General features: G+C 51.6%; 22 protein-coding genes, 1 non-coding gene and 3 pseudogenes across 27 annotated transcripts in view; 14 read left to right on the forward strand and 12 right to left on the reverse strand.

The window, feature by feature from the left end:
- Window positions 1-9,922: 9,922 nt before the first annotated feature.
- Window positions 9,923-14,901, reverse strand: LOC149271654 (transcription elongation factor A protein 2-like; annotated as a pseudogene).
- A 6,321-nt stretch (window positions 14,902-21,222) lies between these two features.
- On the forward strand, window positions 21,223-22,987 carry LOC149271655 (transcription factor Sox-18-like). The gene is made up of 2 exons (XM_089507221.1): window positions 21,223-21,529; window positions 22,200-22,987. The coding sequence occupies exons 1-2, from the start codon at window positions 21,223-21,225 to the stop codon at window positions 22,985-22,987; spliced, it is 1,095 nt and encodes a 364-aa protein (XP_089363347.1).
- Window positions 22,988-28,294: 5,307 nt separating this feature from the next.
- LOC149271656 (ammonium transporter Rh type B pseudogene) lies at window positions 28,295-29,710 on the forward strand (annotated as a pseudogene).
- A 3,014-nt stretch (window positions 29,711-32,724) lies between these two features.
- On the reverse strand, window positions 32,725-40,180 carry LOC149271657 (pre-mRNA-processing factor 6-like). The gene is made up of 21 exons (XM_089507214.1): window positions 40,014-40,180; window positions 39,546-39,711; window positions 39,201-39,319; window positions 38,928-39,006; window positions 38,458-38,634; window positions 38,037-38,192; window positions 37,709-37,803; window positions 37,407-37,563; window positions 37,098-37,260; window positions 36,833-36,951; window positions 36,392-36,610; window positions 36,101-36,223; window positions 35,678-35,799; window positions 35,358-35,496; window positions 35,070-35,189; window positions 34,748-34,924; window positions 34,345-34,478; window positions 34,142-34,233; window positions 33,841-33,955; window positions 33,128-33,254; window positions 32,725-32,877 (listed from the first exon to the last, which is right to left on the reverse strand). The coding sequence occupies exons 1-21, from the start codon at window positions 40,178-40,180 to the stop codon at window positions 32,725-32,727; spliced, it is 2,919 nt and encodes a 972-aa protein (XP_089363340.1).
- Window positions 40,181-44,500: 4,320 nt separating this feature from the next.
- LOC149271658 (sterile alpha motif domain-containing protein 10-like) lies at window positions 44,501-47,893 on the forward strand. Its single transcript, XM_089507223.1, has 5 exons — window positions 44,501-44,507; window positions 45,318-45,499; window positions 46,388-46,556; window positions 47,517-47,657; window positions 47,757-47,893. The coding sequence occupies exons 1-5, from the start codon at window positions 44,501-44,503 to the stop codon at window positions 47,891-47,893; spliced, it is 636 nt and encodes a 211-aa protein (XP_089363349.1).
- A 2,265-nt stretch (window positions 47,894-50,158) lies between these two features.
- On the forward strand, window positions 50,159-60,362 carry LOC149271659 (zinc finger protein 512B-like). The gene is made up of 20 exons (XM_089507224.1): window positions 50,159-50,185; window positions 50,499-50,547; window positions 51,147-51,278; window positions 52,063-52,136; window positions 52,419-52,547; window positions 52,747-52,958; window positions 53,101-53,234; window positions 54,599-54,724; window positions 54,842-54,966; window positions 55,135-55,227; window positions 55,680-55,778; window positions 55,891-56,118; window positions 56,180-56,377; window positions 56,564-56,665; window positions 56,756-56,818; window positions 56,994-57,092; window positions 57,333-57,481; window positions 58,970-59,040; window positions 59,202-59,262; window positions 60,239-60,362. The coding sequence occupies exons 1-20, from the start codon at window positions 50,159-50,161 to the stop codon at window positions 60,360-60,362; spliced, it is 2,295 nt and encodes a 764-aa protein (XP_089363350.1).
- A 619-nt stretch (window positions 60,363-60,981) lies between these two features.
- On the forward strand, window positions 60,982-65,722 carry LOC149271660 (uridine-cytidine kinase-like 1). The gene is made up of 13 exons (XM_089507225.1): window positions 60,982-61,014; window positions 61,525-61,695; window positions 61,847-61,918; window positions 62,180-62,369; window positions 62,497-62,558; window positions 62,782-62,798; window positions 63,944-64,042; window positions 64,275-64,368; window positions 64,550-64,612; window positions 64,739-64,861; window positions 65,059-65,166; window positions 65,256-65,412; window positions 65,652-65,722. Exons 1-13 carry the CDS (start codon window positions 60,997-60,999, stop codon window positions 65,720-65,722), a joined length of 1,245 nt encoding a protein of 414 aa, XP_089363351.1. The 5' UTR covers window positions 60,982-60,996.
- Window positions 65,723-66,294: 572 nt separating this feature from the next.
- On the forward strand, window positions 66,295-70,908 carry LOC149271661 (corticotropin-releasing hormone-like). The gene is made up of 2 exons (XM_089507226.1): window positions 66,295-66,471; window positions 70,624-70,908. The coding sequence occupies exons 1-2, from the start codon at window positions 66,295-66,297 to the stop codon at window positions 70,906-70,908; spliced, it is 462 nt and encodes a 153-aa protein (XP_089363352.1).
- A 2,225-nt stretch (window positions 70,909-73,133) lies between these two features.
- On the reverse strand, window positions 73,134-74,403 carry LOC149271662 (dnaJ homolog subfamily C member 5). Its single transcript, XM_089507217.1, has 4 exons — window positions 74,297-74,403; window positions 73,931-74,144; window positions 73,524-73,695; window positions 73,134-73,237 (listed from the first exon to the last, which is right to left on the reverse strand). The coding sequence occupies exons 1-4, from the start codon at window positions 74,401-74,403 to the stop codon at window positions 73,134-73,136; spliced, it is 597 nt and encodes a 198-aa protein (XP_089363343.1).
- Window positions 74,404-78,562: 4,159 nt separating this feature from the next.
- TRNAE-CUC (transfer RNA glutamic acid (anticodon CUC)) lies at window positions 78,563-78,634 on the reverse strand. The gene has a single exon. It is a non-coding gene; the product is annotated as a tRNA-Glu (tRNA).
- Window positions 78,635-81,771: 3,137 nt separating this feature from the next.
- LOC149271664 (tumor protein D54-like) lies at window positions 81,772-87,873 on the reverse strand. Its single transcript, XM_089507212.1, has 8 exons — window positions 87,855-87,873; window positions 86,658-86,821; window positions 85,681-85,829; window positions 85,190-85,249; window positions 84,433-84,534; window positions 82,497-82,538; window positions 81,976-82,024; window positions 81,772-81,858 (listed from the first exon to the last, which is right to left on the reverse strand). The coding sequence occupies exons 1-8, from the start codon at window positions 87,871-87,873 to the stop codon at window positions 81,772-81,774; spliced, it is 672 nt and encodes a 223-aa protein (XP_089363338.1).
- Window positions 87,874-100,942: 13,069 nt separating this feature from the next.
- LOC149271665 (zinc finger and BTB domain-containing protein 46-like) lies at window positions 100,943-107,721 on the forward strand. Its single transcript, XM_089507222.1, has 4 exons — window positions 100,943-101,852; window positions 104,941-105,213; window positions 105,666-105,841; window positions 107,353-107,721. The coding sequence occupies exons 1-4, from the start codon at window positions 100,943-100,945 to the stop codon at window positions 107,719-107,721; spliced, it is 1,728 nt and encodes a 575-aa protein (XP_089363348.1).
- A 4,644-nt stretch (window positions 107,722-112,365) lies between these two features.
- Window positions 112,366-115,288, reverse strand: LOC149271666 (zinc finger protein 704-like). Its single transcript, XM_089507227.1, has 9 exons — window positions 115,169-115,288; window positions 114,586-114,758; window positions 114,328-114,410; window positions 113,512-113,723; window positions 113,338-113,438; window positions 112,968-113,220; window positions 112,801-112,884; window positions 112,618-112,700; window positions 112,366-112,477 (listed from the first exon to the last, which is right to left on the reverse strand). The coding sequence occupies exons 1-9, from the start codon at window positions 115,286-115,288 to the stop codon at window positions 112,366-112,368; spliced, it is 1,221 nt and encodes a 406-aa protein (XP_089363353.1).
- A 3,850-nt stretch (window positions 115,289-119,138) lies between these two features.
- On the reverse strand, window positions 119,139-121,552 carry LOC149271667 (zinc finger CCCH-type with G patch domain-containing protein-like). Of its 2 annotated transcripts, none has more exons than XM_089507219.1 (6): window positions 120,972-121,552; window positions 120,761-120,894; window positions 120,519-120,652; window positions 120,300-120,405; window positions 119,606-119,999; window positions 119,139-119,277 (listed from the first exon to the last, which is right to left on the reverse strand). In XM_089507219.1, the coding sequence occupies exons 1-6, from the start codon at window positions 121,550-121,552 to the stop codon at window positions 119,139-119,141; spliced, it is 1,488 nt and encodes a 495-aa protein (XP_089363345.1). The 2 variants fall into 2 exon arrangements, with proteins under 2 accessions (XP_089363345.1, XP_089363344.1); XM_089507218.1 differs by having other exon boundaries at window positions 120,300-120,422; window positions 120,500-120,652.
- A 1,388-nt stretch (window positions 121,553-122,940) lies between these two features.
- Window positions 122,941-125,244, forward strand: LOC149271668 (ADP-ribosylation factor-related protein 1-like). Its single transcript, XM_089507216.1, has 7 exons — window positions 122,941-123,033; window positions 123,150-123,237; window positions 123,463-123,545; window positions 123,624-123,705; window positions 123,863-123,933; window positions 124,703-124,803; window positions 125,157-125,244. The coding sequence occupies exons 1-7, from the start codon at window positions 122,941-122,943 to the stop codon at window positions 125,242-125,244; spliced, it is 606 nt and encodes a 201-aa protein (XP_089363342.1).
- A 1,398-nt stretch (window positions 125,245-126,642) lies between these two features.
- On the reverse strand, window positions 126,643-128,939 carry LOC149271669 (tumor necrosis factor receptor superfamily member 6B-like). Its single transcript, XM_089507228.1, has 5 exons — window positions 128,860-128,939; window positions 128,423-128,444; window positions 127,743-128,118; window positions 127,478-127,663; window positions 126,643-126,932 (listed from the first exon to the last, which is right to left on the reverse strand). The coding sequence occupies exons 1-5, from the start codon at window positions 128,937-128,939 to the stop codon at window positions 126,643-126,645; spliced, it is 954 nt and encodes a 317-aa protein (XP_089363354.1).
- Window positions 128,940-129,868: 929 nt separating this feature from the next.
- Window positions 129,869-140,419, reverse strand: LOC149271670 (regulator of telomere elongation helicase 1-like). The gene is made up of 34 exons (XM_089507229.1): window positions 140,318-140,419; window positions 139,523-139,721; window positions 139,074-139,167; window positions 138,869-138,950; window positions 138,662-138,722; window positions 138,475-138,550; window positions 138,308-138,392; window positions 138,032-138,097; window positions 137,783-137,936; window positions 137,666-137,704; window positions 137,477-137,555; window positions 137,299-137,396; window positions 137,041-137,096; window positions 136,811-136,885; window positions 136,482-136,557; window positions 135,897-136,029; window positions 135,680-135,793; window positions 135,518-135,558; window positions 135,330-135,415; window positions 135,172-135,249; window positions 135,008-135,085; window positions 134,789-134,935; window positions 134,565-134,680; window positions 134,180-134,303; window positions 133,733-133,907; window positions 133,407-133,561; window positions 133,242-133,337; window positions 132,954-133,161; window positions 132,740-132,862; window positions 132,534-132,638; window positions 132,175-132,390; window positions 131,817-132,059; window positions 131,198-131,278; window positions 129,869-129,960 (listed from the first exon to the last, which is right to left on the reverse strand). Exons 1-34 carry the CDS (start codon window positions 140,417-140,419, stop codon window positions 129,869-129,871), a joined length of 3,753 nt encoding a protein of 1,250 aa, XP_089363355.1.
- A 1,646-nt stretch (window positions 140,420-142,065) lies between these two features.
- Window positions 142,066-145,796, forward strand: LOC149271671 (stathmin-3-like). The gene is made up of 5 exons (XM_089507211.1): window positions 142,066-142,084; window positions 144,071-144,166; window positions 144,451-144,626; window positions 145,266-145,457; window positions 145,737-145,796. The coding sequence occupies exons 1-5, from the start codon at window positions 142,066-142,068 to the stop codon at window positions 145,794-145,796; spliced, it is 543 nt and encodes a 180-aa protein (XP_089363337.1).
- Window positions 145,797-150,389: 4,593 nt separating this feature from the next.
- Window positions 150,390-153,496, forward strand: LOC149271672 (glucocorticoid modulatory element-binding protein 2-like). The gene is made up of 10 exons (XM_089507220.1): window positions 150,390-150,508; window positions 150,570-150,581; window positions 150,725-150,827; window positions 151,080-151,196; window positions 151,331-151,434; window positions 151,640-151,801; window positions 151,974-152,047; window positions 152,209-152,346; window positions 152,500-152,622; window positions 152,844-153,496. The coding sequence occupies exons 1-10, from the start codon at window positions 150,390-150,392 to the stop codon at window positions 153,494-153,496; spliced, it is 1,605 nt and encodes a 534-aa protein (XP_089363346.1).
- A 3,183-nt stretch (window positions 153,497-156,679) lies between these two features.
- Window positions 156,680-169,421, forward strand: LOC149271673 (3'-5' exoribonuclease HELZ2-like). The gene is made up of 19 exons (XM_089507230.1): window positions 156,680-157,626; window positions 157,896-158,079; window positions 158,276-158,383; window positions 158,632-159,164; window positions 159,457-160,086; window positions 160,180-160,960; window positions 161,212-161,287; window positions 161,473-164,869; window positions 165,172-165,257; window positions 165,453-165,584; window positions 165,852-166,037; window positions 166,139-166,274; window positions 167,114-167,230; window positions 167,465-167,657; window positions 167,861-167,995; window positions 168,157-168,375; window positions 168,604-168,757; window positions 168,851-169,018; window positions 169,312-169,421. The coding sequence occupies exons 1-19, from the start codon at window positions 156,680-156,682 to the stop codon at window positions 169,419-169,421; spliced, it is 8,292 nt and encodes a 2,763-aa protein (XP_089363356.1).
- Window positions 169,422-170,275: 854 nt separating this feature from the next.
- Window positions 170,276-171,193, reverse strand: LOC149271674 (fibronectin type III domain-containing protein 11 pseudogene; annotated as a pseudogene).
- Window positions 171,194-177,171: 5,978 nt separating this feature from the next.
- Window positions 177,172-182,868, reverse strand: LOC149271675 (serine/threonine-protein kinase 35-like). Its single transcript, XM_089507231.1, is given in 4 exon segments — window positions 177,172-177,896; window positions 178,727-179,033; window positions 179,035-179,081; window positions 182,865-182,868. Coding segments are annotated over 4 exon segments (1,083 nt in total).
- Window positions 182,869-201,569: 18,701 nt separating this feature from the next.
- Window positions 201,570-204,912, forward strand: LOC149271676 (NSFL1 cofactor p47-like). The gene is made up of 9 exons (XM_089507213.1): window positions 201,570-201,674; window positions 202,222-202,319; window positions 202,662-202,736; window positions 202,885-203,050; window positions 203,354-203,446; window positions 203,703-203,812; window positions 203,918-204,055; window positions 204,145-204,306; window positions 204,750-204,912. Exons 1-9 carry the CDS (start codon window positions 201,570-201,572, stop codon window positions 204,910-204,912), a joined length of 1,110 nt encoding a protein of 369 aa, XP_089363339.1.
- A 1,388-nt stretch (window positions 204,913-206,300) lies between these two features.
- LOC149271677 (peptidyl-prolyl cis-trans isomerase FKBP1A-like) lies at window positions 206,301-207,905 on the forward strand. Its single transcript, XM_089507215.1, has 4 exons — window positions 206,301-206,337; window positions 206,427-206,474; window positions 207,397-207,509; window positions 207,777-207,905. Exons 1-4 carry the CDS (start codon window positions 206,301-206,303, stop codon window positions 207,903-207,905), a joined length of 327 nt encoding a protein of 108 aa, XP_089363341.1.
- Window positions 207,906-211,025: 3,120 nt separating this feature from the next.
- Window positions 211,026-213,473, forward strand: LOC149271678 (syntenin-1-like). Of its 4 annotated transcripts, none has more exons than XM_089507207.1 (8): window positions 211,026-211,076; window positions 211,248-211,305; window positions 211,664-211,782; window positions 211,867-212,028; window positions 212,102-212,277; window positions 212,505-212,676; window positions 212,911-213,002; window positions 213,419-213,473. In XM_089507207.1, the coding sequence occupies exons 1-8, from the start codon at window positions 211,026-211,028 to the stop codon at window positions 213,471-213,473; spliced, it is 885 nt and encodes a 294-aa protein (XP_089363333.1). The 4 variants fall into 4 exon arrangements, with proteins under 4 accessions (XP_089363333.1, XP_089363334.1, XP_089363335.1 ...); XM_089507208.1 differs by having other exon boundaries at window positions 211,664-211,776; XM_089507209.1 differs by lacking the exon at window positions 211,867-212,028 and having other exon boundaries at window positions 212,117-212,277.
- Window positions 213,474-214,931: 1,458 nt separating this feature from the next.
- LOC149271679 (syntaphilin-like) overlaps window positions 214,932-215,000 on the reverse strand; it is a 4,407-nt gene continuing 4,338 nt past the window's right edge. Inside the window, exon 4 of the mRNA XM_089507232.1 lies at window positions 214,932-215,000. This exon is cut by the window's right edge and continues 865 nt beyond it. Within this exon, the coding sequence (XP_089363358.1) occupies window positions 214,932-215,000 (69 nt within the window).

Raw genomic sequence — 215,000 nt, forward strand, 5'->3', positions numbered from 1 at the left:
TTATTTTTTTTTATAGTTTTTTAAACACTACACTACACTACACTACACTACACACACAACACAAAATTTGAAATGGATCCTCCTTTTGGGACTAAGGAGGGACAAGCTCCATCTACCACCACCACCACCACCACCAGCACCACCACCAGCACCACCACCAGCTCTAAGATGCAGCCTTTGCGTCAGTCTAGTCGGCCAAGTAGGCCAAGCTCTCGCTTATCATTTGGGGAAGCATTGCTTGAAGGATCATCAAGTAAAGGAAAGGCACCAAAAGCAGGCAGTAGTAGTGCGGCTAGGCCCACAAGCTCTATGGTTTTTTACGGAAAGCCTAAAGCACCAGAAGCACGTTCAAAGTTAAAGGGTAGCACAAGTAGTACCAGCCCAGTGACTAAAAAGAAGTGCCTTTTGCCCCAAGCAGCATCTTCCCCATCCACCAGCAGCATGCAAGGTACCAAGCAGAGCCAAATTAGCAGCAAGACTCAGAGGGGTCCCAAACCAAAGCGATCTCATTCCTTTGTAGGGAAAACCACCACCACCACCACCCCCCGCCTCTACCACCACTAGTGCTGCGCCTACTGTTCCCACTGGTACCGCCACGCCATGTCCTCCTAGTACCTCTAGCAAGCCACCAAGTCCTTACAAAATTTTTGTAAAGACAGTTAGAGAGAGGGCTACACATAGTGGAACTCCACCTAGCGAGGTAGCAGAGGAGCCTGAGACTGAGAGGCCAAGTGCAGAGTCTATTCTTCCTGCTCGCACTACTACTAGTCACGAGTCTCACGACGATATCAGTCTTAGCTCCAGCCTAGCAGGAATTCCATTCGATCTGGCTAATGAAGAGCTAGACTATGAGCCAGAGGAAGTAGAGGAGATGAGTGGTCAGGAATCAGATTCCTCAGGGAGCAGTGTCCAAATGACTAGTGCACAATTTTCCCCTGAGCCTCCACCTTCTCCGCTACGATCATCACCATCACCACCACCAGCAGCAGCAGCAAAACCTAGCAAATCTAAAGCAATTAGCAGTCCCACTATGGCCAGTACTGTTACCACCAGTCCCACCACCACTAGTTCTGCCTCTGTTCATCCACCCCGAGCAGTAAGAGCAGCACCCAAGGCACACTCCAAGGCTATGCGCGCCCCAATTTGGGAGCACTTTGAAAATGTTGAAGAAGGGCGCTATGGAAAGTGCAAACATTGTGGGAAGCTAATAAGCAGAGGGAAAGTGTCTGGCCATTTTACCAGTGCTAGCATGAAGCATCACCTCAGCACTCAACACAACGCTGTGCTATTGGGGAAAGATGCAGAGGTAAAACTTAGTGCAGGCAGCATAGCTGGTGGCCGTGGAAAAACCCCAACAGCTTCTTCTTCTGAGCCAATAGCAGCAGCAGCAGCAGCAGCAACTAGTGCTGGCAGCCAGAGACCAAGGCAGGTTGGAGCACTGCATGCCCAGCACACCCTGGAAGAATTTGGGGCATTCCACTCCAAGAGAACGATGCCCAAACAGCAGGCCAATAAAGTAACGCGACTTATTGGTCAGTTCATTGCTGTTGGAGGGGCATCCTTCTCCATGATTGAAGGGGAGCCTTTCAAACAATTGATGGCGGCTGTGGCTCCACAATACACAGTTCCGTCACGTTCCACTTTCAGCAGGAACATTGTCCCCTCGCTGTATCGGTCCTGTGTTGCAGCAGTGAAAGAGGAGCTTTCCAAGGCTGCTGGTCAGTGTGTTCATTTCACTACAGATTTGTGGAGTGCACCTAGCGCCCAGCATGCCTTTCTTTCTTTGACAGCACACTGGTGGCAGCCCGGTGTGTCTAAGGAAGCTGCTGCAGCAGGCTACCGATCATTCCTTCTCCATGCAGAAGTGATGGATGAAAAGCACACTTCCCAAAATATTCTGCATGCGATTAGGAAAATGTTTAGCCTTTGGGTGGGAGCAGAGGCGGGCACCAATGTTGAAGTTGGTTTTGTGGTAACTGACGGAGGTGCCAATATGGTGAAAGCGCTGCGAGATGGTCATATTGTTGGTGTGCGCTGTGCAGCCCACATCATCCATCTTGTAGTGAAGGCAGCAATGTCAGAAGGAACTAATGTGGCAGCAGTAGTTCTGTCCCGCTGCAGAAAGATCGCTGGGCACTTTCACCATAGTGTTAAGGCTAGCCAACTTTTGAGGGAAGAGCAAGAGAGGTCAGGTCTTCCCGTACACTGCCTACGTCAGGATGTCAGTACACGGTGGAACTCCACGTTAGACATGCTAGAGAGGATTTTGGAGCAGCAGAGGGCAATCCATAATCTTGCCTCAGAGCACAATATTGGGATTACCTCTCCATTGAATAGGGAGGATTGGACAGTGATCGCCCAGCTAGTGGCAGTCCTTAAACCATTCAGGGATGCCACAGAAAATTTAAGCTCAAACACTGCCAGTCTGGCCCAGGTAATCCCAGTGTTCTCCCATCTAGGCAGCAAGATGGATGTGTTCCTTGGAAACCGTGAGGCTGTTCAAGGTGGCACTCTACATCCTGACGTAGCAGCCATAGTCAGGAAGCTGAAGGATCTGCTAAAAGTACACCTTCGCAAGCGAATGGAAGAGAGTCCCGAAATGATGCTAGCGTGCCTTTGTGATCCAAGAATTAAGGGAAAGCTAGCTTTGAAATTCAATGTTCTCAGTAGCTACCGGGAGCAATTGGTCAACAAGGTGCGTGACTGGCAGCGTAAAATGGGAATGCTGTCCGAGGAGGGTGAGGTGCAGGAGGAGGAAGAGATGATGTGGTCTGCTACCCCTAGCAGCAGCATCAGCAGCAGTGCCACAAGCAGCACAACACAGCTGAGTGGAGCAGCTGCGTTTTGGGAAGAGGCACTTGGCAGTATAGTTGGACCATCTGACAGAGCTAGCAGCAGAAAGGAGAGTAGTGCTGCTGAAATGGTCAAACTTTACCTCTGTGAAGTTCCTTCTGCTCCTAATGTTGATCCTCTTAGCTACTGGGATGAAAAGAAGAGTGTGTGGCCTGCACTCTCATGGGTTGCGCAGCAGCTTCTATCATGTCCGCCAACCACTGTTCAAAGTGAGCGCGTGTTTTCTATGACTGGAAACATACTGAGTCCACAGCGCTCACGCATGGCACCTCATCTGATGGAGCAGATTGCCTTTCTTAAATTCAATCTGCCCAAATTGGGTTACCCAGCTCTTAGCTTGGAAAGTTAAATTTTTTCTCTCTAATGTTTAAGGTAGTTTCTCCCCCTGGTTGCACTTGCTGCGGTGTGGCAATGCCTGCTACCTCCGCTGGTGTAGCCAATTTACGCTAGGGCCTAGTGTCTGAGCTCTGTAAGTCCGCTCCCAAACGCCTAGGACTGACAGTCTTTGGATGCTTTGCCCTGGGGTGAAACAGGTGAGCGGGTCGTCAATTGCCCACTCATTCGCCTTTTCCAATGCTGCTGCTGCTGCTGCTGGTGGTGGTGCCAGTGTCTCTTCTCTGCCAGTTCGCTTCCTGGCTAGTGTCATGCCTCAAATGTCCCTTATGGTAAGGGCAGTTTCTCCCCCCTGGTTGCACTTGCTGCGGTGTGGCAACGCCTGCTACCTCCGCCAATGTAGCCAGCTTACGCTAGGGCCTTGTGTCTGAGCTCTGGAAGTCCGCTCCCAAACGCCAAGGACTGACAGTGTTTGGATGCTTTGCTCTGGGGTGAAACAGGTGAGTGGGTCGCCAATTGCCCACTCATTCGCCTTTCCCAATTCTGCTGCTGCTGCTGCTGCTGGTGGTGGTGCCAGTGTCTCTTCGATGCCAGTTCGCTTCCTGGCTAGTGTCATGAATCAAATGTCCCTAATGGTAAGGGCAGTTTCTCCCCCCTGGCTGCCTCTGTCTGCGGTGTGGCAACGCCTGCTACCTCCGCCGGAGTGGCCAGCTTACGCTAGGGCCTTGTGTCTGAGCTCTGGAAGTCTGCTGCCAAACGTCTAAGACTGACAGTGTTTGGGTGCTTTGCCCTGGGGTGAAACAGGTGAGCGGGTCGCCAATTGCCCTCTCATTCGCCTTTCCAATTTTTCAATGCTGCTGGTGGTGGTGGTGGTGGTGCCAGCATCTCTTCTCTGCCAGTTCGCTTCCTGGCTAGAGTCATGCCCAAAATGTCCCTAATTGTAAGGGCAGTTTCTCCCCCCTGGCTGCCTCTGTCTGCGGTGTGGCAACGCCTGCTACCTCCGCCGGAGTGGCCAGCTTACGCTAGGGCCTTGTGTCTGAGCTCTGGAAGTCTGCTGCCAAACGTCTAAGACTGACAGTGTTTGGGTGCTTTGCCCTGGGGTGAAACAGGTGAGTGGGTCGCCAATTGCCCACTCATTCGCCTTTTCAATGCTGCTGCTGGTGGTGGTGCCAGCATCTCTTCTCTGCCAGTTCGCTTCCTGGCTAGAGTCATGCCCAAAATGTCCCTAATGGTAAGGGCAGGTTCTCCCCCCTGGCTGCCTCTGTTTGCGGTGTGGCAACGCCTGCTACCTCCGCCGGAGTGGCCAGCTTACGCTAGGGCCTTGTGTCTGAGCTCTGGAAGTCTGCTGCCAAACGTCTAAGACTGACAGTGTTTGGGTGCTTTGCCCTGGGGTGAAACAGGTGAGCGGGTCGCCAATTGCCCACTCATTTGCCTTTCCCATTTCCTTTTCCATTTCATTATTTTCCTTCTGATACACAACCAACCAAACATAACACACACAGTAACACATATAACACATATAACACACAGTGACATCACACATAACACACATACACACACACTTACAATGCACAAAACACAAGGACCTTTTCCTTGTTATTTGCCCTGGCCTTCACTCACTAATAGCATTACATTAACACTATAACTCACACTTCACCCTATAACATTTTTCCATCCACATACCTGCCAACAGACCCAACTTTTTCAGGGACAGTCCTGCTTTTTTCCAGTCCTGTCCCATCTAATTTAGCTAAACTAGGTATGCAAAATGCAAATACACATAGGTAGTTATAGCTCGGTAGGTAACGCTACTATAAACATTTAATAAATATAATCAAGTACTAAATAATAAATCTAACTTTAAAATACATTTAAATAAACCCCTATTTTTTTTTTTTAAAAAAACATTAAAATTAAATTATTATTATTTAGACATAATCCATCTTTAACCAAACCAGTGCACTGCTACTAATCTTAAACATAACCGTACATTAACCCTAAGCTATTTTTTAGTTCTTGTCCAACATTTTTCCATCAGCATACCTGCCAACACACCCAAGATTTTGGTGGACAGTCCTGCTATTTTCCAGTCCTGTCCAATAAGTAAGTTGGGTTGTTGCAAAGTATGCCATTGTAAATAGGTAGCAAATGTTAGGCATGTAAAGTGGTCCAAAATCAATTTAAAAATGTAAAATATTCCCTATTCTTTTATTAAACATCTATGGACAGTACACCTCGGTATGTGTGTGCAACTCTATTGGTCGTTTCGGCAGGGGGCTCGCCTGCCATCAACGAATGAAGTGCATTCTGCAGTTCTGCAATTCACTCGTTGATGCCAGACCAGCCCCCTGCCGAAACGACCAATAGAGCTGCACACACGTACCTTCACGGCAGCTGCTGCTGCTGTGATGTGTTATTAACCCCGTATTAACCCCTGCTAGGCAACCAGGAGGAAAACGAAGATTAAACGAGCACGAAGAATGTCCGCGAATATTCGCCCGAAGAGAAGACAGGAACGGGCGAATATTCGCGGAATACGAAGATTTTTTTTTTTCCCCGAAGACGAGCACGAAGACGAACACGAAGAGCCCCCTGGTGCCCAAGTCTAATATATATATATATATGGGTATATATATATATATATATATATATATATATATATATATATGGGTATATATATATATATGGGTATATATATATATATGGGTATATATATATATATATATATATGGGTATATATATATATATGGGTATATATATATATATGGGTATATATATATATATATATATGGGTATATATATATATATGGGTATATATATATATATGGGTATATATATATATATATGGGTATATATATATATATATGGGTATATATATATATATATGGGTATATATATATATATGGGTATACATATATATATATATGGGTGTATATATATATATATATATGGGTGTATATATATATATATATGGGTGTATATATATATATATGGGTGTATATATATATATATGGGTGTATATATATATATATGGGTGTGTATATATATATATATATGGGTGTATATATATATATATATGGGTGTATATATATATATGGGTATATATATATATATATGGGTATATATATATGGGTATATATATATATATATATGGGTGTGTATATATATATATATGGGTGTATATATATATATATGGGTGTATATATATATATATGGGTGTATATATATATATGGGTGTATATATATATATATATATATATATATATGGGTGTATATATATATATATATGGGTGTATATATATATATGGGTGTGTGTGTATATATATATATATATATATGGGTGTATATGTGTGTATATATATGTGTGTGTATATATCTATATGGGTGTATATATATATATATATATATATACACCCATATATATATATATACCCATATATATATATATACACACCCATGTATATATACACCCATATATATATATATATACCCATATATATAGCTATACCCACACATATATATATATATATATATATATATATATATATATACACACACCCATATATACGGTATATACACCCATATTTATATATACACCCATATATATATATATATAAATATATATACACACCCATATATATATATATATAAATATATACACACACCCATATATATATATATACACCCATATATATATATATACACACCCCATATATATATATATATAAATATATACACCCACATATAGATATATATATACACCCATATATAGATATATATAAACCCATATACACCCACATATATATATGTATATATATATATACACCCATATATATATATACACACCCATATATATATATATATATATATATATATATAATGTCAAAAAATAGAGTATTGCAAAGTATGTGGTGATACCTTTTTTATTGGACTAACATAATATTCAAAAGACAAGCTTTCGAGAGTTATCTTCCCTTCATCAGGTCCGAAGCAATACTAATCAACATGATAGAGGTTGTATATATATATATATATATATATATATATACATACACACACACACACCCATATATATATATATATATATATATATACACACACCCATATATATATATATATATATATATATATACACCCATATATATATATACACCCGTACACACCTATTTATATATATATATATATATGTATATATCTACACCCATATATATATATATATATATATGTATATATATACACACACCCATATATATATATATATATATATATACACACACACCCATATATATATATATATATATACACCCATACACACCTATATATATATATATGTGTATATATATACACCCATATATATATATATAAATACACACACCCATATATATATATATATATATATATATACACACACCCCCATATATATATATATATATATTTACACACACACACACCTATATATATATATCTATATATGCACACCCATATATATATACATATTTACACACGCACCTATATATATATATATATATATATATATATATATATATATATGCACACCCATATATATATATATATGCACACCCATATATATATATATATGCACACCCATATATATATATATATGCACACCCATATATATATATATATGCACACCCATATATATATGCACACCCATATATATATATATATATATATATATATACATATATATATATATACATACACACATATATATATATATATACATACACACACACATACATACACACCCATATAATATCACGTGTAAAACCACGAGTCTCGAGGAGGGGGTGATAAGAGTTAAAACTGTTATAGCGAGCGACATTCTGGATTGCACATTTGAAAGCCATGGCTCCAGCAGGGCTACATGAAAAAATTACAATTTCCTCAGTTTTATAGATATGTAAGTGTTGAATACACGCAGTGTTGTGCTACGATACTGTCATATGTATGATTTAAACAATTATCCGAAGATCTTGAGAAATAGGACTGATTCCCAGAATGAAAAGATATAATGTTGGTTTAAGTTTACGGTAAATATGAGGGTCCCATGCAGGATTATTGCCCCTACTTTCGATCCACAAATAGTATATGATAGTTGGATATAATTTCTGCAATTATACATTATGACAGAGAGTGCATAATTTTAATTGGTGGTGGATATTTGGTTTATTATAATTAAAACGTGAATTTCTATAGGCATAAGCTAGTAGATCTAATCAGGTATAAATTTATGTTTGTTGATGTTTTCACGTTTTTTTCACTGCATCATATATTAAGTTATTAGTTTACAGTGCTACTTTATTATGTTATCACGATGATTTGATACCTCATCGTTTATACTTACTTACCTTTATGTGGAATATAAATTATTCTGCTAAATTATGTCACTAAATAATATACTGCCACTTAATACTATCAATTATTTTTATGTTTTGCCCCGAGATTAAAATTCACAGTAATTAACATATATATGAGCCTTGACTTTTGATAAGACATCATATCACTATGCACTAATTATAGGGGGGCATCTCACATAGATCTCCCTATCGGCACATATTTACATAACACTGACTATCTAGTTAATTCTAGTAAACGTTGCCATGACTACCCGGCACTCCGACTATACGTCTGAGTATCGGGCGCATCAATGACGTCAAGCGCATGCGCACGTTGTTGCGGTACACGCCACGTCCGGTGAGCTTGAGCACTACAGGTGCGGTAAGTCCTGCTTCTCATTTCCTTAATTACACACAGTATACATGCTATACACATTATTCCTCTGTTATGTCCTGATGAAAGTCTAGAAATAAAAAGACTGAAACGTTGACTTGTAATACAGAGTTTTGTGAAATTATTTACAACCAAGTCCCATGAGTGCCGGCAACTACTTGGAATTTATATGCATCACAATTACCAGGCATCGGGCAGAGCAATTAAGGTTGGTGTGCAATTGTATATTTTGGATTTTATATATACACACACATATGCACGCACACACACTTTATATACAGATACATACATATAGGTTTGTGTAATTGTTACAGATTTCAGGGTGCATCCGAACCCTGCATGGGGAGAAATAAGTCTCTGGGGGAGCTGCAGGCACATTGAAATCGGACACATATTCTTCTTAACTGTATATTTGATGCAGATTTTCACAAACCTATCTGCCCCCACCGGGCAGCAGCAAACCCTAAGCCTTTTAGTTTTTTTGTCTGGATCCCCAAATCTAAGAAATACCATTTTTGATGATTTTAAGCACGGAAGGACCAGCAGCCCCCAATTATTACATCAAAACAAGCACTGTTTATACCAAAAAGCTGTTTATTCCCCCCCCCCCAATAAACATGACTTTCTTTTTGTAATCTGATGATACAGATATCGGCCTCCCCTACAGAAACTGCTTAAATTAACAAGCATAACACTGCTTAGTGAACATGGCCCACGTTACATGGACTCTGCCGCTCCTGGCCGAGGGCTCAACGAGGGGGAAATGAGCAAAAAAAAAAAAAAAATTTCTCTATAAATATATAGCAAAAAATAAATAAGGAGTCTGACATCTGGCCGGATGTATTGATGGCGCGGAGCCGCGTCTCTGGGTTGAGAGTCCTCCCTGCGGGACCGGAGGAGCCTCAGCAAAACTGGGGAAGAAAAAGTATATGAAACGGAGCGAAGGCGTCCAGAGCCGCAAAACAACAACCCCACCCCCCACCCGGACCCTCAACGAGCCTCCATCTCACCTTCCAGCGGTTTCCGCATTCATTGCACACCACGTATGTGGTCATCGGCTCGTCTGCACTGCGGGTCTGCACCTGCGGGGGGGGACAGGCGGTGGGCACGGGTATAATGCAGGGGTATAGTAACGTGGTGACTTGGGTAAATCCCCCCACAGATAATGTGCCCCGGTGGGCATCGGGGTATATTCACCTGGGTGTAGGTGCAGTTCTTCTTCTTGCACTTGCCACAGGTGAACAGGTCCGTTTGGGTGCCCCCCGTCTTGCCCATCTGATGCTCCTGGATGGCAGCCTTCGTCATGGCCTTCCTCATCTCCTTCAACTCCTTACTTGCCATTTCCTGGGGCAGGAAGGGGCATTTGCTGCAGGTTAACATATCCGAGCCCGGACTCACAGCTGCTCCTATAATAAGCCCCCCCCCCCCCAAGCATCCCACCCGCAAGAGCAGATTGAACCAACACCCCCCCACACAATGCGTTTGTCTGGGTCCCAATCAACCTCCAACCCTGAAGCCTGTTAATGCCCCCACCATGCGCACTCACCTCGCAGCTCATGTTAGCAATCTGCTCCGGGGTAATTGCCCCGCACAGGACGTTCTTCCTCAGCTCCGGGTTCTTCGAGTCCTTCAGGTTTGAGATTCTGCTGCGGATTCGGTTCTTGTATTTTAAGTCCGCGCTTTGCACGTCGCTGAACACGAGTGGGAGGGCTAAGGAGACAACGCTGCCGAGCGGACACGTCCCACCTCCCCTTGCAAACGGGAACCCAAACAACCCTGCTGTCTGCCCCTTACCCCCCAACAACCGGGGAACCCAAACAACCTCACTCTCTGCCCCTTACCCTCCCCCCAACAACCCCGCTCTCTGCCCCTTACCCCACTCCTCCAACAACCGGGAACCCAAAACAACCCCCGCTGTCTGCCCCTTACCCCACCCCTCCAACAACCAGGAACCCAAGCAACCCCGCTGTCTGCCCCTTACCCTCCCCCCCCAACAACTCCAGGAACCCGAACAACCCCACTGTCTGCCCCTTACCCTCCCCCCAACAACCCCGCTCTCTGCTCCTTACCCCCCCAACAACCAGGAACCCAAACAACCCCGCTGTCTGCCCCTTACCCTCCCCAACAACCCGAACAACTCCACTGTCTGCCCCTTACCCTCCCCCCAACAACCCAAACAACCCCGCTCTCTGCCCCTTACCCCCCCAACAACCAGGAACCCAAACAACCCCACTGTCTGCCCCTTACCCTCCTCCCAACAACCCGAACAACCCTGCTCTCTGCCCTTTACCCCCCCAACAACCAGGAACCCAAGCAACCCCGCTGTGTGCCCCTTACCCTCCCCCAACAACCCCAGGAACCCAAACAACCCCACTGTCTGCCCCTTACCCTCCCCCCAACAACCCGAACAACCCCGCTCTCTGCCCCTTACCCCCCCCCCCAACAACCAGGAACCCAAGCAACCCCGCTGTCTGCCCCTTACCCTCCCCCAACAACCCCAGGAACCCGAACAACCCCACTGTCTGCCCCTTACCCTCCCCCCAACAACCCAAACAACCCCGCTCTCTGCCCCTTACCCCCCCCAACAACCAGGAACCCAAGCAACCTCGCTGTCTGCCCCTTACCCTCCCCCAACAACCCCAGGAACCCGAACAACCCCACTGTCTGCCCCTTACCCTCCCCCCAACCCGAACAACCCCGCTCTCTGCCCCTTACCCCCCAACAACCAGGAACCCAAACAACCCCGCTCTCTGCCTCTTACCCGACTCCTCCAACAACCGGGAACCCAAACAACCCCGCTGTCTGCCCCTTACCCCCCCCCCACAACCAGGAACCCAAGCAACCCCGCTGTCTGCCCCTTACCCTCCCCCAACAACCCCAGGAACCCGAACAACCCCACTGTCTGCCCCTTACCCTCCCCCCAACAACCCGAACAACCCCGCTCTCTGCCCCTTACCCCCCCAACAACCAGGAACCCAAACAACCCTGCTCTCTGCCCCTTACCCCCCCAACAACCGGGAACCCAAACATCCCCGCTCTCTGCCCCTTACCCCCCCAACATCCGGGAACCCAAACATCCCCGCTCTCTGCCCCTTACCCCCCCAACAACCGGGAACCCAAACAACCCCACTCTGCCCCTTACCCCCCCCAACAACCGGGAACCCAAACAACCCCGCTGTCTGTCCCTTACCCCCCCAACAACCGCAAACCCAAACAACCCCGCTCTCTGCCCCTTACCCCCCCAACAACCGGGAACCCAAACATCCCCGCTCTCTGCCCCTTACCCCCCCAACAACCGGGAACCCAAACAACCCCGCTCTCTGCCCCTTACCCCCCCCAACAACCGGGAACCCAAACAACCCCGCTGTCTGTCCCTTACCCCCCCAACAACCGCAAACCCAAACAACCCCGCTCTCTGCCCCTTACCCCCCCCAACAACCGGGAACCCAAACAACCCCGCTCTCTGCCCCTTAACCCCCCAACAACCGGGAACCCAAACATCCCCGCTCTCTGCCCCTTACCCCCCCAACATCCGGGAACCCAAACATCCCCGCTCTCTGCCCCTTACCCCCCCAACAACCGGGAACCCAAACAACCCCGCTCTCTGCCCCTTACCCCCCCCAACAACCGGGAACCCAAACAACCCCGCTGTCTGTCCCTTACCCCCCCAACAACCGCAAACCCAAACAACCCCGCTCTCTGCCCCTTACCCCCCCAACAACTGGGAACCCCAAGAACCCCGCTCTCTGCCCCTTACCCCCCATGCCCCCCACTGTATGGAAAGGATATCTTCCTCTATTTGTGCCGCTAACAGCTCGCAGTCGGCTCCGAGGGCCACGTGATCTCCTGAATAAAACGCAAGGAAAGAGAAAATAGAAGTTAGAACATCTGCCCCTTTTACCCCCCGGCAAAGCAGCCTTTCCAGCTTTTACCCCAACCCCCACAGCCCAGACAACTCAGAATTATGAAGCTTCTCCAACTCTGTGATGTCATCAGTCCGTTCTACAACCTGATCACTTATGGTTTAGGTGCAAGATCTCTCAGCCTTCGGTCCCAGCGTTAGAGCGTAAGCTCCTGGGGTAGGGTCTCTCTCTCTATATATATATATATGTATTATATATACACAGACCAAGAGGTGACCCAGCTGGTGGTCAGATGACGGGGTCTTTACGCACCGTCAGTCTGCAGCGCGGCGGTCAGCATCTCGCGGCACTTGGTACGCACGGAATCCGTGGTGACCGGAAGAGGTGGGAAGCGGGTCATTTTGGGGGGGGGGCGGAATCTTACGGGGTTCACTCTTCTTGGTGGAACTGAAAGGAATTTGGGTAAAGAATCCAGAATGAAACACTAGCAGGAGTCACGCCCACTTCCCGCATTAGTATCAAAAGCCCCACCCATTTCCAGTGAAGCCCATCCCTTCCCAGTAAAGCAGTTGGAGGCCCGGCTCACCTGGACTCTTTGGAGGACGTGGAGGCCGGAGTGCTTTTGTTCTGCTGCTCAGAGGAGTCTGGGAGAGACGCCATTAATGCCACAATTACCACCACTGGCCTTTCGTTACCCCAACCACAGGAGAAACTAGCCCAACCAATCATGTCTGTATGAGACAGACTCTGCTCAGAGTAACCCCACCCATTCCTACATGCACGGGATAGGCTCAGGTCTATATAACCACACCCACTAATCCATGCACAGCATAGGTTTAGCTCTATGTAACCACACCCACTAATCCATGCACGGGATAGGCTCATGTCTTTGTAACCATACCCGTTAATCCATGCACAGGATGGGCTCATGATTATGTAACCACACCCACTAATCCAGGAACAGGTTAGGCTTAGATTTACATAGCCACACCCAAAAATACAAGATGGGCTCGGCTCTAATCCCCAACTCTCCACGGAGCCCAGACCCTGAATTCAGCACAAGAAGCTACACTAGACCTCCATGCACACCCCGCGCCAGATGCCCCGCACCCCAAGCCCCAATACCCCGCGCCAACACCCCACAACCCTACACCCTGAGCCCAACACCCTAATACCCCTCTCCAGACGCCCAACACCCCACGCCCTGTAACACCCCGCGCCCCTCACCGAGCAGCTTCTTCCAGGATTTGATAAGCGTTTTGGACAGCGTGATGATCTCCTCGTTGTTGCTCTGTTTCCGCAGCGCGTTCACAGACATCCCGATGCGAGTGGACTGAAAAGCAAAGAGACGGGGTCACTGGGAGACACCCCGGAGTAGCGAGACACCCCCCCCCGGGGCAGCGAGACCCCCGGCTAGTACGCCTCGTACCTGCAGCAGATCCAATGTCACCGACATCCCCTTCAGCTCCTTCAGCAGATCCAGAGCCCCATCCTGCAGGAGGAGACAAACCCCGATTCAAATGCACCAATCACCACGAAGCTGCCACAGGGGCAAAACAAGCATGTAACGGGCACTGACCGTGGCACAAAGAGGGGTGCAGTTCTGGTTGGTTTCCATGGTGATTGCACCACTTTTACCAGCTGTCACAGGAGTTGGTCTTTATATGTAAACCCCATTGCTTTGGTGGCATCCAAAACAACTGCAGGGGTAAGAGGGCAAAATGAGGGGCATCCAACTCAGGATTATTTATTTTGGGTGCTAATCATTACTCTCCAGTATACATGACAGCAAGGTCACTGGTATAACTGGGGGCTGGAGACTGGTGTTACGGGGGGGGGGCAGGCTCTGGGGGGCTGCAGACTGGTGTTACTGGGGGGCTGAAGACTGGTGTTACTGGGGGGACAGGCTCTGGGGGGCTGCAGACTGGTGTTACTGGGGAGGAAGCACAGGCTCTGGGGGTTCGGCTATGTGCCCGGTTTGGGGGTCCAGCTCTGCGCCCGGTTTTGGGGGGGGGGCAGGACTCGCCGTGCTTTTCTTGGCCACCATCTTCTCCAGTTTTCTGGCGATCCGCACAACGTCTTCGCCCTTGACCGACATGCTGCTGCTGCGCTCCCCGATGAGGCTGCTCCAGCCGGGTTGTCAACCGTTCCTTCTTGCCTGGATCTCAGTTCAAACAGTGCGGGGGGTCCGAACTGCCGCCGCTCTCTGGGACTTGTAGTCCAAAGACACCGCTTCCTGTCGCCTTCTTATCCAGCTGGACCCAAAAATAACTACAATTCCCGGCGGCCCCCGCGGCACTCTGCTGCGCGCTGCACGATGGGACATGGAGTCCCTTTGGTCCCAGAGACTGCGAAGAACGCGACACACATTTGGAGCTGAACTACACTTCTCTGCATGCACCGCGGCGGTACCTGCCAGTGATGCTCTAACGTATCGGTACAAATCGTTACTACACTACTAGAGAGAAAGGTTTTGCAAAGAGCATTGCACCCTGATATTATGGGTCTGCAGTGCATTGCACCCAGATATTATGAGGAATGCATACTATTGCTCCCTTGCATGAGAAAGGCCTGCAGAGCGTCACTCCCATTGGGCAGGGTGGCTGCAGGGCTTCATTCCCATTCAACTGAGGAGGCAGAGCATTCCTCCCATACATGTGGGGAGTTTGCAGAGCATTGCTCCCTTACGTCAGGGCTTTCATACCCCAGCAGGCTTGCAGAGCATTTTTTGGGATGGGGCTTTATGTCACTAAAGACCGTTTTAAACCCCGGCGCTGCAGCTGCAAAGGGTTAACGCTGTGTCGGAGCCCCGCGGCAGTTCAGTGCCCCTTTCTGCCCCTGTCCCTGCTGGTTGGTGGTAGAAGTGGGATCCGCGTTGCCGGTGGCTCTGAGCTGATGCTCTGCTCCCTGAGGATCACAAGTCCCATAACACCGAGCCGCGGCTCCATGGAGGGTTACAGGAGGGGAGTTACTGCCCTTTCCTGTTACCCCACAGACCAGCCCCTGGGTCATGCAGCTGTGGGAAGAAAGGGGGGTTAGAAGATGCCGATGGAGCTGCCGGGGAAAACGGGCAACAAAGAGATAACCCCTTTTCTATGATCTTCAGGATATTAATGTTGTCCTGGGGAGGAATAAACGGCACAGGGGCAGTCAGGGGCTGTTACTGGAAAGGTGTAATACCCCAGAGTGCCCATCAGGGGGCAGCTGCGTAGCACTGACAATTCCCAGCACTGAAACGATACGTGACCCCCATCCCCATCACACCGAGTCCCGCTCTTTCCACCCTCCAATTTGCTCTTCTCACCAAAAACACATTTTAACCCTGCGAAAGTTCCTGAACGGTTTAAACCTTCGCTGCCTGGAAGCTCTTATGATTCTGAAGCTCGCAGGTGGATGGCGTTTGCTGCTCGCCGCACGTCGGGGCTCGATATTCACTGCAGTTTTCCTAAATCTGCCCCCCCAGAAAACCGCTATCCAGTTTGCAGGCTCACATTGTGTGAGTTGAGGTGTGAGGGTCCCCAATGAATTGCCCCAGAGAACGGCTTGCTGGGGCATTTGGAAAATAAACTTCCTGAGATGAAAATCTGTAAAAGTATTGTAGATTAGTTAAAACTGCGAATCTTTACCCTAAGATTCTGCCCCTCCAACCAGAGAATCTGCTCCTTCCCCCTAAGCATATATTTAAACACATAAAACAATTTTGGGTAAAAACACACAGAAAGTTGGATTGCTTTTTGTTGCGTTTGCAGTGAAGGGTAAATTGTGTGTTGAGGGGCCGCCGGGCTTTGGGTGGGGTCCCTAACGAGGAAACCGCACCTCCAGTGGAGTCAGGCGGCTCCCAGACCGTGTCCCACCGAGACCCCGTCAGTGTCAGGGGGGGAAATGCCCCCCTCTCTCACACACCGCGTGCGAAGCCAGTTGCCCCACGTTCTCGCCTACTCTCTAGTTCCTGGAGAAAAGAGGTTATTATTTGCCCCGGGGGGGGGCAGGAAATAGCCTATATCTTTCATTTCCATGAAGGAACCAAAACTTTCCAAAATAGGCACCGGGGTCACGGTTACCAAGAAATTAACCTTTCGAATGCCAGAGAGCTCCAGCTCGGCTCTGTCTGCGCTCTTCATGCCTCCGGCCACCTCCTCCTTTCCGCCTACAGCCCTCCCTGCGGTTAATTCACTAAACTGTGAGCTATAGCTGAGCTGAAACATTTCCATCTGCACATTATGAAGGACCCCGGGGAGCTGAGCCGGCCCCTGTATAATGTATAGGCAAATCAGTGACCGGCCCCTGTATAATGTTTCGATAAATCAGTGAGCCGGCCCCTGTATAATGTATAGGTAAATCAGTGACCGGCCCCTGTATAATGTATCGATAAATCAGTGAGCCAGCCCCTGTATAATGTATACATAAATGAGCGAACCGACCCCCTGTATAATGTATAGATAAATCAGTGAGCCGGCCCCTGTATAATGTATAGATAAATCAGTGACCGGCACCTGTATAATCTATAGATAAACCAGTGAGCCGGCCCCTGTATAATTTATAGATAAACCAGTGAGCCGACCCCCTGTATAATGTATAGATAAATCAGCGAGCCGGCCCCCTGTATAATGTATAGATAAATCAGTGACCGGTCCTGTATACCAGTGAGATGAACTGCTCCCCCCGCCGCTCGCTGTTTAGCGGATAAAGCCCTGTCTCTCCCCCTCTGCCGCCGTCTCTCTCTCCGGACGCCGTATCCCCCCTCTCGCTGTTGCTGTCTGTGGGAAGTTGGGATCTCCGCAGATCTCACACGCGGCTCCTGAACTTCCTGCCGCGTCTCCATCACACGCAGCGACGCTGCAGGAGTCTCCCTGGCAGCCAGCGGGGACCCAACAGCACCCCAGGGGCCGGGGCTGGAGACGCCAGAGGTTGGGGGGGTAACTGTCTCCCCCGCCCTGCCCGGCACACGTCCCGACATTCCCGCCAAGAGCACAAGGGGCGGCAGTTACTGGAAAGCCGTTAAAAAATGTCCCTTTCACTTGGGTGACATAAGCCGGTCTCCGCATGACATCACAGCGAGGGCATCACTTACACATTCCATACCACCTCTGCCTGCTGTCTGCCCATTACTGAGCCCTCTATCTGACGAAGGGTTAATACTAAATCTCCTGCAGAATATGGCGGGTATGTTTATGGGGTGTGAAGGGTTAACGTGTATCCTTCCGGACTCGGCTCTCACCATTGTGACCGTTCACAATACAAACTATGGAGGGAAACGGAGCACCCCCCCCCCATAGACACATGTAACCCCCCCACAGACACATGTACCCCCACAAATACATGTACCCTGCATTAGCTGTTCCGTGTTGCGTGTTACGTTTCCGTGTTTCTAGAAACTGCAAATCATTTCTAATTTTGGTTCTGTGTTTTCCCCAAAATTGTTTCCAGACCCGCGCGGCAAATCCTAATCCCCCGGCAGACTCCGTGTCCCCTCCGTGTGACTCACTCCCAACATCCAGAGCTCATCACCCCATGTGCTGTTCTGAACACTCAGGGGGTCACACAGGACTGAATGGGGGCATCCGGCACACGCAGGAGACAAACTGGTAATATGAGAAAGTGTAGTAGATACCTGGATTTGCCTTCCAGTGGACACAGTACAGACAGACTCTGCAAAAGCTTGGGATGTGCATAACGCTCTCCTTACAAAATAATTATCTGGGTAACTAAAATAATACCCCAGGGGGGCAGTAGGTATCTGGATCCAGTAGGGCATTTTATTATTAGAGAAGCTTGTTTTGCAGAAAATGTAAAAGGTCTCCAGCAAGTGAAAGGCAGAGCGAGTAAAGTAAATAGAAGAATGGGGCTGCAGTTTAATGTTAGAGGAATGGGGAAGAGAGTGGCAGCTGCAGTTTAATGTTAGAGGAATCGGGGAGAGTGCAGCGGCTGCAGTTTAATGTTACAAGAATGGGGGAGAGCGCGGAGGCTGCAGTTTAATGTTAGAATGAGGGAGAGCGAGGCGGCTGCAGTTTAATGTTAGAGGAATGGGGAAAGCGTGGCGGCTGCAGTTTAATGTTAGAAGAATGGAGGAGAGCGAGGCGGCTGCAGTTTAATGTTACAAGAATGGGGGAGAGCGCGGCGGCTGCAGTTTAATGTTACAAGAATGGGGGAGAGCGCGGTGGCTGCAGTTTAATGTTACAAGAATGGGGGAGAGCGCGGCGGCTGCAGTTTAATGTTACTATGGGGGAGAGCGAGGCGGCTGCAGTTTAATGTTACTATGGGGGAGAGCGCGGCGGCTGCAGTTTAATGTTACTATGGGGGAGAGCGAGGCGGCTGCAGTTTAATGTTACTATGGGGGAGAGCGCGGCGGCTGCAGTTTAATGTTACTATGGGGGAGAGCGAGGCGGCTGCAGTTTAATGTTAGAATGGGGGAGAGCGCGGCGGCTGCAGTTTAATGTTACTATGGGGGAGAGCGAGGCGGCTGCAGTTTAATGTTAGAATGGGGGAGAGCGCGGCGGCTGCAGTTTAATGTTACTATGGGGGAGAGCGGGGCGGCTGCAGTTTAATGTTACTATGGGGGAGAGCGCGGCGGCTGCAGTTTAATGTTGATAAATAATGTAAGAATCCCCACACAGAATGTAGCGTTAGGGGCCCCCGTCAGCGACGACAGAAGAAAGGGGCTCGGAGGTAAATATTTCTGTGGACTTAAAGGGAAGCAAACAATGCAATAAAGGGGTGGAAAACGCAAGCAGTGTGTACAGTGAGGGGCATTAGTGGCAGAAGGGTGTTCTGCCATTTTTTTAGATCTGTGGTCAGACCTGGTCAGAGTAGTGGATACAGTGTTGGAGACCCCATCCCCAGAAGGATATTGACATATTGGAGAGAGTTCAGAGGAGGCGACTAAACTAAGGAACGGTTTACAGGATAAAAATGATCCAGAAAGACTGAGAGATCTCAATATGCCCGGCTTGGGGGAGAGAAGAGAGAGGAGATGGGAGAGAGACGGGGAGGGAAGAGAGAGGAGATGGAAGAGAGAGAGAGGGGGGGAGAGAAGAGAGAGGAGATGGGAGAGAGAGAGAGACGGGAGGGAATTTATTCCAGAAGAGGAGAAAAGTTACAACAAGAGACCAGAATCTAACACTAGAGAGTCAGAGACTGAGATGGAATGGAATGGAAGGGAGTTTTACTTTACTGAGAGGGTGGTAGATAGGTGGAAGAGCCTCCCAGCAGAAGTGGTAGAGGGCAATACAGTGAGGGGATTTAAACATGCATGGGATAGGTATAAAGTATCCTCATTATGGGACCAGACCAAGCAGAGTAGATGGGGCCAAATGGTTCTTATCTGCCGTCAAATTCTATGTTTCTATTAGTAAAGGGGGTCGGCTAGATGGTGCAATCGTTTCTTTTCTGCCATCTTTAGGTATTTATATGGAGAGTCAGGTTCTAGAATTAAAGGGGCGAAACTGATACGTGGCTGAGGTGTGTTAAGGGTTAACATGTTAGCCAGTGGCTCGGGTACCTGTATGAAAAGTGCCCCGGTGTCCATCCGCTGCAGCAGCCGGGCGATCCCATTATCTCCAGCTCCCTCTGCTGGCCGAGAGCTAACGAGCGGCGCACAGAGACAAGAAAAGCTAAGCAAAAAATCTGAAATATCCCCTAAATCTGAGCAGAAAATCTTTAGTAAAATGCGACTGTTTTTGGGCCGTAGATTATAATCTGTCATTTTTTATAGAGTTTTATGGAAGTTTTTTTAATATAAATTGATGTAGATCTCACACAACCACCGGATCCATCCAATGAGCTGAGAGGGCAATTACCCACTGAGCGAGGGTATTTCCTGGGTCTCCCCAAAACTGATTGCAAGCTCCGAGGCAAGACACAAAAAAATTAAATAAAAAGATATACAGAGAGGGTGGCAGAGAGAAGGGCAGATAGACAGAGAGCAGGCAGATAGACAGAGAGACAGGCAGACAGAGAGACGGGCAGATAGACAGAGAGACAGGCAGACAGAGAGAGACGGGACGGGCAGATAGACAGAGAGAGACGAGCAGATAGATGGATACAGAGACAGACACTGGACAAGGGAAGGGTTTATGCGACGCTGGCCAGCCAATACCTCTATGGGCATCACTAAAGAGTTAACCCTCCCCAAACCGCATATACCAAAGATAAAGCCCCCCGCAGCATCGTTCTGCCCCTCCTGGCGTCTCCACCCCTCCTGACTCTGATTGGTGACAAGTTTCTATATTTGGTCCCTGCTGCCTCCAGCTCTCCAAACATTTGGCTGCTGATTGACAGGAAGGACACGCCGGGATACTGGGAGACGGTGGCAGGAGACAGGGAGGTCCCTCAGCTGCAGCGTCCACAGAGAAGAATCCGCCTGCCAGCCGCCGACGCGTTCTGTGTGCCCACTTCTGCCCACAGGAGCTGCCCAGCTGGAATGCATAGATCTGAGTCCACTTACTGCAGAGAGGACACGACTCTGGCTCGCGGGGGAGGTGGTTCATGGGTCCCTCCTGCGGCTGCTGCCCCTGATCCTGGCCTGACTCCCAGCTCTCCTCCAGCTCCAGAAAGTCCCGTCCCCAGCCCGCAGACCGGTTATGGCTACGGCCCCTGCGAGGACAAGCCAGGAGACCCCCGCATCAGACGCCCCATGAACGCGTTCATGGTCTGGGCCAAGGACGAAAGGAAGAGACTGGCTCTGCAGAACCCGGACCTCCACAATGCAGTGCTCAGCAAAATGCTTGGTGAGATCCCGAGCCACAGGGGTGGGGGGCACTGGTGTGATGTGTAGAGAGGGAGAGAGGGGCATCGACTGACACAGGGTGCATAGACCTATACCGTGCTGGGTCATTCAGCAGATGGGTGCGCATGAAGTAGATGGTGAAACGTGCAAAGAAAGGGTAGTAGATACCTGGAATAGACCTCCAGTGGAACAAATACAGTGAAAGAATTGAATAAAGCTCAGATGTGCGTAAAACAGGATTCAGCTTGTGGGTTTTGAGCATCAACGGAATGTCTATTGTGCCTTTTTTAATACATTTTCACTGCTGAGTGTGAGCACCGGGCTCCTGCTGAGTGTGCGTTAAAACTCCCATCCCCTTCCAAAGTCTGAAGGATGTTCAGAAATTGGATTTTTTTAAAAATATATCTGGTCTTTTATTGGGGCACGGGGGAATGGGGGTCACACACCAGCCCCAGCAGTAAGAATGGCCGCCGGCATCATATGGGAAATGCGGACGTTGTGTTTCCACCGTTGGGTTCAGAAAGTGCTTTTTGAGGGTCCGGACCTCACGGGCAGGTTTTAGCCCCACAGGGGGGAAAAAGGGTCTTCATAAGCTTTGGTGTTTGGTGGATGTGATTAATCTGCCCCCACAGACAGGTTATGACTCCTCTCTGTATCTCTTCTTTCCGCAGGCCAGTCTTGGAAGAACCTGAGTGCCGTCGACAAGCGTCCCTTTGTGGAAGAGGCCGAGAGGTTGAGGGTTCAGCACCTTCAGGATCACCCAAATTACAAGTATCGCCCACGCAGGAAGAAGCAGGGCAAGAAAGTGAAGAGAGTGGAGCCGGCGTCTCTCCTGAGGAGCGATGGGTTTAGAGGTGGCCCTCAGCCCGCCGCCATCACCCATTTCCGGGAACTCCATCCAATAGGCTCCGGCGAGCTGGAGAGTTATGGTTTACCCACCCCAGAGATGTCCCCTCTGGATGTTCTGGAGCAGAACGAGGCAGCGTTTTTCCCCACTCACATGCGTGAAGACACGGACCACGTGCCCTTCAGAGCTTACCAGCACGGCCTGGACTTCGCGCAGGAAAAGGCACTGAGGGAGATGCCGTTACCATACTCCCCAACAGCTGCCCACATGGGCAACCTCCTCAGGACTCCCCCGTCCTCTGCTTTCTACTACAGCCCTCCGGCCGGGGCTCAGGCCTGCGCTCCGCTCGGCCAGCTCTCCCCACCTCCCGAGGCGCCTCCGCTGGACCCCATGGATCATCTGAGTCCAGCCGAGCTGTGGGGCGACGTCGACCGCAACGAATTTGACCAGTATCTGAACATGAGCAGGACTCAGATGGCCGGATCTGGGTACCACTTGCCAATGTCCAAGCTGAGCTCCGCTAGGACTATACCATGCGAGGAGAGCAGCCTCATATCAGCTCTTTCTGATGCCAGCACCGCCATGTACTATAGCCCCTGCATCACCGGTTAGAGGGGGCATCCAGAGGGCAGGTTTGGTGCCAGACGAGCCTTCAGCTACGGGGAGGGGGTATGTAGAGTGACAGGGCAGGGTAATTCCCGTACGATGGTGGTAAGTGTGAGAAGGTCAGAGAAGGTCAGTTGGCCATTGGCCATGTCTGCAGATACCCTGGTGCATAAGGTCAGTTAACCTTTCAGCTACCAGCGGGGCATAAAGAAGATGCCCTCTCGTAGTAATGGGAACACGGTGACAGTCGGACGGGGACAAACCCATTGCGTGTCTCTCTGGCACTACAAGGGTTAAGTTGGAAATAGGTTTATAGCGGAGGATAGGGTGTCAAGGAAGGGTTAGGTGTCTAAATACCCCTAAGGGGATAACGTTATGTCGTATTTGCCCCTCTTATGGTTCCACAGGCACAAGGTCTCGTCTGCCACCAAATGCTCGACCAGTGATATTGTAAGATTGTTCAGCAAAGGAAGTGTTAATGTCTCATCCCTATGTAGCAACTCCGTTTGAGAATCCCCCCTGACAGGAAGGGGTTAATGGCACCGGGCAGTATAAGTGTATAGATCAAACAAGGGGCAAAAAAAATCTTCAAATCATGTACTGGACTGTTCCCGGCGTAACCCCCCGAATCCGGCTGCCGGCAGTAACGGGGTTCCCTCCGCGCTCCTCCGACTGGGTTATTGGGGGGCTTCTGGATTTTGCAGATTGTGAAAAATGAGACTTTGTTGTTTTTTTATAATTGCATTTTTTTATACGGAAAAGAAAAGTCCGATAATAATAATAATAATATTAATAATAATCACTGGTGTTAATCGATTGTTGCACAGTCTGTGATTTATAACCCGGATACCAATGCTGACAGGGCATCCCTTACTGAAAACTGCCCCATTACATTGATGACTGCCCCTACACTGAGACAATCTGCCCCCCTTCATAATAACATACTGACAACTGCCCCTAACCCTGAGATTCTGCCCCCTCGCCCATCTATCAGGACTGGCTACCTCCCAGGGACGCCGTCAGGTAAGACACACCTCGGTGTGCGGGGGGGCCAAAAAGATCGACCCTCAACCATAGGGGGCTGCCGGAGGCAAAAAAGGCTCACGGAACCGTTTAACCAGCAACACCAGGTACCAAAACAAAGGGTCAGATGACCCAGAGCTGGCCTATCACAGAGCCTCCATAACCCCAGGTGTCCCATTTAACCCCCACCCCAACGGGTGAGAATACCAGACCAGGGAATGAATGCCACCCCTGCCACGCCATGAGAGTTGGAGATCTGGTGCCCCCCGTGGGCCGGGTTAACGTGTGCCCCCCCCCGTAGACCAGGGTAAACATGCGCCTCATATAAAAAACCCACCGCCATCAACCAGTAACTAGCACGGACCCCTCTCTCTGCTCCTGCCCTCCATCTCCCCCCTCCCCCGCCATTTTTAATATAAATCTCTGTTTTTGATTCATTTTATAGCTCGTAACTGGAACCAGACTCCGCTAATTGGAAGCAAACAGCAAAATACCAAAAAAAGACATGAAATTTCAGTTTTATTCAAAAATGTCCCCCAACTAATACCCCCCCTTAACCCACACACAGCAGAGAAGCCCCCCAAGGACAGAGCGGGGGGGGGGGCAAATTATATTTCGCTCCGGATTGGAAAGATCTTCACAGTTGTCGTAGAATCTGTGGAATCCGGACAACTTTCCTGTTCCTAATAAATTTATGTTTTTTGGATCGGCGTAGATATTTAACCCCATCCATGCTGCACGCACACACTATACATGCCCTATAAACACACGCTAAACACGCACACAATATACACGCCCTATAAAAACACACAATAAACATATACATACTATACACACCCCATAAACACACGCTAAATACACACACAATATACACACCCCATAAACACACGCTAAACACACACATGCTATACATGCCCAATAAACACCACAGGGAGCTCAATGATCGAGCATCATGGGAGTTGCAGCCCACGGCAATTGGTGGTCCAACGGCACGTGTGATCTGCCAGCGGCCATCCTACGTCACGGGACAGCATGTTGACCCCGATGGTCCTTGGACCTCAAACACGCAGCTCGGATCTGTAAGAAACTCCAGATACAAATGTATCCGTCCTGCCGAACACTACAGGGCAACGTGCTCCGCGTCACGCTCACCACCTCACGCACCGAGAGTATGGGGGGCTTCAAAACATGTACCCGATAATATCACTTTATCAACCGCACGCGTTAAACCCCTGCTGAGGGCAAAGCTGACTCTATGGAGGAATTCTTGGGGCGTTTGGTCCCCCTTATGCTTCTCCTTCCTACACCATCACCTCGATGCCAACAGACTCCCGGGGAGGGCAGCAACGGTTCCCACCTGTGAAGGGTCCGCGTTTACCTGCAAAGAGGCTGGCGTAGCCCGGACCTCTTACATGTTCCCCACAGCCCCCCCAAGTCACCTGTTCTCACCCCGCTTCCCTCTGCTCCTTATCACAGCGGACCCTCTGCTTCCTCCACCAGCCCCCCGGCCAGCCGCAGACAAACAGGGGGGCGTAACAAGTGAATCTTGGCAGAGATCTGTTCGGAGTCTGAAAAAATACGGGCGAAACGCTGAAGATTAAAACAATTCAGACCCGGATTCACTAAGCAGCGGTAAATCTCATGAACGGGGCCCCCATTTAGGTTCTTTAGCCACGTGCAGCAGAATGTACACCTGAGCCATCAGCCTCGATCACCACACCTTACACACGGGGCAACCAGCGACATCTCCAGGGGGTACATCGGGCCCCTAGCAGCGTTACTTTTCAGGACCCCCTTTGCCAGCAGATGTCCCCCGGTGACCTCCGACCTCTAAAAAACACCACAGAACGTCGTGGGGTTTAAGTTCTACCCGATATCTGCTACGGACCGGTTTACAGGACGAGCCGCTGGGTAATATCACCAAAAACTACAGTTTTCCTGTATCAGGTAAATGAGATCTGACCAGGGGCAGAATTCCCAAATATTACGCAGAGGGCCACAAGATGACCCCTATTACAATAACTTTTGGGAAGGATGAGGCTTAGCTTGACAATAAGCTATGAGGAGATGCAACCAGGGCCACATCTCATGGGGTCACCAGGACCACATCCCATGGGACCACCAGGGCCACATCCCATGGGACCACCAGGGCCACATCCCATGGGACCACCAGGGTCACATCTCATGGGACCACCAGGGCGACATCTCATGGGTCCACCAGGGCCACATCTCATGGATCCACCAGGACCACATCTCATGGGACCACCAGGGCCACATCCCATGGGACCACCAGGGCCACATCTCATGGGACCACCAGGGCCACATCTCATGGGACCACCAGGGCCACATCTCATGGATCCACCAGGGCCACATCTCATGGGACAAAAAAGGTCAACATCTCAAGGTGAAACCACACCACCATCCCATGGGGTAACCCGCATCACGCCCCAGAAAGCAGCGCAGGACACAATGAAGCCGCTTGGTCTCGGCCCCCCGTGCCGTGAGAGGGTTATTACGAGGCAGATTAGGAGCAGCACAATCCGGGGCCCAGTGTGTTAACGTGCGGGAATCGGGACAAACAGGAAGCTCTCGGCCCCGAGCCGGGAAGCTGCTGATGGGAGAGAAAGGTCCGGAGAGCCGGAAGGTGGCAGGAAATTCCCGGCGCTTATCAGCTAAATGCAGACCTCGCCGTCCCTTCCACAACAACAACCAGCTGGAGAACCTCCCAGAGGCTCCACGCCAGGGCAACAGGGGGAGCAGGGGTGTGGAAAACCTGGAGAGGATGAGAGGGAATAAAGTCTAGGGGGCTACAGGGCTTTATTCACTGAACGGTTTTGAAGGTGATTTCACCGGGAGACTAGTGTGGTATCCCACGTTTGTCCACCAGAGCCCGGCGGCATAACCAGTGGGTTTCAGGGCCCGGCTGGACTGCTTGCCACCTTGCGCTGAACCCAATCGCTGCAGAGATCCAATCAGCTCGCTCTTCCCTGCATCCTTTGCGGGACTTGGCTGAGCGTAATAGGAGCTATAGCTGGGTTTAGGTGGGGCACCACCAGAGACCCCCCCCAGTCTAGGTGCCGACTTTTTCCCCCCAAGTGCAGCCCCCGCTCTGTACAGGTGCCCTTGGGAGACGTATTCCGCATTTATTTACCTTCCTGTTGATGAAGTGCAGCTTTTTCCTGCCCACAATAGGGGGTTGTTAAAAAAAGCCCCCTTACACATCCTGCCCCCTGCCCCCCGGGTGAGCTCATTTTTTTTGTCCCCCGAGAGGAGTGTTTGGATATTTTACTCCGTGAGCCCAGTATATGAGACCACATCATATCCATGCAGCAACCCGTTGTTTCTATGCACCTTATCGGGGCTTTTAGGGCAGTAGAACCCTGCAATACCCTCATACCCAACAAACACTCTGACCTCCTAGAAAAGAGGGGCATTAGGGGAGGAAAGAGGGGCATCAGGGGGAGGAGAGAGGGGCTGGCCAAACTAAGCAGGGACACTTGGCAGGTATGGATTTTAGAATATAAATTACCCAACTCTGGACCAGTCCACATTTGTATTCCACCAGAACCACCGCGGTCTGGAGACGATTCGTCTTTTCAATTTGCCCCAAACGCATCTAACGAAGCATCACAGAAAGTGCGGACCCGTCCTCTGCATCAGGCATTTCAACAGAACATTTATTTAAATAAAAAGAAAAGTTTTATAAAAGTTCTAACATTTTTGGAACAAACACCACGGATGAAATGAGTCATCGCTAAACCGAAGGGAAAACATGTCAAATCGACTGATTCACCCTTTGAGAACACGATGCTTGGGTGCCGGGGACCTCCAAGGGCCAAAATTCTGCTTCTGATTAACGCCTAATGAAAAATCAATATTATATGGCTCTATCCATATGTTGGGGAACGTGGCCCTCAGGGTTAGAGCAACCTCACCTTTAGGTCCGTAAACCAAATGAATGAACGTCAGTGTATGGGGGTACGTCGGGCAGGTTCCCCCCCCACGTGAAGCCCCTCATTAAAAGGAAAGCCGCTCGCCAAGCCTGGGTTATTTTCTTCATGTCTGGACAGCGAGGGCCGTCTGCACCCGAGGGCCGGTGCTCCGCAGAGCGTTAAATGACCGGGTCGATGCTGCTCGTAACACGGTAATAAAAGGTAATGTTTAATAGCTGTATATTAGTGCAGCACAAAGTTCGTTACAATGTAACTGCGCTCACATCCGCACACCCCGAGCAGACGGCACCTTATAGCTGCCAGACGGGTCGGACATCTCCAGGTAGACTCATGCATGATGTCCGTCGTCTTCTCTCCCAACCTGCGTTGCCAGCTGCCAGTCCTCCTAGTCGTCTTCCAGGGGGCCATGCTGGTGGTTTTCATACTGTTTGTGAACTACGATGAGCAGACCAGCCGCCCATCTCTCTCCAACACCACGGCGGCCAAAGATAACCGGCTGTACGAAATCTTTCCGCTCTTTAAAGACGTCAACGTGATGCTTTTTGTGGGACTGGGGCTTATGCTCTCGTTTTTGAAGTTCTACGGCTTTGGCGGCATGGCCTTCAACTTCTTAATAGCCAACTTCTCCGTTCAGTGGTCGTTGGTGGTTCAGGGCTTCTTTTACCACTACGGGGACGGGAAGATCAGCCTGGGTCTGGAGAACGTTCTGAATGCTGAGTTTGCGGCGGTTACCGCTATGATCTCCGCCGGTGCCATCCTCGGCAGGGTCAGCCCCGTGCAGCTCCTTCTGCTGTGCCTGCTGGAGATACCACTCTTCGTGATCAACGACTGGCTCATGAACGAGTATTTCCACGTCATGGACGTCGGCGGCACGGTTGCAATCCATATCTTCTCATGCTATTTCGGGCTTGGGGTATCCAGAATTTTGTATCGGCCTGAGCTGAAGTTGGGTCACCCGAAAGACAAAACAAGCCCCAACTCTGACCTGCTGTCTCTCTTGGGCACGCTCTTCCTTTGGATCTTCTGGCCAAGCTTCAACTCCATGCTGGCCAAAGCAGGAGATGCCCAACACCGTGCCGTACTCAACACATTCCTGGCCCTCAGCTCGAGTGCCCTCACCACCTTCACGCTGTCAAGTTTGCTTAACAAAAACGGACGGATAAGCCTGGTGCACCTGCAGAACGCTTCTTTGGCTGGTGGGGTAGCTGTTGGAATTACTGCGGATATGATGATGACCCCACCTGGGGCATTTGGCCTGGGATGCTTGGCCGCTATATCTTGTGTCCTGGGCTTCCAGTACTTGTCCCCATTCTTGGCCAAACGGCTCAAAGTACAAGATCAATGTGGCATACACAACCTGCACGGCCTACCGGCTATTATCGGCACCCTCTGCAGCATCCTCATCATCCTCTTCAGCCCCGCGGAGACCTCTGGCGCAGACCTTCATGATATGACCTATCAATGCAACAGTCTGGAGCACAGAAACACGATTCTAGAGGTTTTGGGGAACGGAGGAGCGCCGGGAGCCAGACACAGAGCTCTGCATCAGGCAGCGGCACTTGGGGTCACCTTTGGCATATCGCTGTTGGGGGGATATATCACGGGTTTGTTTCTGAAGCTCCCCTGCGTTGTCCACCCTTCTCACGAATTTTGCTTTGATGACCAACCCTACTTCCAGCTCCCAAAATACTCGGAAAAGAAAACGAATTCAAAAGACAAAGAGCGTTTATTAACGCAGGTAAAACAGGTTTAACCGGAAACCCCACCGGCTCATAAAACGGCCACAAAAGACAATTCTTTGTTTGCGTTTACCGGACCCCACCGCATTTTAATTCAGGTACTGAGACGGGACTGTTTGGGACTGAAAGCTCTTTGATTCCGCGTGGAAGAACCGTGTCTTTACTGCTACCATGCTGAAAACACACAGAAAACATGCCAACCGAATCTGTAACCAGAAATCAGACCGTATGGATAAGGAACGTATGGGCCGTATGGATAAGGAACGCATGATAAGTAAGGTATGGACCGTATGGATAAGGAACGTTGGCGACTTTCGAGCAAGAAACTCCTGATCCGAGGAGAACTGCATTCTGGATAAAGTACGATCGGGAAGCTGCGTCTTCATAATATCCGGAAAGTGTTTATTAGACCTTTTACTGCTAATAATGATACATAAAATAAATCAATGGAATGTTCATACGTGCAAATTAAATGGCTTGCCTCTTGCTAAGTAAGAACACAATTATTCCTCCCCAGCACGCTGTTCCAGAAGCTGATAAGCCTTCAGAGCCTTAGGAGGAGGAGGAAGATGAATTGGGAACAGACATGGCCGGTTTGGTTTTGCCACCAAGCTCATTAGACACAGTTTGGGCACATACAGGTAACGCTGCTAAGCCTGTTGGCACGTGTCCTTTGTTTGTATGCACATATAGCAGATCTGCTTTTATCCCATGTTGACAGGTGGCTGTGACCCCGGCAGGTATTTTTCCATTATTCTCCACAGTTAAACATTAACCTGAGATCGGGGCCGATAATCTGCATTTATTCCTGCGCTTATTTTGCAACTTTTATGATGGTTCTGATGAATTAAAATCACGAAGCCGATTGGTCGCAGCCGCCTGGACACCATCCAATGGCAGCTGAATCTTAAAGGGACAGTAAAGTCTCAAAAGGGTTCAAGATTCTACACAGCATATCACACACAACTCATGCCGTTTGCTGGACATTCCACTGGTTGCTATGGTGACAGCACAAAATGCTATATCCCGATTTTATTATCATGGGCCGAGCCCAGTCTGATCCGAATAACCAGAACCAAAGTCCAATTAGCGTGACACCGGTGTACAGAAATCTCCGAAGCTCTTAAATGGGCCACCAGAGTCCTATAAGTCCTGTTGTGGGCCGCTCTGGGAAGAGACGCCAACTCCATGTCCCCCGCGCCACTCCACAGAGTGCACACTCAGCCCGTGCCCAACAAACCCAGCCGAGGAGCGGGCAAAATCAGAGCCGTCCACAAACTATTTTTAGCATCTTTTTCCGCTTGTTTTTCTCAAATTTCTATCGTGTGTGACCTCACCTCCTTTTACCCAACATTTCCTTCTTCCTTCCCTCTGTAAACGTCCCCTGCCCCCACATCACTTCATCCACATCTGGCCACTGACAACTAATAAGTTTATTCCCCCGAAAGACCCTCATTAAGGGCGTCTGTAGGTTATAATTATATATATATATATATATGTGTGTATGTATGTATGTAAGTATGTATATACACAAACACAACAACCTCCCAATAGCACGTTTGTACGACGATTAAGTATCAGTACATGTATCACGATAAGAGTATCCATGACGCGTTTCGCCTATTTATTCCTGAAAAGTTCTGTAACACGCGGTAAAGATGTAAACGCAATAGTTATAAAGAAATTAAACTTCTTGCCGTTGCCATAAAGTGGAGCATTTCAGAGGACACTCGGGGACAGGGTTCACGTATAAATCGTCACCAGGTGATGACACCAAGCTCATAAATAACTGATCCATTGGCTGTTATGGAGGTCACAGACACCCATGTTTTATCCCACAACATTCCACATACACGGTGACATCAGACCTCAGCACAGGAGGTCGTAACATACAGAGAATAGTTGGAGAGGGAACAGGGAAGAGATTCGGAATATAGATTTATATGTATTCCATGGCTCACATCCCCCGACCTTTAAGCCACCACGTACAGCTGTCCCAAACATGCAGATAACATGCAGCACACGCGTGTCCTCAGTAACTGGCATGTACACTGAGCTGGCCAACTGCTCCACCTTGTGGTGTAATACTGTCACTGCAACTCTCTACTCAACAGACTGCTGAAGCCGAGCAGAGCTTACTGGGGGTTAAAAGAAACAGGAGGGGCAGGCAATGAGTACCCCTGAACTACAATCCCTATGATCCTCAGACTGGCTGTGCCCAGACTAATGCTTGCTAAAGTCACTGTCTAACCGATGCCTTACGGCTTCGTAAGATAACTAGAAACCGGTTGAGCGGCGGGAGAGATGATACAGGAATCTAAGTGTCAATGCCAATGCCGACATTAGGTTTATTACACACAGCAGAGAGGAGTTAAAGTCTATATATTGTATATAATGTCATCTGCTCTATACTATATCACAGATTACACAAAACAAGGCTCCATATTTGTCAAGCAAATAAAAACCTACATTTTCCCCTTAAAATCGTAAGGTGTTGTGCTTGCAGCGTACTATAAGACAAAATAACCCCCCCCCCCCGAAACTTTACTGCGGAAACACTGCCCCCATTCTTTAGGCAAACCCAGTTCACCAGGACTCCGGAGGGGGTTATTAGTAAATGTCTCCACCCAGTGGCAGCTTTAGGTCATTACTGCTACCGACTACTAATTTCCCAGATCATTTCTTGGACGTATTTCCTGTTAAAAACTTGTTTATTTCCCGTCTTGCAAGGACAAAGCCGCTCACAGAGGTGCGGAATTTTCACAGAAAATCCAAATACGATTATCTAGGCTCTGCAAGTCAAACGCGTAGAGAGAAAAAAAAAAAAAAACCATCCGCTGACGCTCGACCCATTGCTTGGGACCGGGCGTGCAGAAGGATGGCGTACAGAAGGATGGTGTACAGAAGGATGGCGTACGGGCATAAAACAAAAAAAAAAATTCACATAAAAATGAAATACACAGAGGGCCTTCTCTTCCAGGGGAGACTCGTTTTGCATTAGAGCCCTGAGTCCAGAGAGGAAACCAACTTAAAATGTGTTCTTTATCTTGGCAGCCACCAAGATGAGAATTTCCCCAATTTTTTGTTGCCAATTTGCAATGTCCTTGGACACCGCACACCACAGCTCACCGTGTCGCGGCTCCGCGTTTTCGCATCGCTTATAGATCTCTTCTTGCTGCTCCTGGGGGCAGAAAAAAAATAGAATTACGAGTGGAGAACAAATGCAGAAATAAAAAATATATAGTAGAAGAAACGTAATTTATTTTTGTATTCTACTGCCTTCTAGCAATGGAATTGTTCATTTAGTTGCAACTATTTATTTTTTTCCTCCCAACAAGGAGTTGACTTAAAAAAAAAAAAAAAGACAGACAACTTTATTGAAACGTGTCAGACTGTCTCCGGCTCTCATTTGTAGATAAAGTTTTGCTCACCTCCGTTCCATGCTGCAGCTCAAATTTGTAGAAAGTCGCCCAGGCGTCTCCGAGATCCGAGTCGATCTTTACGGTTCGGTGAAACCACTCGCGAGCCTTCGTGATCTTACGCTCGCTCCAGAAAAGTCTGAGTGAAAGCGATTGAAAAGGGATGAGGTCAGGGGGTGACTGAGCGGGAAAGGCAGGAGAATCTTCCACATGTGCAGACGAGCGTGCGAGGATTCACGGACCGGGTACCGCACGGTAGAAGACTGCACTGAGAGGCCAAAAACTTGCGGGCGCGGCCAGTCTTGCTGGTGTTGCGGGCCGGAGCGAGCGGTCAGGCACTGTACCTGCGGGTCCCGGTAATTCCGCAAGGCTGCCTTTGCGCTGCTCCCTTACAGTGTCTCCTCTCTGTCTTCGCTCAGGAACAAAATGGAGTCACGTGATGTGATGTCACTTCCCGTGACTCCGCCTTGTTCCTGGGCGGAGCAAGAGAAGAGACGATGTGAGGGAGCAATTTGAGGGCAGCCTTTGCGGGACTGCACGGGAAATCTGCAGTTCAGGTAAGGAGGTGGGCGTGATTGGACACAAATGTGGCGGGAGCGGAACAACCACATTGCGGGAGCAGACGGGATTGTGCAAAAAATCAGTGGGAGCGGGATTTAAAAAAAATCAGCGCAGGGCTCTACCGCACAGCATGAAAAACAGACACAACCGAGCCAAAAACTCACTTGGCCACGGCGAGCAGCACGTGTGGGTCGTGCTCACACTTCTTTAGAGCGTCCACGCTCTTGGTCTTACGCTGCGGTCTGGCCTCCAGGAAAACGGCTTCGGCCCACAGGATACCTGCGCGGAGAAGAGATAATGAGAAGTAATAACATGGGGCATAACGTCGGCTCAGAATGATTAAACTAACAAAACCTCCAGCGAAGTGTAAGTTTAACCCTGAATACAGCCACAAGAACTAAAAACTCTAAAAAGACTAAAGATAGAAATGGGCGCGCACTCACCCGAGCCAGGCCCTGCACTCACCTGAGTTTGGACATTCCTGGAGAGCTTTGGCCATTAATGTGTTCGCGATGTTCTTCAGTCCGGCTCTGAACTCCAAACGTACAGATTCCAACCTAAGGAAAGAAAGGTTAACAAGGAGACGTAGTGATGGGCAGCTGCACCAACACACTCAGCAATGACTGTTGGCGGGAAATGGAGTGCACCCTCTGCAGAGCGACACTTACCACAGCTCCGGTGTCTTGGGGTTTTTCAGACGGGATTTCTCCAGGATAGCTCTGGCCCGCGTCAGCTGCCCGACCTTCTCTTCCAGTCTGGAGAGCAGCAGCCACAGAGGAGAGGAATGGGGGCATTTCTTCAGCTACGGAACATTGATTAGGAGTGCATTCAGACACCAGAGAGGAGCAGCATAGACGGCAGCGCTCTGCACACGACCGGCATTCAAACATTTGCCCCACTGCTCTAACTCAGTGGTAATAATAGTGGCCCTCAGCCAGCTGGGATGTCGGCCCCAGTCCACAAGCACATGCGTGGAGTTCTCGTACAGCAGTCGTGCAGGTACAAGCACCATGATGTGGAGACGGACGGCATATTTGCGGAGGTAGATGATGGGTGTGTACTGGTACCTACCCCCTCGTTATACGCCTCTCTGGCTTTTTCCACCTCCTCCTGCTGCTCTTCGATTTGTCCTTTCATCATCCAGAGCTTGGGGAAGTACTCGTAGTGACCGAGGGCCTCTGTGCAGAGCTCCTGCGCGGCCAGAATGTTCCCCAGAACCCACTCCAACTTCACAGACTTCATGAAGACCTGCAGGGCAGAGATCGGGTTATAGACACACACAGCACCAGGCGTGTAGCCGAGTTGTTACTCAGGGCCCATTAAGAGATGGAAGCTGAGACGCCGCAGCAGAGGATTCTAAACGATTTGGTGGTTGTTTGCCACGGCTACTTACCCTGGCGGTCGCGGCACTGCTTCTCGCCTTGGCCAGCAGTCTGCGCGCTCGCTCATACTCATTGTTCTCAGACTCCAGTTTCACGGCAGCCAGCCAGATCTCCTCGCTGTTCGGATTGGCCTGAGTGGGAAAGAAACATTTTAACAAGTCAGCCCAAAACACAATCGCAACCTTTACTACATGCTGGGGAAATTCCAGCCACGCTTGGACTAAAAGTCCCATCATGCCCCTGCTATTGGAAAGTGATTCTATTAACCTCCCGACATTTGCTTTAGTAGCTCCACACACCTGGAAAGCCAGGGCAAGGATGCTTCTGGCCGCAGGAACATCACCTGCCAACCACTTGGATTTGGCACCCATCAGCCACAAGACCTCAGCTTTAGGACAATGGGCGACAGCCCTCTGCAGGAGGGTCTCCAAGGACTCCCTGAAGAAAAAAAAAAAAAAAAAAAAAAAAAAAAAAAAAGAGCACACAGGGTTTAAACATTTGATGCAATACCCCCGGCACGGGATTAAACAAGAGCGTCCTGCAAACAGCGACATCAAACATGGCTGCTGATTATTTCATAGCGTTTGTCCCGGGAATCCTGGTCGTTAGAGTCATATACCTCGTTCCGTGGTTCTTCTCGAAATAAGCTGCCCGGAGCCACACGCTCTTCTTGCTGGGGAAAACCTGTAGAGCGTGAGCGTAGATTGCCCGGGCACACTCCAGGGCTCCGTGAGAAACACACTGCAGGACGGGAGGATAGAAAATAAGCACAGAGAAAAGCAGGTTCACAGCCCCCTGTGCCGGATACACGCGCTGCACAGCACCCTGTAACAGCTGCCTATCCCAGGACAAGCTGACCAAGCAACCTGCTCTGACATGTCACGTCATACCGGTACAGAGAAACCTAACAGTGAAGTACACAGCTGCGCGTAATTCTACAAGCACAACATATAGTGGATAGTTTGCAACTCCCATCATCCTGATCCAATCTATTAATAACTTAAGGGTTGCTTGTGCTGCACAATGGCAGGCGCGCACTCACGCTGTCAGCGTCCTCCATCCATGTGTGTTTCCGATCCTCCTCTTCTATTCCGATGCCAATAACGGCCCTGATCACCGCCTGACATGTCACCACGCTGCCCGCCTTATCGCACTCCTCCGCATCCTGCACAGAGATATAAACAGTCATTTACGCAGAATTCCCAATAACGAACCTTAAATCTTTTGTTCAATTACAACTTACATACATTTACACACAACCCCTGCCAGGTCTGCCCAGGTTTATCTACTCCCTGGATGACCCCTGGCTTCCAATTTTTGGACCGCTAGTCACCTGGATCCACTGCTCGCGGTTGATTTCCACACCATTAGCCCTCAAAGAAGTAATTGCTCTGTCAACGATTTTTTCCACCATTGTTGTATTTCCGTTGGCCTCCTCCAGTTTTGCGGCCGTGATCCAGATGTGTCGGTCGGTCGGGATGTTTTCACGCGCCTTGTTCAACACTTTGCGGGCATTTTCGTAGGTCTCCAGCCTGGCCAGCGCCAGCCATAGCTGTAAAGTGAAGCAAATGGTAACCCTTAGCACCTTTTATAAAATGGACTATTTTAAAAAAGTGAGCGAATGTACCTATCAACAGAAGAATGCGAAGAAAAAAAAAATGGGCTTGAGGTTTTAAAGCTTCTAGAATACAGTAAGTAGAATAGGTCTGTAGGTCCTGCAACTCCATCACACGTGTGAGCGATCATGTTCATGCGTTAAGTACATGGGTCTCACCTCCACACTTGTTGGGCAGCACTCCACTGCACGACTCAACATGATTCGAGCGTCTTCTGGCTCCTCCAGTTCCACTGCTGCCTTCCAGAGACGCACTGAGTTTGGGACATGCTCCAGAGCTGCTCGGGCAGAGGAGACGACATTAAGAGCCATTCCTATCAATATGTCCTCTGCCAGTTTTTAAATGAACCGTCTGAGGGATGCAGTTGTTGCAGGAAAGCTGTTCTAAGGTGAAACTAACATCTCAAAGCAGTTTCAGGCTTACCTTTGCGCAGGACACGTTTTTTAGCGCGGAGGTCCGTCTCCAGTTCCGCAGCTCGAATATAAATTCGGACGGACTGGGGAAGGTGACGCACGGCTTGGGCCACCACAGCCTTTGCAGTGTCTCCGGGCTGCAGGCGAGCAGCTTCCAGCCAGACGTCTTCACTCTGTAAGGAGAAAAAAAAAAATTACGTGTCATAGGAAACTCGAAAAGCAAAACAAAAACAAAAAAAAAAATAACACATTCCAGTTAAATACATGATCTTGCCCAGGCATTCCATATAATCATGCTCAAAATAAGCTTTTCTCTTACCTTGGGACACATCTCTGTGCCTTTCATAATGAGATTCCGCGCCACTTGCAGCTTTCCGGTAACCTCCTCCAGACGGGCAGAGGCGATCCACGCAGGAGGATGATGAGGGTTCGTTTCACGTACAGACTTCAGCAAAAGGCGAGCTTTCTTAATATCGCTGATGAGAGATTAAGACAGAAAACTCAATTGCCCTGAGATACAGCGAGGAAGGGATAGAGAGAGAGAAGTAGCCGTGTAAGCAGTCTCTGGTCTCCCTCTGCAGGTAGTCAGGCATTTAAGATGACAACATGCGCAGTACTTACTTGATGTCTCCTCCGTGAGTTGGGATCATGGAGTTCAAATCTGTCAGGTATCCCTTGGGGTCAACTACAGTCTGACCACTCACAGAGTCAGACACCTGAAGAACACATTACACTCAGGTTCCCACAATGAAATGCAAAATCTGTTTACAGATACTCCTATATTTCCTCTATATTATAAAAAAAGCCGACACCAAATACAGAATTTGTCTACAGAAACCATGAAAATATACAAGGAACCAAACTGGAAATAAAGGTGAACATTTTCAAAACGTAAGGGATCTGAAGACACATGCGACGGTAGGAGGCAGTGGGAGATTCTGGACCTTACCTGACTCAGTCTCATGTCCATCAGCGTGTTCCTGGCCTGACCAATCTTTCTCATATCCAGCTCTCCACTGCCTGGTGTCATCAGCCCCGGGGTCATCCCCCCAGGGTAAGGAGTATTCAGTCCTCCCGGGAATGGGGAGTTCAAACCTCCAAATTGCTAAAAAGAAACGACAGGCAAAATAATGAAATCAATACTCCAGGCCAGCGGTACGGCTGAACTAAGAATTTTAAAGATCAATCTAATAGCACCGGCTGTTCAAGAGAACACAATCTTGTGACATGAAGACCAAGTGTATACCGTAACACAGATGTGATATACGCTCGCAGCAGCAAGGTCAACCACTGCTTGTTACTTATCTTGCAGGCTTCGAGCTTCCATGTTATAACCCATCGTATAACTAGAAATTGTTTATGCCACTCACCGACTGTCGTGGATCAACAGATGTATGGCTGTCTCCCGTCTGCAGATGCTTGGCAAAGAAACTGTCAGGGACGGGCGTCAGTTTCTCGTGGCGTGGGTTTCTCTGGCGCTTATTTCTCGCATCACCCACCTCTGGGATACTCAGCCACTCTTCCTCTGTGACTTCTGCCAGTTTCCTCTGAAGGAACAAATAGCTCACGTTTATAACAATCCCCTCACTCATCATTAAAGCTGCCGTCCGACACAAAACCAGGTAGCGACATGTCATAGAAACTGAAAAAGCTTTATATTGGATTCAAATTTGACAGGGAATAATAAAATGTCAGACCTGTTAGGTTGTATCTGCTGAGCATGTTATAGAGCGCAACTAATATGTGTAAGTGGAAAAGCACCTTTAAAAATTTATAACGCCGTGAGCCGGTTGGCAGCTCCACATCTATCCTGACAAACCTCACGACAGCAAACGCTTACCTTCAGATCAGAGAACTGCTGCTGGATTTTTGGACGCTCCATACGATATTTCTCAATTTCCTCTTTCTCTCTCTGCTCCCTAAAAAACACAAACCCCAAGAACAACGCTTATACTCCGAGTCTTGATAACCAAACATTTTTTAAATATAAATATAATAAATTTTCATGCCTACATAGGAACACAGAATAGGACAGGGATTATCTGCAAAGCCTAGGGAATTCACTCTTGCCCAACAAGCCCTGAAATCTTTAGATATCAATGAGTCGATTTACCTTCTTTCCTTCCTCCTCTCATCCATTCTTTTATCCAGGGCGGCATATATCGCATCTGCTTCCTCATCATCTTTCTCATAAGGGCCGCTTGAAAACAGACTTCCAGCATAGCCGTTGAACTGAAAACAGGAGGCGTTATAAACAATAGTCTATTTAGCTTATGGAATACAGCCCTGCAGCTATAGATATCTGCTGACCCATCTGGATTACCGATAGACCGTAGGTTGCCAGTAAAGATGACTGAGTACACATTATCGGGTTATAATGGGTACAGGGGCATTATCAAAACCAGAGAGAAACCAAGAACTACGTATAGCGTCTACAATAAAGGCTACATTTTATTACTTCATCGTAATTTGTGTCATTCAAGTCTTCATCGTCGTCGTCTGCTTGATTTTTCTTCATCTGGTCGCCGACTGTCCTCTTCCCTGGTGGGGCATGACGGTCATCAACAGGATCGTTGGCATCACGGGCAGGACCGATATCAGAACGTGTCGTGAAACCTGTGGCACTGAACACAGAGACAATCCGATTGGACAGACCATTTGCGATTACCTGACTGATCTGCCGGCTCCCCCGTTAGCTGCATGCAGCCACAACTAACTCGGCCGCACGGTAAACGTTGCGCATCCCCAGGGGGTATTTAGTCTCAATGGCACAAGGAAAAAATTGGTTCATCTAACCTGCTCATATATATCTTACATAAATCCATACTCATCCCCCCCATTATTAGATATAAACCCAGTCTAATGCAGGACTCCCATCAACCCCACAGCCCTTAATGCAAACCGCTCCTGCCCTAGCCTGACTTACCCTCTTCCCAGGCCCGGCACGTATCCCAGCGGGGCCGGCATGCCCAGGAAAGGCTTTTTCTTCTTATTCATGGTGCCGGTTATGGCCGCAGTAAGACCTGAAGCTCCTGTGGGGTTCCCTGGCCCTGAACCCCCGGGGCCACTTCCCGAGGACGAGGAGGCCGCCATGTTTACAATAACGTTAGCTGCAGCTCGTTTCCAGACACACGCACGGCTCACAATGACCACTTCCGGCGCACAATACACGACACCAACACTATGTCCTCCGGCAGCTAGAGGGCGCCGCTCCTTGAAATACCCTCTACTCACATATGTCGCCATTTAAGGGGAGATGGCAGCCATGTTTCTGGTTTCAAGAAGCCTGTACAATAGATAATTATCTTCTGCTGAACGTGTATCATAACATGCTTAATACATACATACATACATACACAATACATATATGTTTAGACACAGTGAGGACATGTATCCGTGCATTTTTTTTTTAAACTGCATTTCCAAATATTAAGGGCAAAAAGGCTGTTATTTAAATTATTTAAAAAACTTCACTTTTGCAACTTTTGTAACCACCCTATTCTACAGTCATCCGCTTATCTATAAATTAAGGAGTTCGATTAAATTGCCTATAGTGTCCTCAAGGGCCGGCCCTGGTCATTCTAGGGCCCCAGAAAAGAAGGTTTCTGGGCCCCTCCCACAGATGCATGCCTGCATGTAATTGGTTAAACTGTTTAGGCTTTCCCCGATATGTGATCTGTATGTTCTGTCCTTGAATACACCCGGTGAAGCCCCTCCAGCATGCACACACCGTAGCAGCGCCCCCCACCAGCTCAGTGTCGCGGACAGCCACCGTGGTCACCTGTAATGCAGGGCTGGCCCACGCTATTGGCCCAGGCTCCCTGTGATGATACCCCGATCAATGCCACTCAATGGTGCTCTGGCCAGGAGACCCACCTGGCATTTGCCAGCATGCAGTGGGCTGTTCCAGTCTGTATAAAGAACATTGCCACCCCCCCTCTACCTGAGGAGCCGACCCCGTGACCTTGGAATATTAACCCTCTAGTAACCCACCGTGAAGATTCCACGCATCGACTCACCAAATGTGTTACCAAATATACACTTAATTGAGGCTCCTGTATTCAAGCAGGGATATCAGCCCCAGACTGGGACTAGACTAGGAAGGAGTCAGCCCCAGACTGTGTGACACTGAGAATCTGCCCCTTCACCCTAAGATTGGGGCAAAACCCCTGAGTGTTCCTGAGTATGCCCTCTACTGATCACAGGTTCTGGTGAAAACAGCAAAATCTATTTTATTTCCTAAATTTCAAACGTCTCCAACTCTCCTGCAGGAGTCAGTGTTGGTCCGCGGAGAGCTTCATTCCCAGTATGTCTCCCGACAGGACAACGAACCAAACCTCAGAGACCAACCACAGCAGGACCCGCGGAACACAACAGCACATCGCAGGTGAAACACAAACCAGTCATTTTTTATTTATTTATTATAAATAAATGAAATCAATAAAACACGGGTGAAAAACGCAGACATGAGGGTCATAAACTCCGGGGCCATTATTAATAAAGAAAATTGACAGAGCCAAACACTATAGGGAGGCCTGGCGACCCCTGCGAACACCATATGTGCTATGATGGCACAGAGAAACTGTTTGGGGGCTATGATGGCACAGAGAAACTGTACTGTTGCTTGGGGAAGTCGAGGGGGTTTCTAGCCCCCCCTACATTTATTTTATATATACGTACAATATACACAATATTTACAATATTCAATATATATATGCACTATACACACACGATATTAATGATATTTACTTAAATTAGTTACTTTTTGTAAAGTCTCATCAGTAATCTGATAAAAAACATTTCTATAACGTAAAATAAACATCATTAATAAATATAAATGGATTTAGGAATCGATGCATCCGGAGGAAAACCGGGTTTAAACTTGGATGGATTTATGTTACACCCCCATATGCAAATTAAGCATAATCTATCAGCATATATGTGCATCGTTGGGGGTCACGGAGTTCATCCAAGCCCCCTGTACATTTGCTTGATATTCTTCATGCGCAATGTATGTATTTATGGTGAACGGTATTAACCCCGCTAGGTGACACAGAAGCTTTAACACCTTTTGTGTTCTGATATGCAAATCAGCTCATTAATAGCTCTTAAAATAGAGCTGTGAAGTCACGTCCCAAAAAAATTGTCTGTCTTAATATCCTCCCGACCAATCAAACGGCTACGTCAGGCCTTATATCCCAAATACGATTAAACGTTCGGCAGTATAGACCTTGTTACCATAGCAACACTGGCATCGCCCCTCCATTGTGATATATAGAGGGTGTTCTTCTGTATGAGGATTGCGTTTCCCTCGCTGTTAAATGAAATGACATTAAGGCAATAGAGCTGCGGTGAGACTACAAGTCCCATCATCCTTCACTCTGACTCGCAGTCTGGCAATCGCTGTAAGGCTGGGGGTGATTCATGGTATAACCCCCTCTAATTTCACGCCCGTCCTGATGTTTCAGGCCCGGTAGGGGTATAAGACAGGGGCAAAAGCTGGAGAACAGGGTATTAAGTGTACCCGGGAACTTGCAGGGGTTTTGTTCCAGTCTAGGGGTGAAGGGGCAGATTCACACAGTATGGGGGTGACTGGTTCCTCTTCTCCCCCCGCTGGGATCATATATAAGAATCCCAGTAGCTGCTTTTGCTCCCAGTATGTTATGGTTGATCTCCCTGCTTGAATGCAGGTGACCCAATTAAGTGTATCTTCAAATAATGACAAGTCCAGGTTTCCATGACGACGGCTATTAGAGCCATTTGGAGAGTGGCTGCATAGAATCTTCCAGATGGGCTGTTAAAGGGTTAATATTTCGAGGGTTTCTTAAGATGGGAATAATAAATAAATGAGGCGTATATATGCCCCAAATCTCGGGATTTACCCTCGGAGGGGGGTATCTGGCTCCTGCCCTATATAACTTCCCGCAAATCCCCAGGAGGGATCCTTTCCCACTTCAAAGACACCGCCGAGCCTCAGAGTCACTCGGAATTAATCAAGGATCTGCCTCCCTGCTGCCGCCGCCAAGTAATTACTGCACTGCCTGCATTTAAACAGTTTCTGCTTTCCTGAACAAGAGACCGATGTGGTGTTAGGAGCTAGCACTCCGACAATTCATTCACCAAATATAGGTCTGTTATTTCTCTGTCGGTATACTCTATACCTCCGCCGGTGGGGTAAATGTCACGCTCTCCTAACCTTCCAAAGAGATCAATTATTTTGGAGGGTTTTAAGATGATTCTTCCTGCCCCTTAATGGTCAATTTACCAGAATTACCAGAATATAATTACGGAGCAGCTGTCAGTGTACTCCACGCTCTGCTCCCGGGGCAGGATAAGGGCACAGATGCTATCGGAGAGCCACAGGACAACTCACCAAATGCCCCGATAATGGTTGTTATGGAAACGAGGACTGGTCAGAAGGTAAAGTCACCTGTATTCCATCTGTGATAAAGCAGGGAGAAAAGCACCAATCGGGACGCTCAGATATCATTAAATCAGAGGAGACTGTGTGACCCCGAGAATCCGCCCCTTCACCCTGAGACTGGGGTAAAAACCCTGAGAATCTGCCCCTTCACCCCGAGACTAAGATACAGTGTCAGAGCATCCCCCCAAACAAATCTCACCCCCAGACTCAGAGCATCTCACCCCCAGACTCAGAGCATCTCTCCCCTCCAAACAGAGCATCTCATCCCCCCCAGACTCAGAGCATCTCACCCCCAGACTCAGAGCATCTCTCCCCTCCAAACAGAGCATCTCATCCCCCCCAGACTCAGAGCATCTCACCCCCCCCCCCAGACTCAGAGCATCTCTCCCCTCCAAACAGAGCATCTCATCCTCCCCAGACTCAGAGCATCTCACCCCCCCCCCCGACTCAGAGCATCTCTCCCGGCAGACTCAGAGCATCTCACCCCCCCCCCCACTCAGAGCATCTAACCCCCCCCCCCGACTCAGAGCATCTCACCCCCCAGACTCAGAGCATCTCACCCCCCAGACTCAGAGCATCTCTCCCCTCCAAACAGAGCATCTCATCCCCCCCAGACTCAGAGCATCTCACCCCCCCCCCAGACTCAGAGCATCTCTCCCGGCAGACTCAGAGCATCTCACCCCCCCAGGCTCAGAGCATCTCACCCCCCCAGGCTCAGAGCATCTCACCCTTCAGACTCAGAGCATCTAACCCCCCCGACTCAGAGCATCTCACCCCCCAGACTCAGAGCATCTCACTCCCATCCCACCCGTGCCCCCGCCGCGTGCACCGAGCCCGTGGAGCTGGATGCCACCCCCTCCCACGCGTGTCCCGTGCCCGTGCAGACAGACGGAGGCTCGGACTCGCCCCGTGTTCACTGACCTTGGAGCCGGGATCGGTAGGAGGGAGGCGGCCGGGGACCGGGGCAGAGCCCAGACAGCAGGCGCAACATGGACGGTGAGAGCCGGGACAGCCACCGGGTGGGCAGGAGCCGGGGAATTGCGTTTGGGGTGCAGTGTGTGGGGGTATTATTTGAGCGGAGGCAGTGTGTGGGGTATTATGTGAGCAGGGGGGGCAGTGTGGGGGGGTATTATGTGAGCGGGTGCAGTGTGTGGGGGGTATTATGTGAGCAGGGGGGCAGTGTGTGGGGGTATTGTGTGAGCGGGAGGCAGTGTGTGGGGGTATTATGTGAGCAGGGGGGGTAGTGTGTGGGGGTACTGTGCGAGGGGGGGGAGTTTGAGGGGGTATTATGTGAGCAGGGGCACTGTGTGGGTATTATGTGAGTGGGAGGCAGTGTGGGGGTATTGTGTGAGCAGGGAAGTTTGTAGGGGGTGATTATAATTTGTGCGCAGCGTGTTTATCAGGCTTTGTTTTATACATACAGTTGTAGGTCTATACAGACGCACGCATGAACCCGCACACGCACATGCTACATACACGTATATACTGCACGCTAACCCTGTATTAGGATTCATGCAGCTCGGAATCACCTGTGACGTGACGTGAAATTTGCACAAACACACTTTAAGCTGTGGAACGTGTGTGTGAATCTGCATGTGAATGTGTGCGTGAATGTGTCGGTGTGAATGTGTGTGTGAATGCATGTGTGAATGCGCATGTGAATGTGCGTGTGAATTGCAGTGACGTAAGAGGCAATACAAGCTTGGTTGGCCTGAGTCCTGCACCTGTACGAAGCCCTCTGCCCTCGCGCATGCTGTATATTAACCCACTAAACGCTGTGTTGTGATGTGTTTTCGCCCGTGGCAGCCGCTGCTCACTTTAAATTTTGCCGGGAGCTCTTGGAGCACACGGTGTCGGCAGAGAACCTCAACCATCGCTTCCGCAGGGAGATGGGCCCCAGCTTAACCTGGCACGACGGGCGAGGTCAGAGGTCAACCGGAGGCCGGGTCATCAAACTCCTGAAACAGCCGGGCACAGAGGTGACTCAGGTACCGGCGCGTCCCCCCGAAATAACAACCCCGCTGTGAGACGTTTAGAAAAATAAAATGCAAAAAAGGGTGACTGTCCCTTTAACTGCCGGCCCGGAGCGCCCCATTGTTGGTGATCATGTGACCTTTGGGTGCAGCCCCCTGCTCTGAAACCTCACCGCGCCAACTGCTTTACGGCAGAGTTTATGGCGTGCAGCATCATAATTATTATTACTATTATTATTATTTATTGTTTTATATAGCTCCATCAAATTCCGTAGCGCTGTACAATGGGACAGGACATTATTATTGTTATTAATGTTGTTATTATTATGTTGTTATCATTATTTATCATTGTTTTATTATTATTTTGTTGTTATTGTTTTTATTTTTTATTATTATTTTGTTGTTATTGTTATTATTATTTTGTTGTTTATTATTAATTATTATTATTATTATTTTGTTGTTGTCGTTATTATTACATACACAATCTAAACTAATAATGTGAAGTATTTCCTCCTGCTTTGAATTCTGGTTGCCGCACGGTATGAGGTCACAGGTTGGTGGGCGGCTGGTCACATGATCCCGCGGGAGAGCGGAAGAAGCGTTGGGAGACACAGAGGGCAATTAGGAAGCTGCAGTGTCCGGGTCCAGGGCAGGGTTTAGGCTCGGAGGGTTCATGTCTGCAGTCATAATGAATGGTTCCCTCGGAGGTTGGGTTATCCCGCCAGGGATCTATCACACCCAGGCACCGGGGCACTCAGCAGTCGGTTACCTCGGTGCGATGCTCTGCAGTGTTTTATTGGGGTGTTAGTGCAGTGCTTTTGATTAGAACATGATGGGAGTTGGAGTCCAGCTTGCTGACGTGCTGCTCCGCGGCCTCTGCTGGTAACCTGTGATCTGCCCCAGGTCCGGTCCGGTGACCACTACGGCATCTACCACACCAGCCCGTCGTTCAGCTGCCTCTCTAAGCCCGTGGTGCTGTGGACCCAACAGGACGTCTGCAAGTGGCTGAAGAAGTATTGTCCGCATAACTACCTGACGTACGTGGAGGCCTTCGCCCACCACGCCATTACAGGTGGGTGGCTGCGCATGAACTGGCCGAGTCTCGCCGCCGCCGTGCGCTCTCCGCTATCCCTCGGACCGGACTTTTGGGGCAGTATTTGGGCTGCTCCCTTACGAAAAAATTACTGCAGTTTTTCTGAAGTAATACTGCAGTTTTTTGGACATGAAAAAACTGCAATACTGCACTTTTACTGTAGTATTACTGCACGTTTACTGCAGTTTTACTGCATTTGTACTTCACTGTACTGCAGTTTTACTGCAGTTGTTTTTGTACGGAAGTACAAATGCAATAAAGCTGCAGTACATTAAAGTACACTGTAGGTTTGCAGTATAAAAAAAAAAGTGCAGTAAATGTGCAGTACAACTGCAGTACAGTGAAGTACAAATGCAGTAAAACTGCAGTAAATGTGCAGTATTGCAGTTTTTTCATGTCCAAAAAACTGCAGTATTACTTCAGAAAAACTGCAGTAATTTTTTGTAAGGGCTGTGTGCGCCTCTTTATCCAGATGCCTAACGGCGCACCAGAAAGGGTTAAGTCTAAAGTGGCATCACGTGGCTCCTTTCCCTGTCGCCCCCCTCTCTCGGCCGGGCACTCTGTCTCCGCTCCGATTACACCCCTCGCAACACACAAGAGAATAGATCTGCCCCCAGGGGCAATAAGAATAAAAGACTTAATCCTCAGAGAGAGAGAGAATAAAGTTCGGGGAGGGGTAAGATGGGCAGTGGAGGGGGGGGCTGGATGCAGAGAGACCCAGGCAGATCTTTTAATGACAAAGACGTGAGGTCTGCAGAGCTTACAATCTAAAGAAATTTTCCTCCCCGGTTCTGCTCTACATGTGCTGCATGTGCCTGGTAGGAGTTGGCACAAGTGGGAGGGACATAGGTAGGGGTGGGCCTATCTTGCCCTGTGGGGTACCATGGGGCCTGCTGTTCTGCCCCTGAAGGGTCCTTACTGTGTGTTTTTGCCCCCCAGGCCGCGCGCTGCTGAGGCTGAACGCCGAGAAGCTGCAGCGGATGGGGATTATCCATGAGTCCCAGCGGCAGGAAGTGTTACAGCAGGTGCTGCAGCTTCAGGTGCGAGAAGAGGTTCGGAACCTGCAGTTACTCAGTCAAGGTACCGAGAAGCCAGCGCTGCCCTGTCCACGGGGGCCGCCCCATCACTTCTCACCCTTCTCTTTCTCTTCTTACAGCGCCCTTTGGGAACTTCTCATAGGGGAGATGGCGGGAACCCTGAGCCGGTCGCTCCTCGGGACCCGTGGTGACCACCTTCAGACCAGTTGCTGTCTCCAGAGCCGCCGGGGTGCAGGGAGCAGCCCCTCGGCTCCACCATCTTCCTTCCAGGGGTTCTAATGAAGCGTCACTGTGATCCTTCCACGGTTTTAGTAACGGTACGGGTGGGCTGGGGCGAGGCTTACTGGACCGCACTACCGGATACTGTGATTCCTGGCGGGCGTCTGTACCAATCCTGGAGAACCTGAACCCCCAACGGGACGAGTCTGGGCCGGATCCCCACCTACAGGCAGAGTGGGACATCAACTATGCACCCTAAACACGCACACGTCCCGCCACGTCAGCCACGGGACTTAATCATCCGGATAACGTCCACAATCTATATGACTACTGGAAACCTCAGAAGGCTACCTATCAGATCTCGGGGCTTATGACCTGTTGATAAGATCGTGTAGCATCCGCTGAACCAGCCACGAAGACACAGAAATCCTCATATTAGCAATACAGCCATATATTATTATGTGTGTATATATGGATACATTGTATATAACGTTATTACATGATATTTATTGGCGGGTAGAAATGTATCAATAATAATAATAACAATAATAATGAGTTCTGTAACAGTCCCGCCCCTGCGTTCCGTATAGATGGTTTAATAATGCAATATACTGTAAATACTGTGTTTACTAATCTATAGGTCTCCTATTTACTATCTATACGTCTCTGTGCGTCTCAATGTATTTTTTTAGGGGTCTACAATATAACCTGGGGGGGGGGTATTTTTAGCTATGGAACCGGTTTCTGCGCACACCTAAAAAACCTAAAACTGTGAAAAGTGACTTTTATTTTCTGCCTGTAGAATGTCTGGGGTTTTTTTTTGTTTTTTTTTTACTCAATATATCACAGAAAGAAGAAAAGGCGGCACAAGAGTCTCTTTTTAGATCTCTGTTTTTCTGTAATTGTCTGTTTTTGGCCCATTTTGGGCAGTGCGCCGACGCGTGTGGCTGGCAGGGCTATTGGGGCTAAGGCTGCGGATATGTGATTGTAAAGGGGGCAGAATGTTTTGGGGGGTTTCTTGTAGGGGGGCGATAGGAATGTATTGTTATGTCACTGTGATATTCACCCCTGCACTGCCGGGTAGACTTGAACATGGCGGTGAGTAAAGGGTTAAGATACCTCTGTGCAGGAGTGGATCAGCGTATTTAACCCCTCGCTCCCCTTCACGCATTATTTCTCTTCCTTTTTTATATAAAGTTTTATTCCATTATTTAAATAAACGGATGCACTTTTCCCGGTGTGGATTTGCGTCGATTTCTGGGATCTGGGGCTGCCAGGGGTTTGGGGTAAATGAGGCATTTTTCCACCCGGGATTAATTGTTACTGGTACATAGAATACAGTTACTGGGAATCCATGGTCCGTATGGAGTGTTGCTGGTATACAGGCTCATGGGGTGAGTGCTGGACGTGGCCCCTTTCCAGTATACGGCATGCGCTGCCTCCTTTTTCCGTCACATACAGGAGTCATTATGGAGTCTTTAACTATCTGTGGGTTGGTTGGAAATAAGATGGAAGATCCGGCACCTCGCAGGACGGCAGCTTACAGACGTACAATGCTATACTACACTTATATATATATATATATATATAGGGTACGGAGCAGCAGGAGACATATAGGAATATTCCAGAATGGGAAATAGTTCTGATACGGGACGCCGGGTCACTTGCTGAATGTATATACAATGGGATATGGATCAGTATAGGATTAGGGGACAGGATTCACCGCACTATACTGATCCATATATTGGAGGGACATAGGAAACAAATATCCGTATGGTATAGGGGTATAATTCTAAAGATAGGGTGTAGGATCTATAGGGTGATAGGGTCAGAATAGTGTGTAGGGTCTGTATAAGGTACTGAGGTAATCATAGAGTGTAGGGTACGTATAGGCTAATAGGGTCAGTGTAGGGTATGTATAGGGTCAATATAGTGTGCAGGGTGATTAATGTACACGGTGTAGGGTATGTATAGGGTAATAGGGTCAGTATAGTGTGCAGAGTCTGTATAAGGTACTGAGGTAATTATAGAGTGTAGGGTATGTGCAGGGTAATAGGGTCACTATAGTGTGCAGGGTGAGGCACTGGGGTGAGTAATGGATAGGGTGTAGGGTATGTATAGGGTATTGGGGTGAGTATAGGGTATATTATATAAATGTAATATACAGTAAAAATCAGTACACGGACTGTGTTACCGGTGGGAAGGGGCAGTGATAACCCTCCATCGGGCCATCCTCTCTCCCTCCCCCGGTTCTGCCCCCGGTCCCCCTCAGCCCCCCCAGTACCGCGAGAGTTCGGGCTCCGGGGGCGGAGAGACGATCAGCGCATGACGGAGAACTGCGGGGCCCGGCAGGTAAGGGCTAGGGGACCCGGCACCGGGAGAGACCGATGGGATATGGTACCGGGGGGAGAGACCGGGGATCCGGTAGCGGGGAGAACTCGGTACCGGGGGAGTGACCAGGGGCATCCGGTAGAGGGGGACTGTGGCCACACGGGGCTCCTGCCCTCAGCCAGTGGATTAATGCCCCGGAGAACCCCCCACCCCCCCAGACAGGACTCCTGCCCCACCTGACACCTCAACACAGGGAGAGACACTCACTGAGTGACAGTGAGAGACAGCATCACTGAAACACTGAGTGTGAGCAGAGACAGCTCCACCCTGACAGCGAGAGACACCCAGTGACAGCGAGAGACAGCTTCGCAGAGACACAGAGTGTGAGTGACAACTCCGCCCAGACAGTGACAGTGAGAGACACCTAGTGACAGCGAGAGACAGTCTATTGCAACCAAGAAGTAGACCCAATGAGCCAGCGCAAGGAGCTGTGGAGCTGGAGGAGAGACCGACCTGCAGTGAGAAACCGCCTCCTGGTGTCAGAGACATAGATGAGTCGCTCCTGGGCAGGCAGTGCAGGTTAATTGCCCTCTCATCGTTCCTTTTGCCCCAGACAGGAAGGAGGTTGCACCCCATCCTTCTCCCTGTCAGTGGGTTCAGCCCATGAGAGCCCCGAGTAGGGCGATTAATTTAGTTGCCCCATCTTCCCCAACTTGCCCCCGCTTTTTACCCCGCCTCTTGCCGATCTGGAGTTATTATTGCCCCAATGCCATATCCCATTGGTCTCGCCCCAGGTCTGAAATGGCACCTTGTGGGTTAGATGTGAAACCTTCGCTTTTTCTACCAGCATCCCTACCAGTCCTCTGCCCCCTGCACCCCCTTTAATACCCTCTCTCTGTCTGTGTAACCCGTTCCTACCTGGTTTATCTGCCTTAGAACCCCTCTCTCTCTAACGCACATGGGTGTTTTTCCTTCCCGGCAGACATGGCTGACCCTCTGCCCACCGGTACCCGGAGAAATATCCCCAGGACCAACCGTTCCCGAGCTGCCCCCCAGATCACCGTCCCTACCCCTGATCCTGAGAACCATCTGGCCTCAGAACGTCCGAGAATCGGTTAGAACTTTAGCTGTTTTCAGGTTTTGACCTCCCTCAACCACCCTCAGCCTCCCTCAACCACCCTCAGACTCCCTCAACCTCCTCAACCTCCTCAGCCTCCCTCAACCTCCTTCAGCCACCCTCAGCTTCCCTCAACCTCCTTCACCCTCTCTCAACCTCCTTCAGCCACCCTCAGCCACCCTGAGCCTCCCACAACCTCCCTCAGACGCTCAACCACCCTCAACCTCCTTTAGCCTTCCTCGGCCTCATTAACATGAAATAAACATTATTTTTGAAGCCTTTTTGCAGAGACTCTCTCCGCCGGGTAATGTCTCAGCGCCTGGGATTGTTGGGGCCATCGGTGGTATAAAGAGGAGCCTCTGGCACCACTTCAAAGCGAGGGAGGATTTTCTTACCCCACCGCGCTGCGATGCGCTTTGAAATGGTTCCAGTGGGACCCCCGTCTTTCCTTTGCCCCTCTAAATCTAGAACATCTAAAACTTCTGGAGATAATCCAGAATCTAAAGTACCCTCGTGGCCTCCAATGAAAATGTGATGATTTTTATTTTCTGAGGTTATTCTGGCGGTCAGGGCGGGATGTACATTTTTGGAGCCCCGTTAACCCTTGCAATACCGAGACAGCGAGAACATCCAAAAAAAAACGTTAGTTATTTAGGGTGTGGTTTCCATGGTTCTGAATGATCGGGGTAGTTCTGACCAGGTGGTCCCGATACATGCCTCGGGGGCGTCAGGGACCCCTGCAAATCATGGCCATTTCTGACTCTGATCATTTTTTTCCCAGGTGGCCCCTCTGCTCGGGAAATGGCTCAGCGGAAATATCCGAGGACCGGACGCCGAGAGCTGCGGGTGATACCGGTAAAGGGGTTATCTAGAGGTCCCCTCGCTGCCCCTCTCCCGACAGGTCTCAAGTTTGAGGTCCATTAAATTAAAGCACGACTTACCCCCAAGAGGCCTCAATCCCCCCCCCCCCGAGGAACCTGATCTGACCTTCACTGAGCTTTATCCAGAAATCATCAGCGACCCAGCGGGGGTTTAATCTCTGCTTCATTTACTCACCCTCTCTCCTTCCTTCTTTGTCCTCCTTTCCTCTTTCTCTCTCTCTCTCTCTCTCTCTCTCTCTCTGTCTCTCTCTCTCAGGCCTCCCTCATCAGCCAGTGGAAGGAGATGTTTAAGTCTCAGTCCAGAGTGAAATGTCCAAATTCTTGCTGTTGGCTTCAGTTCCCCAGTGTTTACAGCCTGAAACAGCATTACGAGCGCTGCCAGGGGGTGAGTGAACACCAGCCACTCACACTGCCACTCACACACTACCCTATGTGCTGGTCACACTTACACACTACCTCATGTGCCCGGTCACTCACACACTACCCCATGTGCCCTGTCACTCACACAATACCCCATGTGCCCGGTCGCTGTCACACACTACCCCCATGTCACTGGTCGCTCTCACAGACTCTCTTCCCTCCAGGCCGGACTCTCCTCCCGTTTGCGGTTCTCCTGCACGTTCTGCGAAGCCGTCTTTATCTCCAAGTCTCAGCTGCAGAAACATCTGATTTGGAATCATCCAGACCTCAGAGACAACAGGGAGAAAAGGCCTCAACAACCAGCAGTCTGCAGAGGGGCAAAAGAGAGGTGCAAGTGGGACCCCTACGCTGCAAGCTCCATATGGGCTATGACAGCGTATGGGGTATTAGAGCAGCGCTGAGGGTTTTTTGGGGGGTATAACTGTGTTATGGGGTAATAGAGCAGCGCTGGGGGTCTGTTATGGGGTATTAGAGCCGTGTAGGATTCTGTAAATGTGCTCCCTGTATGTCACTCGTAGAGCGGCTGAGAAACTCCAGCCCAGGCGTTCAAAACACACAAAACTGCAAAAGCCCCCAGAGGAGAATGGGAAGGAGACCCCCGGAGTCAGACGTGGAGATACGTCCAACGAGGACCCAGAAAGGATGAAACACAGTAAGAAGAGCGCCGTGCGTCACCCCCTCTCGCTCTTTTCATGTTTCATTTTCCCTTTGCCCCTTTTTGGGGCATTAACCGGGGAGCGGAGCTATAGTCCCCGGCGGGGAAGAAACATACATTTGCAATAAAACCTTCTCTTATTTCTTCCAATTCCAAGCATTTCTTGGAATTGTTTCAAACTCTTGGCGTTGCTCTCTCTTTCTTTCTCTCTGTCTCTCTGTCTCTCTATCCTCTCTCACTTTCTGTTTGTCTCTCTCTCTCTGTCATTCTTTCTTTGAGATGATTCCCAAATGCTCTCCTTGGTTTTTCTCTCTCTCGAGTCAGGAAGGAAACAAAAAACTCCAAAGAAGTTCACCGGGGAGCAGCCGTCCGTTAGCGGGACCTTCGGCCTGAAAGGTGAAAAATCGCACGTTGGCTCCTGTCGCCTCCTCCCGCTCCTTGAAAGCAGAGTTTCCTTATAACCCAGGGTTGGCAACCCGGTTACCCCAAGCTGGGCAGATTTTCAGGACCAATGCTTTTGATCATCCCATGAGACATTCAGCTGCGGGGCCGAACTACAAGGGTTCTTTTCCCTCCATCCAACATCTTCACTTGTAACAGCACCACCGCAGCACTCTGGGATTAGGGTTTCTTGGTCAACCAATGTTTTCGTATCTCCAGCTTTGATGTTGCAATGGATCACAACATTGTATAAAAACAAGTTCCAAAATATAGCCCTTTCCCATTGGCTGAGCTGGCAGTCAATCATAGAGTGGATCAGAATAACCCATCTGTAATTGGCCATAGATCTCGTGTTTGATCCAGCCAATCACAGAAGGACATATTATCTTCCATGACTCATTGGCTTCCTCCATGGCCAGGGCTATGCCCCCTGTGTTTATTGTTTCAGGTGTGTTTTTGCCAATGTTGTGTCCCATTGTGATGGGCTGAAGATGAAGACAAGAGCATTGTTTGACCACACATTGAGCAACAAGAAGGTAAGAGGGAACCCTTTATATGGGACATAAATTTAGTGGACCACTGGTCCTGGGGTGCTGGATATTCTAACCACCCTCTTTGACATCTTGCGTCCTGTACATGTTTCGGATCGTTGGGATTGGTCATCGTTGGCGTCCTTTCCAAAGTTTGGTGATCCAAGCTGGCACAAGGAACAGGAATAGTTACTGAGAGTCAAAACCCAGACACAGAAAAATGCTTATTAGAGGAAAAACGTCCTTGTTGCGTTTTGTGGTCTTCTGCTGGGACACGTTTGGGTGGCCATTACGTAGCAGGGCTCCTCTCCAAAGCATGTCTCTTACGGAACATAAAAGGGTATTTGTTGGAGGTATATTTCATTCCGTCGCCGTATCTGCCCCTGTTAGGACTCGGGAAAGTAGACGATAAATCCTGGGGAAGACGGGTAAGGCCGGTGTGCGTACGGACCAAAGAAGTGATGAAGAGGAGGGATGGTCCCAGCATCCGACGTGATCACGCAGTACCAGCTGCAGGTAAAATAAAAGCCCCGGGTAGATAGGTTTGGGATTTATCATGAATGATACTGTGCGATAACATGGGTTTATCTGGATGGGTACAGATCACATGCATGTCTTTGCCCCCTGTACCAGGCAGTTTGGACGATGCGTGCCTACGTCATGGTAATAAGAGGGGGGTGGTGACGTGTCCTAACTGTGTCTCTGTCACGCGTAAAACCATGGCTGGTCTGAAGAAGCACATGGACATATGTGAGCAGGTGAGACATGTCATATGTTCTTCCATAGCTCTGGTGCTTGCCCCTCTCTGTTGTGTGTTCTGTAGGTTTGCGTGTCTGTATACCTATGTTTGTGTGCAGTGTTTGTGTCTGTGTTGCGTGTCCCTGGAAGCTGGCCGGTCTGTGCAGTGATCCGTGTGCGTCTCCCAGCTGCAGGAAGCCTTGCGGTGTCAACATTGCAGGAAACAGTTCAAGTCCAAGGCTGGTCTCAATTATCACACGATGGCCGAGCACGTCAACAAGGTAGGAGGGAGCTCATTGTGTTGGCGCGCGGTACTTCCTGTGTGTGAGCGGCCGCTGTACTTCCTGTGTGTGAGCTGGCACGGTGTACCCGCTATGTGTGAGCTGGTGCGGTGTACCCGCTATGTGTGAGCTGGTGCGGTGTAACCGCTGTGTGCGAGCTCGCGCGATGTACTCGTTATGTGTGAGCTGGTGCGGTGTACCCGCTATGTGTGAGCTGGTGCGGTGTACCCGTTGCATGTGAGCTGGTGCGGTGTGCCCGCTGTGTGAACTGACGCGGTGTACCCGCTGTCTGTGAGCTGGCTTGGTGTACCCGAAGTGTGAGCTGGCGTGGAGTACCCGCTGCGTTTGAGCTGGCGCGGATTACCCGCTGTGTGTGAGCTGGCGGGGTGTGCCCACTGTGTGGAGGGTATCACTGGGTATATAGTACCCCCGTGGCATGTTGTGTCTTCCAGTCTTCCAGTCCTGATGATACCCCACGAGATGAACAGAAAGAGCGTGAGCGCCTGCGCAGAGTTCTGAAACAGATGGGGAAGTTGCGCTGCCCGAAGGAGGTACAGCACACGCGGCACATACAGACAAGCCATTGATCACGTCACATACATGTACTGCGGATACATACGGTATCAGTACCTGCTCTATGACTTTGTCCCCGCCCCCTCGCAGGATTGCTCCGCCTCCTTCTCCAGTTTGATGGGGTATCAGTACCACACTCAGCGCTGTGGGAGGCAGCAGACGGCGGGCGACAGGCTGCGCTTCTCCTGTCCGTACTGTAGCAGGGAATACCAGTCCAAGGCCGGCAGAGATTACCACGTGCGATCCGAGCACTGCCAGGTGAGATGTCGCCAAGGCGAGCTCCCTGTGACTGCTGATATGAGCGTGAGTGTTGGGGAGGTGAGTGCCCATGGTGCCCCCTAGACCAAGTGTACTTAGTAATTGCCCCACTCTGTTCTAGCTCCAGGCCCCCACCGAGCCCACGCAAGCAGTGGTGGAGGCAGAGCTGGAGGACATCGAGCGGACGCCCAGTGGCCGAATACGGCGCCAGTCGGCCCAGGTGGCCATCTTCCATCTGCAGGAAATCGCAGAAGATGAACTCGCCAAGGATGGTGGGAGAAGGAGGATGCGAGAGGACCTGGTACCTGACAGCAAGAGGGTAATAGGGGCAAATGAGGCAATAGAGACAAAGGGGGGGAGGTGGTGAGGGGTAGTCTGATGGAAATAACTTGTTGCTCTGAGTGTTGGGAGTGAGTGTGAGTATAGGTATCGGCACTTGCCCCCTCTCTTTATTAACCCAGTTGGGGTTATTATAAGGGTTTCACATTTGTCCTGCATGTAACAGCTGAATTACCTGCGCCCCGGCCTGCCGACCTTCAACCCCCAGCTCCTGGACTCCTGGAAAAGCTGCGTGAAGGAGAACGGATTCATCTGCTGCCCGAATAACGTGAGTGTTACTCGTCCACCAAGATGCTCACTCACTGATACATACACTCAGCCACACACAAACACTAATTTGTTTCCCGTTTGCCGGCAGTGCTGTGAAGCAATATACTCCAGCGTGTCCGGACTGAAGGCTCATCTAGCCAACTGCACCAAGGTAATGAGTGGGCACTCGTGAGTGTGTGAGTCTTCACAGTGGGTGTTCTGAGTGACTGGCAGGCCCCTGCCTGGAACGTGATTGTGCTGAATGAGAGCTCACCCTGAGTGCTGCAGATGACTGATCGCACACTCCGTTTGCCGTTGAGCATGAGCTACTTTTGTCTCCCTGGCAGGGGGCTCACTCCGTGGGCAAGTATCGCTGCCTCCTGTGTCAGAAAGAGTTCAGCTCTGAGAGTGGTGTGAAGTATCACATCCTGAAGGCACACTCACAGGTGAGTGGCGAAAGTGTGAGCATCTGTACGGGGGATAGAAGGTCCTGTGAGTGTGTCTGGTGCTGCGCGGACCTGTGGGTTGGTACAAGGTCCTGCCATATTGCTTTATGGGTCACATTGGCTGGTTATGGGGCATAAGCCATGGCGTTGTACAAGGCATCGCATTAGAGTATGTCATTAGGTAGTTGGATGGGAAGCTGGTGACGTTTGGTGTTGAAGGCTCTCACTCTCGCTCCGCAGAACTGGTTCCGAGCTTCCGCCGTCTCTTCGCCCCTCAAAAGAAAATCGACTTCTTCCATCTGCCCCGGGAACGTGTCTGAAACGGGGGCAACGGACAAGAAACAAAGAAAGAAACCCAAAGAGAAGTCCCCAGCCTCCACCCCGGCACCGTCGGCACCCCAAACTAAGGAAGCCCCCTCTTTAATAAAAATCCCCCCCAAGAAAACAAGTAAACCCGCGAGCGCACACAGTTTGGGGCTCAAGGCGACGTTGAGGAAGGGTCTGCCGGCTAAACGAGGCAAATAGCTGGCCGGGATCGGCTCCGTAGAAGAACCTCAGAGCCAACGACCCGAAGCTCTCAGCCAGAACCTCTGTTCGCAGGCCCCTGCTTCTCCCGCCCGATCGCCAACAGACCCCTCCGCGTCGGGAGCGGCTTTTAGATTAGAGCGCATCTCCAGAAGGCAGGATATCTGGGGGGTTTGGGGGTCCCAGGAGATGCCTTCTCCTCGAGGATCCCACCAGAGCGCACCCACAGACTTTGGTCGGACGTCATATACAATGGTTCAGACTGTCGCCGTGCGTCAACGCACAACTCCACCATCATTAACCCCGCTTGTTACGCTCATAAAGCTAATGGGGCGGAATAAGCTAAACTCACTCGCCTGTCTGGCTTCTGGCATCCTCTGCAGTTTAGAACCCACAGAAATTAGAATCATGTATGTGTACATAGTCATGCGGTCACGTGATACGTGTAGCCTTCCTACCTGTTGCCAGGAGTAACTCCCAGCGTGCTGCATTCACGTCGGGCTCCAACACGACTAAGGAGCTTCTGGAACACATAGTGCTTCGTAAAGTAACCTCTTCGGATTGTAAGCTCTTGGGGTCAGAGGGTTGGAGGCATCTGCGCATCTCATGTCCCAAGCAGAAGGCAGCGGATGTGAATATTTACACACTTGGATGCACTTTTACTAGTTGAAGTAATTGCACTAGACCGTGTCACAGAGTCGGCACACGCGTGTCAGGGTTCCCGGTGGAGTCGGAGTGCCGTGTGGTGGGTCTAGCGTGTGACGGGCGTTTTATTATCGGTACGCGGCTCCTCCGTTAGGCTGCTTGTGTATTTTTTATGCGTGCAATAAATTAGGGTGTGGGGTTTTTTTAGATTTCGGGGCCAGTGAGGACCACGCTCCCAAAGGGTTAACGCTGGATGTGTCACGTTCTATCTGTTCAATAAAACAAATACTTCAATTTAACAAAAAAAAACGCGTTTTTATATGAATTTGGTTTCTCGTCAGGAACCGAAATCTGGCTCACGTATTTATGGGGAGCTTACTATCCAATCGAAGGGGAAGCCCAGAACCTCCCCTGCCCAGACGCCGCTCTGTTTCTTATTTCCTTTATATCGTGAAAACGTTCAGCTTGTTGAAGCCCTGGAATACCCCAATGGCCCCGGCGGCCCACAAACACCAGCATGGTTTAGTAAGTCCCCCAGCTGCTCTCGGGGCAGGGGTTTGGAGCCCCTGTACCCGTTAACCCTCCAGTCACCCCCAGAAATGTTCCCAAAACATGGCACGAGGTGAGGACTTCATGGGGCACTTTATTTAACAATTTCACATTGTGCTAATCCCTGTTCACAAACCGCCTTTATTCTTATTTCTAAGGGTAAAGGACCCATCAGGGGATACCGGGAGCTTTGATTCGGCTGCAGCCAATCAGTGCCCGAGTATCCGGGGTGAGGTGTGTGTTTTGAACTACCTCTCCCAGTGTGCATCGGGCGGAGGAGTGCATGTGTCGCGGGGGATGCTGGAACATGTAGTTCAGTGCTTTACCGTCATAACTTGAGACAAGTGTGCTGAACTACGACTCCCATCACCCTCTTTCCCCTTGTGACAGCTCGGGGAATGGCGGAGCCCGAGCAGGCCCGTCCAGGAAAGGAGTCCGGGGGCAGTGAAAGGTGAGAGAGCTCCTGGGGAGGCAGGAAACTGGTGACCATGGAAACCTGGTTACCATGGAGTGTAGTCACCATAGTAACGGGGCAAATAGGAAATGTAGGTGAAGGTGCTCTCATATGCGTGCTAATGTAATTCCCACCACATGGCATGACGTGGGTTAAACACCGGAAATAAAAAATGTTTTAAAAGCAAAATACGCCACAAAATGCCGTCCGTGTGTGATACATACCCCAGTGACGCGCGTCTGCAGGTTATTGCCCCTGCCGGCCGCAGATCTGATTATATGAATAATAATTTGATCACATTCGTTAGGGGTAAATATCCGTGAAGTTAATGTTTTCTCCCTATGAATGGGCAGGACTTTTAAATACTTTAGTGACATTTCCATAATTCTGGTATGTCGCAGGTCCCTACTTGCACGCTGGTGACTCCAAAACACCCAACAGGTGACTCCAAAACACCCAACAGGTGACCCAGAGGTGACTCAGAGCTAAAACTCTTTAGAGCCCTGAGGTCAGGCGTGTGTGTAAATACATGTAACCTCTGGTCAGGCATGTGTGTAAATACATGTACCCCTGGGTCAGACGTGTGTGTAAACACACGTACCACGGGTCAGAAGCGTGTGCCGTCTGGCAGCAGACCCGTGTGCGTTGATTGGTTGTGTGTATTCTGCTTCCATTTTTATAACATCCTCACTATTAATATCCGCTGGAAGCTGATCCTCGGAGCAGGGCCGGCAGGGGCTTTAGGATGAATTTGCCCGGGGGCGGCTGGCTGCTGGACCCTGGATGGGGGCAACAGGTAATTCCCAAACAAGGCTGCCACCTACCTGAGCCGCTACTGTCTCCTAGAGGTGTCACCCCTTGCTGTCCTAGAGGTGCGTTGTCTGCTGGTTTGCTGGAGTCATAGAGGTGCCAGTCTGTATTTGTGTTGTGTGGTATCTGCTCATGCCGGTACCGGTTAAGTCCTTGTGTCCAGACGGGTCCGGTTACCGGGGGCAGACAGGTCCGGTCCCCCAGAGCTCACTGACACTCACAGACTTAGAAAGTTATTTAGATCCCTGGCGGATGCCTCCGAGTCGCTTACCCTGCTGTATCACTGACACTCTTACCCCTCCCTGGGCAGTTGCCATCACAGCACAATTCACAGATCAGGATCAGGCCACTTGGTTATTATCGAGTTCTACTCATTGAACCCATTTCTGCAAAAATAGAGATTTTCTGTGTTTGGACCGATGGGCTTCTCCCTCCATCTTGTTTCACCCCGCGCCTTTTTCATTGTTTCCTCACCCGCCGCCTTTGCCAGCAGCACGGAAGCCCCTCACTCCCTGCTGCCCCCCATCAGCCCCGGACGGTCTTCCCGCCGACGCACCACCAGCCAGTGCAAGTCAGAGCCCCCCTTACTCCGGACCAGCAAGCGAACCATCTACACGGCCGGGCGCCCACCATGGTACAACGAGCACGGGGCGCAGTCCAAGGAGGCCTTTGTGATTGGTGAGAGACCCTCTGGGCAATAGTTGTCCGGCCCCTCTATACAGCAGACAGAGAGTGGCCCCCTATCTGTCGCTTTGGCCCCGTCCCTGTCCCCTTCCCCTCCCCATCTATCACCCTGCGCTTGCGCGACTTCTCGTCTGCCTCTCTGTTTCAGGCCTGGGAGGTGGAAGCGCGTCGGGTAAAACCACCGTGGCCAGGATGATCATTGAAGCTCTGGACGTGCCCTGGGTGGTCCTCCTGTCTATGGACGCCTTCTACAAAGTACGCCGGGGGGGGTCAGCGCGCTGCGGGCAGGGGATCTAGAACTAGGTGCACAGCAGTCTAGAACCATTGCTCCCGGGGCTGTCTGTGCTCTAGAGCGCCGTGCTGTGTGTTCACGGACATTCTGTGCCCGGTGTGTTTCAGGCATAGGATGCAGAGCTCGCGCTCCGGAGCTAAGCTTGTAGCATTAATTTTTCCAGGCTGTGCCGCAGCCTCCAGGTCACGTTCCCTGGAACATACATGGTCTGCGTGTGCACAGCACAGAGTACACCCAGATACGCAACTGGGCGCCGGATGTCGGTGGCCACCAACTGGAGGGATGTTTGAGGTCCCCGTGACCTCTGAACGGACGTTCTGCCCTGTAGATGTGAGAGCTGGGGGTCCCGTGGCTTGAACGGTGTCCCGGCCCACCTAGCCTGTGACTTTAACCCTGGGGTTTAGGATCAGCGATGTCGGGGGTCCGCCAGCCCCTCGCTGAGCCTTTATGTCTTTTTTCCCCAAACCTCTCAGGTGCTGACAGAGGAGCAGGAGGCTCGGGCCGCCAACAACGACTACAATTTCGATCACCCAGACGCCTTTGACTTCGACCTGATTATCAATACTCTGAAGAAGCTGAAACAGGGAAAAAGCGTGAAAATCCCAACCTACGACTTTACCACCCACAGCCGCCACAAGGAGTGGGTGAGGGCGCTGGGGGCAGGAGGAACGTGGAGGGCGCTGGGGACAGGAGGACGAGGAGGGCGTTGGGCTGGGGGATAACTGGGGTTGAGGACGGTTTGTAAATGATGAGTAAGGATTCTGGATGATGACACCTCCTTTCTGTCTCGCGCAGAAAACCTTGTATGGAGCCAACGTGATCATCTTTGAGGGGATCATGGCCTTCGCTCACACGGAACTCCTGAAGGTGATGGTCCACGGGTTGTCCCTCGTTTTAGTGCCAGCAGCAGGTGATAAGCAGACCCCCTCGTATAAAGCCGGGCCGCAGAGACCCAGCAACGTTTAACTAAACCTCAGAGTTACAAAACGTAGAGTTCTTGTTTTAACTTGCATAGATAATACAAAGAAAATTAATAAGATCAGAATGACCCGGGGCGGGTGGGAGAGAGTCCGCGGGCGGGTGGGAGAGAGTCCGCGTAGCACCGCAGCTTGTGACTCGTCCCCACAGCTCTTAGACATGAAGATTTTCGTGGACACGGACTCCGACATCCGCCTGGTGAGACGACTCCGCAGAGACATCTCCGAGCGAGGCCGAGACATCGAGGGCGTCCTCAAGCAGTACCACGCGTTCGTGAAACCGGCGTTTGATCAGCACATACAGCCCACCATGCGCCTGGCAGACATTGTGGTGCCCAGAGGTGAAGCTTCATACGGGGTCAGGGTTCCTGCCCCTCTTCTCCCTTCTGTTGCCCCCCCATCTTTGTCCTTTTGTCCATCTTCTCTCCCCACACGTCCATCTTCCCCTCTCCCTCATCTCTGTTTCAGGCAGCGGGAACACGGTGGCCATCGAGTTGATTGTGCAGCACGTACACAGCCAGCTGGAGGAGGTGAGTGAAGGCGGCTCCCGCCGGGGCCCAGATCATCCTGTGCTGTAACCCCAAGATGCCCCTCGGACCCCCTACTCCTCATTTCATATCTGTCCATCAATACTCCTTTTATCACAGTCTTTCTGTGCTCCCTTTTCACGGTCTGTCTGTCCATGTCCCCTTTTCGGTGTCTGTCTGTCCATAGCTCCTTTTCACTGTCTGTCTGTCTGTCCCACTGCTGCAGAGGGAGCTGAGCGTCAGGTAAGAGACTCCCCAACCCCTTTACCCCTCTCTGAGCAGCCGGTGGCAGTCGGGCATCAGGGAGGGGGTCCTGGCCCCCGTGCCCCAAGTGTTGTTTTCTTTATTGATTTTGTGTCCTTTGCTTCTTTTCATTATTCTTAATCCCCTCCCTCCCTGCTCTGCACTCTCCCCCGTCTCTTGTAGCCGCTCACACACCCTGGCCTGGGGTATGTTGTGCTGGTGGGGGCTTGGTGATGAGTACAGGAAGCCGCCCCCTCCTTCCTGTGGTCGCCCGCGCTGCTGACACAGGAAGCACCTCGATGTGATCCCCCTGCAGACAATCGGACAATGACTCCCCCGTGCTTGTAAGAGCACCACATTATATTACATCTCCCAAATCCTGCAGAATGGCCCCCAGGAGCCACTGTGGCCCCAGGCGTTCAGTCCCCGCTGCCTTGAGTGTCGGAATGGCTCAGCGTACTTGCTGGCTCTCCAGCTGCAGTGGACTTTCACTCCGACAATCCTCAACCAGCTCAGAGTCCCAGGCCCGCGGATTCCATATCATATATCCTCCTATAGATCCCGCGGACTGTCTCTCTCTCACACTCACTCATGCTCTCCGTTCCATCTCTCTCCCTTCCTCCCCATCTCTCCTCCACGTACTCTCCACCCTTTCATCATGGCGTCCTTCTCTGCCCATCCCCTGAGCCAGCGGAAGCTCCGATGGGACATGTGAGATCCGTGTACACCCTGCATGTGTTTTTACATAAACTAACATGCCTTGCGTGTTCACCGCTGCCTAACATCCCCCTACCGAGCCGGGGCATTTTATTACATACGTGTACAGTTTATTACATACGTGTGCAGTTTGGCTCTAAAACCTGCTCTGCATGCCGCGTGCCGTAGTGTGTGTCACGTGTTAGCTGTAGATTCTGCAGTTTGATGACGATGGTACAGACGACACGCGGAGACGGTGTAACAATCTAGAACATAACCTAGAACTATTATAAATAACGTGATTTCAGGCTACAGACTGAACGGTGAGTTCTCGTGGCGCCAACATGCGTGATCTGGGGTGTGGAGTGCGAGCTGTGTGCCGGGGGCAGCTCGGGGTATGTTGGAGGGTAAGTACCCAGAACTCATGTCTTCTCTCCCCCACGCTATAGGGCGGCCCTGGCATCTGCCCACCAGTCCCATCCCCTGCCACGTACCCTTAGCGTGTTGAAAGAGACCCCGCAGGTCAGCGTCATGCACACTATCATCAGGTATGGCATCCGCGTGCGCACGGAGGAGGCCTGTCACACGTCACGTGTACAACATGTTAAAATCACGCAAGTGAACCCGGGGGGGCGGCGATACGTGACACGTGCCATGCGGGTATTTAAAAGGACACAGAGACCAAATGCGGGGCGTTCTGCGTGTAACGTGTTATCTGTGGGTGACTTTGGGGTGATGCATGTGACCGTTTCCGGTGATTTCTGGGATGTTTTTTCACAGGAATAGAGAAACGAGTCGGGATGAGTTCATTTTCTATTCCCGGCGTCTGATGCGTCTCCTCATTGAGCATGCGCTCTCCTTCCTGCCGTTCCGGGTGAGTGTGGAGTGACCATGTCTCTGTGGAAACGAGGCAGGATTACTGGGGGGGGAAATAAATGGAGAAGATGTTTGTTAGTTACTAACAGCGCTACTGAATCTGTTGGCGCTATATGTGTGAGTGCTCCAGGATCTGCCGCACGGCCCAGGTTTCCGGTAGATTGTGTCTCTCTCCCCAGAGCTGCACCGTTCAGACTCCGCAAGGACACGACTACCACGGACGGACGTATGACGGCAAACGGGTGAGTGTGAGTACAGTATGTGCGATGAGGGGGATATGTGTGAGTGTGACGGGGGGATTCCCTGGGCCTGCCGATGCGATGTTTCTGACCCCTGGACCCTTTTTTTTTTTTTTTTTTTTAATTTAGATCACCGGGGTCTCCATATTGCGAGCCGGAGAGACCATGGAGCCGGCGCTAAGGGCCGTCTGCAAAGATGTCCGGATTGGAACCATCCTCATCCAAACCAACCCCAGCACTGGGGAGCCAGAGGTGACAACATGGGGGGTCCATGGAGATTTTGGGGTCCTCGAGGGTCCCTGTTGGATCTACGAATGTGGATTAGAGGGGATCAGCCGCGGCCCCCGTCCGCACTTTTCCTGCTCCCCGTCTGACCGCCTCGTCTCCTGCTCCCCGCCTGACCGCCCCCCGTCTGACCGCCTCTTCTCCCGTTCCCCTCTTCCCTTCAGCTGCATTACTTGAGGCTTCCGAAGGATATCAGCGAGGACCACGTTATCCTGATGGACTGCACGGTGTCCACAGGGGCCGCTGCTATGATGGCCGTCCGGGTGCTGCTGGTGAGAGGGCTTTTGGAGGTCTGAATGTGTCCGCGTGCCGAGCCCCGTCCGGCTCTCCCTTCTCTCAGCTGCTCTTCTTGTCCCGACAGGACCACGAGGTTCCGGAAGAAAAGATCTTCCTGCTGTCTCTTCTCATGGCCGAGCTGGGTGTGCACTCCGTGGCGTACGCGTTCCCCCGCGTCCGGATCCTCACCACCGCCGTGGACAAGAAGGTCAATGACATGTTTCGCATAATCCCAGGAATCGGTACGTCTGCCGCGGACAGGGGGGCTTCCACCGAACCCATCTTTCCCTCTAAAACGGCCCCTCTACCCCTGGGCTGGGCATGTTCTCTCTACCCCTGGGCTGGGCATGTTCTCTCTACCCCTGGGCTGTGCATGTTCCTTCACATCTCGTTAGGTAGTAGGTATAATAAACACATCTACCCCCAAATCCCCCTCGTCTCGCCTCCACTCATCAGCGCCTGTTCCTTGTCTTCTTGGCAGGTAATTTTGGGGATCGTTACTTCGGGACGGACGCCCCTGCAGACTGGAGCGATGATGATGACCCGGCTTGACCCACTCGCACCGCAGACCCGCCGCCCCTCCGTAATAACTGCCCCTGGGTGGGATTCTGCCCCAGCGATTGTGTTTTACAATAAATTTAAAAAGGACGGGTTTCGTGTAAAATTCCTTACAAAGAAGGTGTTGCATGGAACAGCGAGACGAGAGGTTCCTGGGAGAGAAATGCTCATTTTACTATTTCCTGCCCCGTTATGCCGTTCATTAATCGGGGCAATTAGTCCCTTAATGTCAACCTTAAAACACGGACAACAGCCATTTTTTTTCCTGTTCATTTTTGGGTTCTATGCGTAAGGAGAGTAAAGTTTATGTGTCGAGTGGGACGTTGGTTGCTATGGCAATTGCTTCACTTTGTAGCTGAAATCTCATTTTGTGCAGAATACCATATTGAGCCGTTGTGGGTTTTTCTTCGCGGGGGGAGTTCCTGCCGCGCCCCCCCCCTGCTGGCGTGATGTTTCTGTGGGGGTCCTGAGTCCTCTTCGTGTCCACCTTGCAATGGAAACTTTCTAACCACACGCCGCCCGCCAACGCAGGAAATGCAAGTCACCTGGCCTGGCAGCCGCTATAAATGGACGGGGGGAGAGGAGCCCGGAGGGTTTACAATGAGCTGCCTGAAGGAGAGCCCTTACCTGCGGATGGCTGCACCTACCAGGTGATCGGGTGCAGAAGTCTGGTGGCTGGGAGTCCTCGTGTTATCTGGAGGGGGCTGTCTGTGGGCGCAGCGGACCCCGAGACCCCGAGGCAGGTAAGGGATCTAGAATGAGGGCAAATCTCCGAACGTTCCATAATTATCTAACCAAGAAGTCTAATAATGATATAATTGGCGCAATGCTCCGTGACATTTTGGGGCATTTTCTAAAGCGCCAAGTTTCAAAAGTGATCGCCGTAGCAACCAGCAAAATAGTCCCATCATCAGGAAAATTCCATTGGTCGCCATGGCAATAAGTCCATAGTCACCCCTTTTCTTATCTCCATGTCGCCTGAATCACTCCGGAGATCCCAGGGTTGGACGATGGAAGGGGTTTAAAGGAATTATCCGAAACCAGCTCTTATTCTTAAATTCATTTACAGGGTTATTTTAGGAGATTATTAATTAATAAACAGCTGGAACCTGTCGGCTTCAGAATGTGATTAGTGTATATATATATATATATATATATATATATATATATATATATATATATATATATATGATTGCCTGGTCTCAGGAGCTTACAATCTACGAGCATGTTGGGTTGGTGCTTTTTCACGAAATTGTGGATAATAACAATGTTATAATACGCGCTAGATAACCATATAATTAAAAACGGCGCAGAGAATGCATTGTTCCGTGTATGATTTTCAACAAATATTAACATTTTTATGTCACTTTTTTCCACAACGTTCGCCATCATAAGAGATTTTTTTTTAGAATTGCTAAAAGTCCATACAGAAATTTTAGTAGAACATATAAAGTTCAGCTTTATATTTTTTTGTAATTATGCTTTTATTTTCCTTAATAATTATTTATTCATCTATTCTTAAGAAATAGCAGCAGTTTGGGTGTTTTTGGTCTCCGTTTAGTATTGGAAAGTGTCCAAAACTAAATTGCAATATTTTTACTTTTTGTCCAGTCAAAATGTTCTGAATTTCATTTCAGCTGATGTCATTTCCTTGTTAATTTTCTCCAGTTTGGTAAATTTCTGCGCTGCTCATTGTATAAGATATTTTATATATATGTTATTTTATTTATATGATGCTGCCTCATTTTCATTATAGTTATGTTTTCTTAAATAAATTCTCAGCCTCCAAATCTCAATTTCTCCAATGGAAAAATGTTTCATTTGTCTTAAAAATATATATATATATATATATATATATATATTCTGCAATTAGATAATTTCCTCCAGAAATATGTGATTAATTAGGTCACTAAATATGAGGGTTTTTGTGCAGATTTTAGTGTAAATAATAATTAGAAATTATCTAACATATATATATATATGTTTTCTATCCAACGAGAAGAATGTTTGAATTATTTTAAATTTTAAATTCCGTATAATAGAACAATTATTCAAAAAAAAATCTTGATTTTGTTCATCTTTTTTCCAGCGATTTGTAGAATTTCTTTGGCAAAGAAACACCCAACTAATTAGATGATTCTGCCAGCAACTATTACAAAAATTTTTAAGTATTCTGATATTTTATGTATTTCAGTTTAATAAAAATTGCACATTTATTATTTTTGCTTAACATTAGAGGGATCTTTCCTTTTTTCTTCTCCCGTTTCTCGCGGCTTCTGTCGCTTTCGCATGTTTTTTCACACTCGTTATTCTGAGAATTCTGACTTAGATCTTCCCTCGGTCTGGAAGTGCAGCCGTTTCACGTACGTTCGGTTTATGTCGCCTCCCGTGGCAGATACGCCGTGGCGCGGTTTAATGTATAGATTCACGTATTGGGCACCATCATCTGGTTCTTCATTGACTTCGGCTTCCCATCCATGAGCTCCTGAAACCATCGCAAGGGAGATGTCCCCAGGACTGTCTCACCTGAGAATGGTGGGATTTTGAGGTCAATCTCAGGTTCGTCAGTCCACGAGACATCTCTTTGTGGCATCAGAAACACTCAGAGAGACCGACCGTTGGGTTTCTGCTGACTGCGCGTATTCGATCGTAGCCGAGACTAGCGTATGGCCGGGGAATCAAGACTTTGGACGGGGATTGAAGGGTTACCAAGGGCTCTTCTAGAACTTCTTATTCTGAAACTTTGCACCAATCGTGACGTTCCTCGATTTCTCAGCTTTAGCTCATATTTTGTAGAAACCGCAGGGAAAAAAAGTAACCATCAAAAAGTTTAAAAAAAAAAAAAAAGGGTTTAAGTAACGAGAAATTGGACACAGGCCGTTGAGTTTGTTGCTGCCACTTTTGTGCTGACACCCAAAGAGGCTCGACATCTTCGTTAGTCTCGGTGTTTGGAGACGACTCGTTGACACTTCCCTGGGTGCCAGAAACGGGGTGTCAGGAGAATGGCGGTCCTGAAATCAGTATGAAGGGGTGACGGCTCTCCGCCGGCAGAATGGGCCACTTTCCTGACAGCGACGGGTCCCCTGGGGCCCGGAGACTCGGAGCTGCCATAATGCTGCATGACGGCTATGAAGTTACATTAAAAGGTACGAAAATCTTTTTTTCCCCCATCTGTGTTCTTCTATAGTCATAAAATAAAAAACAAAGAATAAATACTTTTTAAAAACCGTATTAAATAAGTTCAGGGGCGGGCTGGGCCGGGGGGCAATTGCCCCCCAGGCCGCCCGAAATCTAATCTAAACGGCCGCTGGGTGCTGATGCCGCCGGCCGGCGCTACTTTAATACTTTTTTAAAAAATTTAATATGGCAAGCCGGATCGGCTATTAAATGAAAAAAAAATAGTATTAAAGCAGCGCTGGCCGGCGGCATCAGTGGCCGTATGCGATGGCCGCCAAGTGATGGGAGCAGCGTGAGGGGTGAAAGCTCCGCCCCCTCGCACTCACCTTTCACCCCTCACGCTGCTCCCATCACTATGCGGCCATCAGATTGCTGGAAATCGAATCTAAACGGCCGCTGATGCTGCCGGCCGGCGCTACTTTAATACTTTATTTATTTATTTTTAATATGGCAAGCAGATCCGGCATATTAAATAAATAAAAAAAAGGATTAAAGTAGCTCTGGCCGGTGGCATCAGTGGCCGTTTAGATAAGTTTTCCAGCAGTCTGATGGCCGCATAGTGATGGGAGCAGCGTGAGGGGTGAAAGGTGAGTGTGAGGGGGCGGAGCCACTTGACTTGCCCCCCAGGCCTTAGGCTGCCAGCCCTCCCCTGCATAAGGTTCTGGTTATCGGCTCTGCTGCGGAACTGGTTGGGGGGATCGGTCCCTTTAATGCCCGGGGGGGGGCTGGGACATTCTGGTTTTGACTCTGCCTCCCTCTGCTGGTCAGTTGATGGTACTACATCAATCTCTGACTTTAAATGGTCCTCACTGGTTTAAATCGTTTCTCCTTTAAACCCCCCAAATAATGTGTGTACAACTCCTAAGATGCTCAGACAGCCTCTTGGCTGAGGATTATTGTAGACAAAACAGCAACCAGGGTTCCTAAGAATATCAAATAAATACATTTAAACAGCTGGGTGATGGTTCGTTATATTTGTATAAATTTGATGGGATGATTGGTACCGATCGCTAGAGCTTACCATCTAAAGGGGACATCGGAACCAAGAGCATAGAATTTGTAAGGTCCCTTGGCCCCAGAGTTGGCAGTCTATATTCTCCCTGACAGGCAGCCGTTCCAGCTGGTTCAGCACCTTGGAGAGTTCCCAGTCTGTCTGAGACTCAGACCCTGAAATCTGGCCCCCTAACTGGCTGTTGGGGGTGGGGCTGGTGGTTTATTGCCTCTTGGGGCCCAGACTATAAATCCACATGCAGCGTCCAGCTTCTCAGACGCTTCATCGACCAACACACCGAATACCGGCATGCACCACGGGGCAGCATCTTAATACCCCAGGCTGGAGGCAACTCACCACACAGGTAGGGGCCCTTCTGAAATAAACCTGACCCACCTAACCTCCTTCCATATTATCTGTAAAATCATTACATAGATCATCCGGCGTCTCCCATCTGATTTATATTAATTACATGGATTGTGACAATCGCACTGCCGGGATGATGAAATTAATTCACAGCTCAGTGTGTCAGAATTCCGCTGTCAGCAGCAGCATTACTTTCACAGAGCGGCGCACGATACATTTTATTATTAAGGTTGCACTGAACTCGTGTGTCTCGCTCGTTGCAGGCTGTCTCGTGCCGTCACCATAAAAATCTCAGCTATCGTCCTGCTGGTTGCTGGTTTTGTTGCCCCCTGGAACCTGCCACCCCCTGACCCGGCTCCAGACCCCAACAGACTCTTTTCGGCGGCTTCTCTCGTTCTACCATCTCAAGATAGGGGACAAAAGCCCAAGTGCCCTTCCACAGCAGCGGAGCCTTCCTTCGCTCGGGATCCGCCAGCTGGCCGATCGGCAGGGTAACAACTACCCTTTCAAAAGGCAGGAAGGGAGACCCAACTCGCTCGACCTGACCTTCCACCTCCTGCGCAAGGTCCTGGTGATGTCCAGAACAGAGAAACTGGCCCGGAAGGTTCTGAGCAACAAGATGTTTCTGGACAACATCGAGAAGTAACGGAACCCCCACCATCCGACACACCCGGAAAGGGCCGGACACGAGGAACGGGCACGGAACCGTTGCCGGCAGAACGGTAAAGTCCTGAAAGCAGGAAATCTTAATAATAATTATTTAAAAGAATTCTGTGGAATCTCATTTTTTTCTGGTGCGGGGAGTCCGAAGAGTGCCGGCCCGGAGACCAGAGGATGGCACCCGGTGTGCATTTACAGCGTCCCGGCCCTTTAACAGCCAGCGGAACCGGTTCTTCTGGAACGCCTCGGCCTCACACCCTGCAGGGTATGAACAGGTTAATGTCTGCGGCGGCTCTCACTTGACAGCAGCGCAGAGAAGGTTAACGCACGCCGCGCATGTTTCCGGCTCTCAGCATGTGCTTTGTGGAGTGCTGGTTAAATATTCAGCCGCGCGGCGCCAAAAACGCCCACCAGACGGCTGCTGCGACACTTCATCGGGGGAGACGCGGCAAAAGCTGCCGTCTGCCACACAGCGATTAGACTGTAAGCTCACGGGACCAGCCTGTGCAGTTTCTCCACGCTCACACTAATCGGTAGATTCCAAAAAGAGAAATAACTAATAAAACGCAGGAGAAATTCTAGAGATTTTATCATTATTTCAGCTTAAAGAATAACCCAAAAAAGATTTTTTTTTGTATGTAAAATGAGTTTAAATGGTTTAAATGAGAGAGAGACCTTCCAGTAACAACCCCACCCCACCGTAACAACCTAACCCAACCCCCGCCCCCCAGCCTCAGCACAGAGGACACACGTGGAGCGCGGGAGGTTCTGGCACGGAAACATTTATTGTACAGCAGTGGTTCAGATATCGAAGGTCCTCCATGTTTCACGGTAATATTCAGACACACATATGACACGTAATGACATGCTACGAACAGAACGGGGGGCATCTCCATGTCCCCCCACCTCCCCAGCCCCCATAACCAAACAGATGTACGCTGACCCCGCCACGTGCATTCCCAAAACACGGGAGCGTGGAACCGGCCCTCGGGACAGCGAATCAGATGCACAATCCGGCAAATGGCTCCCATCCCGCAGCGCCGGGGCCGGCTCCGACGTATACTTTTATGGGTTCTGCTGGAATGATCTGCACTGCAGCGCATCGCAGTTCTACGGGGTTAACATTTTTATTTTAAAAGCGGGTAACGCATGGATCAGCCCGGGGGTTCCCAAAACACGCGGCGCCGTCATAGATCTGACTACATATGTGTTCCCGCCACCATATTTAAATGCCAAAGGAGCGCTGCGCGTCCGCCACCGCTGGGAAGCGTGTAAAGCATGAACGGGGTTCCGCTGAGATGCATACAGCACAGTAACGTGTATACCGCCAGCACCACACGCACACAATGTACAGCGCTGTGTACACTAGTGACACTATATACAGATAAATACAGCGCTGTGTAGACTACTGACATTATATACAAATAAATATGGCAATGCTGCATACCACAGAGTATCGCAGCATCGCTGTTCCAACATGTACATCCATTACACACCGGGGGGTAGACCCCCGCATCCCGAGGGGAGGAATGTATAAACCGGGATAGCCAAATCTGCTTGTGACTGCCTGAGGGTAGTGGGAGTCAGACACAGCCGCTGGAGAGGGGGCAGGAAGGCTGCATGCGGGGTACGTAGGCCCCTGCAGTGTGGGGGTGAGGGGCCGGTGGTCTCACCTCTCCCCGAGGGGCAGACACGGGGTCCCCCCAAAATAACCCTTTATACTGAGAGAAACGGAGCAGGGTCAGCAGCAATCGTCACGCGCGGTACATGAAACGGGGAGGGCTGGTGCTGTACCCACGCATGCACACTCATCACCTGATCAGTCCATTCACACACACGTGCAGACAGGATTCAAATCGGACACCCCGGAGATCATTCAGATGCCGAGCAGCCGGGAATATTCACACCGCGACATGCGAACCACAGGGGGTTAACGAGGGGCTAGGCAGGAGGGGTACAAACGGCCCCCGTACAAAAATATACCCAATAAAAACTAGACATAAAGAAATTAAAAATAAATTAAAATATTTGTCATGAGGGGTGAGCGGTGAGCATGCGGTGGCTTTCTCCAGACATTCAATCACCGCACCAAGGGGGGCAGATAACGCCGGTCTGAAGACGGGGCAGAGGGAAGCTTACACAGGGGGCACAGGGTCATACTCAGTTATCCCCCCTCCTCTCTAATCCTAGTGATCCGGGGGTCGCGCGCCATTAGTTGAATCCGTCGGTGCGGTAGCTGGCATGGGAGTCGCTGGTGAGTTGTGTGGTCTCCGTGGCTGAGCTGGGTTGTACTACCACGGGGGCATCAGAGGAATCTGCCGAGAGGGAACAGCGTGAATTAGAGAGGGGGCCGCGAGAGCGGCGGCCGACGCGGGGAGGGGGGCGCGAGAGCGGCGGCCGACGCGGGGAGGGGGGCGCGAGAGCGGCGGCCAAGTCAAAGGCACAAGACACAGCAAAACAGAAGTTAGAGAGGTGGGATGGGGCACGGTGGGATGGGGCACGGTGGGATGGGGCACGGTGGGATGGGGCACGGTGGGATGGGGCACGGTGGGATGGGGCACGGTGGGAGAGGTCAGGAATGTGAAGACGATGCACACTTACCCCTCTCATCAGACTGTAGCTGAGCCTCCAAGTCTTCGGGGGACACATAGAATTCAGGCTCGTCCCCCTCGGGGGGTCTCGGTTTGCATTTCCCGCAGCAGCAGTTACAGCAGCAGCAGAGACAACAGCAGCAATAACAGCCGGTAACCAACCCGCAGCACATGAAGAGCGCCTGAAACAGTAGGGGGTCCTGTGGTTACCACGACAACAAAAATACACAGAGCGTACTCCGATATATACTCGGCAACCCCAAAAATACACAGAACGTACCCCGATACATACCAGGCAAACCCGGATACACACACTGCACCTCGATAGATACGCAACCTCTAAATATTTACACAGACGGCAGACACACCCCGTGTCCCGCCGCCCCGCAGAATTGTACCCCGATCCCCCGACCTCACCTTGGCCCACCAGCTGGACAGCACAAAGTACGTGTTCACATTCTCTTCTCCAAACTGCTCGGCCACATACAGCCCCAGCGAGCCATATTTGTCGTAAATGTTCCTCTTCGTGGCGTCCGTCAGGATTCCGTGGGCATTGTTGATCTCCTTGAATTTCTCCGACGCCTCTGGGTTATCGGGGTTTTTGTCGGGGTGATACTTCAGCGCCAGCTTCCTGCGAGCACAAGGATTGTGTTAGGAGGAGACACGTCGAGGACAGACACGGCTTTGTGGCCACGTTATGGTTGTCACCGTACGGCTGTCCCGAAATCCGGTTCAACTCCAAAAATGTAGGGGTCGCCCGGTCAGCGACCCCCTGAAACTCACCGGTAACACCTCTTGATGTCGTCGGACGTGGCATTCTTGTCCAGACCCAGGACGTGGTACAGAGACTCTCCGGACGTGGAGAGAGAGCGCTGCCGCTGATCTGCCATGGTAATTAACTGTGCGGGACGAGAGAAAGGTGTTAGGGGGGTAATTCCGAGCCACGGGCCCCGGAGTCATGTCGGATCCCACAGAGAACCTTAAATCAGAAAAGTTTGGGGTATTTTGGGTAAAAATGTGGCATGTGTTGTGTTATTATAAAGTGCGCAGAAAGCCAGGAGACCCCCGGCTCCACGTTACAGATCACGTGGCCCTAAATCCCAGAGGAGTCCTACCTAATACCCCCCTCCCCCGACCATCTGCAGCTCCGACGTCTGCCGGGAAGGATGATGAGCTGCCGGGTCTGATTAGAGAGTGAAACGGGGGGGGGGGGGGGGGTAATGATGCAATTACTGGCAGATCCCACCAATAAGTACCACAGAGCAGCGAAAACCGGAGCTCTCCGGGACATCGCACCCCCCTGCACTCCGGTCACGGTCAGGTGGCTAAGCATGGGGAGCCGGCGCGGCCCTGCGTGGGGGAGCAGGCGGCCGCGTGGTGGTGGGGAGCCGGCATCAGTGGGGTGGGGAGCGTGGCCCTGCGTGGGGGAGCCGGCGGCAGGGGCCACGTGCGGGGGATGGACACGGAGTTACAGGCTGCTAATAAATAACAGGTAGAGAAGAATTAAATAATGTGGATTAGCACTCCTCATCCTTTAACCCCTCGGCAGATCCGCTCAAAGGTCAAACCCAGCAGTGCCGTACAGCAGTGCCGAGTATGACAGCAGCCCATCACACGCGAGACCCCATGGGGTGACAGAGACACAGAGCGCACGGGATTATACAGGCAGCGGGGATGGGGGGTGAACATCGGGACAGCAGACGCTAATCCATGGAGTGGGCAGTAATCCGCTACTCGGAGAACCTCCTGACTCATTACCCCCGGCCAGTAGCTGCCATCTCTTCCGACTCATTATGCCTTTTGCCCGATAGCTGCCGCCTCTCTCGACTCATTACCCCACCGCCGGTAGCTGCCGCCTCTCACGACTTATTACCCCGCCGGCCAGTAGCTGCCATCTCCCCCGACTCATAACCCCTTTTGCCCGATAGCTGCCGTCTCTCATTTCTCATGACTCCCAAAATCTGCCCCGAGGCTGCAAACTCTATTAAAAACTACCCCATTTCTGGTACGCCGGATTCTGCCCTCGGAGCGCTGGGTAGATGAGTGCGGGGGTCGGCTGACAGACACGCAGCCACGGCTCCGGCAGGCAAAGCGTTAATTTATTATGACCTCACACCCGCGTATAATCGTAATACCATCACACGTGTCTCTGATAAATACCCCCAGAGCGTTACGCCCCCAGGCTCGCTGTGATGGGAGTTGCAGCCTACAGCAGCTTGGGTGTCAGCGGCCGCCTGTCCGACACAAAAGAGAAACTATTTCAAAGCCACGCAGCTCCGCAGATCCCAGCAGGGATAGTGACGGGGTAAAGGCTGCGCAAATATTAACCCCATCCATGCTAGAGCAGAACCCAAAAACACCTTTTACCCGCCTCTATGGCACGGCACAGCACTGACAGGGTTAATGCGGGAATCCACGTGTGAGGGACGTGACCACGAGCGTGCGAGGGACGTGACGAGCGTGCGAGGCTGTGCACACCTCACTCTTATGATGTCATAGGGTGCTGACTTGCACAGGAAGTGACATCACCGCCAACGCTGCATTTTCCGTCTGTTCTCCTGTGCCCCCCCCACCAGAATCTGAACTGCCTTAAAATCTGCACCGTGCCTTTAAGGCATGAAGCACCCGGATATGACATCATATCCCTGCGCTGCGTGTCTTAAATCTGCGGGGCGCCTCCTAACGCAGACTACATGGATTGAGACGGCACGACCTCCACAGCGTACAGACCCCCCCGTAGCCAGCACGGCGGGACTCCGGGGAGCCGAGCTGCCCAGCTGGTAAAATCCCCTGCGTGGCTCAGACAGAAACCCAGCAAACACCGATGATGGGAATTGTAGTTTACAACAAATGCTGATAACCCCCATATCCAATCAGCTGGGTTCTGGGTTTCTGATTTGCTTTCTAGATTTCCAGGGGCCACAATGTTTGAGAATATAATTAATGTGACACGTTGTGGCCCCTGGAATTATTACCCCCTCACCCACAACATGTCACATTAATTATATTCTCAAACATAGTGGCCCCTGGAAATCTAGAAAGCAAATCAGAAACCCAGAACCCTGTCAGCGGCTGCGGGGATCACGAAAGTGAAATCTCACACTTCCTCGCAGCTCCTTCCGGCAGACGAAGGAAATTCTCTGCACTCCGTGTCGGGAGGGTCCCATTACCCAATCCCACTCGCATTACCCACTGCATACTACCCAATTCCATTACCCACCGCCAACTACCCACTGCCCAGACACACTCCGGAGACGCAGAGTGCGGTCCAACGCGTTTCACGTCACACTTGGGCCCAAAATACTGTTGGGGAGTGCGAGGGGCTGCGCAGAAATAACGGATCCATCATGTGGTGATTGGGAATCTATTCGGTGTATTTGCCGGTATCCGCAGCAAGACATGTGAAACGCGTCAAACAATCCTTCTGGCTCCCGTTAGACAATTAAGACCTTTATCTGAAACTAAATCAAGATATGCACCGGCACCGGACCCCATACCCACCATTACATAACCCCCCCATGCCAGGCACCGGACCCCATACCCACCATTACATAAACCCCCCCGTGCCAGGCACCGGACCCCATATCCACCATTACATAAACCCCCCCGTGCCAGGCACCGGACCCCATATCCACCATTACATAACCCCCCGTGCCAGGCACCAGACCCCATACCCACCATTACATAACCCCCCGTGCCAGGCACCAGACCCCATACCCACCATTACATAACCCCCCATGCCAGGCACTGGACCCCATACCCACCATTACATAACCCCCGCCCGTGCCAGGCACCGGACCCCATATCCACCATTACATAACCCCCTGTGCCAGGCACCAGACCCCATACCCACCATTACATAACCCCCCATTACATAACCCCCCATGCCAGGCACCGGACCCCATACCCACCATTACATAACCCCCCATGCCAGGCACCGGACCCCATACCCACCATTACATAACCCCCCCGTGCCAGGCACCGGACCCCATATCCACCATTACATAACCCCCTGTGCCAGGCACCAGACCCCATACCCACCATTACATAAACCCCCGCCCCAGCCACCGAACCACGATGGCACGTTACATATGACAGGTCAGTGGGCAAATCTGCAGGCCTGTCCCGGGGGAGGGGGCTTGGAACTGATCACCTTAATGAGATACAGCAGAGGCCGAAGCAGACGTACCCTATATACACATCACGCTGTATGGATACTATATACACATCATACACACCGACACATACACCGGCTCTAGGGATACATACATTATACATATATATATATATAGCTAGATACATACACATTACATACATTATACACATTACATATATACTGTATACATACACATTACAAACATTATACATATATATTGATATATATAGAAACAAGAGATATCCTGTCTGCCTTTATGTCTATCTGCCCCCCCCGCTCGCTGCCGGGACCGGTATGTATATCTGTATGTTATGAGGCATATACCGGGCTGCTCTCTCTATATATAGATATATGTGTGTGTATACACTATCCGTGTACCGGGGCTGTTGGTATCCCGGGGGCCGGCGGTGTGCTATTCGTGGTGCCCGCCCACTGTCCCCGTTGCCCCCCGGTGCCGCTCACCTCCTCCCCCGTTCGGTTCTGCTCGGTCTCGCGGCGGCTCCTCTCTCAGACGCAGAGGGGGCGGTGCGTGCGCATGCACGGTGTTACGTCAACAAGGACCGCAGCACGCGCGCCCCCGCCTGTAAGAGAAAGGAGGTGAGGGAGGGCGCGGGAACGCGCAGGGGCGATGAGGGGAGTGCAGAGTATTGGGGGGGGGGGTACTCTTTTGGGTGGGGGTGGAGAGCCGGTATAGGGGGGGTGCTCCGTATGGTTGGGGGGAAGATAAAGTCCCCCCCATAGACCTGCTGCCTGGCAATATACAAACTACTCTGCGCAATGGAAGGATTATATTTGTAGCGCCAACATATAGCGCAGAAAGCAGATAATCCCGGTTGCTGGTTTTATTTATTGTTTGCAGATTTTATAGATTTGTTTTGTAAATAAAAAGCGCATTCCCTGACCGGGAATCGAACCCGGGCCGCGGCGGTGAGAGCGCCGAATCCTAACCACTAGACCACCAGGGATCTGTGAGTGTGTTAGTGGAGCTGCCAGTCGTATGCTTCGCACTGTGACGTCAGATAGCTACAAGGCTGGCATCTCCTTGGCATGCCCCCTGTAGTCCCAACCTGGCAGCCAGCTGAGGGTGATGGGAGCTCAGCAGCACATTGCGCTCCCAGTACTTCACATGGATGATTCCGAATGCCTTTTATTATTATTATTTATACGGTGAAATATTTTTAAGGTAAAGAACAGTATTCTGATACCGTACCGTACAGCCCCCACAATCTGGGGGGCCCCCTGACTAACCATGATCACAATTACTCAGGGGCCCCGGCTCCGTGGGGCGTCGTACACCATGGCGCAGACAGCCTTCTACCAACCTAGCACGGTGAGGAACCTTCCGCCAGCAGCGCCTTAAAGGCCACCGTAGGGAAGTTATTTTACAGTTTTAAATAATATTTTGTACGCCCCCACGTGTAACCGGTCAGACAGGGCGTGTTGCGTGTATTCAGGACATGCACCTGTCACACTGGAAAGTCTCCATTCCTGCTGTTTGCGAATCCCATTGGGTTACCGGCCACTTTCCATTCATCACGAACCGGGCCCCCAGGCCCACGCAAACCACTTAACCTAATCCAGGGCAAGAAAGGGATTGACAGCCGATAGGCCTTCCAGCAGCTGGGGCAAAAGAGGGCGAGACAGCCCCACAGGGGGTAACTAAATAAAAAGCTAAACATTCCCTGCAAAGTGTCAAAATCATTAAAGGGGCAGTTACCTGCCCCTGACAGCCCCACACTGCCTGTTAGCTGCTGCTGCCCATCTCCTCGATGGGCTGGCAACTCTAGCCACTGATTGGATGCTTGAAGAAGCCAATAAGCGGCAGAAAAGTCCTTCCTCTGAAATTAACGGGGGCTCCGAATAGACCCCCTCCTGCAGCATACACTGAGTAAGCATATGGAGGCGTGTGGAGTTATGTTCCCACGGGCGGACGGGGGGGGGGGGGCAAAGAGGCATTTGGGGGCAGACTGTGGAAGCCCTCCATGTATTTACAAAGGGACCGCGCATGAGAGTTTTTAAAGGGACCCGCATTTATTCATGGAGCGGTAAAGCAACCTGGCAGAGTACATACACACTTTCAATGTCAAACACTCACAATCAGCGCTGATCTTATTGAACAAACCGGAATCACACAATCCATCCTATTAAATGCTTTATTGACATGTTTTGCGGCCGCCATTAGCGTGTCGGATGAGGTCTCTCCCCCCCTGCGCTGCTGATCACCGCTGCAGAGAACACACAGTTCAGAGAACATGCCACACACTTTAAATCTACACAGAAACTGCCCCCCTGTTCCTCAGGTTGGGTTAGGAGAGAGATGACCCCCACCCCCCAGAGGACACACCGGGAGCCGGCGCAGCATTACAATCTGGAAGCTTTGGTTATATGTTGCACAGTGATATAGGCGACACAGGTAAAGAACCTAAATCAACGAGACCCGCGGCCAGACGGGAGAGCGCGAGGATCATCACAAACCATCACCTTCTACACGGACCCCACAAATAACATCCTGGCGGGGACACAATATGGTGGCCATCTAAAGGGCGGGCATTGTGGCGTCTGTGGGTCAGGAAAAGCCAACGGGCCAAATCCCCACCATCCCTGATATACACATCGAGTCATCGGGACCGCAAGCAAATGTCCCCTCCCTTTGTGACAACCCGTGCTGCCTTGTATGCAAATGAGGCTTGATTTGCATGCGGCCACATGGCAATCCACAGCTCACGTTCCCTCCCTCTCCTCTATATACCGGCGATCGGCAGCACTCCCATCAGCCGCAGCCAGCCGTTCAAAATCAACATGACCTTTTGAGATGCAACAGGGAATACATATAAGCAAAGCCGTGTTTCCTGTGACACACGTACAGCGCGTGTTCGTCTACGAGTATTCCTTCATGCCTGTAGTATACGCTCAGACGTTCCAGCTGCCCCGGGGACTGCAACAATTCAGGTATAACGGGGAAGTTACCGCGTCTGGGGGTCTCGGAATCGCTAACAGAAGATAAAATTAAAGCAAACCCCTCGACGACACAACCGGCAGTCAGACCACCGCCGTCTGCTGGAACGCAACGAAATCCTGCATTTAGGGGCTTCCCAAACACAAAAAGACTATTTATTCCTTTATCAGGCTATCCTGCGGCTCTGGAACAAGGCAACCGAATCGACTACCCCCTCCCTACGCCACAGATTCTTATGGGGAACTCAGGGGTATGTTCTGGGGCTCGGAGGGGGCATCAGCTTACAAAAACAGATGTCTAAAACCCCTACAGACGGAAAAAGGGCTTTAAATGGCTTTTTCAATCACCAAACCGTGTTTAGAATTAAGGCTGAACGTAACAGTGCGTCTATTTTCCACTTAAACAAAATATAGGTTAAAATGGCAGTAATTGGTTTCTTTAAGCTCAAGGGGTTAATGGAGGATGAGGACAATAATGACTGCAGCAGGCATGGTGTTCCTCAACCAGCAACAATAGTTTCAGTGAGCTGGGGGAAGGGATTTACAGCTGCACCCTTTCACAGGAGCACTTCCTGGATAAGAAGCTGGAGCGAAACAACAGGAAGTAAGAGGTGCAGCGGTGAACAGCTTCGCCCAGAGGGGAAAGTGCCTTATATAAGTGTGAATGAACTAAATGCCCAGGCGCTTGTAGGAAAATCAAGTTTGCATTCAAGAAGAACGGCAATTCCCTTTTAATAAGGTAGTGTTACACGAGCTGGAGCTCCTGTGAGGCAAAATCACACACGGCATATCTCAGGACTGACTGCTGACCCGAAACGCCTGGGAATTAAAGGATTTCACAGAATATCGGCTGGAATACAGAGTTTCCCTATATAAAGGTTTGGAGACTTGATGTAGCCATTAATATAAGGCTAGCGGGGCTCAAATGTCACGCAAAGCAAAAAACACAGAAAAAAAAGTTTTCAGCACGGGGGGGGGAATTACCAACACACGTTCCTCGGCGAAGGAGTGTGTCTGATAACAGAACCGGGAGGAATGTTCTGCGGGGGTTTAGTGTCTTCGGGTTTTTCCTTGCCGCCCACCGAGCTCCGAGATGAGAGTACTAAGGGAGAAGGGTAAGAAGCGTAGAGGATGGGCCCCCAGCGGCCTAGAACGGAGCCGAGTCCTGTGATTTGTCGTCTTGAGAGTTCAGATTGGGACTGCCATTTCCTTCTCCGCCGCTAGACGCTCTGTTCTGGGAAGAAATAATAGAATTGATGGGGGTCCGGCGGAGCGCCACGAACAAGATACTTCAGCGCACATCCACCGGACTCCGGCAGGACCGGGACCACAGACATCGCATGCGTCTTACCTTCAAGCTCCCAACGCGTTCCTCGAATGATTTAAATGTGGGCGAGTTCCTAGAAGGACAAACACGGAGTAAACGGGCGCTACGGCGGGCGATCAACCCTCAACCAGCACCCACGGGGCTCCTATCAGATCGACTCGCCTCAGGAGACGGGTTACCATCCGGAAGAGGAGGACGGTAACGCACACTCTGCCGAGGCAACCTGGAATTAAAGGGCCCCACTCCCAGAAACCCAGCATGGTATCCCCCCCCAGTCCTACCACGCATTTACCCATCTGACCCCAAGCAGGCACCGGCTGAACCACCGCAACGGATCAAGACAGACCGGCCCCTGCGTGTTTATTTACCACCCGCTTAGAAATAATGCCCTAAAATAACAATTCCCTCGGAGGAATAAAGCAGGGACTGAGGGGTTCAGGGTCTACTTAAAACCTCTTATTTTATCCCTAATTAACACCCCCCCCCTTCACCTCAGTCTACCCCCCCCGCCCACAGGAGAGCGTCTGGCTGGGGCTATACGTTACCTCATGGCCGGCATGCTTATGGAGTGACGGATGGAGTAACTGCTACTGGGATTGCATGGGGAGCAGAGAGATAGAATTAGCGACACAGAAATCCCACGGATATTACAAGCGAGAGACGGGCCGAGCAGCCAGGTCTGTCCGCGGGGGCCGGGGGTAACAGGACGGCAGTACAGGGGGCTAATATCTGTATCCCTATAATCTGTGAGGGCAGAGAGGGATTCCTAATCCACGTCACACTCAGCCAGCCAAACAGCTCTAACTGCCTTACAGATTCTGCGGCTCCATAAACCTGGCTGCTTGGCACAGAATTAGACACATTTAGCAGACATGGCACACACCGGAACATCACAGGATCAGAGACGGCTGGACAGAGGCTGGACAGAGGCTGGACAGAGGCTGGACAGAGGCTGGACAGAGGCTGGACAGAGGCTGGACAGAGGCTGGACAGAGGCTGGACAGAGGCTGGACAGAGGCTGCACACAGACACACGTTCACGCCATAACATACCGAGGACTGACTGACTGAATGACTGTGGGTTAGTACAGGCACAGAGATTAATGCCATGGAGGCTAATAGCATGTACTACAAAGACAGCATTACGTTATGTAACATGACAGCCGCCCGTCAGAATTCTGATACATCACCAATGAGTAATGTGCAGGGTGCGTATACGGAGCTGGACATGTGATGTTACATATGATGTATGACATGCTCTGTGATATAGGGGAGAATACGGTTTGGAGTGACGACTGTGGCAATGAAACCGTCACTAACGGCACTGCAGCCAAAGTGCAGACATCGTACAAATTGGACCTGGCTTCTGCACCAGGAGGTGGATCAATGGAACAGCCGCCCAGTCACGGCTTTTCAGTATACAGCAGCAGTGTGACGGGCTCCTGATAAATGTCTGATACCCCAAACCGTTCTCCCATCAGGCAGTTGTTATGGAGCTAACCCTCTGGTCACCCAAGGGACCAGTCGGGTCCCGAGCGGATACAGCCCTACGGTACAGAACGACCACAGCCTTTCATACATGGGGGGTACACCGGAGCAGAACCTCTTACCTAAAAGACTGAGAGAAAGGAAGAGCCCTGCAAAGCCAGGAGGGGATAGACAAGAATCAGAAGACCAGCTAGCCCTTCCCGCCAACACGCCAGATAACGCAACACGCCAACCCTCGCCGCATGCGGTATTGTTTCTGACCACCAGTGACGGCTCTGCCGGCAGCGAGGGTCCCACAGAAACAAACTTACTGCAGCCAGCGGAGAGAGGTAGGCGTTAAACAGCCGCAACCATTAACCCTCTTATATTTGGGTCAAAAGGTTTTTCTGAAAAGCATCTTAAAAACAAAAATTCTACCAATTAATGTAACGGACCAATTTAAAGCTGCAGTCCCACTGCTGAATAAAACATTAAGCAAAATAATAGCATTAGAAATGAATACTAGAATATATCATGTGACATGAGGAAAAAGCTCCGATAGGCTTTGGGGTTTTTATTGCCATAGCAGCAAGATAACACGTCGTCATCCAGGTCACTTCCCGGTGGTCAGAAACGTTACCCACCTTTGCGGACTCTTACCCTCCGTGGAACTCCAGGGGAAGCAGTGTCGTCCGAGCCATGATCAGGCTGGTGTGTGAATGCGGGAAGGAAGCAGAGCGGGCAGCGACATGTGTGTTAGTTACATGCAGAGCGGGACTCATGGGCCGGGAGCAGCACACGCGCAAAGCAATTCGCTACTAAGCCCAAGGATGAGGGGTTTCGTTTGGCTGGTGTGCGAATGGAAGATATTAACAGCTTCCCCGTGATCAGCTCTGCGCAGCACCTTCATGCTTTTTAACCATCACACTACCAGGAACCTGCGCCATATAATACGAGGCTGGCCTCGTGGCAGCGAATGGGTTACTGCCGTGTCTACGGTGGGCAAAGCTCTTACCTCATGTCCCCAAGTCTCCTGGAAATGGCAGTGCCCACGTTGGACAGAGCGGCGGTAGTTCTCTGGCCGGCGTGAGACAGAGTCTCCTGGGTCTTCTTATAACTGAGACAGAGAAACGCAGACGTATTAATACGGCGCACAGAGCTGTTTAGCGAGCCCCCCAGACGCCACACCAAGAAGATGTATGCCTATAAGCAACACAGCAAGGTACAGGGGCACAAAAACACATATATACGTACGCAAGACACATCCACAAAGACAAACAGGGTTAGGGTGAAGCAGTGTGGAGACTCATTACGCACAGGACACACAGAGGGGTATATAGAGGCAGGCTGCCTATAGACTGAGCACAGGGGTATTTGTGTGTTAGGACACTGGCTGCCAGCAGGTCTGTGTGTGACTAGCCAAAGAGCCACCACGCAGTTTGCAAATAATCCACAACCCCACCACACACTCACACCACAGATCAGCCACGCCAAACACACACACACACACACACACACACACACACCCTTAATTCACACAATCGCCGGTATCACAAACACACATACCCAGCGGCCTTTCCTCCGATGGGCACGGGGGAAATATTTATATCACTGGAGATTCATCAATTTGAGATTAGCAGGAAAGATGACACGGGGTCTAATGTGCACCCCCTGCCCCTTAACACGCACCATCTCTCCCACATTTGTACGACACACACGCCATCGCCTCCACACGCAAACGCGTTCCCTAAGCAAGCTTGGTATTGACTCACACATCAGATTGGGTCACTTTCTCGTTCCACTCTCCGAATTTCTCTGAGGTTTTTACATAACTGGAAATGAAAGGGATACGTGTTGAGTGAGTTTCTCTGGGAACACCCCCAGGACCCCGCACATCAGCCCTGTGCAGAACTCTATACATCGAACTAGTACTAACTTCCTTGAACTTGCAGAGATGGCAGCAGAGGTCAGCGTATGAACATTCATGAAGCGCTAAGAACTTTCCAAAACTATGTAATTATACCGCAGTCTAATAATATTCGAACATTACAATGGGACTTTCCCTCGAATTCGAGTGTTTGTGCCACTGGGCACCGAGACAGGTAAGAAGGAGGTGACACTGAAGTAGGTTATGGAAGTTGTGACCTGAAACAAAGTGCGTGAGGGACACATTAAAGGTGGCACACATGGTCGGACATTGGCAGGGCAAACTGGCACGTGTCAGTGACCCTTGCGCTGGCACTGTGGGGGTGGCGACACTCACGCGGTGGACATCTGCACCTCCTGCAGGCTCCTGGAAAGGTTCATCTTCAGCTGGTTAAGGGGTGTTTGGCCAAGCTTTCTTTTCAGTTCCGTGGCATGGTGCTCCTTGGCTGCCAGGACCTGGCGCAGGGTGAGAATCTCCTCTTCCACCTGCAGAAAACCAACAGAGAGTTCAGCCATGCACAGGGAGAGCACCCCGACCGTGATGACCTCACACAGCCCGTGATAAATGCAGAGTGCGTGTGACGCCCCCAGAAAGTGTTTTTTTGTTGACCAGAAGATGGCAGCAGAATACCACTCAAGGATAGAACTAAGCCTAGCGCAATGTGCTATCAACATGGCAACCAATGGAACGTTTCTGTTGATTGCGTCACTTTATACGATTTGTACTCAGATTGTACCGATAACCCTGTTATTTTCAGCACTTCCTGTTTTTTCGCACAGATGATCCGTCCCGGTCTAAATGTCATCAGCCCGATACGGGATGTACCAAGCGCGCGAAGACTAAACCCTCGGAGGAAGTCATATCCACGGGAGATATATTTTGGACCCGCAGGAAATATTTGTTTTCCTGTTTAAATGTGAATAATTGCAATCGTACCCGCTGCTGCCCTGAAATATTTAAGAGAGCTTATTAATATTTAAAGCATGAGAAGACGGCTCATTAACTCCTAAGCGCACAGCTTATTCCTGCGGCACACAAGGGGTTAACACTTATCACTGTGTGTCCTATTAGATTGTAGGCTCTTTGCTCAAAGGCAGCCTGGCCCAGTAATGCCTGCCAGGGTAGAATTATATATTTTATACTAAAACGGAAGATACAACAGCCCATCGCCGGCCGACACGTAGTGTTTAAAGGCCATTCCGGACTCTTTATCAGGTTCTTAAGACAATGGAATTCCTTTTCCGTTATTAAATCCTCTGGTCGGAGTAAATCATTTTGGGTTCATGCAAAATAAGATACCGTGATCGGCCCACCTTGACCAGCTCGGCTTGCAGCTCCTCTGCCTCGGTCTCCGTCAGGCCCTCCGGTAGCGAAGCCCCTGCAGCATCAGCCGGTATATGTACCCCCGAGGGACCCACCGGGACCTCCGTCATGGTGTCTGTCAGCAAACCTTTGTTGGGAGAGTTAAGGTTGATGTCTGTCAGGAAGCAAGAGGAGAGTCAGGGAGGGGAGCAAGCAGGGACGGGGGCAAGCAGACCAAGGGTAAGGGCCATGGAGGGGTAAAGCCAGAGCAGGGAGGAGAAATGGGGAGCACACAGCGCACCAGGGAGGCAGGTAAGGGTTAAAAAAAAACAAAAAAAAACACACGTTTACAGCCAGAAACCCCCCTGAGCGAGGAGTCTGCAGAGTAGTATGGGAGAGGCTGGCACCGGAAGCAGGTGGTAATAAGGACTAATGCCCCTCAAACCATGCAAGGGGTCTAGAGAAAGGGGGACAGTTCTGTGGTCCGTTGGACTACGAGGTACCAGACAGACTCTTCCGCTCCCTACCCCCCCCAATATGCCCTGGCCTGGCGTGATAGGAAGCAGACTCAGCACATGCACGCTCTCCTCGGCTCTCAGGACTGATACTAAGACAGCAAGTGAAGTGAGCCCCCTAAGCCAACTGACAGACCCCCTAAGCCACCACAACCCCAACTGACAGACCCCCTAACCCGACATCACTCCCACCGAGAAAGCCACCTAATCTCACACAGCCCCAACCGACAGGGGCCCCCAATTTTACACAGCACCAACTAACAGGGGCTCCTATTCTCACCTAGGCCTCAATGACAGGGGGCCCCCAATACTACACAGCCCCAACTGACAGGGGACCCCATTCTTACACAGCCCCAACTGACAGGGGACCCCAATCTCACACAGCCCCAACTGACAGGGGACCCCAATCTCACACAGCCCTAACTGACAGGGGACCCCAATCTCACACAGCCCCAACTGACAAGGGCCCCTTATCTCACACAGCCCCCACTGACAGGGGCCCCTAACCTTACACAGCACATATGACATAATTCCTACTGACAGAGGCCCTAATCTGACACCCACCGAGTCCACCCGCCCAATCTGCCACAACCCCCATCCGTAACAGTGACACACGAAAACCTCCAACAGCCCCCCCCCCCCCCCCCCTCCTCTTATAACCATTTGCCCGCCGGGTGTGGCCCCCCTCCTCACCCTGCCCGCCGGGTTCCATGTCTCTATTGACCGGAAGTTGATCGCTTACACTGGGCGGGGCTTCTCCCGGAACATAACAGCAGCTGAGGCGAATGCACGAAGGTTCGGCGACGTTCTGCTCCAAACAAACGAGTCTGACAGCGAGTTCTAAACACTCTCCTCCCGTCGCTTCGTGTCCCCCATCCGAGGAACCATTTTATTGGAGCCAGCAGATTCGCATAAAGGGCTCCTGTTCTCCGACAATGTATAGACAGGAATACCCCATACCGGATACACTGTTCGGAACGGTGATATACCTCTCAAGTGTCCCTGTTTAATTTAACCAGTCCCTCATTACAGTATAAGCCGGGCGAACATGGCGGTTAGAGGAGTATTTGAATAGATATAGAGCCTTACCGTGTCAGCCATAGAAAGACACTCAGGAAAGATGATCCATTTATTGGCTGACGGACGTATAATGGATTGCAAGCTTTCCAGACTATCTAGGCATTTTATAGATAATATGCCTGAAGAAGAGCCCGAGGTGGCCTCAAAAGTTTGCAATCCATTATACATCCGTCAGACAATAATCATCAACTTTACCACGTTGGCTTTGTCTCTGGAAATGAGAGCAGAGATATAGGGGGCGCAGGGCTGCAGGTCAGGGGGGTTTCGTTCTGGAGGGTATGGGGGGCTAGTGGAGGGACCCAAGCCGTTTATTGGAGTTGGGTTGTTGGGTTTGTGTATACGGTGAGCCTCTCGCACATTCATGGGGGGGATCAGCTGTCCACAGATACCCTCATGCCCCGTAGGAAATCAGCCAATTAACCTCTTAAGGTCATTAGTAGGGTTGACAACGTCATGTACTCATACGTGTGCAATAACACGCTTATTCTCATAGGTAACAGGTGCCGTCACGTGTCTGGAACATATGAAGGACTGCATGTCAGTAGCATGGAGCGGATTAAAAAAAGGGAAGCGTTAGAGGAACTAAAATAACATTATTTATCATTGTTTCTTTCGCTATCGCCTACAGATACGAGAGCGCTGCTCTATGAAGTGCGGAGGCTGCTGCGCAGCAGAGCTTGCAATCTAAAGGGTAAAGTATGCTTCTGTAGGCTGGCCAAGGGCTTCGGGAGTTGTAGTGCAAGAGAACCATAGGTTGCTAGCCCTTAGCCCAACTTCCCATTAGTGTGAATGGGATGCGTGGTCCTATTAACCCCTTCCCTGTTGCTGAACACGCATCCGGTGCACATACAACTTGCATGGAGCTGCGTTCCATGACACCTAACGTCGGGGGTCTCTTTCAACGCTCCAGGCGAAAACAATTTCAAAGAAACCCCCTCGGCCATTGGAAGGAAGAAGTGTTTAATGAAAGATGGCCTCGAAGCCGTTCTTATCCTCGCAGGCTGTGGGGCAAATCTGGTTTCCCCCTCCCTTCATAAACAGTAATGAGTCCCTGGGGGGCTCGGGAATGTCACCCGCTGCCTGTGGTGGGGGATTGATTGGCATAACAAGGGTCAATATTTAAAATAAAACCTCTTTAAAGGGGTCTCTTGTGTATACCCCCTCCCCCGCTGCCTGTAGGGGTCTCACATAAAGGGGGCTCTTATTGGCGTATGCACCCTTTACTGCCTGAAAGTCGCTGGCAGAGAGCACTCGGCTCCCACACTGAGGGACTTGGCGAGGAGGCGACTGATTTAATAACCCCGCGGGATTTGGGGCAGGGAGGCTCTGCACATACTGGTTTAACTGGTTTTTACCCACTTAAAAAACTACTGGATTTTCCCAAATTAGGCGCCTTTCATAGCGTTTTAGCCCCCCTCCTCCGCGCATGCAGGTGGGGGCGGGGGGGATGCAGGTATTCCTCTTTTTTTTTCTCCACCCCAGTCTTCCCCTTTCTGGGTCCCTAAAATAGCCGGTCGCTGCAGCTTCCCCTTCATTCATTTAGGGAAGTTTCTCATCCCCACCTGTTTAACCAGTTCACTGCCAGGAGATAGCTGAACCAGTCCTGATAACGCAGTCACATCCCCTACATTACATACAGACCTGGCGCTGTCTGTGCCAGTCCTGATAACGCAGTCGCATCCCCTACATTACATACAGACCTGCGCTGTCTGAGCCAGTCCTGATAACGCAGTCACATACCCTACATTACATACAGACCCGGCGCTGTCTGAGCCAGTCCTGATAACACAATCACATCCCCTACACTACATACAGACCTGCGCTGTCTGAGCCAGTCCTGATAACGTTATCCCCGTGTTGGGTTTGTAGTCACTGAGCCGGGGCTCCCAAACGGGACTGAATGGGATCTTTATTTCTGGGAGTCAAATTCCAGTCCCCCCCCCCATCCCCTCCAGGAGGTCTCATTCCTGCCGTGACCCTGCAAATTCCTTCCCCCTCCAGGTGTCCCCCCCATATTCCAGGTGAACAGAGGGCCAACGCCACACTCCCCCCTTCTTTCAGCCGAGCCCTAAGGGCACCAGCCCCCCATGCACTGCGCATGTTCGTTAATCCTGCATTTATTAAGGCAGATAACCTGTGCCAGATAAAGGGTTAAACCTGACATATTAACAGATACACTAGAAATAATAATGTTAAGAAGAGACCGCTGTGGTTTCCAGTGGAAAGATCTCTCTCCAACGTCTCTGTTTTTAGTAAGTATTCTAGATTTGACTCCGACTCCTACATGATTTCCGGCTGACGGCAGGCTAATGATGAGCTGCGGGGTCATACCATCGGGTATTAAGACAGAGGAGATGACGAGAGCGCTGCCTGCAGTGTACTCAGCATCTGCCAGACAGATCTAGATCCATCTACATGACGGAACCGTACATTAGAGCCTCCTTTACTGACCCCGCTAACGGGCCGCGGGCTCGACAGGTCCTGTTCCTGCTGCCTCCGGAAAACCATTATCTTGACATCCATGATTAGATTGTCAGCTCTTGTGTACCCCGTGCCTTCAAGAGCCACCAGTATGACGAGAGAATAAGGGTAGTGGATGTTGGGGTGGGGGGTGATGGTGCAGAAACCGAGTGCGATGCGGGAGAAATGAGACAATCTCTGACAGCCCGCCGGCGGCTCCCGTCAGGTCAGTGGGTTTATGAAGACAAATAGCCCCCCGTTCTCTGAGGACAGCCGGGCTCTTGACGGTGTCAGGGGCCGCAGGTGTGTGATACTCATTACTGCTGGGGTTGTAAGGGGTCCTGCCAGTGTTACGGGGGGGGGGGGATACGGCCGTCTCTGCACCTTACGACTTTACAGCCCCCTCTGTGATGCCAACTACCCCCCACACACACACAGACTGGTACGCAGAATGCAGCCCCCTGTCCCCCTCCTTGAGGAAGCAGCGTGTTGGGCAGAGCAGGGAAGGGGGTCAGCGCCGCCGCGCACCAACCAGGAATAGAAACTGGTGTGTGGATGGGAGGGAGTGGAGGGAGGAAGGGGGAAACAGCCCCAGGGAGAGATAAGAAGGGGGTGGAGAGGAAAGATATTAGTGGAAAGGTCAGAGAGTGGAAGAGGCTGGGGGAAGGTAGAATGAGAGATGTGCTATTAACCCTTCAGCGGCTTGCCACAAGCCCACTGCCGCCCTGCATCTGCGCAAGATGGGGTTTAGACGGGAGGGGGCAGAAAGAAGGGGGTTTAGACGGGAGGGGGCAGAAGGAAGGGGGTTAGAGGAGGGACAAAGGAATGGTATGGTGGCTTCCTGAAATAGGAGGGGCGACGAGTCACATCGTATATATACTGTATATATATATATATGTACTGGGACCTGTCCATCACTCGTAATGGTTTACATTCACGCACCGGCCATGTTACCCCGGTATCATAAAAAGGGCATTTCATATCCTTACACCTGTCAGACAGACAGCACCTATAGACCCGTGTAGGCGCCGTCAGCCCCTATACAAGCAGCCGTCTCACAACACCCCGAGCTCCTTCAGATGCTGCCTCTTCATCCCAATCGGAAGGGACCTTCCCGGAGTCACATGTCTGACAATGAGGTGTGGGGGTGGATGGAAGGTCATTTCTGCACCAAATTCCCCCTCTCGGAATTCATCGCAATAAACCCACCGCTTCCCGTATGCCAAATAAGAGCCGTTAACGGGGCGAACACATGAAACCCGGGTAACCCGTCGGCCACATGATGGGATCGATGACATCAATGATTGGAAAATACGGTGTTACACTACAGCCCCCGTAGGGGGGTGAAAGAGTTAACGATGATCTGATGCCCCCTCCATCTGCTGAGAGTAGAAATGCCCCCTCCTGCTCTCTTTCCTTACAGAAGGTGGGCTTCTTCTCCACTCCACACCCCCTATCTCTCCAGAGCCATCTGCCATATGGACCATGTTCCTAATCTGCCCTCATCCTGTCACCCCCTGGTCCCTTGGTGATTAACCCCTTGAATGCTGAGGGGTGGATACTGCTATATAATAGTGGTATCTCAGGATGTGACTACAGAAATAGGCTTCTGACCCAAAGAGCTTACACTTCATACAAAACATAAAGGCTAGTATATAAGGCGCAGGTAGGTAGCGGCAGGAGGGGCAGGTTTGTGGGTAGGGGAGACATATTCATTTTAGGCAGGAGGGGTAATGGATCCCTATAAGACGGCAATGTGCCCAGTAGATATAAGGGGGGCTGGCAGGGCGTCTGAGGTACCTTTACTGTCTCGCGGATGGCATGGATTGGGTGCTGGGCATACCTCCTCACATGTTGAATGGCGGGGTACGGACTGGGGGTGTCACATTTCGGCATTTAAAAAGTTTGATTTGATTAACGCTGAGCTCTAAGCTGTCCCAGGGCGCATGTTATAAAGCTCATTATGTAGATTGTAAGCTCCTTTGACCAGGGCGCCTCCTAACCTTCTGTCCCAAGGATATGATGTTGTACTCGTTGTGTCTGGTTTAGTACAGCGCTGCAGAATATGATGGCGCTTCGGGATGGTTGGGTTTCGCAGACAGCGGCCCCGGTTTAAGTCGGGTTTCATGTGGGCTAATTTCATGCGTGTTTTAAGCGTGTGCTGATGTGATTATAAAGCGGTCTCAGGGCCCCGTGTGAGCGCCGCCAGGTGGGGTGTGAGTCAGAGTTCCCCTCTGGTTTCCATTTTTCTACCCCGGGACGTAGGAATTCGGGGAATAGGGATGGTCCCATCCGGTTCACTCTGGCACGGGAGGAAGTCCCCCTTATCTCCTAGAGGAAGCTGACAGATCTCTGCGTGGTGGGCAGGCATGGGGGGTAGGAAGGGACCCCCAGCGGGTTATTAGGAGGGGGGGGCAGCATGGAGCTGGGCTGATAGGAAACGGACAAACGACAGAATTTTCCTGCGATTGCCAAAAAGTATAATGACGGCGGATGCAAAATGAGAGAGCAGATGGCTGGAGGGACCCCGCAACGCTCACATTTACCCAACGCACACTTTGCTCAAAGCCTGACATACAATCCGGGGGCAATTTGGGCTCCGTACTCCCTGTATTTGCCCCCCACATCCTTTGAAACCCCCCCAAAAAAGAGGACGCGTTAACCCTTTCTGAGCCCAGTGCCTTCCTGCATTGGCCAGTCCGGTGCCGGAGGAGCAACCTGTGCAGCCGGCGAGGGAGGAAGGGACGCAGGAGACTTGTCAGGTTAAGTCTAATATAAGGTGGGGGGTGACCTACAGCCCCAGCGCCCCTCCCCCACGCAGGCATCTACAGTTACAGCCGGGTATTAGGTGCATTGGGTGCAGGGCAGGTAACGGGGGGGGGGGGGGGTTATATCTGCCCTGGCAGACATGCGCGTCGTTAGCTTTATCTCACATCCCGAGGACTGTCTGCATGTTATTCAGAAACACTAAATTACATGCGAGATACAGACACATTAAACCCGGGACCCCGATGCGTTTCACATGTTCACGCTGCGTTTCTCTGTTACCCCTCGCAGACCCTGAACCCCCCATTCGTTTGATCCCTTTCTGCTTGGGGTAGGCTGGGGCAGTTTCATAAATTATTTTATATAAAGAAACGCGCATGCAGACGCTCACACGCGATACCTGCCCAGAATATTACAGGGTAAAGGTATAGACCGCAGCCGGCTGGTAATTACCCCCCTCCCTGTCTCCCCACTCCCTGCGCTCTGGAAAATTATAGCCCTGACGCGTCCCTCCCACGGCCCCAGGAATCCAACGAGATCCCTGAGACGCTCTCTCAGCCCCCCACCCCCCACAAGCTCCCACCCTGTAACCTTTATCCCAGTCCGTTATCCCCAACCACCCACTGGGCAGAGCCTGCTTAACCCTTCGAGTCACAGGTACCTGCCGGGGGATACATAGGGGGCTAATGAGAGGGTTTGGGCAACAAAAATAATTAAACAGGTTTTACGAGCAATATAGTGAGAGAACAATATAATAACACTGGGGGGGGGGGGTCGGGGCATGCGGGGCCACATTTACCCCGTATGGCTCATGGGGCACAGGAATGGCTGCTATCATTTATTGATTAGAGGCTTAGTTGGGATGTGTAAGGTGTAAGATATATCCAAGCGTTCACTCACCGGAGTGAGTGTACATGACAAGGACTTCCTCTTTTAACCCTTTAGTTAACCCTTGTAGCATGTATATATATATATTTGGTTACCTGTCTGGCACTTCAAAAAAAGCACCTGCCCCAAGTTGGGACCCTGTACTCTCAGGGTACTTTTATTACATTATTTACCCCCCACGTATGCCTTAGTCTGCCCCGTTCCGCAGCCCAATATGCAATATTTAGTCAAATTCCCCTTTTCTCTGAATTTTTGGCCCCGTTTTCATATGTGGCCCTTGTGTTATTTTTATTTCCTGCCGTCACAATCTATTTTTTTTCCTTTCCAGCCTCCCCATATTATTCTTACCCCCCCCACCGACCTTTTATAATTAACCTCCTTATTTTTTCCTCCCCAATCTTATTACCCGTCCCATACTCCCGCCGGCCCGGTGACAGTGCTAATTAAAACTCTTGCATAGCATGGGGGGAGGCTGCGTGAAATAAACCTCATTCTCAGAGCCTCGCACAGAAAACGCTGCAACCATCAGCAAGAATAGCCTATTGGTTGCTATGGTTACTGCATCACTTTTCCCCCTTTTGCACAGCACTGCTCTTTATGGGGTTCGACTGCTCCGGGCGTCATCCTCACCTGCATCCCGGGAAAAGCCTGGGGGGGGGGGACACAACGTTTGGGGCGTTTGATGCACATGTTGGGAATGGTTCCAATGCCGCAAATCATAAAAAAACATAAATATTAATAATAATAAACATAACTTTATTGATACAACACACCATGAACAGCACTTCTATCCCTACAGAAACCCGAACGGAAACGTATTCCGGAAAGATTTAACCCAACATGAGATCCGCTGTTTGGCTTCATGGGGGGGAGGGTGTTTTCACCAGAATGAATGCATGCAGTGCCAACGTAGACCAGAGCGCAGTACAACAGGGGGTTGGCCCATTTGTGACAGTGACAGAGGATGGTAATAGACAGGGTGGCCCGGGGTACTTGGTGTCCCCAAGCAGTGGGATTACAGGGGCCCATGCCTAAAAAACCAAGGCTAATTATACAAATATTATATAAAGGGGGTATTCCCCCAACTATTACTGCCCTCTCAGTGTACCCCATTAAATAAATATAGACGGGGCAATAGCCCCTGGGGGCAGGTGGAAGGGTAGCTCCAGCCGCCAGTGCCCAACAGGGGTACATGACACTGACCCTGAATGGCATCTCCATAGTCACATGACCCCCTGAACTGCCCACGTGACGCTGATTACCTCTCATCACAGATAATCTCCGCCCTCTATGGTTTTGACACGTGGGCGGGGCCATGTTGTGTATGGGCGTCTCAGTAAAGGTAATTGTAACCAATAAATCCCAAGAGTATGGGCGTGGTTGCCAGTCATTCACGCCCTCCCTGGTTTGCCCCGCCTACTGCGGGAGGGGAACGCGGCTGCGGTATTCCACTCAACCAATTGCAGCGCGCAGAGGGCGGGGTTTTGAGCCTGTCTGAGTCTCCAGACGCCCCGCCCATCGGCGGCTCCTCCAAGGTCCCGCCCTGGCTCCGCCCCCCGCGCCGTCTGACAGTGTCGCGAGCGCGCATCACGGACAGACACCAAGCGACAGTGACTGGAAACCGGGGACGGCAGGGAGACAGGTACAGGCTGCGCAGCGAACACTCCCGGCTCAGCTGGGGTCTAGTGAAGCTGACAGGCAGGTTATATGTGGCCTCTCTGGGCCCTTCCGAGCTCCTCTGTTCTTTGAGGTAATTGTGGCCCCTCTGGGCTCCTCTGTTCTTTGAGGTAATTGTGACCCCTCTGGACTCCTCTGTTATTTGAATAATTGTGGCCCCTCTGGGCTCTTGTTTTTGGTCCGCGGGGTACCTGTGGCCCCTCTTTGCTCCTGTATATGCTCTGTGGGGTATTTATGGTCCCTCTCGGTAACTGTATCTGATGTAAGGGTTAATTGTGGCCCCTCTGGGGTACCAAATCTGCTGTTTGGAGTAGTTGTGGCTCCTCCGAGCTCCTGTATCCGCCCTGGGGGTAATTGTGGCTTCTCTGGTCTATTTTGGGGGGTCTGTGTGTATCTAGATTCGGGAATCCTGATTTGTTTTGGGGTGCCTGTGTATCCGGGTTTGGGGTTCTCTGCCTCGGGGGTTTCAGTTGAGTATCTGCTCTGTTTTAGGGTTTACTCTCTTGGGATCCCTCTCTGTTTTGGGGGGTATGTGTATCTGGGTTTGGGGGGTTCTCTGTTTTGGAGGTGTTTGTATCTGGGTTTGGGGTCTTTCTCTGTTTTGGGGGTGTCTGTGTATCTGGGTTTGGGGGTCTCTGTTTTGGGGGGTTTGGGGTTCTCTGTTTAAGGGGGTCTGTGTATCGGTTTGGGGGTGTCTCTCTCAGTGTATTAATGGTTTTGTTTGGGGTGTAAGTTTGGGGGGCTCTGCTGTAGATCGGGGATCTCTAGATTTGGCATAGGGTGGGTTTATTTCGGGGAGGGGTTGTGGGTATTAAGCGTGCCATTACCGTTTTTTTCCCTTCCCTTTTTGGGGTAAGCAGGTTAGGAGGGGCACTTGGCACTGAGGAGGGGCAGAATGCCCGGGGTGGACCTCCTCCCTGTTCCTGCCATATCACCTTCCTTGCTTGTCTTTGCCCCACCGCGTTCACCTCCCCCGTCTTCCTGTTGTCCTTGTTCTCTACCCATTCATTAATTTTTCCATCTGCCTCCCCCCCTTCTTTTCCCCCAAACCTATCTCCCCTTCCTCCCCTCCCCCTCCTCCCCATAACCTCCAAAAAGGGATATTTCAGGCCGGGACTTTGCCGGATAAACAGTCACCCTGGGAACAGTCGGAGGGTAACTCCATAAAGACAATTGCCCTGAGGGCAGGTGGTACTCGGACCCACTATATACTTGTGCCTTGTGCTTACGGAGGGGTTGTTGGGGTGATGCGTCAGGTGCACTTGGTGAGCGTCTCTCCAGCAGGTGTGCTGCGCATGCGCACGCCGTCGCTTTCTATACAGTTTGCACATTTCTGTTACTTTCTTCCCGTTTCTTCGCTGGATTAAAACCTAAATCGATGACACGTTGAGAATTAAGATACCGGATTAAACCATTTAGGAGACAAAGCCCCATCATACCCCTTGTGTGTGGGGTGATACCCAGTGTCAGCCACTAGTGGGGGGCCGGTTGTACCGGGAGAGGGGGAGGCCGCTTGGAAGTGATTTGGATCCCTGCGGGTCTCGCATCTGTCGGGGGGGGGCTATGGTGTCTTTATCATCAACTGGGGCACTTCTGGGTCAAAGTACTAAATTTGGAGCAGTCGCCATAGCAACCAGTGAAACTGGTTTCTCTACGCTCTCCGTATAATATATCGCACCAGAAAGGCTATCGTTCCGCCGCGGTGATAAATACGGTCCATGGTTTTCCCCCCTGGAAGTAGTGATTGCCCCCGGGGGTATTCTGTACCCCGGACCCCGCCAATCGCGGTATTTTTTCACTGAAGAATAATATTTAGTGTTGTGCTCCAGTTACCGGTGGCGGGCCCTCTGGCGTGTGGTCCCGGACTGATGTATAGATTTGCGGATTGTGGAAATCACCAGCCCCCGCGTCAGGGGGGTGTATGTGGGGGGCATATAACCTGCTTGGGACTGAATTTCTATTCGGACACATTAAGCAAAGTTTTTCTTCTGATGGCTACGGTTACAGATGCGTGTAATGGTCACATGACCCAAAAGGGGTCCGCAGGAAACCACCGCCATCTTGGATTTCCCGGCAGACTTTCCAACATCTCTGAATGACTTTGGCTCGGTGACGCGCTTCGTGATATTAACACATCAGTTTTCTACCGTTTGCAGATTTCCGTTGGAGACGAAACGCTGAATTCCCCCCAAAATACCCAGAAATGCTCTGAATCTGGGGTTTGGGGGGGGGCTTTGTGGGTGGCGTTGGTAACGCAGCGAATTCCAAAGAGTAAATATATCGCTTTCAGAAGAGGGTATATTTAGAATAGATGCCCCCTGCGTTGGGTGGGGGCTGTCACATCTCCTGTGCCCCCCGCGTTTCGCTGTTTGTACAGCGGGAGATGTGGTTATCGTATTACTAGCCCCGACGTATGCGCTGCTGCTGGGCAGGAAGCCCCAGTGCGGGATTATGTGCCCCAGCCGGGGAGGGGGGGCACATGCACCTAAGCAGCTCCTTCCACCCAAGAGGAAGTTGGGACAGTCCCTTGCCTCCCAGCCGTGGCATCCTCTCCCCACCCTGCAGCACGTTACAGAGCATCGGTGTGTTGGGGCAGACTGCCTGCCTGTTATACATCACTGCGGCATTTGTTGGTGCCTCCGCTCCTAAAATTCTCTTAAGGGGTCCTTTTTTTTTTTTTAAATGTGGCTTTAAAATAAAGTCTGTTTCCTAAACCCACCTGCCTGGCTCGTGTGCCTGTTTTATTAGCCCGGCATGCCCCCCGTGTCTTAGTTCCTAGTGAAATGCCCAGGGGTATGAAGCAGACTCTGTTGCCCCTTGCAGTCTGTCATGGCAAAGTCCGCATCATTAACCCCCCCTGCGTGTCCTGAGTTTGCCTTCTTCCTGCTCCTCCTCTCGGAGAGAGACTCTGCCATTAATGGGGTGGAATAAATCATGGAAGTCCTATCCGGGTGGATTTGGGCAGGAGACTTGGCCTTATTGTTCGTTTGCTTCAATCAAATTAACTAATTAGACGGGGCACACGGGTATATAATGACCCCGGGATCTGTATAATGTGGCACCACCGGGCTGCACGCAAACTGCCCCCTGCCGGGAGTCTCTCCCAGTGAGACTGGCTACTGGTATCTGCCCCGGGGAAGGGGTGCGGTTTGGGGGCTTTATTACAAATGATGAGATATCGTTACCAACATTTCATAATGCCACATCCAACGGGCCTGCTCTCTGCCGAGTCCTGAACCAGTTGTCGGTGTTTAGCCAATCAGAAAAAGTGTGTCAGGTGCATGCTGGGAAATATTTTATTTTGAACACAAGAGGGAGTTAATAAACGCTGTCGCCCCGCTGTGGTGGTATTTGCGGTAACGGGGATCCCGGCGTCCACCCCCCGCTGCACCGTGGCAGGGATCATGTCACATGACTCTCCTTGTAATCTGTTCCAGGGCTTATCAAGACTTCTCTCACTCCGGAGAATGACACCCTCGCGTCTGACGCCTCATCACGGCCTCCGCTACTGAAGGGTACCGAGGACTTTCGCTGGGTAAGGACTCTAAGCTCGGATTAGAAATGTGGCCAACTGTGAACCTGGCGTCTCAAGAGCTGACAATCTAATGGGTGTGTCTCTTGTAGAATGCAGGGTTAGGGGTTTGGCCTGTGGTCCTGGCGCGATGCTCTGCTGTCTGTGAGCCTGGCTCTGTGTTTGCCGCAGGGGCTCACGTCCTGCGTGCTTGTGGCGTCCTGCGTGCTCGTGGCGTCCTGCGTGCTCGTGGCGTCCTGCGTGCTCGTGGCGTCGGACGCTATGAAACCCCCCCTGTCTCACGTACAGCTCCCGATCTCAACCCTTTCCGGACACTTCGGGGGGCGCAGGACACGCTCCATAGCTGTAGAAATGCCTCTGAGAGCAAAACATGTGAAATTTAGGTTATTTTACAATATCTAGGTTTTTTTATTTTTTTTATTACTGTTATATGGGATCTCCCCGGCGTGTAACTCGCATGTGTCCTGTGGGGTAGGTATAGGTATCACGCTTACCTGTTTGCTCTTTAAGGGGATGTGGAAATAAATTGGGAAGGCGAAGAGCGAGATCCCCTGCACCGACCCCCCCCCCCCACGACGGGGTAACAGGTGTCTGCGGAGTGGCCGGCCGGATACACCCTGTCTTATTACCCCCTCCGTTTTGCTTGCTAGATGTTGGGCCCGTTACCTGTGATTGGGGGTCTCGCTCATAAGGTTAATTGCCTTTTTGGACTCCCGTGGCCCTAAATCTCCGTGGGATGTAAATCCATGCCTATTAGAGGATAACAAACTTTTGTATTTTTTTGCCCCCTTTTCCTGCCCCTGTTCTCTCCTTACTGTTTTCTATAGATCCCTCTTTTTGCCCCCCCCTCTGCCTCTGTTCCTATCCTGGGGGTGGCTTCGGCACCGGTAGGGTGGGGGGCGGAGGAGGGGCAGGGTGGCTGCTTTGCCCCCTTTGATGTTCTCTCTGGAATGCGGCTCTGTGGTTGGATTCAGACTCCTAAGTATGTTTGGATGGTTGAGGAAGGTATTGTTCCCCTCCCACGACAGACAGGGGGGCTGCAGGTGATCCGAGTGATCCTGTGGATTCCCGGCCCTGATCCATTTAGTATTGGGGGGGGACCCTCAACTTTAGGCCAAGAGATTGTTTTTAGAGAAAACTTTTTCAAGGGTTTTGTGAGCAAGACGCGGGAAGCAGGTAACAGGTTAATCCACTGAAGGACTTAAAGCCTGGTCTAAGCAGAAGCTTGCAGGTCCCAGGAACTCACACTCTAGTCTGGTTGGATGGAGCCCGTCCTGGTTGTGTATTAGGAGCTGACAGTCCGAGTGCTCGTTGTATTCACCCTCCTCTGCTCTCTCCGCAGCGATCTGAGACGAAGACAAACCAAAGACTTTCACAAATGAATAACCGGAAGGAGGACATGGAAATTCCGTCCCACTACCGGCACCTGCTGCAGCAACTGAACGAGCAGCGGCAGCACGGGATCCTCTGCGACGTCTGCATCGTGGTGGAGGGAAAGGTATTTAAGGCGCACAAAAATGTCCTCCTGGGAAGCAGCCGCTACTTCAAGACTCTTTACTGCCAGGTGCAGAAGACGTCGGAGCAGACGACGGTCACCCAACTGGACATTGTCACGGCTCAGGGCTTCAAGGCCATCATAGACTTTATGTACTCGGCTCACCTGGCGCTGACCAGCAAGAACGTCATCGAGGTGATGTCGGCCGCCAGCTACCTGCAGATGACGGACATTGTCCAGGCCTGCCACAGCTTCATCAAAGCCGCGCTGGACATCAGCATCAAGTCCGAGACGTCCGACGAGCTGGCGGACTACGACATGGGCGCCCCGTCCAGCAGCGCCGAGGCCATCCTATCCGCCGTGGTAGCGGGACGCAGCATCTCCCCGTGGCTGGCGCGGAGAACAAGCCCGGCCAACTCGTCGGGAGACTCGGCCATCGCCAGCTGTCACGAGGGGGGCAGCAGTTATGGGAAGGAGGACGCCGAGCAGAAGGGGGACAGCCAAGACGAGGTATCCTCCGTGTGGGCCGGAGACTTGTGCTACGGGGCAATGCGCATCAAGGAGGAGCAGATCTCCCCATCGCATTACACGGGAGCCGCCAAGGGGGAGGCCAACGCGTCATACGTGGAAACGGGGGAGGGCTGGCCGCATTCGGGGAGAAGGAAGAACAGGAAGAACAAGGAGACCGTCCGGCACATCACCCAACAGATGGTGGACAACTGCAGGAGCGGCTCCCCGGAACCCTCCTACATAAGCAGCACGCAGTGGCAGTATGGCGCCCAGGACAACTCCAGTAAGTGTGCCGCCCGTGGCGTGGGGTATCTTTGCTTAAACGGGGTCTTTAGTCCGAGGTGATGCTTTTTATTAGGCCGACATAGAAAAACATGCAAAGTCCCGTAAGCCTTTGGGAGCCAATCGGCTGGAGTTTGCGTAAAAGCTGGGTGTGGCAGAGCCGGGTTTGGCGTCTGTCTCTGCGCTCCTCTTGCGGGTCTGCGACCTGTTAGTTTCCATGGAGACGTGAATCCTGTGCTGGGTTGTCCGGTTATTAGCAGCTAGTTAGTGAAGACCTTCCCTGGGATCTCGTTAGGTTAATGCATTAAACCCACGGGATTATCCAGGCCGCGCAGGGTTTACTGGGTGTGCCAGAGCTTACGGGTCAGGTGTCCGAACGCTCCCCGCCAGCTTATTATTCTCCGACAACCCCTAGATCTCCCACCGCCCGCTCCTGGCAACCGCAAACATCCCCCCCCCCCCGGTCAGAGACTCCCGCCAGCCTCGTTATATTAATATGTTATTGTGGGTACAAAAAGAGCCCCAAGAAGAACCCTTTAGCCAGCAGAGCAGCCCATGGGGCAGCGAACCTCCCGGGAGCTGTAGAGCGATGAGCTGCACGGTGCGATGTGCTGAAGGTTTAGGTTTAAGGCTCAGTGGTTTTTATCCCCACCCCGCATTCCTTTTCCCCCAGACTCTCCCTCCGCTCCCCCTCCCGTTGTGGTAAATTCACTGCTTTTTAACCCTCACCCCCCTGGGATCACATAAACGCCTGGGAGAGAAGCCCTAACCACTTGCAATAACCGTGAGTTAGATCGCAAGCTTTGCAGGCAAAAACACTTGCAATGACAATCAGTATAAAATGATTAGTTATTATGTGTCATTTTGCCCTCCCGTGCTCTCTGCGAGGAGGGGGGGTGAGGAGCAGGTGGTCTTGTTTCTCATCTTCGACATAAACCTTATTGTAACGGATGGGTACTGAGTGCCGGTGCCCCCCCGGTCTCATACAAACGGCATGACTGCAGGCTACCTGTATCCACTACTCCCCATTGCCTCTCTGAGTGCCTTACTGTACATGCGAGGAGTGTTAACCCTTTCTGCTAGTTTATAGTCAGCTGAGGGGACAGAGGAGACCGGTGACTGTCCGCAGCTTTAACCCTTTGTGTATTTGCGCACACTCAGCTCATAATGAGTTAACTTCCGCAGCTTTGTCAGTGTCTCCCCTGGCCCTTTCTCTCCGAGGGCCGTTGCCATGGAGCTGCCTGTAATATGGGATGTGGAGGCTCCCTGATGCCCTGGCTGCTCCTCCCTGAGGCATCAGGTGTCTCTCCCAGTTACAGCTGGGAGGGTCTGGCAGATATTACCCCCCTTAGTCTAACCCAACGCCCCCCCCCAGCCCATGGCATTATATACTGAGCTCAGTCCCCGCATTCTTACTGGGAATCCCGGGATTTAGTGCCTCTGCTCCAGTAATTGTGTACTAAGAGCCCCTGAGGCAGGTTGGGGGTTAATGTGGAAGATGATCTCTTCACACCCCCCCAGGGGGCAGGTCACAGAGCTTCACTGACCCCACCAAGATAAATTGCCATCCTCAGTCCTCCCCAAAATTCCTGACCCCAGTGAGACCTCTCCTCCCTCAAAGTTTCTCAGACTCCCCCATCTCCAGTCTCCGTGCAGCCCCCTCGCTCCTCCAGCTGCAAAGCTGCAGCCCCCTCCACGCCGAATCAAACAAACATTACCCAGAACCCTCTGCAGCCGACGCAGGTTACCCGCAGCGCTGGGCACAGAGGCTGCCGTATAAAGTCTGACGGTTTCCCGGTATCTGATCTGGCGGGTGCCGTCTGATCTGGCGGGAGCCGGTTGGGGGGGCTGCAAAGGACCAGCTTGCCGGGGCTTTAACACAACAGGTTTCACAGACACAGATAAATATATCGCTGAAGACCCCCGCGCACCCAGGTGGCTGCTCAGTTCAGCGGGCATCTGGTGTAATAATCCGCAATCAGAATTCACTAATTTAATCCCGTTAATTAAATTCCCTGTGATCTCTCTTTATTTACAGAGATGAACCCAAAACGCGGAGTGTCCGTCCCCCCCCGGTGATATTTCTGCGTTTACCGAGGCAAAGCCGGGGCAATTCTGGTGCAGAGTGCTAAATTAGGAGCAACAAATGGGATTATTCCACTGGTTTCTATGGTGACCATTCCAAATTTAGAACTTTGCCCTAGAATTATTCCCAACTAAATTAAAAGAAAAATAAATGATGTTTAACGAGCGCGTGGCCCCGGCGGAGAGCAGGCGCGCCACTCCCCTCCCCTCGCCCAGGCGCACCGCTCCCCACCCCTCGCCCAGGCTTTGGCAATAAAGCTCTTTAATCCACTAATTGACTGATTCCAGGCCGGGTGTCACGCCTCGGCCCCCCGGCCCTCCTGCCTCTCTCTTTGTTCCCCAGCCGTCTTGCTGCTTTTCAGGCACCACAGAGGTTCGGTTACCTCTCTATATATAATCTGTAATAAGACGGGGGGGCCTTGGAGAGAACGCCCCCCCCCATGTGATTATAGCTGCCCTAATTATATTGTAAGGCTGGTAACGAGCCCAGAATTCCCGTCACGGGACCTCTGCGACACCATTAACCCCGCGTATTCCTGTACAGCTGCGTTCGTGGCCTAGATCTTAACCCTTCCAGTGCCAAAGAGTAGCCACTCAAAAAAGCAATGGGCTATTATTGGAAACCTTCTATAATTCATTGCAGATCCCGCTGGAGCCTCCGGTCCGCTCGCGGCTAACGCTCAGACATTTTCCGTAACGCCGTCCGCCTCTAAAAATAAATCTAGGCATATTCCGCGCGTAATAAAAGCCACTTTGCGGGGAGGGCAGATAAACCAATTCCTACTCGCCCCATCGCTTGGACATTAACATTTTATTTACCCCGCTCCCTGACGGCCGGTCAGATATACCCACCCAGGGGGTATGTCAGAGGATCTGCGGGTTTTAGAAGAGATGCTTTGGGTGGAACGATGCGCCGACTTGATGTCGGGTGTGGGTGGGTATACTGCCCCTGGCAGGGGTATTAGGGTAGTGCACTGTGTATACAAGTCTATCTCTGTCCCCAGGTGATGATGTCACTGTGATTGAGCCGGGCAGTTCTGACAGCCGTGAGGAGCGTGTGGAGTTGTACTCGCAGGGCGAGGAGTCCCTGCAGGGTGGGGAGGCCACTTACAACATCAGTCTGGAGAAAGACGACAGGCCGCAGATCACCAGCGTGACGAACCTGCGCAGCGCGCTCCTCAGCAAGAACAGCTTGTTGTCCTTAAAGGCAGACGTGCTGGGCGAGGAGAGCTCCCTCCTGTTTGAATACCTGCCCAAAGGTACCCACTCGCTGTCTCGTAAGTTCCTCTCTTCTTCCTCAAACGCTTCCATAAGCTTTTAGGGCCCAGTGAGTGGAAGGGGGGTCCTTGCAGCCGGGACCCTCCATGTCCCCAAATAAAGGATTTGTTTAGTTGCCTGCAAAGTGGCCCTCACGGGCGGTAAACAGCCAATATCTTATGAGCCGTAATAAATATGATGTCATAATATTTAGTCTGTACATAAATGTCGTTACTACCTGCAGTCTGGACCCCATGTCCCTTATTTACTATGAAAGCCCCTGCCCTCTCATATCAGGGGCTTCTTATGGCATCACGCGGGGCAGTTGGCAGAGGGATGGGGAGGGCAGAGGGGTAATTATTGTATTTTGTACACGCGGCGCCAGCACATGTTGTTAGTACATGTTTCGGATACGGGCCCCGTGTGAGACGTGTGCTGGGGGGCCTGGCTGATCTCGCTGTCTTGTCTCCAGTTAACGAGTTCACCGTCATCCGGAAGAAGTTTAAATGCCCCTACTGCAGCTTCTCGGCCATGCACCAGTGCATCCTGAAGAGACACATGCGGTCTCACACGGGCGAGAGGCCGTACCCCTGCGAGATCTGCGGCAAAAAGTTCACGCGGAGAGAGCACATGAAGAGACACACGCTGGTAAGGGCCATTAACCCTCTCTGTGCTGGGGACTTTTGGGTTACAGGTTACATGCGCATAGTTGGGTCACACGCTGTCTGCAGTTTAATGCTGCTTAACCCTTTAAGTGCCAGGCTTCGTAGTCATGGGGAGGACCAAGGGATATCCCATCCTAAACTCCGGAGGTTTAAATGAGCCCCGGGACCCTGACACTGACCAGTGATCCCCACCCAGTGCACCCCATTATCTCCAGGGGCCCCTCCCAGCCCAATAAACCCCAATATCTCCTGTGGTTTGCCCCCCCCCCCCCCGTCTCTCTTAGAATGAATTGTGTTCGTCTCACATGATTTATTAATGAAGCAGCGGGCTGCGCAGATAATGTGTTGGGGGGGGGGGGAAGCCAACCGGCAACAGGGTGTTCCTGAGAGCTTACAATCTACCGGGGTGACCGCTTTCCACGCTAGAATCAAGAGCACACATTTGACACTGAAAGGGTTAAGCAACTGGCAAGACAACTCCTCTCACGCTTAGTCTCTTGTGTGGCCCATCCATCCGTGGCCCAGGGGCCATTCCTCCAGATCTTCTATTTAAATAGTGTTAATTAGTCCGAGGCCAATTCCGGTGGTTTAACCCCGCAAGTTTAATCGGTGTCAGCTCTCAGCCTTGTGGCACTAAAGGGTTAAAACAGTGGTTACCGCCATTACTGGGAGCAGTTTTTGTTGTTGGCGGGGCCCCAGATGCAGCCGCACCAACATGCCCCCCGTCTGCGATCAGATTACCCCCGCCCCCTGGATTTTTGCGCCCGGAAGGTATTTAATTCCTGGCGGGAATCTGAGCTGTTTTAATTATGTCCGTTGCCTGGCGCGGCGGAGCGCCGAGTATACTGCCAGCCAGACCCTATGGTGCACACAGCGCAGCGATCTCATGGGGGGCGTTTGGGGCAGTTAATGGGGGCACTGGGGTGAATCCCGCATACGTTCCACCTACCATACTGTGTAGGAGCCATTCTATTGCCAAGTGTGGGGCAGTCAGCAGGAATGTTCTTCTGGTTGCCATGGTGATAGCTCCATTCTCTCAGCGGCACAGTGTATCATGTGAGCGGGGAGCCCGCCTGTCTCCGCTTGCTACCAGCCGAGGGGCAGGGAGCTGGTGCCACTTACCCCGCTGATTAAAGAGCCTGGTATTACGGTTACCATGGCAGCCGAGAAGGTTCCTTCCGAGAGTGTCCTCTGCTGTCAAGTAATTGGACGGCCATCTGTCGCCCCCCCCCCCCCCCCGTGTGACGGTGCAAAGCCTGGTAACCGGATCGGGGGGGGGGTCAGCACACCTGTGCAAATAACCGCATGGCATGTAGGTGCAAGTGTGTGGGGGGGCAATAGTGTAATTTAACCCCTAGCTCTCTCAATCCATGACATCATACGCAGTGCTTAAAATGATTTTGCCTGCATTTAATCCCCACCTCAACACACGTGTAACATGATGCCAAAGGTGCCGCATGTAAATGAAGGTTTGCCCCTGTCATCTCTTTCCAGGTTCACAGCAAAGACAAGAAGTACGTGTGCAAAGTGTGTAACCGCGTGTTCATGTCGGCCGCGAGCGTGGGCATCAAACACGGCTCCAGGAGGCACGGGGTGTGCGTGGACTGTGCGGGGCGAGGCGTGGGCCACGGCGGCGGAGTGCACTCCCCGGATGCCATGTACGCAGGCGAGGGCCACTACCTGGAGGACGTGGACGAGCTGAAGGTGGATGAGGAGATGGGGGTGGAGGAGGATGACGACATCAAGTGGAAGGAGGAAGCAGAGACCTCGCAGGATGATGTCATTCTGGAGGACGATGAGATAGAGGACTGCACCCCCGAAGTGAGTGGGGGGCGGCTCAAGGAGTTCACTTGGATATCCTAGAGGGGGCCGTTTGTAAAACTGACCACGCTGAGGGCAGGAGGATTCCTTGCGGTACCACCGAAGGGCCCTGTGTGTTGGCACCGGCTGCGCACGAGCTGCTTGGCACCGCCGGCTGCCCCCCCCGAGTACTTTTAATGCCCTCCCTGCTTTGGAAGAAGAGAAAGGGGTTGGTTTGTACGCTGCAGGAGCCAGCGAGACCTGGTCTCTGAACACAAGCTTCTGCCATGGCAGCGGGGGCTACCTGCCCCGGGAGCTACCTTCTTACCCCTTCCCCCAGCTGCTGTACTTTTTACATTTTATTTAAGGAAGCCGAGGTTTCTAATATTTTCTGATTGCTGAACCACAATCATCGTGAGACGCCTGCCGGGGCCCAGTCTTTTCTCTGATCCTCATGGCGCCGCGACCTGTTCGCAAGCAGGAGACTTTCCCCGCACGGCCGGCGGATCACATGTACAGAGCAAACGTTTTACCAGGCCTGAGCGTTAATGACTTTTTACCGTGACGATGCAGCGCGGACTGCCCACCGGCAGGGAGAGGGTGCCCCGGACCAGCTCGCCGTTAAGCCCGAAATAACTAAACAGCTGTAGCTGACCGGCTGTGAGTGCTTAGATTTAGAGCTGTCTGTCTCAGCCCCGCTCCTTTTGAGCTTCACCAGATGCGAGAGCAAAGAGAACAAACTCACTTCCCCCTTAATTGTATAATGATTCAATTTCCCTCTGCATCTGGTTGGCGGAGCGAGGTACATTATAAGCTAACCCTTTAAAAGCTCTAAAGGGGACCTGGTTTGATGGCATCTGTCCTAGAGGTAGCTATGCATTGCCCCCCCCCTCCCAAGGAGGTAACAGACATGCAAGAAAAGGGTTAAATCCCCCCTCCACACACACTTTTTAAGGAAAACCCTACAAATATTTATATAAATATATTATTTCATTCTGAAATCTCCAGTTTTTGCGGACTCGCGACGGACTCCGTGCTTTTTTTTTTTATTGGTTTCAGGCTAATGTTTTATCGGAGGTTTATTTGCTGAGTCTGCACTTTCCTATAGAAAAACATTATTTATTTTACTTTTTCCTCCCCAGACATTTCCAGATAGAAAAAGTTGCGAGGCGGCTGTGCAATGAGGATTTTATTTTATTTTTTTGCTGGTATATATTATCTATTGACTTTCTCATTATAAACTTGTGTTTGTGACGGAGATGTTTTAATATTGGGGGAGGAGGGTGCCGGGGGAGCGGAGTGCGCTGAGGGGGAGGAGCCAAGCGCAGGCTTCCTGTTTGTCGTCCCGAAGCGCCGCGTGTTCTCTGCCCGGCGGTCCGACCGCGTTTAGTTTGGATTAAATCGAAATTCAGTTTCAATAAATGACAGACTGCTGCTAACGTGTTCCGGAACTGGCTGGAGGGATTTCATTAATGCCCCCCAGGGGTGGATGAGCAGCTGCCGTCTCGCCTCCGGGGCAAATGAACAGGTTTTGGTACTATAGGCATTGGTTAATAGAGAGTTATACCATATTGTCAGCAGAGTCGGTGAAGATGATACTAAACCACATCGGGAGGGTTTACTTAAACCCCAAAAGCTCGCAATCTAATGCAATTCGGTTATCCAATAAAGGTTTTCCAAGTTTGCTGGTTGTGATGTGACTCAGCCAGCAGGGGGAGCTCACGCCAATGCAACACATTCCAATGCCACACGCATGCATGGGAGGCTGTGCTGGATGCGGCTGACAGATTGTTGCCTGCTTCCTCGGGGGTTATACTGATATACCACCGCCAGGTTAACCCTGTGAGCGCTGGGGAGGCGGAGGAAACACTGTCTGTGTCCGGTGTAAGTGAGCATGCAAATGACACAGGGGGGGTATCTGTGAGGTCCTTATACATGGATACCGGGATGTTAGATTAGGGGTAATGCGTGACCTGTAGGGGGCAGCGCAAGCCTCTGGCCCATCTCAGGTTCCACTCCTGTGCAGACTGCTGTCTGCATGTGCTCTAGCGCACGTTTTCCACACTTACAGACGAGCTTCACTGCAAACTAGAACCGCTTACAGCAAATATTTAAAGTAAAACGCAGAATTCTTAATACCCCGAGCCGGGCTCCTGGAACCCCAAACTCACCAAGACTTCCGTGGGACGGTCCAGGCCAGGGTCCTCAGGCTTTGTGGAAAGAAGACGCTACAAAATAGATTTACAAAAAGAAAACTTTATTTCATGTAGATCATCGAGAAAAGGTTCCGCTGTGTGCTTGGCACATTCCTCCACGAGGTGGTACTGTGTACACCGTCAGTCACAGCCGAACAATGGAAGAAACATTTAGAGGCGCAAACACCCCAACCCAGCAGCCTCAGGCACCCTAACACGAGCAAACTGTCGGCCCCGTTCATTCACCCAACCCACCTGTTCATTCACCCAGTTGCCATCTCAATATCACCCACCCCAAAGCCAGCAGGCTACCAGCCTCCTTTCCGGCAGCCCCCAGCTCTCTTATCCCATTCACACAACACAGCAAGCCCCCCTCCGCACCCGGCCCGCCCATTCTAGTGCAAGAATGTATCTCATCCAAAATAAAGCATCTCCTGCTCTCTGTGCCCCCAAGAGACCCCACCATAAGCATGAGAGCCCCGTGTGCCCACTGTACAGCTACACCTTTAAGAAACAAAAAATCCTGATTATTCCCAAATCGCCCCAATAGCAGAACTGAGTCTGTGGTAACCTCAGTCCAGGTAGTGGCCCCTGGAGGCTGCTTTTACAACATTCAGGGATGGACAGAGCATGTGCAGCTGCCTGACCAGCAGACACACTGGGATCCCACCGTGCATCAGACCCCCAACCCAGCAAAATAATTCACAGCCCGTCGACCAGAATCCCCTTGTGCATGTATAAAATATACGAAAGTGCCCCCAGTTTATGCAAAGAGACGAAACATGAGACATAACCACCCACCCCCCAAAACCTCTATAGGGTTCTCGTCCCCGGCCAGGCCCACTCAGAGGTCCCACATGCACCCGCCCCAAGGACGCAGCTCGGATGACTGTACCTGGCCGGTGAGTACCGGCCCCATATGTGCCTTTATGAAAGCATTCACCCCCCAGGACTCGGGAGTCCACTTTACAAGTGCAAGAGATTGATGAAGCTGCCCTTAAGTGCTTTGAGTCATAAAAGGTGCAGAGTTCCAGACAGCGACAACAACCCCCCCGTGGACTCGGACGCGCCTCGGGGTGTAAACGTCAAAAAAGGAAACTCACCGGGGGTCTTTTCTTCTTAAAAGCGAGCACTTTGAAGAATAAAAAGAAAAATGTAAAATATTTCATAAAAATTCGTTTTTCTGGACTGCCTTTTTACAGACTGTTATGGTGTTTACAACTCTACCCGACAATCTCGCCTGACCGCACTGCTGTTCTCAATAAACGCGTCCCGCCGCCTGCTGTGCAAAACCTCTAGAGGAGCGAAGCCACAAAGATCTCTGAAAACAAAAAAAATAATCAAAAACATCAAAAATGAGCAGAAAAAAGAATTATGTTCTTGGCTTCCAGGAAACTTCTATCCTTCCGACTGCCGGAGAAAATTATATTTAAGCAAGCTGCAAAAATCTAAATACGGACAAATAATGTCTGGGGAGTTAACCCTCGCTCACCCTGAAAAGGAATGAAATGTAAGAAGACCCAGCCCCCGGGGGTTAATCACGCAAGGGGTTAATCGGGGTACAACGCCAAAGCGCTCAGCAACCAGACTTAGACATTAAGCCTCTTGTTTTAGGTATAAATATGTAAAAAATATGGTGTTTCTTACAAAAGTGCCCATTTAACCCATTATTCACAGCTTTGCAATCTGCTGAAACGCCTATAAACCGGATGCGCTTGATGAGGTTTGTGCTGCTCACGGCACAGCCAAGGGGGCTTCCTCCCCCAAACGCAGAAATCATTAACCCTTACGCTGCCTCCAAAAACAGAGGAGACCGAGCGGAGATACCCCCAGGGGCTTGAGGGTAATTAGACGGCATAAACAGCCCCTTACTGCCCCTCGTACTCTGCAGAAATCCAAAAGCATCTCACGCAGCAATTTACATCATTTCTGAAAAATTCTGACCCAAAAATCAAATAGAAATTCCTTCCAAATAGTTAAGAACGGCGATTAAAACACTTTGATTCAAACCAAACTCACGGGGGCCAGTCCTTCTGTGGAGCAAATTCATCCGGGCCAACGACTGGCCAAATCAGATGCCACGCTGGCCCAACAGAACCAGAACCGGCTGTAGGTGCATACCCTACTACTGGGGCTGCCAGGGGTCCTGTGTGGGTGGCCCCCCTGCTGAGCCTCTACAAACACCGTAAGCACCCCTTTGGTAATGAAATCACGCCCCCCCTCCCAGGCTTCTCCGAAAAGCGCAGAATAATGTGCAAGGACCTTCCCCCCTAATAAACCCCCCCCCAATCTTTTCCATTCACTCAGCGGGGTGCCCCAGGAATCCGCCGGGGGGGGGGGGGGGGGCATTTCCCGAGATCTGCCCCTTCTGGTGACCCAGCCGGTCGCAGGTCGCAGCCAAGCGATCAACTCGGAACCCACGGGAAATGCGTCAATCTCCAGTAAATGCTGCGTTAACGCTTTGCTCTCCGCACAGCCGGGCGCTGCCCCCTGGTGGCCGATGTCCCCCCATTCAGTCTATGAACCTCTGACAGGCCTTCTTCCAGCGGCACGCCGTGCACCACATGTCCTTCCGCTCCATCCCGTACACTTTGCGGCACTTCTTGGCTTCCCCTCGAGGCTTCCTGTGGAAGAGAACGTACAGAATGAGGGGCAGCGACGGCCACGGGTACTAGGAGACACGCATGTAGCCTGCCAAGATGGCCCAGGCTGGAGTATGCGTGACGGGGGGGGGGGGGGGGGCTGGCATTCTATGCGGACTCACCGGGCCCCCGGGCCGTGCTTCTGGACGGATGTAGATGTCAGGATAGGCGGCCTCCTCTCATTAACACCCAACACCGGACAGACCTGCAGGGAGTACCAAGAACACAACGCCCTGTAGAGAGGATCGGACACACGACATACATACATAATCCCCCCCTCATGCACACGCATGGGCAGCACTCACCGGAGGAGCCTTGATGAGCAGGGGAGGCGACTGCCAGGAGAAGCTGACCGTCGGAGCTGCAGAAAGGCTGGCGGGGGACAGGGCCTGTGGGCGGAACAGCCACAGTCACAAAACAGGGAAAGAGGGGCCGGGGGAGCGGACACAGCGGGCAGCCGAGAAGGCCTCACCTGATAGGCATGGTCTGCGTGGACGTGGCAAAGAGTGCTCGGAGCCGAGAGGCTCAAAGGGGACACGAGAGGGAGGTCTGAGCCGTGAGCTGCCCCCAGAGAGCCGGGACAGGGAAATGCTGGGGGGCCAGCCGTGGTGGGCGACGTGGGGGTCAGGCTGGACAGGCCGTCGCTCAGCGTGTCCACGTTCACATCCATTTCCGTGTAGTAGAAATCCTCTTCCCCGTCGTTGTGTTCCTGTTCCGTACATCGCCTGCATGGGGAAGGGTGTAGTACGTAAGACGGGGGCTCACTTACCCCAAACCCACGACAAGCCCCACACTCACCCACCAAACCCACGCCAACCTCATGTGCAGCGGGTCACACTCACCCGAGGTGCGCGGCGCGGATGTGCTTCTGGATGGCGGACGACGTACTCAGGACTTTCCCACAATTCTTCCACAGGCAGCGGAACATGAGGCGGCCCGAGTTCTGCAGAGAGAGGAGGCTCAGCACGGCAGTACAGGGAATCGGGGAGAGTCAAGCCACTGCAAGAAACCCTCACCTTCCTCTTCCGGGGCACGGGGTCGCCAAACAGGAAGTGCGTGGTGTCTGAATCCTCGATGCCCCCGTCCAGCCCAGCGGGTAGGGGCGCAGGGCGCAGGGGCGGCGAGGGAGTGGATGGCACGGACGTGTCGCGATACAAATCACAGCTGTTTATGCTGCTGCAGCTGGAGGAATTGCCAGCCTTCACGCCATATGGCTCTCTGCTGCCCCCTGCAGGAAACACAGGGGGTAACAAACAGGGAGGAGGGCGGCATTCGCTAAAACATTAACCCCAAAACACAGGATTTTAAGAAAAGAAAAAGAAAAAAAAACGGTTCCTTTTTTTTTTTTTTTTTGTTAAATAGAATATAAAGGAACTCTGTTCGGAAGCGACGCCAGTAACAAATATAGCGACATGAAGCTGATACCGCCAGGAGTGCTTGATGGCGGCTTCTCACAGGCAGGTGTTTAAATAAATAACACGGGATCCGCCGTGAAGGGAAAGCAGCGTGTGACACGGGCGCCTCCGGCCATGAAGGAGTTACTTCCCTGTTTCTAAAAATACCCAGCCTTACTTCCTAAAGCCAGGCTAGTTCGCGGGGCATGTAACCCTCTGCGTGCCGGTACTGGTACACACCCTATAGATCATGTATGTAAAGTACGAGACGTACTTTAACTTCTAACCGTATATTACAGAGGGACCGGGTAATGGAGCCGGTTGCCGGTACTTTTATGGTGAAGGGGATCCCGTTTCCCCGCTTACACCGTTAAGTTCTGCACCTGCCCGCTAGGTGGCGCCATGTTTGCACTTTAACGGCCCCAGAAACCCCGTTACCTGTCAGACTCATCCCGACTTTCAAAACCAGGGGCCCTGAGGACAGGCTGGTGAGAGCAGCGGCGGCGATGGCCTCGTCCAACCTGCAGAGAAGACGGAGAGACCCTGTAACGGTGCTGTACCCTCCCGCACCCCGTCGACTGGGCATGCGCTTTACAGACGCCGCCACTAAAGCCCTCTACGGCCTCAGGAGGAAAAACCCCTCCTCCTCGAGTGACGGGGCCCCTGCACCCCGGGCTGTACCCCGCGTCCGCTCACCTGTGTTTGGGGACAGGGATGACGGAGGAGCACGGGAGACCCAGACTTCGGCTCCGGGCAGAGTCCGTCTGGGGGGACTCTGCCTCCTGGTGTTCTGGGGGTCCCCTGTAGAGCCCGGTCCGCGAGGAGGCGACATAATCCGGGCCACGTGAAGATCCAGAGTTCACGGAAACCTAAAACAGACACAGCGGTCAGGTGGGATTCCCCGGACCCCCAATCAGGCGCCAGCGGTTCATGCGCTAAGTTTGTGTAATAATAGAGCCTCTTACAATGTGAGGAGGGCAACATGTCCTCTGTTACAGAACATCAGCTCAGGGTCCTGAAATGTGCCACTCGGCCTGGGGTCAAAGGGGCACGTACCCGCCTACCATGGGGTAACTTTACATCAACACATTCTTGAACAAGCATGTGTTTGGGGTCAGTCTGTCAGGGCTCCCCGTGTTTTGTGATTGGGGTCAGCGCATCGGGGCTTCCCATGTTCCGTGTGAGTGTGTTGGAGCTCCCCATGTTCTGTGTTTGGGGTCAGCGTGTCGGAGTACCCTATTTTTTTCTATACAGCACGTTCTACCCCCTTCTCCGGTACCTCAGGCTGCTCCCGGTTCCGTGCGTCTTGTGCTGTTTCCGGCACCCGGCCCCGGGCGGCAGGGCTGACACCGGTGTGGGTGGCCGGCCTGTTACGGGTTCCGACGCTTACTGCCGCCATGCTCCGGTCCGGGAGGGGGCAGGGTGAAGGGGAGAACCGGCCAGCGGAGGGTGCGCACCGGGGTCCCGCCCACACTGCCGCCTCGCTCAAGCCTCACACCCACCTCCGCCTCGCGCACAGGCCGCGCCTACCCCGTGCTTCCCTCATTCCGCATTGGCTGCAGGAAAACATCAACAAATGCCACGCCCACTGCCCGCACTCTGGCACGTGGCCAGAGCCTCTGCTCTGATTGGCCGCTGCTTGTTGTTGTTCACCGGCTTGATCACGTGCCCGCCAGGAGGCGTTATTAGCCTGGATACTTATTAACCCCTGGCTGTAATTCACCTGTCAGTCTGCCGACATCTGCCGGAGACCCCCGAGTCCGGTACCGGCGGGGTTAGTGAGGGGGCTGAAGGGGCCAACGAGGGGGAGGACTAGTCCCACTCACCTCTTCAACCCCCTCATTTACCCCACCCCCATCTCCCAATTCTGTTGCCGGGGTGTCAAACCGTGTGTGATCCACCGTGTCTGGGACTGTGATTGTTCTCTATTACTGGACTGATTGGGGGTCGGACTGTATGTGAGTGACTGACACACACGCTTACACACCAACAAACAACTACACACACACCTCACAACCACCTACACCCCACACTCACAGCATAACACATACACACACACAAGCTGTAACACAGCATAACACACACACACTATAACACAGCTCTCCCGGAGACTTTCCTCGTAGCCGGTGGCACGCTGGGCAAGCAGCCCTGCGTGCGGTCACGTATTGTCACATGCCCCCCCACCGGCACTCTTTCAAGTGTTTTGGACAAGCCACGTAACACCAGTCTAAGCGTCTCACATTAAAACGTTTTATTGTACTCATATCTCAGATACTTGTCGTCAGACCCACTGGAGCTCACTCACGTGCACAGGCCCCCTGTGGCCCCTCCACGCCCGGCCGGGGGTAAGAAGGCGATAAGACTCATAACTCTGTGACGAGCTCCTTGTTGCGAGTCCTGGGGACACGGCTGTTCATCTCACAGATATTTTCATACAGGTTTTCCTCGGGCTGCGTCTCTGGGACCCTCAGAAGCTCCATCCCCCAGCGGATTGGCCCCTGGCTGCTCTCGGGGGCCCCTTGCATGTTCCCCTCCCCCTCAGGTCTCTTTTTCTTGTGCACTTTCGAGTAAACGGCTTCTGTCTGCAAAAGAACAAACGCAGCAAGCTCTAATTACACGGCGCCATTCTTTTCCCGCACACGTGGCATTTAGAACACATTATGCGAGGCGTTAACTAGCGGGATTTATTCACATTAAACGTATCGGGTTTGGGGGTGCATCTGGGTTTAGATTCTGGTCGCCAAACATACCTTGAGGGGCTGTGTACTGCCCCCGTTACTTGGCTCAGCCGGGGCAGGATGCACAGGGGTCTTCTCCTGGGATGCCGGGGGTCCACATCGTTTGACCTTCCGTACACAGGCATACTCATCGGTCGCTGCATGCTCGGGGGGGCTGTCCTCGGACAGCTCCATGCTTTCATAAAGTGCTAAGTGTTGATGGTTCGGGGGGTAGGAAAGCTGGGAGTACGTGGCATCTGTCGGGGGAGAACATGGCAGCTGCTGCCACATGGTGGATGGGTACCCCGGGTCCATGCTGAGTGGTCTGATCTCTGGGGGGACAAAGAGGTGTTAACATGTAGGGTAAGCGTGTTCAATATGTACCAAAACACACAGACACGTGGCAAGCATATTACAGGTCTCTGGGATGTTGGCGTGTTCCTGTCACCATGGTTTCCAGTTGTTTGCCGTGTCACTCTGGCTCTCTTGGAACGCAGACTTTCGTTATTGTCGCTCTGGCAACAAAACATCCCAGAGATCCCACAACCTTTAACAAGGTCCACAGCGGAGGGCCCAGGGGCCACACAATGTACCTGGCTTATTGAGACAGATATGGATGACTAACGGGAAGAGGATGGGGGACTCGCTTCTTCGGGGAATCCTCAGAACCTGATGGACCTCTTTGGTCTCTTCTGCCGGCGTCCTCTAAGCTGGAGATAAGTGGGGGTAGACATATGTATGTGTGGGGTAGACACGTGTGTGTGTGTGTGTGGGGGTGAGCGGGGGGTAGATACCCGTGTCTGCGGACGTTACATTACATCCCGCGATATACATGAAGGGTAAAGCTGGGACTCACTGCTGCGGTCCGCGGCGGGTCTCCGGATCTCGTGCAGTTTGGTGTCGGATTTGCTGAGGGATCGGAGCTGCGTCTGGCGGAGCAGAGACTGTAAGAGACAGACAGACAGAAGGTGTGACGGACGAAGCCACCAGTTCCACATACTCAATAACACTACGTCTCAGCAGCGGATCCAGGGACTGTCTATCCCCATCGACCTCCGCCAGTGACCCTCCCCCACCCAGCGGTGCCACTCGAGGTCCACGTACCACGTCCACAACAGGTCCCCGGGTGGAGCAGACATTCCGTATCCTCTTTTTCCTGAGGGGAGAATAAGACATTAACCGCGTCCCCCGTCCACATCCCAGACCAAACGGCCCACCTGTGGCAGTCTGTGGGACATGTTCGGCGTTACCACGACTTACCGGCGTTTGCAGAACATGCAGAGACCGCAGAGCAGAAGGAACAGCCCCAGCGCAGCCCAGGGCGCAGGGAAGACGTGGCCCTCCAGAGCAGTCTGCCCGAGACCCGAAGCCATTGGAGTGACGCCAGCTAGACAGCTGCAGAGAGAAGAACGGGTGAGGGGTTTACGGGGCGAGACACCCCACGGCGCTCAGAGTCGCGCATCTAGACACGCAGACGACAGCATCTCCCGTCCCAGAAATACCCCGGGGGGCCGTGGTGGGTGCAGCGAAACCGCTTCCTGTCTCCGCGCAGGTGCAGCATCGAGCTGTGCGCTCTAACACCCAGAGAGACAGCTGCACTGGCCCTCCAAGCATTATTTAAGGGAACCTCTCCCTCTGTATTTTATTACCCCTGGTGGTACGGGGGGGCTCGGGGCAAATCCAGGCTTCCAAGCAGTAGGGGAAGAGCACGGGCACAGAGGGGTTAAATGGCTAGAAACGGCTTCTAACGGCAAGACGGTGCCAAGAAAAAGAGTCTCTGAATTAGGGCGACGGCAGGAGCCCCCCAGGGCAATAAAACACGTGAATAGTACAAGGGGGCTTTAGGGTGCAGCGGAGACAGAGGTTGGGGGAAGATAATGGCGCCGAACGGGATGCGTTTCCTCTTCAGACACGGTCTCCACTTCCTCCCCATTTCTCACCTTTACAGAGGACCCACCGCCATCTTTACCTGCGATGGACCACAGATGGCTGAGCGAGGGGACGCTTCAACCTGGGTTTGGTACTGTAGGCGCAGGGGGTCCCAAGTGAGTGCAGGGTGGGCGCCGGGGTCCAAAGTGAGTGCAGGGTCGGCGCCGGGGTCCAAAGTGAGTGCAGGGTCAGAGCAGGCCTTCTAGATGAGGGCAGGCGGTGCGGGCGAGCGTTTGAGCGAAGGGCAGATAAACCAGTAATTCAGAGGCGAGCGGCGAAGGTGTACAGAGAGCATCAGCAAAGGGATATCTCAGATCAGACAGCAAAGGATGAGCGCACGAGATGTCTGAGCGTCTCGGTGAGACTGCGACACTCCAGGAAGCTGGGTGCGGTGCGGCTCCATTGAGGAGGAAGAAGGGGGGGGGGCAGATTTACACAGGTGGGCAGCACGCAAACTTATTAAAAAACAGCAAAAACATTTATTCTCATTCCAGGAAAAAAAAACGAAAAAAAACCACCATATATACATAATCCAGGGGTAGCAATGAACAGTCTATGCGGAGGGACGTCGCCACGTGGGGCTCTTTGATGCCGCTCGTGTACTCAGAACTCCGTCATCTTCTTGTGAGTGTCGGCTTTCTTTTGCTCACGCTGCAGCGTTCGCTCCTCCTGCTGCAGCCCTGCCAGCTGGGAGCGTGCACTCGCCAAACGAAGCTCCAACTGGGAGCTCAACACGCTGTCCCTGCAAAGGCACGCAAAGCGTAAAGACAGGGGGAGCACGAGGAAAACCCACAGTGTTAACCCCCCCCGACGGTATCCATCAGTCCGTTATGTCTGCCCGGCCCATATGAAAGAAACGATGATCCATTTGCCCCTCACAGACATCCTGGGAATCGCCCCCCCCCCCCAGACTGGAGGCTCTAAAACCCCCCCAATAGTTACCGGAGATGTAAACTTCCTTGGCAGCAGGGAGCAACTATAGTCCTCCATGGCATCCCCAGCATCGCAGTTCCACTAATAACACTTTAACCCCGTACGTGTCAGTATCGGCACAGGTCCCCCTCACTCACCGGCCCACATTGCGCGCCAAGGCCCCCGTCAGCTGTCCGATTTCCCTCTGCTTCTGTTGGATCTGTTCGGCCGTCTTGGCCACTTGCACGTTGAGTGCCCTCTTGCTGACGGCGCTGGCGTTATACAGCTCCTTGCCCTTCCTCTCTGTGCCGCTCGAGGACCGTCCTGTCTGATCACCGCGGGGTTTGCCCACCAGCTTCTCGTTGAGGAAGTCGAACACACTGCGGCGATCGGCAGGGTTCTGCCCCGCGGCTCGCCGTCTGACTCTGGGTGGGTTCTGCCCTTTGGATCGCTTTCGCTGCTGAATTTTTAAGCACTGGTCCAGAGATTTACCCTTCGGCAAAACCACAGCCTGGACCGGCTCCACGCGCCCCTCTGCGTTCCGCCCTAGACCTATAAAACAAGGGGGAAACCAACCCAATAAGATCAAACAGCACCAGTCTGTAGATTGTAAGCTCTTATGTTAAGGACCCTCTTCGTGTTACATGCCTCTGATTTTATTGATGTTTTTATTTATCAAATAAAGTGAATTTAGGGAAAACGTATATTTTATTTCAGCACCACGGTCACTTAGCACAAAGGGTAACGAGTACAGTGGGGCAAAAAGGGGCATGACCTAAAAATCACCACTGAGGGCACGAGCTGCCTGCATTATAAACCAACAAGGGTTACAGGAGACGAGTCCTCGCTCACCTTTCCCAAACTCATATCCCATACGGGCCAGAAGCTTTGACCCGATTCCTCGAGTGTGAGCCTCCCACCCCGCAAACGTGGAACTGCACGGAGCCGTCCCGGTCTTCTCGCCATCGACGAGCACTGGAAGGAAGAAAGCGGATCACAAAACCAGCCTAAAAATAAGAGTGCTGACGTGGGATGGGGGTCTCGCTACTTACCTTTAGCGTATCCAAAAACCTCTGCCCCCTCGTCCTCATCGGAAGACGAATAGTCGATCGCTCGCAGGGGAGGAATGACGGCATCGGCCTCTAAGACGAGTTCCTTTTGGAGCAGCGAGTCGAACTTCACCGTGTAGAAACCGTCCTCAACGGCTGAGGATTGAGACGGAAAAACTTCAAAAAAATGCAAGCTGCGATATGCAGGGTTCACGGGGACGCCATCTGCAGCTACTGGATGAATGGCGGCGACCCGGCCCTTACCTGTGATTCTTCCGGGATACCAGATGCCGTCATCGCGTTTGGCGAGACAAAGGGAATCGACCCCAAGACTACTGACATCCGGATCCGCGAAGGTTTGCAGCTCGTCCACCGACACCACCTGGCCGTGGGAGAACCTGAAAGAACTATGAACTTCGCGTGGGGTTCATGCATGACATACACGGAAGAACACGTGGTCCAGTACAGTACTCACCTGCAGCTGTCATGGAAACGGCACTTTCCGTCCAGGAAGTACGGACACGGCTTCATGGCTTTGTGGGTGGGATAGAGGTAAAGTACTCGAACCCCAGCGCTCCCGTCCTCCATCTTCTCCGACCCGACAATCATGGCGTTGTGATATTCCAGAGTCCCCCATGTGCTGTAATAAGGAGCTTTCACCTTTAGTCCACATGTATCATCCGTGTTGTCGTCGTCGTCATCCCCCTCTTCCGCCTCCTCCTCTTCTTCTTCTGAACCTTCTGGACTATCAGCCACCTCATCGTTGGCTCCGGAGGAAGGGGCATCCTGGCTGGACTCGATGGCCATTCTGAAAGCTTCGTACTCTTCATCATGGGTCGAGGTGGATGAAGGCCCGTCCAGGGATGTCAGGAGGTTACATTTCTGCACAGACAGCAGGCTGGACTCCGTCAGTTCGATCAGCTGCTGTAAATCCCCCTTCAGCTGGATGAGGTCGGCTTGATGTGAGGGGTCTGCTCCGGCCTGGAGTGTCCGCTCCACCTGCTCCAGCTGAGCTCGGTACGTCTGCAGAGCGGCTCCCAGGCTCTGCTCATCCATCGTCAGACACGACGAGCATTAATTCCGAGCGACCTTCCCGGCAGGAAACCCTCTGGAACGACACAGCAAAGAATAGAGAGAAGAGAGGCACGAAATGGGAATTTATTAAAAACGCTGCTGCTGCTTCAGCCTCCCCCTGGCCCCTCGGCTCACAGGAACCAGGCGTACGTTTCACATGTGACATCATAGCCCCCGACAGACACCAACACAGGTCGGCACGGTCTTACCGGGGCCAAGAAAGTCACCGCCAAAGGCCTATTGGTGACATAATTGCTGCACAATCTCCAGTGGAAGCAACAACTAAAGGTATTGCCCTCTGAGGGGGTGAGACCCCCGCTCAATGTCCTACAACAAGGAGGGGGACCTCCCCAATTATTGCCCTTCTAGTGGGCGGAGGGAGCATTAATTATCTCCTTTCTAAAGGATGGGAGATCCCAAGTTACTTCCCTCCTAGGGGGGGGGGGCAGGATTTAACCGGGTACCGGTCTCCTCTGGGGGCGAGTCCCCAGCACATTACCCCTCTCCCTAGAAGGTGCAGCTGTCATACTCCAATAACCTCCTCAGAGTCCCAGTATGTGCCCCTCTTACTCGGCATAGAGATGAAAGGCCGCCATGACACCGGCCTAATGACGTCACTCACCATAGAGCTTACGGTGTGGCAGACAGTTCAGGCAGCCATCTTGGTACTGGCGGCTGCCATTATAGTTCTGGTTTAATTAAAGACAGTGTTCAGATTGCTTTATACATGCCGTTGGCTAGAACAAAAAAACACTAAATAAAAACCAAGCCAAAAAAAACACTCTTGGGCTCCAGCAGCACCTGGGTGTCTCTGACCAAAAAGCATTCGACTTTGCGGTGCCACACGTAAGATGGCCGTCTGCTGGCGACGTATTGGTTATCCGATCGGTTTCCCATCATGCCGTGCGCCTAATGCCGGAAGTTGGTGTTGGCTGTTTTCTTCTGATGGGATATTAGAGTTAAATAGGTGAGTCAGGGGCAGGGGTATAATTATTTGCCCCCGTACACTAAGTGGTGGCAAATCTCCTTTCGTGTGGCCGGCCATACAGCTGTCGTGCAGATATCTGGGTTCTTTACCCCCCCCCCGCTATACTATGGTGCTCATAGCCGTAAACCAATAAGTGGGTTTGCCCCCTCAGGAGTGACATATACCCCATGCTGTCAGTTTACCTGCCCCAGGCAGGGGTATGTTATGTTAATGTATCCAAATAAATGCTATCTATCCAGCCAGCTGCTCACATATATTTCAGAACATATCTCCTTAGTATTTGGCCCTGTATGTGTGGGGGTCACGTGCCCCTCGTTTTTCCTGAGTCTCGTTATTGCCAGTCTGAGGAGTGGTCTCTTTTCTCGTCTCGCAGGGTCTCGCCATGTACACCCTGCTTTCGGGGCTGTATAAATATATGTTCCAGAAGGAGGAATATTGCATCCTGATTCTGGGCCTGGACAATGCCGGGAAGACGGTAAGTTGGCGCTTCCAAGGGGGGTGTGTGACAGGTAGGGCGCTGCCAGGCGGGAGCGTAGCGGGGAGGGCTTCGGCAGACGGCGGGTTTTACTGGAACTGCTTTTTGTTCTTTAGACCTTTTTGGAACAAACTAAAATCCGATTCAGTCGGAACTACAAGGGGATGAATCTCTCCAAGATCACGACCACGGTGGGGCTGAACAGTAAGTGGTTTTATGGGGTGGCCTGTGGGGTTTGGGGGTCCTCTTTGGCCGGGGGTAAGGTTTGCATTCAAAAGGAAATACAAGTTTTCCCCCCATGAGTTCCATTGGTTTTCTGAGCCTTCCAGGGGGGCCCCCCGTGCAGTTCAGGTGATACAGAGGGGGGGGCCTCGTGCAATGCGGATGATGCAGAGGGGGCTTCTACTGATCATATTGCGTCTGTTGCAGTCGGAACCATTGCTGTGGGGAAGGTCCAGCTGATGTTCTGGGATCTCGGTGGCCAGGAGGAGCTGCAGTCGCTGTGGGACAAGGTGAGTACCGGCACTGGCTCTGCTCCTTGGCTCGGTGGCTCTGCCCCGCGGTGTGTCTGAAGTCTGTTTTTGTTGCAGTATTACGCTGAGTCGCACGGAGTGATTTACGTAATCGATTCTACAGATGAGACGCGTCTCTCGGAATCAAAGAGAGCTTTCGGTGAGTGTTTACAGCGCTGGGGTTGGATGTCCCATCGGACTCCTATGTGTCTGGTGGAACTGGCCCCGCAGGCTGCCTCCTACTCTCTCTGCTGAGGGCAGGCAGCTCGGAGCTCTGTCACAACGGCCTTTTCATGGCTTTTCTCTGTCGCCTGCAGAGAGAATGATCACCAGCGAGGCTCTGGAAGGCGTCCCTATTCTGGTTTTGGCAAACAAGCAAGACGTGGAGGTAACGTTCCCCGGGCTTTCCTCGCTCCGTCAGACCTCAGAGTGTCCATTAATCACCAGGACAGAACATTTTGGGGATAACAAGCAGTTCATGCACTTTTTGCAGTAAATCTCACACCATTGTACTCTCTTTCAGTTTAGGGATTTCCTCAATAGAGCATAAAATAACCTGTAAAATAACCCCCGTAGCATTCATATTACTGATAGTGGCCCCTGATCTGCCCTCTACAGGATAGGGTTAATTAGAAATAACGGATACCAAATAAGTGAATGCGTTTAGGTTCTGGATCTTCTGTGCTGGGATTATAGTTGTTGCAGGTGCAGTTAGGTGTCTAACCAGCAGGGGGAGCCCTCTGTGTATAATGCGTGATAATCACATAAAGTGCTTTTCTAGGAACCCTCTCCTTGTTTACTATAAGAAACGGCGGAAACGGGAAAAAAGGAAACGTATCCCAGCTGAGTGAGACGGGGGGTTCTGTGTGTGACGCGCAGACAGAGCTTCGCTTCCTGTTTCCATTTTATTTCATTTATTTAACATGTTTAAAAAAGAAAAGCATGATGGGATTGTAACAGGACAGGCAATGAGAGAGCAGATGGTCCAACGGTTGGCTAAGGAAGCTGGGAGTCTTCTCATACGCTTCGCTCTGTATGTATCAGAGGGTCCTGTGGACTGCGCTGTGATTTATTTATACAGGTTTCCAGCAGCAGTGGGTTCCCCGGGGACGAGGGGCAGCCTTTTATTGGGTTGTGAATGTTCTCATGTTTTCTAGGGCTGCCTCTCCATCCCAGACATCAAGACGGCGTTCAGCGACTGCATCAGCAAGATCGGGAAGAGAGACTGTTTGACGCAGGCCTGCTCCGCGCTGTCTGGGTGAGACGACGCGTTCTGACCCTTTATTACCCGGCTGGCTGATAGGACAGACTGGGTTGGGGCATCTGATAGCGGGGGCTGTAAGGTGGGCTTCTGTACTGAGTGGACTCGCCCCACGACGCAGGAATTCCTGGATGTGATGGGTTGGGGGGTACTTGAGATACGGAGAGAGTGTTTTTAATTACCCCCAAAAGAGAGCAGAAGTCTGGTCCTTGCCGGTGCAGTAACATGCGTCTCCTGCGGGGGCTCCACTGGCTGGTCATGTGACCTACGCTTATTTATCGCGGCGATTCTAGAACCCTTCCCTGTCTGGTCCAGATTTTTTTTTTTACTCTTTCCTCTTCTCTCTGCAGGAGTGGGATCAACGAAGGGGTGGAGTGGATGGTAAAATGTGTGATGAGGAACATACATCGCCCGCCACGACAGAAGGATATCACATAAGAGTCAGGGGCTCCCAAAGTGCGGTTCTAGAGCCCTGGAGATACAGGGATCCGTGTGTTGAGAAATAACAGACTATAAATCCATGCATTAGTTCCACATCATCCTGTCCGGCCGCAGATGCCGGCGGGGTATAGAAAGCTGTTTGTGACATCTGATGTGCGTTCTGGTTCCCCAGAGCTCCAGGTTCTAGGTTCTGTTCGTCGTATCATCGCACAGTTTGGGAGATCCAGTGGCCGGTCCTCCCCCCGGACCTGGATCACGGAGGAATCTGAGGAAATGTTCTCGGTTCTGGGGTGGAGAACGCTGAACTTAACTCGCTGTGTGTGTTTATTTGTAATGTTCTAGATTCAGGGACCAAATTGCAGCTTTCCGGACGGGCGGATTGCGGGACTTTAACCTCAACCTGTATTTCCCTTTTTAGGGGAAAGGAATGATCCTTCGCTGTGTTTAGACGTGAAATCGTTTCTGTGCCGTATTGTTTAAATAAAGGGATGAATAAGGAGCCACGTGTCGGCTCCAAACCGCCCTGCCCCCAACCCCCGCTGTGTGTGTGACTTGGGTTTTTGGTGTCCGCGGGGTTAAATACCGTGGGTTCCGCTTCCGTGTGTTTTAAGGGCAGGAGGGGAAGGTCTGCTCTATAAATAGTTTTTTTATGTAATCGCCTCGTTTACGGCTCTTTGTGGCACCAAGGAAGTTTTTTCAACAGAGAAATTTGGTAATCAGGGAGCCTTGGCTGATATAAGCGGAGCAATCACCGTAGCAACCAATGGAATGTTGCTGCTGATTGCACCTGAATAGAGCTTTTTTTAGATAAAGGGCGGCCAGGTGCTGTTGGCGACGTGACGGAGTCTCACTACGTGGCTCGTGATCACAAAACAAACAGAAAGCGTCGCTGGAGGTTTAACGAGCCCAGGCAGGCGCCTTATTTTAGGACTTTCCTGGAAGAAAACCCCCTGGCTGGGATTACGAGGCCGTTTCTAGATATTGACTCAGGGAGTTCCCCACTTGTTCGTTTCAATGACGTATTAGAAGGGATGCCTCGCGCTCGCTGTGACGGAACCCGGCCCTCGGGCCAATTCACTACCCTGTCGCTGCTGACGCAACGAAACCAGAGAGTTCTACGAAGCCCAGTGTTTCACTTTATTGTCACAAAGGGTCCGTGTATCCAATATTTATCAGCTGAGTGGAATGCGTTGGGTTACCGTGGGTAGCAAAGGGTTGTTGTTTTTTTTTTAAATCAAAATAAAAGTGAATGTTTTTTGAAACAGCCACAGCCGTCTCTACCAGCAAGTGGAAGACGGGGCAAAAAAAAGTGAGTAAGAGCGGCGGGAGGAGATTGGAAACTCCGTGAACGCAGCCTGAGGCGCAGAGTCAACGACGAGGTTAAAACCCTAAATCTCAAACATCATGAAGTCCCGTCAGCCGAACCAGTCGGCTGTCATTAGCAGCGACAGCGTAACCTCTGACCTTCTGCTCCGGTCTGCGAAGCTCGTGCGGGTTCAGTGCATTCAGGACCTTTCGGAGGAGAGAATCCCCCTTGCAGGTTCTAGGTTTGGGTCGAGGCTTCTTTCTCGTTCTCCTCTTTGTGTCCCGATCGCTTGGTGATTTCTCCGGGCGTCTGAGCCGTCGGGGACACTGAGTGTGATGCGCCAAGAACTCCAGTATGGCGTCTTTGCACTCCGGCTCACCTGGAACGACCGACCAAAAAAGATCAATGAGGGAAGCGCTAAACATGAGAGAACCGACCTCCCCGGTACTGAGCCTCGGAACTCACCGGGGACAAGGGACGAGAAATCACCGGGATTACCCGTTCTCAGTGTATTCATATAATTTACGCGGCCGGTTTCCGTGGGATGTCTCTCCGGCAGACCGAATTCCACGAGAGAAGAGAACGAGTGAGATTAGCAGGAAAGCTAAAAATACTCGTACGAGATATAAAAAGAGGAACTGACCAGACGATGAATACGGAATAAAAGTATCGCTATCGGGATGAAGACGAGAGCAAACAGAGAAACGGTCCCGGCAGATCCGCGCGGCACAAGATCCCGTATATATGACATCACGAACCCAATCAACACATTTCATTACATCCCTTTAACAGCGTCCGAGCCCCTTATATATAATGTATACTGTAATATATAATGTATATTGTTATATATAATATATACTGTATTTATAATGTATATTGTAATATATAATATATACTGTATTTATAATGTATATTGTTGCTCACCTTTCTCGAGGTCAGGATTCGAGCAGCTGGTGCACAGGGCGTTGTGTTCCGGGGTTCCGGGTAAGTTCTCCGTCAGGCCCTTGTCGGTGCAGTTTGTGTGGGGCAGACAGGGGTCCGTGGCAGAGGCGAGCGCCGAGAAGGTTCCCAGGGTGCAGCGCACACACTCCGTGTCTCTGTTTGCGGTACCTGCGGATCACAGACCCAGATTCAGTATAAATACAACAAGACACTGGAGGAAAGAGGGACACAGAGCCCTTCTACTCACCCTTTAGCGCCACTCCATAGCCCGGGTGGCACTCAGTGTGCCTGACACAAAGGTGGGCTCTGCGGTGGTAGCCGGGTGGGCACTGGCACACTCGGTTGTGAGTGGCGCTGCATTCGTGGAGGAGCATCTCGCGGGCCCCGCAGAACACGTTGCAGTAGCGGCATTCTTCCAGGTAATTCCAGTACTGGGTATAGTGCTGATCGGGGCACGGAGAGCAACGAGTCTGCGTCTCCAACGTGCAATGCTTCGCCACGAACGTTCCCGGCGGGCACTGCTCACACACAACCGACTGCCCGCTAGCACCGTCCGTCCACTCGTATGTGGGCACGCGGCTGGCACTCAGTCCGGCAATCACCATGCAGATGATGAGGGCGACCTGCTGACACAAGGAAAAGCCATCAGGACGTTAACGGCACCGGCAGGAGAGCGGCAACCGGTCCGGGACACAGTGGCTCCCAGTGCCTGCTCTTCCACGACTATCATTCTATTATCTGCCTGCCTGATGTTTGTAGACGGCGGATATTCCAGCCATTGGCGCTCCCCTGTGATGTGGTGCTGGGTATGGGGGGGGGGGCAGTGCATTTTGGGGCATTCTGGGCGCAGACAGCTACTGGCCAGGGGGTTATACCGGAGCTGGAGGGGAGACTCTACCTGCGCAGCTGGGGGAGGCATCCTGTCACCGGCTCGTACCCCTCACAGGACCTGCGGGGACACGAGAGAATAGAGGTAAGACATTTCCCAGTCAGCCCAGTCCATGCTGTGGCCCCCAGTTTACTGCCCCCCGTGGGTTACCTGCCCCACCGAGGCTCCTGAGAAAAGAAACTGGTTTTAGTTTCAGTTCTATCGTCAGTTTTATGCCCCCCAGACCCATCCCCCACAGCAACGTGTGTGTGTGTGTGTGTGTGTATATATATATAAGTGTATATAGTGTATAGAAGTGTGTATAGCATTACTGTAGTGTGTATAGTGTATATATAGTATATAGTTTGTGTATAGTATATATATATATATATATATATATATATATACTGTATAGCAGTGTGTATAGTGGGTTATTGTATATCGGTGTCCGGTGTAGTCATTGTTTTGTGTGTCAGTTTGTATCTCCCGCACTCACCCGGGTGTCTCTCTCTTCCTCCCCGGTTTCTCTCTCTCTTCCATCTCTCCGCTGGGGTTCTTATAGCTCCGGTGACTCATCCCGGGTCCGGGATTACCCCGCAATAAAACCGAACACGGAAAAAGGGAGCAGAGGGTAGGAGGGCGGGGCTTGGTAGGAGCCTAGTCATACCCCAAAGGGGGCACGTCTTAAAGGTACACCCCCCAGCAGGCCGGTGCTCGGTAACCTTATGTCACATGAAGGCGTTAACGGCCCCCGGGCCGGGCTTCTGCTGCTGTGGGTTGTATTTGGGCTACACTGGCCCCTCTGGACACCCTTGAATAACAGTTTGTCTGGTAGTAACTACCCTTATGGGCACAAAGCACCCCCAGGGGTATTTATAACGGCAAATGTGGTCCTTTATAACCAATGAAACATCCCTGCTGGTTGGACCAATCCATTGGTTGCTATGGTGATAAGGCTGCTGTAAACTTTGAACCAAAATAGCTCAGTATGAATACCCTTGGGGGGGTGGAAAAATGGGGGAGATCATACCAGTTTCTGGGGTAATAACACCCCATTCTGGATTGTAAACAGTTAAACTAGATTCCTAGGCAGACCAAGCGATGTTTATAAAATACCCTGGAACCCTTCAGTATTTGGCCCCATCGTGGGCATTTTATTTATAACCAGGATGGTGAAGGGCAATAAACGAGTGCCAGCGGAAAGAAATAGCAGACAGCATCGACTCCGAAATAAAGCCTTTATTACAAATATTTATATAAAAATGCTGAAAATCCAGGCTCCCGGCACAGAGGGGTTAATGACCGTGAATTGGTTACTACAAGAGTTATAAAATACCCCTTAATGTTCTGGAAAGGGCAGGAGACTCATCACAGAGTCATCCAACCTCCTGACTTAAATGACGGGGAGGAAAAACACAACGCTTGGGTTTGGTGATTTTAAGTTATTGATTTAAGGCTCGGCTCCTTCGCCCAGCAACCAAAACCACATCGCCAGCCAGTGTGCTTCACGGAGCAGTCCAGACGGCCATCTCCAGGACACGGCGTCGTGGTGAGCCGTCGGAGGTGCATGTGGCCCCCGGTGACACCACCTTGCGGCCTACGGGAGGAAGAAAACCTGCCCAAGGTGCTTCTTTGCCGTTTTAACGCCGCAAGCCGGACATTGTTTGACTTTCTGCGGAGGAAATAAAGTTTGGTGAAAAAAAAGGTAAACATTAAGGCATCATGAAACCCAACTTTATGCACAAACCTTGAGCAGCCGGTCCCAGCATGCTTTGCAGCAGTAGAAATCACATGACGCACATTTAAAGGGAACCCACCCCCTCAAGGTGCAGCGAGGACAGACGGGGCCTTCTGTGAACAGAGAGGAATGAGCGGATTGGCTGCTCGATTGCCGTCCAGCACCACTTCCTGTCCTCCTCTAACTCAGTATCAACGCCCGCCAAACGCATGTCATGATAAGGATGAAAGGGCCAATTTTGTTCAGGGATGTGAAGCCAAAATAACAGCATTGGATCAGGTTCCATTAACCTTTTCTCTGCCACATCTGCAGTAACCGTTCAAGCTGAACGACCCTGCAGAGCATCTCACGTAGCAGGACGGGGCGCCCTGCGGTCTCAGGGAGTGAATTCTGCTGCCTCACCGTGACGGCTCGTTTAACTTCTGCTTTCTCTGCAGGAAGTTCTCCTTCCTGTTCCCTGTATGATGTCATATGATCACGGTGATAAAAAGCCCCGGCCGGTTACAGGAAGCTCCCGGCAGGGGATGAACCTTCTGCAGAAAGATAACGTTGCGCCTCGTCCGCGTGACAAGAGCAGAAAATAAACACGGGCAGCGACCAGCGCATTCACCAGAAATCCGGAACGTGAGACAGTCCCAACAAATTCCAGCGAATAACAGGAGTACGCGATGGGGGGGGGGGGGGGGGATACCGGCCCCTGGGCCATTGCCATAAGTGGCCATTAGTCACTGAATGTGGTTCTAGTCACCTGGTACGAAAGGCTCGGGATGATTAAGCAGATTGAGTCCCGATGAATAACACACCGTCTGTTACTTAACATAAACAAGTATCACAAGAAACCTCTATTTCCAGCCGACTCAATGTAAATGCAGGGAACCCGATACCCTGTCAGGGGCACATGACACACCGCCAGCTTCCCTGCGTGTTAAGCACTTCGAGTGGCAAGGTGCAGTCGCCATAGCAACCAATGGAACACTTCACTTTGAACTTGAATTGCTCTTATCCATTTGCTGCCTCAGGCACTTGTTTCCTGAACCCTGTTAGAGAGAGAGTGGGGCGCAGAGGGGAGCTGGTGGGGCGCAGAGCGTCGACCTACCTGCTTCTGCGATGTAAGGAAGGGGCCGTCCGCCCAGTCTGGTCACACCGGGTACTTTGCTGCCCCGAGGGGGTATCTCGGCTGTGTCAGCGTGAAGAGAGAGAAATACATTCAGAGGAGAACAAAATCCTGGCGCCCTCCTCCTACCCTCACCCACTCGCACGACGGGTTCTAGAGTCCCAGAAGTGACCGTCGGTCCCCATTAGCCATACGTTCTGCGTCGGAACTCTCGCTACACAGAAGCCACAACAGAGAGGAGAAATAAAATCTAGTATTCCAGCCGTTGCCCTCATGATTAAGGGTAAATATCCTCTCCCAAATTAACAGGGGGGGCGGCATTTAAGGAGTCTAGACCGGGCGATTCACACGGAGCCGTTACCCCTCCGCACCGCAGCCAGGTTGCGGTTATTTTTACATAATCACAAAACCAAAAGAAACGCCAGAAACCCGTAAAGTGCTGGGAGGTGACCGTTGCCGGAACAGTGACTAATAATTTCTCTAACGTTTGGGGCGAGCTGCAGCCCCTCGGCGCGACACATGGACATTTTGGTTCTGTAAACGCTCGGTTGGGTGACGTTCAGGTTCGATCTCTTCCATTCGTCTCGTTTTATCCACTCACAGTGTGCCGCTGTAGGGCTCCGTACATGCGCAGGTCCCGGAGTTTCCAGGCCGGGGGCCTCTCTGCCGGTTGGCCGGCTTCTGTCGGCGTTGTGTGCAGTTTCTTTATGCTGCGTGGAACCTGGACGCAGGATATCTCCGGGAGGTAAGCTCTGCGGTTTCATGGCACGGCTCGCCCCTGTCAGCTCCTCGCACAGCCGGTTAAACAGATTTTTGTGGTGGGGGCGCACAAACCGGTGAAAATCTGGAGGAGACCGAAAGGGAAGTTAGGAGAGACCACCCGACATCCACAACTAGACCCATTCCAGGGGTTTTAAAGTCCCCCCGTTATTTGCCCTTCATCCCCCCCCCCCACTCACCTCTCAGGAGAGTGTAGTCCTCCTGCTTCTCGGTCAGTAACCCCACGATCTCCGACACCATCTCCTGATAGTTGTCTGTTTTCTTGTACGATGAAAGTGCCGCAGAGAAGCACTGAAAGTTGGAAGACCCCAGGACCTGCTTCACCTGGCTCAGGTACGCGGATGCCTGAGTCCGGCCGTCATGTTTGGCCCCCGTTGATTTGCCCCCAACGGGGTCTGTAACGTCACAGAAGGCAGATTAGGAGGGACAGCCAGACTCTCATATTATATCTTTCTTGAGCTATGGAATAGAATATTTGAGGGTCGGCTGAGATCCTGTCAGGGGGCAGTTGGGAACATGCCGGGTCTCTGGCGCTCACCTGTATTTAGAGCGGAGCCCAGGTGTCCCCTGCCAAGGTTTAGTTGCCTCTCTGAACCCTCTGAGAAGGTGACTTTGGGCTCCGAAGAAGCCGCTGCTGCCTGAGCTGCAACAAGAGGGAGAGGTGGGGAGAAGGAAAAGTCCAAGAGAGAACTTCGAGAATGTGGGGAAAGGACTGGTAGAGAGGAGGACACGCCAGGTACTCACCCTTCTCTCTGTCCGGTCGCGGGATGCTGTGCTCCGCTTTGTATCCGCAACCTTTGCCCGTCAACTCTCTGCAGATCGCATCAAATTCTTGTTTGTGGTGAGGCCGTATAAACTGATAGAAACCTGAAAAGGAGCAGTTGGGGTGGAAGCGGTAAGGTGGGTCGGGGGGTATGGGGGAGCGGTAAGGTGGGTCGGGGAATGTCAGGAGTCTCACCCCGCATGAGGCTGTGTTTTCCAGCGTCCTGGCAGAAGAGAGTCCGGAGCGGAGGGAGGAGGATCTGAAAGTCGTCGTTCTTCTTATAAGCCGTCATGGTGTCGGTGAAAATGTTATAGTTGGACTGGCTGAGACATCGCTTCACAGACTGCAGGAAGGCAGAGGCGCTGCTCAGCTTCTGGCTGGGGGGAGAACTCTGATCCAGAACCTGCATGAAGGGGCAGAAACGGGGCAAGTCGGAGAAAGACCAAGAGGAAAAAAACAGAACAGAAACGCCACGAGACCCACCTGATTCTGCACAATCTTTATCTTTTTCTTGCCTCCTCTCTGCTCGTCCGCCAGCCTCTTGTCGTACTGCAGGGACAGCGTGGACAGCCGGGACACCTGTCAGACAGACGGATTAGACCCAAAGACAGACGGACATTGTCACCGCTCCCTCGTCGGGTCTCTCACCTGCCCCTCGGTACCCGGATCTTCTGGTTTCTTCCTCTCTGTGTGATCCAAGGCATCCAATAAACCAGCCGGACGGTGCCTGTTGGTATCTAGAACCGGCTCGTACCCATCGCAGAGACCGGAGTCCGTGGCGGAGTCGGGGGTCCCACTGCACCCTGACAAGGAAAATACGCCGGCCACAAATTACACGCGCAGTGTATTAAATTCTTGCCTTTTGTGGTATCCGGTAAGAGACGGTGAATCGGCACGTTTAAAGGGATCGTCTGGCTCTGACCGGGGCTGCCTCGTGTTTAGCAGAAAGCCTCAGACCCGTTCGTTTCACTCACCCTCACGCTTGCGTTTCAGGCTGGGGACATGAGAGTCCAAGGTCTTTGCTTTCCTTGCCGGATCATGGGCGCCGAATGCACTGCGAAAAGAAGAGATGGATGGCGATGGGGAGCTGGACACGGCCACCGTCTGCTGCTTGTCTTGGTGAACCCCATGCATCGGCGGCTGGGGCATCTGCAGAGGTGGTAGAGGGTAATACAGTGAGGGGATTAAACATGCATGGGATAGACATACGGCTCCTGAATCTAAGACAATACCAACGACTGATTAAGGTTTGAGTCTTTACAGCAGGAAAAACAGGCGACTATACGGGGGCCGAATGGGGCCGATCTGCCGGCGGGTTCTGGGTTTCTATCTAGCGGACAGAGGCTGATCCATTGAAACTAACTCCGTCCTGGAGCTTCTGTAGACACCGAACCCCACAAACTCCCGTATCCTCCACTCACAATTTTTTGTGCAACCCGGAAAAACTGAGAAACGTCCCGTATGATGTGTCCAAAGTTGTCGTAGATGCGGGCGTACGGGCGGACCCAGGAGGGGAGCTGTGCACGTGCGTCGCTGTTCCCAAACCTAAGAAGCCAAATGATACAGGATGAAACCAACACAAGAAAGAGCAAACCGCATGGCCTGGAGCGGGGTTCGGGTAGCTTGCACCCTGCAACTCCTAACCCAATCAATCAGCCCACCAGGGGGCAGCAAACCCTCTGGGACTTCATGATGCCAGCAGCGGACACAAACAGGCTTTATCTACTAAACTACAGCAGGAAGAGGCTGACGAATTTTTGTTAATCTAATTTTTTGGGCCCGGCGTCCTCTTATCGCTCCGGTTACCTGTGATCACACAGAAAGATGGCTCCATAGTCTTGTCTGTGCCGGATGACTCTGCCTATAGCTTGATTCACCGTTCGTGAGGCCTGCTGCCGGTACCATTCCTGCCCCGACAGGTACTGTGGGGGCAGATTCACAATAGGAGTTATTAGCAAGGCCCGGTATAAGTGTGTGTGTGTGTGGGGGGGGGGGGGGTAAACAGACGCGGCTCAGCAGGACCTTCTCACCTGCCCAGAAGAACCATGAACACGCCTCATCTGATCCAGAAACTGCATCTTCAGAACTACCCGGGGGTCCATGCGCGGGGGGAAGGGCAGCCCGGTAATTATCACACCACGGCCATTATAGTCGGCAAAATCTAACCCCTCACTAGCCTGGGGAGGAAAAGGTTAATTAGAAAGCATGTTTTCCCGACACATACGGAAGGACTTGGCTCCGACGCTCACCTTTCCCCGACATACGGCCAGGAAGCTGGCTCCTCCACTGCTTGGGCTCTGGATCTTCTCATAGTAGCCATCCATCACCTGCGAGGTAGAACATACTACATATAACACGCAGGAGAACCCAACACGCATCAGGATACCGGAGACCGGCAAACCCCCCGTCTCACCTCGTTAAAGGATCCTTTACCCCGAGGCTCCACGAACATGGGCTTCACATCTTCTATCCGCGCAGACAGGCCCTGATCCTACATCGGACACACAGACACAGATTACAGCACTGCCAACGCATACAAGAAACACGCAAAGAACACGGAGCGTCCCTTACCCTCCAAAACTCAAGGCTTTTATCCAAAACCGGGTATGAAGGGAAAAATACCAAAAGTCCATGAGGAACCACCCGGGCGATATTACCTGGAACAGGGAGACAGCGCGGAGTAGTCAGACACGGCAGCAGCACGTCACACACCGAGCACGTCACACGCGATAAAACAAACCACAAAGAGTCATAGTTACCGACTGTCTTTCCCAGGGAAGATAAATAATCCTCAGAGAACCTGCATGAGAGAAACAGCGAATGAGAGACACAACGGCAACCGGGCAGAGACGAGCGGCTGGGATGAAGTCACATGGAGGAAAGAGACAGACGTCCCACAAGAGCTTATCTCAGACACTTACCTTCTATCGTACGCAGAGCTGAGCTGCGCTCCGTCGGGGCCGCGGGGAATGACACCCACCCAGATCTGGTGCTTCTCAATGACGTGAGGATTCTCCAGAGACACAGGGAACGGGCTGCAAAGCATCATGGGACAGACAGTGATCAGCTGAGCAAACCACAACGTGCCCTTAATCCCTACATTGCGGACCCCACGGACACACAATCTCCACAACTCACATCTGCATCTCCATGGTGAAGGAAGAGAGCGGGCAGAGGGTCCCACTGGTCAGAATGATGCTCCTCACGCCCTGTCTCACCAAATCGTGCATCGTGTACCCGGGACTGAAACACCAATAACTCAGCACATTCCCTGCAACACACAGCGGGCAGAGAGAGCTCAGGGCGCGGAGGCAGAGAGAGAGAGAGCTCAGGGCGCGGAGGCAGAGAGAGAGAGAGACCTCAGGGCGCGGAGGCAGAGAGAGAGAGAGAGCTCAGGGCGCGGAGGCAGAGAGAGAGAGAGAGCTCAGGACGCGGAGGCAGAGAGAGAGAGCTCAGGGCGCGGGCAGGGAGAGCGAGAGCTGGCGGCGTGGGCAGGGAGAGAGCCGGCGGCGCGGGCAGGGAGAGAGAGAGAGAGAGAGAGAGAGAGAGAGAGAGCCGGCGGCGCGGGCAGGGAGAGAGAGAGAGAGCCGGCGGCGCGGGCAGGGAGAGAGAGAGAGAGCGCCGGAGAGACGGTACCGAGACTGCCATAACCTGGTAGCAGATAAGAGCAGTTTGTGGCTAAGTTTGTAGCAGACATGGCTGCATGCACAACCTTCCGCTCACCTCCTTGCTTTTTAGAGTTACTCCAAACATCTCCGCGAGGCTTCTTCCTCTGGCTCGTGTCGGGGTGGATATGAACCTAACGAGCGACACAAATGACTCTCAAGATACACGCTCAGGAAGCCAAAAAACACCAACATGTTGCCCGACCCCAAAACACCATTAACCCCCCACGCCGCAGTGCATTTGCCCCCCACCTGCACAGTTTTACAAAGCCTTTCCCTCCTTTCAACCGTAGAATGTCTCCGTCTTCCGAAGCGTTTTACTATTATGGTTTATTTCTGGGTTCTCGAGTACTTCATGCGTTTGTGCCGCGCGTCTCCATCACTGACCTTGTAATAATGCGAGATTTTCAGCTTGGAGGCAGAAGCTGCAGCGCTCTCCGGGGGGTCGATGTTAAATACAATCTGCCAGGAACACAGAACAGGGGATGTGACGGCATCCAAATAACCAACTCATCCACCCCACGGCATGCGTCTCTGCAGCAATGCATGCAACACAGCTTCATCCTCGAAACACCCGATAAACCCCCCATAATCACAGCGAGAAAACGGCTACTAACCTGGATAATATCCGACAGCTTCTGTAGCCCCAGAGTGTTTGTGAAGACGCCAGAACCTGAAACAAAGGGTTGATTACACACTGGACACTCAGATGAGTTAATGCCGGTTAGCTGGCTGAGGGTTCTGGGAGCTGCCATCCAAGCTAACAACAGCATTACCCCCGTGATTAGCATGCTATGAATCTGGCGAGGCATGGAGGGGGGTATACGCGGTAGGTTTAACACGGAACCCCAAATCCCCCCGTCCCCCTTTCTCACTTCCTCCGACATGCTGAATAATCTGGTCCAGAAGCTCCAGCAGCATCGACTTCGTATCGAACGTGATCCCCGCGGACGCAAACAACTCGAAGATGAAACTGAGGAGACAGACGCGGCAGATGAGAACGTGTCACCGCCCCCACACACACTCCTCCAAAGACCCTAAAGATCCCCCCACCTTCCATCCTTGGTGACTCCTTGGCCGTTGGCGGGAAGCGTCGTCGACTGAATGGCGCTCTCCAGCTGCAGGAGCGAGCCTGATGGAAGAGAAGAGATGGCGTGGAAGGATCATGTGCGTGATACGCCAAGGCAGATCATAAATAATTCCATTCTCTCCAGCCGGGCCACAGATGGGCCGGATCCTCACCCTTTATCTTGGCCAGGTCTTCTAGCTCCACGTTGAGACCTGCAAGAACAGACAGGCTCCATTACTCCCCGGCCCGAGCAAGTTCATTCCGTCTGCGCACCGCTTGTGACCACTAACCGGAATTCGGGGTTTCCATGTTGAATTCAGAATTAATGCGCTTCTGCTGCACATTCTCCACCTGCTCGTCCATGACCGTACTTATTGTGTCGATTCCGGAAGCCAAGTCATACGGCGTCAGGTCAAAGGAGGCCGATTCTTCACACATCCGCTCCTAGTAACGACCCAAGGGGAGTCATGAAACTATAAGAAGTAATAAAGTGTCATCGGCACCCACGGGGCGGAAAAAGTTCTTTAATGGACACTCACCACATTGTGAGCTTCATCAAATATCACAACAGTACCTTTCAGATCAATATTATGGGCTCGGCGGCTCTGGGGAGACAGAAGACATATCAACGACCAACAATACGCTATTTCCCTACTAACCACGAACCAATTTCCGAGAGCCAACCACAAAAGCTTTACCCCCCCTCGTGGAGAGAAATATCCTCATTACCACCAAATTAATGAACACAGAAAGGAGGTAGCTGCCGCCGATTACCAAGCATCTCACTCAAACTCCATGAGACCTTCGTCTTTTACCTTGGGGTCCAGGAGGTAATTGTACGGCATGAATATGATGTCTGCTTGCTGCTTCAGGCCCCGGGACAGGTAGTACGGACAGGCCCTTCAAAAAGGCAGATTTAGGACTTAGAATGGAGGTCACATGGCCAGAGACGATCGGTAAAGCCACAGAACGGTCGGCTCACCTGTGCTTGGTTCCGTTCTTCACCAGATCTTCAATGTCCAGAATGTGGCTGGTCAGGTCCTTCTCGGTGCTCTTCACTTGGGAGAAAGGTTATTTAATGTGGATGTGCAAACCGCCCCCCACGTCCTAAAACTAACGTCCTCCTCTAACCCCCTCAAACACCGAGCCCCCTCTCTTTACACACTTACTTTCCACGTTATTGTAGAAGTGACAGGACCGGGTGGACACTTTGGAACGACACATGTGGACCTAATAAAAGGGACGTTGCAGGAGTCAAACATGATATGATCTGCATGTCTACAAAGCAGGGGCTAGATGAAAATATCAAACAGCATGTCAATGTCAGAGAAGGGGGGGGGGTGCCAGCTGTTCTCTATAGCGTGTTCCTATAATACCTTAACATGGTTGTTGTCCTGCTTCTTAACGTCAGGATGGATGCACAGCTGCTCCCTGGACCCCAGAACACAAACCTTGGGCCTGATGGACAGAAGTTTAGAATCAACACAATCTTGGAAATAGTTGTCTTTATTTTTTTTTTGGGGGGGGGGTCAAATTGCTGCCCTCACTCTCCCATCATCGCGACACAAACTGCCCCGCTACCTGTATGAAGTGTTCTTCAGCTCCCCAATAACCTGTGTCAGCTGCGAATGGGTCCTGGAGGCATAGATGATCTTGGGGACGTCGGTGTAATAAGCTGCAGAGAACAGAACGTTAATATTTATTTATGGCGGGAGATACAACAAGAGCGTCTCCCCTGCTGCAGAAGCGGCATGGAGCGCAGTCACTCTCCGGTCAGGTGCTTTGCTGCCTCTTTCTTCCCCGAGACCTCACCTGACAGGTCACATTTCCTCCACTTCTGGAGGCACTAGGATTTCCGGGGGGCCACAGCTCGGTTGTGGATTATAGGAATTGTAATTTCACAACAGCCAAGCTGGATTCCCCCGGTATATGTATGCAAACTATAAGCAGCCGGAGGCAAGCTCTCCACCACCTGTGCTCCTGCAGGGGCATGGGGGGGGGGGATCTGAGCGCTCATCCCCAATAAGTACCCGAGCCTTGACTTTCTGCCTCCACGTTTCCCCACGCTGCGGTGGGCCGGTCGGGGAACAGCTCTGCTCCGTTCATGCGCTCAGCGATTTTACGCGCACTTATCCCGTCTTTGAAGTGCTGGCGCCAGGCCAGGGTGGCACAGAGTAGGCACAGAGTCTTTCCAGTCCCCGTCGGGCTCTCCAGGACGCCATTGACCCCCTGAAACAAGTACAACGCAAGGTGAGCGATCGTCTTACTGCAGCGTCAGCATTTCACACGTCTGATGCCACGAAACAACTTTATTCACGCAGCAGGTAATCACCCCAAAAACCTCCCCGAGATCCCACAGGAGATTACCAGCAACTAATGAACATTTACTGGCAATGAGAAAGCACCGGGGTGTCACGCAGACAGGGAGGGGGCTCCCCGCATTGGGGTGCCACGCAGACAGGGAGGGGGCTCCCCGCATTGGGGTGCCACACACAAGGGGGGCTCCCTGCATTGGGGTGCCACGCACAAGGGGGCTCACCGCATTGGGGTGCCACGCACAAGGGAGCTCCCCGCATTGGGGTGCCACGCACACGGGGGGCTCCCCGCATTGGGGTGCCACGCACACGGGGGGCTCCCCGCATTGGGGTGCCACGCACCAGGGGGGAGGTTTCCCGCATTGGGGTGCCACGCACACAGGGGGGAGGTTTCCCGCATTGGGGTGTCACGCAGACGGGAGGGGGCCTACCCGCATTGGTGTGTCACGCAGACGGGGGGGGCTCCCCGCATTGGGGTGTCGCGCAGACGGGGGGGGTCAGGGGACACACCTTCTGCAGACACTCGATCACTCGGGCCATGTAATCCTCCTGACATTTGTACGGTGTGAACGGAAAATCCACGGTCAGACCGGACACCTGCACAGGCGGCATTTCCGAGCCCGCAACCGGTCTTCCGGTTCCTGAGAGCTCCCAGGTTTGCAATTCGCGCGCTTGCGTCTTGACGTCACCAGACCTGCCGTAGTGCGTGCCCCAGTGACGCTATGACGCACGCGAGAATATTAAGAAAGGCCAGATGATAGGCCAGATCATCACTCGCATCACTCGCATCACTCGCATCACTCGCATCACTCGCATCACTCGCATCACTCGCATCACTCGCATCACAGTAACATAGAATCCGTACACTGTGTGTGAATGAGTCAGCCTCACCTGCCTGAAGCAAACAGTTAATGTGTGCGGTTACTATCCTAAAACAAAGGTTCCCATGGGCCCCTGGGGGTCACTCCGTGCTGTGTATGCTGAGGGCCCTGCTCGCTCACTGATGACCCATGTGCAGTAAGCTGATCTTGCGCAGCTCACGGGGATCTCAGCTGGTTATAGGGATACATGCGGACTCCTCCGGCTCTCTGCACAGAACCCACCGGCAGATCGGCCCCCATCTAGTCGCCTGTTTCTCCTGCTGTAAAGACTCAAATCTTAATCAGTCGTTGGTCTCGTCTTAGATTCAGGAGCCGTATGTCTATCCCATGCATGTTTAATCCCCTCACTGTATTACCCTCTACCACTTCTGCTGGGAGGCTGTTCCACTTATCTACCACCATCTCAGCAAACTCTAAGGTTGTCCATAAAAGGGCATGATGGCCCACCAGTACCCAGTGGTGGTGGAATGCATCCCCTGCAGAGTAAGATTATTCCCTTAATCAGGACTGAAAATGGCCCAATATATTTATCAACGTAACCAGATATCTGGCAAGTGTCCTTGTTTAGTTTATCCAGTCCCTCTCCTAAACCTCTGTACCCCTCTCTCCTCCCTGATGCCCCTTTTCTCCCCCCTGATGTCCCTCTCTCTCCTCCCTGATGCCCCTCTCTCCTCCCCTGATGCCCCTCTTTTCTAGGTCAGAATGTTTGCTGGGTATGAGGGTATCGCAGGGTTCTACAGCCCTAAAAGCCCCGATAATGCGTATAGAAACAGCAGGAAACAGCTTTATAAATTAAACGGGGCAAATAAACCTATTATTCTAAAAAATACCCAGCGATGGGGCAGAAATCACCCCCACCCCCCAAGAAAAGGTGCCCTGGGTTGGGGTATTATGCAGACGCACGTGCGGGGGTCACAGTGACTCGAATGAGCCGCGTTACCCAACGCAGCTCAGTTACCCCCACTGTTGCCCCTGGCAGGGTCTTCATTGTGCGGATGTTTATCTACACGGCACGCAATGCCCGCGTTATACCCCCCAAGCCGACCATCCAAGGGGGGTGGGGGGAAGGGGCAGTCACATTCTCTTCAATGTGTGTTGGGGGGGCACTCCATACAGTGTCAGGATGGGGGGCACTTTACTGAGTGTGGGGGCTTCATGGCTGTTGTAGGTACAGGGGCCAGGAGCCCCGGGTGTGTCTGCGCATCCATTCACCTCCCTGCCTGAATCCCAAAGGAGGGGGAGCGGAGTGACGGAACTGCCCCTCCCGGTGCCAACTACCCCCCTCTCCCCGCCCCCTCTCCCCGCCCCCTCTCCCTCTGATCCCTGCTTTTCGCAGCATTGCAGCAGAGAGCAGCCGCAGCCGCCCCGATCAGCACCATGGCCAGCACCGTGTCAGGTACGAGCCGCCTGGCCACGGGGAGACCCCGGCCCAGCACCGCCCGCGGAGGGGGGGTCCTGAGGACCCCCACATTTTTAACATCATCGGCCAGGGTACAGCCCGGACCCCCAGGGTGTGGTGGATGGGGGGGATCAGACGAGGCTTCATGTGCAGGTGCAGGGAATCCGGGGGGGGCAGGGGGGATCTGGGATCAGGAATCCGGGGGGATCAGGAATCGGGGGGCCGGGGGATCTTAGATATTCTAGAATGTTTCATACATGTGAATATAGAATATATTTAGATTTAATTAAATGATATATTCATTCCATTTATTCCTCCCCATTTGAAGCCTGCGTGTACTGCATGTTGTATTCGGTACATACACAGGGATGTGCGCAGATGCACGCATGTATGTGTGTTGCTATGTTTTGCCGCCCCCGATGCATTTAGTGTTTTCTTGCGTTTGCAGATATTTTTAGGATATTTGGGTGTAATTGTGCCCACATATTTCCGGCGGCGGGGGCTTCCTGGGAGTGTCACTGCGGGGGGCACACGCTGCAACCCTTTATTGATAAAAGCCCCCCTATTCTTGGGCAGCAAGAAGGTTACCCCCTTTTGGGGGCCTTTACACGCAGTACCCTGGCAGAGAAAGGGTTAATGCCCGGCAGGGAACGGCTGTGAAGAAAGGGTGGGGGCTGCAAATCATTTTTCATGGAACATGTTGCACCCCTGTCACACGCATGTAACCCGGCACCTGCTGTACCGTGTTATTCCGCCCCGTGGGGGGGGCATCTAGATCCATTTATTGCCTCTCGCCCTTTTGTGTGTGTGTCGGCCGTGCATGCGGAGCCCGGGGACCCCACACCGGCAGCGTGATTAGTGGGTGTGGATCAGGAGACGACACAATGGGAAGAAGGGGGGGTTCTAACAGGGAGAGCCGACACTCCCAACACCCTCAGCTGACAAGGGTAATGATGAAAGGAATTGCAGCCCCCATCAGACGAAGGGTCACGGAAACGGGGTTCGTGTCTTTCTGTCGGGAAGTAGAGTGACACCGAGTATCACTAATGACCCCATAATGAATATTATCCCCGGCGGAAAAGGGGGCTTCATCGCCATGACAACAGGGAATCCAGATCACGTCCCAAACGCTGGGATACATTTTAGCAAACGCAGTGAATCACGCGATGGGAATGCGGGCTGCGCGTGTTGTGTGCGGGGCCACGGTATACGGATGCGCTTTATAGATCCCGTTCCATTCTGTGTTCATGGAGCCCGCTGTGGCTTCACCACGGATGATTCGATCCACGGACAGCGGTCAGGGGGGGTTCTCTGTGTAGAAAATCCTGGTGTTTCTGTTCTGGTTGATACTGTACTAGTGCAGGCATGGCCTGGTGCCACAGAACAGGTGGCTCAGAACCCATTTCTAATGATGTGCTGCAGCGGCCAATGAATAGATAGTTAGACATGCAGCAGCTCGCCGCGTCTGGCGCGGGGTAATTAGGGCTGAAAGCTGGCGCCAGCGACGTCAGCCCCCTGAGTGCCGGTGGGAACGAGCCTCGCCTGTGACATGTCTGAGCTCCAGAGTCTGGGGACCCGATGATCTCAGAGGCAGACGATGCTTTCCTCGAGTCACCGGCGATTCGCGGCGAGCCCGACACCAACGACACCAACCTGGGCAGATCCCCGAGGCAGGAGATCACTCACGGGATCCATAGGATCACATCCCCCGCCCCACACCCACCACATTCCCCCCCGCAGCATCACTGGATCCATCGCCCATGTCGTCCATCATTGGCTGGATACATAGTTACACTGTAGGGTCCAGCACTAGATCCACTGGATTACTCTGTATCATACATTGGCTTCCACCACACTGGGAGGCTACCGTCCACGACCGGCGCCCCCCAGACCCCCTTCACACATCCTGCCCCCTCCCGTTTTAGTAACCAGTTTTGGGCTCATTCTGTGTATTTTTAGGACCTTTATGTTTAATCTTTGCAGCCTACAAGGAGAAGATGAAGGAGCTGTCCATGCTGTCCCTGATCTGCTCCTGCTTCTACTCCCAGCCGCACGCCAGCACCATCTATCAGTATGAAGGTGAGCTCTTCTCCTTGCTGTCCGGCCCTCGGTGATCTCTTGTATGGAGCTTCAGCCACAAAACGATCCCACAAGGGCCTTAAAGGGTTAATGAACCGAGACACTCGATACATATTAATCTGTAATTGTTTATCTAGTAACATAGTGACAAATGGGGGTAATCCGAAAACGTGAAGCTTTGGTGGTCTTCCAAGGGGGAGAACTCTCGACATCATTGGACCTCGTAGGCTTTCTCTGTCCCGGGGACCACCTGTAACTTCGTGGCCTCGCTCTTTTCTTCGCAGACATGGAAGTGAAACAGTTAAATAAAAGGGCTTCCGGGCAGAGCTTCGAGGTCATTTTGAAGTCACCTTCGGACTTGTCACCCGACAGCCCACCCCTCGCCGTGTCCCCCAGGAAGAGGGACATCTCTCTGGAGGAGCTTCAGAAGAGACTGGAGGCTGCAGAGGAGAGGCGGAAGGTAACCTACTGGATTTTGGGTTGAAACTTTTTGATTTGTTAACTGGAATTTTTGGAAAGTTTGGGTGGGTTCCCGTAGAACCCGCCTCACGCAGCAGGGCCGGGATTTTACAAAAGGCCCAATTCCAGCCACTCGGAATATATGGAGAACGGTCAATGTGCTTTCACGTCCAATTGCTTTGATGACATCAAACGTTGGTAACGTTTTCATTGTTTGGTGATCGATCCCTTTATGGTTTTAGTCAGATCTCAATCCCTTCTTCTGTAGCTGGCCTGTGATGGACATGTGTGAGAAGTACCATTAAATGCCTACACTGTCATTCCCAATGGGCGGCTAAGACTCTTGGGGTCAAGATGCTCACATCAAGGCTTAGAAAGGTCATTAGTGTTCACAGCGAGACCCTCCGGTACCATCTGTTGACCAAAAACCAGGTTCCATCCCCCAGTGGAGTCAGAGTCGTCTCATCAATGTTGTTTCAGGAACGTTTTGCTCGTTTGTTGAGTCTCGTTTGTCTTCTTCTTTTTATTAATCCTAATTAGCGTAATAGCGGTTCGTGGGCTTCCTGGCGGTGGAACCCTTTAAAACCCAATGGGGTATGGTGGTCTGTTTCACCGGTTATGTACCTTTTCCCCACTTCAGTCCCAGGAGGCACAGGTGCTCAAACAGCTGGCAGAGAAACGGGAACACGAGCGAGACGTCCTCCATCGGGCCATCGAAGATAACAACAACTTCAGCCGCATGGCCGAGGAGAAACTGAACTACAAGATGGAGCTGAGTAAGGAGATCCGCGACGCACACCTGGCTGCGCTGAGGGATCGTCTCCGCGAGAAGGTAGGATTTCCCGTCCGCCACTTGGCCTTATTATGTCCGGCTGAGAACCCTCTGAGACCACCCAGCAGGATGCGCACCATGGGGATTGTAGTCTGGACGGTGGTGGGCATTGTAGTCTGTGGAGGGACCAAAATCACAACACGGTGTATGAAGGCCATTGCGGTCAGGAGCTCTGAGGGGTCCCTGTGTTCGGAGAAAATGTAATAAACAGGGAAGGGCTTTATTAACTAAATATATTTCTAGCTACTGGTCACCAATTAACCCTTCGTATGTTTGCAGGAGCTGCACGCGGCAGAAGTTCGCAGGAACAAGGAGCAGAGAGAAGAGATGTCTGGATGAAAGCCGCCATCGAACGAGCTTCCGCGCCCATTCCCCAAATCCGCACACCAAACGATTTTATTTCAAAGTCATCCATCCGGCCTCCTCGCTCCATCTCCTCTCCTTGCTCCCTCTCCTCACTCCATCTCTTCACCCTCGTCTTAACTTCATGGCTTTATATTTCTCACCTCAATGACATCACACGTCCCGCGGGGGGTGGGGGATCATTGGAATGAGTAGGGTATCTACATGTACGCCACATCTAGTGAAATGTCTTTTAGGCAAGAAAGTCCCTTCCTTAATTTATCCTGAAAACCACATAACCGCAGAAGTGAATCCCCCTTTTCTCCCCTCGACCAATGAAATCTAATTGCACTAAGGAATTTAGGGGGCGCCATAGACAGGCAGCTGAGGACTCCATAACCCCCCCCCGGGCGAAATCCCTTCTGCCTGCGCAACGCCTCATGGCTTAGTTAGGTTTTTATGATCTTGATTATCTCGTAAATCGTACGATATTAGGACTTTCCCGAAGGATCCTTAGCGGCAGCGCATGTGGACAACTTTCAACTAGAAGTCATGCTCAGTCCAGAGATGTTCTCCTCCAGTTTAGACCAAGTGTCCCCTCTGCTCTGACCACCTCCTGCGGGCCTTGTGCATCATGGTTTGTGATGTGTTCTTGCCCGGGCAGGTGTAGTTAGTGAGGACCTCGAGAGGTTCATGTTTCAGCCGTCACCAAGGCTGGTGGGCGAGACGATACCCGTGAGACCGCACAGTGCCGACGTTCATTAGAAAAAAACACTGGAGAAAGACGGTTGGAACGCAGGGATAAGGGCTGAACGAGTGGAACGTGCAGGATAGGCATTAGCCGTAAATTAATCTCCGTAGCCACAGCTGCCCCCGCAGAGAGAAGACCTTCTGCTGGACAAGAGCAGATGCCTCCTGAGATGCGGCTACCAAGATGCGCAGATGGATGAGAGCCCTCGGTGTCCTCGTCTTGGTGGAGATCCCAGAGAGATGTATTTAGGATCCAGTTAGGGTGGCGAGTCCTGAACCTGTAAACTAGATCTGATTGATTGGGGGGTCTCGGCATGGCGTTTTTGTCCTTCTTTCGATGTGTTGATTATGGGGTCGGTGTAACTCGTAGAACCGTCTTCTGCTTCCAAACCCCCGAATGCTTTCTGTATCTTACTGTACTGAATCCTGTCGTCTGTTATGGTTCGTGGCACCTCATTAAAGTGCATTATCTTGAGTCATTCCTAAAGGCTGTGTGATGTGTGTCACGGGGGTGGGTACATTTTATTAGCATGGAGATCTTCACACCTCTAGGACAACCTTCCTGCCCCCTCCAGAGCCACCACTGACTGGTACTTGGCATTAATCCTACCCAAGCAACGCAATGGCTGCCATTAGGGCGCCAACCCGCATCACCCCTGCAGGCTCCTCCGGGATGGGCCAACAGGCAGCTCTCCACAACCACCGTGATCTTCAGTATGAAGAAGAATAGAGTTGCAGTTCAACAGGACTTCCTCTTGGTTTATCGCTGGCTGATGGAGACATGGGGGCTGCCCAGCTGTAGGGTTAATGTTCCAAATTTGTTTCTCCATATGTAAAGCTGTGTGAGGGCTTTAAGGGGTCCATATGAGCGGTAAGTGGTTCTGGCAATACACATGCCAATGGTTCCCAGCGAGGCCTGTGGAGCCGAGGATCTCTGCCCCGGTGGACAGTGTGCGTCCTGTCGGCGTAGAATACATTTTTAGCACACATCTGATGCTGATACGGGAATTCGTGTGACTGCGAGTCGATTGAATGAAGTGGGGGGCAGCAGTCTGGATGAAGGGGCAGGCTGTGTACCCGCACAACACGGAGGGGCTCTGGCTACAGCGTATATTACTTTGTTCACCCCAGGAGGAGTACCGCCAGTAGTGATGTCCGGATCATGAACGAATGGTTCATTTGATCCGGTTCTTTTTAGTGATCCGGATGAATCGGTTCACTAGACTGAACGATTCATTTGTAGCTGTTCAGTCTGTGAATCATGCAGCTATAACCTGATCCTAGAACTGTGAGTCATCTGCAGAGCACTCAGACACAGACTCTGGGGTCAGGTTACAGCTCATTAATTCACACAGGAACGATGACTCATAGAGTCAGAGAGTCGTTCAAAGAGTCGAATGATCCGAAGAGTCGAATGATCCGAAGAGTCGAATGATCCGAAGAGTCGAATGATTCGAATCTTACAAGGATCCGAATCTTACAGAGATTCGAATCATTCAGAGAATATTACTGATACCATACTTTTAGAAATAAATACATTAATAATGTTCACACTGCCCCCAGGATTTAGATTCCCCTGACTTGGCCCCCCTTTACCTATAACTGCACCTACAGTTAACTTTATTAAATTAATTAAATTAACCCTCAGTCATCAGCATAAAATTAACCCTTATACCCCATCAACCATAACTGCCCCTGAAATTAACCGTAAAGATCCCATTAACCATAACGGCCCCTGAAATTAACCCTAAAGACCCCATTAACCATAACGGCCCCTGAAATTAACCCTAAATACTCCATTAACCATAACTGCCCCTAAATTAATTGCATGTACTCCAGATAAATTACCTAATAAATTGGTATGGTTGATGGGGTCTTTAGTGTTAATTTAGGGGCAGTTATGCTTAATGGGGTGTTTAGGGATAATTTAGGGGCAGTTATGCTTAATGGGGTGTTTAGGGTTAATTTGGGGGCAGTTATGCTTAATGGGGTGTTTAGGGTTAATTTGGGGGCAGTTATGCTTAATGGGATGTTTAGGGTTAATTTGGGGGCAGTTATGGTTAATGGGGTGTTAAGGGTTAATTTTAGGGGCAGTCATGGTTGATGGGGTGTTAAGGGTTAATTTTAGGGGCAGTCATTGTTGATGGGGTGTTTAGGGTTAATTTAATGGTGAGGGTTAATTTAATTAATTTAATAAAGTTAGCTTAAGGTGCAGTTGCAGGTAAAGGGGAATGTAAATCCTGGGGGCAGTGATTATTAATGTATTATTTATAACAGTATGGTGATATTCTCTGAATGATTAGAATGCCAATGAAGGCAGAGAGTCGTTCAAAGATCCGGATCTTACAGATCGTTAGTGTGCCTGCACGGAGTTACTGGAAAACAGTAACTCCGTGCAGGCACACTGAGTGATCCGAAGATTCGGATCATGAATCGGTTCATTTCAGTGAACGAATCGAAATTATCCGATTCACTTTAATGATCCGAACTTCCCATCACTAACCGCCAGTGCTAATCTGCACAGAGAGCTGTAGCACAGCGCCACCTGGTGCCCAGACCCGGGAGCGCCTCCCGGACCCTCAGGGAGCTGACGTACAGCGCCACCTGGTGCCCGGTTCCGGAAGCGCCTCCTGGCTTCGCAAGGAGCTGAAACACAGCGCCACCTGGCTGTATGGAATCATACAGAACAGCAACCAGTCCCGCGCATGCGCACTGCCTCGGGCCTGGATTTCTCGCCGTCACGTGAGCGCGCTCCACCTCCCCCTGGAAGCTCGGGAGCGCGCGCGGCCTTTTCTTTGCACCCCGCCCGCTCCACCGATACCGCCTAATCCCCGGCGGGAAGCCTCTTGTTCGCGTCGTCCAGTGCCCCGGAGCCGGCCAGGCAGCCAGGTGAGTCCCAGGCCGCAGGGAGGCCTCCCCCGTCCCCGCCCTCCGCGCTCATCACGCACCGGCGTCCGGCCGCCGGGTCCCTGCGGAGCGTCAGTACGTGACGGCGGGCCGGGGGGAGGGGGAGCGCCAGGCCGCAACATAAAGCGTCAGCGCCTGCCATGGCAACAGCGCTCCGGGAATAGGGCTCACCATGGCATTTACGCCACAGGAATGTAGACGTGCTCTATGGCAACTGCACCCCGAGAACAAGGGTGGACCTTCATGGCAACTGAATCCCTGGAACGAGGGATGATATTCAGGGCAACTCTACACTGGGGATAGGGAAGGTCACCATGCCATTTGCACCCTGGTAATAACTCTACCTCTTACAGTTATTGTCCCACATAACTGAGGGGTTCCATGGCACTGAGAATAATGGGGGTCTCCATAGCAATGGTGGGTCTGCATACTAACTGCACTTAAAGCAATGAAGTTATTTGTGTGGCAGCAGCAGGGAGCCTAGTGTGACGAGACCTGCTGAATTCGGGGGTCCCTGAAATGGGGAGTGAGAATTCTCCATGGCAACCACACGCTGGGAATAGTGGGTATGCAGGGTCTCAATGGCAGCCCCCCTATGGCTATAGGTCCTGCACTGGGTGTGCACAGGGCAACTGCCTCTCAAAGCAATAGGGAGGTGCACCGGTCTCCATGGCAGCTGCCCCTGGTTACCACATGAGACCTGGGGCTGGTTACTCGGGTCCGGCTGTAAACCCCAAATGGTTTATAATCCTGTCCTGTATCCCCAAAACGGATTTATCGGCTGTGGGGGCTCCTCGGGGGTCTCGCTGTGTGTAAAAAGATCTATTCCTGCGGATTGTCACAATGGCTGCTCCGTGTCCCCAGACGGCTAACGTGTATCTGCCTCTCCTCCTGTCGCAGCTCCGCGTGGATCCTCTCCAGCTCTCCGTGGCCATGGCTGCTCCGGATGTCAGCGTTCACGTGGAAGAGGTTGTGGTCGTAACCACGCCGGATAACATGATGGATGGCGGCGGTGTGGAGGAGGTGAAAGCTGTGCTGGTGACGTCCAACAGGTAGCTGTCACCCCCGTGTAGAGCGGATGGAGACCCGGAAACGCTAGGGGTGGCCCATGAGCAGACGTCACGGGTTAATCCCGTGTTACGTGTCACTGCACCCGGCTCCACAGCTTCATCCCGCAACAAGCCTTCCACGCTCATCCATGGGGGGGGGGTATTTTATTGCTGCCGGACTTATCCAAGTTCTTACTGATGATGTTTTCTTTTGCGCAGGAGCCTCGTGGACGAAGCCCTAGACTCAGAGAACGTGGCAGCCGCAGCAGCGGCAGCATTCAGCGCAACAGAGCTAAAAGAAGCCGTTTTAGGTACGATGGCGGTCAGACCGGCATTGGGGCGGATTCCCAGAATCTCGGACTGAGAGATTACACTGAGCCTTTCCCTTATTCCATCCGTTTATCGCGGTATAATACGTGACATTTCATTGGCCGAACACCTCTGGACCGGCTGAGCCTGTTTGTCTATGTGGCTACGTGGTGGGTGTCTGCTGTGGACACTATTGGGATGTGTTGGCCTCGGTATTAATCTTTTGTCTCCTTTTCCATGAATAGTGAAGATGGAGGGCGAGGAGGAGGAGGAGGGGGGCATGGAGGCAGAGATCGCCTACCCCATAACCTGCGGTGAGAGCAAAGCCAATCTCATCTGGAGGAAGTTTGTGTGTCCGGGAATCAACGTCAAGTGTGTGCAGGTGAGTCCCCTGTGCCGGCGTATCAGGGGTCACTTTCAGCTGGTTTTCGTGGCCAGTATAGGTTGATGTCCCCTCCATTAACGAGGCATCTTTTCCTGTCCCTCCTTTCCCAATCATTCTCTGTTTGTTTTCAGTACAACGACCACCTGATCAGCCCCAAGGAGTTTGTCCACCTGGCTGGGAAATCCACCCTGAAGGACTGGAAGCGGGCGATCCGGATGAACGGAGTCATGCTCAGGTCAGGCGCTGCCCAAAAGTGACCTGGACCCGTGCCTGCGCGGCCAGGAATTACCGAAAGAACACGCATGTAACCAGGGAACGGGGTAGATGAGCTGTGCTTGGTGGGTAGAGGGCATCCAGGGAGAAAAGGGCGCTTCAGGGAGGGCCGCCTGTCCATAAACGAGAAGAAATCCCTGAACTGTGTGTTTTTTTTTTTACCAAAGGAAGATCATGGATTCCGGGGAGCTGGATTTCTTTCAGCACTCGAAGGTTTGTTCCAACACGTGCCGGAGCACCAAGATCGACCTGACGGCCAGCCGCGTGTCTCTCTGCAGCCAGATGTCCACCGAGTATATCCCCATCACTCCGGTGTCAAGCGAGAGTGAGTAGCAGCTGCGTCTGGCCCTCACAAGGCCTCTGTCTTCCCACGTGTTCTCCCACGAGGGGCTGTGATTTGTATATTATGTTTGAGAGACTGTTTATCGTGCATCATGGTGAGGGTTGCTGTGACGTGCTTTGCATCAGGTTGTCACGTATAAACTTTTCCACAGGTTTCAGCGTGAACGGGAGCCCCACGACTATAACCATCGAAACCTGTGATGGTTCTGGGGACTGGACCGGCATGATTGGAGGTAAGGCAGCTCCTTGGTGGGGTGGCATACGGGGTGAAAAATAGGCTGGGGTTGGTGTGAGTGGGGTGGGCAGCACCAGGGGGACCCTCTGCAGGGTCTAGTTTAGATGTTTGCATTCGCTCCGGAAGCAGCTCTTAGCGGCTGACTTTGTTGCTTTACAGATGAGACTCTGGCGTTCTGGCAAGGCTTGAGGGACACGGGGCTCCTGGGTGACGTCTTACAGGAGTTTCACCATGAGCTCATAGAAACAATGAGGGGACTGAAGCAGAGACTGCAGACGCCTCCGATCCAGTTAGAGGGTAAGCCGTCGGGTTTGTATGATAACCCCTTGCGCGTCCGGTGACCCCCGAAACGCTGCAACCCCTGAGTCCGACGGGATGACCGGCGCCTATTTGCTTGGCTTTACCAGACGCATCTGCTTTCTCGGCTCACACGCCTGTTCCTGTTTTCAGACGCCGTGTTGCTGAATAACATTGTCCAGAATTTTGGCCTGTTGGACCTGATTAAGAAAGTTCTGGCGAGTCACAAGAGCCAAATGGACCGTTCCAGGGAGCAGTACACGAGGGACCTGGCAGGTAACCTCATGGGTTATATTATAGGGAGCCGGGGGGGGGTATTGTTTGGTTACGTATGTTATACAATAACTACTGTGAAGATCTGGCAGAGCTAGGTGGCAGGTAAATACCAATCTCGCGGTCATGTGAAAAAAGTCGGTGTCTGCTGTAAGTGGACTGTAAATGTTCTATGTTTTCCTCCACACCCTTTTTAACGTAAATTGTTTGTTTTCTTTACAAAGCACTCGAACAACAGTGTGATGAACACCGGAGACGGGCCAAGGAACTGAAGCACAAATCCCAGCACCTTAACAATGTCCTGATGACCCTGACGCCAGTCAGCGCTCCTCCTCCAGCCAAGCGACCGCGACTGACCAGAGCGACGTCCGGCCCTGCGACTGTCAGCTCACAGGTGGCCACCCAACCAACGCAGATAACCCTGCCTCAGGGAATGTCTTTATCCCAGCTGACCAGCCTTCCTTTCACCAAAGTTATGTCCTCCACCAGCATCCCAACATCCTCCACTACCTCCCTGCTGACCAAGAACTCCAACTCCCAAGCCGGCTCCCCTTCGTCCCCGGTGTTAGGGGGTTACACCATCCTCACCCCCTCAGGGGGCAGTTACGCAGGCACCACGTTGGAGATTCATCCTGATTCCTCCAACCTCACCGTCCTGAGCGCAGCCGCCATGCAAGACAGCAACACTGTTCTAAAGATGGTGAGCCCTATCCAGCTCCTTACCCTCCAGGGCCTCGGTGCGACCATACAGAACCTGGCCCAGCTAGCCCCAGCCGGCAGCACCATCTTGGCCATGCCCTGTGGCTCGGGGGATGGAGAGGATGAACAGACCACCATAGAGGTGACTTCGCTGGCCGAGGAGCTGGAGGACAAATAGACTCTTGGGAGCCGTGTTTCCATGTGTCCTGGCTCAGCCGCAGGGTGACTGAGAATGGGGGGCGCATGTACAGGAGAGAGGGAGCATGTCCAGGCTGCGCTAGCTGATGAACCAAAGCGAAGTACTCTTTTTTTTTTGGGGGGGGGGTTGAAGTACCTGTACTGGACAATGGGGTTGGCCATTCTGTCGCAAAATGAACAGGCCGGCTGTTGGCAGCTTTGACTCCCGGCTCGGTGGGGGGAGGGGGGTCTGTGGACTCGTCCATGTTGTCTCTTGAGTTTTCATGACCTGTCAGTCTTAATTTCTTAATGAACAATAGCAGGAAAAACTAAATCTGCAGTATTATCGGAACGAGACGCCTGCTTCGTGGCCACTGCTGGTATTGGGTTTGCCAAAGTTTGTGTCTTTTTCATTAAAATAGAGCAGAACTCTTCCTCGGCTCTGAGTGCAGCCTCATTAAGTGTAAGTGAGGGAGGAATCTTTACTGTGGATTTAAACACATGCTGGCTGGGGGGGGGTTAGGGTTCTTGGCACTCGTTTTAAAGCACTCTCCAGCCTGGGACCACTAATGATGAGAAATTTGGTCTTGCATCAGACTGCGGCCCTGAGCTCTCATCATAGATGCCCCCGGGGCCTTTACTAACCCCCTGAGCTGCATTTACCTGCCGACAATCCTGTTTAGTTTCTACCTCTCAGCATCACGCTTTTGTTGCCCCTCTAATTTGTGTTTTTGATGGCACAAGGCTCAGGGGAAATAGATCTATTTTTTTAATTGTATTTTTGTGTTTGCGGAGCCCAAAAGGAACCACGGAAATAAATCTAGTTTTGCGAGCTCAGGCCCCGGGTGTTCTTTGAAATGTTGGACAGGGGGTGCAGATGACGAAGGTCCTTTCCTTATCGTTAAAGGTTTTCTCCGGCGTTTGTATGTTCCTGGGTTTGGAAATCTCTGCTTCGGAGAAAGAAATGCCCGGACTGGAGGTAACGTGGAGACTCGTAGCCCTGGCTCTGATCATCAACTGGGCGGCCCGATAACCGACATGTGTTGGTAATTTGGGGACCCCCAGTAACCTGTGTCCCAGGGGCCGTGCCCACTGTATGACTGGCACAGCTAGGTGAAAGCGTGCGCAGCCGGTACCAGTTAACTGTCTCATGGTGTAGAATAAACAGTCACGTGTCTCCCGAGCGTCCCGGTGTCACACGGTTGGGAACAACCGGTTTTAATAAGTTCAGAGCCCGAACCTCTTGTGTACGTTACGGGCTTCCCGGTTCCTCGCCCGGGGGGGGGGAGAAGGATCTCTCATGCTGTCTACTTATTAATGTGACTTTGGGGGAAACGCAGCGCTTGGGTCCGGCGTGTAGATCGTGAAACGAAGCAATAAAGCCAACGGCCCCCCAGCCCACCATTTCCAGGGTAAGTAAGAGGTCTGAGCTCACAAAAGACTAAGAAGGTTCCTTGTCTTATTTATTTGATCTGGTCATGGAGATGGTGCATCGTCCGGTAATTTCAGTGGCCACCATTTCTGTCATTCGGCAAATAAAAACTAAAGGTTGGGCTCAACAAACGGCTCCGGCCTCAGGGAAATGTTTTTGACCAACCAAATGTAAGCTACTAGAGAAACAGACCAGCAGATCCCACCATACGGAAACTGATCGACTGGGCAGGAAAGGTGACGTAAGATACAGGACGCGGGGGGTTAACCGGTGGTGATCTAATATCTCGGCTGCAGTGAAGTATCGATGGCTTTCTGCGCTCGTTCCCGTCTACCCCGCACAGCGCTGGGTTCTGGGACTGACGGGTCTGGGGCAGCAAATCAACCCAGCTGCTGAGGGCAAGTTGGAGCAGAATCAATCCCCAGCTGCAGCTTCCACCCCAGTTACTACCCCCCCCAACACCAGGCTCTGTGTGTGGTGGTGGGGGGGTCTGCAGGAGACATTCTTCTAAATTTATTGAGTTGAAAGAGAAACGAAACTAAACAACAGTTAAATAACACATCGGGGTGTGTGTGTATCTCCCGGTCTCCGCCCCGGTATGTGGGTATCCCCCGTCTCTGCCCCGGTTTGTTTATCCCCCGGTCTCCGCCCACGTCTCGGCTCCCGGGAGGGGCGGCTCTGATGTCACCGCCTCATTCTTCGCGGAAAGGGGAAACGAAACTCAAAAGAATGAAAAGCTCAGAGAACACGAGAGAGTCTGTCAGACACAGCCAGGGACAGCCAGGGAGTGAGGAGAGGGAGTGAGGAGAGACAGCCAGGGAGTGAGGAGAGGGAGTGAGGAGAGACAGCCAGGGAGTGAGGAGAGACAGCCAAAGGAAAGCATCACAGAGAGATCTCACAAATCTGAATAATCTGCAAAGAATCACAAAACTAGAACAATAGAGCAGAAGACAGCACCCCCCCCGCAGGTAAGGTTAACACCCCCCCGCAGGTGACATTTACAGCCCCCCACGCAGTTGAGATTAACAGCCCCCCCCCCCCCCCGCAAGTGAGGTTTATGGCCCCATTAATAATAATTAGAATGAATGTATCAGTGTTTGCTTGTTGCTGCTGTTGATGATACTTTGTGTTCTCTTTGGTGATTCTGTAACCTGTCTAGTTAGGCCGTCCCTCTTTTCACCCCAAATCCCTGATGCCCCTCTCTGCTCCCATGATGCCCCTCTTTTCTTCTGATGCCCTCCTTTCCTTCCCCCAATGCCTGTCCCACCTACCCATCTTCCCTTCCCTGATGCCCCCTCTCTCCTCCCCCTGATGTCCCTGTCTCATACCCTGATGCCCCTCTCTCCTCCCCATGATGCCCGCCTTTCCTCCCCGATGCCTGTCTCACCTCCCCTGATGCCCCTCTTTTGCCCCTCTTAACTTCCTTGATGCCCCTCTCTCCTCCCCTGATGCCCCTCTTTTCTAGGAGCTCAGAATGTTTGCTGGGTATGAGGGTATCGCAGGGTTCTACAGCCCTAAAAGCCCCGATAATGTGTATAGAAACCCCATTATTCCTCTTCTAAATGCCCCGCCCCAGCTACACCTCTAACCACACCCACAAAATAAAAGTGCCCCCCTTTGATATGCTTTGACGGGGCTATCAGGGTATCTGTGTCTCTGTAGCAGGGCACAGACAGGGTTAGCGTTCCCGCTGTGGGTTGGTCTGTATTTTTTGGGTACGTGACACTCTGTCCTATTGCTCCAGGAGGCGCAATGGGGCAGTTCTCTGGGCCACCGCCCATCACTCTGAGTCAGCTCCTGGAGGTGGTTGAATTGCGTCTGACCTGCGCCAGCTGCAGCAAGAGGCAGAAAGAGGACACTTACACCGTGCAGCCCGCAGGTCACGACTGCACCGGGAGTCAGCTCCTCGCCAAACGCAAGAATGGGAACGCCGATGAGCCGTGGCGATTAGTCAAGCGGCGGCCATCGTTCCCTGTGCCGGCTCGTTACTCCGTGTGCATGTACTACCAACCCGGGAAGGGCTGCACCAAACACCGGCAGTGGTGCACGTTCGCCTGGAACGAGGAGGAGAGGCTGGTTTGGGCATTCGAGAAATCATGTGACCTGGACAGGAGCCAATTAAAGGCCATATTGTTGCCTACAAAGTCCACAGGTACCGCGCTGCGTGCGCCCGCCAGTTGGGAAGACATCCTGGAAGAGTTTGGAGGTGACTTCCAGGAGGTGTGCGAGTCGTGCTTCTACCAAAGCCCACCCAAGGTCACCCTCTGCATCAAGTGCTGCACTCACCCGCGGCCCGTACCGCTCCTGGCACACGTGGAGTTCAGTGAACACAAGAAACAATGTCACGCCATTCGCCAAAAGCCCCACATACAGCCTCTGCGCCTGTGCAGGCTGCCTTCGCGGGGTCTTCTGTGTCCGCTGGAAGCGGGGCATTGCCCGTATGCCCACAGCCTGGTGGAATTGGCCGTGTGGAAGGCGGAACAAGAGTTTGGGCTGAGTCGGGGGCAGGTGGTGCGACGGTCAGAGGTGGACGTGGGTCTTTATTGCCGCCTGTGCCTGGTCAGCGCCTCCACGCAGGAGGGATTCGAGGTGCACTGCGCCTCTCTGGAGCACCGGCGGATGATGGCCGCCGACTCGCTGACCGTGTGGAACCACCGAGCGCCACCAATAAACATCAATGACGTTGCCCTGTGTGAAAGGTAAGTGGCCCTCCGCATTAAGAGACTCATGAACCGGCAGAAGTTAGAGGCAACAGGCTGGGGACCGGTCACGTCCCATGTGCTTTTACCCCATCTGTAAATACCCCACCTCCGGGTATTAACCTCATTGCTGGAGTCTGGCCTCCTGCCCAAATACAAAACAAGTTACCCGCCTGGGTGCACGGTGACCCCCCCCCCCTGTGTGCCCTTCATGCCCCCTCATCTACCCTGAGCACATAGTGACCCCCGCTCTGTATAAATCTCATTAGCCCCCAGCCCTGTGTCTACGGGAACGTCTGCCCCAAAGCTCACAGCAAAGAGGAGCTGGAGGAATGGATGATGAGGATGAAGGTCGGCAAACGGAACCGGCAGGTGGCCGAGGTGGAAGGTCTGCAGCCCTACCAGGACCGCCTGATACAGGAGTACCAGCTGTACAGCGCCGACATGCAAGTGGTGAGTGCATGGCATACACGCAGGGGCACACCACCGGTAAGGGGTTTGGAGTGGTCTCTAATGGGACACTCATGCCGCACTCACGCTCCCCGTGAAAGACACACTGGCTTTTGGAGCCTTAGTAAGATGGTTGGGTAACCAGTGGCCGGGGGGGGTTCTACCAGTTCTGACCCAGTAACTCTACTGTTCCCTGCAGCTGTCAGAAGAAGTTGAAGGGGTTAAAATTTCGTCTGACCTCCCCCTGAGGGTCCTGGCCAAAGAAAAGCCAGCAAAAAGAACATGGACGTTTACAGTGCATACCAAGGTAAGGAAGAGGTTAATAGTCTGGGGCAACCATGAGCTCTGAGAGCAGCGTAAATCTGCCACTGATTGGGGTGGCTTTCATGGGAATAACCCCCAAATCTTCTAAAACCATCAGCTTGTGCCTACCTATCAGATGCCAGTCTGTGCCCCTCTGTCTATCAGATGCCAGTCTGTGGCCCTCTGTCTATTAGATGCCAGTCTGTGCCCCCCTGTCTATCAGATGCCAGTTTGTGCCCCTCTGTTTTGCAGATGCCTCTCCTGCATGTGGCTCTGTTGAAGATGGATCCCGGCGCTTCCTTCTCGTTGGTGGCATGTGGCATCCCAAAACCTTGTAATTATGCCAGAGGCAGTAGCTTCCAACGAAAATCTCCCAAGACTCTGAGTTTCGAAGTCAAGGTGCTGGTAGAGTGCGCTGTATTCGGTCTTTTTGAGCAGTGGTTGGCACTGGATTTCGGAACACGTCCCGTTTTGGTGCAGAAGATCTTCCTGCAGGTTGGTGGCCAGACCGATGCCGTTTTCCCTGCGCAAAATACTTCTCGTCAAGAGACAGAGGCATTGCCGCCAGCCGAGCGGTGGTACCCTGGCAAGAAGCTCTTTGTCCCGTGCAAGGAGAGGACTCAGGAGGAAAAGCAACTCGGCGAATTGTATAAACAGCCGGCAGTGAACGTGAATCATCGGCACGAGTCAACGGACACTCCAGCATTCACTGCTCAGAACTACCGTAAGCGCATGCACGAGTGGCTGCTCCAAGAAGAGGCAGCAAGGGAACAGGTCCTATCCAGGTAAGCAAATGCATACAAAGTATTCGGATCTATGAGCGTCTTTGGAATACCAAATATTATCCCCAACGACGCAATATTCTCTAGATATATGTCTGGTTTGGGGCCAGAGTATTTACAGTGTGTGACTCGAATAGGACCCCTGGGTCACCGAGCCTGCAGCCCGCTCCCAGTACCCCAACCCCACGTCACGGGTCATGTCCTGGTACCTGTTCCTGATGCGTGGAGGTGCGCACAGGTTCTGCTATTTGTTATCTGTAGATGTCTCTTACATACTTCTCTTGCCCCCTCCTAGGCTAAATATGAGAGTCTCTGTGACCCTAAGCAAGATGATGAACACCTCGATCGGGATGAAGTTTTGTTCAGAAGGTGAACTGTTTGGTGAGGTTCCTCTCCCGCCCGGCATAACGCAAGACACCGAAGAGGGCTACCTTCTCCATCGTTCTGTGAACACTGCCCTTCTTGCTCTGTTCCCACCACAAGATGACAAGGTGTACGAGGTGTGTGTAGATAGCAGCGCTGGTCTGGAGAGAAGTGTCTTGCTCCAGATTCCGGAGCGGTGCTGCCGTGAGTTGGCTCTGGAGAAGGAAACCGCACCCCAGATGGAGATCCAGTTCCAGCTGAATCGGTTTGAGTTCTGCATTAACCACGACGCGGTGGACCGGCTGCTTGACGTGAAGCTTCTGTTTCCAGAGTTGAGCAAATGCTGCCCTCCCACCACGAAGGAGAAGCTAAGTTGGGGCAACTCAAAGCAGCGACGGGCTGCCTCTTACATCATAGGAGCTGTACCAGAGGGGAAGCCGGTGGCCCCTCTCCTTATCTACGGCCCCTTCGGAACAGGAAAAACATATACAATGGCCAAAGCAGCTTTAGAGGTGGTCAAAAAGCCGGGGACCCGGGTGCTGATCTGCACACATAATAACAGGTAGTTACATTGTTATCATTGTTCATTCCGTTGCTTTTTATGTCCGCTCCACAATATCCTCACCTCTGCTCCCCACATGGTTTCTCTTTGCAGTTCTGCAGACCTCTACGTTCGGGAACATTTCCACGCATACGTCGAGTCCGGCCACCCAGAAGCCAAGCCTCTGAGAGTGAAGTACACCCAAAGTCCACTTAACAGGACGGATCTCATTACCCTGCAGTACTGTCCAGTAAAAGATTCTGCCTTCTTCTTTCCTGATCTAAGCTACCTAGAGCAGTACCGTATCATCGTGACCACGGCGGTCACCTCCCGGGACCTGGCCGTATCACGGGGCTACTTCAGCCACATATTCCTCGATGAGACTGCCCAGATGCTGGAGAGCGAGGCTTTGATCCCTCTAGCTCTTGCTGACAAAATGACCCGTATAGTTATTGCCGGAGACCACATGCAGGAGACCCCCAGACAGTTCTCCTGGGGAAAGACAAATTTTCACGAAGAGCACACTTTACTCACCCGCCTATTCTCGCATTACCAGAGAGAAAATAGCCCCACGGCCAAAGCCGCCCGCGTCATCTTTCACCAAAACTACCGCTCTGTACCAGCTATCATCTCATTCGTCTCTCGCTGCTTTTATGTTGGCCAAGATGACGCTATAGAGGCCTGTGGAACCGAGGCAACGGCTCCCCCTGCAGATCGCCACGCGCTCGGGCTTTGCCACGTACATGGATCTTGCACGCGCGACGGGAGCTCTTGGGTGAACCAGGCCGAGGTGCTGCAGGTGTTGGAGGTGGTCAGAGACGTTCTTAATCGGTGGTCCGAGAGCTGGGGTGCAGCCAGGAGGAGCAGCATCTGCGTCTTGTCTCAAGGGAGTCAGGTATATTCTAGAAAACTGGTGATCATTCGTGATTCGGGTGATGCGGGCACCGCTAGCTTTATCTCATTCCAAACATGTCCAGGGAAACCTGTCTATTCTTGTTTGCAGTCTTTGTTTCTTAATATTCAACCCAGAACCAAGCAAATGCTCCGATCTCCCAACAATAACCTGTTTCACATGCTGTGGTAGTGCCTACCAACCATCATCTACCGACCATGGTAATGTGGACCTCTCTTTCTTTTCTGTTCCAGGTGAGATTAATACGCCAGGAGCTGCGCAAAATAAAGCTCTCTGATGTCACAGTGACGAACTACACCGACATCATTGGTACGTTGTCTCTGAACTGAACGCTCCTCCAACTGCGAAGAATGACCCACTGGCCCTTTATGCGCAGGTTTCTCATTCTAAGGTCATTAGTGGGACACCATGCTGTCTTCAACTACCGTTGCTCTTTTCATTGCGCTTAAACTTTGTTCACATCCCTTTACTCATTCGGTGCTTTCTTTGTGCAGGTCGTGAATTCCAGGTTATTATCCTGAGCACAGTCCGTTCCGTGGATAGCCTTTCAGCTGCCTCCGCTGCATCGTCTAACTTCACCCTAGACGTTTTCTGTGACCCGAGAGTCCTCAACACCATCCTGACACGAGCACGTTCTCAGATCATCGTGGTTGGAGATATGGTGGCCCTGTGCTCTTTCGGTTATTGCAGTCGTATCTGGAGACGTTACGTCCGTGAGAGTGTGGAAAAAGGCAGTGCCTCGCCACCCGACCTCAGTGTTGAAGAGATAAAGCAAGCGGCCTGCAGCCTACAAGCCTGGCAGGGACGGCAGGATGACGAAGAGGAGGAAGAGGACAGCGACTCATGGATTTCCGACCCGGACATCAACATGGAAGATTCCATTCTTCAAGAGCTGTTGAACAGCAAAACAGAAGCCATTGTGACGGTGACGGATGAGGGAATGATGGAAGTCTGTTCAGTAAATGTTTCTGATGAGACGCATCAACACAAAAGAGAAGTATACGCAGATTTCCCTCTGCCCACGCTCAAGCAGTTGCTGCAGTCCCATCCCAATGACTACAAAAGATGTCTGCTGGTCAAGAAGTCTTTCAATTCTGGTTACGCTCTGACCCTTGATGATCGTCCCCGTAAAATACCAATTGAAGGCCGACTGAACTGTGGTCTGGCGTTTAGTGGAGATGAGGTTCTTGTCCAACTCCCGCGTGGCACTGATCCACAGGCAGGGAAGGTGGTAGGACTGATGAAGACAAGGGAAGACTGTCACCACTTTGTCTGCTTTATGGATCCACATGATAACAGTATCATGGTTCCCATAGATAGATCGATCACTAAAATCGTTTGCCTGATGTTGAAAGAGAGACCTGGTCTTTTGCCGATACGTAGCTTTAGCAATGGTCAAATCAAGACTCATACGTTAGAGAAGGTGACACCCGAGATGAAGAGCAAGCGACTGTTCCTGGTGCAAGTGGTAAAGTGGACGAAGGAATTCACCTTTCCAATGGGTATTGTAAATTGCATCCTTCCCGTAATCAACACCACGGAAGAAGGACTCAATGTTTTGGATCTGGAATTCAGACTGGACAGTCCTGAAAAGTACCCTGAAAAAGCAACCAAAGAAGCTAAGAAGATTCTGTCCCGCACTCTGCTCAATGAAGGGCGCCAAGATTGTCGCAACCTCATAACCTTTACCATTGACCCTGCTTCTGCCAAGGATTTAGACGATGCCATCTCTGTACGGGAGCTAGGAGACCACTATGAGATAGGGGTTCACATCTCTGATGTGGCCACCTTGGTGTCTCCGGGAAGTGAGTTGGACAAAGAGGCAAATTCCCGCGGTGTCACCTTTTACCGCCCGGAAGCTGAAGCTATTCACATGCTTCCCATGATACTGAGCTGTGATTTCCTCAGTCTGAAGCCGCAGTGTGACCGACGAGCACTGTCGCTCTTTGTCAAGGTGGAAAAGAACACTGACCAGATGGTGGACTTTCATTTCTGTCGGACACTTATCCGGTCTGACCGTCAGCTGTCCTATGAAGAAGCCAGTAGTATTCTGAGCACCCGGTGCAGGCAGACTCTCTCTTTCAGCAGCATGGAAGACTGCATCAGAACGGCGTGGCACTTCGCACAGGCCCATTGCCGGTCTCGTTTGCGGGAAGCATCCACTTACAAAAGGCCAGATGAGAATAGCTCCCCAGGCAGCGAAAACGCCAAGCGGATGATTGAGGAGCTGATGATCATGTATAATAGCTTCGTGGCAGAGTACCTATGCGAACAGAAAGCATTAAAGCATCTGGTGCCCGTGAGATGCCAGGCTAGGCCCAGCCTTCAAAATACTATGGCTTTGAGAAAAAAATTAAGCCACTTAGTACATCTATCTACCCACCTCTCTTATTACCTTCTGGAGGCTCCTGAACCCCAGAAGCAGCTTCCAGGTGTGCAGGTAACCATGCGGAGTTCAGTGTGGAAAAGAATACAAGATGCTGCTAAAAAGGAAGACTACGCCACTGTCGCCGACCTCCTCTGTACTGATGACCTGCACCCGGAGCTATGCTACGCGACCATTGCATTCCGGAAACATCTAGGCCATGTGTCCATACGACGCTGTGGCACCTCAGGCCCCAGCGGGCATTTCTCTCTTAATTTGTCATCTTACACATGGGCCTCCTCGCCTATCCGAAGATACCTGGATATTGTGATTCAAAGGCTTCTCCTCTGCACCCTCGCCGGCACCCGTCCTCAGATATCTGCTTCGGATGTAGAATTGTTGTGCCACAATTTTGACCGGAGGGTTAAGCAGGAGGCATCCTATAAGAAACAAAGTCTTGCCATGCAGCTGGCACTGGCCTTCCGCACGGAGGTTCAGCAGAAGATGGCAGTGGTGGTCTCAGTTGAGTCCAATAACAAGGAATTTAAGGTGGTCTTTCCGCTGAATGGCGACTCTTTGTCCGATTTGTTGTCCATTGACTATAACATGCTTCAGCCCACCCAGCAACCAAAGGGAATTGTGGGGGGGGCCTGCCTGTTGTGGAGACGCAGGGTGTATTCTTACCATAGGTTTAGGGAACTGCCTCTCAGAAACAGTTCCCAGAGAGACGTCACTGTTTTCGGAGCCGCTGCCTGGCGTGGCGCCATAACAGCAGTGAATGAGGGTAGCCCGGAAAAGGCGCTAAGCCTTCTGAAAAAGGGCATGAAGACCCCGGTCTCCACCAACCACGTGAAGAGGAGCAAATGTGGCCACTATGTGGAAATGACCCTTGACCTACGCCCCGGTGTTGCCCTGCTTGTCCAGCTCTGTGCAACCATCCAGCGTGGCATACCCACACCAAGCCCCCAGCTATGCTCCCCATGCCCTTACATCCAGTTGTGTCTGGAGCACACGCTTCAGCCCGTGGATTGCTTCTCGAAGCAGGCACATCGTGCTCCTCTCAAACATTACAAGAGCCCCGGGGAATATCAACAAGTGTGGCAGCCACTGTGCGCCTTGGAAGCCGTATCATCGGCTATCAGCGAGAGCGGTGGAATATTGCTTCGAGATGTGCCTGTGAAGTGGAAGAAAGAAGGAACGAACGTAGAAGCGGTGGGGTTAAAAGGCTCTTTCAAAGTATCTGCTGATCTTATCAAAGAGTGTGACCTCGATTTAGATTTCCATCACTGTTATCTATGCGTGAGGCTGGAGAATCTCCCCGCCAGCCACTCAGCCACCCTACTGGATCCACAGACCTTCACCTGGGTGGCCCACGGCTTGACAGACACCAAGACTGAAAAGCAAGAAGAGGGATGGAAAGTAAAGTTCTACATCCATCAGTCCACCATGTGCCACGTCCCTGAAGCCGCATTTCGAAGCACAGCCCAATTTACCTTGGAGATTATCCCCAAGCTGCTGCCTGACATGTGAGACCGGGGTATTAACAAGGCAGGGTTGGGCATTAATATATATATAAAAGCTGGATGATATGACATTTAAAGAGTCCATAAAGCCGATACGCGGCTGTATATGTCCCTGCGTGAACCCCATCGCTTTTTTGATACAGGGGCACACAGAATTGTAACAAGCCCCCAAATTCTACAAAGTAATTAAGAAGGAAAGTGTTCCTCGATAAAATTAGACGCGGTAACATATTATACGTTCTAAATACATGGCAGATACCACAGGTCTGAAGTCACCAGGTCATTCTCCATCTTGTTTTTCTCAGGCGTAAGGAAGGAGCTGTGAACGATCTGAGAAACGCGTCTGAACTGGTGAAGAGCATCGCGTTAGGAAAGCAGGTCCCTGATCTAGGTGGGTAGATTATGAGCCGGTGCCGGGGTAACGAATTACAACGGGAGGAAAATGGAGTGGATTGGAGGGCTAGGGGGTATTTGTTCCTGTCCATGAGGGCCAGCAATATGGAAAGGAAAATGGCAGACTGTAAGGCTTGGGTCGCTCAGGCTCGGGATGCATTGAGACAGCCATCTCTTTAATTCGCTCCCACAGAATTAAACAGCAAGTTGAAATCTCAGAAGACTTTCAATATCACAGAGTTCCCCAAAGGTCTGAATAAGAGCCAGACGTCGGCGGTGAGGAGAGCCCTGACCAAGCCGTTCACCCTCATCCAGGGACCCCCAGGTGAGTCTAAAGACTGAAAAGATTACTCTCTGCGCGTCTATTATCTCCCTGTACATGGTGGGCTTTCCGCGTAACCTGTCCTACAAGACCTGGCCAGAACTTCTACAACTATATTCTCTTCACAATAAGTTTAATATGCTCCAGCTAGTTCCATGAGTGTGGGGTCCGCCTGCTAATTTGCGAGTGGTCTCTACGAGGACGAGCTCCATCTCCTGACCAGGTCTCTGTGAGTAGATGGCCTCAGTGTTTTCTCTCTCTCTGTCTCAGGCACTGGAAAGACCATGGTTGGAGCTCACTTGTCTTATTGGTTCAATCATATAAATAAGATTCTAGAGTCTCAGATGTTGGATGAAAAAGAAAAAAAGGAAGAGGAGGACCAGACAGAGAAAGAGCCAGGCAGACGCGTCCTCATGTACTGTGGCCCTTCCAACAAATCTGTGGATGTGGTGGCTGGTAAGGTGTAAATAATGAAAACACGTGACACTGTGTGCACGGTGGGGCAGGGGGCGTTCTGTGTACCCCATTGTATTAAAGCGAGTTGTCTCCCTTCTCAGGGATGTTGCTTAGAACTCGGCTGCGTCCTCTGCGCGTGTACAGCGAACAGATGGAGCTGATGGAGTTTCCCAATCCAGACAGCAAACATCGAGTGTCCGGACACCAGAGGGACAGCAGACCCGATCCAACACTCAGGTAAGACTCATCAGTGTGATGGGACCAGTGTCTGGGGGTGTGTTATGAGGTGATAGGGGTCAGTGTCTGGGGTGTGTTATGGGGTCATAGGAGGTCAGTGTCTGGGGTGTGTTATGGGGTTATAGGGGTCAGTCTCTGGGGTGTGTTATGGGGTTATAGGGGTCAGTCTCTGGGGTGTGTTATGGGGTGATAGGGGTCAGTATCTGGGTTGTGTTATGGGGTGATAGGGGTCAGTCTCTGGGGTGTGTTATGGGGTGATAGGGGCCAGTATCTGGGGTGTGTTATGGGGTAATAGGGGGTCAGTATCTGGGGTGTGTTATGGGGTGATAGGGGTCAGTCTCTGGGGTGTGTTATGGGGTGATAGGGGTCAGTCTCTGGGGTGTGTTATGGGGTGATAGGGGCCAGTATCTGGGGTGTGTTATGGGGTGATAGGGGCCAGTATCTGGGGTGTGTTATGGGGTGATAGGGGTCAGTGTCTGGGGTGTGTTATGGGGTCATAGGAGGTCAGTGTCTGGGGTGTGTTATGGGGTGATAGGGGTCAGTCTCTGGGGTGTGTTATGGGGTGATAGGGGTCAGTCTCTGGGGTGTGTTATGGGGTGATAGGGGTCAGTATCTGGGGTGTGTTATGGGGTAATAGGGGGTCAGTATCTGGGGTGTGTTATGGGGTGATAGGGGTCAGTCTCTGGGGTGTGTTATGGGGTGATAGGGGTCAGTATCTGGGGTGTGTTATGGGGTAATAGGGGGTCAGTATCTGGGGTGTGTTATGGGGTGATAGGGGTCAGTCTCTGGGGTGTGTTAAGGGGTGAAAGGGGAACACTAAAGTTGTTCTACCTCCACAGAGCCATTACGCTCCATCACCGAATCCGCCAGCAAACAAACAAATTTCACCAGCCGATCCTGGAGATGGACAGACGGATCCAGAATGGAGATCAATTCACAGCGGACGAAATAACAGAGTAAGCAGCCGCAGCAGTTTGTCTGTCTGGGGTCACAAACACTGCATGGAGATGAGTAAACTAGGAGGGCATCAGTGGATGGGGCAGAAACAAGCATGTTATGTGAAGTCCAGCTGTGTCTGAGCCCCGCACATATATGTAATATGCAGTCCTGACCTGGAGGTGCTGTGAGATTTGCCGGTTGGACTTTATATCTGTGACGTTCCCCTGTAATGTTCTGCTGCTCTGGGGCAGGTATAAGAAGATCCTGGATGATGCCAGAAAGCAGGAGCTTACCAGCCATGACATAATCCTGTGCACCTGCCTCACCTCCGCCAGTAGGTTACTGAGGAAGCTGCCCGTGACGCAGATTGTGGTGGACGAGTGCGCAATGTGCACGGAGCCAGAGGTCCTTGTACCGCTGGTCAGCCACGTGCAAGCGGAATCGGTAAGTTTTATATAACAGTAACCTGCAAAATGGGGAGACCTTCCACACGCCCACTTCCTGCAGAATCACCTTCGGACGAAGTGCTCATAAGAGAAGTGCAACCAAAAATTGCTTCCCCCTGGCTTTGAGAAGCCAGTGATGTAAAATAATTCTGTACCTTGTATGAGAATAAATACAATATAAAACTCGCTGTCACTTCACAGGTGGTCTTGATTGGTGATCACATGCAGCTGCGGCCAGTGATTAAGAACGACTTATGCCTCTCTCTTAACATGGGCCGATCTTTGTTTGAGAGATACCAGTCCGAGGCGCTGCTGCTGAACATACAATATCGGATGGTGAGAGCAGAAAGGGGGGTTCGGGGGGGGGGGGGCATAAAGCAAGGCAGAACCTCATACTCCCTCGCTTCCTATTATCCCGAGACTGCTGGTTTGGGACAGTCGTATAGTTGCACAGAGATAAATACTTTCCGAATGTCTCCTTTTAATTCTCTCTGCAGCGCAGAGATATCTGCGCTTTTCCATCCAAGGAGTTTTACGAGGGCCGTCTGGGTACCAGCAATGAGCTCCGCAGCAAACCCAGCTTGTTCTACCACCGCCATAAGCCTTCTTGCCCTGTGGTGTTTGGGCAGGTGGACGGGGAGGAACAGAGTCTTGCTGTGACAGGCGAGGAGGGCAACTATAACTCCAAGGCCAACAGAGAAGAAGCAAAGCAAGCAGTGAGTCCGGATACCCTAACTGCCCTTCATATAAGCCCCTTTTTAATATCCTACCTGCCCCTCACAAATACCCCTACGTACTACCTCCCTTCCTTCTGCTGTTCAGATGTTGAGCTATTTACCCCAATGTAGCTATTTACCCCAATAACTGCCATCTGTACCTACCTCCTGCACTCTTTCTTAGCCCTGGAGGTATTTGCCCCTAATGCCCCTGTCCCATTGCTCTAGGTGCGTTTAGTTAAAGGTTTACAACAGGCCGCAGTGAGGCAGGAAGACATTGCCATCCTGACACCGTACAACGCACAGGTATCGGAGATAAACAAAATGCTGCAGGAATCCCGTCTGAGCAGAGTCACTGTCTGCACCATAATGAAGAGCCAGGGTAAGTGCTGGAGCAATGCCCCCTGCTAATTCCCCCTTCAGAGACCCGCTCCCCACCCCAGCCAACTCTGCCACTTCTCTGTTGCCTCTGCAGGGAGCGAGTGGCGGTACGTGATATTCTCCACCGTGCGCACTGTACCCCGGAAGGACGTGGAAAGTCGCCCCACACTGGGTTGGACACGTAAACACCTTGGGTTCCTGGCAGACCGAAACCAGATCAATGTGGCCCTCACCCGGTCGAAGGAAGGGCTATGTGTTCTAGGTGAGAGATAGTGGGTTGTGTGCAGTGTGGGTGAGATATGGAGGGCATTGTGTGCCCCTGGTAAGAGATAGGGGGGTGGTCTGTACCCAAGGTGATAGATAGGGGTGGTGGGTGTATCTTCGGGACTATGAAATCGAGGCTGACAAAAATTGGGCACTGTGATGTGGTAATGGATTGGGGGCTCTGTGACCCACATATTCCAAGAAGATAACTGGTACAGGGTCTCACGGCCAGCACCAGGGAGACTTTTGGGGAGGACTTTCTGGATCAGGGTGTTTTGTTTTTTTCCGCAGGGAACTCAATTCTTCTGCAGTGCTGCCCACTCTGGCGTAGACTCCTCAAGCACTACGGAGCGCAGAAAGCTGATGTGCATTCCACAGAGATTAAGGTCGCAAGGATGTAGCACGCTGCAACTGGTATAAGGGGTGCAATCCACTGAAACCGGTCTGCACTTCAGACGGTACATTCCACTGAAATAATTCTGCAGGGGAGGGACATTCGACTGCAGTGTGTGTGTGTGTGTGTGTGTGTGTGTGAATCCCCAGTCTAATTGGTGAGCAGGGGAAAGATATCCTCGAATACTTTATAAACCCCTCTGGACACCATGATACCTCCTCGATATGTGTGAAATGTCACAGCATTAGAGTATCAGCTCCCTGCCCTGTGTTAGAACATACAGAATGTTCTGCCTTTAGGTGACATGGCTGCTATTGGTGGACTGAACCAATGCAGAGTTGAAAAAAACAGTTCAAGAGACACACGAAAGACGTACTAAAGTAGTATAAATTGTGTCTTCATTCTAGATAATGAAACAAGGGTTTTATTAGTATTTTAATTTAATCTCATTTTATGAATCCCGTGCTCGCTGCAGCCGTTTTATCTTAATTACTTATTAATAACGTATTGCAGATGCGTCAAACTTGAGAATTTACGTTTCCAAAGTAATGCTTCGAGAGGAAAAAACACTAAAAGGCAACCGATGCGCTCTTTACCCATCTTACAATAAAATGTGCAAACATTAAACTATTGTGTGAGTAGGTGTGCAATTTGTATACACGCTGCATCCTCTGCATATACTGTAGTGATCAGTTACTTCTGGGTAAATATTGCGTGTAGCGTGTTGAATGTATATGATTTTCAGTGCTTTGGGCATGAAACGGGTCAGTGTGAAGTTAGCACATCCTTTATTGATCTGTACAGCGGAAAGGCGCCAGGATTATTTTCCACTAGAAGTTGACAGACGGGAGACGCTTCATGTTAGACAGTGTGTAGGTAGGACCCATGTGTCCTTAGTATGATCGTGTCCTGCCATGCCTCGTACACCAGCGTGGAGGTCTCTGCCCGGTGCACAGAGAACTCGTACAGCCGGCTGCTCAGAAGATGGTGGATTTCGCAGCTGTTGGTGCTGACAGTGACCGATCCTCTGTGGACCAACTCCTGAGTCGTCTGCAGCTCCAGCAGCTTGAAGCGAAGCTCGTACTTCTCCTGCTCTGCCTGCTTTTCCAGACAACGCCACTTCAGGCTGACCCGGTCCTTGTAAACCACAGAGTTTATTTGGTCAAACAGAACTGGCATTTTGTTCTTTAGTACCAGCCGTACAACGGGGGTCTTGAACAATCTGAGGTCCGACATCAGGCGATGTTTGGCGTGCAGCCTCCCTGGCACGAGCATGGACAGCAAGGTGCTCAGTGCACCGGATAACTCGGACAGAAGTCGAGCGACCTCTTCCCATTTGGTCAGGAAGGCTTTGGCGTTGTAAGAGCGGAGGAACCCGAGAAGAGCCGTCCGCCCGTTCTGGAGTTGCTCCATATATTCGCTCAAGAGCAGCAGCTGGATCTTGGTCTGAGTGGCTCCCAGCTCCTTGGTGCGCTGGAATTTATAAAGATTGACAAGTCCCAAAACGGTGAAGGGGAACACGAGTTGGGTTTGGTCTCCGAGCGGACACTGCTTAGGGAGAACCTCGATGTAGAAAGAGCACTTTTTCAGAAGCTCTATCCGGGTTTTGTATCTTTCGAGAAGAGCTTCGCTAAGCTCCATATTGAGGAATTCCGAGACTGAGCTCTTCCTCCTCTGAGAAAGCTTCTGCGTCTCGTCTTCGACTTCTCCAAATGTCGCGCTGGCTGAGGTTCTCTCGTGGATCGCCGGATAGACTTTTGTTGACTGACCTGAATCCATCATTTTTTACATAATCATACCTTTGAGGGGCAATCGGAAATAAAAGGTCATGGGTTATATAGAACCATAACGGAGTGCCACTGAACCCCTAAAACGAGAAGTACTACGTCAGCAGCTCACATTCCTAGAACCTCAAACAAAAACTTGGATGTTGGTCTCCATTCAGGAGCCATATGTCCGACCCATGCATGTTTGAATGTCCTCAATGGATTAAACTCTACCACTTCTGATGGGAGGGTCTTCTACTTACTAACCACCCCCAGTAAATAAGTACTTTCGTACACCGCCTCTAGTATCTGTGTCTATTTAAACATTTCCATCATATGCTCCTTCTCCTCCAAGCTGTAGCTGTCAAGTCTCTCTCTGGCATTTTGCTTTGTGGAGCATTATACCTGCTGAAGGACTTTCCTATTTCTGTTCTTCAAACTCTATTGCACCCCCCCCCCCCCCGGTAACACAAACAATGGCCATTGCTATAGGCAAAACCCAGTTTTATTGAATTTCATACCTACAACACCCAGGATGGTGGCACAAACGGGTCCTGTCCCAACCTCAAACACCGTTGAGGTAACCTGCTGTCTTGGTGAAGCTGTGAGTGTCTCTGTGGCAGTTCTGTCGGTGGTATTGTGACATAGAAAGCATTAGAATGTTCCTCCGGGCATGACAGACAATGTGGATCCTTTCGAATTTACAATTCAAAATAACACTTCTGGATATTTGGGATAAACCCCCCACATCCACGGTGTGAGTCACCAGACTTTTCTTGTGACTTTGTGCCCTATTGAGGGGTATTTGTGTAACTGAGTGGGGCATTTAGAAGAAGAATGGGGTTTATTTGCCCCATTTCAGTTATAAAGCCGTTTCCTGCTGTTTCTATACATATTATCGGGGCTTTTCGGGCTGTTTAACCCTGTGATACCCTTACACCCAGCAAACATTCTGACCTCGTAGAAAACAGAAGCATCAGGGGAGTGGTTAAATGGGTTCTGATTTTGGTCCCAAACCCCTCTACTCCTAACAGGGTATTTGGTAAGGAATCTAGTACTTGTTCTGCATTCTGCCCTGTGCCCAACAGGGGGAGGCAGACTGGCAGTGCATGTTCCCGTGTAAGTGGGTCAGCATGCCACCCTCTGGGTCTGCTAGGTTTAAATTTAGGCTTGTATGTGGGTCACTATGCCATGTGAGGGCATCTCCGTGTACGCAGCGTCTTCATGCTGGCTGCACAGCAGGGATTTATCTCTCCTGCAGATGGCACAGAACCAGATTCCCAGCCAGGAACCGGACGTGTCGGACCAGAACAAACAGTCTGCCCAACCCCCACCCTTCCAGAGACCCAAATCCCATTCAGTCCCGTCTCAACAGATTAACGAGCCCTGCGGCCTCAGCGCAGGTTCACATCCGCTAGCAGAACCCGTTACGCAAAATAACGCATCTTCTAAAATGGCGAGTGGCCACTCACTAATTCATCATACAAACCGAGGAAAATGCCATTATTTGGTTAATTGTCCACAGAGAGCCCAGCGCTGATGAGTGATCGCTGAGCTGGCCCCCCAAGCATGGAGTTTGGGGTCCCCAGGACTACTGAACCCCTTTAAATCCCACAACCAAAGCCAGGATCACTCTTACATTTCCAGCACAGAAGAAACTTTGTAGATGTTTTTGTTTAAAAATGACCAGACTCTACTTTTCACGTCTTCCCCAGAGCCATCAATCTCTTTGAGATAATCTCTTCGCCTCTCCCTGAATAAATCAGCAATTTAAGAGAAGAAAACAGGGAGGAATAATCACACCAATCCCAGGGACAGGAAGGGAAGGTGGCTGCTCCCATGGGATACGCGTAAGCGAGGGACTTCTCTTACACAATGATCGGGGCCGAGCCGCCTTTTAACCAAATGCACCCCAAGGATGCAGAACCGCACAGCCCCCCCCTCCCCACGGATACATCGTCGGCTCCACTGAGCTGCAAACCCATCGCATTAATAACGATTCACATCCCCGGAACAGGCGAACCGGCTCGTCAGCAACCGCCACAAAGTGCTGAGTGTGTGGCTCCCCCCCAGCCGCCAGTGCCTTAGTGCCTGGGGCAGGAGGGATGCGGAGTACTGGCTGTAGAGGATAGAGCCGCACATGCTGCGTTACAGAACACGTGCCCAAGGAAGGAATTGGCTTTACATTCATATCAGAACAGATCGGCCCGTTCCTGATGCCCAGATCCACCATGCACCACCGCAGAGGCAGAAAAGGTTATAAGCTCGGCACAGGTCCCAGACCCACAGGGCCACCAGCACAGGACGTCCGGGTATTACCCTCCGGCTCGGCTGTATTTTGTATTAAATTAGTTTAACCCGATTGCCGGCTTTATTGCCGAAGGAGAGATTTGGTTCAAGTCGGAGGGAGACGCGCCGCCTTAAAGTAGCTGTCAGTAAAAACGCATCCCCTCATCTACAGATTGGAAGTCTGGACAAATAAATCACACTAAGGACATAGCTGTTTTTGTTCATTTTATTAAAGTCACAAAAAGAAAAAAAAAGAAAAAATGTAATTTCCGTTCACACATAGGGGACAGTTACAGTGTACACAACATAAATACACAACGATGGCAACACCATCAACAACCTCTACAGGATCCGCTCACCAGCATCTGTGCAAAATAAGGGGGGGGGGGGGAATCGGTCTTGCAGGGTACCCCCATGTGTAGCGTTTGGGGGGGGGGGGGTTGAGGCAGCAGCGACTAAACAGCATCCCGGTGACTACAGATGCAAACTCTGCTTGTAGATAGGCGATGGGCCTAAACCGGGAAACACAGATACAGGGCCCAACCCCTCCGGTGACAAACAGCTCCCAGGGAAGATTGCCTTTCTTGTGATGCTATGCCACATGCAGCACGGCCGGGGATCTATACATCGGTTTGTAAACCCGCACCGGTTTCAGTTAAACTACTAGCCGACTTTTAGTGTCGGAACCCGGAAACCACATCCTCAACCAGCAGGAGCCCAGACCGGCGGTACACGTTACACACATTAATGGAGTAACTCCATACCTATGGGCACACAAAGCAGGTAGTAGGGCTCCCAGGGGCAAAGAGAGTGCTGGGAATAAGGGTTTAGTAAATAGCTTGCTGTACTAAAAGCCAAACGGGGAATATGATGTATGATTGTAGACGAGCTGCCAGTGCACAGAAAAGGCCAATTTGTGAACAGCACTGACGCCAAGCCCCATCGGCATCCCCTGGAATATGCCACAGAATGCCATGACTGCACCCCCAGGGAGGTAGCAGCGGGATCGGAAGCCAAAAGACAGTGTCGGCAGCAAACCCAGCGGAGACGCCTTCCTATCAGCACATGAAGCATCAGAAACATCTAGAAAGGGCAGAAACCGGAAGAGCTTTCAGTGCAATGCTATATAGCCATTAAAATGATCAACCCCTAAAGCATCATGAATGGGGGGGGGTAAACAAATAAAGATTGTAAACCAACAGAAATCTTCCACATGCAGCATTTCCTGCAGACGGTGAGCTGTTTAGGCGACAGTGTCCCTTTACACAAACAATCTTTCTTGCGATTTGGTTCTCCGACACCATTTTCCACCAACAGGTCGCTCCAGTTTGAGAAACCAAAACCAGATGTCGTTCCTGAAGACATCCAATGGAGAAGACGAGCCCCGTCCCCCCAGGAGGATTCATGTTTTGGGCGATTATCCGTGTGATCGCAGATCCGCACGCTTTAAAGTTATCGCCCTGTTTGCTCTAACCTCATGAAACCCCCTAATCATACATTAAACATCCACCTCGCTGCGAGGGGGTCACCGGAGCGCGCAGAGAGGCAGAGATATTGCCGGGGAAAGGACACGGTAAGGCACAAGACTTGAGCACAAGGGTGAAACAGTGCTACGCACAAATAGCCCCCTGATCCACCACCCTCCATACATCAGCCAGCGTCGCCCCAACCACCCCACGCCGGGACTCCGGTCTAATATGTAGGCACTTCGGTAGGTGCGTCAAAATATAAAAGTCTAATTACCCAAGACTGAAAAGTGCTGCAGAAGGGAAAAGGGAAGAGGCAACTGGGGAGGAAAAGGGAACGTATGAGGAATCACCTTGAACTAGGGACCAGAGGTCAGATATCCCTGAGACACAAAGAGTGCGGGGCACAGGACCAACGGCATGCATTAACCCCCAGAGAGCAGGCCGCGGGGCAGGGAGAACTCAGGACAAATCATCCACTCACAGGCACTCGACGTGCGACGCTAGAAGAAAGCCCACCATGCTAACGAACCCCGTGTGACATCGGCGACAGAGGACTGCGGGCTTCTCATGCCGTGTGGCGGAGGCAAAGCTATCGGTGGCACCAGCCGGGGCAAGAAGCAGCTGCTGGGAGAGTACACCGGGTAAACGGCAAGTGCTGGGCAAACAGACAATCCTCTACAACGTATAGAAAGGGAAAAGTCTGAGCGTTCCAGACACGGAGAGCTTTCCACGCAAGATCAGAAGTAGGCGGTGGAGCCGACTCGAAGAAGAGCAAAACCTCTCAACAACCGACAACCCTGTTGGGAAGAAGACACATCGTTAGAACGAGCCGGATAAATAGACACCAAGAAAGTACAAAAATAAAAGCGTACGGGGACGGCGAGCGGTTCAACGCAATACCCACAAGATTATTAGAGCAAACCGTGACTCCCCCCTGGATCACTTATCCCCCCGCAGCCCACAGACCAGACGGCGCAGACAACCGCACATCTGGAGAGACCTGATCTGTTATTCATGAGTCTGGAGACAGAAGACCCAGTCCCACTGATTCCGCTCTTTGCCCCAACAGATCAGACTCGCCGAACTCTGATGATATTTATGCCGCAGAGAGGTAATGGGTGCATTTTCAACGGTATTTGCTGAATTCTTGATTTATTTATTTTTCACACAGCCGGCACCATTATGATAAAAATCATTCTGAGATAAAAAGGTGGATTTTAGGTACATTTCCCAGCATTCACCTGTGTGTATAATTGGACACCAACACATTACCCACTCCGAACGAGGAAGTACGTATTTGTCCAGCATGTATACATGTATATCATTATATAGGATACTATTAATGAGATTATCTTAATGAATACATGTGGAGGACAGGTCAGAGTCGCCACAGTCTAGCTGCGTGAGATCGGGGGGGGGGGGATCACGTGTGATGAGGGTAACAACGTGGACACATGAGGATTTGGGACAGGAGGGGGAGTGAAGGAATGCGCAGGGACAACTCAGGAAGCAGCTGGGAGGCATTAAAGCCGTGCACCAGTATCTGCTATGTATCCTTCTCTCGCGGGCAAAGGGAGAGTTATATAATCTGCATCAATAACGCACGAACACACGATGGAGGCGTGCGACGGCAAACGACAATTACACTGACGGCTCATCTGCACCTCAATGAATCGGTGGTATTTACCCGCTTTCATTAGGTACAGTTCACCCTCCATGCTCCCCACAGCCCTGAATATCCTGATCATTTGCTGCCTCAGTGTGAGCTATTTGGTCAGAGATGTTTGTCAGACCAGGTTTAATTAACTTGCTATGTGGGGTAAATAAAATAAAAAAAAACAAACAAAAAAAACTGCATTTAGACCCTCGAGTGAGTCTGAGGAGCAGAGCGGACACGAACTAGCAGCCGGCGGGAACTGCTCCGATGCCGATAACTGTCGGCGATATCGGAAGGCACTTCTTATTGTCTCCCAGCCACGACGCGAGTTCAGTCAGACAGGGACAACGAGATTCAATATGTAGGCAGACGTTAAACTTTACTGCATCAGGAAGGGGAACAGATCATCAAACACGAATCCCACGGCAGCACCGGCTTCCCCCGACATCCGCGTCACAATCCCTTTAATATAAAAGGACGCCTCGCACCCTCCCGGAGGTCCTCTGCAGCTCGCACGCGGTTCTTGCATCGCCCAGAAACATGACATTTCCCCGTAATGTCACGCCACCCACCTCCTCAAGCAGCACACGTAACTTGGTCCATCCGTGTTTCCAGCTCGAACGCGTCGGGCCGGTCCTGCGGGTTCACGGCCAGCATGTCCTTAAGCAGCCGGCGGATGCCCTCGGACATGGAAGTCCTGCGTTTCTGTGGGATGTGGAGTTCCATCTTTGGGTTCTCTAGCAGCGCCTCCCCCACGGGCACAATTTCACTGCCCTGCTTGATGTAGGTCCCCAGAAGCTCTTTCTTGGTCTCTGCATCCACAAAGGTGATGCGCTCGATCATCGCCCAGATAATGATGCCCAGGGCAAATATGTCCGCTTTCGCCGTGTAGTGTCCTTCCCACACCTCAGGAGCCATATAGAAGTCGGAGCCGCAAGCCGACGACAGCCAGAACTTGTTGATGTTGAAGGCTTTGTTTTCGCTGCCCCCATCCCCCGTACTGTCCTTCCCACGGGGAGCCAGACCCGCGCACACCTTACTGAGCCCAAAGTCCGCCACTTTCAGCACCGGGGAGCCCGAGCGCTCCGTGATCAGGATATTATCGGGTTTGAGGTCCCTGTGGACAATTTGGTTCTTGTGCAGGAAGGCGATGGCGCTGGTGAGCTGCAGCATGAAGCTCTTGTTGGTTGCCGGGTCTGGCCGCCTGGAGAGGATATACTGATTCAGGTCTCCTCCTTCGCAGAACTCCATGACGAACCAGAGGTAACACGCTTCCTCTGTGTATCCAAGAATACGCTCCCCTGTGGAGGAAAAGAAAAAAAAAAAAAGTTAGCGAAGGAGAACGGCGGCCATTTATATATCAGAACCTCCCCACGGAGACCGAGCCAATTTACAGCACTCCGCAGAGCGATCAGCCGCCAATTAGAGGCTTGTTACAAAGCCCCTTCCCATAGACTAGGAGTCTCCCCGGTGACAGCCATTACAGCGACAGTCGGTAACTTTATGGTTTCCTCTCAATCATCCCTGATGCTAAAGCAGACCAAGCCAGCTCAAGATTACCCCACAGAACACGCCACGTACCACAGCACACGTATGTTGTGTTATCCAGTACCAGCTACACGGACCACCACATAATAGAGACCCCAGGGAGACCCTCCAGCTGCCACACACACTGCAGTTACATAGGAACACACTAGGGACTCACTGCACAACAGCCTCCTACCCTGACACATCCCAGGCTTCGGGCCAATCAGCAGACAATGGCTTCTGGCTCAGTCACAGGCCTGAATCCCGGGGCCAAACTTACCACACACCCCCTGGCCGCACCACATGCCTCAGACACACACAATAACCCCAGGCCCATGACTGCAGCACACGCCCACCCAGCCTACAGTAAGCCAGCTGCCCTAGCAGGCCTCGATCCCCGGCCTAGCTTTGAGGGCCTGGTCACAGTGACTACTCCAACTGCTAGGCCTCAATCCCCGGCCTCTAGTAAAAGCCACGAAGTTTATGGGGTAGACCCTATCTTGGGCCGGGCCCCCCGTCTTTCTCTGAGCCTCCCCACTTCCGTCTGCCTCTTTCGCAGGCGCCTGACTTCCCTCAGGCCCCACTGTACTCCCCGGGCCCTCACCCTTGATAGACGTCTCCACCAGGCGCAGGTAGAGCTGGGAGGCGGTATTGCCGTGCCGCATAGTATGGGCCAGGCCGTTGCGCTGCAGCACGCACTCCTCGAAGCGAACGATGTTTGGGTGCCGGCGTCTCAGGCTGGTCAGCGCCCAAAACTCGGCCAGGGCCAGCTCCACATTCTCCGGAGCGTCACAGCGCAGCCGCTTCACCGCCACCCGGGCACCACTCCGCCGCGCCACCGCCTCGTACACCACGCCGTAACTGCCGCGCCCGATCTCGGCCAGCAGGCTGTAGCGAGGCCGGGGGCAGCTAGGGAGCCGTTTCCTGCGATCCTCCCCCTCCTCTGGAGGCGGCTGCTGCTGTTCAGCGGCCGGCCGCACTCTCAGGGGCCGCTTACGCTGCGGGCTCTTTGCCGTCTCCATGTGGGCAGCCAGGGCGGAGGTTTCCTCATCCCTCCTCCGCTTCCTGGCCGAGCAGCGGGACACACGCGAGGCGGGAATGCTGACAGAGGTTCTCGGGGTGAGGCAGCATCTCCTCCACCCCCAATCCCACAGACCCAAGCTGTCCGCCGGCTCTTCTCAGTCTGAATACAGACTGCCTGAAACAGCCAGGGAACAGGCGGGGCGCAACCATCCGAGGAAAGCAAGGGGGAACTGGGATTCGGCAGCCTGTAAAGAGGGAAATAACGAGAGGCTTCCCACAGCTAGCACAGCCTCGGTGTAAAGACGAATAGTTATTTACTGTCTCAGGGACAGACCGGGAACAGGGAGTGCAAAGAACCCGGGAATAACGCAAATATGAAACCCCCCCCCCCTACAAAGTGCAAGGTTCCAACGCCCAGCGACTGTAAACAGTAATTGCGGGAACAGACCAAGTGCTGCAGGAGGGGTAGTCAGAAATCACATGGGCAACACTGGAAACAGCGACCGCTTCCGGTGACCCCGTGTTTTAAAGAAATGAGAGACCCTCACTGCTGGGCCCCGAGAACCGGGACGAAAAAAATATGATGTAAGCAGAGCGGGGTAGCTAGGACTCCCCCCGTGCCGCATTTAGTATAAACCATCAATAAGTCATGTGACAGGGGGGCGTGTAGTCCGTTGGCAAGGCACCTGCTCAGCTCTTGTGGGGAGCACGTGTTCGCCGGGCATAAAGATGTAGCAGGTATTGGAACCTGATGTGAGAGCGTCACCTGCAATTAGAGGGCCCCAAGGGCCCTGGCCGGCCAGCCAGCCAGCCAGCCAGCCACCGCTCACTCTATGGTTCTGAAAGTAAATTAATTAAAACAAGAAGAAGTGCAAAGATATGAAGACGGCCTGCAGTTACCCCATACTCTGCAGGTGCCGGTAGCTACATATAGGAGATCCACGGAGAAGAGGGCAGAAGCAGATCAGAATGGATGGGAGAAAGAATCATAGGGAGAGAAGAGGTTGGAGGATAGAGAGAGAAGGATTGGGGAAAGAGAGGTAGAAAGATAGGGAGAGAAGGCGAAGAAAGAAAGACAGAGACAGACTCTGAGATGACGAGTGGATGGGGAAACACAGTGGAGGAGAGGATCGGAATCTAAGAGGAGAGAAGGATTGGGCAGATGGCCAGAAAATTAGAGAAGGTCAGGGTAAGAGAGGGTAGGCTGGGAAGGAAGGGTCAGGATGAGGTGTGAGGACGTCAATCTGGAGGGTCTGGGCTGATAGTGATCAGTCCTACCGTCCCTTCGCGCTAACTCCGTGGGCTGATATCACTTAAAATCCGTGATTCACCAGACGGCGCGGCTCACGCGTGGAAACCGCCTCTGCACGGGGTGTATTCCTTGGGGCCACAAAACGCTGAGACTCAGGTTTAAGCCAACCTTATTTAAAGACGATATTTATTGATTTATATATCGCCATCATATTCAGCAGCGCTGTACAATGGGTAAACAGGAGAAACAACAGGCAAGGTGGATACAGTCGAGAGGATAGAAATATATTTTAGCCAATAGGGAAGCACGATGTTTACACAAATAAAATATCTTCAGAAAATATTTTACACCTAAAGGATATGTTTATTACTTATTATTCTAGGGACCTTTAGGGCCCAGTCTATCCATGCGCAAAGCGGGAGTACCTCAAGTATTAGATCTGCAAGTTTTTGACTTGTAGTTGCAGCAAGGCTGCCTTTATTTGGATTGACACAGAAAGTCAGTTGATGATAAGGGCATGCGGTGTCTCCGACGCTTTATCCGATATTCCACTAGAGGGTGCACGGAGCCTGAGCGCTGGAGGACTCCTTCCCCAGGGGTAAATGCAAAGGGTTAAATCAGCTACAGGTCTTGTTCGGATTTATGGGACGCCGGGCATTGCTTGCACTTTTACAATATCAGTTAATCCAACAGAATTGGTAGTGGGTGGTACAGCGAGGGAATGTAAACATGCACGATGCGAATACGTCCCCCGAATCCAGGCAACCCGCGTGTAGTCTGATTCACGTGGCCGGGGGGTTCTCTGAAATGAGTGGACGCTCACTAGAGGTTCAGGTTGATTTGCAGGGGTCTGAAGCTGGAGGGTCTAAAAACATTAAAATTAAATGCCAAATTGTTTGGGCTCGCTGCCCTGGTTATACATTTTTATTGTTTATCATATGTTATCTTTTTGTTTGTAATCAGTGATGCTTCTCCTTTGAATATTCTTTCATCTCCACACCGTTTCGTTTTGTCTGGTCGGGTGTGGTCACCCATATGTCGCTATCACATGCTCCATTCTGAGGGATTGTCTCCCCTGCGGGTATTCTTTCACCTGACAATTGCGGTTTTTTTTTACACTTTATACCTATGGCTGAATTGATTTTACTCTCCATAAACGCCAAGGGCCTTAATACCCCTCAGAAGAGGAACTCCCTGTGGTCTGAAGTCAAGTTACATAAAGCCAATATCGTATGTGTCCAAGAAACTCACTTTAAAAAGTCTAGTACGGTTAATTTATTTTCCAAACGCTTTCCCTGGCACTACCACTCCATGGCCACCTCTAAAAAGGCGGGAGTCTCGCTTCTTTTCTCAAACACCTTCTCATTTTCCTTGATACGTAAATGCCCTGACCCGCAGGGACGCTACCTCATCTTGGTGTGCGACATTAATTCCGTCCGATACACTATAGCCTCTTTTTATGCCCCCAACACCTCCCAGTTTCAATTCTTCAGTTCGTTTTTATCTAAACTAGATGCTTTAAAACAGGGTCAGGTCATCCTATGTGGCGACTTGAATGCGGCTCTTCATCCCCAACTGGACAGCTCCACCTTCAGACACTCCACACACACCTCCCGCACACATGCGCTTGGCTCCGCTATGTCCTCTTTATTACACTCCAACCAACTATTTGACGCCTGGAGGGTCCTACACCCCTCTGAACGCGATTACACGTATTATTCCGCGCCACACTCATCATATTCCCGTATAGATTACATTTTTCTAGATAAATTTACTCTCCAATCAGCCAAGTCGTGCTCCATAGGGTCCATAACCTGGTCTGACCATGCCCCGCTTATACTTACCCTTGCGCTTTCTTATCCCGTCTCGGGCAGAGGTAGTTGGCGCCTTAATGACAGCCTGCTGTCACATCCGGCGCATAAGGAACAAATTCAGACGCATCTCACTAATTACTTTCTTGACAACGCCTCCCCTGACTCCTCTGTGGAGACGGTCTGGAATGCTCATAAAGCAGTCATGCGCGGCCGGCTGATTAGTTTAGCCTCCCACCTTAAGAAACAATATCTTGCTGATAAAACTTCCCTTCTCATGCAACTTCACGATTCTGAGACTCTTCACAAACGCCACCCGACTGATTCCCTAATGCGCAATATCAAACACATTAAATCCCAATTGTCGGAAATTAACGCCCGCTCCACGGCATATATGCTGATGAAGCTTAAACAAAAGTTTTATGCGAAAGGCAATAAAGCTGACTCTCTTTTGGCTAGAAAACTTAGGCACACTATTTCTTTATCCCGCCCTTCTCATATCCTTGACGCTACGGGTCGCGAGATTCGCAACCCTTCTCAAATGGTCGAGACTTTCGCCACCTACTACTCCAAATTATACAACCTGCAACATGACACTGCCCTCTCTCAACCCTCACTAGCGGACATTAATGCTTATTTAGATTCTACACACTTACCCATCCTCACACCTGAGATTTCTGAGCCTCTTGCCACGCCTATTGAGTTGAGGGAGATTGAAAGAGCTGTGTGCCAGCTTAAAAAGGGTTCAGCCCCGGGTCCGGATGGATTCACTGCCGCGTATTATCGCTATTTCTTACCTACTTTAGGGCCTCATTTACTTTCTCTTTTCCGTTCCTTTATGTCGTCTGGCACTATTCCTTCTGAGAACCTTAGAGCGCATGTAGTTACTTTGCCTAAACCGGGTAAGCCACCCACAGTATGCCCTAATTTCCGTCCCATTTCTCTCCTCAACACCGACCTCAAGATCTACGCGAAAATTCTAGCAAATAGACTGGCCCCTCTACTGCCCTCCCTTCTGCACCCTGATCAGGTCGGCTTTGTTTTGGGTCGCCAGCCTTCCGACAATACCCGCAAGTTCCTGAATTCCCTTTGGGATGCAGCCAAACACAAACGCCCCAGCCTTTTTATTTCTTTCGACGCCGAAAAGGCGTTTGATAGACTCCATTGGCAATTTCTGTCGCGTGTTCTGCATAAATTTAATTTTCCCCCTCCATTTATTCAAGCGGCCCTAGCACTCTACACAGCTCCCACCGCTTGCATTTCGATGATGGGTTTCCTCTCCTCCCCGTTTTCCATTACGAACGGTACCCGTCAGGGATGCCCCTTATCCCCCTTACTTTATACGCTCGCACTCGAACCCTTAGCGGCCAACATACGCTCGGACCCCCTGATCTCTGGATTTCCGTTACCTAATGGCGATACTAGCAAGCTCGGACTGTTCGCGGATGACATTCTGGCATCGGTCACCTCCCCGGAGCGATCCCTCCCCGCTCTTTTCTCTCAATTCTCCCGCTACTCTAAAGTCTCCTATCACTCTATCAACATTTCTAAGACGCAGGCGATGTGTCTCCATCTGGGCCCGGGTAGCAAGGCTCGTCTCTCTTCCGCTTACAAGTTCGAGTGGAGGTCCTCCCACCTCTCTTATCTGGGTATTCGCTTACCCAAGTCACTTCACGACATAAACACTCTTAATTTAGTGAAGGTTTGGGACTCTGTGAGGAGGGACATTGTTAGGTGGCGTGGCTATGAGCTCTCTTGGCTGGGCAGGGTAAATGCCTTAAAAATGACAGCCCTCCCGAAATTACTTTATGTGCTTCGGACAGTTCCGGTTAAACCCCCAAGGGGGCTCCTACACTCTATTCAGAAGTTTTTTGTTTCCTTCACGTATGTCAGGAGTAGGTCCAGAGTGGCGAATCGTACCCGTTACGTGCCCCGCCTTCATGGTGGTCTTGGCGTCCCCCACATAGAATCTTACCATGAGGCTTGCATTCTTGCTCAGACACTTCCCTTCCTTTCATCCACCCGTCCTCCAATTTGGACCATTCAGGAAAATAGTGTCATCTCTCCTCTCACTATTGACCAACTATTGTGGCTACCCCGCTCTAAGCGCCCGCGCCTTCTGCCTCTGCCCCCGACAACTAGGCACACTATTGACACATGGGACAAGGTGGCCAAGCGTTTTCCTACTCTGCATCGCCTCACACGTATCACTCCTTTACGGATTCTAGAGCTGCTCATCCCTGATTTTACAATCTCCCATTGGGTCCGCCCTGGTCTTTCCACGTTGGGGGACCTATACACAGACGGGGTATTGCTCCCCTTCTCACACTTCACTTCTACACACGGCGTCCCTCGGCGAGACTTCTTCCGTTACCTCCAGCTCCGTCATACGCTGGGCTCTCTGCCTTCCCCCGTGTGCCACTCTGCCCCGTTTCTCCATCAATTGGTTTCCCTACGTGACTCAGCTCCCAGGTTTCAAGGGGCCATCTCCATCTGGTATTCGCTGTTAATAGCCCGTTTCTCGGCCCGTAAATTGCCTCATATGCTTGCCTGGGAAAGGGAGCTGTGCACGGAATTTCCATTGGAATCCTGGCTGGAGGCAGAGGAGGCGATGCGGGGGGTCACCCACTGCACCAACCACCTGGAGCTTCAAAAGAAGCTCAGCTGCCGCTGGTATCTCACCCCGGTCCGCCTCTCACACATGTGGCCTACCCAATCCAAACTTTGCTGGAGAGGTTGTGGACACTCGGGGTCCATGCTTCATATATGGTGGAGCTGTCCAGTCCTGAAGCCGCTTTGGACAGAAATTTTCACCCTGTTACGCCGCATTTTTCACTGCCCTTTTGATTTTCTCCCGGAGTTTGCGTTACTCCATTTATTTCACGAACCTATCCCTCCCTCGACACGTAAGCTTCTTATACACGTTCTCATAGCCACTAAACTCTGTATTGCTAAACGATGGAGGGCGCCTCTCCCTCCTGCCCCCGCCGAAATAGTTACCACTGTTGAAAGACACAGGGTTTTGGAGAAAATGTCTCACGACTCGTCCTGCACCTCACACTTATACACGAAAATCTGGACCCCCTGGCTCTCTAGTCAGGTTTTCTCTGAATATTGTTGACTATTTGATCTTAACCACACCATATTGCCATTTTGATATTTTGCCGTTCTCATATATATCGTCCTCTGCTCCGCACTGTGCAGGAGCTCTACTGTACTCCCTGTCTGCAGGACGTCTCACACATTCATCATTTTTGCTGCCCCGCGGTTTCCATCACATGATATATCACTGATCTGTTCTAGTTCTTTTTTGTTACTGTTACTTTTATTTTTGCTTTCGTGAGCATTTGTTTTCCGCATCTCCATACAACACACGATGTCTATTCTACATTGTATTACATGTGCTCACGCATCCGTTGCGTTATTTTTGCTGGATATGTTTAGAAAAAATATAAAATCCGTCGTCAGTCTCGTCTCTGTTGAATGCATAGATCTGCTGAGGGAGGTCATCTTTTTCATTATTTTTTCCTTTTTTCTTTTTGTTACCATTCATTATGCTGCTCATGTGATGACATTTCCGTCCTGCGTGACGGCTGTTATTTGCCATTTGTGACATGTGTCTCCCCATTTGTACCATGACTCTGACGAATAAAAACTTTTAAATTAAAAAAAAAAAATTAAATGCCAAATAATTTCAAAGTAAAAAAAAAATAACATTTGGCACGATGAGTTCTAGAGCCTGGGACCCCTCTTTCCATTCATCCCGAAGACCCCCGGGGCTCGTATTCCTGTGTTTGTACCAATCACCGGGATCCAGAAAATATTTTTTAACGAGACTTTTCTGGACCTGCGATTGCTGCGGCTTATCGGGTCTACGTGCTTCACACGATGACTCACAAGCCTGGACGGTGCGGCAAAGAGCCCCCCTGACGCGCGTCCGAAAAGACATTAAAAATGATTGTGCCGGGGGAAGGGTTTACCGGGACGCGACGAGTGATGTTATTTCACCGGCGCTGCGTAATAATCGAGAGTCGATTGTCTGTGATTCAAAAGCAACTCGTGGCCCCCGGCACTAGAACCCTTTCCATACAGAGCCCCTTAATACTGACCTTGGAAGCGCGTGGCTTGCTCCGGCCGGGCACTGGGAGGTCCCGGTTAATCCCAGTATACCTGCCTGTTTGGGGTAATTTGTTTTTAGTTTAGTTTAGCCCCGCGGTGAGTCGCTCCCACCAGGTCGCTAATCGTAGGAAACATTTGCCGTGGCGCGATACAGGTAACCCTTCATTACAATCAGGAAGCTATTCTCCAGAGAGCGCGTCGTGAGAAACGTTCCCTCCTTTCATGCCTAAAATGGAGATTGGCCAAAAGAGTTTATTTAGTTTTGGTGAACCGTATTTGCGCTCAGCTCTTCTCTGTGGGTATATCCCCCGACTGGCCCAGAAGAGCGTTCCTGAATCATGGAGTGTCAGGGTTTCTACCCTAGTCGCTGATTCTCATGATGAGTGGGGAGATTCTCAGGGTTTTTACCCCAGTCTCGGTGGGAATGGGGCAGATTCTCAGGGTTTTTACCCCAGTCTTGGGGTGAATGGGCAGATTCTCAAGGTTTTTATCTCAGTCTCGGGGTGAATGGGTCAGATTCTCAGGGTCACAGCCTGGAACCGACTCCTTCATATTCTCTGATTTAATTATAACTGAGGGTCGCGATTGGTGCTTTTCTCCCTACTATATCATAGCTAGGATCCCTGCTTGAATACAGGTGACTCCATTCAGAATATCTCTACCTCCTGACCAGTCCTGGGCTGTTAAGCTGCCGGCACTCGCGATTCACTGCATTAGGGTCTGTGATGGGCTACACAGAGTCTCAGGGTCAGAGACTGTAAGCGACTTGTATGCACTGTCCCTCGGCAACAGACACCGCAGGGTTAAACCCATTCGATTCACTCTGTGATGCAGCGGGTTTCAGGGCAATAGCCGAGTTCTGGGGTAGTTAGGGTAGATTTATTTTCTGATGAGGCTGCGGTGCAGGCTTTTTTCCCTTTAAGAATTTACAGGTCCGAAGATCGCGACCCACCGTAAGCTGTCGGCCGTCACTCCCCCTCCCTCCTCTGCATCCAAAGATCCAAAATCATAAAGGGAGGGCGATATATCTGATTCGCTCTGCCCCTGCCCCTGCCCCGTAATAAAAACATATTTTTACCCCGCGTGAAAGCATAAAACACCAAATAATACAAGTTTAGTAAATATTGGCCCTTATGTTTGTGGCTCGACGCGGTTCACCCCCTGTCATGCTGACGACCGCGTATTCACACGCACGCACTATGGCCCCTCGCGTGGCACCCAACGGGTTAAATCCTTCACCCCCGCAAGTCCTGCGCTGTATTATACGGGGATTTGCTCGTTCTATAGGGGACATCTCAGTCAAGGCCACCCTATTGTGACTCGTACATCTGTGTTCTGTGTCATGTATTCAGAAAACAAACGGAGGCGGTTGCGTGTGCACCGGCTGACGTCAGTTACCGCAGAAGGGTATGGGCTGACCGACCCCCCCACGCACACACACGCAAAAATGAATTGTAAGCTCTTGGAACCATTTAATGCTTTTACCACCAAAGGATGTAACAAGCGTGAGATAATCGGTGTTGATCCACACATGTGCCGTAGCGCTGCACGATGCGAGGTCAGCGTTGTAGATGTAATTAGGATTTATCCAGCAGCAGGGATGCGCAGGTACGTCGCCTGGGCGTATATCACAGTGATGTATAGGACGTGATATCACCGGTCTAATTGGCAGTCCATCACCGGCCGGCTACGCAAATTAATAATTCGTAATGTGCAACGCCGGCAGAATCAGGGGCCATTAATCTGAGACGTGTCCGCGCTCAGGAGCGAGGAGGGAGAGAGCCACAGGAGAGCTACAGAGGGGAGCGAGTGGGTGCGGGGACCCCACCAACCCGTCCTAAAAACAAAAATACTGCACCGCGGATCGATATCACAGAAACGCTGACTGCACGGGCCAGTTATTCAGCTCCTAAAACAAAACAACTAGCAGGTGAATGATCCAAAGAGCTTACATTCTAACAATCCATCAGGCAGAGTAATACTAGTGATAATAGCCCCCCCTGGGGGTTATTGGGGTGCTGTTCACATAAAGCGCAGGCAGCCAGATCGGACACTTTTCTATAACTATGGGTCAGGTTTGGGCTGGCTGAGCGTCATGTGAGCTGCAGTGTGCAGGTGAAATGTCCGTCGGTGGCTGATCCGCACTGAGTCCCGGGGGCCAGGACTGAGTTTAATGTGTAAAGTCGTGCGAGGTGGTTGTGCTCACCGACGCTGCATCCGTGTCACGATCTTATAGCCAGCAATATTCCCACGTATGTGAACGACTCCGTCACACGCTCCATTACCGGCTATCAGAACACATAATCCCACTAACAACCGGCGGCCTAGGGGGAACACGGCCCCCCAAAACACCAACACAGGGCAGGTTTACAAACATGCCAGCCAAGTGTCCCTGTTTAGTTTTGAGAGTCCCTCTTTGATCTCTAAATCCTTATTACGCTCTCTCCTTCCCTGATGCCTCTCTTAACTCCCCTGATGCCCCTCTCTCCTCCCCTGATGCCCCTCTTTTCTAGGTGGTCAGAATGTTTGCTGGGTATGAGGGTATCACAGGGTTCTATAGCCCTAAAAGCCCCGATAATGTGTATATAAACAGCAGGAAAGGGCTTTATAAATTAAACGGAGCAAATAAACCCCATTATTCTTCTTGATGCCCCTCTCTGTATAGAGAGCTATCCCTAGGAGCCAGGGCCGGCCGAAGACTTAACGCCGCCTGGGGCGAAGTTTAAAATGCCGCCCCCCACCGGTACTTACCCTTAAACAGTCCTGCGGCGAGTCTCCCTGTGCTGCCACGGCGCCGGCTTGTAATGCTGAGCGCCGGAAATTCACGTCACTTCCGGCGCTCTGCATTACAAGCTGGCACAGAGACCGAACAGGGAAACTCGCCGCAGAGGAGAGAGAGAGGGGTGCCGAGCGGGTAAGCGAAAGCCACTCGGTGCCCCTCTCTCTCTCCTCCGCTTAAAAAAAAAACCGCTTTTGAATTGCCGCCCCTTCTGAAGTGCCGCCTGGGGCAATTGCCCCAGTCGGCTCCATTGTAGGGCCGGCCCTGCTAGGAGCTTTCCTGTCATCGTTCAGGATACCTAGAACATTCTGTCATCATCCTGGAGAATACTTAGAACACGTCCCCTTGATACTCGGCATCTAAAACTGCCTATGCCTTATCATCCGGCATACAATCTAGAAACCCCCCCCTCCACAGTCATCATGGAGAACACCTAGACTTTTGTCTCTTTTGGGAAATCCTGATCTCATTACATTGACACGTTCCATCTGCGCCTCTTTCAATCTAGAATAAATCTAGATTACTGCAGAAAATGCCATCTTGGGCACTCACTGCCCGTATTGCGGGGTCTGCAGCCACGTATCGGGTGTTCCGGGTCAGGTTAAGTGCCCGCCTGGGGCAGGTTGCCAGGTAACCGTTTAGGGATTAGAGCTCGACTACTGCGTACAGCCGCTCATGAGGGGTTAATTCAGACATGGTGACTCCTACGCAGCCCTAAACATGTCTCGTTAGTGTCGCTTAGAGACCAACGTGTTGGATGAGTGACCGCGGAGTCAATGAGAGCCCATCCATAACCCTCCAGCACCTCCCCCGAGGGCCCCCCCCATGTCACGGAGACGGCGGGTAACTCGTAACCAATCAAGTGCGGCATTAACTAAGGATCATATACGCTAGCTATATCCAATTATATACGGGCGCAACGGAGTGACACCCCCCCGTACAGGGACGGAAAGTGATGGGGAGTAGTAGGAGGGGTTATAGGGAGTAGTTAAAGGGAGTAATAGGAGGGGTCACAGGGGGTAATATGAGGAGTTATAGGGGGTTATAGGAGGAGTTACAAGGAGGGGTATATGGAGTAATAGCAAGGGTTATAGGGAGAAGTTAAAGGAAGTAATGGGAGGGGTATATGGAGTAAGAAGGATTTATAGGCATACTAGGAACTCTCAGGGTTTTGCCCGGTGACTCTGGGAAAAGCGCCACTTCTCTGGGTTGACACCTGAGTCCTGACACGCCTCACTTCCCGCCCATTTCCCCCTTAAATGGGGGTGTGTCCAGCAACATCAGTGGGTGATCCCACCACTTCCCGCAAGGGGGGCTCCGGAAGAGCCGGACCTTGAAAGTTCCCTGGTATGGGCGTTGGGGTATATAGAGTAATGAGGGTTATAGGGAGGGGTTGATGGCATAATAGGGGGTTACAGGGAGGGGTATATCGATAAGAGCTTCTATGTCCAGGGGGTATGTACATGATTTGGGGTAATTTTGTGTTTGGGACAGAGAGGGGGGGCGTCCGTTTCTCCTATTATTAGCTCTATAAAAGTGTCATATTACAAACGAACCACCCACCCTCGGCCCCCGGGAGCAATCACGGCACCCATGGGACCTCTTATCTTATGTCACCTGCTCCTGACAGCCAAATTGCTCAAGTGACAATCTGCCACATCGGGATCCCACGCACACCGCTGTGAGATCGGGAGTCTAGGCAGGGGCCAGCCGGGGCCCACAACCGGAAACCATTGCCTTGGGAATGCAACATCTGTAAACACGAGGGTTAAGTCATTATTATTAGTAGTGACTTATATATCACCGTCATACTCCGCTGCGCTGTACAATGTGTGTTATTATTATTTATATATCACCGTCATACTCCGCAGCGCTGTACAATGTGTGTTATTATTATTTATATATCGCCGTCATACTCCGCAGCGCTGTACGATGTGTGTTATTATTATTTATATATCGCCGTCATACTCCGCAGCGCTGTACAATGGGTAATGGGATGAAACGTATGGATTGCATCCCCTGTAGACAGGTGTGTAAGGTCTTATTGGGGCACTTGCAGTCCCTCCGGCGCCCCCTCCCTCCCCTGCGCTTTTCCTCTATACCCTGGTCTTTTGCCCCAATACTCTGTATATTTCCCTTCTGGTCCTCTAATCCAGCCCCCCTCTGTTCTACTCTCGCCTTCCCTCCTCCACCCACTCTTTGTGGCCCCTCCACCACTCCACTCTCCCCTCCACTCAGCTGTTACCTTGTAAATAAGAACACATCGCTCTGTCCTGATCTCTTTGTGATTTCCAAGGCAGCTTTCAGAGACTGCATCACAGAGAGACAGACAGATAATGCAAGGGGCTGGAGACGGCCGCGGATCTGACACGCGCCGCACCTCGTCCTTCTCAACCTGCCAGACCTGGAGCCCAAGCGGAGGCACGAAAAGAGAGAACCAAGAGAACCCGTCGAAAAAGTGACCTGTGGGCAGTTGCTCGCGTCACATAACAGAAGGAGAGACAGCAAATTAATGAGAAGGAGAGAAAGAGACTCGTGATAGAGACAGACACAACAAATTAACAAATTGAGAGAGCTACAGCAGAGACATAAAGTGTTACTGAGATGAGATAAAGAGACCCGTAGCAGAAAGAGACATAAGAAGTTAACCAAAGGGAGAGAAAGAGTGAGAGATACAGAACTAACGTGCAAGAGAAAGAGTCCTACAGAGAGGGAGAGAGAAAGAGAGAGAGAAAAGAGAGAAGGGAGATAGAGCGCCAAGAGAAGGAAGAGCATGTCAATGAAAGGCAGAGACAGTGGGGAGAGAGTGCCAAAAAAAGAGATGCCAAGAGTGAGGAGAGATAAAGAATGGAGAGGGCGCAAGAATAAAGTACCAAGCAACGCAGAGAGGTATATGGTGGGGGTGCAGAGAGAGGAGAGAATGAAGAGAGGTAGAGAAAGAGGTCAAGAATATAGAGAGACAGACAAGAAAGATGAGAGAGTGATCGATAATGGAAAGAGTGAGAGGGAAAGAAGAGGCATCGCATGAAAAGGGAGGAGAGCGTGTGTCAGAGAGAGAAAGTGCGAAAGAAAGAGAGGAGCTCACTGGTGGGTGCGTCATTGCTCTACGGATATTACTATATGTATTTTAATTTGCAATCACTTTGGCAACACGTCCATATGTCATTGTACTAAAGTATCGCTGTACAGAGACAAAGAGATAATGTAAGACAGAGGGTGAGGGGGGTGGAGAGAGAATGGGAGAAAAAGTGAGACAGAGGGAGATAGAGAGAGAGAAGTAGAAAGAAAGAGAGAGAGAAAGGGAGAAAAAGAGTGAAACAGAGAGATAAAGAGTGAGACAGAGGGAGAAAGAGAGAAAAACTGAGACAGAAAGAGAAAGGGAGAAAAAAGAGTGAGACCGAGAGAGAGAAAGGAAGAAAGAGAGTGAGACAGTGGGAGAATTGCAGAGAATGGAAGAAAGAGCAAGAGGGAGACACAGAGAGTGGGAGAAAGAGAGTGAGAGAAAGAAAGGGGCGAGAGAGAGGAAGATAAAGATGAGAGTCGATTGGAAAGAGAGTGAGACAGAGAGAAAATGGGAGAGTGAAAGAGGGTGAGAATGAGAGAGAGAAGTGGAGAGACGGGCAAGGGGAGAATGAGAGAGAGAAGTGGAGAGACGGGCAAGGGGAGAATGAGAGAGAGAAGTGGAGAGACGGGCAAGGGGAGAATGAGAGAGAGGAAAACAGATAATAAAGTGATTTTTCTGAATACAGTCAAAGACCCACATCCAGAAACTCAGTGTCACTCTATAACCCCGCAGGATTTTACCCCAAGCCCTGATGCCCTCCACCCCCTGGATGCACTCTGATGGGAAACCAAGCCTGTGAAACCATATTCAGAGCGTCAGCTCCTGAGCCCACATTCACTGGATTTACTGGTTTTATTAAAATGGGAGTCTGAGATTTTCAGACAGAAGGGTATCGCAGGGGGTCACTAGCAAGGGGCAGGAGATGGAGCCCCTCCCCACAGGGGCAGGAGATGGAGCCACTCCCTACAGGGGCAGGAGATGGAGCCCCTCCCTGAGGACCTCCTCGCATATAAATATTTGTTGGATTCTGATGCGCTCATACAGATCGACACAGCCCAGAGGTGAGTGCACGAAGCAGCCATTCCTCCGCATCCCCGAACCCACAAAGTGATTGGAATCCCCTCCATCGTTGGAGCGACACAAGCAGATCCACGGACCCCCAAACTATGTGAAAAGCAGCCCGAAAGCTAGAGGTCCACACAGCCCCAGAAGCATCCACTGCATTGCCCCCCAAACTTTTTTGCAGGTACCTAAAACGCACACTTTGCAAAAAGCAGACAACCCTCAGCCATCGGCTGGGACAGCCCCCCAAATATTATCCGAGGGGCGAAGGTCCTCGAAACCCGAAAGGCAGTCTACAAGCTGAAGCAAGTGCCACCGCGACCAGAGGATTCCCACCTGCACCTGCCCCAAAGGTAACCCTGCCTGCGCGTCTCTCTTGTAATAGACGTCTCCATATGTAACACATACAGTAGCGCAGCACACAGACAGCCATGCAGCACTCTTAAGCATTACACACGTTATCGGGCGTACGCCACACTCTAACACACAACGTGGATTACTGTAAGGGGACGAGGGAATTTATCTGTCAAAAGTGTCTCTCTATATTAACCCTTTCAGTGTCTGAGGGGTGTTGCTATTCATGGACCCCCACTTTGGCTCTCCAGGGGTTAAATCTGTCACTGCCTGGGGTGTAAGCTTTTATCTGCCCCAGCAACGCAGGTGATGCGACATCATCTCTAATTGCACGCAAAATTCTAAATTTCATTATATTTTTGGTAAAGCCGCGTGAGCGTCAGAATAAATGTTAATGAGTTAAGTAAACCCCCCCAAGCTGCCCCCAATATATTGCTAACCCACCCTCCCCGGCGTCTGTTCCCTGTAATGACGCGAGCGGCAGAGTGTCTGAGAGGACACGGAGAGATGGGAGTTATTAACTTCATTTAAAGCTATTTTTCACTCCATTACAATTCCCGGGAGAGAGGTATTTAATGACCCACATCTTCATTCAGTCACATAAAGAATGAATAATGAAATTTAGAACCGAAAGAAACAGGATGGAAATATCAGGATGGAAAGACGTCACATGGAGCAGGGGTACCGCTCCCCAATCCCTGCGTGCGCAATCCGACGATCGCAAGTGGAACTGAAAACAAGCAGATTTCATCATGTTTTTTTTTTAAAAAAAAGGCATAAACATGGTATCCAGATGCAGTCTCCGGCATTAAAAATAAAGAAAAATTGGTCAAATTAGACAAAAATTTAAAACAAAGAAAAATCAAGTGTCTTTTTTTTTGCTGTGCGCTCCTTAAAGAGAGGTTTTAAACTTCTCTTTAGAGACCGAAACAGAAGCGCCCTGGTAGTTTTCCTGCTTTGGCACAGGTAGGACCACTGTCTCTGTCTGACGAACCCGAGCGAGAGCCGGGTCCGACATTCTGTTTCTTCTCAGCTGACCTCACAGAACGGGCCACTAAAAATTAAAAAACAGCCTCCTGCACAATAGATTAATAATAATAATAATAATGAATCATAATAATTAATAGTAAATAATAATTAATAAGAATGATAATAATAAGTAATAATGATAATAATAGATAAAAATGAGAATTATAAATATTATATTCTCAGTTAAGTCAGATTTAAAAAAAATATATATGTATTTCTGTGGTATTTTTCAGATGGAAAATGTTATTTAAGTGATTTTTGAGGAATAACATTTTACATGCGGACGGCTGGGGCCGAGGGAGGTTGGATATATTGTTATGTTATAAGTGTCGAAGGTTGTTATTGTGTTATAGGGATAGAACGGAGACTGTTGGAATGGATATGACGAAGGCTGTTTGAATGGATATGACGGAGGCTGTTGGTATGGATAGGATAGAGGCTGTTGGTATGGATAGGATGGAGGCTGTTGGAATGGATAGGATGGAGGCTGTTGGAATGGATAGCATGGAGGCTGTTGGAATGGATAGCATGGAGGCTGTTGGAATGGATAGCATGGAGGCTGTTGGAATGGATAGCATGGAGGCTGTTGGAATGGATAGCATGGAGGCTGTTGGAATGGATAGCATGGAGGCTGTTGGAATGGATAGCATGGAGGCTGTTGGAATGGATAGGGTGGAGGCTAGGTTTTATGGATAGGATGGAGGCTGTTGGAATGGACAGGATGGAGGCTGTTGGAATGGATAGGATGCAGGCTGTTGGAATGGATATCATGGAGGCTGTTGGAATGGATAGGATGGAGGCTAGGTTTTATGGATAGCATGGAGGCTGTTGGAATGGATAGGATGGAGGCTAGGTTTTATGGATAGGATGGAGGCTGTTGGAATAGATAGCATGGAGGCTGTTGGAATGGATATAATGGAGGCTGTTGGAATGGATTGGATGGAGGCTAGGTTTTATGGATAGGATGGAGGCTGTTGGAATGGATAGCATGGAGGCTTTTGGAATGGATAGCATGGAGGCTGTTGGAATGGATAGCATGGAGGCTGTTGGAATGGATAGCATGGAGGCTGTTGGAATGGATAGGATGGAGGCTGTTGGAATGGATAGCATGGAGGCTGTTGGAATGGATAGCATGGAGGCTGTTGGAATGGATAGCATGGAGGCTGTTGGAATGGATAGCATGGAGGCTGTTGGAATGGATAGGATGGAGGCTAGGTTTTATGGATAGGATGGAGGCTGTTGGAATGGATAGCATGGAGGCTGTTGGAATGGATAGGATGGAGGCTGTTGGAATGGATAGCATGGAGGCTGTTGGAATGGATAGCATGGAGGCTGTTGGAATGGATAGGATGGAGGCTGTTGGAATGGATAGGATGGAGGCTGTTGGAATGGATAGCATGGAGGCTGTTGGAATGGATAGGATGGAGGCTGTTGAAATGGATAGGATGGAGGCTGTTGGAATGGATAGCATGGAGGCTGTTGGAATGGATAGCATGGAGGCTGTTGGAATGGATAGCATGGAGGCTGTTGGAATGGATAGGATGGAGGCTGTTGGAATGGATAGCATGGAGGCTGTTGGAATGGATAGCATGGAGGCTGTTGGAATGGATAGGATGGAGGTTGTTGGAATGGATAGCATGGAGGCTGTTGGAATGGATAGGATGGAGGCTGTTGGAATGGATAGCATGGAGGCTGTTGGAATGGATAGGATGGAGGCTCAGTCTTTCTTGACATATTTAATGAACAGAAACACCGGGTAAAGTTTTGTGTTGGTAGCAGGAAGGAAAGATAATGAGATGTTTGTTGTACGTAGTGACAGTCAGATCACTAGAAGCTCTGCAGAGACTTAAGGCTGCGTTAGAGGCTGAATGTACTCCAAAAACGGAGGCTAAACCAGAGACCCAGCACAGAGGCTCCGAGAAAACTTCTGGAAGAATGCTGGGAGATGGTGTTGAGATAGAGGACGGACTCGGGATAGAGCAGCGGCAGATTTATCACTCCGTCCAGGACTGAGGCTTGGTGGTGGGAGGGTCTGGCAGGTCAATAAAACTATCAATTCTCATTGTGATAAATACCGTTTAAAAGCGCCGAGTGTGTATGGCAGAGCAAATAACATTAAACCCACTGCGTGCCTTGGTACTACGGCACACAAAACCTTCCTGGGTTTAGTGGGATTGGAACGAGACCCAGGAACGAGAGGAAATGAGATGGGGCAGCATCAGCTAAAATAGACTGGACTCCAGTACCGCTCAGAATAACTCCCCAGTACTGGTGCTGGAGACTAGATACTGTGACTGTCCCCCACTACTGGTACTGGAGACTGGATACTGTGACTGCCCCTCAGTACCGGTACTGGATACTGTGACTGCCCCCCAGTACCGGAACTGGAGACTGGATACTGTGACTGCCCCCCAGTACTGGAGTCTGGATACTGTGACTGCCCCTCAGTACCGGTACTGGATATTGTCATTGCCGGTTGAGGTCTGTCAGGAAGCCTTTGTTTCTAGACGCTGTGTTCGTGATCCTTGTGGGGTTACAGAGCCTTCCAGAGGCTGACATGAAACACGTTTATTGCGACAGCATCGATCTTTAATTACCCATTAGAAAGAATCTCTCTTTCCTCGTGACCTGTGCGAGACTTCTTGACCTCAAGACGTTTGTGATTCACCCAGGCAGTGAGCTAATGGTACCCCAGCGTCCATACCGGTGAATACTGGATCAGTCTCTAGATGGGGTGAAGAGAGTCAACATTCTGCGCGTTTACCTCTCCAGTATTACAACCCGCAAAAACTGAATCCCCACCGACTATGTGCTGTACTCATAGCTGACATCCGAACTTCTACCACCCTGACTGACTGCAGACCTTCTCTGTCTTATTATGCTCGAAATAACCACCAATTACACAAGTGAATAACCTGCAATATTATGCGTCTGCTTCCAATTTCTTTGGACCCCTGATGCCCCTCTCTCCTCCCCTGATGCCCCCTCCTCTTTTCTAAGCGGTCATAATGCTGGGTTCTACAGCCCTAAAAGCCCCGATAATGTGTATAGAAACAGCAGGAAAAGGCTTTATAAATGAAACGGGTTAAATAAACCCCATTCTTCTTTTTCTTAAAACCCCACCCAGTTACACAGATACCCCACCCACAGAACCAAAGTACCCCTCTCTGGCCATTGTTAATTGTGAGGTGTCTGATGAAGTTATAATTAAGTGAATGACTCTCTCTCTCTGCCATGTTTGTCTTCCCAGTAGCCATTGTGGGCAGGATGGGTTTATTGGTCCTGCTGGTGCTGCTGACTCTGGCCACCCCACAGGCCGCGTGTGACTGCGTGTCCTGGTGCTTCTCCTGCCACCTGCACTTCAGGGACCCAAACGCCAATTTCAACCCCCTGGTAGGTTATTATATGAGAGAAAGTGAACTCTAAGGGGAATACGGTGGGTGGAAAAGCTGGATCTCCGAGGTCTCTTGGTGGGATGGAATTAGTACTGAGCCCTGACCTTTGGCACCAGCAAGTACTTGCCTCGGGTACTCAATGATTCCATGAACAGTCTTTCCTATTGAAGGATTTCCATCTATCCCTGCAGATCCCAGAATCTCCATTGGGGGCGCCATCCTTGGTTGGATTCACTGATTTTGACCCCGTTTCCTCTTCCATAGGTTTGTTCCTTGCAGTGTGAAGGGTCTCTTCTGCCCCCTACAGACTGGGACAGATGCGTGATGCTCCTATCCCTTCAAGAAGGTCTTGTCCAAGAAGACAAAAGGGAACAAGAGCGCGTCCCCACTGAGTTGGACCTCCATGAAACTCCAGTGAAGCGCTACGGGGGATTTTTGAAGAAACCCGACAAAAATAAATTTTTCTTTACCTCCCCAAAACGGCAAAACAGGGACATCATGGGCCAGGGCAACAAGGAATATGGTGGCCTCCTGCAACATCTTGTGGAGCTTCGGGCTGACAAAGAGCCGGAGGCCGAAAGCCAGGGTGGCGAGGAGCCCAACAAACAGAACCAGGCGTGGGCTGCGAGGGAGGAGAGGAAGCGGTATGGGGGCTTCCTACGCAAGTACCCAAAGAGGAGTATCGAGAACCTGCGGGGGGAGGAGCTGGGAAGGGGGGCAGGGCCAGAGAGGAGGGCGGTGCTTGAGGAAGCTCTAGCGCAGGGGGTGGAGTCACAAAAGGGAAGCGATGCTGATTACGGAGTGGCGGATCTCCACAAGCGCTATGGAGGGTTCATGCGCAGGATCCGTCCCAAACTAAAGTGGGACAATCAGAAGCGGTACGGGGGCTTCCTCCGACGCCAGTTTAAGGTGAATACGAGGTCAGAGGAGGAGCCTGGCATCTTTTCGGGGGAATTATCTGACCTATAAGAAGACAGTGCCGGGAGGAGGCAAAGGGAGGAGGAGGAGAGCAAGGCCGAGATTCCTGGACCCTGTACCTGTTGCTCCCGCTCAGCAGCCAATTTGGGGCATATCTGGGGTTATGTATAAAGGCAATTCTGGTGCGAAGCGGTACAAATGGTGCAGTCGCCATGGCAACCAATGGAACGTCTCTGCTTCCACAATTTCCCTTCATGCAGAACCCCCCTGCCCCTGGCTCCAGCTTGCCTCCTCTCCCCCTCGCCGCTCCCGTTCCCCTCCGATGCATGGAGCTGTACAGCCGTTCTTTTTTTGCCTTTGTATAAATGTTACTTGAATGCAAGACGCTGTCCCTTCTCCCTCGACCCGTCCGGGTATTTAAAACGATGGTGAAATCCTCTATTGTTTAGTTTCTGTAAAAAAAATAGTTGCTAAATAACCTGCACCTGCCGACGGCGCATCTGGACACACCGACGGCGCACCTCGACATCCCGGCAGCGCATCTCGACGGCACATCTGGACACACCAACAAAGCATCTCAACACACCAACAGGCACACCTCGATACACCGACGGCGCACCTCGACACACCAAACGGAGCACCTCGACATCCCGACGGCGCACCTCGACATCCCGACGGCGCACCTCGACATCCCGACGGCACACCTCGACATTCCCATGGCACTAGACCTGTCTTGCTTGTTGTTAATATGTGAATAAAGAAACTGATTTCTGCTCTAAATAAACCCGTTTTGTGTCCATGAATCAGCTGGGAGTTTTTTGTGTGCATTTCTTGCAACTTTGGGTTTACGGCACGTTACCCATATGGGCTGTAACTGGGGGTACCTGCAGAGAAGGGGGGTATGTGGCAGCCTGGGGGGGGGGGTTGGGAGTAGATAATGAAATCAAGGATGGAAGAAAAAAATCAAGGACAAGAAATTGTTTCTCTCCGGCCGAGAACAACATGAGACCTTGAGAACAGGTGGGAGCGCAATGAGAGTTAGTGGAGCTGCGGCGACAAACGTGGATACCAGTTGCCTAGAACCCGAGAGACACAGCCGGGGCCAGTTAGGGCCCTTACCCTATATCCACAATTAACACATTAGCTGCATGTCTAGAATATTGGTCTGATCCAAGGAGGTAACCTCACTAAGAGTAACCTTACCTTCATCTCAGAACAACTCAGCGGCAACTCCCTGTTTAGTGAATAAACCCCAGTATGCCCCAATATACCCTGAAACTGCAACGTCTTATACCCCCAAGCCCTCCATCCCATCAACTCCCCGTAACGATGCTTTTCATCCTCCAATGCATTATGGCAGGAGCTGGTAGATGCTGCCCCCTGCTGGTGCTGCATAACCTGTCACACTGGCTTCAAAATAAACACCCCTGTGCGGGGTATTTACTGGACTTTCTACACCAGGTTTGCCCCATCACTCTTATAATAAGACGAAGGAGTCTCATCATCCTTAAATCAACGCAGGAAATTTCTTAACATGCAATATTCTCACATCCACACCAAACATTTCTTCACTTATTTAGATCATTTTACACCAAGATTTTCAACCGGTTTGTATTCATAAATGTTACCGGCAGCCGGTCCTCATATCACTGGCCCCACAAATCGTATAACAGGGTTCCACATTATTATTCTAGCAGCAACCCCAGAATCTGAATGCGTAAGCCTTTTATACTTTTTAGGTCTTGCGCTCCCCTTTCTGTGTATTTTTTTGCTATAATGGGGTTCTAGACCTTCCTATCACCATACCTGGGAACTCTCTGGATCCTGCTGGAAAGTTCCTAGTATCAGCAACGATTCTCACCTTTACCTAACACGTTCCCTTTAAATAATAGAGCGAGAAGCCCCGAACGCGCAGGATAAATGCCCCTCGCTGGCGATTTGACCGAGACGCTGAGCGTCCAGGTGTCACCTATTTCCTGGCCGATTCGAAGTGACGTCTCCATTGGCTCCAAGCTCTTTTTCGGCCTGAATTATCCCTGAAATCATATCTGTGTCTTCATCGCAAGGACCAGAGCGCCTCGGGAGCCACCAAGTGGAAAATCTGTTTTCAGTCTTGTGTGATCTGCATTAAACGCGTGTCAGCGGCCACCGATCAGATTATTATACAAGATAAAGCGCGATAACACAGACGGACAGACGGACGCTTCACTCGTATAATGATTTCTTAGTAGATAAAACCCAGAAACTCCCCCAAAAATCTCCACTAGTTATTTAAAGAAGGCCACGTTTTTAGTGTTAGATTCAGAAAATGGTTCAATGTCCTCTTTATTCCCACAGACGCCCCACAGAGAAGACCAGGAACATTTTCATCAAATTCTCATTAAAAAAACCTTGAAGAGTTGGATAGATGTCTGTACGGTACGAGCTCCGACTGCCCCCCCCCCGGTCACAGAATCCGACTGCCCTCCCCCCACCCCCGGAACAGAGTCAGACTGCGCCCCCTGCTGACAGTGAGTGTGGCTGGCATCCCGACAGATGTTTCCAGGGGGCAGTTTTCGCTGTGACACCGCGGCAGTTCTGGGAGGAACGCTCTGTGCTGGACCGTGTTTCCGGGGGAAGCACTCAGTCGGCACCGAGCAAGATGGCGGCACAGCAGCAGGAATCGGTTCGGCAGTTCGTGCTGGTCACTGGCTCGGAGGAGGAGAGGGCCCGCTTCTTCCTGGAGTCCGCGGGCTGGGACCTGCAGGTACCGGGGAGGGGAGTAAAAAGGCCCCCGGGGAGGGAGCGGAGAGCCTGTAGGGAGCTGACAGCAGAACGCACTGTCATCCTGCCCCCCACCCGGTACACATCCACGGCGGCAGGGGCTGTCAGTCCCGCCCGGTGCACATCCACGGCGGCAGGGGCTGTCAGTCCCGCCCGGTGCACATCCACGGGGGCAGGGGCTGTCAGTCCCGCCCGGTGCACATCCACGGGGGCAGGGGCTGTCAGTCCCGCCCGGTGCACATCCACGGGGGCAGGGGCTGTCAGTCCCGCCCGGTACGCATCCACGGCGGCAGGGGCTGTCAGTCCCGCCCGGTACACATCCAAGGCGGCAGGGGCTGTCTCTCCCGCCCGGTACACATCCAAGGCGGCAGGGGCTGTCTCTCCCGCCCGGTACACATCCAAGGCGGCAGGGGCTGTCACTCCCACTTAGTACACGTCCTCAGGACCCAGCGCACACCTGGCTCTGCCGGTATCACATCCGGGTCTCGTCTCTCAGCGTCTGTAATAGTCTGTTTTTTGTTCCCGCACAGTTGGCTCTGGCCAGTTTCTATGAGGATGGGGGTGACGATGACATTGTGACATTACCGCAGCCTCCCTCGGGATCCACGTCTCGTGGCTCTGGACCCAGGTAAGAAAACCTGAACCGGATCCCACGAAGCCCACAAGGATCTTTTTATTTGTTTTGGGTAAAATGCCTTCCGTTCGTAGTGACATCACAGCAGCCGCGCCGCCATCTGGGCTTTTATAGAGAGCTCAACACCCAGGGAGCAGTCTCTGGCGAGAGCTTCTAGCAGCGGCACATTCTCGTGAACTTCTCATTCCCAGAGCGGCTGCCGTTTGTCGCGAGAGAGAAGCAGCGAGACGATTTCATGCCTTAAGTGATAAGCTGTGGGACGTTATTTGTGTAATTTTTTTAACCATCTAGTGACTCTTACGCTTTATGATCTGTATCAAACGCTTTCCCCCCCAGTGATCACAGGGTGACATCGTTCAGGGACTTAGTCCACGCGCAAGAAGAAGAGGAGGAGGAAGATGAAGGCCAGAGGTAATGCCCTGCGTAGTCTCTTAGCGTCTCGAGGTTACTCTCTACACGCCATTTACATGTGTGTTATATGACGAGTATTAATGTCCCGCTGAGTATTAATGTCACCTGACTGGGGACACTTTTCATGCGCGTTTGCTCTGTGTGGCAGGTTTTACGCAGGGGGTTCAGAGAGAAGTGGCCAGCAGATTGTGGGACCCCCCAAAAAGAAAAACCCCAATGAGCTTGTTGAGGATCTGTTTAAGGGGGCCAAGGAGCATGGAGCGGTAGCTGTGGACCGAACCTCAAGAAGTCCAGGAGAGAGCAGCAAGTCATCGGTGAGGAAAGAGAACAGGGGGGTCCGACAAGGGAGACAAAACAGTGAGGGGTGACACAGAAACGAGAGACGCAGACCCATCCCAAATACCGGCTGCTCGATACAGGGAGGAACTGAAGCAACAAGACCCTGTTACTCCTTGAGTATTTGCCTCTAGGGGGTAATTTATTTGGTTAATGCAGCATGACTGAGGGTTAGTAACATATTAAAAGAGATCAGGATCTTTACTGTCCAGAAAAGTTTGATGAGGGTAATGGACGGGGCTGTTTCTGGGTAATGGTTCTAACTGCTGTGTGTCTTGCAGCCATTTGCAGGCGGTGGGTACCGCTTGGGAGCTGCGCAGGAGGAAGAGTCCGCGTACGTGTCTGGAAAACGCAAGCAGCAATCAGGTCAAGATGTAAGAGCTTTTCTGACCCGACTTCAGGGCTTTTTTTCCATGAAAGTGCAGAAATAACACTAAGACGGGGCTGTCGGCTCCAGGCTTTCTTCTGAGATGAGAGGGGCAGATTCTTGCTACTCAGTAGGCTGATGATTTTAAGAATTACTGGGATTGGGCATGAGGGCCACCTGCCTCCCTGATCGTTTTTTTTGCAACTACAGGGCTGTGACATGCACCAGTTCATGTGTTTACAGTCTGAGCATTTGCCGCGCAGGTCCATGTAGTGTTGAAGTTATGGAAGAACGGGTTTAGTCTGGATGAGAATGAACTACGCAGCTACCAGGACCCGGGAAACGCACAGTTCCTGGAGGCGATCCGCAGAGGGTGTGTTGGGAATGCCCTGCTCATGGCCGGGGTTTTTTTTTTTTTTTTAATTGTGGGAATATCTTTCTCTTAATCCACATTTTTGACGCATTCTTCTGTGTACAGGGAGATCCCTGCGGAGCTGCGCAGGTTAGCCCAAGGTGGCCAGGTAAATCTTGACATGGAAGATCATCGTGATGAGGACTTTGTGAAACCCAAAAGTGCCTTCAAGGCGTTTACAGGAGAGGGTCAAAAACTCGGCAGGTGAGTGTTCTCAAGAGCAAGGAGACGTCCATGGTCTTGGTGGGCTTGGAGACCTCCTTTTATACACCCGCTTCTCCTCCCCACGGCAGCACTGCCCCACAGGTGCTCACCTCCTCAGCGTCCCAGCAGGCTGAACAAGAGGCCAAAGCCAGTTCCTCCGTAATCCTCGACGAGTCGGAGCCCATCACCAACATCCAGATTCGGCTGGCAGATGGAGGACGCCTGGTCCAGAGGTTTAATCACAGCCACAGGTATAAAACATTTCAAGAACAATGCAATCGTACTTTATTGCTGGAACATGGAGAATACATGTAATACCCCTTTAACAGGCACTAACTACAGCAAGTAGTTAAACATATGTTAGTAAAACATATATGTTCATAGTCATGGGATGAGAATATTGGCTGTAAATTAAGCAGTAATTAGTTCCAAGATATCCTAATCCTAAATACTAAAGGAAGATAAACTAAAGGTTTAATTTAATGGGAAATTAGCTTGGAGGAATTCTGGGAGTTGTAGTCCAGAGAAGGGATTTCATTCCAGGGACACCTGTTGCTATCTTAATGGCTGCTATGCACGGTCAGTCAGGGCCAGCGGCGGACGTGGATGACCTCGCTGTAAGCAGTTTGTGTTTTCTGAACCCTGGCTATGATTGCATTCGCGTGTCTTTAGCGAGTTTCTGTCCAATCCGCAGGATCCGCGATGTCCGTCTGTTTATTGTGGACGCCAGGCCAGCTATGGCCGCCACGGGGTTTGTCCTGATGACCACCTTCCCCAACAAGGAGCTGACCGATGAGAACATGACCCTTAAGGAAGCCAACCTTCTAAATGCTGTCATTGTGCAGCGGTTCAAATGATGTTGTCGGCTTCCGCCGCCGTTCCCCGCAGCTCTCTCCCCCTCTGCTGGTGCCGCAGCGTCCGTCTGTCTGGTAATCCTGGGTTCCTGCTGCTTTGGGTGGACTTCCGATCTCTAGACGTACATTTTGCAGGATTTGTAATAAGATTTGGACTTAAACGTAAAATAAATAGGAGAAAGCGTTATACCGTGTGGAGTATGTCTTCCGTGTACCCCTCAGACCCGAGATTTTCACACGGTCTGGAGTGACGAACCTCACAAAAGAACCTGCTGTGGCAGATGGTGGCCTTAAATCTTTTGGTGGGAAATTCTAGACACCCGTCTGTAGAGAGGTCATGGTTTCAGGCGGGATCTCATACGGGGTCTCATACTGCGGAACTCAGATGTGTTTTAATTGGCCAAACTCGAGCTGTAGTCCCATCTGCACCCAGCTCCAGGTCACATTATTACATCATTCTAGAAACCCAACTCGTTTTACAATAATGTCCTTTATTGAATTAAAATTAATCACATTAATTTGATTTGGTGTGTTGAAAAGTCTGCTGTAACATCGGTTCCCTGTTGGATCTTAATAGTGTAGACTGGGGAATGACCGCTGCCTCCCTGGGATCTATCGGGGGGAGGGGGGCGGTGATATAGATCAGTGGCTGTGGGATTTGTCTTTAGTAATTATAGCTGCATCTGCTGATTTGGAACTTTAAGGGGAATTATATTGATTTTTCAGCCCCTGCAGCAGCAGAGGGAGGGTTAATCCTGCCAAAAATGAAAGCAAAATACACTTCGCCTGCCATGGCCGGCATGATGGGAGTTGAAGTCCCCAGTAGCTGGCCCGGCAGCCTCTTATTCCACCCCCTCCATCCTGCTGTAACGTTCACTCCATCTGCAGTGTTCTATTTTACATACATATGCACTAGGTGTCGCCCAACAAAGAGCTCGGCTCTGGTACAGTCACGTGACCTCCGCCCTCATGTGTCCCTTACACTCCGACTGCGTTTCCCTTAGTTACGATGGCGGCCGTGTACCCACATTCAATGACGCCACCGGCTAGAGCTATAAACAGAAGAGTGGTGGCCGTCCTGAAATAGGAATTCACCGTGGGGGAGAGGGATACCGAGAGCTCCCTTGTCCATGGTCTCCGTGCGAAGGAGCCAGGGACCGCAGATTCCCTGGCGGAGTGTTTGAGACTCCGCGGAGAGGGCGGTGCGGTCTCTAGTGTTTCGAGCTCAGCAAAACCTTGAACAAAGCCTAGGGTAGGGCGGGGCCGTAGAGCACTCGGTGGGGGGGCAACCAATGGCAGGAGAGCGCGGCCCTACCCGTGATTTGACGTCATGACGCCGTGCGTGCTGTGTCCGTTATAGATTCGGCAGGTTACTCGGTGCGGAAAGTGGCATGGGTGTTCAGGTTGAGTGTATCACCCCCGGAGACGGTAAGCGACGCCAGGAACACCTTAGCCCTGCACCCTCACATACTCTACCTTATGACCTGGGCTAACCGGACCCGTTTTTTCTCCTACAGGCCGGACCTTTCCCAAGAGGGGGCAGACTGTGGTCGTGCATTATGACGGTGAGTAGCAGGGCATGGTGCGGGGCATTCTGGGATAGAGAGGGGGCAAAACTACCTGGCTAGGGTACCTTCCAGAATAGGGAGGGGTACATTCTGGAATCCGGTGGGCGTAACTAAGCAGTAAGTGTATATTTTGCTAAGGAACAGGTAACGAATGGTTATAGGGGTAAATTCTGGAATGGAGGTGGCTAACGGAGCCGGGGAGGGGCAGATTTTAGGACAGCGGCTGCTAACGGAGCTGGGGAGGGGCAGATTCTAGGACAGCGGCTGCTAACGGAGCCGGGGAGGGGCAGATTCTAGGACAGCGACGGCGGCTAATGGGGATGGGGCAGATTCAGAGACGGAGGTTGGCTGTGGTAGGAATAGATGCCTGTCGGCGGCTTGTCAAGCGCTTTAACCATTATTCTGTTTTTATTGGGAGGTCTGGATCTTTCCGAGTGGCCGGGGGCGTCCGACGCAGGACGGGAGTTTTCCGCCATCCTTCCTGGAGTCTCGGTTGGTTCCTGTCCTGCTTCCTGTTGAGCCAAGAAACATCCCCTTTACTTCCTTCCGCGGGTCTCGGCCTCCCGTCTGCTCAGATATCTGCCCCGGACGCCCCTGGCTGTGGAAATCCTTTGAGGGAGACTCTGGGAATAAACCATTGTATATCATATGGGGGTACTTTAGTTTGCCAGTCACCCCAGCAACCGACTGTAAGCCAGATTTTATAAGCGCCCTGGGACTTGGCTCGAGTCCATCATACGTGGGCCACCTGCGGACCTCTCCTTAAAGACCTCGACCCGCTCGGTGGGCCGTAAAACTAGAGGGGGGGATTTTTTTATGCTGCCAGGTGGAGTAAATTCCCCCCTCCAGGGGAGGAGAAGGTCCGTCTCTTGTATTTTGCTTGCTGCGGGTTAATAATGCCCCCGTTGGCCGCCCTCAGGTACGCTGGAGAACGGCAAGAAGTTCGATTCCTCGCGGGACAGAGGGAAGCCCTTCAAGTTCAGGATGGGGCAGCAGGAGGTGATCCGCGGCTGGGAGGAGGGCATCGCACAGGTGAGCTTTCCAGAAACAGATCCCCGTTAAATCCATGCGGACGTTACCGCTAAATGCCGGGGTGAGGGTGGCTCTGGCGTTAAACGTTACAGCTCTCTCTGGGCTGGAGGGGGGTTATTAATGTGGGATTTATTAATCAGGAATCATGTGACCAACGTGTTATCCGTGTCCCTGTAAGGGCAGAGTCACCCGTTGCTCTGGAAGCAGTCATGTGGCTTTCTGTGATGTAAGCACCTCATAGACCTTTTGTTTTTTTCCTCTTGCCAGATGAGCGTGGGGCAGCGGGCGCGTCTCACCATCTCGCCCGACTATGCCTACGGCAGCACAGGGCATCCCGGGGTCATCCCTCCAAACGCCTGCCTAATCTTTGACGTGGAGCTGCTGCGGATGGAATGAGGGGTCGTGTGGCCCCTGACTGGGTATGTGTCGCTCCTTCATACATGTCTCGTGCCGGAATGAGGCTCCCGTGTGTTTTGACCGAGGCTCTCGTCTCTCCTGACTTTCTCCCCAGGTGCCGAGGTGTCTGATCGCGAGCTCACGTGGTCACCGGAGGTGGTGTTCAGGACACCGGCCAGACTCTGCCCTCCCTCCCCTCTCCCCTCACTCTGCCTTTTTCTTATCGCTATCTGGCCCTGTGGTCTCCCCCCTCGTGGGGGGGCGGGTGACGTCATCTGACTTGCCGGACGTGTCTGCCCCCGGATGTCGGGAAGTCGCACCGGATCTGAGGATGGCGCCATCTCTCCGGTTACCTGTTGATTCGGATTAAGACGCCGCTACAAACGTTGGTCTGACGCCTTCGTGTTTCCATGGCAGATTGCTTTTTAATAACGTGAGTGGTCGGGCTGGTTTCTGCTCCGTGGCGCAGCCCCCACCCTGTACTGAATGCATCCCTCCCCCACCTCTCTCTACAATAAAATGCTTTTCTCTACCACTGAGTGCGTCTCTTGTTCTCGGCGGAAGCGCTCCGGGAGTCCTCGTGTCCATCCACAACCCCGATGGTAACCGCGGTGGAATGCCGAATTTCCAGCCCCTCCTGCGCCGCAGGCTTACTCCTGGCAAAATGGTTTACATACGTGTGACGTGTACAAAACACGCCGTGTAAACCTTCCGAGGGAAATGGAAACCGTAGTAAAAGCCGTCGGTCAGGGAGTGGCTGATGGGAATTTTGGGCTGTTAGATGTGACATTTCCTGCTCACGTGTGTGTTGTGACACGCGTGTGGGTAGGAATGTATGACCCTGTGTGCAGTAACGTACTGGGCTGTTGAAAGTACAAACCGTTAATTACCCCGTGAGTTAGTTCGCAGTGCGGGAAGCTGTGATGTGCGTCGGGGGCCGCCCTGTGGGATAAAATGAATGTTTGTGGTCGATTCTCCTGTTTCTGGCTTTTTTTTTTTTTTTTTTGCCTCGCTGGCGTTGAGATGAAGATCACGTTATGTGGCTTCGCAGCATGACTGCTGGTGCACGGGGGTCCCTGCCACGTAGACTTACACGCTAGAGGACAGAATCAGGGACTGGCCTCGCCGCTCTCCCTGCTGGCTTTGGCTCGGGGGTGGTTGTGATGTCGTGGGGCAGTTATGTCTCAGGGCAGCCCCGGTGTCCGCAGGAAGGCTGGGGGAGGTTTACGGGGCATTTGTTCAGCTGCTCAATCGCCGTTGTTTGTGGGAGTAGTGCTGTGGAACTCCTGCCCACTGGGAGATGTGGCCATGGGGGAGCGCTTAGGGTGACGCGCCCAGGTGTGCATTTCCACAGCAGAATACGTGAGTACACGCTTGTGTCCCTGTATTAGATTGTCAGCTCCTGAGAACCCTCTGGCTTCCACCTTTACCGGAAGAGCCCGCTTGGGGGTGAAGCCGCCGATATAGTGTCCAAAAGACAAAAACTCGCCGCTCAAGACCTCTGTTACAAGGTCCGGCCACGTGAGGGGACACGCACTCCAATCACCTGATGGCACTCGGGGTGTGATGTCACGGCTCAGGTATGTGTGGGTGCCGGGCCGTCGCTTAATTAAACTCTTTTATTTATAGCCTGGAAGCCGCAATATCTGAGTCATTGTGTATCTGTACCCAGGGATCACATGTGCCAAATGTCCTAGATTTAAAGGGACTGTCCCACATTTCCCCATCTCCTTGTTTTTACCCCAAAATTTTACAAACTGTTACTTTCCCACATTCTCTGATCTGAAACATCTCTCCCATCACCACTATCCAGAACCGGCTGTAATCATGTGACAGAGAGAAGTGAACGAGCGAGCGCGCTGATGGGGTGAAATACTTTGTTGCCGTTTCTACTTCTTAAAGTGTTTTGGGGGCAAATATTTAGAAGAAGAAAAAACGCGTTCTGGAATTGCGTGGCGCCCCCGCGGAGGCAGGGTGTGCATGGAATTCTCCCGCGTGTGTCTTGCTGTAAATGCCATAAAGTGAGCCAAGTTAACCCTTTATTTAGGGAGATGTTTGCCGGCTGGGGCTTTCCCGGCCGCTCTCGTTATCTGATGATCTCGTTCAGCCGGTTTTCTTCCTAGAAGTGACTTCAGTGTCATGAGACCGGCGGACGTCACAACTGCCCCTCCCTGGGGAGGCTTCATAAAGCAGACAGGGCAGGTATCGGCTCAGATCCCAGGGAGCAGCGCGACGGCACAGGTGAGTGCAAATAATAAGGGTAACCCTGCCCCACATCCCGCAATATCTGCCCCACAATATCTGCCCCGCCATATTATCTGCCCCGCCATCCCCACACCCCATATTATCTGCCCCGCCATCCTCACACCCCACAATATATGCCCCACCATCCTCGCACCCCACAATATCTGCCCCACCATCCTCATACCCCACAATATCTGCCCCACCATCCTCACACTCCAGAATATCTGCCCCACCATCCCCACACCCCAGAATATCTGCCCCACCATCCCCACACCCCACAATATCTGCCCCGCCATCCCCACACCCCGCAATATCCGATCTCCTTGGACACTCCAGAATACCCTCCTCAATCTCCGCTCGCCCTGTTACTGACCCCCCCTGTTACTGACCCCCCCTCCCTGCCTGTAAAATATACACCTGGTAACGGAGGTCACCCAGTAACACCCACGCCTTGGGCATACATTTGCTGCAATGAAGATAATTTTGTTTTCCTTTGGGGTTTGACCCCCACCTAACGCTGCTTAGTAGAGATGCCCCCATTAATCAAAAAAGCTTTGCCTTCTGCTCCGGAATCCGGATCTCTGCCGGGTTGATTGAATCTGTGTTGGCCGCGCAGGGATTACACGCGGTAGGGTTATACTCGGTGCTGTCATGTAACACGTCCCAGTCTCTGACCTGCATGAGTGTCCAGAGTGCCTTCGTATTAACCCTTAACTCCTCACAAGGAGCCGCTGCGCTCCGAGACGACTTCCCATGTAATTAAATGTCGGGCCGCGAAAGGCGTTGGTCCTAAACAAACAGCTTGTGGATTCTACAGCGAAAGCCACCGGAACGCGCCTCTAATGGCCTCCATCTTTGTTTCCGCGCAGGTTCATAATGTCTCTCTACCCGTCTCTGGAGGATCTGAAGGTGGACAGAGCCCTGCAGGTAGGAGGGCCGCCCAGTGGCCCCTAACGCCAGGGATGATCATTTTGTAGCAATAATTCACTAGGAGGAGATTTCAGGGACTTAAATAAATTTCTAATAAATAGTATGAGACAGTTGAGTGACCGCTCACTCTCCCCGCGATTAACACTTTCACTTCACTCACTTTTTCAGGCTCAATCCAACCAGGTAAACCCCAGGATGGCTCTGACGGCACCGGCGGCCCCCGTCGGACAAGGTAAGGCCAGCATGTATATCCCCGAGACTTCACCGGCGATGGGGAGGAGAGAACCAGACAGTTTCTGGGGAGGAAAGAGACCGGGTGTCTCGGACAGCAGGTGACGGCTGCGCTCACACGCTAGACATCTCTCCCCCCACGCGGCCTGGCACGCTGGCCACGGGGGCCGCTTTCTTTATTACACGACCCCCGGCTGTGAGTGACGCAGCATTATTATCCTTCCTACTTGATGTTACTCAGCCCCCCAGAGCCCAACTGGACTGCTGAGCTCTGTAACTGGAGACATTCGCCGTGTCCCAGCGTGACGTCTCTCAATCTCTGCCGTCTCTCTGACTTTAAAGCGTTCTCTCTCTCCACCCCTCAGCTCTGTATCCGAACCTGGCCGAGCTGTCTAATTACATGGGTCTGTCTCTGACGGACGAGGAGATCTTGCTCAATATGTCTCTGGTCCCAAGCGGCGATAATGTGAGTGTAAACTCCATCGCGAGTGGGACTCTGGATCCGGGGTTTACCCCAACTGTTGGAGAGCGTGACTCTTTGTTTCGTGTCCCGCAGACGGTCGCGGTCCCTCACGCCATCGCTGGTGGTCTCGTGGCCCCCGTGACGGGTAATGATGTCGGCCTGAGACGAGCGGAGATTAAATGCGGCATCCGGGAGGTGATTCTGTGCAAAGATGAGAACGGGAAGGTGGGCCTGAGACTGCGAGCCGTGGACAAGGTGAGTGAACGGCGGACTGGGCGGTGGGGCGATCCTGGGGGGTTCGCGCGTCTCACGTTGGGTCTCTCCGCAGGGTATCTTCGTGCAGCTGGTTCAGGCCAATTCTCCGGCGTCTCTGGTGGGCTTGAGGTTTGGAGACCAGATTCTGCAGCTTGACGGACAAAGCTGCGCCGGCTGGACCAGCGACCGGGCGCACAAAGCGTTAAAGAAAGCCGGCCAAGACCGGATCAGTGTGGTGGTCCGGGACCGGTGAGTCAGACCCCTTGCGCCGCCATCACTCATCTCAGGGACGTCCCTTTGGCTCCCGCTGAGTCGCTAGAACAAGCTTTAATCATAATCGTGTCCGCAAAGGACCGTGGGTCATCCCCCTGCACACGTGTGACGCTCTCCTAAAGCTGCTGGTTCTCCCTGCTGGGATGGGTCGGATTATTGATGTGTTTTTGGGTGCATCATGTGACCTTGTCACGCGTGTTTAGCCCCTTCCAGCGCACGGTCACCCTGCAGAAGGACAGCACAGGACACGTGGGGTTCATTTACAAGAAAGGACAGATCACATCGCTGGTGAAGGATGGATCTGCGGCCCGAAACGGCCTCCTCACCAACCACTATCTGTGCGAAATCAACGGGCAGAACGTCATCGGACTCAAGGTGAGCGCACACTCCGATCACATGCTTCCGAGCGGCGGATCATAGAGTATTGGGGCTGTACAAAACCGTTAGAGCCGCCGGGATATTCCTTAACGTCTGAATAGCCGTCGCAGTGGTTCCTCGGGGGGTGTCCGGCGCGTTACAGACAGTAGTGTGTAGTGTTTCCAGTGAGGGAAGCCCCGGGGGGCAGGCGTCACGCATGCTGGTTCTGATCTCCTGCTCCCTTAATTACAGGATCGTCAGGTTGGGGAAATCCTGGCAAACTGCGGGCGGACGGTGACCGTGACAGTCATCCCCAGCGTCATCTACGAGCACATCGTGAAAAGGTGAGTTTTTCCACACGGGATCCCACCCCATGCGGTGCTTTGGGTGTATTGGTAGGTAAGGGGTTAATAGGGGTCTCTGATGATGCAGGTGAGGGGTTATATTACAGGAGGGTAAATAGGAGCTGATAATCGGGGGGGGGGGGAAATGGTCCAACGGGGCTCTATGTATGTAGTGCTGATGGGGCAGTGATGGATTAAATGGCAGCAACGTGTAAGAGCGATTAACCCCTTAAAGACAATGGGTGGTCCCTAAACCCATTGAAAACAGTGCATTTTGAGCTTTGTCATTAAGGGAATGAGGATTTGTGGCAACGGGGCTGTTCTGTCAGTTGGAGGTAATGGGGTAATCAGTGATATGGGGGGTACCTGGAGTGTAAGGGGGTAATTGTGACACATTTGCCCTGCTGCTTTTGCAGAATGTCTACAGGACTCATAAAAAATTCAATGGACCACTCCATCCCCGAGGTGTGAAGGACCCCCGTGGATCTGCGTCCAGTCTGGGGCAGTAGAGGAGAGGGGGGGCAAAATCAGGACCCTATCGTCACTACGCACTTTGAGTTCCTGCACGGGACGGTTATACACAGGGTCTTTCCCGGGGAGGTCGGGGGCAGCGTCTGTTCCAGGCTGCGCCGGCCAGAATCAGGAACCCCGGGACCACCTGCCTCGGGAGATCGCCTGTTAGTCTTTATCTTTGTTTTTTTCTGTATACTGAAATGTCTTTAATAGAGTGTAAAACCTTTTGCTGCGCATGTTCACTGCACTGGAGACACGGGCTTTGCATACAGTCCAGTTTAATACATTCAGCAGAAGAGACAGCAGACATCAAGCAGCAACATCAAAAATAGATCTCTCTATATATATAGATTTATAATAATTCACTAACAGCGGATACGGCGATCTGTCTGTGACCGTCAGTTGCCGTTAATAGAGAGGCAACGAGACCCCTCACGGGGAGCGCTGCAAACCCAAAAGTGCAAAAGAAAACATTATTGTAAGTGCCGTGACTGGCGGGGAGACGGCCGGCGCGTCCCTCAACAAGCCGCCCCCCGTCCTATCCAGGCTGACCGAGTGATGCAAGTGACCAGCACAAACACAGCGGGAGGGGAAGGGTTAAACCGAAAACACCCCCAATATCACCCCAAATATTAGTGCAGAACCCACCGCCTGTCGCGGCTGCAGGTGCGCAGCAGAGCAACGTGTAACTGCAACGTACCGCGCCACGCACTGCAGGCGATACTGCGGCCTCCACGCGAAACGCATAGGGGAAAAGGGTCTGCCCCCGAGAACCCACTGAGGGGGCAATAAACAGAGATTTACATAGCAGCAGAAGAGTAACGGGTCGGCCGCGGGCCACGTCCGGTAAGATTAGGGCTGGAGGGGTCAAAACTAAAGCAAGCGGAGCAAAATCTGGTGAAATGAGACACGCAAGAGAGCGTCACGTTCGCTCTCGCTGTGAGACACAAGGGATGCACCAGGCGTGATGGGAATATGGCAGACATGCGGTCTCCGTGTCCACGCGCTGCGCATGCTTCTCACCGCACCACGGACAGGTGAAACGAGACATTTAGACACAGAAATGCGGGTATTACATCCAAACTCCCCACGTGAGCACACAGGTAACACGGAGTGTCCAGAACCGCGTGCACACGCAATCACACGCACCTGATCCTACCCCACCACGCCACATACATGTAAATACAGACAATATTCGGAACACGCTTATTCCGCACAGACGGGACCAGATCACACCCTGTGATTGACACTTTAAGACCCCCTGGCTGTAACCATCAGTACCAGCTGCAGGACAGAGTTTGCTCACTGACCCTGCATAGAACCCCTCCACGGGGCAACTCCTGAGGGTCCCAGACTCATGCCAGGCAGCCCAGGGAAGCGCGGAGCAGCCCGTCCACGTTCCGGGGCAGCCGGAGTTCAGGGCTGGGTGGAGGAGCCACTGACCGGACGGCAGCCGATCCTACGAATCGAATGCAGAGCGACAGA

Source organism: Sceloporus occidentalis, unplaced genomic scaffold, assembly GCF_023333645.1.
Source record: "Sceloporus occidentalis isolate IW3139 unplaced genomic scaffold, rSceOcc1.0.p SCAF_475, whole genome shotgun sequence".
In the NCBI taxonomy this organism is placed as follows: Eukaryota; Metazoa; Chordata; class Lepidosauria; order Squamata; family Phrynosomatidae; genus Sceloporus; species Sceloporus occidentalis.

What these genes read in the sequence shown, in the direction of transcription:
- LOC149271673 (XM_089507230.1), top strand. Translation starts at nt 156,680, where the DNA reads ATGGGGCAGTTCTCTGGGCCACCGCCCATCACTCTGAGTCAGCTCCTG. An exon ending in ACAGCGGACGAAATAACAGA is followed by an intron (nt 167,231 to 167,464) that starts GTAAGCAGCCGC and finishes GCTCTGGGGCAG; the next exon opens with GTATAAGAAGATCCTGGATG. An exon ending in GCCACGTGCAAGCGGAATCG is followed by an intron (nt 167,658 to 167,860) that starts GTAAGTTTTATA and finishes GTCACTTCACAG; the next exon opens with GTGGTCTTGATTGGTGATCA.
- LOC149271661 (XM_089507226.1), top strand. Translation starts at nt 66,295, where the DNA reads ATGGACGGGGGGAGAGGAGCCCGGAGGGTTTACAATGAGCTGCCTGAA. An exon ending in ACCCCGAGACCCCGAGGCAG is followed by an intron (nt 66,472 to 70,623) that starts GTAAGGGATCTA and finishes ACCCGGCTCCAG; the next exon opens with ACCCCAACAGACTCTTTTCG.
- LOC149271671 (XM_089507211.1), top strand. An exon ending in CACCATCTATCAGTATGAAG is followed by an intron (nt 144,167 to 144,450) that starts GTGAGCTCTTCT and finishes TTTTCTTCGCAG; the next exon opens with ACATGGAAGTGAAACAGTTA. An exon ending in GGGATCGTCTCCGCGAGAAG is followed by an intron (nt 145,458 to 145,736) that starts GTAGGATTTCCC and finishes GTATGTTTGCAG; the next exon opens with GAGCTGCACGCGGCAGAAGT.
- LOC149271657 (XM_089507214.1), bottom strand. Translation starts at nt 40,180, where the DNA reads ATGGCGGCCTCCTCGTCCTCGGGAAGTGGCCCCGGGGGTTCAGGGCCA. An exon ending in GTGCCGGGCCTGGGAAGAGG is followed by an intron (nt 39,712 to 40,013) that starts GTAAGTCAGGCT and finishes CTCTGTGTTCAG; the next exon opens with TGCCACAGGTTTCACGACAC. An exon ending in GAGAGGAGGAAGGAAAGAAG is followed by an intron (nt 39,007 to 39,200) that starts GTAAATCGACTC and finishes TGTGTTTTTTAG; the next exon opens with GGAGCAGAGAGAGAAAGAGG.
- LOC149271667 (XM_089507218.1), bottom strand. Translation starts at nt 121,552, where the DNA reads ATGGATGAGCAGAGCCTGGGAGCCGCTCTGCAGACGTACCGAGCTCAG. An exon ending in CGTTTCCATGACAGCTGCAG is followed by an intron (nt 120,895 to 120,971) that starts GTGAGTACTGTA and finishes TAGTTCTTTCAG; the next exon opens with GTTCTCCCACGGCCAGGTGG. An exon ending in GTATCCCGGAAGAATCACAG is followed by an intron (nt 120,653 to 120,760) that starts GTAAGGGCCGGG and finishes CTCAATCCTCAG; the next exon opens with CCGTTGAGGACGGTTTCTAC.
- LOC149271678 (XM_089507207.1), top strand. Translation starts at nt 211,026, where the DNA reads ATGTCTCTCTACCCGTCTCTGGAGGATCTGAAGGTGGACAGAGCCCTG. An exon ending in AGTGTGGTGGTCCGGGACCG is followed by an intron (nt 212,278 to 212,504) that starts GTGAGTCAGACC and finishes ACGCGTGTTTAG; the next exon opens with CCCCTTCCAGCGCACGGTCA. An exon ending in TACGAGCACATCGTGAAAAG is followed by an intron (nt 213,003 to 213,418) that starts GTGAGTTTTTCC and finishes CTGCTTTTGCAG; the next exon opens with AATGTCTACAGGACTCATAA.
- LOC149271670 (XM_089507229.1), bottom strand. Translation starts at nt 140,419, where the DNA reads ATGCCGCCTGTGCAGGTGTCCGGTCTGACCGTGGATTTTCCGTTCACA. An exon ending in TTCACCATGGAGATGCAGAT is followed by an intron (nt 135,794 to 135,896) that starts GTGAGTTGTGGA and finishes GATGCTTTGCAG; the next exon opens with CCCGTTCCCTGTGTCTCTGG. An exon ending in GGGCTCCGCTCTAAATACAG is followed by an intron (nt 132,391 to 132,533) that starts GTGAGCGCCAGA and finishes GTGACGTTACAG; the next exon opens with ACCCCGTTGGGGGCAAATCA.
- LOC149271664 (XM_089507212.1), bottom strand. An exon ending in GAGGTGCAGATGTCCACCGC is followed by an intron (nt 85,250 to 85,680) that starts GTGAGTGTCGCC and finishes TTTCATTTCCAG; the next exon opens with TTATGTAAAAACCTCAGAGA. An exon ending in AACGCGTTGGGAGCTTGAAG is followed by an intron (nt 81,859 to 81,975) that starts GTAAGACGCATG and finishes ATTTCTTCCCAG; the next exon opens with AACAGAGCGTCTAGCGGCGG.
- LOC149271668 (XM_089507216.1), top strand. Translation starts at nt 122,941, where the DNA reads ATGTACACCCTGCTTTCGGGGCTGTATAAATATATGTTCCAGAAGGAG. An exon ending in TGCAGTCGCTGTGGGACAAG is followed by an intron (nt 123,546 to 123,623) that starts GTGAGTACCGGC and finishes TTTTTGTTGCAG; the next exon opens with TATTACGCTGAGTCGCACGG. An exon ending in GGAATCAAAGAGAGCTTTCG is followed by an intron (nt 123,706 to 123,862) that starts GTGAGTGTTTAC and finishes TGTCGCCTGCAG; the next exon opens with AGAGAATGATCACCAGCGAG.
- LOC149271666 (XM_089507227.1), bottom strand. Translation starts at nt 115,288, where the DNA reads ATGGCGGCAGTAAGCGTCGGAACCCGTAACAGGCCGGCCACCCACACC. An exon ending in ACGCAGACCATGCCTATCAG is followed by an intron (nt 112,885 to 112,967) that starts GTGAGGCCTTCT and finishes TTCCGCCCACAG; the next exon opens with GCCCTGTCCCCCGCCAGCCT. An exon ending in TGCTCATCAAGGCTCCTCCG is followed by an intron (nt 112,701 to 112,800) that starts GTGAGTGCTGCC and finishes TACTCCCTGCAG; the next exon opens with GTCTGTCCGGTGTTGGGTGT.
- LOC149271676 (XM_089507213.1), top strand. Translation starts at nt 201,570, where the DNA reads ATGGCGGCACAGCAGCAGGAATCGGTTCGGCAGTTCGTGCTGGTCACT. An exon ending in TCTCGTGGCTCTGGACCCAG is followed by an intron (nt 202,320 to 202,661) that starts GTAAGAAAACCT and finishes TTTCCCCCCCAG; the next exon opens with TGATCACAGGGTGACATCGT. An exon ending in AGGTTTAATCACAGCCACAG is followed by an intron (nt 204,307 to 204,749) that starts GTATAAAACATT and finishes TCCAATCCGCAG; the next exon opens with GATCCGCGATGTCCGTCTGT.
- LOC149271669 (XM_089507228.1), bottom strand. Translation starts at nt 128,939, where the DNA reads ATGAGTCACCGGAGCTATAAGAACCCCAGCGGAGAGATGGAAGAGAGA. An exon ending in CTATGGAGTGGCGCTAAAGG is followed by an intron (nt 127,664 to 127,742) that starts GTGAGTAGAAGG and finishes TGTGATCCGCAG; the next exon opens with GTACCGCAAACAGAGACACG. An exon ending in GAATCCTGACCTCGAGAAAG is followed by an intron (nt 126,933 to 127,477) that starts GTGAGCAACAAT and finishes CGGTCGTTCCAG; the next exon opens with GTGAGCCGGAGTGCAAAGAC.
- LOC149271658 (XM_089507223.1), top strand. An exon ending in CGGGCACAGAGGTGACTCAG is followed by an intron (nt 45,500 to 46,387) that starts GTACCGGCGCGT and finishes GATCTGCCCCAG; the next exon opens with GTCCGGTCCGGTGACCACTA. An exon ending in CGCCCACCACGCCATTACAG is followed by an intron (nt 46,557 to 47,516) that starts GTGGGTGGCTGC and finishes TTTGCCCCCCAG; the next exon opens with GCCGCGCGCTGCTGAGGCTG.
- LOC149271655 (XM_089507221.1), top strand. Translation starts at nt 21,223, where the DNA reads ATGCATAGATCTGAGTCCACTTACTGCAGAGAGGACACGACTCTGGCT. An exon ending in AGTGCTCAGCAAAATGCTTG is followed by an intron (nt 21,530 to 22,199) that starts GTGAGATCCCGA and finishes TTCTTTCCGCAG; the next exon opens with GCCAGTCTTGGAAGAACCTG.
- LOC149271660 (XM_089507225.1), top strand. An exon ending in TGGCCGTCCGGGTGCTGCTG is followed by an intron (nt 65,167 to 65,255) that starts GTGAGAGGGCTT and finishes TTGTCCCGACAG; the next exon opens with GACCACGAGGTTCCGGAAGA. An exon ending in TCGCATAATCCCAGGAATCG is followed by an intron (nt 65,413 to 65,651) that starts GTACGTCTGCCG and finishes TCTTCTTGGCAG; the next exon opens with GTAATTTTGGGGATCGTTAC.
- LOC149271659 (XM_089507224.1), top strand. Translation starts at nt 50,159, where the DNA reads ATGACGGAGAACTGCGGGGCCCGGCAG. An exon ending in TCAGTGCCCGAGTATCCGGG is followed by an intron (nt 59,041 to 59,201) that starts GTGAGGTGTGTG and finishes CCCTTGTGACAG; the next exon opens with CTCGGGGAATGGCGGAGCCC. An exon ending in GAGTCCGGGGGCAGTGAAAG is followed by an intron (nt 59,263 to 60,238) that starts GTGAGAGAGCTC and finishes CCTTGTGTCCAG; the next exon opens with ACGGGTCCGGTTACCGGGGG.
- LOC149271677 (XM_089507215.1), top strand. Translation starts at nt 206,301, where the DNA reads ATGGGTGTTCAGGTTGAGTGTATCACCCCCGGAGACG. An exon ending in GTGTATCACCCCCGGAGACG is followed by an intron (nt 206,338 to 206,426) that starts GTAAGCGACGCC and finishes TTTCTCCTACAG; the next exon opens with GCCGGACCTTTCCCAAGAGG. An exon ending in GGGAGGAGGGCATCGCACAG is followed by an intron (nt 207,510 to 207,776) that starts GTGAGCTTTCCA and finishes TCCTCTTGCCAG; the next exon opens with ATGAGCGTGGGGCAGCGGGC.
- LOC149271665 (XM_089507222.1), top strand. Translation starts at nt 100,943, where the DNA reads ATGAATAACCGGAAGGAGGACATGGAAATTCCGTCCCACTACCGGCAC. An exon ending in AGGTACCCACTCGCTGTCTC is followed by an intron (nt 105,214 to 105,665) that starts GTAAGTTCCTCT and finishes TCTTGTCTCCAG; the next exon opens with TTAACGAGTTCACCGTCATC. An exon ending in ACATGAAGAGACACACGCTG is followed by an intron (nt 105,842 to 107,352) that starts GTAAGGGCCATT and finishes ATCTCTTTCCAG; the next exon opens with GTTCACAGCAAAGACAAGAA.
- LOC149271662 (XM_089507217.1), bottom strand. Translation starts at nt 74,403, where the DNA reads ATGGCAGATCAGCGGCAGCGCTCTCTCTCCACGTCCGGAGAGTCTCTG. An exon ending in TGTCCAGCTGGTGGGCCAAG is followed by an intron (nt 73,696 to 73,930) that starts GTGAGGTCGGGG and finishes CTACTGTTTCAG; the next exon opens with GCGCTCTTCATGTGCTGCGG. An exon ending in GCTACAGTCTGATGAGAGGG is followed by an intron (nt 73,238 to 73,523) that starts GTAAGTGTGCAT and finishes CCCTCTCGGCAG; the next exon opens with ATTCCTCTGATGCCCCCGTG.
- LOC149271672 (XM_089507220.1), top strand. Translation starts at nt 150,390, where the DNA reads ATGGCTGCTCCGGATGTCAGCGTTCACGTGGAAGAGGTTGTGGTCGTA. An exon ending in CCGTTTTAGGTACGATGGCG is followed by an intron (nt 150,828 to 151,079) that starts GTCAGACCGGCA and finishes GAGGGCGAGGAG; the next exon opens with GAGGAGGAGGGGGGCATGGA. An exon ending in ATGAACGGAGTCATGCTCAG is followed by an intron (nt 151,435 to 151,639) that starts GTCAGGCGCTGC and finishes TTTTTACCAAAG; the next exon opens with GAAGATCATGGATTCCGGGG.